The 288,358-nt window shown below is 39.8% G+C and overlaps 2 protein-coding genes, 1 long non-coding RNA gene and 1 pseudogene across 22 annotated transcripts; 1 reads left to right on the top strand and 3 right to left on the bottom strand.

The window, feature by feature from the left end:
* Positions 1–12,018: 12,018 nt before the first annotated feature.
* Positions 12,019–70,507, bottom strand: SOCS6 (suppressor of cytokine signaling 6). Of its 11 annotated transcripts, none has more exons than XR_006195046.1 (6): positions 70,416–70,507; positions 64,935–65,109; positions 63,819–63,875; positions 60,914–61,514; positions 60,371–60,436; positions 59,665–59,815 (listed from the first exon to the last, which is right to left on the bottom strand). XR_006195046.1 is itself a non-coding variant. In XM_042909595.1 (3 exons), exon 3 carries the CDS (start codon positions 36,683–36,685, stop codon positions 35,078–35,080), a length of 1,608 nt encoding a protein of 535 aa, XP_042765529.1. In that variant the 5' UTR covers positions 36,686–36,810; positions 64,935–65,109; positions 70,416–70,507; the 3' UTR covers positions 31,081–35,077. The 11 variants fall into 11 exon arrangements, 2 of the variants coding, with proteins under 2 accessions (XP_042765529.1, XP_042765530.1); XR_006195047.1 differs by lacking the exon at positions 63,819–63,875 and having other exon boundaries at positions 60,914–61,205; positions 61,395–61,514; XR_006195048.1 differs by lacking the exon at positions 63,819–63,875 and having other exon boundaries at positions 60,914–61,015; positions 61,395–61,514.
* A 55,419-nt stretch (positions 70,508–125,926) lies between these two features.
* RTTN (rotatin) lies at positions 125,927–287,624 on the top strand. 10 transcript variants are annotated; one of them, XM_042909788.1, is made up of 49 exons: positions 125,927–126,142; positions 126,495–126,682; positions 127,749–127,926; positions 129,569–129,658; positions 131,730–131,820; positions 132,963–133,077; positions 134,006–134,156; positions 137,156–137,321; positions 139,718–139,899; positions 142,105–142,220; positions 153,456–153,626; positions 158,749–158,961; positions 160,168–160,280; positions 162,448–162,574; positions 171,355–171,480; positions 172,083–172,157; positions 172,964–173,103; positions 176,054–176,225; positions 177,851–177,950; positions 180,438–180,526; positions 181,121–181,238; positions 185,838–185,934; positions 186,972–187,040; positions 189,929–190,117; positions 191,242–191,481; positions 192,672–192,816; positions 202,117–202,271; positions 206,632–206,851; positions 213,854–213,982; positions 214,449–214,559; positions 216,374–216,532; positions 218,039–218,110; positions 229,732–229,921; positions 231,376–231,467; positions 240,110–240,203; positions 244,773–244,968; positions 247,388–247,478; positions 249,966–250,119; positions 252,697–252,834; positions 255,996–256,213; positions 264,746–264,851; positions 265,862–265,959; positions 267,206–267,283; positions 270,952–271,078; positions 273,881–274,083; positions 277,300–277,567; positions 285,033–285,136; positions 286,260–286,329; positions 287,222–287,623. In XM_042909788.1, exons 1-49 carry the CDS (start codon positions 126,112–126,114, stop codon positions 287,305–287,307), a joined length of 6,651 nt encoding a protein of 2,216 aa, XP_042765722.1. In that variant the 5' UTR covers positions 125,927–126,111; the 3' UTR covers positions 287,308–287,623. The 10 variants fall into 10 exon arrangements, with proteins under 10 accessions (XP_042765722.1, XP_042765721.1, XP_042765723.1 ...); XM_042909787.1 differs by having other exon boundaries at positions 172,041–172,157; XM_042909789.1 differs by lacking the exon at positions 286,260–286,329 and having other exon boundaries at positions 172,041–172,157; positions 287,222–287,624.
* LOC122203208 lies at positions 135,336–172,530 on the bottom strand. Its single transcript, XR_006195085.1, has 3 exons — positions 171,980–172,530; positions 162,414–162,526; positions 135,336–135,453 (listed from the first exon to the last, which is right to left on the bottom strand). It is a non-coding gene; the product is annotated as an uncharacterized LOC122203208 (long non-coding RNA).
* LOC122203976 lies at positions 209,810–210,183 on the bottom strand (annotated as a pseudogene).
* Positions 287,625–288,358: the final 734 nt, after the last annotated feature.

Below are 288,358 nucleotides of genomic sequence, written 5' to 3'. Positions count from 1 at the left end.
CAGCTGTTGAGAACTCTGTGGGACAGGAAGGACATGTGCAGCAGGAACTGTTCAGAAACTCTTCTGCTGTGGGGACCTTGCTCGGGGCTGCAGGATACCTTCAGGGTGAGGGCTGAGGCAACAGACAGGCTCTACGGGAAGAAAGTGGTCTCGGCCACACTTGGTGGATGGAGGGCACTGTGATTATGTGACCGTCCCAGACAGAAAGCCGAAAAGGAACAAAATAAATACACAAATCAAAAGACTCTGTGTGTGCATGTGTGTGAGTGACAGAGAGGGAGGAAGAGAAGGAGGAAGGGAGGGTGTGGATGCAATTCTAAAGCATTTGAGAAGAGGAGGTAAGAAAGAAGAAACGAGTTCCCTTTTTACAATGAAATCTAAGTGATATGTTCAGGACCTCAGCTGCCAAAGTGGGTTTTCCACAAATACACACGAAAGATCACATATCAAAGAGAGTCGATGTCTGTTTCTGTCTAGCTCGGGTATTCTGCTCACTGATCTTGCAATGCTGCTGCTTCTGTACAAGTGCCCACAACCTCAGCAGAGTCAAGTTCACACCAGAAGGACACTGTTGTGGTTAACCAGCATCTGGGACCCTATTAAACCGTGTCATTTGGTAGAACTTCACATGCACCCACCTCTTTGCCTAGATATGTGGGCAGTCCGATGGGTGGTTTCCTTTGCATTTTCCTAATTTTCTTTTTTTTTAATTTTTTTTTAACGTTTATTTATGTTTGAGACAGAGAGAGACAGAGCATGAACGGGGGAGGGTCAGAGAAAGAGGGAGACACAGAATCTGAAACAGGCTCCAGGCTCTGAGCGGTCAGCACAGAGCCCGACGCGGGGCTCGAACTCACGGGCCTCGAGATCATGACCTGAGCCGAAGTCGGATGCTCAACCGACTGGGCCACCCAGGCACCCCATGCATTTTCCTAATTTTCTAATTCATCGTCTCTTTGAAGAATGAATTCATATTGTTAAGTCTACTTGATTGTTTTTTTTTTTAATTAAACATTTTTGATGAAAATGTTTTCATTAAATGCACACTGGCAAACTCTCAAATTCTTTCAAAACACTTCATTCTTCGGTCTTCTGTTCCCAGTGCCGTCCCAGTCACCCTGTGGGGATTCAGTTGTGACCAGATTTCTGTCAGGCAGACTCATCCACCGCCGACAACAGACGGAGGGGCCCTGGCAGTCAGTCACTGCCGATCCCTGCCAAATCCTAAAGAGTTACCGCTTCAGGAAGCTGGTCACCCTCCAAGATAGCCAAAACAAAAAGAAACCAGGAATAGCCAGGAGCGGGACAACTCGCACTAAGATGAAAGCAAAGTTTAACAAAAAAGAAAACCAAAATCATTTATTCAAAGTGTCCCTTACCTCACCATGCCAATTAGGAGCTCTTTTCTTCTCTCTAATTATCAGAAAGCCCCAAGGGCTTCAATACAATTGTGCTGAATTATTCTAAGGGGGAAAAGTAAGAAATTATAGTCTGTCTGATACAACCCATTTAGAGTAAAACCAAAAAATATTTGACTTGTCCTTTATTTGATGTCAGCCCCTAAAAAGACAGTATATTTTTGCTATTTAAGAAATACCAGATGGGGGCTCCTGGGAGGCTCAGTCTGTTATGCGTCTGACTTTGGCTCAGGTCATGATCTCACAGTTCGTGAGTTCGAGTCCCACATTGGGCTCTGTGCTGACAGCTCGGAGCCTGGAGCCTGCTTCGGATTCTGTGTCTCCCTCTCTCTCTGCTCTGCGCAACCACCCCCCCACCGCCCCCACAACTCGTGTTCTATCTCTGTCTCTCAAAAATAAATAAACGTTAAAAATTAAAAAAAAAAAAAAGAAATACCAGATCATATGGACTTCAGATATATTAAAAGGGGAAAACAATATTCTTCCTCTAAATTAGAATGTATCTTTTGTTCTCTGAATACCAATAGAGTATGTTTATTTTTGCTTACTACACGAATGGCTAATCTCCATCTGGTTTTAAAAACTTTAATGTTAATTTTCATAAATTGTCAAAGAGGCTGAAATTAAAGATGTCCAATCTAGTCACTCCACATTGACAGCGATATTGTTTTGCAGCTTATTTCAAATTGAGTTTGCCGTGGTTGACCTTTTTTATCCAAAAAACTTAGATTCTTCTTATTTGAAAATCTGCATCCTAAGATTAAAGACATTATCCTTTATGAACGTCTGTAGTGCACCAGCACCAATCACACTGTCGAATGGCTTGGGCAGATAATAAGAACAAAATGCTGAACCTGTCAACCCTCTGGTTTTATGGGTCTCCAGACAATAGAAGACACAACAATGAAAGATCATGTGTCCCTGCATCTAAACACTAAACTGCAGAAATCCAAGTAATAAAGATATATTAAAATAAGCCGAAGGGAAACTCTTTCTGCCAATCAGCTATATGGTGCGGTGTAAGACAGGAGATATTTTTTTCAGGATATGAGTAAAAATGTAATTAGGTTTGTCCTAAGAATTGGCTAACATTTTTCTCTTGTGCTGTGGTTTCTCTTAAAACTGTTCTTTTTTAATGATCCCCTGGCTCCTATTAAATTGCAAACATAAATTCAACAAACAGCTACAATGGTTTTTAAAAGGATGGGAGGTATGCAGTATTTCCCGGCTTTACCAAATGAACTTAAAACTTTATGTATATATATTTTTTGATCATTGCCTCTGACTCCTGGAGAATGCCATTGCAGATTTCTATCTCCACAGCTAAACATTAGCCCCCTTTTACTTCTATCTGTTTTCAAGCACAAAAAGAAAAAAAAAGGAAAGCCCTATTTTTATGTTTATTAGTTTGATATGGGAACACTGAATAAGCGACATTATAGAAAATTTATAAATGTTTAAAGGAAAAGAAAAATTACCCTCATAACCCAAGCAAAACAACTGTTTCTATTCTGCATATCTTTCCATCTTCCTGGGCACAGTTTTAAGTATAATCTAAATGCAAGTTTATATTCTGCTTTTTTGCATTTAAAATCACAAGAAACACTTCCACAAATGTCCACAGATCTAATTTCCATTTGTACAATAGTGACTTATTGCTGTGTTAGATGTGTTGGTTACTCCAATGTTTTACGTTTCGAGATGGGGTTGCAGTTAATATCTTCACATTTCTAGAACAGGCATGTGTAACCAGAGATTGCTAATGTTTTAGCAGGTTTGTCATTATCATTCGGGCAACCTGGGTGGGGGTGTGGGGGAGGGGGACAGGCGAGAGGCGGGAGAAGGAAGGCAAAGTACATTGGAAACACTTGAACGTCCCTTCCACCCTTAAAATCTATGATCCCCCTCCACCACCACGATATGCAGATTTTTCCTTGGCACTGTCCTCAAGCCTTTTCTAATTGTCACAAATTAATTGTCATAAGATGATTTCAAATACCTTTTGGGAAAGTCACAGCTATCATGAAATGAGGCATTGAAGATAAAGGTCAGCCGGGTTTGGTTTGTTGGGAGTCCAATGTCTGCCTTGCCCTTAGTACTGTTTATACAGCACCACAGATAAGCTCACATACTTTAGCAACTGCAATAAAATAATTTTTAAAAAGCAAATGTGCTTTGTACTAAATATGTTTTCTGTACCTTCTTGTTCCGTATTCTTCTTGAGCAGTGATTGTCATCTTATGCATTTTATTTCCACTTATGGATAATTATATATATTTTCTCATCCCTATAATCCAAATAAGGTTGCCAATATTTGTTTCCAATTCTCTGAAAATTCTTAAAGAATTTTATTGACTTAACAGCTCCTTGGTGTTCTGCTGTAATAATAAATTCTCAATTAGATGCTTAGCAGGATTTATAAATGTCTAACTTCTTAGTTGTGATGGAATTGAAACACCCAGTTGAAAGGCTTTTAGTGTCATAACGGAAAAAATAGACTACACATCACTATTCATGTAGGGCAGCTAGGGGACCAAATCTCTGTTCTGTAGTAAGAATTTCAGATGACGTTTTTATTGTATTAAAGACTACTGTAGGGGTGCCTGGGTGTCTCAGTCGGTTGAGCGTCCGACTTCAGCTCAGGTCATGATCTCGTGGTCCGTAAGTTCGGGCCCCGCATCGGGCTCTGTGCTGACAGCTCGGAGCCTGGAGCCTGCTTAAGATTCTGTGTCTCCCTCTTTCTCTGTACCTCCCCTGCTCATGCTCTGTCAAGATGCTGTAAGATTTCTTTCTGGTCTAGTTTTTTCCAAAGTTGCAATCTATTATAACATCAGTACCTATAAACTCCTTGAGAACAGAAGTCTTATCTTCTTGTTCAGTGTAACTGTGTTGGAAGACAGTCTAGTAGTTATTCAAAAAGTTAAACATAAAGTTACCATATGACCCATCCACTATCCATATGACCACCTATCCACTCATAGGCGTAGAGAAATGAAAATATATATCCACACAAAAATTTGTACATGAATGTTCACAGCAACATTATTCATAATAGACAAAAAATGGAAATAACTCAAATGTCCATCACCTGATGAATCAGCAAAGTATTGTATATCTATGCAATGGAATATCATTCAGCCATAAAAAGGAATGAAGGTCTGATACATGCAGTAACACGATGAACCTTGAAAATATTATGCCATGTCGACAATAGCCAAAGCATGGAAAGAGCCCAAATGTCCATCGATGGATGAATGGATAAAGAAAATGTGGTGTGTATATATATATATATATATATATATATATATATATATACACACAATGGAGTATTACTCAGCAATCAAAAGAGTGAAATCTTGCCATTTGCAACTATGTGGTGGAACTGGAGGGTATTATGCTAAGTGAAATTAGTCAGTCAGAGAAAGACAAAAATCATATGACTTCACTCAGATGAGGACTTTAAGAGACAAAACAGATGAACATAAGGGAAGGGAAACAAAAATATAAAAACAGGGAGGGGGACAAAACAAAAGAGACATAAATATGGAGAACAAACTGAGGGTTGCTGGAGGGGTTGTGGGGGGGGGATGGGCTAAATGGGTAAGGGGCGCTGAGGAATCTACTGAAATCATTGCTTCACTATATACTAATTAATTTGGACGTAAATTTTAAAAAATAAAAAATAAAGTTAAATCAAAAAAAAGAAAAAAAAAAGAAAATATTATGTCATGTAAAATTAGCAAGTCACAAAAGGCAACATATTGTATGATTCCACTTCTATGGAGTGTCCAGAACAGGCAAATCCCTGAAGAGAGAAAGTTGAAGGTAGAATGGGGAGTGACTGCTAATGGATATGGGGTTTTCTTTTGGTGGGGAGGGGTGCAGAGAAGGGATGAAAAGGCTCTGAAATTAGACAGTGATGGTTGCACAACCTTGTGAATATACTTAAGCTACTGAATTGCTCACCTTAAAAGGGTGAATATTGTGGCATATGAACTATATCTCAATTCAAATACATATTTAAAGAAATTAATGACATCATAAAAAATAATCCTGCCCATTGCCTTGCAAGAAGAGACACACTAAATGGGGGAAAGAAGATTCTAAAATTATGCACTCCTATATTTTGACAGTAAATATGTCTTATTTATCTTTGTAACCGCAGGAGCTATCATGCTTCCTAGCCTGTATAGTATACCATCTGCATCAGTTAAGGTGCTCGCCATTATTAGTCAAGGAAAATGCAACTCAAACTCACCTAAATAATAAAGGAATTATTGGTCCAGTTGACTGAAAAGTCCAGATTTAGACTTCAGATAAGGCTGGGTTATCAAGGACCCAATTTCTTTCCTTATCTCAATTCTACTCTTCTTGGATAACTCTGACCCCTAATTTCTTGCTCCGAAGACAACGTCCAGTAGTTTCTAGAACTACAAGCTTCTTTACTTAAGTCTCTGGTAACTTACTCAAACTCCTGGAAGTGATAACTATCGGTCTTTATTGGGCTGACTTAGGTCTTGCACCAAAATAAAATGAATCACTGAATCCAGCAGAATGAGGTCAGAGAATAAAGCAGAGAGGCCCAGAGCTAAGAAGCAAAGTTGAGGTAGTTTTCTTGCTGGGAAAATGAGAGCCACTCGTTCAAAATACAACTAAAAGAAAAAGAGGTATGCAAGAATAAAATGGTACTTACTCCAATTAGGAGGGCTTCTAGGCTTTAAGTCCTAATTATTTGCAGGGTGGGGGAGGGCGGTGAAAATTCCTCCTTTTGCTGTGTTGTTGGGCTTTAAATTTATGTGACACAGTGCAAGCATGAATTTCTGAGAGATCTCAAGTAAGAGACGTCAGAGTCTCTCTGGCTCTTGTACAAGGCAGGAGCGTTTTGGTGCAAGATTAGGGCTTGGCAATTATATACTTTTAAAAAGCAATGCTAAGTGCTGGGTGTTTGAAGCCACTCAATCTTACCAACGTGGCTCTCCTGTCAGAAGGAATGAAGAAATGATTGTTGGAGGGGAGAATGTGGGCAATGTGCTCGGAACTCATCCACTGAATGAGTCAGAAAGACTAGGACGATGGGATGACCCAACAAGAGTGCAGGAAGGAAGACAAGCCTACAAAGATAGGCCCGCGGCTTGTGAGAAGCCCCAGATCCCTTGGAAACAGTTTTCTGGGCAAGAGACAGCTAAATAATACGCCGGTGTTATCTCAAGGAATTCATCCACAGATACCACCCCCCCCCCCCCGCCTTTTGACATTTAGAGGTGTGCGTCTTGAAACACGACGCAACACTGTCAAATGGCCACACAATTCTTCACTTGTTAACCAGGGTAACGAGGAGTATGTTTTCACAAGAAAGGGTCTCTGTGTTCAGAAGAGCGTAAGAAACCCTCCAGGGAGAGACTTTCTTGAGAAAAACTGTCCAGAGCAAATTCCAAGTGACTGAAGTTTCACCATCCGAAGGGGCATCAATGACCAAAATTTGCCGTCTCTTCATTTCACAAAAGCCACCTGGCTTCCCACTTCCAACATTTTTCCAAGCTTAAGAATGATTCCTCAGGTACTGAGTTTTTCCATGCCTATGGGCAAACCACACAAAGCGTTAACGAGTATGCTCTCAAACTGTAAGAGGAGGCCTTTCTACAAGCTTCAGATTACAAGCTACAGAGTCAAAGAGAACAAAGCTTGCTTCTGCTGCTCACTGGCTAAGTGACCCAGAGCCTGCACCCTCTGTCCTGTCCCATTAAAAGAACAGTGACAATACCTTCCTAATGGGGTCGTACTGAATATCAACTGAAATAATGCCTATAAACCACTTGGCCCAGTGCCTAGAAAAACCACTCAGTAAATCCTGTTGCTATGTTATGATTACGATAGTTCATAGGAAATGTGTTCCAAACACTTGAAATGCAATCATTTATTTAAACATTATTCCATATCACCCATGTGGCACTAAAATGTGTAGATCTGAGAAATGAGGCCAAGCTACCTCATCTGTCAGATGCAGAAACTGAGGATAGAAGACAACATAACCCACAGAGAAGTCTATTGCAGGACCAAAAACCAGGCTTCTTCCTACGAATTGTCTACACAAGCTAAAACTGCCAAATACAGGAACATCAATTCTCGGAGCCAGAGGTTGCCCTGACTAACCCCACAGCTTAACTAACAGAACTACAGAGACCCAGAAAGTCAAAAGAGGGCAAGAATCAGGCCAAACAATTATTTAATGATCTAGTTAGTTAAAATAGATCTCATAGCCTCCTTATAAAAGTAGTAAAACAGGAGCACACACATATATTTGTTTCCAGGCACTGTTCTAAGTACTTTTCATGGAATGATTCATTGCCGTGCATCGACTCATTCCATATATTGACTCTGTATATTGACTCATGATCCTTATGATGGCTCTTACGGATGGGGACACTGGAACTAAGCAGTTCAGACAGTAGGAAAGGCAAGTTTGGGAAGCAAACCCTGGGCATGTGCCACAGTATCTGCATTCCATCATCACCCTCTACATTCTACACTGCCCATTCCGGTAGCCACCGATCACACGTACTCATATTTTAAGTTTAAATTAACTTCATCAAAATCAAATAAAATTACAAATTCAATTCCTCGATTGTCCTAACGTAATTCAAGTGCTATCACTTGAAGTGTGGCCCATGGCTTCCACTGGACGGTGCAGACAGAACATCTCCATCATCACAGGCACTTGTCCTGCAGCACTGTATGGCTAACCATGACACTTCGCTCTCCCATGGACTCCAGCAGTCTGTCTGCTTTGCTTGTCTATTATAATAGTTTCGCTTGAATTAAAAAAAAAAATTAGGTTATTTCTTTCTCTTTGAACACGCAGCATATTCAGGGCCCACATTTTACATAGCTAACGTAGCAAAGGTTGCAAAGCAATTAGAAAACACATACCCTGCCCTGAAAAACTCAGAATCTCCTTGAATAATAAGTTGAATTCTCAGATGCCTATCACAATCGGGCAATGCTGTTTTCTGGTGGAAAAACACGTAAAGGATCGTCAAAGGCATCTCATGATGGGCAAATCCAGCTAATCATAAATTATCTTCCAAATCCTTTCTTGCACTCTTGTTGCTTAGAACCGTAAAAGCATCCTCCCACAGAATCATTGCCACACATGGTGGCTGTGTCCTCATCCCATCTGACCGGAGCCTACCTAACCCGTGACTTCTCGGAAGCATTGTATCATCTGTTACCACGGGACCTTCCATCAGCTGTGAAGTGAAAGCATGCAGGCCGAGGCCCTCGGAGGTACATTGTGGCTCTGAAACTCTTTGTAATAGTGGTCCTTCTGGGACAATGATTTTGCATCTAAGTGACCCCAAAATTCAACTCGGGTAGGAGTCCAGAAAACACAACATGTGTCGGGATGAGGCCGAGGGTTGTTTGTGCAGATCTTGTAGTGGAGTCAAGCTCCATGACTGTGATCTTCGGTCCCTAACCGAAGTCATAGACCCCCAGGCAGCGGGCATGCCTGATGACGGTCGCTCGTTTTCCACGGGCATCTTTTCTCTCTACTCGTCTTTCCATCTTCCGTTCTTCCACTTTGTTTCTTCTTTTCTTCCACCCCTATATGAAAGTGGCGACAGTCTTCCAGGATGCAAGTTTTTCATGTTCTATTATGAGAATTAGGGACTATTCCTCCTTTAAAACCCCTCCATCTGGGGCACCTGGGTGTCTCATATGGCTAAGCACTGACTCTTGATCTCAGCTCAGGTCACGATCTCATAGTTAGTGAGCTCCCCAACCCTGCATTGAGCCCCGAGTCGGGCTCTGTGCTGAGCGCAGAGCCTGCTTGGGATTCTCTCTCTCTCTTTCTGCCCCCTCCCCTGCTCATGCTCCCTGTCTCTCTCAAAATAAGTAAACATTTTAAATAAATACATACATACATAAATAAATAAATAAATAAATAAATCCCCTCCTCCTCCATCTTTTACCATTTCTCATTACAAACAGATACCATATTCTGTTTGTGAGTTCAAGCCCCACGTCAGGCTCTCTGCTGTCAGCACAGAGCCCACTTCAGATCTTCTGTCCCTCACTCCCTCCCATGTGCACTCTCTCTCTCTCTCTTTCAAACACATAAATAAACATTAAAATAAAACAATAGGAACAGATGGGGAATTTACTATATGCCAAAGCATTGTGCAATGTGTTTCATTCTTATCATCTCATTTAATCTCTGAATAGCCCCATCTGGCAGGATTACAAAAGCCACTTACAAAGAGAAAACCAAGGTATAATTCACCCACGCCACATAATGAGAGCTGGATTCAGATGTGAGTGTCTCCAAGGCTGGTGCTTTATTACTATAGCAGGCGTCCTTCAGTATCCTCAATTCAGGATTGCCTGGTGTGGTGGAAAGAGCTTTACTAGGGAAATTTAAAAGCCTGGTTTTCATCCTATTCCCGAATACCTTCAACTGTTATTTGGGGGGAATTATTTAATATCTCTGGATTTCAGCTTTCTTATTTGTAAAATGAGGGGTTGAGGTAGAGGATATTTGAGGTCACTTCCAGCTCAAAACAAGAATTCTAGGGCACCTGAGTGGCTCAGTCAGTTGAGCATCTGACTCTTGATTTCAGCTCAGGTCATGATCCCAGGGTTCGTGAAATCAAGCCCCACATTGGGCTCCATGCTGAGCATGGAGCCTGCTTAAGATTCTCTCTCTCTCTCTCTCTCTCTCTCTCTCTCTCACCCCTCTGTCCCTCTCCCCAACTCTCATTCTCTCTCTCTAAAATAAAAATTAAAAACTAATAATTAAAAAAGAATTCTACTATACCAGTACATGCGTATTTTAATTTTCCTCCCAAGTACATTGCTTTTGCCACATTTTAACAGACGACGACCAGTATTTACTGATTGTCTCTATGAGCCAGGCATTTTACATGCAGTATCTCATTTAGTCTTTATCACGGCCATGTAAAGTAAATACCATTTGTATTAAGTTGATTTTATAATTACAAAAGTGAGGCCCCAAATATGAAGGACAGAGCCAGACCCGAACTCAAGGCATCTGACTCTATACGAAAAGGCTACTCTGGCTCCCAGGGGCGTCCACAACTCACCACTCCCTCCAAAAATGTGGTCAGAGGCCATATGCGGCACTTTCCAGAGTACACAAATATCTTGCACTAAAGAGTCATAATGCATACACAGATTAACTCTCAAGGGAAAAAAAAAAACAGAATAGAGAAAAAACAAGCAAATATATTTTGATGACTAGCCTCTTAATAGACTTCGATGCAGCAGGCATATTCAACTTTCGCCTACCTCATTTAACCTACAGAATTAACTTTCATTTGTGTATGAAGCTGACTTCCATGAATCTTTAAAATAAAAATCATATGACAAATTGATTGTAGTAGCCCCATTAAGCTTAAACTCTCTAGTATTGTTTTTTTTTTTTTTAATTGGCATTTCTACCTACCAATTTAATATATGTTTTTACAGGTGAAGGCAAATCCTGGCTCTACAATACTATCAACTAATAAACCTTTAGCATATCCACACCTTAACTGACTGAAGTCCTTGAACATTAACAGCCTCATATAAGACCTGAGTCCCACCCATCTTTGGCAAACAATAGTGGTTTATAAGGGCAATTAAGACATCTCTGGAATATCACTCATTATGCCCTTGGACTAGATCTCTGCCCATGAAAGCAGTAAGACAATAAACTATTTTCTTATTAGCTTAATCAAATGTGTCACATGAGAATTCCTCTTGCAAGGTGAATACATGGATAGATATTTGATAAAGAAAATATAGTAATATTTTAATTATAGAACCTAGGTAGTGGGAATATGGATGTTCACTGTACGATCCTTTTAACTTTTACATTTGAAAGTTTTTACAGTAAAATGTTGGGAAAAATCCCTCTTATAAAATATTTGGTATATATTCCACATACATTGACTCCTTACTATATACCAGGCACTGGTCTATGCTGAAAAAGGACCTCAGAGTTTAATGCAACAATTATCCAGAACTGTCTTCTCGTAGACTTGGAACCCAAAGTAGGGAACTAGATATTCTTTCAGTGGACCAGGAAAACCCCTATGAGCCTACCAATTCTGGGAAGGACCCAGTTACGTGCCTGGGGATAGTGAACCAATCAAAGATGGCAAAATGAATCTGAAAGTCAATCAGGAAGTCCCCTGCCTACTACTTATACCCACCACCTCCATGGCACTTTCAAAAATCCCACATAAAGTCCCTCTTTATGTCACTTTGAAAGTGACCAAAGACTTGTCTTCACACTTCCTCCTTTTTCTCCGTGAAACCCATTGTCCTTTTAAAGCCCTGTGAGTCTCTAGCAGAAGGAATGTAATAGTAGCTAACTCCCATACTGTAGTAAACTTTCAATAAACAGATGTGGACAAAGTCCATAGTGGACTTCAATTTTCTGATAATACTCAACTACCATCATCTACATGGTGAGTTAAAATCAGTTGTGACAATTCTTAAAAAACAAATATGGTACCTATATTTGTTTTCCCTTATAATTCTACTCTTCTTTGTATTGGTTTTAAGAGAGAAAAGGGTAAAGTTAGCAGTAGCTTGCCCAGAATGGCACAGAACCCGTTACCTCCTTTGGAGCATCTTGCTTGGGAAGATCATCTGTAATGCAGGTCTCCTGGGGAAAAATATTGACAGTCACTGAGTATTCAACTTTAACTCCACAAAGTAAATGCTTTGCCCTCCCCATAGTGAAAAGAAAGGAAGTGTGAACAGTAATGGCTACTTGTGGGCTGTGTATTTATGCAACAGTAGCCTGAATAATCATGACTGAATCACTCCAGCAGACTCAATAAAAATTGTTACATTGGTCCATCTGTCTTTATTCAATCTGTCTCCTCCCATCTGACAAACACTCAAATACTGATCCTGCAAGATTAATTCAAGCCTCACTTCACACATGATGCCTCCCCTCATCATGCCAAATCAGGGGGATTAACCTCTCCTTAAAATGCTCATAGTTATAAGGCTTAAAAAGAAGAAAAGAAAGGAAGGAAGAAAGGGAAAGAGAAAGAAAGAGTGACATGGAAAGAGGGAGACAGGGAAGGAGAAGATAAACCTGTTTTATAGTCTTGTGCAAAATGGAAAAAAGAATATAATGAAAGATCCTTGCAAGGATATAACCTCAACATTTCACGTTTAAAGATGATGGTCAAAATGGCAAATAACAGACAGAACAGCATCGTGAACGTCCTCTCTTGGCACAGAGCCTGGCTCTCTCTCCCCTGTGGCCCAGCCTTCCTGTCCCAGTGTTCTGGACCCAAACTCACAACATCCACGCATTCCAGAGAGTTCCCTGACTTTGGACTCCTGGGAAGATGCCTGCAGTTGTGCAGGATCAGGCATTGCAGCCAGATTTGGATGGAGAAAATGACGCTGGGCTGTTCCTTCCTTGTGAGCTAAGGAATGACCATGGTTGGTAGGACTGCACTGGCTCTCAGTGAACCTGTAAAGGAGGCGGCGTGTGTCATATGCTGACCTCATCCCCCAAATCCGTCCCCTGGCTGAGCTGGAGTAAGCCACCAGTTAAGATGCTGGACCACAAGGAAAAAAAAAAAAAAAGACTATGATTTTGTTTTAATTAAAATGCAATGCTAAGCCATGAACACAAGCTGACCTATTTCATTTTCATTTCTTACTGTCCCTCAAGTTGCCAGGCCACACATTCTCTCTAAACCTGGGAATATAAAGAACCAACTTTTCATGCTGCACACTGCACTGCTGACCTTGCCGCACCAGCATTCTTCTCAAAGCTAGAACAAACAGCCCTAATATTTGTGTGGAACCACAAAAGACCCCGAATAGCCAAAGTAATATTGAAGAAGAAAACCAAAGCGGGAGGCATCACAATCTCAGACTTTAGCCTCTACTACAAAGCCATAATCATCAAGACAGTATGGTATTGGCACAAAAATAGACACATAGATCAATGGAATAGAATAGAGACCCCAGAATTGGACCCGCAAATGTATGGCCAACTAATCTTTGACAAAGCAGGAAAAGTATCCAATGGACAAAAACCAGTCTCTTTAACAAATGGTGCTGAGAGAATTGGACAGCAACACGCAGAAGGATGAAACTAGACCACTTTCTTACACCATTCACAAAAATAAACTCCAAAAGGATGAAGGACCTGAATGTGAGACAGGAAACCATCAAAACCCTAGAGGAGAAAGCAGGAAAAAAAAACCTCTTTGACCTCAGCCGCAGCAATTTCTTACTTGACCCATCTCCAAAGGCAAGGGAATTAAAAGCAAAAATGAACTATTGGGACCACATCCAGATAAATAGCTTCTGCACTGCAAAGGAAACAATCAACAAAACTAAAAGGCAATGGACAGAATGGGAATAGATATTTGCAAATGACATACCGGATAAAGGACTAGTATCTAATATCTATAAAGAACTCCCCAAACTCCACACCCGAAAAACAAAGAATCCAATGAAGAAATGGGCAGAAGACAGGAATGGACATTTTCCAAAGAAGACATCCAGATGGCCATCAGACACATGAAAAGATGCTCAATGTCACTCATCATCAGGGAAATACAAATCAAAACTAAAATGAGATGTCATCTCACGCCAGTCAGGGTGGCTGAGATGGACAGATGAGTACACTATAGGTACTGTCGAGGATGTGGAGAAACAGGAACCCTCTTGCACTGTTGGTGGGAATGCAAACTGGAGCAGCCGCTCTGGAAAACAGTGTGGAGGTTCCTCAAAAAATTAAAAATAGATCTACCCTATGACCCAGCAATAGCACTGCTAGGAATCTACCCAAAGGATACAGGAGTGCTAATGCATAGGGGCACTTTACCCCAGTGTTTATAGCAGCATTTTCAACAATAGCCAAATTGTGGAAAGAGCCTAGTCCATCCACTGATGAATGGACAAAGAAGATGTGGTTTATATATACAATGGAATATGACTTGGCAATGAGAAAGAATGAAATCTGGCCATTTGCAGCAAAGTAGATGAAACTAGAAGGTATTTTGCTAAGTGAAATAAGCCAGGCAAAGAAAGACAGATACCATATGTTTCCACTCATATATGGATCTTGAGAAACTTAACAGAAGACCATGGGGGAGGGGAAGGGGGGAAAAAAGTTACAGAGAGGGATGGAGGAAAACCATAAGAGACTCTTAAGGACTGAGGACAAACTAAGGGTAGATGGTGGGTGGGGGAGAGGGGAAAGTGGCTGATGGGCAGGGAGGAGGGCACTTGTTGGGATGAGCACTGGGTGTATTATGGAAACCAATTTGACAATAAATTATATTAAAAAAAAAAAGAATGGCAAATAACACTGTTCAGTTTCTTTCTCCTTCACAACCATCACATTTCTCAACTTTTACCCAGAATTGCTGCTGTTCTTCATGTATACTCTCCTTCCAATTTCCTCATAGAGACTCATGAACTACCACTCAATTCTGAGTCAACAAAGCTTCTACAAAAGGGAAGCCCCAGCAATGTAATGCCTAGTCAGTACATTAGTCCTTTTTGTCGTTTGTCAAAGGGGATATTGGAGTTTCACTGTTGGTATGAGATTACGAAATCTAATAGGAGAGGTCAGCCTAATACAAACCCACAGCATTCTGACGTGTTATTCAGAACTGACTGATATGTGGGATCATGACTCTACATGCAGAACCCAGATGTGGTCTTCTAGGATTCCTACAGAAGGGAAGTTAGGAAAGGTGACTTCTTTAAGTCTTGCTAACTTTAAAGTTCAAATAAGGTCTTTAAGACAAAACCTAAATAGAGGGGGAAAAAAGAAAAAAGAAAAGAATAGGAAGGGGAAAAGTTAGGAGAAAAAAAACGTTCAAATTTGTATCACAGTTGCAAAAGGCTGACTCTGTAATGTGTCCATTGTTTTGGAATGCATGTTACAATTTGGGCTCTTCTAAGAGCCTTGGATTTGTGATGCAGTTGGGCTGTGATATAGGATTTCTTTGGCTCTGTTTAAATACACTGTTGATCTGTTGTCTACGACACCATTGAGAGCGTTCCTATGAACCCAGACAGTTGGGTTGGGCACAGCAGGAAATGGGCCACCTAGTGACTCAGAAGCTACTCCTCAGCCTGAGACTCAAAATGCCTCCAGGTCTAGTCAGCATGAGGAGCTGGTTCCAAAAGGGAAGCCAGGATGCTTGGACTGTGCAGGGAGCAGAGCAGTCCCGACATGAATTCTAGACCTCTAACAATCCAATGAATTTGGCCTCTCCAGAACTCTCTTTATTAGCCAAACGAACTTTCACTTCCTCTCGAAGAAAGGGAAATATATGTAAAATTGTGCACATAAATCAGAAAACAAACTAAACATGAATGAGAAGGCTACTATTGCTAACTTGAAAAAGAAAATAAAATGGTGGATTATTTTTTGATATCTAATCACTTGCCTCTACACTTACTAAGGCAATAGATGTTTAAAGTAATGCCTAACAGGCATTACACAGATGCCATATTTTGGTGATGATGGGTGTGGTGGCATAGGTTGCTAGTTGTTTAGACAGTATCACTTCCCTATTTCATCCAGTTTTCAGGCAACGTAAACATGATCAGCTAAGAAACTGCAGTCGCCAGACTCTCTTGAAGCTAACAGTAGCTGTGGGACATGGTGCATGGCAACAAGACGTACCTTTACTGGGATTTCTGGGGACGCTCCAAAGTCCTGATATGGCCATTTATCCTTTCTTCTTTGTCTTTCTTCCTGTCCTGGAATGCTGATATAATTCTTAGATGCTCAGCCTTTCTGCTTGAAGGACAGCAGAGCAGAAAAGGTAAAATGAACCTGACCACGGAGCAGTACACTGGCCCCCCGGGATGACCACCTCAATACTCTTTGCAAGAAAAAGTAAACCCTTATTTATTTAAGCAGTACCAAGGTTTCTCAGCTAATTCCCAAGTGGAGAGTGTGAATCAAGAAACACTAAACTTTTCCAAAACTCTTCGGGTTTTATCAGGTTTTTCCCTTTGTTTTCAGATAAAGGAGATCATGTTCAGAATGACGTGCTGGTTGCCTTCGTGCATCATTACAACAACCTGACCACACTAAGAGTATTTGGGTCCTGACATGTTGGTAATAAAGTCAAAACCAGAAGACCAACTTCATCACACTTTTCTTCCAAGGTAACCTGCTGACTTGAATATTTTATTGGCTACAATAAAAACAGAGACATGTCCATGATAATGATGTCCATGCCTCCAGTATATGTTTCCTACATTCCTGCCAATGAGAAAGTCTTTTAGAATGACTACATAGAGCTGATTGTATCATATACTGCCTTCTACAAGGTCATCACATACTATTCTCCAACTATTTATAGCAAACCAATACAAACTTGTATATAAATGCAAGAAACGGAAAAAATAATTTAAAAGGAGAGATCCACCTATTTCAGATGATAAACTCTGGCTACCAATGGACCTGTGCCAACTGTGTTTGAAACAGAAAACTTACAGTCCAGGCACCTTTGGTCATTCAGAGCCTGGAAATGAAACTGTTCACACCCAGTTCCTAGAATTAGAACTTCTACCCCTTTACTTGTTCATCCTATATTTATAACATCATCAGTGTTAATGGCTGCCTGCCGCCATCACAAGGCAGTTGTAAGAAGCAGATCAAGACACGTGTAACCTTTCCTCCTCAATCCCTCCGCTGACACGGGTTGTGGTGCTCAACTAGGTAAACTTCAAAGCAACTTAAATAGACCCGTTCCATTCACCCATGCACAACAGCTGGTTACCTTTTGAGGACAGTGTAACGAAGTGTGCAGACCCATTCTTCCATCCTGGATGGGTAGCATCAGCTGTCATGATGGTCAATTTATGATGGTAAGTTTGTCCCAAGACGGTGGGATGCTGGAGGCAGGCTATTTCTGTGAACAGGACAGAAGGGAAAGAAAGAAAAATAATTTGTTCCTTGTGACGAACACTTTGGTTGTCACCCCTCATTCCTTCTCCTTGACCACCCCCCAATGTAGATACTGAAAAAGCAAAATACTCCCTTTTCCAGCCACCGTTGCAGCTCAGAGAGGCCATGAGACCTCCTTCTGCCCAAATATATGTCAGGTAAAGGGACTTTGGGGATAAATTTTCATTCCTGCATAAAAGGAGACAGGTATAAGAGAACAGATTTCTCTTGCCACCTTGATAGACCCCCTACGTCTACATTCATAAATTGCCATGTGAAGACTTGTCTCAAGGTATAGCAACCATGGGGTGCCAGGAAGCATCAAACCTAAGGATAAAAACTAAACATGCTAGAGGTTGGAGCAAAAGGAAAAAAGAGCATGGGACCGCCCATGCTATTGTCACTATCTCAAAACACCTACCTACCTCTAAACATCTTAAGTTTACAATAAATGGCCTTTCTTAAAATGTAGATTGTTCTGCCCAGCTCTAGTATTCTGCATCTAAAAGAACACAAAGTGACTAAGATTAAGCATCAGGACCTATAAAATTATAGAGGTTCTAAAAATATAACACAAAAGTAACTCAAGAACAATGCCACGGTAACAGCCAAGTCCATGAATAACTAGTCTACCACAGCTTGTTAGTTCGTGGAAATATTTACCTGGCAGAATTCAAATCAGCTGGAATAAGTCCAGGGCTCCCCAGCCTCCAGGTTAATTTAGAATGAATGCCAGACTTCTTTGGAAGGAATTTCAAAATGCTCCCTTCATTGAGAAAGTGCTTATTTACCCTACAGGCACAGCCACAGAGGCCAAGGAAATCGTTAGAATTGTTTTCTCTATTTATATAGCAAACACCTCTGGAAAGATTGACAATTTCACTTTGTTTTTAATAATAATGAATCTTTGCTATCTCCTGGTGGGAATGTGGAGGGACAAAGGACAATTACTGCCATTTTTGAGAGGAAAAGATACAAATAACATGAAATTAAGTGATTACCTATAAACCATAGACAAAACCAGCCCCATGTAGAGATGGATGCCCAGTGAGCTGGCAGAAGTTAGAATCCAGAAACTTCAAATCTCAGTCTAGCCTCCATCCCTTGGCCACCCTCTGTCTCGATGATGCAGCCGATGATGCAGTGACTCATTCTGTTCCTTGCACCTCCCAGAAGCCGGGCCACCATACAGATTAAACAGGCAAATCAAACCAACTCATTCAAATCATTGTAATTAAAGTACCCTAGTCATTTTTGACTCTTAAACATTTAGAATAAAAAAAGACAGAAAAGGAGGAAAAAAATATAAGGAAGGCACCAGTATAAAAGAATACACAAGAACATGAAAAGTCAAAGTGATTTCCAAGTGGTGTCTTCAAAGCAAGCAAGAATGGAGTAACTAGAAGGAGCAGAGGGAAGAAATATTTTAGAAACATGTTCATTGTTCAAGAGTAAACTGGGGTTAAGTCAGCATTTTATTTTCATAAATAAAATGGGACTTATTTGCTAACAAGGCATGCTATGAGTTTTTCAAAATAATGTGAGATGGTCTGAAATAGTCTACATGAGCCACAGGGCCTTTAGAACATGCATAACATGTCTGCACTGTCTGTGCAACCCCCCACCTTAGGCCCCCTGCCCCCACTAGCTGTGTCATTTAACCCCTCACTATCTGGGCCTTGCTGATCAAGTCTGCTCTGGCAGCAATAATGTCAACAACCTCAGATGATTCTTACTTCATTTAGGAGAGGAAGCTCAGAGACCACCAAGCAGGATAAATACCCACAAAACTACATTCCATATGTCATTTTCAAATTTCAGAAAATCACAGATAAAAAAAAAATCCTGAAAGAAGTCAAAGGAAAAATCATGTTTCCTTTAGAGGAACAAAAATAAAAATTATATCCATCCTCCCTCAGATATCATGCAAGAAGAGAGTGAAAGGAAATATTTTTAAATGTTGAGAGAAAAAAACCCCACCAACCTAGGATTCTGTACCTTGAAAAATTATCCTTCAAAAGCGAAGGAGAAATAAAGTCTTTCTCAGACAAACAAAAATTGAAGGAATGTGTTGCCAGCAGACCAGCCTTGCAAGAAATGTTAAAAGAAGTTCTTCAGAGAGAAGGAAAATGATGTAGGTCAGAAACGACTAAAGAAGATCATCAAAGAAGGAATAAGTGAATGTAAAAGAAACACTTTTCTTAATTGATCTAACAGATACAAGTTTGTTCAAAACAATAATAGAACAATGTATTCAACTATGTAGGCGTCTGTCTACACCTTATGTATATACATATGCCTGTATATGCTTACATATAACTGAAATTAATGACAGCAATGATTCGAGAGATAAGAGGGAGGAATTAGGATTATTTTGTTCCATAGGGCACTCACACTACCCAGGAAGCAATCCAGTGTTATTTAAAGGTGGACTTGGGTTAGTTGTAAGAGTATATCACAGACTCTGGGGCAAACACTAAAAATAAAGAAGTAGATAAGTAAATAAATAAATAAATACAACCGATGTCATAAAAATGAAGAGAAAATGGAATGATAGAAAATGCTCAATTAAAACACAAAAGGCAGGAAAAAGAATGGAAGACAAAAACAGGTATAATAAAGGTGTAACAGAGAACAATAACAAATACGGTCGATACTAATCCAACTATACAAGTAATCACTTTGAATGTCAGTGGTCTAAATAACACCAATTAAAAGACAGAGATTGTCAGACTGGATTAAAAAAGAAGACCCAACTATATGTTGTCTATAAAAAACCCACTTTAAGGGCACCTGGGTGGCTCAGTCAGATAAGTGTCTGACTTCAGCTCAGGTCATGATCTCATGGCTCGTGAGTTCAAGCCCCATGTCGGGCTCTGTGCTGACAGCTCAGAGCCTGGAGCCTGCTTCAAATCCTGTGTCTCCCTCTCTCTCTGCCCCTCCCGTTCTCATGCTCTGTTTCTCTCTGTCTCACAAAAATAAATAAATGTTAGAAAATTTGTTTTCAAATAAAAAGAAACCCACTTTAAATATAAAGAAATATAGATAAAAAGTAAATCGATGAAGAGTTAATTTATCTGTAGTTTCTAGGGCAATGCCTCACCCACAGTAAATACTATGTAACTGTTTATTATTATTGGAAGAATTCAATAATACAATTAACAGATTTTTCAAAAATACATTCAACATATATTTATTTAATATAAACATTTGGAAGAGCTAAAGAATTGATCATATCTTAAGACATTAAGAACATCTTAATATATTATAAAAATTATAGTAACCAATAGTTTTTTTTAATTGGTAAAATTTATCTTTTTTAATTTTCTTTAATGTTTAATTTTGAGAGAGAGAGAGACAGAATGTGGGTGGGGGAGGGGCAGAGAGAGAGGGAGACACAGAGTCTGAAGCAGGCTCCAGGCTCTGAACTGTCAGCACAGAGCCCGACACAGGCCTTGAACTCAAACCTAGAGATCATGACCCAAGCCGAAGTCGGAAGCTTAACCGACTGAGCCACCCAGGTGCCCTAATTGGTAAAATTTAAATATCTTCTCCCCTCCACCTAACCCTACTTCTAACCCTAGACATGTTGGTTTATGAGGGTGGGGAGCTGGTTGATGATTGGTGATGTTGTTTTTCCTGCTTTTCATGCATGACAAATTCTCCCCTTTTCTCTTTTAAGCAAAATGGTTGGTTTTAGAGCCCTTGAGTTCAGGATTTTCTTGCCTGGAAAAAGGCTAACTTTGTTTTGTGAGATGCATTAAAGGAAATAAATTTTGCTTAAAGAGTAATAGAAGAAGGTGGCCCTTCTTGGAGAGACTGGTGGATTCCATAGATCAAGGTTTGGGGGCGTCTGTAGGACTTGGCTGTGGGATGGCTCCCTGGACCCCGGGAAGGAACCAAGCACTGTGGGTCTTGGAGTTTCATGCCAGGATCTGCAAGACCAAATTTGATGTTGTGGGTGTGGAAGCTACCTACCATCAGAAGTTGCCTTCTAATAAAATATCTTATGGTGTTCTATTATTACATAACAAACTATCCCCAAACTTTAAATTGTTGACTTAAGACAAAGCTCATCTTACTATACCTCACAGTTTTGTGGGTCTGGAATGTGAGTAGGTGGGTGATTCTTCTGTTCTATGTGGGTGTGACAAAAATGACTCTGGTATTCAGGGCACATGGGCTGGCCTGGAGGGTCCCAGGATGGCCTCATGCACGTGAAGACTCAGGCACGCATGCCTGGACAAGGATGGCTGAAGAACCAGTAGAGCTGGATGTCTTAAGTAGCGCACCACGCGTGACCTCCCAACGTGTGATGTCAGTGTAACCAGACATTGTACCCGGTGCCTCAAGACTCCAGGAGTGAACAAGGCAAAAGCAGCATAGTCCTTTATAATCTACGCCCACATGTCACCTTGTGTCTCTTCTACTACTGACTGGTAAAAACCATCACAAGCCAGCCCAGAAAAAAAAGCAAAGGGCACATGACCCCCACCTCTGAATAGTGGGAGTGCCGAAGTCTTCACAGCCACAATCTTAAACCACCACAACTGTATAGACACGGCAACATCCGAAATGGACTGAAACTCAAGGGCCCTTCTCCGATTTCACGGACTGCATAAGCCACCAGAATTCAGAGATAATATGCCTAATGGAAGGGGAGCCCGAAGGAGGCTGACTGTTGGCTTCGTTCCGTTTTTAATTACATTGAGAAAAATATCAACTCTTACTTTACTAAAGCTTTCAAAATTGTACATATTTAAAACAAATTTATTTATCTAAAAAGTAAAATGTTCCCCAAAGCTTAAATAAAATATCTCTTCCTCACTGTAGTCGTTTTCCGTTGGCTCTGCTATAACACGTACCACAAATTCAGTGGCTTTGAACAACACATATTTATCATCTTACAGTTCTATAGATCATAGTCTGGCACAGGCCTCACCAAGCCAAAATCTTTATGTCCACAGGGCACTTCCTTTCTGGAGGCTGCAGGAGACAATCTGTTTCCTTTGCAGGTGATTGGCAACATTTAGTTCCTTGAGGTCATAGAACTGAGGTTCTTGTTTGTTCGATGAGGGTTGTTCCCAACTTATAGAGGCCCATATTCCTAGGGTCATTCCTAGGTTCGTGACCACTCCTGTGGCCACATCTCTCTCTCTCTCTCTCTCTTTGTCCTCTCTCTGACCTCAAAGCTTCATGTGATTGGACTCACTTAAAAAATCCAGGATAACCTCCTAATCTCAAAATCCTTAAATCACATCTGCACAGTCCCTTACCCCATGGTACCTAACATAGCCATGTTTTCTGGGGACCAGGACTCGAGCATCTTTGGGGGGCTCTGCCTACCAGACTCACTACTCTCCATCCCAATTCCAAAGTCTTTTTTTGTTAGATTACCATTGTACGCCACGATTTCTGGATTTTCTTGTTTAATAAAAGCCTTAACATTAAGACAGAGATAACGATTTAACTCTTTCATGCGCCCACACATTCACACACATACATATTCCTCTTTCCCCCATTCTCCCAAAAGAGCTATATCAGGGGCGCGTGGGTGGCTCGGTTGGTTGTGTCTGACTCTGGATTTCAGCTCAGGTCGTGGTCTCACGGTTTGTGACATGGAGCCCTGAGTCGGTTCCACGCCGACTGCGTGGAGCCTGCTGGGGACTCTCTCTCTCCTCCTCTCTCTCTGCCCCTTCCCAGCTCATGCATGCACTCTCTCTCTATCTTAAAATAAACAAATAAACTTAAAAAGACTTGTATCACAATTTGTGGTTAAATCATTAGCCAGCTGTTTACGCTGTTATAAGCAAGAAAATATCTTTATTAACTAAAAACATATATTATGCTATGATTATTTCTTTCTTGTATAACTGCATTCACTATTTGTCACTTCGCTTTCAGTCGCTTAATTTTCTATATATTGATCATCTTGGAAGTTTTCATCAGAATTGGAAATCATTTGTCAATATATCTGAACACAGCAAGAAATCTATCAATTTTTCTCCTTGCTTAAAGACATCCCTCCTTGGCCTTATTGCCTTTCATTAGAACTTGGATTGACTGCTCTCCAATCTAGTATAGCTATTGACATGGAAATACTCTCTCTCTCATTTTTTAAAGTTTATTTATTTGGAGAGAGAGAGAGAGAGAGAGCTAACTGGGGAGGGGCAGAGAGAATCCCAAACAGGCTCTGTACTGTGAGATCATGACCTGTGCTGAAATCCAGAGTCAGATGCTTAACGAACTGAGCCACCCAGGCACCCCAGAAATATTGGTCTACTCCCTCTTTTTGTTGGAGCATATGCTCCAGTAATTCTTTGAGAAAAGGTCCATTGTCTTTTCTTTTTTTTTTTTTTTTTTTTTTTTTAGTTCTCATGTCTTTAAATGTTTTTTTATTCCACCCTCATATTTGCTTAATGTTTACGCTCCGTATAGTATGCAAGGTTGGAAATCTTCCTCCCCGCATCTTTAAAATGATGTTGAGATTTGAGTGAGGATGGTGTGGAAAGTGGCCTAGATGATATCTTATAGCAATGGAACAGAGAAGGCCGGTTGTGAACGGGGGGTTAACCAGAATGACCTCTCTACCACAAGTATGTTCTCGCGCACGTCACTTTCTGAAAAGAACAGATGGTATTTGAGTATCTGCAAAATGATTCCTTTAAACTGCCTGTGCTTACATATTTTAGAATAGTTTTCATGTACTTAGACTCTAGACTTTAACATTCTTAAACAATTTGAACACTGCTATTCTAAAGCATCAACTCTTCCAGGAAGTTGGGGATCCCAGGGGTAGAAAGACATAAAATGCTGGCTTTCTCACTCTCTCCTTCATTTTACTTATCATTTCTCAAGACCAGAAACAAAAAGCCTTAGAAGAGTTTTTTTCTTTCTTCTGTATCACATCCTCCTCTACCCTATAAAAGTGGTTCAATGGTCTCTTTGTAATTCTGTTGTTAATAACCTAAATTTCTGTAGAGTCTAGAATACTCAAATGTAACCAACAATGATAATTTTCATTTATTTTTCCTTTTGAAATTTATATCAGAACCTCACATGGTCCCCTTTGTAAGATATGAAGAATTAAAAAAATATATACATTATAAATTTTCTAAAAGTGTTTATTTATTTTGAGAGAGAGAGAGAGAGAGCACTTCTGCAAGCACAAGTGGGGTAGGGACAGAGAGAGGGGGAGAGAGAGAATCCCAAGCAGGCTCTGCACCATCAGCACAGAGCCTGGCTTGGGACTTCTTCCCACATACGGTGAGATCATGACCTGAGCCAAAATCATGAGTTGGATGCTTTACTCACTGAGCCACCCAGATGCCCCTATGTTATAATTTTTTTTAAAAGACTCATGATTTGCAAAGATTCAAGATAAGAGAAAAAGAAAGACTTCAAAGATTTTCCAATCACCTTTATCTTTATCATAAACAACTTTGGCATATGTGCCTGCTAATGAAAATTATTATTACTTTTAGTAAAGTTTTAAAGAAAGTAATCAAGTTCCAGACACTGGATAATATGGCAATGTTATAACCTTACTCTCCAGGATTTTATAATCTCCTTGTGGGAATCAGACAGTTTTACAGTGAACAGTTAAGCAGTCTATAATTAATTGCTAAAATGAGAGCTATAAACACATAATATCTGACTCAGTGTCACGAAAGAGCTAGGCTATTAGCAAATTTGCTCCAGAACTTTGTGCTGTAATCTACTTAAATGAAAAATAAAGTTTACTAATCTGTAAGTTGCTGAGAAATGCAATTGAAAAATTCATACAGATTATTAAAATTACTAAAATTCAAACAGATTATCTTAATATATATTCAACCTCTGGGAATATGTGGGAGCATATTCATTTCTCCCACAAGTTCTGAATAGAAACAAACATTATGATATTAAAATTGAGTTTTTACCCTAAGGCCAACATGGAAATGAAAACTGAAAAAAAAATAAGTACATTTATTTCTTTTACCCAGAGTTTTACTATGAGTTTTGTTACTTGCACATTTAAACCTCTTGCATTTTAACTTCCTCTGAGAACAATAGAAATATATTCCCACCCTGTTACAGTCTTATCAGTCGGTTGTATAGAGAAATCTTTTCAACTAAAACAGTTAACAAGGTTAAAATCCAAGATCCTATAAATTAATGATGAAGGTTAGCAATTTAGCAGTTGATCAATGTTACATATTGAATGAACTTTAGATGGACTCTTTCATTCCCTTGAGCTAACAACTCCTATTAATCAAATTAATTTAGTTAAACGCAGAATTCACATTTTATCTCCCTATCACACGGCAGAGGTAGACAGCTTAAAAAGCCACAAATGACCAGAAACAATATAAAAGCTCAGGAATATCAGTCTGTAAGGCAGAAAGGAAAATAAAATCGAGCTCTGGTCCAAATTGTTCTAAAACCTAAAGTTCAGATTTCCCTTTCCAGTTGGCATTTGCTGAATTTCTGGATTCCACCAATTGTCTTTAAATTCTAAACAGTGAAAACCTACTTCCTCAGAAGTAGTTAAGAAAAAAAAGAAAAAGAAAAAGAAAAGAAAAAAAGAAAGAAAGGAAAAGAAAACTAAATCACTTTGTGAAGCAATCAAAACCAACCATCAAACATCACTGCTGGGGAAATAACTAGTCAGGATTTGAGGGAGGCCTCAAAGTGTAAGCTTCTACGTCCCACGCCTTGGTGCTACTTGCCAGCTGAAGGCTCCCAAAATTACACCGTTTCTAATAAGTGAATTACGTTTATATTTTTCCCCATAACCAAAGGATACAGATCAAAGTTTCCTTTCACAATCTTGTTGCTTCCTGGAGAGGTATTCTCTGGTGAAAATGAGGCCATTGGGTAAATTGAGAGACCAGCTCAGAAAGGATCAAAGCCATGAAAACAATCGTTTCCTAAATGTGTAGGGACCCTGCAAGCACATTTTCACGAGAGCCCCAAGGTCGCAGCAAAGATGCATAGTTTTGCCTCACGCTTGGCCACATTTTTTTTTTCATTACAGTGGTTTCATTTGGAGATCCATAAGGAAGAGCGGTGCCCCACCAAAGGAAGGAAAAAGGGGTTGTACATTTTAACCTCTGATGGAATGATTTCAGCAACCTAAATTTCCTTTTAGCTTGAATCTATTCATATGCTACGACTGGAGGAAATATTTTGGGATTGAATCTCTCCCCTGAAAACAAATCAATTTTTGTTTTTGAAACAGGACTTTTGTTAGATGCTGGAGCATCACACCCAAGTGCCAACAGAAATAGTGGCAATGCTCTCTCTCTGGAGTAAAACAAAGGCTGGGTTGGGGTTGAAAGACCCCTGGGATGGAGGCCGCAAGAGCAGAGTCAAAGCAGAGTAACGGCAGGATGTTTTCCATCCAGAGTGGATTCATTTACTGACAACGAAAGGGGAAAAAGTTCTCTTGGTTATGGATTGGGTTTGTCCAGAATTTTTAAACCAAGATACCATTATAGGGTCATATGCCCCTGAGAAATATCATTACAACTAAACATCTAACTAAGTGGGGGAAAAACTTTTTTTTTTTTCAGTTCTACCCACTAGGCAATACTGAGTTCTTAAAATTGTTATCATTAAAGTTGCCCCTTTAAATAATCCAGTAAGACAAATACTTTTCTTTATTTTCATCAATGGGTCAAAAGGTAAAAGCAACACCTGATACTGTCCTATAGAGTTAATTCTGTGCACAGCAGAATCTTTACACTACTGCAGATGATTTTTTTTGAATGAAAATGGGCAATGTACATGCTATGGGAAATTTTATGTCAAAGGAACGTTTTTCTATTATGCAATTCATATATCTGCAAATTGCTAGCTATTGAAAGATTGTTCATTATTCTTAATTAAGGTACTTTTGAATTTTTAAATATGATTTTAGTTTAGACAATATTTATTAAAAGGTAAATGTAGTAAAACCAGTAGCAAAATTCAGATAACCTCCCCTCTCTCTGGTCCTCACCTTAATGCTCCTCAGGAACTCTTGAATGCTCCTGAATCTTTATTCATTTTTTTTTAACTGGTTCTTTTTTTTTAATTTTTTTTTAAGTTTATTTATTTTGAAAGATAGAGAAACAGAGCACCTGAGTGGGGGAGGGGCAGAGAGAGAGAGAGGGAGAGGCAGAGAATCCCAAGCAGGGTCTATGCTGCCGGCACAGAGTCTGATGTGGGGCTCGAACTCACGAACTGTGAGATCCTGACCAGAGCTGAAGTCGGACGCTCAACCGACTGAGCCACCCAGGCACCCCACAATCTCTCCATTTTCTAGCTGACTTCCAGCAGAAAACTTAACCCCCTTCAGGGGAAAACAGTAACAGCCCAGAGTTCCTAAAATGTTTCATCCACTATGTTCATCATCCAATCAAGAATTATCAGTAGTGCAGGGAAAGGAGAACAAGAAAGGGTTAGAAAAAGAGAAGGGAAAATCTTAAAAGCTGTGTGGTAGGGGGAGTGAGAGAATTCCACATAATTTGCAGAAAAACAGCAATGCAAATGGCAGCTAAGTTCTCATCAGCAACAACAGGGTCCTGGAGACAATGGAATGATTAAAAAAAAAAAAATTAACATTTTTTTTAGTTTTTGAAAGAGAGACAGAGGCAGGGAGCGAGCAGGGGAGGGGTAGAGAGAGAAGGAGACATAGATTCCGAAACAGGCTCCAGGCTCTGAGCGGTCAGCACAGAGCCCGACACGGGGCTCAAACCCACGAACTGTGAGATCATGACCTGAGCCGAAGTCGGATGCTCAACGACTGAACCATCTAGGTGCCCCTGATATTTTAAAAGTACTCACAGAGGAAAAGAAAAAGTCAATCCAGAATTCTATATCCAGTGAAAATATCTTTCAAAAACAAAGGGCAACATAAACACATTTCAGTTACACAAAAGGTAAGAGAATTCATTGCCTGTAGACTTACACCACAGAAAACACTGACATGCATTTTAAATGGGATTTAGCTACTTTCAGTTTCACTTAATTGTCTTAATTCTCTAAACTTCCTAGGCTAGTCATATGTGCTGATAGGGTTTAGGGAAACTATTCAAAGTTTGTAACAACAAGATTATTGCTGTTTTAATGATACTGGGCTAGGTATAATATAAGTGGCTATTTCCCAGAAGTGGGGAGGGGAATTTACCTTGAAGTCATCATAACAATTACCATATGAACAGAGCTGGTGATTTTTTTTCTACCCACTTAAGGTGCAGGCGAGAAGCTAGAACACAGAGTTCCAGTTAGAACTACTTCCAGAAGGAAGTTCTTGTTCAGGATGTGCTTACTACAAAATGACAGGAAGTTTAAGAGAACTGGCTGGGCATGGCTGTGGGAAATGAGAAGGAAGGGGGGGATTCTTTTGTGTGCCATAAAGCATAAAACTGTGACTCCTGGTACAACAGGGCACAATAACGTCTCAGGCAGTGTGATCAAATACATTACCAAAAACCCAGAGAGAACATTTTTCCTTATGTACCAAACACGTGGAGAAGGCTTCCCAAGAGTTACAATTCAACTCCTCCAAATCGTGTTCCTATATTAGCTTATGAGGCAGGGTTTGGGGGGGGGGGGGGGTTGAGAGAGAGAGAGAGAGTGCTAGTGGGGGAGAGGGGCAGAGCTGTAGAGGGAGAGACAATCCCAAGCAGCCTCCACACTGAGCGTGGGCTCAATCCCACGACCTTGGGATCCTGACCTGAGCCAAAATCCAAGAGTCAGACGCTCAACCAACTGAACCACAGAAGCGCCCCTAGGCAGTTTTCTTTCCAGTGAACTTCTCCAAGGCCATGCAAGGGAAAGCCATGTTCTCTTCCTCAGGATTAAAAGATGAAGCCCATAAGATACACTGAGTCAGGCCCCATAAACGGTTACCCGCCAGTGCCCAGACAGAACATCTTGTTTAAGCTACAGAGTAGTTGCCTGAAGAAGACCACAGTAGGTAATTCATTTGCTTGTGCTGAAGTTCTTTCCCATGACAATCCGAAATAAACATTCTAAATAATAGGAAACCCCAAGTAGAGGAAGTGTATCATATTGCATGACAGCATGGATCTTGGAACCAAACTGCATGAACTTGTAACCTGGTTCTGTCACTATCTTGTGACCTTGTGAAGTTCACCTTTGTGTCTTTTTTTATGATGCTAAGGTGCCTGCCTTGCATAGGGCTGTTTTGAGGATGTAAAATATATGTTAAGTGTTAGCAGTAGATATGGCAGCACAATTTATGTTTGTTCTGATTCTTAAGGGGCGGGTGATCTAAAACGCAGCTCTCGAGTTTCATCTGCTGATTCCAGAAGAACCCATGTAGTGTAGTCTTCTGTGTTAAAAGATACACGTCTACCGGCTTTCTAGGCAATTTTTACACCCCACAGCCACTACTGGGATGGTAATTCTCTGGGCCAAATGATGCTCACCACTTGCCAGCCACCGGAAAACAAGAATGCCAAGGACTACAGCGAGGAGAGAGAAATGCGCCGTGGCGAAGGAATTAGGTGAACAGGTGGCTTCAGAACGAGTTCTCAGTGGAGGGAATCAGAGATGCCAGCTCTTAAAATTGTTAGGGGCAAGGCAGGGCCAAAGAGCAGATTATTTACACAAAGCAACAGAAGTTCTCTTTAGTACGATTCTACTAAAATGAGAACACTTTATAAATTCACTAGTGACCCAGGCTGGTGTGATGGAGTCCTAAGTGTCTGTTAGACTCACAGACCCAAGTTAGAGACCAGAAAAAGGCAGCCTTATATATAGATCTGCACTTCCTAGAACTTTCTTAGTGTGGGGAAAACCATGTCTCATGATCAAAAAGTCTCCCTTTTAAGATTTACCATTATTTGCAAGCCAGTTGCCAAGCACAGGATCTGATGGTCCAAAGTGACTCCTACATAAGGCACTTGGCCCTGTTTGTAAACCCTCTGGAAACAACCCCTGCTCTGGCCAACCTCTTTGGCTTGTACAACCTATGGGAGAGCTTTGCCAAGAGGACCCTCTCACTCCTCAGAGAAGGTGGCAAAGTTGCCTGGTAGGAAGTAGGGAATATGCAGTTTAAGACAAAAAGTGTAACCCCAGGAATCTGGCTGCAAAGTCCAGTGTTCAGAAATGCATATTTTCAGACCCCACCACTACTGGGTTCTCTGCCAGCATCAGGCCTGGCCTTACAGGGGGCCATGGACTCTGGGGAGAAGGCTTTGGGGTAGGGAGAGTGGGAACAGAGAAGCTGATGTGAAACATCCATTAGCAAGACAAGTCACGTAAAAGACAAGAAAACAAGAGTCAAAAAAATTTTAAGAGGTTTCAGAAGGTTAAGGTACTCTCAGAACCAGTAACTGGAAAAAGTTAAAAGTATTAAAGAGAATTTGATAGCCTGCTTCTATTTTTATGAAATATTATCAATAGGGACATTTAAAAAAATGTCACGATCCAAACATTTCATCATCCAGTACAAACTTCTAGTGAAGTCTTATTACTGTGCTAATGTTAAGTAGTCTCTTTAGGAGAGGTTTTGTTATGGTTTGTCAGTTCACTCCAGCCTTTATGTTAAAGGCTTTAGGATATTAGCAACACTTGCTGATTCTAAATTCATTTCCTATCTCCTGTGAGCAACACTATTTTACTTTTTCCTGGCTTTTTTTTTCTGCCTTCCTTTTTTTTTTTTTTTTTTTTAAACTAAATTTGCTGGTCCCTACCCTCCAGTCTCTGCAAGTTTATGAGACATCCAGAAACTATCTAGTTAACCTGATTTAATTAAAATCAGATTCTGTAATCCAGGTATTAAATATAAATAAACTACAAGGCAGGTCTTGTGAACGAAATTTTTATTTACACACTGTATCTAGAAGCAGATACATAAATCCTTATACAATTAATTTCCAAAAATGTGCAAGAAATTACTATAATTTGTTTACAAACCAAAACACATATTAAAATCAATGGACTTTGGATAATTCATTCTGTGGTGTTCTCAGTACAAATGGTACACACCTGACTTGAAACATACAGAAAAAGTGTAAAGTACAGCAATCTGGATTGCAAGTATTAATTTCATGGCACTCCCAACGACTATAAAATGTCTTTAAACCCAACATGTATACTTATTACAAAATTCTATAAGAATTTTTCATCATCTCTGGATGTAGAGTTTGGATCACTTGTCAGAAACAGCAACTACACATTCACGATGTTATGACTAATTAATAAAAAGAACGTTTATTAAAAAAAAACCCTTCCTAATAGGATTTTTAAAAGTATTAAAAGAAATCAAATTTGTGATTACTAGCGTACCAATACTTTATTTTGGAATTTTAAAGTTTTTTATGGAACTGGCAACTGTTTCTTATTAGAGTTTTCAACAAAACTGTCTTGCTGGTAGTGTGATTTCATTTTCAAATTAAGACTTCGCATTCGATGAACAGCCATTAAGATTTAATATATACTATTTTGAATCACTCATGTAGGTTATCTCTCGTATATAATGTGAAATGTCCATGATTAAAATTGGCGTTTCTGAAAGCATTAAGATATTTAGACCCAGCACTAGCAGGGACACTGCATAGAACCTATTTAAGATTTTAGTCATTTTTATCCTGTTTCGGTAATACTGGCTCAGAAATTATAAGGTATACTTTGTGTTTATTTCCTAATACGCCGACGATTTAGCCTTCTGGCACACAATTTTCTTCAATAGCAAGATGGTTGCCCTTGTAACTCGTTTCCTTAAAAACTATTTTTAGTTCTATGATCATTTCCTGTGATATATTTTTGACCTTCTAGATTTTCAGATTATTGCACCAAGTAGAAAGAGAAGATTTCCTTAGAAAGAGAAAGAGGGAGATATTTTTCAAGTACTTTCTATGCTTTTTTATTATTTATAAAAATGCACAAAAGTGTCCTAGGAAGCCTAGAATTATCTTCTGGCCTCTGTTGTATTTTGTGGTGAAATCTTCAAGAAAACAACTCTGATTCATTTACTATGGCAAAAGGATACGGCTTTCCTGTTTTCTCTTTCTTGCCTTGAGCTCATATCTTTAAATGTCACTTACAGGTTGTGTCCATGTCATCTAAGCTGCCACTCAGGGTAATCTAGAAGTTTACACAAATGGTTTCTAGACCAAACTATGGGATGGAGATTTCCCTCTTTTCTCCCTTCCATTTTTAAGCAGACTATTTTAGTATCCTATAAAGCCGATCTTTCACATTATCTTGTGCTGCCTATGCCAAATGGCTCTCTCTACACAAAAGCAGAAAATACTGCAATACTCCTTTGTTTGTAAATAATTTCTTGGCAAATACTTTTATTTTTCTCGATACACTGTCAGACCCTAGAAATTTCAAATTGGATTAGAATGGGGCATTTTAAAGTATTTTATGTTATGAATATACAAAAAGCACATAAAAAACTGGCTTTCTGAATTAGAACGGCATCTAGACTTGCCCTCCATAAAACACAAAATATGATTTTAAAAACCATTAGATGAAAATCAAAATAATCTTGAAACTAAATAGCTAAATCTTGAACACATGGTATCATGAGGAACACGTGGGGAACAGGCTATGTCCACACAAGAAGACGGGGTTCAGGGCAGTCCAAAGACCTCTGTGCACCATGGTCTCACAAAGAGTACATGTAAATGCTTCTAGAAACATGGAGAAGCCATTTCAACATTTATTATTAATACACAGTGACTCTGTGACAATACCTGCCATCTAATATAGATGCACAGGGACTTTTAACTCACCCTAGATATATTTTAAATTGTTTAAAAATAAATAGTTTTGCAAAAAAATAGTTTAAATGTCTTGCATTAATTTGATAAGTTTACAACTCTGTAATAGTTCTTAATCCAAATAGCTTATAGTGAACACTTAAATTATATTATTACAGTATACTCCATCTTATTAGGTGAAAACATCAGAAAATTCAAGAGGAGCCTTTATGACAAGGTACAATCAACATTCCACCAAAATTAAGTACCTTTTCCCCTTTATGTCAAAATACCATAACACGATATCATTGTGCCTTTTCTTGGTATTTCTCAGTTCTGACCCTAAAAAACAGAGAGGAAAAAAAAAAACAAAAAACAAACAAAAAAACAGGGATACTGAATGACAAAGCCATTAGGGTTGACCTAAGACCTTTACTCTTGTTTTTAATTGACGGGTAAGAGACAGGAAAACTGAGTGACAAAGGAAGAAATGTCTTAAATTGTATGTTTCATCTGAGATGGAAACATTTTCTACATGGGGTACTTCCAAAATACTCACTAAAGAATAGTGCAGCGAATAAACACTGAATGTCAAAAATAACAAAAGTACTGGGGACAACCCCACCCCCCACCCCCCAATCCAAGTGACTAAATTAGAGATAAAATACCTAACGATGCCTGCCAATTTACTTAAGACTCAGCTAGATTTAAAACAACAAAAAACCAAAAAACAATAAATTAGTTTTAAACAGCGGTATATGGCAGGTGACAAGACTTCCATATACCTGATATGGTTTTAATATTCTTCTTACATGATGCTCCACAGTTTCCACAGTTTTTCAACTAAAGTCATCGGGTTTTTTTGGTTTTTGGTGGGGAGAAGGAAGAAGGGTCAAACCTAGCATATCTTAATAGTGACTACATAAAAGAATAAAAATCCAACTCTAAAACAATGTTTTCTATTCAAATCAATTTAAAACTTTATATAAACTTAAATGATGCAAGAGAACCCACTCTTTCTATGAAAATCGGTTCTACGTCAAGTTCACCCAAAGAAAATGTTGGCTAAGCGAAAGAAATCACAGAAAAAACACTTTACCGAAGGAAAGTATAATTAATACACAAAAAAATTATCATCACAGGAAACTATGATCATCTAGTAATTTCTTCAGTAATAGTTCTAGTCCCACAGATCTTTTCACGTTATGCCAATTTGTACCAGAGCTTAATGACAGAAAAGGCAACGCTTTCTTACGTTGGTGTTATATACTTCTTGATGATTTTTTAATGTAAGGCCATTTATTAAAGTAGACAAACCACAAGATGAAAATGAAGGCAACAGAAAAATTCCACTTTCCACAACCAAAACACAGCACAACCTCAGAAACAATTTAGAGTAGGTGTTGTAAAAGATATGCTGCGGGTCTACATTCTAACACCCAAGATTATGTCCAATCATAATTCTAAATAAATCTTTCTAAAGTAGGAGAGTAAAAATCATTTTCAGTGTACGTGTAAATTCTGTGTTTTATCACACGGGTATGTTTATTCAACACTATCTTTGAAAATGGGCCATTTAAAGAGACATAACAATACTCATTCTGTAAGTTTCATTCAACTTTACTTAGGGTTGAATACACATGAAATGTGCTTTTAATGCATAAAAATCACAGTGGATAGCAGCAAAGGACTTGGGGGGGGGTGGTTAAGGAGAATCTGATAATTCACATTGTGATTATTCTGCACATTGATGAAAGATAATTCACACTTCCGAAACCTCGAGACTTCCCTTTTTAAAGAACCAAAATAAACCCAAGACACCTTGCTGACACTTCCCCACCCCGAACTAAACAAATTGATTACTTTTACACATAAAACTGAAATAGTATGGCAGCAAAAGATTTCGATAGCAATGAAAGTTTGTAAACTGTATTTCAATCTCTTTTTCTTATTCCCAAAGTGCAAGATGCGGGGGTTCTCATAATCTTTCAGTAGTGCTTCTCCTGTAAGTAATCCTTCATTTTGTTTGGCAAAGGCAGTTTCTGAATTAAGTCTATTCTGGTATACTGACGTATAACAAAACGACACAGGTACTGCAAAGAACGCACCTGCATGAACCGTGACACTGGATTGGTCAGTCTGACCGGGTAAGTTGCAGATCCGGGCAACCGAGACCTTGAATAACAAAAAGCTCCGTTTTCAGAGTCCCTGATTGAATGCTCGATCAGATCAACTATAGACGTATGTCCTTCCACATCCGGCTGTTCATAAAAGCTAAATCTACCGTTTGAGTGTTCAATTCTCGTGTGAAGTGTTTTGCCATGGGAGCGAAAGCTCAAGCTTAAAAGGTAACGGTCATCAGAACTATCCCGAACAAGAAAAGAACCATCTGGCACGTTTGCTAGCTTCCCTTCTGCCTCCCAGCGTGTGATCGGTCCCCAGTACCATCCTTGTTTCGCCAGTTTTTTCAGCTCCTCCGTAAGGCTCGTCACAACCATGGGACCACTACTCTGCACCGAGTCGTAAACTCTTGCAACCCCAGGGGCAGAGTTAGGATCAAAATTCAAATGACAGCGCATGCTTTCCGCCACGTGGGCATCTGTGCCGGTGAGCCCACCGAAGTTCCTTTGGATCTGATTGGTCTGCATTGGAGGTAGCAACGGTGAGAGTGGGGGGGCATCGTCGTGACTCGCTCTCGGGCTCTGCAACATGACTCCCGTGGTGCCAATCAACAAGCCGTTCACCGCCTGATCCACAAAGATCTCTGGGGCCACCACTAGGTCCTGGTCTACCTGATTCTCGTCTTCGGCGAAGGAGCTCCCTCCCACTTGCGGAGGGACCGCAGAGACTTCCATGGGAGAAGAGCTGTCCAGACAATAGCTACGCGACCCTTCCAGAGGGTACATCCCCTCGTCTAAAGGCACAGTATACTGAATGTAGTCCTGAGGCATAAGTCCGATAACTACAGGCACATGTTCATCAAGGTGAAGATGCAAGTCTCCGTTGTGAGACTCTGAACTCTTGAGTGAACTACTCTGCTCCTGGCACGCCGTCTCCGACTGGAGGTCGTGAAAATCCTTCCGAACCCCGTTCAGGGCTGGGCTCGGGCTGGAAGAGTGAACCAAGGCTTTGACCCTCACCTCCATCTTGATGCACGTCTCCTCCGAGTTCGTGGGTCGCAGAGGCCACGGCGTAGGGCTGTAGTGATGGTTGCGGAGCGAAGTGGACCTGATGGGCCTCTGGGCTCTCACGTCTTTGAAGACCAGGGGCGCCGAGGAGGAGGAGAAGGTGTCCTCGTCAGCCGAGCTCCCGGAGGGCGCGCTGCCCTTGCCTTTCTGCTTCTGTTTCGCAGACAGCCGTCGTTTTAACGTACCCATCAGGCTTTCGCTCTTGGATCGACTCTTCCCACCCTTTTCATCTTCGCTGTGGAGATCGCAGCTGGCCATGTCTTTACCGTAGCAGCTACCAAACAAGGAGTCATCTTTCCCGAAATCACTGGCCAGTGACGGTTGCTGCACTACCATGAAATCCGTTTCTTCTTTACTTTTATTCAAGTTGAAAGATTTTCGGAAGGTTTTAAGACTAATTTTCTTCATTATGACTAGTTACCTAATCCGAGGGGATCAATTTCTCTCCGGAATATTATCCTCAAACATCTGGAGAGGCTGCAATGCTGCATCTATGTACTTTTCCAGCTTCATATACCCTTTGGAGCCATTTTCTAAAAAATAAAAAATAAAATTAAAAAAAAGTCACATTAAAAAAAAAAAATCTTTCCACAGAAGTTTTACTTTACTGTTTCAATCCTTTCGCCTCCACACGAGGACACGTGAGCCCCCTGCTCACGGCCCCTGCCAAGCCTGTCAGGATGCTGCGAGGGCAAACCCTAACTTTCCTCTTCTCCTTCCGCACCCGGCTTCCGGACAGGAGTCCGCGCTCCGGCCTTTGCCGACACCGCCCCCGCGACACCCACTCTCAGCCTCACACGATGCGCACCGCAGGGACCGGCACTCCCCGGCCTGCACCCGGCCCCGGGCCGCAACGCGGCGACACGCCCAGTCCCACCGGCGGGAGAACGAGTCGGCCTGACCCCTCCACAATCTACACACGCTTTCAAATACGGAGGCATCTGTAAAATTACGTAAAAGAATCCCATGATCTGTGATGATCTGGAAAAAGTCTAGAAATGCCCCTTTAGAACACACCTTTGCGTTTCCTGAGACTAAGGCCCCTTCCCATTCGTGTTCCCAGCGCCTCGCACAGAGGAGAGACGCCCAACGCTCGCAGCCGGGACGACCCGTGAAAACTAGGTATGTGTAGGTGTGGATCTATTCTGAAGATTATGAAGCACATTTCCGGAGTTAGGATTTCTTCCTCTCTCTTTTTTTTTTTTTTTTTTGGTAATTTCGCCTGGCAAGTTTTTATACCTCTGTATCCAGGAATACATTTTCTAAACTATCTTGTACATCATTCCATCACTGAAAAGATAGGATTTCAATTCTGTGAAGGCTTTCTGACTGTCGTTTTACAGGGAAAAGTTTGCCCCAGAAGTAATATTAACAGTAATAACTGCTTTGCAAAGACATTCTGTTGAAACTACGCACAATGCTTTATATTTATTTCCTCTATGTCCGTGCTCTGCACTTTCTGCAAGCATCAAAGTATAATGCCATCACAAGATGATTAGCTTGACTTGAGCAAAATGCTGATAAAACTAACAGCAAGATTCCAACTCCCCAACCACTAGTTTACCACCACTCTGTTTCCTGCCAAAGGACTACAGGCTCCAAGCTTGACGACATTCATGACTTCACTGTGCAGTTACTAAGCCCCTGTTACAAACCCAGCACTGTATGGTCATATGCAGATTAATAAATCAGTTCTGGCCTCATAACCCGGTGGCAGAGAGACATCTATGAATGGATAAATTATAATACAAATCTATTAGTAACATACTGACGATAATATGGTGGGAACGGAGGGGAGAGGTATCTTTAAACGTTTACTTCAGGGACAGATAGGATTTGGTTACTGTGCACACAGAATCGGCAGGAAATTATTTTTAATAAAAACCACTGAGATCAGACAACCTATCAGGGGATCAGCAATATCATCTCCATAAAGGAAAAAGCAATTTTAAAAAGTCGTACTGTCACGTACTATGTTTTTGAGCAAGTTGTAGGAAACAAAATGCATGTAAGTACTTGGAGCACCAGTTACTTTTAAACATCATATTAAGCTGTGGATTAGATGAACTCGTTATCCAAGCACCATTACTTTCTACCTAATATCTAAGTTATTAACATGTAATATATAAGTTATTCACATTTTTAATTTGTTTGACAAAAACATGGCCATTTCATAAATGTGAAGTGGAGAATATAAGGACACTATTCTTTAGCTGGTAAGTCACTCCTTTGGAGTTGACGAAGTAGACGAAGTATAGGTTTTGTAGCCAAAGCCAGATTCCAATATCTAATCTCTTTTGACAGGAATAACAGTCCCCACACTTGACTGTGACAGGCACATCTGAAAAGGTAAAACCGCCATGTAGTGGAATTTAGATATTTTGGTGATAGATGACTAGGATGAATTACAACCTGCCATGAGAAAGAGGCCAACGTGAAATGCAAGCGAAGTAAAATAAGCTGTTCACTTGGGAATAACAGTATGTGTACAATTATGTCAAAATTTTAAAACATCACCAAGTATAAAAAAAGATCAACAGAAAGGAGACAATATCCCACTCACCACAGAAATAAATAAATAGTAAATAAAAGTGAACCAGGTGCTTTTGGCAAAAATCAGTGTAACGTGTTTGTATGACGTGAGCCCAAATCATGGGCCTCGCGGATGACCAAGTCCTGGACCCTGACCACGGAACCCCACACCTTGACCACGGAACCCCACAGCCCAACAGACTACGTGGCTACTCCCAAAGTTGACAACCAGTGACTTAATATAACTTACCACGCTTAGCATTTACATACTAACTTCACATCAACTAGCCTTCTACAGAAATATTTTAGGAAGGCCAAAAAAAGTGTCTTCATGAAAATCTGTACATTGCATGTTCACACTCCTTCGTCAGAGTATGAAGTTTTAAAAATGCCTGAGAATCAGTTTTAAATTCTGTTGCAACTAAATACTATTCCAGAATAACATAAAATAATTTTGTCATATTACATACGTGTGTACCATGGAAATATTTGCAGAAATCTTTGCAAACAGAAAAACTGTCACACACAGAAGCAGGCCCGTGCATATATGGAAACTTGATGCACGAGAGAAGGCAAACCAGTGGCAAAGGACACAATTTAGTCCGCGGTGCTAAGATAACTGGCTATGCATCCGGAAAAATGAGAAAACTGGAGTCCATATCTCACACCATCAATGAAAATAAACTGCCAGTAAATTAAAAATCTAATAGTGAAAATCTGTTTAGTTAGAATAAAATATAAAATATCTTTAAGCCTTTGAGATAGGAATAAAATTTCTTAAGCAAGGCACGAAAAGAATAAAACTTCAAAAGATACCACAAAGGGATGGAGAACTGTCAAATTTTTTGTGAAGCTAAGGAAAACAGGACAACCCAAGTATACCAAAAGTCCCATTAACTTCTCTTAATCAGAGAGAACTTTTAAGTACAATTCTTGATAATATTTGAAATTGCATTTATTTGTCTTAACAGGCTGAAATGGTGACCTGAAGACTAATAAAGCCGCCTGTGTTAGTGATAATTTTCCGGCTCATTAGCGACGAATCCAATTTTGTTCATACAAAGGACCGGGCATCAATTCACACAGAGATTAAGAAAGCTTAATTACCAATAGCTATAAAATATAAAACTAAAGGATGCAAATACAAGACAAAACAAATCTGTTCAGCCCCAGTAAGAGTGATGTTTGCAGTGATTATTGAAAATCAGCAAATTCTTGATGATCTACATCAATGGATCAACAACCAGAATGACTTCTAATGATCTGTCTGGAATGTCACCCCGTCTCTCAAACCCAAGCAGGTCAATCAACCTGACCACAGAGGGTCAGGAACAACTTTCTAGGAATGGTGTAAACTGTTAGTTCAGTTTCAATCTTAATTATGAAGGCTTTTGTTTTCCTGCTTCTGTGCCTGTTTATGGTTACTCCCTCCTCCTGCTAAATGTTCTTTTCTGTCGTCCACCTTTCAGAGAATTCCTTAGAAGAATGTATCTCTTCCTGAAATCTACTCTGATCACCCAGCCGGAGGAGAGTTCTCTCCCCCTTCTCTGAACTCCAAATACTCCGTATGCTCTTACTTAATAGTACGTCACACAGAGCCCTAGAATTGCTTGTGTTCTGTTCACATCGTATCTCCCCAGACTGTAATCCGTGAAGAGAGAGGATTACAGAAAGAAATGAGAAACGTCTTACTCATTTTTTTTATTCCTAACTAGGAGGTACCATTACATATTTAATATATACTGCTTAAATTCTTTGATACCAAATAAATATTCCTTCACTATCAAGTAAATGATAGGAATGATGGGACAGGAAAACTACAGCATGCAAAACTGGCTAAATCTCTTAACAAAATGGAGCAATCTAACATCTATAAGAAGCCCTTATTACAAGTGATCCAGGACCGGCAATTCCATCTAAAAAGGCCACATGGAAAAACACCTGCCTGTGAGTCAACATGCTCTACCATACAGAATCTATTCCTGTACTTTCACACGGTATGCATTCAGATATGCAAAGGCTATCGAAATTCTACCAAATCAATACCAGTAAAGAGAAAGAAGTAAATACAGTAAATACTCCCCCCCATGACTCAGTTCCACATAGTTATTCTTTTTTTTAATTTTTTTTAATGTTTATTTATTCTTTGAGAGAGAGAGACAGAGAGAGCACAAGCAGGGGAGGGAGGGAGGGAGGGGGGAGGGAGGGAGGGAGGGAGGGAGGGAGAGAGAGAGAGAGAGAGAGAGAGAGAGAGAGAGAGAGAATCTAAAGCAGGATCTAGGCTCTGACCTGTCAGCACAGAGCCCAACGTGGGGCTTGAACTCATGAACCGTGAGATCATGACCTGAGCTGAAGTCAGACCCTCAACTGACTGAACCACCCAGGCACCCCTAGTTATACAAGTATTTTAAAAATAAAGTTTTTTTGATCTTGAAAAGTTGAAGATGAGTGAAAAGTACAGAACCCATGGCATTATCTACATATGGATTATGGTATCATCGGGAAATCGAAGTTGTACTAAGCATCTGAATCTTACAGCAGGTACTACGGACTGTCCTTCCTGTTGTAAGCTATTTTTCATAAAGCTCTGTATGGGCCTTTCCACACTCCATGTGTAAGCTACTCTACTGCATCTGGGGCGCCTGGGTGGCTCAGTCGGTAGAACGTCCTAAATCCTGACTTAGGCTCAGGTCATGATCCCAGGGTTCTGGGATTGAGCCCTGTGTCTGCCTACACGCTGAGCATGGAGCCTGCTTAAGATTCTCCCTCCCCCTGTCTCTTGCCCCATGAAAGCGCACACACACATTCCCTGAAAAAAAAAAAAAAAAGTACTCTACTAGATCCAAGAGAAGTTATGCTGTTTGAGGCACTTGGGTGGCTCAGTCGGCTGGGTGTCAGACTTCAGCTCAGGTTATGATCTCGCAGTTGGTGAGTTCGAACCCCATGTCGCGCCCTGTGCTGACAGCTCAGAGCCTGGAGTCCACTTCAGATTCTGGGTCTCCTTCTTTCTGCCTCTCCCCTGCTTGCATTTTGTCTCTCTCTCAAAAATAAACATTAAAAAATTAAAAAAAAAAAAAAAAAGAAGTTATGCTGATACAAAACTAAGAGAAGACATCTGTGGGCTCCAAGACAGATCAAAGAAATGACGGGAAAGGGCTGGACAGGGACAATCTAATATAGTATTCTTGAGAAGTAAACTTTGAACACGACCAACCATTAAGAGCTTATGTAAGTCAGACCAGGCTGTAAACAAAGAAACAGGGAAGGGTATTTGGGGATTCCTAACTTTGCCTCCTGGCTGCATGCCAACTGCCAGCACATCTGGAAGTAAAATCCACAGGCAGGTCTTACTGGCTCTTTGAAGCCCCTGAACTCACAGACCAAATACTTTGTCCACGTTCTTTTCATCACTATCATCAGATCCTGAAAGGAGTCTTAACCCACAAAAAGGTCCGTCTTCAGAGAAAACCTTGTAAGTGGAAAGAACACCACACCCTGGTAGTGATACAGCTGGGTGGCCCTGCCATCATCATGGTCACTATTTTAGGAAAGGCTGTAAACGAGTGAACCAAGGAGCACAGGATAATTGTCACTGTGACAGATACCATGGTGGGAAAGGAAGCAATCAGAGAACACTGGTTCCCACTCTAGAATCCACCAACACCTACGACCCCTCCAAAAAGCCTTCCTGACAAGCCAATATTTGGGCCAAGGCTGGAATGATAAGAGGCCAGTCATGCAAAGGAAGGCTGAGGTGGAAAGAACAACTCTCTGGACTGAGGGAAGGGCAAGTGCAAGGGTCCTGCAGTGGGAAACTGCAGAAACTCGGAAACACTGGGGAGCCCACCGTGCCCGACACCGTATGGTGTGAAGGAGCGGGGGTGGGGGGGCTGGGGGGGGTGGGGGGGCATGAGATGGCACACCGAGGTGTCTGGGTCGGATTCTAAGCGCACTCAGAAGAATGAAAAGGTTTTAAAAGCACAAGCTCTAGTTTAACTATGCACTTCCCAGTTTTGAGCCCACAGATCATCTTCCCCAACATACACATCCAAACCCACCAGGACTGTAACTTTGAAGACAAAAAGCAAATCAAAAAACAAAAACCCTGGGGTCTCCAATTACCTTCTCCAAAGAACAGATGAGCACTTTCTTCATAAAATGTAAGCTATTAAAACAATCACTTGGAACTACGTGTAGCTGTTGGAGAGGACTGTCCACGTGTCCCTAGTAGACCACACTCCTCTTAGACTTTTTAACAATGGCTGGGTTGAGCGAGTTTCAGGGTCAACATATGAGCACTGGAGAGAGTCAAAATGAATCAACTTCTTGCGAAGGTTTTATTAATACCTAATTTCCATTTACAAGTCATTCTTTTTTTTTTTTAAAGTAGTTCTTTTTTTTAAATTTTTTTTTTTTTTTTTTAACATTTATTTATTTTTGAGACAGGGAGAGACAGAGCATGAACTGGGGAGGGTCAGAGAGAGGGAGACACAGAATCCGAAGCAGGCTCCAGGCTCCAAGCTGTCAGCACAGAGCCCGAGGCGGGGCTAGAACTCACGGACCGCGAGATCATGACCTGAGCCCAAGTCGGCCGCTTAACCGACTGAGCCACCCAGGCGCCCCAAGTCATTCTTTATAATGTCCCAGTTTGTGATACAGTTTTAGTGACATGAACATTTGACTTCAATTAAAAATTGTTAATTGACTGAAACATGACCTCTGATAGGAAACAGTTATAGTTGCAAACGCTTCTGGGTTCGCCAGTTACGAACACACAAGTCATTACATCAGAAACGTGCGTACGTGTGTTATGTGTACGTGTGTGTAGCTGTGTGGCCTCAGATAACACAGTAGAAATAACCCAGATTCATCTCGGGGTCGGGTGGAAAACATCTGGAGGACATGCTACACACCATAAGCCTGAGTTTTAGAGATCCTTAACTGGGTAAGCTCTGAAAAGCAGGTATGACGATGAAGAAAACCCCAGAGCATGATGTGGAGAGCACAGGGGCAAGGCCAGGGCGGCCCCTATGGAGGCGACACAGCCCAATCTGCTGTCCACATACACTCTGCTCTTTCTCGCATCCAACCGACAAACCGTGGGAACAGTAAAACCCTGAAATGCTGCCCACCCCACTCAGTGAAAAACACAAGTCTCTACAGCGGTAGGGCCCGAGCTGACAGGACTCTCCGGTCTTTGCACGACCCGCCCTCTCCACTCCTCCACTCGATGCTCTGAGAATGCCACAAACACGCTGCCCTTTGGGGCACCGGTGCCGCTGCAGATCCACACGGCCGAGCCCGCAATTCCTTCCAGTCTTTGCTCAACTGCCACCTTCTCAAGGTCACCTGCCCTGACCCGGCACGTCAGCTGCAATACAGACCCTCTTACCCTCTTGAATTGAGTTAGTGTTTTCTAGCATACAATAAAAGTTTCTCATTTCTTCCGCTGCCTTTCTGCCCCTCCAGACATTAAAAAAGAACATAAGCTTCACAAAAGCAGGGATTTTAACTCCACTGTATTCACTGATGTCTCCTAAGAGTCTAGGACCATTCCAAGGGCCTAGGAGGTGCTCAGTAATTGTGAGTAAAACCATTTTATTTATTTTTTATTTTTATTTTTTAACATTTATTTATTTTTGAGACAGGGAGAGACAGCATGAACGGGGGAGGGTCAGAGAGAGGGAAACACAGAATCTGAAACAGGCTCCAGGCTCTGAGCGGTCAGCACAGAGCCCGACGTGGGGCTCGAACTCACGGACCGCGAGATCATGACCCGAGCCGAAGTCGGACGCTTAACCGACTGGGCCACCCAGGCGCCCCTGAGTAAAACCATTTTAAACATGCAAACCTAATCGGATGCCCTGCCCGCCTACGCCTCCCACACTCCCACCCTCAAGCCATAATTTGCCATTTTTCAGAATAAAGTCACAAAGCTCCTTATCGTGCTCAATAAAACCCTACAGTCTGGCCTTTCTCTACTTGGTCCTTTTGCTCCACTCACACCGGAAGTGCTCATGTTCACCACATCCTCACTCTACACAGAACTTTCAACGTGCTGCCCCTTCGATCTGAAATGCTCGCTCCAGTCTCTTCTCCAACTAACGCCTTCACACCTCACGTTATCCACCGACTCCTCGGGGAACCCTGCTCTTCCTGAGTAGGTGACATCCCCTGATTCCAGGATCTCGTAGTCCTGCACACTTCTCCCAGGATGTGCACTTAGATCTGTCTGTACAACTACCTGATTAACGACTCTCAGCCCAGCAGACCATCCATACTCCACGTGAAAGCAAAGACCCCGGCAATTTTTTCCAACATCTCAACCCCAGCTCGCAGCGTGTACCTGGTCCAAAGAAGGTACTTGATACAACTGCATTCAGCGCACAGCACAGTGAAACGAACGTGGACACTGCTCCACACGACAGGCGACCTGATGCCCACGACTGCCCCAGCAGCAGGCCTGGTGACTGACTCTGGGGTGACTCACATTCACATCTCAGTTGACCTCACGAGGGGCGCCTGGCTGGCTCGGTCGGTTAAGCGGCCAGCTCTGGGTTTCAGCTCAGGTCACGATCTTGAAGTTTGTGGATCCGAGCCCCACGTCAGCTCTGTGCTGACGGTGAGGAACCTGCTTGGGATTCTCTCTCTCTCCCTCTCTCTGCCCCTCCCCTGCCTGCTCTCTCTCTCAAAATAAGTAAATAAACTCAAGTTTTTTTATTTAATAAAACAACCTCGCTAAATTTTGGGTTCAAATGGTTTCTACTTCCCGCTACTGCATCCATTTCGTAGAAACAAAAGACTGACAACCACAGTAAAAGTATTTGGTAATTATCTACATGATAATCATTCCTCCTTGAACTGCCAATCCATATGTAACTCAACACTAACGTTAAATAAACAAAAATCCTATGCATTAAGAACTATAAAAAGTTCTATTAGAACATATGGCCTTCTCTCTCTTCCCTTCATTTTCTAGGCAAAGATCACTCTGGAATTTTTAAGAGTATCTGTTTTTCTGTTTGCACTTCCAAAAATATATGCCATCTTTTTATAGGATTACCATCTGTCTCATCATGCCTAAGTAAATGTTCTGAATTAGTTTTACTGCTTTTCTAATTGTAAAATTCGAAGTTTACACATATACTTGAAAATGTGTATAAAAAAGTTCAAGGGAAAAGGTTTTAGACGAGCATACGTGATCTGTATGGGCCGCAGATAACGTCTTCAAATAATTTCACAGACTCTTTTTTTTAAGGAATGATTGGACTTAGTCGTGCTGGCCATTAAAACACCTAAAGAAAACATTTAAAATACAACATGGAACAGCTACTTAACATCAACAAATAAAATAGTTTTGTTATTGTCAGTTTAACAAGTGAGGAAACTGGGTCTCAGAGATTGAAAGCTACCCAACAAAGTTAAATAATCCGTCATGAGGAGACAGCAGATGTGCAGCCTGAACCCGGCTGCCACCTCGAAGCTCACGTTCTTCCCCTGCAACAAGCCGCCAGGCCAGTCCTCCTGCTGCTATATCAGGGTTCCCCCAAGTCTCCAGGCTGGGGACCTCTTTATCCTCGTCCAAAGCATAGACAAGAAGCTTTGTCTAGGTGGGTTCTATCTACTCAAATTTACCCTAGTAGAAACTAAAACTGAGACTTTAAAATATTTGTTTTTAAATGATAATATACTCATCACGTGTTAATGTAAATAACATTTTCCCAAGAAATAAATGTATTTGCCCAAACAATAAAAATTCAGCGAGGGAAGTGGTGCTGTTTCACATTATTGTAAATCTTTTTTCTGTCTGACTTAAGACAGCAGGACTCTCACGTTTCCATCTGCCTTCAATCTGTTACATTATGTTGTTTCAGTTAAAGTGTAAGAAGAAAATCCAACCGCCTACAGATATATATCTGGGAAAGGGAGAAATATTTCCTTTAATAAACTTCTCATAGAACTGTGGATATTCTTTCCTGTGATATTATACCAAAAATCAACAAGTGATAGTTCCTTAAAAAGTTAGCTGCATTGGGAAATCTGAAACCCTTTCAATAACTTTTTACTCTATTACATTCAAATCCATTGGTCTAGCTTGCATTTTGAATCAATCCTCTAGGTATGTACGATCTTAGAACATCAGGTATTAGAGATTTCATAATATAGTATCAAAAAATCACATCTGTTAACATCACCATTGATCTCATCAGAAAAGTCTCAGCACTGGGAAGCAGGTTAAGCTAACAGAGGTAGACCCAAGTTCTCCACAATTCTATGTTCGCTTGAAAGCTTGGATGTATCACTGACACCAATCCTGTCAGTGAATTTGTGAGAAAATATCTACTAAAAGCTCAAGCTGAAAAACCATGGTTTGTCCACTTGCCGGGAGCCGATCCATCCAGCCTTTCTGATGGCACAGCCCGGGTGGTTGGCAGAAGGGCAACACACAGCGACCCTCCGAATGGGAAGCTACTGGTATCCCTCCTCTTACTCATCATGGCCATCCCCATGGTCCAACTGGCACTGATGATTCAAAAGAAACCCATGGGGGCAAACTCGGGGATATTTTTCTGGGGATGACCCCCAGGACAAAAAAGAAACCTTATATACAGCCGGTGCCACCCCCGCCTGCCCGTCCCCTACCTAAAGGAAGGAGAGCCCCATATATCTCTCAGCCAGGGAGGGGGGCAAGTGGGTTCGAAAGCCCCACTCTGGCAACAAAGCAATGTCTCTATGGGTAGAAGTTACTCAAACCCCTAGGCCCAACTGGCCCCCAGGAGGCATTCCAGAGCATAACTGGACCCGGTGGGTTAAGGTACAGAATGGTTCATTAGTTCCTAGGTATACACTGTCTCTCTGGGAGCGCATAAGGAGTGGGTTCCTAGGGCCCTCTTGGCTCCCTCCCGGCACTCCAGACCAAAGCGAATACTTTTGTTCCTTGTACCGCAAATGGTTCAAAGGAACAATTAAGAAGTCATGTCCCTGTAAATGTTCCACTTGAGGTGTTGAGAGCTAGATGACCTTTCATGAAAATAGCGAAGCAAACGCTTTATAAAACTATAAATAAACGTAGATACGTAATGAAAGTAGTATGAAGAAGTTAATCAATAAGCAAAAAGGCAGGAGGAAACGTTACAAAGAAATAACCATGAGGTTCCTTAATGGGTGATTACACAAAGGAACGTTTTTAGAATTAGGTAAAGCCGAGAAGCATAGGTGACGCACGCGACAAGGAAACTGCTAACAAATATAATGCCACGTTTGCCACAGTAAAGCAGCCAGTCGAACCCACTGCTCTTGTCTGTGTCCATTTGTTATTTTCGCCGACGCCTCTCACCCTTCGGGAACCCCTGGACCTGCTGGGGCTGGATCTCGGCATCAACTATTCTCTTATTAATGTTTGTTTTATTTTTAAAGTAAGCTCTACGCCCAATATGGGGCTCGAACTCATGACCCCGAGATCAAGAGTCCAACGTACCACCGACTGAGCCAGCCAGGTAAACGTGGTGTTTCACGAAACAGGAGCTATCTCAGCAACTACAACAACAGCACAAGGCTCCCTTCTTCGGTCAGCATGTGGAAGAGAACATGTTCTACACGTTTGCATCTCATCATAAGCATTCTGAAAAGATGTGTACACAGGGTCAAGATTCAATAAATGCAGTCATTTTTACAGCTTCATCAGTGACATTCTTAAATGTAACTGTAATTTTCTTTTTACCACAAATGTCTAGAAGTAAGGAATATAAAACTGCTATGAAAGGGGCATCTCGGTGGCTCAGGTAGTTGAGCACCCAACTCTTGACTTCTTGACTTCAGCTCGGATCATGATCCCAGGGTTTTGAGATCAAACCCCGCATTCATTCTCTCTCATTCTCTCTCTCTCTCTCTCTCTCTCTCTCCTTCTGCCCCTCTCCCTGCTAGCATATTCTCTCTCAAAAAATAAATAAAAATATTTTAAAAATTTTAAAAATCATTACTTTCTTTAAAAAAAACCAAAAAACTCCTATGGAAGTTTAATTCCATCACAACAGTTGGTGCCACTCCTTGTCCGTGGAAAGGCACCTTCAATTTTACCCACCATTGTTTTTGCCCCCTTGGTAAAAATGGCAATGCAGTGAAAGAGGCAAATAATGTTTTAGCATTATTATCAAAGAGGATCCACAAACCATACTTGGAGCTACCAGCTTACAAGAACAAAAAGACTTTAATGGAAGCAAGGCATCCACACAAAACATTAGCAAGATAAAGAGTTTCACTGTTGTAAATATCTCTCTGCCCTAAAGGTTGCCAGTTTCTTAGCAAGCCATGGTTCATGACTTTCCACTGCAGGTCCTTGGATTCTTCTCCATTGTTCCTGAATCTACACTACTTGCCATTAACTTTATAAAAAAGTTTCCAGATAGAAGTAGAAAGTAAGGAAAATAGACTATATAATAAAAGAGAAAATAAGGGCAATGGCCAATATAACATGAAATATGATAGAATTTAGGTCTCAGTGTTGGTTATGCCATTAAGTATGAGTGGGATAAACTCAACTATTAGAAAAAAGATTTTCAGATCTGATTTTAAAAATCCAGGGGCACCAGGGTGGCTCATTCAGTTGAGTGTCCAACTCTTGATTTCAGCTCAGGTCAGGATTCCAGGCTCATGAGATCAAACCCCATGTGAGGCTCCGGCTGAGCGTGGAGCCTGCTTAAGATTATTTCTCTCTCTCAAAATAAAAAATAAATAAAATAAAACAAAAAAGAAATATTTTTAAAAATCCAGTCATATATAGAAACACATTAAAAACAACCATCTCAGAAAGTTTCAAAATATGGTAAAATCTCTATTAGCCACCTCTATTAAACTATCCTCTTCTTCAGCATTCCTGTGATCATTCTATACTATCAGCTGAATTATATTTACTCACATTCTATTTGAGATCGGGAATGCGATCAGTCTTTGTCAACAGTTATATCCCCAGTACCTAAAATAGTACCTGGACATGGCTGATGTGCACCCTAATTTTTCTGAATTTAAATTCACTGCATGTTTTAAGCATGTAAACAAATTCTGTTTTAAAGTTCTTCCTATGAAAACAGTCAATTGATTTGTAAACACTAAATAAATGCAGCTGGTTAAAAAAAAAAAAATCTTCTGCAGACTTAAGTGTAAACGAAACCACTCCAAAAGCCTAGAAAAAATTACTCTAAACAAATCTAGCCCTTTGTACAAAGATTGCTTTCCTGGGGTGCCTGGGTGTCTCAGTCGGTTAGACGGTTAGGCATCTGACTTCAGCTCAGGTCATGATCTCACAGTTCGGGAATTCGAGCCCCGGATCAGGCTCTGTGCTGACAGCTCGGAGCCTGGAGCCTGCTTCGGATTCTGTGTCTCCCTCTCTTTGCCCCTCCCCTGCTCACGCTCTGTCTCTCCTCTCTCAAAAATAAATAAACATTAAAAAAAAAAAAGATTGCTTTCCTTTTTTTCTTTTGAGAGAGAGACAGAGAGACAGAGAGAGAGAGCAAGCCCGCGTGAGCCCCAGGAAGAGCGCAAGTGGGGGACGGGCAGAGGGAAAGAGAGAATGCTAAACAGGCTCTGTGCCATCGGACCCCAATACCTGGCTGGATCTCAGGACCCTGAGATCAGACCTGAGCAGAACAAAGATTGCTTTTCAAATGTAATTAACTTCTAATTCTACCTTTCGAAGTGCCAAATTGGAAACTAACATATAATGCATTATTTAAGGACAGATTCTACATAATTCAGGCTGACAGAGTTCAGTCAACAGATACAGAAAAACACTGGTCCCACATATGGACATTAATGAAAGAGTGTATATCTGCTTGTCTGAATTCAAAATAAAATGTTTAGGGGCACCCGGGTGGCCCACTCAGTTAAGCAACCAACACCTGATTTCAGCTCAGGTCACGAGCTCCTGGTTTGTGAGCTGAAGCCCCACACTGGACTCCGTGCTGACAGTGCCCAGCCTCCTGGGATGCTCTCTCTGCCCCTCCCCAACTTGCGCTTCCCACCCCCCCCCCACCCAAATAAATAAACTTTAAAAATACAATAAAATGTCTAAAAGTACATGGATCCATACGTCAGTGAAGTTTTCCAATGAACTGACAAACGCCAATCCTAACTGCTTCAGGAAAAATATTCTAACAGAAAAGAATGAAAAAGGAAAATGCTATCAATAAGAAAGCTAGGGTAACAATAATAACATAAGACAGCGTTACGTTCAAGAAAAATCGTCATACAAAAATAAAACAGGGCACATTACATAAGGTATAATCCACAAAGAAAATAAAAGTGCCAAAAATCTTTACACACAAAATGGAACAGCATTAAAGTATCTCTTTCGGCCCAAGAAAATAAAATAAACAAAAATGAAGGATATAGATTTAAATTACATAATTACTTTTTCTATTGGGATTCTATCCTCTAAAAAGTGAGAATATATCTCCTTTTCAAGAACTTATGGAATTGTTACTAAATGTAACAACAGAGTGGGCCACACTGAAAATGTTGGCAAATTAAAAAATCAGAAATACCTCGGCAAGTGACTACTAGCCACTTTACTAGACAATAAAACTGAAAAGGAAAGCAGAAAAAATAAGTAAAAATTACCCAACATTCTCTTGAATCAAAGAAGAAATCTCAATGAGAACAAAAATGGCATACTCTTCATAAACATAATGAAAATGCTACAGATCGAAATCGATGCGATTCTGAAAGACCCTAAAACTGTGCTCACAGAAAACTTCAAAGAAGTTTTAAACATTTACAAAACTAAACAGTAAGGAATCATAAGAAACAAACTATGCATTCAATTCAGGGAACCAGCAGTTTGAGCCACAAAAAAAAAAAAAGAAAGAAAACGCAAATTAATGAAATAGAAAATAAAAAGTAGTAGTAAACAAGAGTTGATTCTTTGATTAAACAACAAAAAGTTGGTGAAAAACTGGCTGCTGTAGTCAAGGAAAAGGGAAAAACACATTATATGAATATTAAAATGAAGACAGTAGTAACTACAGATCTGTGAGAAATCAAGATATGTTAAGAGTACTTTGAAAACTCAGTAAAAATTGGAAACTCAGATAAAATGGCTAATTTTGCAGCAAAACATATATATTACCAAAATTTGCACTAGAAGAGATAGGAATCCAAAAGAGGCTAAAAGCTGTCAAAGAACTTGAGAAAGTTCTCAAAGAACTACGAAGGCCCTCTCTTTCTTCAGGGAGAAAAAGGGACAAGTCAATAAAGACATTAAATACTCACTAAACTACGTCAGGACATAGAAAAAGAAACCTCCCAAATTTATTTCTGAAGCCAAAGAACATTAATATCACCACTGGACAAAGACAACACATTAAAAAAAAGCGAAAAACAAAACCAGAAACACCCACTGATCTCACTGATGAATGCTGATATATAAAACTTTTTTTTTGTATTTATTTATTCGGATAGAGGGGGCAGGCAGAGAGCGGGAGAGAAAATCCCAAGCAGGCTCAGCACTGTCAGTGCAGAGCCCAACCTGGGGCTTGATCCCACGAACTGTGAGATCATGACCTGAGGTGAGATCAAGAGTCAGATGCTTAACCAACTGAGCCCCCAAGGCGTCCCTGAAAAACAAATCTCAAATATCAGCAAAAAACGGGGTGTCGAGGGAAAGGATTCAACTAGGTAAGGCGCATCTCAGGACTGCCAGCACGGCTGAGAACTTACAAATTTATAATTTACCATAGAGCAAAGGAGCAAAATCATATGACCACAGCTATAAATCACAAAATGGATCAGAAAAAAATGACATCAACCCGAACCCCCTCAAAAACACTCCTTCAAACAGAAGTAGATGGACATTTAACATGCTATATATAACAAAACTAAGATTCACATGAGTAAAAAAGAAACACTGAAAGCCAACAAGGATGCCAATTATCAAGTGTTATTTAGCATTATTTCCAACATATTACCTAATTAATTAGATAAGGGTAAGAAGGAAGTATAAATATTGGAAAGAAGGAGACAAGTTGGCATTATTTACAGATGGCATGACTGAACACCTAGAATATAACACATGTGGCTGAACAGCCAAGAGCGGAAAAAAGAGGGAAAAAAAACCTCACTCCACCAACTGCTTACACAATTTATGATGTAAAAACCACTAGTAAATCTTTGCTTTTAAAAAGCTAGTAAGCCAACATAATAAAAGACTAGATTCTATTTATAATAGTTTCAAAAAAGATTCAATTACTTTTTAAACAATGTCCAGAACTACATGAAAAACTTTAAAACTCCTCAGAGGATCATAAGAGACTCAAATACATAGACACATCTTGTTTGTAGGTAAAAACAATTAAATCCTGTCAAAACATTAACTCAAGATCCCACAGAAACATCAATGATATTTTTGCAAGAAACCAGACAAAATGATATTGAAATAAACTTGGACATATGAACAATGAAAAGATTAAGAAAAAATCTAAAGGAACAACTGAGGGAGAATGAGATAGCTTACCACTGGGAGGGAAAAAAAGACTAGAAAGCCAAGAAATAGGCCAAGACACAGATGAAAAGAGTATGTGGCCAAGAGAACATGTGACACTTTTGGGGGAAGACGGATTATCCAAGAAATGATGACAAACAGGTTGGATAACCATTTGGAAGTGGTGGAAAAAGCAAGGCATTTATTTTCTGATACAAAAATACTGTGCAGAAGGATCAAATTACAAATAAAAATAATACAAAAGTTGGAGAAAACTCTTTTTGAAAATCTCAGCACTGCAGAAAGCCTTTCTATGCATAACATAAAACCTTGAAACCGTAGAGGAAAAGATTGACAATCTAACAACGAAAATTTATAAATTTCTGGACAGCCAAAAGAATGGCATAATTAAAGCCCAAAGATAAACTGGAGGAAAACTGCAAACACATGACAAAGAACTAATTTCTGTAACTCAGACTGTGCTCTTAGAAATCAGTACAAGAAAGGCACATTATCCTGTAAGCAAATGGGCATAATATACAAAAGAACAGTTCACAAAAAAAGAATAACAGAAGTAAGAATGGCAAGAAAACGAGATATGAAGAGGGAGGGGAGAGGGAGGGGGAAGAGGGGGAGGGAGAGGGAAAGAAAACAAATTCAAGTGACCCATCACCATCCTAGAGGAGCCTCCATTCATTCCTAACAAAGAAATTAAAGAAATCTGGGGTCCTGGGAACTATTCCGTATCTTGATTGCCATGGTTACATAACTGAATACACTTGTTAAAACTCCACAGACTTTAACTGTAGATATATTCAATCTCAACTTTAAAAATCCACTGAAAGATGGGCACCTGTGTGGCTCAGTCACTTAAGCATTTAATTCTTGATTTCAGCTCTGGTCATGATCTCACGGTTCGTGGGATCAAGCCCCGCATCGGGGTCTGCACTAACAGTGTGGAGCCTGCTTGGTATTCTCTCTCTCCCTCTCTCTCTGCCCCTTAACCACTCATGCTCTCTCTCTCAAAAGTAAGTAAATAAACATTTTTCTTTTAAAGCCACTGAAAAGGAAATTTAAAAAAAACGAGGTAATATATTTTACCGCTGAGTCTGAAAAAAGGTACATCAGTAACAATGTTGGCAAGGGTATGAAAAACTGAGCACTTACTTACTGTTGAAGTTTAAACTGGCACAATTTGTGGAGAATTATTTGAAAATGTTTATCAAATTTTAAATTCACATATGCTTTAACCAAGTAATTACGTGATTAGGAATTTGCGTTTTCAATATATACTCATGCCAAAGCAAGGACATATGGAAACTGATGTTCCCTACAGCATTAAATCTTTTCAAAAGCTAGCATTACTTGATATGTACCCAGTACTGGTAAGTACAGACCACATATTGGCCTGATACATGCCAGGCTTTGGTTTAAGCCTTCAGAATATAGTGCATCCCATTTAACCCTTCTAACCCTGTAATCCCAGTACCGCGCAGGAAGCAGTGTCACAGAGTGGAAAGCACTCCTGTGGAACCTGAACGCGCGACTCACATACTTCCTGGCTCCACCGTTTAACAGTGTGTGATCTTAGAAATAACAGTGTCTTCCACTCAAGTTGGATGCTGTGAGGTTTAAATGTGTCCTTACAACACCACTTAGCACATATCAGGCCACACAGGTGTTTGCAGCTAAGAGTAGTAGTAAAAACAATAATAAACCCACTCTATGGATGGGGAAGCTGAGGCAGAGATTAAGGGACATGCCTAAGATCACAGAACGGATTCTACAGAATGAGCCCATTTAATCACTATGCAGACATTTACGGAATGATTTATTTTGGCAAAAATGCGGAGTTAGTTAGCCTAGAGATCAGGTAACAAGAATAATATACATCGAAAATCAGTGGACTGGTTTAGTAAGTTATAACCCAGCAGTACGATGGAGTATTATGCAGATAAACAAAGAGGCCCAAGATACACGGCTGGTGGAGGGCAAGCTGCAAAGTGAAACGCTAACGTGCACGGTCCCGGTGTGCACGTGTTTATATGCTTACGTACACGGAGTGAATCTCTCAAAGAACATCCACATATCGATGATTACACCTCTAGTGACCAGGGACAGGGTCAGGAAGGCCAAGAGAGCGCCGTTTTCTACCCAGGTATCCTCTGCTTTCAAACTGTGCCTTAGGCCATGCTGCTTTCACAAAAAGACCTACATCAGTACCTGCTTTGGCCGACTGGAAGAAACCCAGAGAGGATTTCTGCTTTTGCGGAAAAGGCGAAAAGCAAAACTAGCATTCGGTGTGTGTTCTGCAGTGGGCCGGTACAGAGGCGGTAGGAGCGGAGCCACCCAGCTCCTTCCCCGGGAACCCCGGGAACCCCGGGAAACACACTCAGCATCTCAGCATCCAGCTGCCAGAGCTGTGAACTGTGCGAGCACGTGTGCTTTATCTCGATTTATTTTGTGCATCTGTTTGCAAGATGTGTTCTAAGGTATCGGAGAAGTAAAAGGTTATTTTTGGGGTCTGGAAATGCTCAAAACATTTTCCATACAAATTAATGATACCTGCTTCTTCAGTTTGCACCATTTTGGCTTACAAAAGGTTTCATAGGAATGCTCTGCTTTCAGACAGTAGGGGAATCCTGCATTAGATCTTTCTGTACCCAGTAAGCGCATTTCACTTTCCTACAAAACCACCACCACCATGCTGCACACTGAGAAAACAGGCCTGGGGGCTCCTGGGGGGGCTCGGCTGAGTGTCCGACTCTTGATTTTGGCTCAGGTTATGATCCCAGGATTGTGGGATCCGGCCCCACGTTGGGCTCATGCTCAGCATGGAACATGCTTAAGATGTTCTCTCTCTCTCCCTCTCTGTCTCCCCCCCGCCCTTCTCCATTTGCTTGCTCTAAAAAAAAAAAAAAAAAAAAAATTGGGGGCACCTGGGTGGCTAAGTCAGTTAAGTAGCCAGCTCTTGATTTTAGCTCAGGTCATGGTATCACAGTTCATGGGTTCAAGCCCCACATGGGGCTCTGTGCTGAGTGTGCAGCCTGCTTACAATTCTCTCCCTTTCTCTCTTAAAAAATTTAAATTAACAGACAATAGTCTGTCTAGGGAAAAGAATATGTACTTGTGTGTTTCAGTAACCTCTTAGCAAGAAAAGCAGGGCTCTGATGCCCTCAGGGTCAAAGGTCTCACAGTTTTCCTCATCCATCTTTCCCTAAATCTTCCCAAACCGTTCTCCATTCTCCCTAGCTGCTAATCTCAAGATGCAAATTCCTCCCCTTCATGCCCTGTGTCATTCCGTGTACCTCACTCTCACATTTCAGTCTTTTTGCTTCCCTATTCACCACGGGACCCTTCCAGTGGCTCTGCTCCCTACAGATACCAGGAACGGATACCTCATCCAGCCCCAATCCCCGACACCTGACAACCATGCCCCCCTGGGGTTCGCCCCATACAGCAAGTGCTGCTCAGATTCTCATCGTTCACGAGGATTTCTCTAAGTTTCCTTAACTTACGCCCATCTCTGTGCCTCCCTCTTCTGCCTCATTGATCACTCCAGGTGACATCCTTGTCTTGACACTGATAGAACACGGCACCTGCTTGAAAAGTCTAAGGAGATTAGCCTCCAGCCCTAGTAAAAACACGGGGATGACAGATGAAGTCCTTCCCCTCCAGGACCCTTGGATTCTAGTCCAGAAGGTAAGCAAACAGACATCTGCAGAAGACTGAGGGAAGCGCTGTGGAGGAAGTTATGTCCATCCGCGTCCAGAGGACACCCGGGAAGGAGAGGAGCCGGTCCTGCCACCACTCTCAGCACCTCTGCTCCCAAAGGACTTCCATTAGCAATACCAGCACATCCGCCGCCCATACGGAGGTGACTTCGTCCTTAAAGATGCACGTTAGTCTTCGTGAATCCTCACAAGAGCTCTATCTGCAAGGTACTATCTTCATGTCCATTTTATAGAAGGGCAAGCCAACCCTTAGGAAGTTTAACAATTTGCCCAAGTCACAGGGAAGGGGCCAAGTAACAGACAAGCGCTGACACGGGGTGCATCATCTAGAAACGTCCACCTTTTCTGACTGTATTAGCATAACACCAGGGACGGGTGCCTAGCGACACAGAGCACGGATCGCAGGGCCACACTGCCTGAGTTCAAATCACAGCCAGCGTTTCCTAATGACCGGGACATCGGCGCTTCAGTTTCCTCATCTGGAAACGGGAGTCAAGCAAGTATTCTCTCGGCATGACAGAACGAGAAGGCTGATAAATCCTCTCTCCATCACGCTGGTCGAACAGCGTGCAACCGAGAAACCTACTTCAAGAAAACTACTCAACTTCAGGACTTCGTTCAAATTATAAACTTTTACGCTGCAAAACACATCAAGAGAGAGCAAGTCACAGACCAGGAAAACATATTTGTGTATCACATATCTGATAAAGCACATGCACCCAGATAAAGAACTCTTTAACTGAATAAGACAACCGATGCTTTAAATGGACGGAAGAGGGGCACCAGGGTGGCTCAGTCAGTTAAGCGTCTGACTTCGGCTCAGGTCATGATCTCATGCTCTCAGGTCTGTGAGTTTGGGCCCCAACAGCTCAGAGCCTGGAGCCTGCTTCGGATTCCGTGTCTGCCTCTCTCTGTCCCTCCTCCACTTGTGCTGTCACTCTCCATCTCTCAAAAATGAATAAACCTTAAAAAAAAAATTTAAATGAACAGAAGACAGGATCAGATCAAAGACGTACAAATGGCTAATAAGCACATGAAGAGGTGCTTAATGTTACTGGTCATTAAGAAAACGTAAATTAAAGCCACCGTGATACCACACACATTGTAAGCAAATATGCAGAGAAACCGGAACCACGCTGGTGGGAATACAAAATGGTGTGACGTTCAAACATTTTTCTGTTTTCTTTATTGCGAGGAAAATGATTAAACGAGGGATTAAATACACAGAACAAAAAGATTTAAGACACAGCAGGTACATTTCAGACACCTAGAAATCAGTCCACATCAGTTCGTATGAACCGTCTACCTTCTTTTTCCTACAGCTGTACAGTAACTTGTATCTTGACTTTCTTCTTTTTGTGGCACCATGAGGAAGTTCCTCATTTTACTTCAGTTGCCTGGGTCTGGCTTCTTTCATCATGTGCCCCTTTTGTTGTCTTAAGAAATCCTTCCAGTACTGAAATCATACACTCTTTCTCTATTTCTTATAAAAGTACTGAAGTTTTGCTTTTCACGTGTACATCCTTGATTAATCTAGTATTGATTTATAGAAAGGATTAATTTGCGTTTTTCCACACGGACAACCAACTGGCTCAACATGTGCACAAAAAAATACTGACCCTGATAAGAATCAACGAAATGCAAATTAAAATAGTAATGACCTTTCACAACTCATATCAGCAAACGTTTTTCTAAATGATGATATTTATCATTTGAAAATGTCTTAATATAGTTGTAAAAAAAAAAAAACTTGGTTTATGCAACTCTTAAAAATATTTATCTTCTTTGGGGGTGCCTGGGTGGCTCAGTCAGGTAAGTGTCCGACTCTTGATTCTGGCTCAGGTTATGATCTCTCAGTTTCATGAGTTCGAGACCCACCACTGGGCTCTGTGCTGACAGCGCGGAGCCTGCATGGGACTCTCTCTTCCTCTCTCTCTCTCTCTCTCTCTCTCTCTCTCTCTCCCCCTCCCCTGCTCGCTCCCACAGTCTCTCTCTCAGAATAAACTTCAAAAAAAGTATTCATCCTCTTTGACACCATAATGCCGTTTTTATAACTCTTCTAGAAATAACATAAAACCAAAGCATAACAATGTCTCCTGCATTATTATATATGATAAAAAATAAATTTTAAGAATCAGAAACATTCTAATTTCCAACAGTGTGAGAACTGTAAACAAAATTCTAGCACATCTACACAATGGAACTTTAGGGAACCGCTAACATTGAATTTATACAGGGTTATAAATAACATGAGGGAGAAGTTCATATTGTTCATTTGTTAAGTGCAAAAACACAGGAAACAAAATCATATGTACAGTGTGGTCTCGATTATGTAGAAAGAATAGGGGGGAACAGCAGACCAGAAAGAAATAGAGCAGAACTGCCATCTGGAGCACAGAATGCTCTGTAAATACTGTTTTCAATACTTTATTTTCAAAATATTCTATAACGAATATAGAATTTTTAAAAGAATAAGGTCTCGGGGCGCCTGGGTGGCTCAGTCGGTTGGGCGTCCCGACTTCGGCTCAGGTTGTGATCTCGCGATCCGTGGGTTCGAGCCCCGCATCGGGCTCTGTGCTGACAGCTCGGAGCCTGGAGCCCGCTTCGGATTCTGTGTCTCCCTCTCTCTGACCCTCCCCTGCTCACACTCTGTCTTTGTCTCTCTCAAAAATAAAAAAAACAACAAAAAAATTTTTTTAAAGAATAAAGTCTGTGAGTTTGTTCGTTCTTAACTTACTTTTTTAAAGGGTATGGTGAGTAAAATGCAAGGCCTTTTCTTGGCTTTCAGTTTGGCCATGACTGTACAAAAACATAAATCAACAGGTAAGAATATTATATTATTTTTCTTTCATTAGAACCCAGGCAGTCTTCTCTTTCTGCTCACCCCACCGAAAACAAGTTTCTGCCAATCTGACATTTAATTGTGATGAGTGCATACAGGGTCTGGCCTGAAATACTCAATCTAAGCTTTGCAGAGTTAATTAACACAGACGTAGTATAGACTACGAACTCGGAACGAGCAATAAACCCACCAGCGTTTCAATGACCCTCTTGACTCCTTGCTCGGTTTACATTCCCTGCTAAATCACAGTCCCTCGTAGCATATACCCTCAAGTCCCTTCCCCACGCTCACTCTGAAACGCTCGCCTGGCCAGAGGCGGCACTGGCGACATGCAGCTCAGCCCACACCACGCCTGACAGGGAAACGTGGCTGGAGAAACACGAAGCCACTCTGCCGGGCCCCACTGCACAGTCCTGACCGTGAAGCTCCCAGGTGGCGCCTTAATGCCGCCTGGAAATCACACCGCATTTCTACTCGGCCCCCCACCAACCAGCCCACATCTTTCCTCACACCTTTAACGCTTACTCCTCCATCTTTAGTCTCGGCCGATGGCCCAGCTTCCTACTTCACTGAGAACACTGAGGACGTGAGGAGAAAATCGGACAGAACCATCCTGTTACTTTACCGACCCACACACCTCTCCAAAGCCCCCGCCGCCATGGACCAGACCTCCCTCATCTCCCAACCATTTCCCCGCTCTACCGGATCACTCCTAAAACGACATTTCCCATATACCTGTACAAGCACACTTGTCCTGACCCTCCTTTCTCCGCCAGCTGTGGTCCCATCTCTTTAATCCCCTTTGCCACACAACACCTTGGGAAAACAGGCACACGAGGCCTACTATTCCCTTTCTCCCATCTTCCCTTCTGCCCACACCAGAGACCTCTAGCACGCCAGACCTAGACGTCTAGCTCTGGTCACCGCCACCCATGACGTCCCCACTGCCAAGCCAGTACCCGTCCTCAGTCCCGACCTGAGATGCTCTCATCAGTCCTACTCAGACCGCTGTGCCTCCAATCCCTTCACTCACGCCCCACAGTGACGTCGCTCACCCTCACGCCCGAAACACCACCGCTGTGTCCTCCACTCCCGAATCTGCATCTTTATTCAGCCTGGTTTCGGGCAGCTCCCTCCTCGACACGGCCATTCACTGACTTAGGGATATCCAAGGTAACATGTTCCAAAATACACTCTGGCTCTTTCCGGTCCCAGCCCCAGATCTGCTCTGCTTGCAGCCTTTCCCTCTCTGGTCTGCGGTGACTCCATCCTTCCGACCGCTCAGACGAAAACGTCCACAACCATCCGGGGCTCTCCTCACACACCGCATCCAGGGTCGCGTCTCAGCTACTTTCGAGATGTACGCAGAGTCCGATCACCTGTTACCGCCACACTGCTCCACGCTACTAGTCCGTCTTGTCCACGTTACTTAACTGCCACCCAACTCGTCTCCTGCTTTCTCCTCTGCCCCGACATCCCCTTCCCAACACAGCCCTGGTGCATGGGGACTTGGCACGAAGGCTGACGGTGCCGCACCTGCGTAACGAAGTCCTGTATCTCTGACCCAGGGGCATCATGTCCTGCGGCAGCACCCATCAAGGCTAACTTGCCGGCTTGAGCACAGGGTGAGATTTCCTACTCGTCAGTTCTTCACGACTACGTGTAAATAAAGATAAATGAAAAGTCGTTACGAGAACTGCTTTGACTTCTCTCAGGGCCTCTAGATCTTACACAATGAGCTTCATTTTAAAAAGTAACACGAATATTTACACGGTTACAAAGGTAAAGAAATTTAAAGGTAACAAAGTTAAGAAAAATGGACTTAAAGTTGCCATATAATTTCAAATTTAGTGAGTTAAGAAGCTCTAGTAAATTTTCAAGTGATAAATAAACTCCCACTTTACATCTATTTATTTTTTAAAGAGAGAGAGAGAGAGAGAGCGCGCACGAGCGAGCGCACAAGTGGGGGAGGGGAAGAGAGAAGAGACACAGAATCCGAAGCAGGCTGCAGGCTCCGAGCGGTGAGCACAGAGCCCGACGCAGACCCCACGAACCGCGAGATCGCGACTTGAGCCAAAGTCGAACCCTTAACCGACTGAGCCACCCGGGCACCGCAATACACTCCCACTTTATAGGCTATTGACACAAAACTAGAGGGCAGCACTAGAACCAGTCTGCTGTGTGACACTGAGTGAATCTCCTCCCTGAGTCTGTTTTCCCACATGAAATAAAGAGGTTGACCTCTAAAGCACATCCACCCCTAAAAGTACCTGATTCAATGGAAGTAAAAATGTGCAGAGACTTAGAAATTTAACCTGCAGGGAACAAATTTTCCATGAGCATTCCAAAGCATCTTTTTAACTGTGTCAAACATATTTCTATTAAGTTGAATATGAAAATGTTCATAAATTCAATCATTTAAAATGCTAACGAACTGGCTCCTAAGAACTGATTAATGAAGCAAATTCACTCTCCTTTAATTTTGTAATTCAGATTTTAGTATTTAAAAATTTTTTAAGTAGCACACTCGGGGTGCCTGGATGGAGCATACAACTCTTCATCTTGGGGTCGGGTCGTGAGTTCGAGCCCCATGTTGGGTTACGGATTACTTAAAAATAAAATCTTTAAAAAAAGTAGCACACCTCTACACCCGTTCATCACTGTCTATAGGTATATACAGATTAAATTTTTAAGGTATACATTTATACATTTAAAGTACACATTAAAAAGTTAAAATCTCTGTCAATTCCCTACAAAATTTCACTGTGTTCACTGCCTATGACAAAGTAAGGCCTCACTGGTTAAAGTATCCAGTAGATTAGACCCTTTGAGAATTTTTTTACAAACTACTAACAATTAAGGAAGGCCCAAAGATCTATGTTTGCTGTTGTCATTTTTATTCTGGCTTAAAAAATTGAGGCAAAAACTAAGAAAATCAATATACCGATCCTGGAAGTCCAACATCTGATGAAGAAGAGCTTCAGTCAAGAGAAGGAAACGAAAGGGAAGAAATCATAAAAGAAATTTAAAAAATTTTCCCATAACCGAACAACACAAGCTTACAGACTGAAAGGATCCATGCGATGCTCTGTACAGCCAAAGAAGAAAAGACAATATAATCAGGCACACCGTAATGAAATTTTAAAATTTAGAAGGAGAGGAGATAATAAGAAGGTACCAAAAGTTCCCCAAAAAAGAGGAAAAAAAATACATACAGACGATTGGGAAACAGATAGCAACTAACTCAGTAACACTGGAAGCTGGTGGTGCAATGTCTTCAAAATTCCAAGGGAACATTTATTTTCAGTACGGTGCACATTTACAGCCAGTGACTTCCTGCGCACCTCCACACTTCTCAGCACCCTTGCAGGGCCATGTGACTGGTTCTGGTAAATGTGTGAGAAAAGTGACATGTGTCACTTCTGGGCCAAACATTTCAGTGCCAGCATATGACCCATCGGCTCCCCTTTGCACCTGCTGTGGTGCCTCAGAGCCATGGGTGATCAACGGGGAACCGCAGGCGAAAGCAGACTGGGTCCAAAGGAAAACGGCAGAGGAGCCCCAGGCCCAGTGCGGACATGGGGAAAGTAAGAAACAGCCTGTATTTACACACACGAACCCCAGAGTTCATCTGTCACTGCAGCAGCACCCATTCCGTCCTGATTAAACTCATCACCCGGAACTGTGTATGCAGCCAGACTGGAAGTCAGATTATGTGAAACATACATGGTTTCCCACGAGGTCATTAAAAAAAACACCTCCCCCATCTCCTTTCTCAGGAAGTTATTAGAAGAATGAGCTCCATCAAATCAAGGAAGCAAACTAAAACAGAACACAGGTAACCTTGCTTAGGAAAGGGAGAAAAGAATCTCTACGTTGATGTTATAGCTCCTGCTGTTCACCCTGTTTGAGATAACGTCCCCGCCACCCAGGGCTCCTCCCAAACAAAGGTCACCTTACCAGAGCCAGCTCAACTGTGACATCATCCACAAAGACACAATCCAAACTCCCCACCACCTAAGAGCAAATGAAAACATCCTGCATCAACCACGAGAAGAGTCGCCGACATCAGACTCCATCCTTCCTGAAATCTGCTAGAAATGTGGTCCATGACTTTGAGCAGATTAGTTAACTGCTATTAGTCTCAGTCTCCTCATCATCTGTGTAAAGATGAAGCTGACCAATAATCAGAAGGTTCCTTCTAATTCTAAAATGCAGGGGTGCCTGGGTAGTTCAGTGGGTTAAGCGTCTGACTCTTGATCTCGGCTCAGGGATGATTTCACGATCTGTGAGTTCAAGCCCCGCATCGGGCTCTGCACTGACAATGTGGGGCCTGCTTGGGATCCTCTCTCTCCTTCTCTCTCTGCCTCTTCCCCACTCGTGCACATGTGTGCACTCTCTCTCAAAATAAATAAACTTAAAAAAAAAACAAAACAACGAAATGCAGTAATTCTGCAAATATACAAAACTACTAAAATCCTAATACAATTCCATGTATGTTACACGCTTACGCATTCTGTCACTCTGATATTTGGTAATAATGTTATTCCCTAAGTATATGGTTGTCACTTTCAAAAGCAATGTCAACAGATGAAAACGACTATTGTCACAGAATGAAGATATTTCCTTTAAAACCAAAATTAAGCCTTAATAAGAAACATCTCATTACTATAAACACCAAAACAAAATTCACAAAAGGAAAATCATACAAAGTAACAAGTCTACCAATGAGAATTCACCTTACGCTACAGGCATATCAGCCCTGTTGCTTCAACCATCCCGTGTTATTGGTGTACCCAGAATAACACCAATCACTGAAAAAAACCACCAGCAGGAGTGGCAAAGAGCAGGCCACCTAGGGTCCTTGATGAACACACCTTTTCTAAATAGTTCCAAAGAGTAACATTCAACTCTTAAAATTGTTTTTGATGGAAATCTCTTCTAATAGGAACCATATATTCTTTTCGTTCTCTTAAAAGGGAAACCCTAAGCACAAGTGTGTGTATTAAATACGATCTCATGCTGTCACTCAAGTGCTCTATGTAGACTGATGCCCCTTAAGATGACCAAATTTACCTGCGGGAAAATTTCAGGATGGCATAGTGACGTCTTCAGGATAACGGTTTGTCTCCCAGGCCTTCAGAGATATTCCGTCTTTTCTTCCTTCTTTCTTCTCTATTACTCAACAGTCTGCTCCCAAGGACAATGGCACAGCCACCTCTCCCCAAACATAGTCTCCAAGTGTGATGCCCTTTTAATAATTTGAAGAAAACATTTCAGTGTGATGGTTGTTAACAGTGATTTTAAAAAGATTAAAACAGCAGAAACACAAGAGCCTGGGGCTTTGCAAGCGCACGGAACCTCTGCGTTCTCCGGCTCCCTCAGACTGACTGCGCTGACCCAGTGCCAGGCAGCTCAATGGCTGCTCACGTTTGTAACCCTTACAATTCTGCAGCTGGCACCATTTAAACTTCTGTGGGCTTGTCTCGTCTTTCCTATTTTCATTTCTCTTGTCCCTTTGGTCTTACGCCCTTTCCCCACACAGGGCTTCCTTAACAAGAAAAACCAAGTCTTCCATAAAGGTTACTGATTACCCAGAATACTCCTTTTAACTAATCACAGTATATTTTAAACTAATTATTACTATTAGCACTCATTATATTCAAGGCACTGAACCCATTCATTTACACGCATTTCTCATTTAATTTTCACACCAATGCTGAGAAAGGCACTATTACAATTTTACAGATAAGGCAAATAAGACAGATTTATTTTAAAAACCTCCCCTATAGGGGCACCTGGGTGACTCAGCGGGTTGAGCTTCTGACTCTTGATCTCAGCTCAGGTCATAATCTCAAGGTTTGTGAGTTCAAGGCCTGCATCGGGCTCTGTGCGGACAGTGCAGAACCTGCTTAGGATTCTCTCTCTTCCTCTCTCTGCCCTTCCTTCTCTCTCTCTCAAAATAAATAAACTTTAGAAAAGGGGAGTGGGGCACTGGGTGCCTCAGTCGGTTAAGTGTCTGACTGGATTTGAGCTCAGGTCCTGATCTCGTGGTTCGTGGGACTGGGCCCTACATCAGCACAGAGTCTGCTTGGGATTCCCTCCCTCCCTCTCTGCCCCTCCCCCACTCATTCTCTCCCTCTCTCTCTCAAACTAAGTAAATAAACTTTAAATAAAAGTTTAAAACTAAAATAAAAACCTCCCCTATAAATTCAGAGCTGAAATTCAAGGCTAGATGCCCAGTCTTTGTGATCAGCCAGTTGGACACATGAGTGAATGTTGTTGTTATTGGGATGCCTGCTCTACAGGTAAAGAAGGTTCTTGGGGGCACCTGGGTGGCTCAGTCGGCTAAGCGTCCGACTTCAGCTCAGGTCATGATCTCACAGTCCGTGAGACTGAGCCCTGCGTCGGGCTCTGTGCTGACAGCTCAGAGCCTGGAGCCTGCTTTGGATTTTGTGTCTCCCTCTCTCTCTGCTCCTCCCCCACTCACGCACTCTCTCTCTCTCTCTCAGAATAAACATTAAAAAAAAAAAAAAAAAAAAAAAAAGACAGTTCTTGGAGTACCTGGCAGGCTCAGTCGGTAGAGCATGCAACTCTTGATCTTGGGGTTGGTGAGTCTTAGGAGCAGCCACTGAGCTGCTTGCCACGTTGGGCATAGAGCTTACTTTAAAAAAAAAAAAAAAAGCAGTTCTCATGGTGTGAGGCTACTTGGGCCACGTAGCTATAAAAACTTTGGCATTATTAGTGCTGTGATTCATTTAGCTAAGATCAGCTCAGATGGGGATAAATAAGCAACACAAAAAAAAAACACCAGATTTCTATGATCTACAGCACATCCTTGCCTTTGATGTGTAGATACCAACGTAAAAACTATAATCACTTTTTGTCCATGTCCCCACGGGTTGTGTTAGGGAGAGACAGAAGAACCACAGGCCACGGCTGGCCCATGTGGGACTTACATGTGGAGAAAGACCAAAACAAATAAACAAAATAGTTACAGACTGAAATAAACGTTATGAGAAAACATACAAACTGATAAGACCTGATTAGACAGGACTACTGAAGGAGCTGTTAGGAACAGTAAAGACTTCCCCGATGCGGTGAACCTGGCGTTAAGGTCTGAGAATGAACCAACCACAGGAAGAACATGCTAGGCAAACAGAACTACCATGTAAGATGAGGAAGCCAGAAGCAGCCTGCAACGTTAGGGAATAGAAAGGACAGAGTATAACTATTTGGTCAGACACAGAAGGGGATTCAAGATGAGCTGAAGAACTAGGCGGAAATCTTGTAGCCCAAGACGGAGAGTTTGGATTTTACTTTAAACGAAATATATATTCACAACAACTGTCAGGTGGATTTATTATCCTCACATCAGACCCACAGAAGGAATAAGACTCAGAGGAGACATAAAATGTATTCAAGGTCACAAGGCTAGTAATGCATACTAAAGAGCAAACACCTCCAAAAGGTCCTCGGTTGCAACATGAAGATTGAAATCTTAAATGACTTTATCTGAGTACGTCTGTTCTTGAAACATCAACAAGACCAACAGCCACCTAATATGATTGTTCCAACTAAGTAAAACTTAAGGTTTGTTATGGATCATCAAAGACCCAAGCCAAATGTGCCCTTAGTCCTAAAGCCTTCACTGCTCATTAGTGAAACACACCGTACAGAGTAACAAACCACAAAAACATTAATGACAGTTTCACTGTCAATACAATTTAAAACATGTCCCCACTGCTCTTTCGCCTTTACTGCCCGAACTACTCTTTCGATCAATCTAGTCACACAAGAAAGTTCCCCCTTTTTATGCCATACACTAGTACTATAAATTTCTCCCTTGTAAAAGGAGTAATTTCACAAAAGTACTCAGGCACCACAGATGTGCCATTTCCAAAACTGGAAAAAGATTAGGGATGAGGACCAAGAACTGAAATAGATAATCTTCGCTTCCCATAAAAGATGCGACAAACAGGGGCACCTGGGTGGCCCAGTCGGTCGGTCATGGCCGGACTCTTGGTTTCAGCTCAGGTCATGACCTCACAGTCCCCATGAGATCGAGCCCTCCATTGGGCTCTGTGCTGACAAGAAGGAGCCTGACTGGGATTCTCTCTCTCTGCCCCTCCCTCACGTACGCTCTCTCTCCCTCAAAATAAATGAACTTAAAAAAAAAAAAAAAAAAAAAGACACAACAAACAAAACAGCAAAAGGTGACCATAGCTTAGGTTGTTACTTACCTACCTAACTTTATCACGTATTAAAAGAGATGCACACACATCCATTAGTTGTACTATATTATAAACAACATGGGGTATCTGACCTCATACTCAACATATTCGTGTATCAACCCATTTCACATGACTGCGTATTTTTGAGACAACAGTAATTGCCACAAATTCAGAAGTGGACACAACATTTCCCATTTTCAGACTATACCGTGACTTTTTAAGATCACACAATTACTCCTATGAGCAAAATCAAAGATACCCACCGTTAGTAACATAAAAGTTTCCTGAAAACTCACCACAATGGAGAAAACTACCGGTTTTCTCTGAGGAATGACGTTACATAACAAGACAGTCTTAAGCAGACTCTTGCTTCTGTTCCCCAAAAAGGCGGCTGTTAAAAGGGACACTCAGGATGGCAAGATGAGTAGGAATCCAGTGAGTGCTGCAGAGCTTCTCCTCTGAGGTCATGGCCCAGCCCAAGTCGGCTACGGCCCAGGTCAAGGGCACCCAAACCCTTTCTCTGCCACTCCCTGCAAGGTGCTGCCTTGGGAGGGTGCCGCGTGACATCCCAGGGTGTGCCCCTGGTTCCCTCGGAGGCCATGTTAAGGCCTGCCCTATCTTCCCACCAAAAGAAGAGGAAAGGGGCAGTGCGAGGTACCCCCACCGATTTAGAAGGCACTTAAAGATGATAATAAAAGGAGAAAGTATTTCAAAAGAGATGCCAAATGGAGACCTAAAAAGGGTTAAGGGCTCATCCTTAACCAGATCAAACCGTGGACAGCACTTGCCAAACCCCAAGTTCTTCTGAGAAAGGTGAGCCAGCTTCCCCAAAGGCAGAAAACATGGAGGATGGTATCAGGGGTTGGGGCCACGTACTGTGTTTAGAACAGCGACAGATCCTGAAAGTTACAGCATTCACACTCGGTGATGCAGCATGAGAAAATTAGAGAGCACACAGGAAAAGAGGTGTCTCACAGGCTACCTTTTTGTGGTTTTTTTCTGTGAAACTTGGTGAACAACATCACTGATGTTTTTAAACAGCGCCGACTCTCCATAGCACTAAGTACTCCATTTAAAATTCATTCATTCGAATCAGCTAAGTGGATTCCACGTCGTTCTTTGTCGGTTGTTTTTTTTTTTTTTTTTAAGTCAAGATATATTTATGCTTACTACGGTTGAGAACACCTCGGATATTTCATCTCAGAGTAGACGGCAGTTTACTTTTGTTTGATTACAAAACAGAGCTGTATTCCAAGAAACACAGGCAATTAAAAACGGATTTGGTGTCTCATTCACAATTTTATTGGGATTACTACGTCCTGCGTCCTCACACAAAGTAGCACGTTGCCCTCCCCAGGGTGGACGCTCAAGAAACACCCGCTGAACCCAATTCAAACGTTCTCGGTCTCATTACCGGAAGCCTGGGTTTTACCGCATATTCCCACCTGGCCCCTAATCCCACAAGGTGGGGGCGGGAGCCCCGCGTTTCCCATTCCGACTGAACGCGAAGTTGGCATCCGGCCTGCTGCACACATTCCAAGTTCTGTGCCAGGACCTGCCACCGAGAGATGTCAATAGTTGTGCTACCTAACGAGCCACAATGGTGTCCCTGAAGTTGCCAAGTCCTGAAGCAAATTGAGAATTCAGGCCTGTGTCGGCTCCAGGGGCAGTTTCAAATTCCACAGCCCCCACATCCGCGTAAGTAAATCCTATCAGGCGGCCCCGTCACGCGCTGCACACACGGGGGGCCCCCCGCGCGACCTCCCGGCGGGCGGGGGCGGCGGCGGCGACGCGGCCTGGGCCCTCCCGAGCCCGCCCTGCGGCCCCTGGACCGCGGCCGGGGGCCGGGGCCGGGCCGCGCGGGACCGAGCGGCGGGGTGCGAGCCGCGCAGGCCCCGCGCCGCCGCCCCAGGCCTCGCCGAGCCCCGGCCTCTCCCCGGCGGGGCTGCGGGCAACAAAGGCGGAGGCCCGGCCCGGCGCGCCGCGGACAGGGGAGGCCGAGGGGTCGGGCCGGCGCCCGGCGGAAGCAGGCCTCGGCCCTCCCCGGCCCGGCCTCCCCGCCGCCCGGCCCGGCTTCCCGGACGCCGCTCCCCGCCGGCCCCCCCGCCCGCGGACCCGCCGCGGCGGCCGGGGCCTCGCGCCGGCCGGGACCCCGGGCTGCAGGCGCGCCGGACGGCCTCCCCATTCCGGCGAGCGCCGGATCCGCCCCCGCCGCCCCGAGGGGAGCAGCAGCCCCCCGCGGCCAGTTTCCCGGGTTACGGAGAAGAGGGAGCAGAAAGCAAAGCCCAGACCCAGCCTCCGACTCGGCTCCGCAGACGCTCACCCGGCGGCGGCCCGCTCCGCTTCCTCGCCCAGCGCCGGCGCGACTGCCGCGCTCGTCCCTCCTCTCCCGCAACTCCTCCTCCCGCCTCCTTCCTCCTCCTCCTCCTCCTCCTTCTCCTCCTTCTCCTCCTTCTCCTCCTCCAGGAGGGGCGCGCGGCGGCGCCTGGGCCCGTGCGCGGAGCGGCAGCGGAGGAGCCGAGCGGAGGCCGCCCCGCGCCCTCCACTCGGCCCGCGGCGCAGGCGGGCTTCCCGGCGCTGGGGGCGGGCCGGGCGGGGGGCGTCCGGGCTCCGGGGGCGGGGGCGCGCGGGGGGCGGGGACGCGCGGGGGCGCGGGCGTCGGGGAAGGGGGGAGCGGGGGCGCGCGGGCGCCTGGGTGACGGGGAGGTCGGGGGCCGCTCCGGGCCGAAGGGCGTGTGCGGGGCGTCTGAGGGCCGGGGGCGCGCCGGGTCTGGGAGCGTGCGGGGGGCGTGGGGGCGGGGGTGCCGTGGGTCAAAGAGGGGTGTTCGGCGGCTGGACTCGGGGGTCCGAGCTGGGTCCAGCCCGGAGCCCCACTGCCCGTGCGGGCTGGTCCAGCCGCCCCTTCCGTGCTCGTTCTTCCTCGCCGCCTCCCCTCCTCGGGTGGCCCTGGCTCGCGCGGAGGAGAAAAATCTTCTGGGCCCTCGGGCGCCGGTCCTCCCCTTGCCCCTGCGGCGGGGCGGGGGCCTCCGCGCGGCCAGGGTGCGCCCACCTGGCGCGGCGACCCCGGCCTGGAGGTCTCCGCGGGCAGGGAGGGACCGAGGACAGCCGGAGCAGGGCCACTGTGGGGAAGCCCTTCCCCACGCCTTCTCTAGCTTAATCGTAAAATGTGCTTGCTAGAAGAAAACTTATTGCTTGTTTCAAGCCGTCTACTTTTCCATTTAGTCCTTTTAGTGTTTTGCACCATAGTTCATTCGCTATTGTTTGTGCCGCTGAATCTCAGGGTAGCGTGATGTCAAATTGCACGTTGGCAACTTATTTCTTTGGAAAGTGGCTGAACGCGCCCTTAGGTACAGCAGTCACAGCAAATTTGGTTTTTTGCCAATGAGAAGCTACAGAAAAATGTTCATTTCTCTTGTGATGAAAAGCGATTAAAGATAGGTATCTTTAAAATGTAGCTTAAGAATTATTGTTGACTTTAAAAGTTGTGTTTCTGAAATGGGACCTTTAAAAAAAAAAGAAACATGAGGCTAGGGAAAAAAGTCTTAATGTTCCAGGATTAATTTATATCTCAATTGTATCTCAATAAAGCATCCAGTTAAAGTTCAAATAGTTGATCTTAATTTCTATAAATATCACAATACTCATTTGAACAAAGTGTAGATTAATAATGTAAACATTGGATTAGCAAGTGATTCAATCGGTTTTTAGGATTAAACAATACATGGAAGGTTGATGTCGTTTGTTGTGTGTGATTGGCCAGATCCTTGTTATCATCTTCGGTTCTTACTCGAATTTGTGCATAAACCTGTACCATTATGGTTATCCTGATCTAAATGCCACTCCATTCTCAAATAACTCATTACAGTGAATGCAGACTAAATAGAATGGTCAGAGAAGTTAGCAGTAATAACAAGTAATGATAAGAAAAGCAAACTTTTCAACTCCCCCCTCTCTTGCTTTAAGCTGCCTCATAAGGATAGATTAGTGATCTATCATCTGATCTAAAGAAATCGCTAGCAGTTGGGTGTGCAAAGGGCCTGGTGAGCCCTGAGCTAGCATAGCACTGTGCTGGCTCCTCCAGCAGAGAGGGTCAAACCCTGGGCTTCTGAGTCTGTCAGCTGGCCAGCATCCTTGGCTTTGATAGTTCATATAGTTGTGTGACCTTAACCAAGGTTCTCAGTTGTAACTTCAGTTTCTACTTGTAAAGAAGCAGGGTAGGGAGTCAGTTTTGATATTAACTATGTCAGATAGCTGTGAGGATTACATGAAATAATGCACAAAATCCACTTAATTTGGTGCCTGGTCCAGAAGGATTATCATTACTAGGTAATGTATATTTTATGAGACCAGCATTGCACGAAGCGCTTTTAAATATATAATCTCCTCTAATTTTAACCATTATCTATAAGGTCGGTATTTTCATTTCCACATTACATGTGAGAAAACCGAGACTTCTTGTATGTTAGTAGTAAATAACGTTCCCAAAGTCACACAGCTGCCATGGGGCAGAGCTAAAATTCAGACTTAGGTCTCTCTGACTCCAGAATGTGAGCTCTTAACCACTAGATTAAAATAATAGTGATAATCATATTAGTAATACAGCAACAACGTTAGGGTAGAGTTACTAGTGGCTAAATATTAAAATTAAAATCTATTAAAATCTTCATGCTTGGCTGAATTCCAAATGCTTCTTGGCTATAGACACGTGTTCTCATCCAACCCTTCCTTTTATCAGCAACCTAATCTCCCTTTGGGGGAAATCTTATCCTGGCTTATCCCCAGCATAGCTGAGAAGCACACTCCGCACTGAGACTGCTGATTAGACTCTAACCCTGGAGCAAGCGATGCAAACGGGGAGGGTGCCGGAGAGGGGAAGGGGGTTGGACACACCCTAGTAGGGTACTGGACCAGATTGTTCCTAGTGCCAGCCCCTGACAGCCTTCTATTTTGCTCCAGACAACCAAATTCTGTTGTTTGCAACTAAAAACGCTGTGTCATTAGATAAAAATACTTGCTAAAAGATGGTGACGGCCAAGGGTCCTATTGAAGCTGTCCCTTTAGGGGAGCATAGTTCCACCTTTCCTCCTAAAGTTGCAGCTTCTAGAGCCAGAAAGACCTTTATTGGTCATCAACAATATCCTCATTTTATGGAGGAGGAAACAGACTCAGAGGTCATATGACTCGTCCAGGATGACAAAGTTAAAAGCAGCTGAGTCATGACTTGACCTGCATGCCATCTCTTTACAGTCTGGTTTGATTTCTAGTATTAAATAAACGTCTTCCCTCCTTCCAGAAGGGCTGTGGGGCGGGGGAGGGGGGGGGGGGGAAGAGCCGAGACTTGAGAAAATTGGGTGGAAGCAGGATGGGGTATGCTGGCAGCTTTCCACCCTCCGGGCCCCCGGGGGAAGCTGCCCGAATTAGCAAAACTCCACACCCTCCACTTCCCTTTCCCCTTCCCATCCACTGCCCTCTGCTGCCTCCCACCTTCCTGTCTTTGAGGATCCCGAGCTATCCTCTACTCATGCGTGTTCCTTCTTTGGTACTTCTGCTGTGTTGAAGAGTGTCCCCCAAAGGTTCGTGTCCTTCCCAGAACCTCAGAATGTGACTTTGTTTGGAAATTGTGTCTTGGCAGATGTAGTTAAATTGGTACGAGGTACCTTAATCTGATGTCATTGATTTCTTTATGAGAGAAGAGACACGGGGCAGACACGCAGTGAAAGACCCCATAAAGACACCCGGGGAGCAAGCACACTAGGAAGGCAAGGGTTGCAGGGATACATCCACAAGCCAAGGAACTGCAAGGATAGCAGGACAGACAGCCACCAGAAGCTAGGAAGAGGCCAGAAAGGATCCTCCCCTAGAGCCTTCAGAGGAAGCATGACCTTACCAACACCTTGATTTTGTACTTCAAGGTCTCAGAATCATGAGAGAATATATGTATGTTGTGTTAAGCATCCAGTTTGTGGTATTTTGTGGTCGTAGCCACGGGGAATGAATAGGCCTACTTGCCACGTGATGTGTCCTCTGTTCTCTGGAACTCTCCTTCCAAGTCAAGCACCTCTGTGCAGATTCTCCCAGTTACTAGTGTGACCATAGGACCCAGTTTGCCCAGACCAGTACCCAGGTTATGACTGTTGTTCTGGCGCAAATGTTTAGAGCGCCATTTGTCGTGTCAAAATCGCTCCAACGCAGATAATAAGTTCTGTGTTCACCCTGCCTTCCTCCTACTAGATAAAATAGTGACTCAGGCACCTGGCGTCAAAGCTCTTTGAGAGCTGAACCCAACCTGCTTCTCCAGCGTCACAGTCCACTTCCTCATATCACCCCTCGATAGGCCACACTGGGTAACTGCTTCTCCAGGTAGGCCCCGCCCTATGCCTGAACTCATGCTTTTCTCTGTTCCTAGAATGTTCTTCCATTTCACCCGGCCGTACTTTCTGATTCTTTGTTGAAAATCTTATCATCAGGCAAGGTTCAGATCTGCCCAGTCAGAAGTGATGTCGTCCTATTAGGAAACCCTACCTTGGGTTCAACCTCTTTTAGAGTCACCCTTCACACTTTCCCCTAAATTGCAACAATTCTCTCTCCTCCTTTGAATGCAGATGCTTTGTCTTGTTCGTATTTGCACTATGCTACTAATGCCTTGAATGAAGATTTTTCACACAGTAGGGATTTAAGAAATGTTGGATAAATAAATATGAATATTCCATTCCTCTCTCCATCTATTTGAGAATGGCCCCATGATAAATGGACTTCCAAACCCCTTTTTAAGATCCACTTCTTTAAAGAGCGGCTGGTGTTTCCTTTGGGAAGTGACAAATACTTGCTTTCCTGAAAAATGTCTGTGCGATTTTAATGAGCAGCTAGATTCTGCTAGCCGGGAGCATGCTGAAGTCAAAGGAATGTTACCAGAACAATGAGCTGTGAGGATTTTTAAGACCTGGCAGAAGGTACGGGGACACCTGTTTACTCACAAAGGTGGCTCTCCAGCAAAACGTTGTTCCCATAGAATGAGTCCATGGTACATCCAGCTTAGCTTCACGTTATTCTCTGTTTCAGGTCAAAGATTCCTATCTGTAGACAGTTTGAAGAAATACCTCACTCTTTCCTACCCACTCCACTTCCAGGATCCAGGGCCCTTCTGACTGCTTAGGAAGCTTTCACGATGTAAAGTAACCCTGTGGATTTAGTGAAAAAAAAAAAAAAAATCTAGCAAATACCCATTATTATGAGGAATCTATGGCATGTATTTGCCTCTCCTGGAAATTTAGGAGCTATGTTCTATTGTAGAGAATAACCCAGTATATAATCCTCACCCCCCATTAAGCCAACAATGGAAGAATGTGTTAGAATTCTTCCCTACAGCGGGCAGAGAGCCAGAACTCCTATGGCCCAGTTCAGGGTAGTCTTGAACTGCCATCACGGCTTCCCCTCCCAGTGACATTGGTAGCTGTGCAGAAACCCATCTCTTAGAGAATCCCTTTTCTATGGCAAGACAGAGTGAGTTGTTTGGTCACTGGATTCAAAAGCTAGGGCCAACATTTACAGAAAAGTAAATTTATAACTATGTTTATGATTCTAATGCATTAGAAAGTCCTAACACATCATAAAAAAAAAAAGGAATACTGTATCTCCTAGGGCATCAACTAATATTCTATATTAGAATTTTGTTCCTTTAGGTTTTGAGTTATTAAAATACAAATACCTTCTTAGAATGAATAGCACTTTTAGGTGTCATCAGTAATTTATTACCCTGTGACCCATATATTACTCTCATATTATTTGATTCTTGCATCATTTTTAACTTTTTATATTTAGGTGTTCCCCAATTTACCTATGCAATTACATTGTAAGAGTTTATTTGTCATTTAGATTATATATTTAACTTACAATTCACTGTTTCTAAGGAAAGATGCAATGTTGTAAATGGTCATTAGATTCCCAGACTATCTCCTCTACCCAACCAAAACAGCTTGTAATGCAATTAAATTATACAACTAGAATGAATATTACATCTTTCTAGCGATCCAATAGGCTAGATGTCAGGTGAAAGCTCTTCTAGTGTATCAGAGGGAGGCTCCTCAGCAACGAATAGCACTTGGGAACCACAGGGTTGAGTGAACATATCGGGTCTTGGCTTCCACGGGGAAGGACTTTGGAGGGCCCAGAGGGAATCCGAGCCTTGGTTAAGTGAATTGCCTAGACTCAGGGCTGGCTTCCAATCTAAGCAGGGAAACCAAAGCAGAGGTCAGAGAAAAGTCAAAGTTGAAAGGAAAATTTCCCTTTGGAGCTGCCAGTATAAATATTGTGTTAGGTACTGCTGTGGGTTGAATTGTATTCCCCAAAAGATATGCTGAAGTCCTAACCCCCGTCCCTGTGAATGCGACTTTATTTGAAAATAGTCTCTGCCGATGTAATCAATTTAAAATGAGCTCATACTGGATTAGAGTGGGCCCTATTCCACAGGCAGATCGTTGTCTGAGAGAAGTCTGGACAAAAACACACGGGGAGAACGCCAGGCAAAGATGAGGGCAGAGAGTGGAGTCCTGCAGTACAATCCAAGGAATGCCCACAATTCTTGATGACCACCAGAAGCTGTGAGAACCAAGGACGGATTCTGCCCTGGAGCCTTTGGAGGTTGCGTGTCCCTGCCAACACCTTGACTTCAGACTTAAGACCTCCTGAGCTGTGAGAGAATAAATCCCTGCTGTTTTAAGTCACCCCTTTGGCGATACTTTGGTAGAGCAACCCTAGGAATGATTACAGGAAATTTCCAGTGTTCTCTCATTCAAGAAGGCAGAGGCCGGATCATGTGACTGGTGAGATGCACGGATCCAGACTGCAGCTTCTGCTCATTCAGGAGTCAACAAATATTTACTGAGCATCTATGTTCCAGGACATATGTTAGGTTCCAGGCTAGTTTTAGGTGCAGGGGATATTTTAGCAAATGTTAATTGAGCATCCACCATATTCTAGGCATAGTTCTTGGTGTGGTGGATAAGGAATAAGGAAGTTAAAGCACCCTTAAAGGGATTAATTTAGTGGGAATGGGGGAAGAGAGAGTAGGGAAGAATTGACACTAAATAAGCAAATGGACAGAAAAGTCTAGATTACAAATGTGCTGCAAAGGAAATAAACAGGATCATGAGGCAGATAGTAACTGGGGGAGGGCTTGCCGCTCTTGTAGGAGTCAATCCAGGAGGGCCTCCTTGAGGAAATCATCTTTGCTCTGAAACTTGAAAGATAAGGTTGAGAAAACAATGTGAAGACTCAGGCAGGGAAGCCTTCTGGAACAATCTCTGAGGTATGAGAGAATTTGGCTACTTGAGGAAGAAGGAAGACAGGTAGGGCTAGAGCATGGTGAAGAGTAATGGGTAGGCAGGAAATGAAGGTGGCATGGTGAGGGCGGGAGACATGGGTGGGGGGGGGGTCGCAAATCATGTCAGGCCTTGTAGGTAAGGAGTTTTAGTTTTATTCTAAGAGTGATGGGTTTACACAGATCTTGGAGAACAGATTTCCACAGGACAGGGTTGGAAAGGAGAGTAGGAGCCCAGGAAAGGGGTGAGTTTGGACTGGGGTAGAGGTCATGAAAGTGAACTGAATGGATTTGGATGACCTCAGGAGTTTAACAGGTGAGTTAAGTAAGTTAAGATCAAGAGCAAGGAGTTTTTGGTGATTGTGAAAAACCTCCGCAAGTTCCTTGAGACCCTCCTCCCCTTGAATTTGGGCTATTCTGACTCCCTTTAAGCAAACAAGCAAAGCGAATCTATTTAATATTAATGCTCATGTACCATGGGGGTCTTCCTAAGGAAATGAAGACCCGAAGAATGGTTCAACCGGAGTGTTTCCATGCTAGGTATGAAGGAGAGTGGAAAGTGGTGGCAAGATATGATAAGACAAATAGGTTGACTGAAGAGTAGCAGGGTGTTCAGATTCCTCTTGGTGTCTCTTTATCTTTGGAGATGACAGATGAGCTCTTTGCCTCGGGATATAGGGAGGACACCTCCGACCTGCCTCAGATGTTAAGTCAGAAAGTCTTTCCCCTGTTTTATGACCTGCTTCGGGCTGGCGAAGCTCAGAAACTCCTTCCTGCAGGTGCCATTTCTCAAATTCCTTCAGCTTCCAAATAGTATGTTAAGGTGCCATATTTGGCGGGGGGGGGGATGTCCTGAACCCCCTCAGTAAAAGCCTAACTCCTTACCAGACCTTTTCTTTCCTCACTGTTATTTTCCAGAGGATATGAATCCAAAGCATAGAAAGAGAAAAACTTCTGTGACCTTTTAAATTATAATCCTGCAGATTAAACTGACAAAAGACAGAAAAACAGGTGAAAAGGCATATGAATTTTTTTTATCAACATTAATATTTTTATGGGCGTAGGGACTTCATGGAAAAGAAGTAAAAACCCAAAGAAGCAGAGTTGGGGGTTTGTGTATGCTATTAAGAAAAGGATGGGGCACCTGGGTGGCTCAGTCGGTTAAGCGTCCGACTCTTCAGCTCGGGACATGCTCTTGAAGTTAGTGGGATCCAGGCCTGCATCATCCTCCACACTGACAGCACAGAGCCTGCTTGGGATTCCCTCTCTCCCTCTCTCTCTCTCTGCCCTTCCCCCACTCGTGCTCTCTTTCTCTCAAAATAAATAAACCTTAAAAAAGGGGGGGCAATAAATTGTAGAGAAGTATAGACAGAGAATGAGGGGACTGGGCTCCAGGACAGTAAATTAGGAGAAAAGGACTAGGAAATACATGGTAATCAAGAGTAAGGTTTCTTACACGGACTCATCTCATCTCATTTCCTCTTATCTCCCTGCCTCTCTGATCCTCCTGGGGAGAATAGGATCTCTATTCTCTACCAGTAGGACTGTACGTCACCTTTATGGGGGGAAATATATGCACTGCTTTTAGGCAGAAAGGAGGAGGGCAAAGAGGTCTTCCTGTGTCTGCCATTTCCAATTACCTTCAGCTCAAAAGCATCCATCAAGACGCCAAAGTGGCATAGCTTGGGGTGGCGAATACTGACCACCTTCAAAAGTTAGAAACTGCTGCATTGGCGACAATTACTTTAGGGTAGTTGTCTTCGAATTTACTATTCGGATACATTCTTGAGAAGGAAACTAGTCACGGGTTACAAAATACCTTACATGTGCTGAAAGATGTGCCTCAGAGAAAATACTTCAAGGGGCAGACACTGGAACTGTAGGTGTTATATCACTTGGCGAACGACCCAAGACAAGCATGCAGAATGTAAGTAGTGATGCATGAGGCTGCCAGTCAAGGGTTAGTATAGAATTTATACTAATCATAATTTATACAGAAGTAATTTTCCTCTTTTCAATTAACAGCAGAATATTTGAAAACTGTGAGACCCGTGCTGGGAAAAATAGTGGTGATGCAAACATCTTGCTGCATACAGTAACGAACATCCCTTTGGCATGTATAAAACTTCCTATCTCGCGTCCCATCTTAGCAGTGGCTGGTCAAAGGACTTGAGGTCAGAAAGCACTCTCTCTAAAAGAAGAGTAAAAATGTTTGCAGTGAGTGCTTTCCCACCAGGATCCCTTTTAATGGCTCTTGGGTTCAGCATTTTGGTGGAGGTTGGGAACAACAGGTGCTAAGTCCCCTCACCTTATGGTAAGTGCTGATTGATGCTGGACTTGTAAAAGGAGAGGCTCCAAACCTGTTTTGCCTGAATTCGCTCGAATTCACCAACCACCCTAGCTCCGGGTACAAAAGAAGACGCTGTGTGTCCCGCCCTTCAAAGAGAGAGAAAAGGAGATGCTTCCTCCCCCCATTTTAAGCCAAATGATGGCAAGCTTCAAGAAACCCAGAGAGATCACCTATGGTCTTGGTGTTTGCGTTGTCGAGGGCCTGGGGCCAAGTTCACACAGGAAAATGATGAAGAATATGGACTGATTAGAGCTGCTATCACCCAGCAGCAGAACAAAGCCTCACAGCACGCCGGTGGGGGGAGGGGTGCAGGCCAAGGATAAGGGAGCCACCTGTGGGCTTTGTGGACCTGTGGGCCAGAGCTGGGACTCGGTAACAGACAAAGGACCCTGCCCTAGAGGGTGCTAACGAAAAAACATAATTCTGATTCTTATTAAGACGGCAAGGGAGATTTTCTTGTGGTAGACTATTGTAGCAGGGGAGAGAGACCAGCTTCACTCTGAAAACGGTAAAGACAGCTGGTAAGAGGGTCAGTGGATGGAAAATCACTAAGTGGGGGGATTCTTGGTAAGCCATCACCGTCTTGTGAGGAGACCCAAGCAGCCCACAAAGAAGCCCGGGTGGGCGGGAACTGAGGCCTCCCACCAGCCACACGAACCACGTGTGAGTGAGCCATCTTGGAAACCCTAGCCCCAGATCAGCTTTTAAGTGACCACAGCCTAACCCATGTCTTGCCTTCAGAGTCAGAAGAGACCCCAAGCCAGACCCACCCAACTAAACTGTTTCCGAGTTCTTGGCCAAAGAAATCGAGATGATATGTGTTTGTTTTAAATCTGGGGTAATCTGTTCTGCAGTAGTAGATAACTAATACGTCCCATTTTACAAATAAGGAAAATGAGGCACAGAGAGCTTAAAAACTTGCTGGTGTCATGCAGCTAAAAGTGACAAAATCAGGATTTGAACTCACATCACCTGAGTTAGCACACCTCCTTCACCATTACCCGCTATGCGTCTACCACTTAAGGAGAGTGAGGTGTGATGTTCAGCATGGGGAAGGATGGGACTTCTAGGTGGCCGACAGGTACGTGAATATGCCCATGTATTTTTGTCCACATGTTTATTATTTTTTTAATGTTTGTTTACTGATTTCGAGAGACACACAGAGAGAGAGCATGTGTATATATGGGGGGGGGGGGCAGAGAAGAGGGAGAGGGAGAACCCCAAGCAGGCTCTGTGCTGTCAGTGCAGAGCCTGATACCAGGCTCGAACTCACAAAGTCGTGAGATCATGACCTGAGCCAAAATCCAGGGTCAGAGGTTACCTGAGGTACCCAGGTGCCCCGTCCATGTGTTTAGTATCTAATTTTTCAGAATTTTGAATAGACTTTTTTTTTAAGTTTATTTACTTTGAGAGAGACAGAGACCGCGCCAGTGGGGAAGGATAGAAAGAGAGCAGGGGAGAATCCTAAGCAGGCTTTGCACTGCCAGTGCAGAACCTGACATGGGGCTCAAACCCATGAAACCTGGAGATTGTGACCTGAGCCGAAACCAAGAGTTGGACATTAAACTGACTGAGCAAACCAGGTGCCCCCAAAGTACTAGTTTAAAAAAATAATAACATTTAACATACACTTGTGAGGTTTCAAAATATATAAACTGCTTAATCTTTTAACCTTACATCCTCATGAAAAGAAGCTGCATGTCCTAACCATATCCTTGGTGTGATCTGTCCTTCCGTTTTCCCTTTACCGTTGACATCAGAATAATCACCGTGCTATGTCCATGGTAACTGTATTCTGCAAAGAAGAAACTATGTAATTACATGGGAAAAGGGTGGGGAGAGCAAACCGTTCTCGATGCTATCTCATCCCTAAACTTTCAGTCAAGGGGAGTTGGGAAGGTAGAGTTAACTTTTAACTATAAATTAACAATGATCACACGATAAATGCTAAGTCAGCCACCTATGCACCTTTTGCCCTCTCCCTTTATTACCCCTTGGTTGTCACCATGAAAAAGTATGACTTCAAGTGAGACCCAGAAATAGAGTAGTCTGTATACCAGTTTAGGAAAAGCCCTTGGCAAAAGAACAATTCTCCATTGTATAGGGAAGTAAATGAATGTCCATCAATAATCCCTATTTAAATATTACATTTCTGGGGCACCTGGGTGGCTCAGTCAGTTGAGCATCTGACTTCAGCTCACGTCATGATCTCAAGGTTTGAGGGTTCGAGCCCCGCATTAACTAATAATAACTAATCCCGCATTTGGGATTCTCTGTCTCCCTCTCTCTCTCTGCCCCTCCCCCCAAATAAATAAACTTTAATAAATAAATAAATATTACATTTTCATTGGCATATAGTGTATAGTTTATTACAATAGCAAACCAACATGTATTAAAAATAAGCAATTATTTATAATTAATTGCAATCCTTTGTCCTTTGAAACAGTTTTCTAAACAGATCCTCCCTTTAAAATGTTGCTGAGTGTGCGTGAACTCAGGAAAACTGACAACTCCAGGATTTACCTTGGAAAGAGAAAGCAACCAAAGACCTAGGGAGCTATTAAGGAAACATCAGTATGATTCAGATTTCCTTCTGTCATTGATTGTTTTCAGGTTCAGTTTTGTTTGAAAACTGCGGACAATAGCAATCCCAGCAGTCAGCCCTCCCTTCCGCAGTGCTCAGCGGGTCCCTGACAGGTTCTCGCCATAAATATAGTATCTCTCAGCTGAGTCGCTGCTGAAGTATTGAGTGGCTGTGGGATAAACATTTTATTCCCAAAAAATGGCTGGGGGGTATTTAAGCCTTTATTTCCAGGTGGTACAGAGAAAGAGGCTTAACTTTCAGATAGGTTGAAGACAGGCCAGCCACACACACATTACAAAAAAGTTGAGAAAGCAGAAAAGGATAGATCTAAATAGAAGATTTTTCCTACCTTGGCCCACAGGTTGTCCTAGAGCATTTCTGGGGAAAGGGCCACAATGTGCCTTAACAATTTACTTCTGCTCTGTCGAACTTCCCTTGTTCCAGAATCATTGTGAGCCCCTCAGTGAAGCTCTGCTACCCTTGGGTGGGAGAGGGCTGTCTTGATTTCTCCACAATGCATGCTTAGGCTTGCTGGCCCGATGCTGGGGTGGGGGGGGGGGGGGTGGAGAGATTAGGGGCACAGGGATCCAACAGTTGGTGACATGTATACACACCAAGAGGAGTGGGGGGGTCACTGTGAGCATCAGCACTTGCTCTGCAAGTATCCTGGTGCCTGAGGGAGCCGTGAGCCGAAACAGCAAGTAAAGCACACCGCGACAGGTAGAAAGACCCTTAGGAACATCTACCTTTTGGGTCATTTAGTAGTAAAACCTTGGATCGCGAGCATGATTTGTCCCGGAAACACGCTTGTAATCCAAAGCACTCGTATATCAAGGCAAATTTCAAGAACCCTGGGCTCAGTGATGATCACGTGAGATTTGGTGACGGGTACTACTCGCATTGCAAGACATGGCTCGTTTATCGAGTAAAAAAAAACTTACCAGAAATGTTTGCTCGTCTTGCGGAATCCTCACACAACAACTTACTTGCAATCCAAGGTTTTCCTGTATTTGCCGGAAATTTGTCACCCTTGGTAATATTTACGCAGTTCTGATTGACTGGTAACTTCTTCAGGAGGGTCAGCAAAAGTCATTTAAGGTATACACTGCTTATGAAAGAGGTCATTTTAGAGTGATGGCTTGTGCCGCTTACTCTGTTTTCCATGGAAATTCCTCCTCCACCCTTCCGTGCTCCATGCCGTGTCCCAAGAGGCTGCCCTCCGTGACGGCTTCGCTGCGGCTTCCTCGCCCTACTGGTGTCCTGGTAGGTCCCGCAAAGTGGGGACACCGCCCGTGAGTGGAGACACAGAGCAGAGAGAATCCAGGGCGCTCCCTCTGCCGCAGTTTAGACAGAGCCTGCCTCTTCCGGGGGAACTAGGTTCCCTGAGATGCTTCTCAGCCTCTTCTGTCTCCCAGGGGGGCTTGTTCCCTCCACTTGCCTTTTCAGGCGACTGTGGGGGGCATTGGCTCCCCGCCGTTGCTGGTTCCTGGGTGTCCTTATTCCTTGGTAGTCCTTAACTCTGTTCACCACTCTGTATACTGTCCCTTTCTTAAACTTTTTTTTTTTTTTTTTTTGGTTAAACCCTTTGGGTCTGCCTTCTGTTTCTGCCAACACTGATTGAGGCAGCACCTCTTTTTTTTTTTTTTTTTTTTTGCGTACCACGCAAGTGGATGCAACTCAGGTTTGTAGCTTGGAGTTTTATTGGAGCACACACTTTAGAACCAGGCTGTCGTTTCATTTTCTGGATAATCCCTAAGCATACTCTGGTGGCCTGGCAATATGCTAACTTGGCTAGGCAGGACAACATTTCTCAGAATTCCCGTCCCTGTTTATTTCTAGTCGCGGCAGGGGGGTGGGGCGCTGCAAAGACGTTGGAAAAGGGAAAGTGAGATCGCGGTTATAATGTTCTTCTGCTCAGGAGAGCAGCGGAGAGGCACAGGTGTGTGGCAGCTCGTTCATTTTGTGTCATTTGCCTGCCGTTCACCTTGTTGGTGTGGACACTACCCCACATCCTCCTCTCTGACGTGTGGGCCAGGTGCGTGTGTAGCTCAGAGGTGAAAAGTGCCAGCTTCCCCTAAAGGACACTGACCAGGTTCCAGTCTGTCTTGTGGGTTCCAGCTCCTGTTTCTGAGTTCCAGCTTCCCTGATGTGTTTCATGGCCTTCCCTTCCGGCCTGTTGCCCTGCAGCCTGAAGACCAAACACCAGAGAGAAAGACTACAACCTTACAGAGCCCACCTAACCAAGTTCCCATGATGGCATATGGTCGAGCCTTACGATATATCCATACTGGTATAATACAGACTATACGTAGTGGTGCTGCATCTCTAGTAAAACCCTCCCATATTTATACTCCCATAGTCTTCTCTTCCCTATTTAGCTTCCCTTTGATCTCCCCTACATGTTAAAACACTTTCTGTTACTTTCTTTTTCATTAATGCCATTTCAACTATAATTTCAGAGCCTCATTACCTTCTAAAATATCTTAGAAATAACACTGTGGAATGGTATTCCCTTCGAGACATAATTAACTAATTAATGTCAATCCGGATGCCTGCTTTGAGGCCATTCGCATCCTCACAGAGGCTAAGATTGGGAAATTGAAATGAAATTCAAGTTAGCTATTTTTGTTATTGCTCGAGCTATTTTATGATAGTTACTAGGTTTTCTGACAATACTTGAAAAATCATTAACTTATAAGTTGTAAATGACTTGTGCATTTTGCTTATCCATAGTAATGCCATTCTTCTCTCTCTCTCTCTCTCTCTCTCTCTCGTTCTCTTTGGTTTATGAATGTGTAAAATGGTCAGAAAATAGGTGTTATCTACCCTTCTGTTAAACTATGAGTAAGCAACCTGCTGTTATTCTAGTGTTTTATCAGTTGGAAGGTAAAGACCTTTTAATGGGCCAGTAAAACTCCCTCCACATGAGCTCATTTCTGATTGTGACTTTCATTGCAAATACAGAGAAGTTTCAATATTCTCTTTATAGAATCCTTTTCACATATTTGAAACTCATTATTATGTCACACATGTCCTTTGTGTTGTGTTTGAAACATAAAGTCCTAATTAGTCTCCTTTTTTTTTTTTTTATGTTTTAGAAGTAGCTACATTCCTATTTTCTTTCTTATTTTGGAATTTATTCTGAAAAGTTACAACTCTGCCGCAGGGGGTTTACTCATTGTCTGATACCCATCTCATATAGAAAATGTGGCATGACACTAAGTAATAACATTCAGAACAAATTATGTCAGAATTTTCTTTCCTAGGAATGCCTTTGCTTTATGGATCGTGTGAGATTGTGGATTGTACCTGAATATTTTTATATGAGAAAAGAAAAAAAGTTTATTTTCATAAAGTATGATAAACATAACCAACATATCTAAGAACCACAAGATGTTTCATTTATTTCAAAAAGGAATAGAACAAAAAGTAGAATCTTAATATATATGAGTTTGTGAAATTAACTGCATATAACACAATAAATATTTGGAAATCAGTTATACTTCAAAAGCCTTTTATACTCTCCAACCTGAAAAATATTATTTAACGTAGCCATTAAAATGTGACTTCCTTTAGTATGCAAACTCCCTCTTAAGAGATAAATAAGAACATTCATATTAATAAGATATGCATTATCTTATTTAATTAAATGTCATCCACAATGGAACTCATCAATCTAAAGACGATAATGGACTTGAGTAATGTTAGACCATTACAGAAACTAAGCCAAGAATTTCTTCTAATTTTAAAAATCATTTTCTAAATCAAATACATAAATAGGCACAATGTTCATTTTAGCCAAAAGATGTTTATTTTAAAAGTAATTGGCACAGAACCAGGACAATGTTCTATCCTGCTAATTTTATAGTCCTGAAGAGCTCACTACAAGTAAATGAAAAGCATGGTCAGTAATTTCCTGAGCCAGAGCTAAATTTGTAATTAATAGAATTTGTTTCAATGGGGTGAGAGAAAGGGAGAGAAATAAAAATAAATTCATAAGAAAGTCATCTGAAATTAACATCTAACCTTCCACAGTAAAATGTATTTTTGTATAATTCACTAAGAAATTGATTTCATTTGTGTGATATATAGTCCATAATTCCCTAAAATACAGGCTAGCATAATAAACACAATACCAATACCTATAGTAATTACCAAGATTTTTAAAAATCACTGAAAGAGAAGCAGATGATAATTTCTGTTTTCAATGTAGAAAGAAGGGGAGGAATAATTTGCCTTATGAATTCTATTCCTTGCTGAAGGTGACAATTATTCGATATTTTGGGGGGGAAAGCAGTATTTCAATAGAAGATGAAAATTATCGAGTAATATTTAGATCCAGAATTCCTAGTGAAATTCAAATTAATTAAAGGCAAAGTGCTAATTATCTTTTCAGGAAAACAAAGTAATTAAATTATCCTTTTTTAAAATAGGATTTTTTTTAGTCCATTTGAAATAAGTGGACTTCGATATTTTCTATTTTTTAACATTGAAATATTATTGTGATAATATTAAACATATTCATTTCCTTGTATTAGATGAGTAGCATTCTAGTCCATATTAAAGTTATTTATATATTATTCACTTTCAATTCCTGATACCTTAAGCATGCATATTAGCTCTTTAACTGCCTTAATATCTTAAACAGAACAAACATTCCAGTAGTATCTCACTCTTTTGGTTTTCAGCAGCACTAACTCAAGAGAGAAACCTTAGGCGTTGCACTACTGACTGGTTTTCCTACTTGAATTCAAAGACAATAATGGTGTTGTTTTAGGTCTAGGAAAATTTATTGCCAGAAACATATCTTTAGTGTTGTAAGTCTATATAAAAATAGTCATTGGACTTCTTCTCACTTGTATTTAATTTTATGAAGTAATGTTATGTCGATTCTACTGCATGAATTTTCACTCTAGAATATAACTGCTGCAATGCTAAAATTTTAATACACACCAATCTATTTTCAGGATTGTCTGCCAGAAAATTACTGATTGATCCCTTTGGTTGGATCCCCTGGTAACTGATTCCTCCTCTCTCTGTTTAGATAGATTTATAGACCTATCAAACATCACATAAAGCTCTTAATGTGAGAATGTTACTTAATGAGGCTGCACAGCCAGTGTTACAAGCTAATGATGTTAAAATTTTAAAAGCAGGTTTGGAGAAAAGGACGAACTTCAACATTTTTTTTTCCTTTAGAATATTGCAAACCCTTGAAAAGAATGACTTGTTAAAAATATATAAAAATTGAACTTACTACAGTGCATCAAAACTATAAATGAAAGGCTTTCTTTTAAAATCAACCACACTTACGGCCATTTATTATATTTTCATGCCTCTACAAAATTAACTCATGGTCAGAGAGCATGATAGGAATTTGAAAAATTTTAAACAAGCAAGCATTACAACTTAATATTATATCTGAATTTCAAAATAATTCTCCCTAAATGTATTTCATGTTTACTTTTTAAAGAACATCTTCTTTTGTTGCATTGATGAATGAGCTGCTTGATATTCTGTAGTTTATGAACTCCTTGGAAAGGAAACTAACATCATGAGGCTATGGCATGGTTTCACTAATGACAAGTGATGTCACACTAACCTTATTTCTTTCTTAGACAGTGTGACTAAAGGGGTAATTAAGGGCCACACTATAGACCCAGAGTATTTGGACTTCAGCAAAGCATTTGACAACGTCCTCATATGATATCTTTGAAGATTCGATGGAGAAATGTTAGCTTGAGGCAAGGACAGTTTGATAGATGGAACTCTGGATGAATGATTATAATCAAGAAATGTCAAATGATCGTAATCAAGGGCAAGCTTTGTCCTTGGCCCTTTGCTGATCAAATTTGTTAATGACTTGGATAAAAATATGGAGCCCTTTAGATTTATAGCTGGTATACAAAACTGAAAAGAAAATTTGGACAATTGGGTTGAATTTACTAAAATGGCATTAAACACAATAAGTTCTTGATACGAGGTTAAAAAAAAACCAGACATGTGTGGTTGGAGGAAATTTATCTCAGCAATCTTGGTGAGAATATGAGTCAACAGTAAGATGTGACCTTAGCAAAGCTATGCTGACCTTCAGCTGCATGACTATCACCATAATGTCCAGAGTGAAGAAGGCGGTTGTCTCAATCCACTCAGTAAGACCCCACCTGGGAAACTACGTTTTCTGTGTGCAAATTGGAGCTTAGTCCAAAGATAGTGACCAGAAGAGGGAAGGAATTCCCAAGCATGTGATATGAGAAATAGCTAAAGAAATGGGGATGTTTCATTGGGAGACAGGAAGACTGAGGAAATCTAAAATCATGGCTCTAAAACATTGGAAGGATAGACAGGAAAAGAAGGATTAGACTTGTGTGTAATGCAAAGAGGTAGCACAGACCATTCTCTGTTTGGAAGAGAAAAGCTCTTTGCGTAGATTGTTAGGATTGTTAGCTTATAAATACAGAAAGATTGAAGGAATTTGAAAATCGCTGCATGGCAACTGCCATTGAAATCATTGACTCAGGCAGGGATGACCAATGGATGCTAAAACCAGGAAGAAAAGGATTGAGGAGAATCTGGATGTTCATGTGGTGTCAAAGCATCAACCTCCAGATTGCATTTTGCTATAATGCTTGTTTTGAAGCCACAGTTGAGTTCCAATGTGATTGATACATTAGGGAATAGTTTGAGCATAACACAAATTGAGCATAACACTTGCTTATGCATGTTTTCATTTACCAGACTCACCCTCCTGACACCCACATGCAATCTGCATGTCTTTGTGGGGAAGGGGGGGAGAAAATGCCATATTTATATAGCGTTTATGTGTTTCTTAAGCATTTAGCATGTGTAAAACTGAATTGCAGCCATGTTTATTTGGTTTCTCCGTGTGTGTGTGTGTGTGTGTGTGTGTGTGTGTGTGACCGATGAAGTTTTGGTGATTTGTGCCTCTAACCCTATTTCACCCATAAACCCTGTGGTTTTTATTTTGTGATTTTGCATAGCCTATGAATTTTAGGAGCACATTTCCTAAGTTATAAGTGACTTACTGTATTTCCTAATCACAAAATTTAAAAGTACCCACAGTGGAATGGTCTGGCTATCTCTGCCTTATATGAAATGTCTCTGCCGTAGGTGGAATGCCTTAGAATAATCGAACATTATGTGCTTGTTAGTGGGATGCAACACGAAGTACACACATCACCTATAAAATAGCCAGAAATATGTAAATGGAATCTCATCTAGCCTTTCCACTTAAATGAAATGGAATCTATGTTTATATATGCATGTTCAAGTTTAGCACATAATTTTCTTTGTTTTTTTTAATGTTTTATTTATTTTTGAGAGAGAGAGCAGGGTAGGGGAAGAGAGAGAGGAGGACAGAGGATCCAAAGCAGGTCCTGTGCTGATAGCAGAGAGCCCGATGCAGGGCTCGAACTCATGAACTGTGAGATCATGACCTGAGCCAAAGTCGAGACACTTAACCAACTGAGCCACTCAGGTGCCCCAGCACATAATTTTCAATTAGCACGTGTATTACATTTGATTTGAAAACACAAAGTAAAATAAAACTAGCTATAAAAAAACTTGCAGAAAATTGGGGAAATTTGAAAACAGACTGGGTATTAAGGAATTATTGTTAATTTTCCTAGGGATGACAATGCTATCATGATTGTACAGGAGAATTTCCTTTTATGGAGCTGCATGCTAAAATTGAAGAAAAATGCCATAATGTGTGCATGTGCTTGTTCATCATGCTAGTCTTTCAAATTTACATTTTAAAATGTTACCAGTAGTTGAAAAGATTAATAAAATAACATGGAAAGTGAATGAGAGAGTTGGAAAGGGGCTGTTATCGAGCATAGTATTTCAGATTAAATACAATTTTTGTGGTCTGCTCCTATTTGGAAGTTCCATGTAAATTTTGGTGTGTTACATACATCCCATTTTGTTTACCAGAAAAAAACATGAGACTAATTACTGTCAAGCCAATATTATAGTGCCTGGTATTAAAAAATATAGCCTCCTTCATTGAATAATGGGCTTCAGGAAGTTGTATGGGAAGGCAATGAAGTGAAGAAATGGCTTATTTACATGCAACCAGCAGAGATCGAAAAATGTGTAGAGGTGAGGTGGATCTTCTGAGGAATTACCAGTAGCACCGGTGTGAAAACAAAATGAGCAAATAGTTTTAGAAATGATTTCTTAAGTAAGACAAAGACAAAATGTATGCATACAGAATACAAAATATTCGTTCTCAGAGAAGAACTGAGAAGTCTCTGTGCCTCCTGGTCTTCTGTCCGGCAGGCCCACGCCTGAGGGCCTTCCCTTCCAATGAGATTCTGTCAGAGAAACTACTGTCACATAAGTTAATCTTAAGTGACAACAATTTCAAGTTTTTCATAAGACAGATTCTTTTTGAACTAGCAAACAAAGACAATGCCATTAGGGAAAAATATCCGTTATGTGGCATATATGATATAAATCTGATCTTACTCTGCCTTTGGTTTTAGAACTAGATGTAATAAACTGTAATCATCCCACAGTCACCCATGATTTCATTACAGTTCCTAAGGTCTCAGAGAGCTTTGCTTTTTTCTATACTTTGGCTTGTCTTCAAATTGTTAATCTTTTATGTTTCCTCTCTCTGTTGAGAAGAAAGTAGATTTTATTTACGGAAATCCATGACTTTAAAGGTGAGACGATCTCCCAAGCTTGAAAACTGACGAACAAATACAGCAAAATTACAAGACGAATGGTTGCATTCTAATTTTTCCTTAGAACGAAGCTTTCATATAATTCACTTGAGTCTCATCGAGCTACCAGCCAGAGCAAAATGAATTCACACAGAGAAGAGTGACGAAAGAGGTATGAGGTCAGCTATAGGTTCTCAACAGTGCTGGTGGTGAATTCGAAGGAAGGTGTGGGAAGGGTGCCTGTGTTCAAAAGGAGAGACCGCAGCTAAGGGCTGCCGGGTGCTGGCCGCACCTGGGGCCAGAGTGTTGGAGTGAAGGGGGAGGTGCTTAGGAGACAACATCAAAAAGCCACAGAAACAAGTGCAATTCACCAACGAGCGGGTGGATGATTCTTGCGCACATTGTTTATAGTCAAGATGTAGCCATAATTTTTAAGTACCAAATGACTTACCTCTTGCTCCCTAACATCGATACTTCCTGAAGCTCTGACATCTCAGTTATAAATGATAGCTGTCCGTATTTTACAGTTTCTTGATTTTGTATTGGAAGCCATCCCTGGGCCATAGATGGCATTAGTCCTTTGTCTCCAGGGTCCCACTGTTGGAATTGTACAGGGGAAAATAAAGAGGTTTATTCCATTCCCCACCCCCACCCCTTCTCCCCATTGGTTATTGCGAAATTGATCGTCGCATACACTTACTGTATACTCTCTCTCCACATTTCTAAAGCAAAAAAGGAAACTACTCCCCCTCTGCCTTTTTGTGGCTTTTCTTTTTCCTCAAGGGAGACTTTGAAATTTATTTAACTGGATTCCAGCTGGACAAAATTGCTGGTTAGGTAGAGAAGGAAGCATATAATACGATTACGTGTGCCCCACCACTTCCTCGAAATAGTCCTGTGTACCGAACTCCCTTAAGGAGATGTCTTGCTGTTGTATGATCCATAGAGCGTCTTACAATTATACAGGCATTTGTTCCTTTTCCTGTTTCCAATTTTACTGATTAACTTATCTCACAGTGCCATTAAAACCCATATATCATTTTTCACCATTAATCAGTTATTCATGAGTTTTATTCATCTCTGAAGTATGCTCATCAGGCAAAATAGCCTGAATTTGCATTTTAATTGACCAATGTACAGAGGTATCTGATGATACGAATGGTGATCTCTGTTTAAGTAGAAGCTTATGTTCAGTAAGATTAAAATGATCTTTATTTTATAGTTCTCAGATGTGATTTTCATCAATGCACTAGAGTCAAAAGTCAGCATTGCTTGGATGTTAACTGGTTTTACCAGCAGCCGTACCTCCAGGGTTGCCAGATAAAATATAGGAGGCACCATTCCATTTGAATTTCAGGAATACAAGAAATAGTTTTCTGTGTAAGTATGCATGCAATATCTCGGACACATTTATGCTAAAAATATTCATTGTTTATCTAAAATTCAAATTTAACTGTGTGCTCTGCATTCTTATTTGCTAAATCTGGCAACCCTGAATACATACATATATACAACTACATACAAAGTGGATGCACCTAGACAATTCTCTGTTGTAAACAAAGGTTTCCTTTATTACCATGAGTATGTTTTTAAATATGTTTTTGATAATTATAAATGTGATTATTCAAATTAATTGAGTTTTACCAAATTTCTTATTTCTTATTTATTTATTTATCTATTTATTTAAGCTTATTTATCTATTTATTTAAGCTTATTTATTTTGAGAGAGAGAGTACAAGCCGGGGGGGGGGGTGGACAGAGAGAGAGGGAGACAGAGGATCGGAAATGGGCTCTGCGCAGACAGCAGCAAGCCTGACGCAGGGCTTGAACTCACGAACTGTGAGATCATGACCTGAGCCAAAGTCAGATGCTTAACCGACTGAGCCACCCAGGTGCCCCTCTTTTTTTTTCTTTTAATGTTTATTTATTTTTGAGAGAGAGAGAGAGAGCACAAGCTGGGGAGGGACAGAGAGAGAGAGGGAGACACAGAATTGGAAGCAGGCTCCAGGCTCTGAGCTGTCAGCACAGAGCCTGACACAGGGCTTGAACTCACAAACTCTAAGATCACAACCTTATCCCAAGTTGGCTGCTTAACAGACTGGGCCACCCAGGCGCCCCCCCAGATTTCTTTATCTATAAAATATAAATACCCTTATCTATACATAATCTTGAGTAACTTTATTTGTAGTACTAGGAAACGATACTGATTTTTATATTTGATCTTGCTGTTGAGATCTTCGGTTCTATCTTTCCAACTTTTCATTCTGTACAACCATGTGGTAGTTTTGTTGTGTTTTGTTTTTGTTTTACATTTTATTTATTTTTGAGAGAGAGAGAGAGAGAGAGAGAGAGAGAGAGAGACAGAGCACAAGTGGGGGAGAGGCAAAGAGTGAGGGAGACACAGAATCCGAAGCAGGCTCCAGGCTCCGAGCTGTTGGCACAGAGCCTGACGCGGGGCCCGAACTCACAAACCCTGAGATCATGACCTGAGCCGAAGTCGGACGCTCAACCGACTGAGCCAACCAGTCGCCCCACCATGTTGTATTTAATAGCTGGTTTCAAAAAGACAAAAATTAACGAGTATTGGTGAGGCTGTGGGGACAAGGGAAACTTGTGCGCGGTTGGTGGGAATGTAAATTGGTGCAGCCGCTCTGGAAAAAAACATGGAGTTTCCTCCAAAAATTAAAAATAGAAATACCGTTTTGTCCAGCAATTCGACTGCTGGGTATTTAGCCAACAAAAGACTTTCACTTATTCTCCTCTTTCCTGTGCAAAGAAGACCGTGCCTTCTGTTTCCTACCAAGACTCTGCCTGATATGCTTTGGCCATCCGAGAAATCTGTGGTCCGGAACCCCTCTGGGTCAGTGTATTCAATGAATAAATCTCTAGTCTTTGCCGTAGATTAAGGGAGGAAACAAATGTTAAAAAGAGAGTTGCAGAACAATGATGTGAATAATAAGATTAGAGTTACCCAAAAATGAGTGTGCATACATTCTATTTCCACATACCTCCTACGTGCTTATATAGGCACCCATGATATCTGGAAAAATTGACATTGGCCTGTTGACAGTGGTTATCTCTAGGAAATGGTTTGTGGTGCAAAGGAAAGAAACAGGGACTTAATTTTAATTCTTACAATTCTATACTTTTCTTGGCTTTATAATGATTTTCAAAAACAGCTCTCAAGGCAGTTTTTATGGCCAGCTAGACTTGGAACCATTAGCCACAATCTCATTTCTGTATTCCCCTCTCATCAGAATATTGGAACATTCGCTCTGATACCAATTATAGCAAAGGCTGAATGGCCAGATAAAAAGAAATCTGCATAAGTCTTCCTGGGTGACATTATGGTAAGGCAGGTGTTGCAAAACGAAATGGTAAACTAGGAATTCATGTGGGTTTTTTTCTTTTTTCTTTTTTTTAAAGTAGGCTCCATGCCCAGTGTGGGCCTTGACCTCATAACCCTAAGATCAAGAGTCATGTGCTCTGCTGACTGAGCCAGCCAGGTGCCCCGGTTTTTTCCTTTTCATTCAATGCATTTTTGGCATAAAAACATCTGAGTACTTGTTTTATAAAGTACCCTGGACATCTAACAGATATTGATAATCCTAAGCTATGCAATGCAGCTTTAAATTGAATAAATGATTCTGTTTTAAGGGTTGTCCTGTACTTAAAGGATATATATGGAAAACCATGGATATAAATTGGGGTTTTTGGTATCTGTATTTCTCTATCCATCTATATCAGAATATTTGTAAAAACAAAGAAAAAGAAAAACACTAATTATCTGATCACCTTAACACAATGACTAGTTTAAAATATATATATATACATATTTTAATGGTTATTTTTGAGAGAGAGAGAGAGAGAGAGAGCAAGCACGAACAGGGGAGAGGCAGAGAAAGAGGGAGACACAGAATCCGAAGCAGGCTCCAGTCTCGAAGCTGTCAGCACAGAGCCCGATGCGGGGCTCAAACTCACAAACTGTGAGATCATGACCTGAGCTGAAGTCAGACACTCAACCAACTGAGCCACCCAGGCACCCCAAAAATATTTTTTACATTAGAGTATTAAACAGATTTTCCATGTAAATAAAGTTTCTTAAGTTTTTGTCTGAATTTTATGATTCTGAAATCTAACAAATAAATTTCACTTTTCTACAGACTGCTTTTTTTCCTATAAACTGCAATACATTCAAAAAGTATTTTTCCATTAAATAAAAAAAAATATAGTATTATGTTTCTGAGTGTCTGTTGTTACAGTTTCCACCCACTAAAAAAACATTCCATTGCTACTCAAAAAAATGTCACACTTTTTTCCCAAAACATTGTCAGAAATTCCTGTGATAGCCTTTTTTTTTTTTTTCTTAAATACTTTGCTAGGGTGAAAGGGAGTGAATATTATGCCATAGACCTTTGCCTTATGCACTGTTGTAATCCTATTTTGAGAAAAATAATTTTGAATAAACAAAGAAATAAAGCAAGTATTTCATTTGTAACCACAGTTAAATCACGGGTAGATCTTTTGTTTCTGGGTATGGGAAAGGTAAATAGCACAGTCCCTCTTACAGTTCTGAGCCAGTCCAGTTTTCCTGTGTGCCCAAGTTAGCAAACAATGTCATTTGTTGATATTCACTGTTAATTACTAGTGTTCACACAAATCCAAGCAATTGTACTATTTGGAATCCCATATTCCTTCAAGCCCAGCCAAGGTTTTGCCTTGCATTGTAATGCTCAACAAATTTATGTAAAGAAATGTATCATTGTTAAACAGAAAAAAAAAAAAAAGCCCTTTTAAAAAAAACTACTTCAAAATTCTCAATAACACTATTTTTTGTTGGTTTCTGGCAACAATCTGAAGATCAGAGTAAGTAATGCATTGATTTGTGAGTTTGCCATTGTTTGTGAATGAAGCCTACTCTGATGCTTCTGTTTTTGTAAGCCTGTAAGTTCACAAGCACTGTGGGTTCTACCACACCCGAGCTAGTTTTTACTAACAAAGGCACACCTTTGGCAAGTATGCAGGATGCAAGCCCGGTCACTCTTCCCTTGTAATAAAATCTTACTCCCTGAGCATTGATGCTTCTGTTGTTTATGTAATTAAATAAAGCTGCAATGGATGAAAAATAATTTCTTGCTTATTCCAATGAAAGAGTAGTAGTTGAAACTGGCTCTAGATGTTCAAATAGGAATTGTACTGTACCTTCGTTCATTTACCGAACATGCCCTTCAAAGAGATTTTTACCCTAGATTCAATTTCACTTCCTAACAAGTCGGAGTTATTTAAGATGGCCACGTGAACTGGTTTACAAATGGAATCTGCTAACTACCCTCCCCAATTGTTCTTTTAACCCAGAGGGAGAAAGCAGGATGGGTGCTGTGCCCTTGGGGAGGTGACCCCAGGATTCAGGTGGTTCCTGAGCCAACACCACATCCTCTGCTTCAGGCCGGGAGCCAGCCCGCTCCTTCCCCTCTACCATTTTATTATTACATTAAATCCTCCCAATGGTCACTCCCACCCCCGACACACGTAAACATACAGCAGCAGAAGAAAGATAAAGTTATCCCCCGAATATATTTCTCTGTAATTGAGATATATTCATGAGACTTTACAGACTCTTGATGAATCTGGTGGGAGTTTCACCAGGATTTGCTTATTAATTAAACTGCTCCCTCACGTCAGGAAGTCATGCTCTTTATCATCCCCGCGGGTGTGTTTTACCTTTTCTTTCAACTATTTCTTCCACTCACTTTTGATTGGCAATGGGACTGTGATTTCGTTTCCTCTGCCTATGCTTCCTTTCCATCCCCACCGGACTTAAATGGGATTGTGGTTGAAAGACATTACGTGTTTTTGCCCCTGTGACTTACTGCTCGCATGCTTTAGAGCGAGTATTTGACTCGGGGTTGACTTCCCGGCCTGCTTCTTTCTACACCAGGAGTCACCAACTCCAAAGCCCAAGGGGCCCAGGCAGAGAAGTGATTGAAATTGGCCTGGTGGGGAATCAGTGGCTATGCTGGGTCAGGCTCCTTGTTTACAACCAGCCGGTGGCTTTTCATCCCATTTAAATTCAATTCAAATTCCTTTACTTACCCTAGTCAGTCTGGTTATCAGATCTGAGCAGAAATCAAATCCAGATAAAGGAAGCAAACAGTTTCAGACACTCAGTGAAGGGATCAGCCCGTCACCCAGATGCCAGATCCACTCAGGATTTGAGTCTGAAGCAAGGCAAAGACAGATAGTTGCAAATGACAGAACTACAGTAATTTAGCAGCGGCTCTGATGTCCTTTATCCAAGGTAACATAATGCATGGGTTGGGGGAGCACAGTGCCTCAGTAGCAGTGGAATGTCATTCTGGAGCCATTTGTCACAAGAATGAGTTTTATAGAGCACTAGAAGAGGCAACGCAGAGGGGCACCTGGGTGGCTCGGTCAAGCGTCCGACTCTGGGTTTCAGCTCAGGTCGCGGTCTCGCAGTGGTTCGTGAGTTGGAGCCCCACATGGGGCTCTGCACAGAAGCAGGGCATATTTGAGGATGACAGGATGTCCTCATAAGGCCAGCAGGTCATGTTTTCTAGGGTAAGTTGGCTAAAGCTGAGTGGGTGGATTGTGATCGGTCTGTGTTAGATGTCCTTGATAGGTGTTTCCCATAAATGCAGGCTGACTTAAGTTTACATGTGAGTCCGTGGATCCCAATATAGAAATCAGCTTTATCAGTAGGAACAGGATGGAAAACAGAAGTCGGCAGACAGTGGGAGGACGCCCTCCCCCACTCAGTGTACTGACATGTGCAGTATCTCGTGTCCCTTCTCGAGAAGGAGTGGTGTTGTCAGAGCACTCCAGGTACCCAGGTTGCCTATAAGGGACTGACGAGTTTGGAGGAGGCAGGGGACTGGCAGACCAGAGGAGGAAAAATCTATTTCTACTTCTACTTATCTTCTTGGTGAAGGCTCTTGGTTTATGTCAGTATACACTGGATTGAGGAGAAAAAAATCACCACCCTTAATATTAGTTTGATGTCCTGTAAGAGCTAGGACCAGGACAAGGTGATAAGTTATTATTATTTTTTTAAGTTTATTTATTTTTATTTTTGAGACCGAGAGAGCAAGGGTGCACACGTGCACATTCACATACTGGGGAGGGGCAGAGAGAGAGGGAGAGAAAGAATTCCAAGCAGGCTCAGTGCTGTGGCACAGAGCCTGATATAAGGCTTGATCCCATGAACTGTAAGATCATGAACAGAGCCGAAATCAAGAGTCAGAAGCTTAAGCGACTGAGCCACCCTGGCGCCCCGGTCATGATTTATTATTAAGTTAAACTCTGAGCATTCTGGGATTCAACTCCAAAAACCAATCAATTAACTAATTGATTGTTGGTTATATCAAGCGTCAGCTGTAATCGTGTTGTTTGAAAGTAACAGAACACTCAGCTCAAAAGTTAAGGGGAAACTTCCAGCAAGCAGTCTGGAGGGAGGGTGGTTCCCTGGGTCATTAAGTCAGAGACTCAGGACATCATGGAGGAAAAAGATTTCCTCCTTCTGCTCTGCCTTCCTCACAGCATTGAGCCATTTCCTGCCTTTCCTCATGGTCACAAGGTGGCTGCAGCAGCCACATGCAAACACATGTGTGGGCACATGCAAACGTGCTCACACAAAATATTCAGAGGCTGGATGGACAGTGAAGAGCACATTCCTTCTGGTATCCTACTTTAGAGTGAGTCCCCTGTAGATCGCCCTCTCGCCTCATTGGCTGGAGTTGCATCCAACACGACCAACCCCTGATGGAGTGACCAGTGGAGGCTCAGCCAACCCACGACTGGCTTGTCTCCCTGATAACTGAATGCAACCCAAGGAAGGGTAGCAGATGTAGATGGGGAAAGTTGTCTCCCACAGCATTTGCCACCATGGTTTATGCAATTCTTCCATTTGGCAAAAGACAATATCTTTTTTTTTTTTTTTAAACAGAAATCAGTCCGCATGGATATTCATTAAAATATGTATGGGACACTTATCAGCTAGGCACGTTGGCACGTAGGTCCCGGAGTGGAAAAAATAAGGACAGGCCATTAAATACAGTGATTAAGTATTATTGGACACCATAAATATCCGTGGCACCTTCACATAATGAACTTATTTTATTTTTACCACGTGTTACCGAATTTAGCTTGCTTCAGAAAAAAAGGCAAATACTTTCCAAGTGAACGATGTCTTTTCTGCAGTAAAATAAAATACCACAGCACAATAGAATTCCCTTCCCAAACTGATAAATACTTCAAGTGGAAAATCTACTTCAATGAAACAAGTTCGGTCATTGAAACTTTGTGAAGATCATTATCTTTCTTCAAATACTCAATAGCCATTGAACTCAATACTGTTTTTGAGAGACAACTTTTCAATTAAAAACAATACTTGTTCAATACCTTATTACCCTCTGTGAAGAAATCTGAATGAACCATGAATAGCTTTTCTGAAACGCTGTTAGCTTTTCTGAAAACAGCCACGGAATTTTAGTGACTGTGACTGGGTAATACCGGGGTTTGGTTCTTTAACGTAAGAGACAGCGAGGAAACTAGAGACAAGAGCACAGAGGGACCTGTACAGTAGTCAATACACGTTTCACTCAGAGCTTTGCAAGTCTTATTTTTTTCTTCACTGTTTTCTCTGATTATTTTTTAAACCTAAAAGTAGACTACTTGTGGAGAAAGTAATAAATTAACCACATTGTTAAAAGCAATGCAATTCTGGGGCGCCTGGGTGGCTCAGTTGGTTAAGCCTCCGACTCTTGATCTCAGCTCAGGTCACCATCTCACGGTCCATGAGTTCGAGCCCCACATTGGGTTCTGCACTTACAGCATGGAGCCTACTTGGAATACGCTTTTCCTCTGTCTGCCCTTACCCCACTTGTGCTCTCGCTCTCACTCTCTCTCTCAAAATAAATAAATAAACTTTAAAAAAATAAAAGCAATGCAATTCCCATAAATTTATTTTTGTACAATCTTTGTGAAATTTTGAAACATCTGGGATAGTTACTACTTGCCTTTATTTGGTTAATAGAGCATGAATTGACCTAGCGTTATCTTCAGTTCAGACAGATACATCATATTTTGCTTTTTTTCACTGGGATCAATTCTCAAAATTGGAAAGTTGTGTACTTCATAAGCAAATTGTCAACAAAGCAATCTTGACTTATTCTCTAAACATTGGTCTATTTTAAACACATTACTTTATCTCTCTAGAAGGTATATTGGTAAATAACAAAGCAGAGTATTTACCACATCTTTTCTCATGCATCACCACTTTTGATTTCCATAATACTGAAAAATCAGAGTGTTCATATCCTTTCCACTCTACAGACGGATATGGAGGTCCAGAGACGTTGAGTGTCCCAACCATGGAAGTGGAGGTCCCGAGATGTTGAGTGTCCCGACCAGAGATGGCAGAGCTAGATCTTTAATGCAGATCTTTTGACTTTAGTAATCTGTTCTTTTGGAAAAAGTGGATGTGCCTCTGACCAGAAGGCATGTTGACAGAAACAGCAAAAGCAAATACCTGCCTTTCTTTCCTAAATCTGTCAATGATTGCCAGGGAAGAGAACTTTTGGAACAATCCTCCCTACTATTGATAGGAAGATTCTGATCCTTACTTTCTCTGGTAGAGGCATGAAAACTGCCTCAGAGTCTCAAAAAATATCATGGTGGGGGCTTATCCTTAGATTACATAAAATCGAGGAGAGATAGTGTTACCAGATACTGGCATGTTTTGATTCCTTTTCCATCTTGGCAACTGCGTTTCATCTCAGACCTGGTATTGACTTTAACTAGAAGAATAATGAAAAGCACGCTACTGATGGTGTGGGATTAGAACATTCTCCAATGTGAAGACCATGAGTCGTTATTTATGAGATATTAATTCTGTTATTTTATGAGATTATGTTAATATTATGTTATTTATGAGAGAGAGCAGTGCTAAATAAGTGAGCACACATTTTCTTTTCCAGTATGCTGTGGAAAGGTGACTCCCATGAGCAGTATCTGTGGACCAATGTTTTGGAATGACCCGTCAGGATGAGGGGTGTGTGGCCTGGTTTCAGCCATAACTCTGCGACCCTGAGGAGTTGCTTCCTGCTGGATCTCAGGTATTCCCTGTAAAATAGAGAAAGCATTGAATCAGGTAGCTTACAAAGGTCTTCTCATTTTACAATTTTAGGCTCTTCCGTTGTCTCAGGAGTCTACGGCAGTCTGCATGGAGCCCCCTTGTGTTTTTTGCTCCCTGCCCCCTCCCCCACGGTTGTTCAGAATTTTCCAGCCCACCACTGATTAAAAGAGATAGACTGATTTTTGTACTAACTCCCTTGTTGGTTGCAGGGTTCATCTGTCGGGAGGGTGCTGGGGAAAAGAGAGGCAGTTGAGCATGGTGCCCTTGTCTTAGAGTTCCGGCAGGAAAAAATGAGCAAATGACCAAAAGAGTTGGAGAGCAACAGTGCCTAAGAGACTTCTCTCTCTAGCCTTGGTTGTCTTGCTAAACTTGTAGTAAATCCCCCCAAGATAACTTTTCTCTTGTCATTGTGACATACTTTCATTCACCTACTCGTTTGTCTATTTATCCATTCAACACATTCCACTATGTGTCAGGTATGGTGGTTCACACCAGAGATGTATCAAAAGCTTCTCTGGCATCCAGACCTTCTGGCTCTCTGAATGAGCTTGTGAGCTAACAGTAACCAGCACCTACTGAAACCTTTGCAGAGATCAGGTTGATAGCTGAAGAGGGAATTGGCCCTAGGAATGTTAGCTTTAGAATAAAAAAAAATTTTTTTTAATGTTTACTTATTTTTGAGAGAGAGAGAGAGAGAGTGAACAGAGGAGGAACAGAGAGAGAGAGGGGGAGACACAGTATCTGAAGCAGGCTCCAGGCTCCGAGCTCTGAGCTATCAGTATAGACCTTAATGCAGGGCTTGAACTCCTGAACGGTGAGATCATGACCTGCACTGAAGTTGGATGCTTAACCGACTGAGCCACCCGGGTGGCCCTAGCTTTGGAATTTGAACAGCACAGAGGGAACCTCGATGGAAAGATCTCTAGCACGTGGCTGGATTGCACACCATTAGGTGGTTACAGGTACAAATGCATGGAGCTCCTGCTGCTGAAGATGCCAGATGTGAAGTCAAGAGTTATTTTGGTGTCTCAGGTTTGGCTCAACATCCGGCTTTGAACCAAGAGGTTCTTTTGCTCCTGGAGTTTGAAGGTTTTTTCAGTTTTAGCTTTGTGTAATGGCCCCTTGAAACTGTGGGAAAATAATTGTTCTAAGGAAAACCAGCTCTTAGGTGCTTCTATGGGAAGAATGACACTGTCATTTATTGGTTGTGTGATCCAAGACAAATGTCATTAGCTTTTTAAAATTTATTTTTATTTTTTTTATTTTAGAGAGAGAGAACAAGCAAGTCGGGGAGCGGGGCAGAGGGAGAGAGAGAGAGAATCTTAAGCTGAATGTGGAGCCCAACACAGGGCTCGATCCCACCACCCTGGGATCATGACCTGAGCCGAAATCAAGAGTTGGATGCTCAACCGACTGAGTCGCTCACGTGCCCCTCCATTACCTTTTTAACTCATTCTCCTCATGTGTGAACAACCTCCCCATAAAACTGTGGAGATTAATTGAAGGATTAAGTCAGGGACCTGTCACATTTGGCCACTTTAAGTCATAATTATTACTAAAAAAAAAAAAGCATTTTCAAAATGGAGAGTCTTTCTGTGAATTTAATAATCATTCCATAAGCTTCTTGAAATCCTAATGCCTCACTACTGAACTGAATGTGTTTTATCTACTCGCAGTGCTGCTATGGTATAGCAACCTGCGTATTAATCAGTTACCTAAAAATTGCAAGATGTTTCTGGTCGTAAAAGAAGTAATAATCTTTAAGATATCCAAAATAAACCTTCCCACCTGTTGGCACAATCACTGTACGTGTTTATGTCTTTAAACTAAAACTTAATTAGCAATAACAAGTTCCTGAAAGTTTACAGCAACCACAATAACCAAAAACTAATTAAAATGAATAGATACAAACCAAAGAGAAGTCTTTTCTCTCTTTTTGTGCCTCAGTTACATCATCAAGTAGATTATCTGTTGAATATGTTCTGGTACTCGATCCAGGATACAACCTGACCAAGGAATTCTTGTTCCAGTTTTCTTAGCTGGAAAAGTGTTTTAACCTTTTACGTAACCCTGGGCATATTCTGTAAACAGTGGTTGAACATGTTATTTAAATAGGTAACATATCGTAGACACTTGCTCATTAAGGTGGGGTGGCAAGGACTAAGCCAGATGTTACCATTGTGACAAAATTTGTGAATACTTATATCTCAACTCGGGCCAGTCACTGTGTTCCAAAATTACATCAAAAAGATTAAGGTACATGAACAGACAGAGCTAAAACTCTAGACTTACTGAATTTAAATTTCATTGCGGCAGGGGCGGTAACTAGTTTTTGTATTTCTTGAAAAAAAAAATGTTTTGAAGGAATGGGACAATATATAATACCAAATGGTTAAAACCTGGATATGTGTCTTTCAAAAAATATTTTGATAAATGAAACTACTTTTGTCACTATTAAAACTACATTCTCCACGAACACAGTCCCTTTTGCCATGGTGAGCAATTTTTGCGTATTCTTCTATGACTGCAGGGGTTTTTTAATTATTATTTTAGATAACAGATATACAAAATTAAAGGGAAATATCAGTATTAGTAATATTACTTTGAAAACATTTATAGTAAGTAGAGTGTGCAGTTAATAGTTCTTTGTGACCAATCCTAATGTTTAGTTTTACTCTGAATTCAGTAATAAGATGATGTAAACCTGCTTAAAATTAAAACAGGGAAGGTGTTACCTCAGTGAGTCCTGGGTTTTTCCCCAACTCTATGGTCTCATTTACATAGTGTGATGTATGCTTGTCTATGTCTGTGTAGTGTGTAATAAGTCATATAGAATATATTAACATTGCGTATTTCTGATTAATTATTAAAACTTCAAAATAGTCTTGAATTTCTACTGATATTCAAAAACTACTGAAAATATAAGTCTGGGGTTAATGATATTGGCATAATTCCCTTGATAGTTAAACTGAGTTTTGTTCTTCAGAAATAACGACACATAGCCAGTTTCATAATAAGCCTTCAGGGGCAACTGGGTGGCTTCAGTCAGTCAGGTCCAACTCTTGATTTCAGCTCAGGTCATGTTTTCACAGTTTGTGAGTTCAAGCCCCGCCTCAGGCTCTGTACTGACAGGGTGGAGCCTGCTTCAGATTCTCTCTCCCTCTCTCTCTGCCCCTCCTCCGCTAGCACTCTATCTCCCTCAAAATAAACAAATTAATTAAGATTAAAAAAAAATACTGTACCCTGAATGGAGCTCATTTTTGCTTTTTTTAAAGAAAGTTCTTTCAAGGCCCCTGGGTGGCTCAGTCGGTTAAGCGTTCAACTTTGGCTCAGGTTATGATCTTGTGGTCCATGGGTTCGAGCCCCGAGTCAGGCTCTTTGCTGACAGCTCAGAGTCTGGAGCCTGTTTCAGATGCTGTGTCTCCTTGTCTTTCTTCACTTCCCCCCACTCACACACACTCTCTCTCTCTCTAAAAAATAAACGTTAAAATTTTTAAAAATTAATAAAATTCTTCCAATTTTTTTTTTTTTTGAAGTGTAGTTGACATACGATACTATATTCCTTTCAGGTTACAACTTAGTGATTTGACATGTACATACATTACAAAGTGATCACTGCAATAAATCTAGTTACCACCCTGAAAGAGGGTTCCTGGACTCAAGTCCAATGTTGTGCATGTGTTCCCCACCCACCCCCACCCCCAACACCAAGCAATTCTTGGACACCAGCAGTGTGTCCAAGAATTCAACTCGATTCAACTCAATTCTGACACTATCCACTTGGAGATGGCATAGGATTCCACAGGTTTGGGGTTCAGTTGTACAAGACTCCCCCCCGCAGCCTCCCCATCTGGATGCCAGCCACAGACCCCAGGCCGTTACCTGTGCTTCTGACCAGCCAGCTACAGATTCAAGGCTCCAACAACCTCCTCCTTAGGTTCTTGTAATTTACTAGAGCAGCTCACAGAACTCAGGGAAACATTGTGTTTACCAGTGTATTAAAGACACGAATCAACAGTCAGATGAAGAGATACACGGGTCAGGCACAGGAACGGGTGTGGGGTTTCCATGCTCTCTCTAGGTACCACCGCTCTCCCCGTATCTCCACATGGTCGCCAACCCGGATGCTCTCCAAACCCAGTCCTCTTGGCTTTTTTATGGAGCCTTTATTGCATGACCACGATTGTTATTGGTTATTGGCTGATTCAGTCTCCAGCGCTTTCCCCTCATCAGAGGTCAGGGGAAGGGACTAGAGGTTCTAACACTCTAATCCCAGAGTTGGTCCTCCTGGCAACTAACCTCCACACTTGGGTACAATCCAAAAGTTACCTTCCTTAATAATAAGATCCCCATTTCACCTCTATGGCTCTGGGGCATTTTCAGTAACTGTAAATGAAGATCAACTGTATCTGAGAAACCTATTTTGGTCATTTGGCTAAATATATATTTCCTATGAATCATATCACACCATCTGTTACCATACGAAGTTATAATATTATTGACTATATTCTCTATGCTGTACTTTTCATCCCCATGAATTCTTTATAAGTGGAAGTTTGTACCTCTTAATTCTTTCCAGCTATTTCACCCATTACCCACCCCCCACCCCCCCCCCCCGGCAACCACGTTTGTTCTCTGTATGTATGAATCTGTTTCTGTCTTGTTTTGCTTGTTCATTTGTTTTGTTTTTTTAGATTCCACATATAAGTGAAATCGTATGGTATTTGTCTTTCTATGACCTAATTCACTTAGCGTAATATCTCTAGGTGAATGGAGCTTATTTTGAATCATTAAGTATTTCAGTAGAAAGAGTTTTATAGCTATATTTATACCCAATGGGATAGAGATAAAAATTCATATGGCAATTGAAAGTGACCCTTTATAAATTTGTAGAAAATGGGGACACTTACTAGAGGTTTAATACTGAGAAGTATCTTATCATTACATCCTAGCAAAAAACTCTGAATAAGCCTTTTTGAAAGTCTGAAAGAAACGTGGGTTAAAAATAAAACATTCAGGAGGATAAAGTATTGACCGTTAACTGATAATTCAGGATAGTTTCCCCCACTCAAAGAGGAAATATATGTTACTCCTCCTTTTGGGATCGACTCTTAGACTTTCCCTGCAATAGAATACCAGTTTAAAACACATAGAAATAAAAATTGGCCCCTGTGCCTTCAGTCCATACGTAGCTCTGATGCCAGTGAGGAATTGCTATTCTTCAGTAATAACGACACATAACAAATTATCTAACTACATTGGACGGGGTTGTTGTGCCATCCCTAAGTCTTTGGCCTTTAACTCCACACCACCCTCTCTACCAGGCTATGTGTCGGGAGGTTGGGTCTCTGCAAACCATGTATCTGCTCTGTCAATTGATTCCCCGTGGGTTCTGCCCATAGGGAGGGCCAGAGGAAGGCTACAGGGATAGGGATGAGGGCTTTTCCTTCCTGGGGGCTTCTTGTCTGCCCCTGAGCTGTGAGCAACCCCCCCAGCGATATTTTTTCACTCCAACAACAGCAGCTGATTCCTAGGGCAGGAAGTGAATCCAGTTTGCAATTTTTCTAACCTTTGAAGAACCAGAATCAAAGTACCACCTCGGGACACTTGCTTTCTGAAGTTTTGTTATCTCCATGGTGGTTTAGTGTTCTCTGTTTTAGCTTTTCAGATCTTCAAAACATAGTCAGCGATTTTTTATATCTAGTGATTGATCCTTTATGTTAAATTGTCTATGTAAAAATAACCCTTGTGATTTCTGTCTTTCGATGGATACAGTTGTATTAGGAGGCCAAGGATGAAAACAACTTGACTGTAACGGTCAACCAATAGGGCTAGTACTTTACAAAGGGTCACATTGGCTTGGAAGGTCAAATGGCTAAAGTTTATAATATTTTATGAAGATGTAATATGTAATGAAATATGTAATATGAAAGTACCCTGAAAATGGACTAAATCCAGTAGTTTGTCTCTATCCTTATAATGTGAGTTTGCTGGGGTACCTGGGTGGCTCAGTCAGTTGAGTGTCCGACTCTTGGTTTGGCTCAAGTCAGGATCTCATGGGATGTGAGTTCAAGCCCCACATCGGGCTCTTCGCTGGCAGCAAGGGGCTTCCTTGGGATTCTCTCTCTCTCTCCCTCTCTCTCTGCCCCTTCCCCACTCGTGCTTCTCTGTCTCTCTAAAATAAATAAATAAACAAAAAATTATTTTAAAAATGTGAGTTTGCTATATTATTTATGACTATTTGATTCTGACAGAAGACGAGAGAGACAGAAAGTATATCAGTTAGGGTTTTCTGCAGAAACAGAGCAGGTAGGAATTGGTTCATGTGGTTTGGAGGCCAAGAAGTCTTACCAACTGCCATCTGTAAACTGGAGACCAGGGAAGCCACTGATAAAATTCAGCCCGAACTCGAAGGTCTGAGTGTAAGTCCCAGTCTGAGTCTGAAAGCCCGACAACCAGAGGCACAGATGTTGATGTCGGAGGAAAAGATGGGTATATCCCAGCGAAGCACAGTGAGTAAATTCACTCTTCCTCTACCTTTTCTATGGTAATCGATTTCTATTCTGACCCTCAAGGAATTGGACGATGCCACCTCATTGGTAACGGTGGATCTGTTTTGCTGAGTCTACTGATTCCAACGCTAATGTTTTCCAAACACAGCCTTGCAGACACATCCAGATGTAATGTTTTCCCAGCTATCAGGGCGTCCTTTAACCCAGTTAAGTTGACACATAAAATTAACCATCACAAATGGGATGGATGAAGCTCATATGTGTTAAGCGTACATAAGCATACATAAGCTAATAGCATACCCGTTATAGGTAAAACTCATGAGATGTGCTAAAGATAGAAAATGAACAAAGAAGTCACTTGAAAAACATGAGCAGAATTCATAAGCTATGCTAAATGTGGATAATACACTAGCAACTTTCAAGACATATTACACATATGATAAATAGGATGAAACGAGCAAAAGTGTTTGTTTACAGAAGAAAAATATGAGATGGGCCAAGTCATGAGGTACAGATCATGTCACTTCTAGGTTGACAACTAATCGTCCCTAAGTTGGCTACTCATTTGGACCCATCCTGGCCCCATTGTGCTTGGGTTAAGCAACACAGACAAAAAACCACGGTTGTTCAGCAGGCCCGCTGGCGATTCACAGCTGAGGCCCTAAGTACTTGCCCCTCGGTTCTAATGGAGGCAGTGCCTGTAACCCACCCCAGGCACTTCCTGCTTAACCTCTCAACCTCAACTCTGGTCCTTGTGACTGGAAGAGAGGGGTTGGAGAGAGGAAGGGAGGGAGAGGGAGAGAGAGAGGAGAATCCCAAGATTCAGGGAGGGTCATCTTTTACCGTGCTTGTTCTCTATGCTATATTGCACTCTTCTATCTCCCCCCACACAGTGTCTCACTGTGTGTTTTGAATACATTAATAAACCACTGACTTAGCATCTTCATTGTGTCTGTGAGCCTCTCTTCAGTGAACTTTAGGATGAACCTTGTTCATTTCCATGGAAAGGGCAGGTGGAATTTTGTGAGGGATTGCATTGCATGTATAGATCAATTTGGGAGTATTGCCATCTTACGGATATTGAGTTTTCCAATCTGTGACACAGGATGTCTTTCCATTTATTTAGGCCTTAAAAAAAGATTTTTCCAATCGTGTTTTGTAATTTTCAGTGTACAAGTGTTGCATTTATTTTGTGAAGTTGATTCCTAAGCACTTTTTGGTGCTATTGTAAATAATCAACAATTAGCGGAATGTTGTGCAACTATTAAAATGCAATTTAGGAAGTACGGTATGCATAATAACAGATGCTATTGTTGGAAGTAGGATCTAATAATCATTGGAAGATGATTTCCATTTAAGGAACAAGATAAGAACACCAAATCATATGTATTATAACTGTACTGTGACTATGTACCCAAAATAAGCAAATAAACCTGTACACAGAAGTCCTAAAGTAAAATGTAATTTTTCTTTTTCTACCTCTTTGTAATTTCAAACACGTCTTTAATGACAATGATTACTTCTATCGTGAAAACTCTAAATATATAATTTTATTTTTTAATTAAAAAAATTTTAGAGAGAGTGAGTACAAGCAAGGGAGAGGGGCGAAGGAAAAGAGAGAGAGAGATTGAGAATCTCAAGTAAGCTTCATACTCAGTGCAGAACCCAGTGCGGGGCTTGATCCCAGGACCCGGAGCCGAAATCAAGAGTTAGACACTCAAACAACTGAGCCATCCAGGTGCCCCCTGAATATGTAATTAAAAAATCCAATAAACTTGAATTATTTGGGTGGTTAAAATAGCCAGACTGGATTATTTACGATACATCTTCTTTGAGAGTTTATTGTATGTTTGTTCTTACAATGCTAAAAATAAAATTGTTATAGTTGATGTCAAATTGACACCAGGTGATCACATAAGACTTTTTACAGTTTCTCATGCTAAGCAGCTCATGTAACATTCATTATTCTACTGACCAGATCTTTTTTTGCCATATAGATTTTTAATTTCTTTTTAATTCCCCATTAACATGTATTGATGCTATACATTATTGTAGATAATCCTTAGTGCAAGAGTCAGTATGTGATTAAAAATTATAATAGCAGAAAACTGTACATTTGACATCACAGGAAAACAATTTTTATTTTTTATTGTGTAAATAATTCAAATTCTGGCCCAGCATATAGGCCATTGTCAGAACACTCTAATTCTTTTCTTTTTCATGTTTATTTATTTTTTGAGAGAGCTGAGACAGAGCTCGAGAGGGGAAGGGCAGAGAGAGAGGGAGACACAGAATCTGAAGCAGGCTCCAGGCTCTGAGCTGTCAGCACAGAGCCCGATGCAGGGCTCGAACCCATGAATCGTGAGATCATGACCTGAGCTGAAGTTGGACACCGACTGAGCCACCCAGGTGCCCCATGAACACTCTAATTCTTATGCCTCAAACTTTCTGAGAGTTCATTTCATGGATACAAGAAAAAACAAACCAGTGTCTCTTATATTTGCTGTCCACATTGTCTGAAAGAGGCAGATTAAAAAAAAATTTTTTTTAATGTTTATTTATCTTTGAGAGATAGAACAGGGGAGGGGCAGAGAGAAAGGAGGACAGAAGATCCAAGGTGAGCTCCATGCTGACAGAAGAGAGCCCGATGTGGGGCTCGAACTCATGAACCATGAGATCCTGACCTAAGCTGAAGTCAGAAGCTCAACCGACTGAGCCACTCAGGTACCCCTGAAAGAGACCGCTGTATCTTCATGTATGGAAAAATGAGTTATTGCTGGAATCCTCCACATTCGTAAAGCACGTCTCTCCCCATCACTAAATGGATCTTCTGAGCAGGTACTGCCGAGAGTCTGAGGATCCGGGAGCACCTTTTGAGCTGCTCCCCTCCTCCTCCCAGGAGTCCTGCTTCCCCCTGGCTAATTGGAATAGGTTCTGCCTGACTACTGCTTCATGCTGAGAAGACTATGCCCCACAGTTTAATTAGCTGATAATTCTAATCTACTAATTTAACTAACACTTCTTTTGAGCATTGTGTCCACCTGGCACAACATTTCTGAGACTTAATACAAGGGCGCACGGTTTCCGGGCAGTTTGCCTCCGTTTACTGAACCACTATGGCACCTTCATTATTTGATTTAACTATTCTATTCTCTGGCGTTGTGAGGTTTTCAGCCAAACCCACTGATGTGTGCTCATGAACACCAGTTGTCTACAAAGCACCTGGTTTTCTGAGGAGGGATCTTATTACTAAAACACAGCTAGTTCCCGCCAAGAAGAGGGCTTAGATTTCTTTGGCCGGCTTGATGCTTTATCAGACTGCCTGTTTGCTCTCTGTAGTCATTGTGCTAAGCCCAAATTTCTTCCTTCTCTTTTTGTTCTGGGAAGGTCCTGCTGCGAATGACTCTCCAGCCTCCCCGGGGACACTGGACCTTGCTGTGCCCCGCCCTGCAGCTAGATCCTTCTGTGATATGAGTACAATGGTTCTACTTCCTGTCACCATCTCAGGGGCGTCATTTAAACCCAAGGACATCCAAAAAGTTACAGCCTGCACCTGCCCCCCGCCCTCCATGGCTGTCAGCAGATACTACCCTTCCTCTGCTTCTATTCTGGTCGCCCTTGTCCCTCCCTTGGTAAAAGACTCGCACTGGAATCAGTAAAGGCAGGACCGGCAAAGCCAAGGGCGCGACAAGGCATCCCTTTGTTCTGAGGACAGCTAGTTCCAAGAAGCGGTCTCTTAAAAATGGAAACACCCTCAAGGGAAAGTCACCTGAAACGCAAAATACCCGTGTGAAAAGGAGAAGCAGATTCTACTGTAACTAACTCTGTGACCTTGGGCTTGAAGCCATCTTTCTTCAAGTCTCAGCTTCCTCATCCAAGAAAGGGGAGCTTGGACTGGACCTATTTCTTCAGTTTCTGCAGGTTGAGAGATTGCTTTGTGAATCTGATGAAAGTCACAGACTTTCTCCCTATAATGGTGCACGTGTGTAAATTAAAAACTATATATAGGACTCTGAGAGGCTCAGTTGTTAAGCATTTGACTTTGGCTCAGGTCATGATCTCATGGTTCGTGAGTTCGAGACCCCCATCAGGTGAGCTCGAGCCCCTCTTCAGGTGAACATGAGACACATTTTGGGTGAGCCCTGCTTCTCTCTCTGTCTCTCCCCCCACCCTGTCCCTAGTGGGATTCTCTCTCTCTCTTTCTGCCCCTCGCTCATCTGCGCCCTCTCTCTCAAAAAACTAAAACAAAAATAGACATATAAAATTATAAACAAATTAGGATTGACTCACAGTCTGTAGGCCCACAGCTACTGGGTTAAAATAAGAAACAAACAAGCAAACAAACTAAACCATGAACACTGTCTCTAAATTCATTTTGAATTAAAAAAAATTTTTTTATTTATTGTTGAGAGAGAAAGAGAGAGAGACCAAGAGCAAGTGGGGGATGGGCAAAGAGAGAAGGAGATCCAGAATTCGAAGCAGGCTCCAGGCTCTGAGCCTGCTCTGTCAGCATAGAGCTCAATGTGGGGATCAAACTCACAAACCATGAGATCATGAACTGAGCTGAAGTCAGATGCTTAACTGACTGAGCCACCCAGGCGCCCCCTCTAAGTTCACTTTGAAGTCTTACATTCTGTGATTCCAACCTCCCCATCCAGGTTCCTGACATGACTTGGATGTCCCCTGCACTGATAGGTCCCTCATGCCTCATTTCTGTGTGATGTTGTCACCTGTTTGTTTTATTTGCTAACTGTAAAAGATCACCTTTGGATGAAATCATGAAACTGTGATGAGACACTACAGGACCCTATCATCAGCCATTTCTTCTCACTTTTCAAATTTATCTGTCTTTTTTAAATTTTATTTTTAAAATGGTGGTAAAATATACATTAAAGTTGACCATTTTTAAAAATGTTTATTATTTTAAGAGGTAAGGGGCAGAAAGAGAGAGAGAGTGAGAGAGAGAGAATCCCAAACAGACTCCATGCTCTGTGCAGAGCCGACGTGGGGCTCAATCCCACGAACTGTGAGATCATGACTTGAGTGGAGATCAAGTTAGATGCTTAACCAACTGAGCCATCCAGGCGCCCTTTAAAGCTTACCATCTTACCCATTTTTAAGTGTACAGCTCACAGTGACATAGCACATTTACATTGTCGTGCAGGCTTCGTCACTACCCAGCTCCACAATGTTTTCATCTTCCTCAATTGGAACTCTGGACCCATTCGACAGTAATGGCCTCTTGCCCCCGCCCCTGGCTACCACCATTCTACTTCCTGTCTTTGTAAGTCTGACTGTTCCAGGTGGCTCACGTAAGTGGAATCATAGAGTGTTTGTCCTTGTGTCTGTTTTAGTTTCCTTATACTGTCCTCAGGTTTCAGCCATGGTGTGGCGTGTAGAATTTCATTCCCTTATCAAGGATAAATAATATTTCATTGCGTCTATCAGCCACATTTTATCTAATTCATCTATCTGTTGATGGACACTAGGGTTGCTTCTGCATGTTGGGTTTTGAACAACGCTGCAAGGGACAAGTGTCTACAAATGTCTATTTGGGCTCCAGCTTTTTATCTGGGGTATGTGCCCAGAAGCAGAGTTGCTGGATCAAATGGTAATTCAATATTTAATTTTTTGAGGAAAGGCCATACATTTTTTCTACCATTTTATATTCATACCAATGGGCATAAGGGTTCCAATATATATATATATATATTTTTTTTTTTTTCTGTGCTTCCCCCCCTTTCTTCTTCTCTTAAATATTTGCTTAGTCTGTAGTGCTGAAGAACATAATTTTGTGGTAGGTTTTAGTAGAAAAAGTGGAACAATTGCTTAGCTTTCTGTTATTTATTACTATTATTAATATTACTGCATTCATGTTCTTGAAATTGGAATGAGTCTTAAAAATAAGCATCAAAAGAAACTTGCCCATTGCCAATTATAAAATAAGTCTCATCACCTATGTACCTACCAGTGCAGCCACACTTTGCAGATTCTATGTATCTATTGGGTTAACTTAATTATTTCCATTGATAGGTTTCATGGTGTTGCATGTTAATTGACATTTGGAACGTTAATAAATAAATATCTTCCAAAAGATTACACCATGACACAACATTGAGACCCAAAGACAAAAATGTCACAGAAGATTGTTCTATGACAGGCGATGCAATGAAAAACAGGAAAAACTGCTAAATCTGCCGAGTGTTAATAGAACCCCCCCCCCCAGCAAATTATAAGATTCGCAAACATAAATGACACTTAAAAAATGTAAAGCCCAAAATGTGGAGACAAATGTAAAGCAGAACATAATATAAGTTTCTGTCTTTGGATGCATTTATCAGAAAGTAGGTGGGAATGAAAACATCCCCTGTCCCTTAAGATGACACATGTGTTAGAATAGCTGCCCGGATTCCAACATGGAAGGCACGGGTTGAGGTCCTGCACGTCTGGATTGCCTGTCTATATCTTGACCTTTAGTCAGAGCCAAAGAAATTTCTGTCTTTCTTAAGCCACAGCAAGTTTGGACCCTGTTACGGCATCCTAACCAACAGAGACCTACTTCACCCCGCATGAACGACCAGCTTCTCCGTGAACTGGAAACCTAAATTGGAAAGTTTAAGCCGTAACACTAACAAAGGAAAGAAAGGAAAATGTCTTTGGAACTTGAGGGAGAGAAAAGGTTTTAAACAAAATACCAAAGAGTACGATGCATGAGAGAAAAAAAAAAATGAGAGAGATTCGACTCCACAAAAATTAAGGATTTTTGTTGAATGAAGGACAGCACAGAAAAAGTGACAGATGAGAAGGTAAGAAGACTTGTTTAAGATGGAAAAGTAGACCACAGGTCAATATCTACAGGATACAAGGAACTCTAGTGAGTCAACAAGAAGGAGGCAACTGTATCCATTTTCTGTATGCTGCTGTGTCAGATGACCACAAACTCACTGGCTTAGAACGACAAAAAATTGTTATTTTACAGTTTTTCAGATCCAAAGTGTGACAAGGCTATCCCTGGCTAAACTCAAGGTGTCTGCAGGGTTATGCCCTCTCTCCAGACTCTAGAGGAAAATCCCTTTCTTGCCTTTTCCAGCTTCTGGAGCTAACAGCATTCTCTGGTCATCATCAAAGCCAGTGATAGCAAATGAATCTCATGCTGCCTGTGACCTCCTTTTTTGTCCCCCCCCCCCACCTTTAAAGCCATTTATTTGTTTATTATTTATTTATTTAATGTTTATTTTTGAGAGAGACAGCATGAACCAGGGAGGGGCAAAGAGAGAGGGGGACAGAGGATCCAAAGCGGGCTCCGCGCTGACAGCAGTAAACCCAACGAGGGGCTCGAACTCACAAACTACAAGATCATGATCTGAGCCGAAGTCAGAGACTCAATCAAATGAGCCACCCAAGCACCCCTTATAGTTACACTGGGCCCACTAAGAAAATCTAGGATAATTTCTCTATGTTAAACTCATCTGATTAACAACCTTAATTCCACCTGCAACTTTAATTCTCCTTTGCCATGTAAAGTAAGATGCTCATAGGTTCCAGGGAGCAGGATGTGGACATCTTTGGGGGAACTATTATTCTGCTAACTAGGTACACATCAGAACAAAAGACAAAGGATTTGAATTTGCAGAGGGGGAAACACTTAGGATTAACAAATTATGGCCAGAAACTACCAGTACAATGATCTTAAGTGTCATCTGTTCATTTTTTAATCAGAATATTTACTAAGCAGACAACATGGGCACAACTCCTGTGGAAAAGCACAGATGGAGAGGTCTTCAGGTGGTCAGCCAAAGGTCCCTGTGAGACCCAGTCTTCCCTAGACCTTCGGAAGTGTCCTAAAATACTGTCAGTAAGAAGTGTATTCATTGTAGAGACCTGCTATGCGAGAAGACGTTCTTTAGAATTCCAAGACTTTTGTCTTCATTTCAGAGTCAACATGACACGGTGTTTAATCTATCTGATTGCTGTGCAAGGTTACCTTCACAAATTAAGAGAGGGCTCAAAGTATTTTTTAAAGAAATTACCAGTGTTAGCCCTAGACTGCCTTTTTGCCTTAACTGATATCCCACTTTCCCTTAGAGATACTTAACTTTAAAATTGAGTCAGCACTGAAAAAAAAAAAAAAATCCACACTATCAAAATGCACTCTGTAGAAGTGACTAGAATCAGTATTTTATTTACAGATCCAAGATGCATTCAACATGGCTGTCTCACCAGCCAAGGCAGGGCTGAAAGTCAGGGTCATTTTCGGAACTTCAATTAAATAGATTACATTCAGCAGGGGCACAAATGGAGGCCATTATCATTAAAGTTGAGTTGAGAGAGAGGCTGCAAACGTGGGCACCGCCTGAAGATCACAGGAAAATGTGTTTGTGCTAGATCTGTAAAGAGTTGGCTTTTATTTCTTTTCCCTAGAAGTTACACTTGCCAGGAATCATGTATCTGACTATAATAATGAGGTTATATGACTTTACATATTGAAAAGATACCTAAACATAATAACAATATTACTTTGAACTTGCACTGGACTCTTCATCCAAGAACTTCTCCATCATTAGCTAATCGAATCTCATGGTGTGGAAATGAAAGTATCTACTTACCTCACTTTACCAAAGGGAGTGTTTCTGAGAGGTTAAGTGACAGTGAACATTTAAATGGAAGGTAGTAGGGAAATGGGGACAGAAATGTCTTGCTGAATAATGTAGATATCTGGGAATGAAACTCAAAGGTTCACATAAGGGCCATTCATCTAATTGAACACTTTAATTTTTTTTTTTAATGTTTATTTTTGAGAGAGACAGAGCATGAGCAGGGGAGGTGCAGAGAAAGAGGGAGACACAGAATTGGAAGCAGGCTCCAGGCTCTGAGCTGTCAGCACAGAGTCCAATGTGGGGCTCGAACTCACGAACTGTGAGATCATGACCTGAGCCGAAGTCGGACGCTCAACCGACTGAGCCACCCAGGTGCCTCTAATCGATCACTTTAGAAGGCTACATCTAAATGTTACCAGATATATAGAAAATGCTGCTTTCATAAGTTCTCAGAAAAGGACACTCTTCTAATTCTCCTTACCAAACTATGTTGATGTCTTTACAAATTAAGTTCTTTATAAAATAAATTTTTGTTTTCAACTTAATGTCTTCTTATTGCTTTTATTTTTGTAACACCTTATTGAAACATAATTCACATGCCATGTAATTCAGCAATTTAAGGTGTACATTTCAGTGGTTTTTATTTATTCACAGTTATGTGGAAGTGTCACCACAGGTAATTTTAGAACATTTTCATTTTCATCATCTCCAAAAGAAACCCCCACCCCTTAGCTATGGCTACTCTTTCCCCCCAGCGACTACTGAATCTAAGTAAACACTACATCATTTTGCTTCTGTAGATGTGCCTTCTCAGGATATTTCACGTAAACGTGATCATATAATATGTGGTCTTTTGTGCTGTCTTCTTTCACTGGGCATAATGTTTCCAAGTTTCATCCATGTTATCGGGTGTATCAGTATTTCATTCCCCCCACCTTTTTTTTTTTTGGCTATATAATGTTTCATTTTACGGATATGATTTATCCGTTCCATCTACCCATGTTTTATCCACTCATGAATTACAGACATTTTGGTTGCTTCTATCTTTCAGCTCTTGTGAATAAGGCTGTTATGAACATTCAGGTACAAGTTTTTGTGAGTACGTGCTTTCATGTTGGGGGCAAGTACCTAGAAGTAGAATTGCTGTTTACCTTTTTGAGGAGCTGTTGACTATTTTCCAAGGTTGCTGCAGCATTATACATTTCTACAGCAGTGTATAGGGGTTCTGATTTCTCCACATCCTCGCCAAAACTTGTTATTTGCTGACTTTTTCCTAAAATTTCAATTAATTTAGAAAATTTTTTTAATGTGTATTTATTTTTGAGAGAGATAAGGACAGAGCGCAAGAAGGGAAGGGCCAGAGAGAGAGAGAGGGAGACACAGAATCTGAAGCAGACTCCAGGCTCTGAGCTGTCAGCACAGAGCCCGATGTGGTGCTCTAACTCATGGACTGTGAGATCATGACCTGAGCTGAAGTTGGACGCCCAACTGACTGAACCACCCAGGCGCCCCTCAATTAATTTTTTTAATTGAGGGGAAATTCACATAACATAAAATTAACATTTTAATTAAACTATACAGTTCAGTAGCATTGAGAATGTTCACAATATTGTGCAACCATCACCTTTATCTTGGTCCAAAACATTGTCATCATCCCCAAAAGAGGACTTTGTACCCATTTATCGGTCACTGCCCATTCCCCCCTCCCACCATCCTCAGAGGGGATGAATTGTTTCCCAGCCAAATCCACATACTGAAGCTCTCCCAATATGACTATATTTGGAGAGAATACCTTTAAGGAAGTAAGTAAGGTTAAATGAGGTCATAAGGTGGAACCCTAATCCCGTAGGACTGCTGTCCTTGTAAGAAGTGTAAGAGTCACTGGAGAGGCTCTCCCCCCAGGCACATAAAGAGGAAAATCTGTGAGGGGACACAGCTAGAGGGCAGCCATCTCCAAGCCAGAATGAGAGGTCTCACCAGAAACTAAATTTTCTGGTGCCTTGACCTTGAACTCCTTTATTTATTTCGTCAGAGTTCGGGATTTATTTATTTCCTCCCAGTTCATCCAGAACTGTGAGGAAATACAGTTCGTTGTCCAAGCCACCCAGCTTGTGGTGTTTTGTTATGGCAGCCTGAGCAAACTCATACCCAGATAAATGGAATCATATCATAGGTGACCTTTTGTGACGTGGTTCTTTCACCTGATACAGTGTTTTCAAAGGTCATCCATGTTGCAGGGTGTATAACTACTTCATTTCGTCTTATGGCTAAATACTATCCAATTGTATTTTTGCGTACCCATTTCCTCCATAGTAGGACATTTGAGTTATTTCCACCTTGGCTATTGCAAATAGGTCTGTTATGAACACTTGTGTGCAAGTATTTGCTTGAATACTTGTTTTCAGTTCTTTTGGGTAGATATCTAGGAGGAGAATTGCTGGGTGGTATGTTAATTCTATGTTTAACTTTTTGAGGGACTGCCAGACTGTTTTCCACAGGGGCCACATCATTTTAGATTCTCAACAGCGGCATGTGAGGCTTCCAATTTCTCCATTTCTTTGCCAACAGTGCCATTTCTCCTCTTTTTGATTTTAGCCATCCTAGAGAGTGTGATGGGGTATCTCATTTTGTTTTTGTTTTTTTTGATTTGCATTTCCTTGACAACTAATGATGTTCACGATCTTTTCATGTCCTAAATTTTTGCTCGTGTTTTTGCTGTCACGTCTAAGAAACCATTACCTAAATCACACCATGAAGATGTATGCCTATGTTTGTTTGTTTGTTTGTTTTTTCTGGAGAATTTTATAGTTTCAGGGCTTGTATTTAGGACGTTGATCCACTTAGAGTTCATTTTGTAGATGGTATGAGGTATGGATCTAAATTCATTCTTTTGCATGTGGATATCTACTTGTCCCATTTGTGGAAAAAAACTAGTCTTTCCTCATCGAATTATCTTGGCACACTGATGCACAATCAATTGACCATAATGTGAGTGATTATTTCTGGGTTGTCAATTGTATTGAGCTTTGTAGTAAGTTTTGAAATTGGGAAGCAGAAATCCTTCAATTTTGTTTTGGCTAGTCTGTTTCACTTAATTTCCATATAAATATAAGCCAATAATGTCCATATTCTTTCCATGTGGGTAACCATATCACTTTCTACGAGAATGGTGGCTGCATATTTGACAGAAATTGCTTTAAATCTGTAGTTCAGTTTGGGGGAGTATTGCCATTTTAACAATATAAATCATTGACACAGGATGTCTTTCTATTTATTTAGGTCTTTTATTTTTTATTTATTTATTTTTTAAAAGTTTATTTATTTATTTTGAGAGAGAGTGCACGAGCAAAGGAGAGGCAGGGGTGGGGGTGGGGTGGGGGGAGAATCCCAAGCAGGCTCTGCACTGTCAGCACAGAGCCTGATGTGGGGCTTGAACTCACAAACTGTGAGATCATGACCTGAATCGAAATCAAGAGTTGGATGCTCAACCGACCCAGCCACCCAGGTGCCCCATCTATTTATTCAGTTCTTTTAAAATGCTTTTCAATGATACTTTGTAATTTTCCATGTGGATGTCTTATATTTGTTTTAAATTTATTCCTAAGCATTTTATTCTGTTTATTGTTATTGTAATCATTTTCTTAACTTAGTTTTTGGATTATTTGTTGCTTGCATACACAAATAGAACTTTATTTTGTACACTGATTTTGTATTTTGTAAACTTGTTAAGTCTTCTCTTTGCTCTAATAGTTTCTTTGTGGATTCCTTAGAATTTTCTACATGTAAGGTCATGTCACCTGCAAATAGAAATAGATTTACTCTTCCTTTCTAATCTGGATGTCTTTTATTTCTTTTTCTTGCCAATTACTCTGAATAAAACTTCCAGTATAATGTTGAACAGAAATGGTGATAGCAGACATCCTTGTCTGCTTCTCCACATCTATAATTAAGACCCCTATTTATTAACATGTGCAAAGAAAGCAGAGTTCAAATCCATGTGCTTTGCTATTTGAAGTGGAACATGAATATACCTTGCTTCAATTCTCCCAGTTTAAAACGGCATAAAATATTTATTACCTTTCTGTTTTGGTATTGGGAAAACGAATTAGAATTTGATGATCCCCTTAAAAATTAAATATTATGCAAATTCATAGGACAAAGTTATGGAGCATAATTAGGAAAATTCACAAGTAGGGGATGAAACGTTTAGCCATGCGTCTCTTTCCTTCTTAAAGATCAGAATTATTAATAAATCATTAATAAAGGATCTTTATTCTTAAGTAAGGCAGACTGGGCTCCAGGTGACTTTCTGGAAGACCCACAGAATGTTTGCCTGCCTTGGGCACCATGAATAACTTCCCTACATCTATTGGTTAGAATCCTTTTGTTTACAAATCCTATTGCTTGCTTTTTTTTTTTAAATATGTTCTCATGATAAATAAATTAATAACCCAATTAATGTAAAAGGAGCTTGTGAAAGTATTTCTCTTTTGGGCCAATAGTTTCTTACCTCTGCAAAATGAGGAAAATTCCCTTTGTTCTGGAAATTGTGCCTGGCAATGGCTGCACAAGTAGCTGTAAGGCCCTGAGCACCTCTGTCTGTAAGGCGTCCTATAATGGGCGGCAAGCCTGCTTCTGAGGCCGGGTGCCGACGAAGGGAGCGACCCCGTGGTTACGCTTGCAGCCATAGTGAGATGCCATGCAACATTGCATTCGATCCCTAGAAAGACAATTATTTCGGTCCATTCAGGTTACTATAACAAAATACCATAGCTTGACTAGGGATGGCTTATAAGCAACAGAAATTTACTTCTCACAGTTCTAGAGGCTGGAAAGCCCAAGATCAAAATGCTAACAAGTCTGTGCTTGATGGGGACCCAGCTTTCTGGTTCAAAGACAAATCTGTTTTCTGCATCTTCACATGGCAGAGAGGGGAAGGACCTATCTGGAATATCTTACAATTTTTTAAATTCTATTTATTTATTTTGAGAGAGAGAGAGAGAGTGAGTGTAAGTGGGGGAGGGGCAGAGAGAGAGAGGAGGGGAAGAGAATCCCAAGCAGGCTCCATGCTGTCAGCACAGAGCTGATACAAGGCTTGATCCCACAAACTGTGAGATCATGACCTGAGCCAAAATTAAGTGTTGGATGATCAACCGACTGAGCCACCCAGGCGCCCCAATGGGTGCTATTTTTAGCCCCAATTTCTACTTGTAGAAGCTGAGGTTTAGGGGTTATAGAGGCATCAGGTTTTTTTCCCCCTACCGAAGATTCTTTCTGCCCATTTTCTGTTAATCCCACCTATTTTCTTGGTGGAAATCTGCCCAACTCCTTTTAACTCTGTTCCAATTATAATACGCTGCCCTGCAGCTCAGAGTGTGAATAAATAACCTACGAACGGGCGATCTCATAGTGTCGATTCTGATGGGGTTCTCACCATGGATTTTACATCCAGATGTTGGCAGAAAAGCTTCCCCTTTCTTCTAGGGTCGCTATATGGGAAGATGGAAGTCTGGACCATGTTCCCCTCTTTCTCTACATTTTGCCAGTTATACAAGAGAATGAGACAAACACACTCAGAGAAGCAAAGCTAAGATATTGAGAAAAAGAATATTAGTGTCTTTTGAGTCTCTAAGGCCAGATCCTTTTCTAGAGTGAGGTAATAAATAACTGATTTTTGCGTACTTCTTTGAGTAAAAGTTTTGTCATTTGCAATCAGGAAAGTTAATTAGCTCACCCATAATTATGCAATTAAGAAGGTTGCAAAGCTGGTTTTAAACCTGTGTCTGGGGGCACCTGGGTGGTTCAGTTGGTTAAGCGTCTGACTCTGTTTCAGCTCAGGTTATGATCTCACTATTCTTGAGTTCAAGCCCTGCGTCAGGCTGTGTGCTGACAGTGTGGAACCTACTTGGGATTCCCTGTCTCCTTCTCTCTCTCTCTGTTTCCCTACCTTGTGCATGTGCATTCTCTCTCTTTCTCTCTCTCTCTCTCTCTCAAAATAAAATAAATAAACATCAAACCTATGTTTGGTTCCAAGGTTTGTGCTCTGCATAATACTTTGTTTTAATACCCTGTTTAGCTTATATGAATATGAGGCAGATATTTTAATTTAAATGTTTATTTTTGAGAGAGAGCATGAGTAGGGGAGGGACAGAGGTGGGGGGGGGGGACAGAGGATCTGAAGTGGGCCCGTGCTGACAGCAGCAAACCTGATGAGGGGCTTGAACTCTTGTACCTTGAGATCATGACCTGAACTGAAGTCAGATGCTCAGCAGACTGAGCCACCCAAGCACCCCCAGATGTTTTAATGTAGTCAAGAGAAGGTAAGAGAAATAAAGGGTAGGAAATGCATACGATCACAACTGACAGACCCACTGTACATAACCCAAGTATTAGAATTCATGTTCACATTGTGAGGAAAAACGAAAGTGCACAACTTTTCCAAGAAAAAAAAAAAAAAAAGCATTTCTTTTTCTCCTAGCACAAATCACCACAAATAGTATTATGAGCTCTTAGGAGAGTAACTGAATATTTCCTGTGACCTAGGGTATAAATATCTTCATCGAAGCCAAATGATCGGGTAAAGCAGACTGAGGCCATGCCTGCTAGTGATTTATGGGTATGGGTAAAAGGTTGAAGAATGGCTGAGAGTTAAGTGGACCCATGCACTTCTGGGTCCACATGTTTTTTTTCCATTGTGTTGCATAGCTTGTGATGATAAGCAGATTCCAACATACAAGGTCTCTACTCTTCATCCCTTTCCTGATCCATATATACATTGCCAGCTGGATGACTACCATTTATCATCTGGTAAAATGCCACACGTTTTTATTATAAGTTAGGATTTAAATAAATGTAACAAACACTGTTGTTAGCACAAGTAGAGAATTACAAATAGCCATACATACAGTTCTCCATACATCCACACAGGCATATATGGTTCATTTTTTCAAGTACTCAGGCATTGTGTAGAAAATTTACATCGATGTTCAAAATTATAAAAGCCCAAGTTGCTGATTGAGATAGAGTAATAGTAAAAATTAATAACTAAAGTGTATGCAGGAGAGAGCTGATTAAAACCTCCTTCTAAATAGATCTTGGGTGAGATTGAAAGTATGAAAATAGCAGTTTCAGAATGGTCAGGAATAACCATAGTTAGAACATTATAAATCTAAATTCATGATATATGATTAAAACTTTTCTTAGATGTAGATTCATGGAATTATCTGCAGCTAAATAAGAAAGAATGAAAACAAAGCAATAAAACCTTTGGTTCAAGAAGTTAGAAAAGGAGCCAGAAAACAAACCTAAGAAAGGAATGAGAAAGCAAGTGATGATAAATGAAAGTACAGTAAATACCTTAGAATCTGGGTACTCTCTTTAACAGAATTAATACATCGAAGATTGATTCTTTGAGGAAAAATTGGCAAACCAGTACTTAGTCTAATAGAAAAATGACACATAATTGCTTTGAATGTGATAAGCAGGACTTAATGACTTTTGTCTAATTATAAAAACAATATACACTCAACAATAACAATAAAAATTAGAAAATAAAAGCAACATAAAACCACTTTTGATGGATGGTAACTAGGCATACTGTGGTTGATCATCTTGCAGTGTATACAAATATCAAATCATGTTGTACACCTGAAACTGATATAATGTTATGTGTTCATTATACCTCATTTATAAAGAGACCATTTTATAGTTTGATGCCCCTTTTAACTTGAAACATGGTTGTTTTACATTATAGTTTACCCCTGAACAACACAGGCCTTTGGGGCAGTGACTCCTGTTCAGTCAAAAATCCACATATAGTTTTTGATTCCCCAAAACTTAACTACCGATTGTCTAGTGTAGACATGAAGCCTTACCCATAATAGTTGATTAGCACATATTTTGTAGGTTATACTTAGTATACACTGTATTCTTACAACACAGCAAGCCACAGAAAAGAAAATGTTAAGAAAATCACGAGGAAGAGAAAATACATCTAGAGTACCGTATTGTATTTATTGAAAAAAATCTGTGCGTAAGTGGACCCGTGCAATTCCAACCCATGTTGATCAAGAGTCAACTGTAATTTATTTTTCTCCCACAGTATTATCACTGACCCTTCCCCACTGACATCCTCAGTTTCTCATCATCTAAGACTTTTCATCTTAGAAATATCTTTCTAAAGTTATTTCCATTATTCTTCTGTACTGTCATATGTATTTTGACTTTGACACTTCAAATCCACAAATCCAAGCTTTCATGCTTGGATAACTACAGAAACTTCTCAGCTGGTATAACTGTTTCCACTTTTTGGTCCCTTTGGCACAGTACCCATCAAAAGCTCTTACCCTAGGGTTGAAGAATGTAGCCACTGTCACTATTTCGGCCAGGGAGGCTCAGGTATGGGCTAGTGGGGCATCGGTTAAATATCCACACCTCTTTTTCCTCCCACTCTCCAATTTCCTACCGCCATCAACCATTCCCCACAGCCACCTGGAAGCCAGAGGGACAAATGGAGAACTAGCATGCTAGTTACCTCCCCGTCCACCTCCCAGAGGTAATTTGGCCGCCTAGAATTTCTCTCTTTCCCTGACCTTGACGGACTCATTCTGAATCCTTGCCTTTGCTTGAACTGTTTTCTCTGGCAGGAATTCCCTTACCCCATTTCTTTGCCTGGCAGACAAATTCCTACTTATTCTTCCAGATCCGGGTCTAACATCACCACTTTCTAACCTACCTACACACCTTGCAGGGGCAGCAAGGTCCTAAGAATGTCACAAGGAAAATTTAGGTCAGGCTCTCAATCTGCCACTTAAGTAGTTGATGTGACTGTGGATGAAGAACTCCTATGAATTTAAGTTCATTTTTTCGCAAAATAGAAATGGGTATATGTACCTTGACATCCCTCTCCTAGGGAAATTGAAAACATTGGTGAGAGAAATGTTCCCTAAAAAGCAAATCTCTTTACAAATTTAATCTTGTTGCTGCTCTTACCATTGCTTAGAATTTTTTTTTCTTTTTTCTTTTCCTGTTTGTTCAGACCAATCACAGTGCCATGCCAACTTTGGTGACATTCAAATATTAATTCACACCCTTACCCCGCCCCCTCCCTATTTTTTTTTTTTTTTTCTTTCTACAGTCCTCTTTTTTCCCTCTTCTGTTCAGTTATGTCCTCCCTGTCCCTCCTTAGGTGTTTATACAGAACTTAGGTGTCCAAGGACACTGCTTGCCTTTGCAGGTACATTTTACAGTTAAAGAGGATAAGTTAATTTAGTTACCAACGGCGGGGGGTGGGGGGGGGGGGTGGGCGTTGGTGGACGTGCGGGAATCCAAACTCTGTATTGTAAATTGTAAGGCTCCGGGAGCCAAGAATTCAGGTTGGCAGAGCCAGGGCTAGTTTGCAGGGCCTGGTTGGGCTTTGCCAGACCCGTGCCTCCCGCGCTGGAGCCCGCGCTGGGACGCCGGAACCCTCGGCGGGTGGGTGCAGCGGCGGGTCCGGAATTCCGGGAGGGGAGCACAAAGGGGCGAAGACCACAACTCCCGACGTGCACGGCGGCCAAGGCGGGTTCTACTCCCTGCTTGTCTCCTCATTCTTTCCGGTTCTTACGACAGAGACTGCTGTCTAGGAGCCGCGCTTCTGTGGAGGCTCGGGGCCCAGCAGCAGCTCCCTGGATGCTTCCTATTTGTGCTGTGGTTGTCTCCGGCCTTGCGGAACCCGCAGCCCGACCGGCCGGGTTTCCATGGGGACACTAATTGTACACGGACGTTGTGGCGCGGCAGTTTAATTCTCCGGCGGCGGCTGATTGAGCGGGACGAGATGGTCTTGACGGGGCTCATCAGGAAACTCGGTAACAGTCTGAGTTGCCCCTCGCCCGCGTCGCCGTCCTGTCGTGGCCACTTGCTAAGGCTGGTTGTGTGACGTTTTGGAGGCCGGGCCACCCCGAGACGGCTCCCTTTCGTCCTGGCCTCGCCAGGGCAGCCCCCGGGGATCCATCTCCGACTGAGTGAACCCAGCGATTCGCGTCCCGAGGGCACCCGAGGCCCGCCTGTTCAAAACAAAACAAAACAAAAACAAAACTGGTTTATTTCCTTCTTGGCCCTGCCCCCGCCCCCAGCATCAACTAAGTTTTGGGGTGAATTCCGGGGGGGGGGGGGCGTCTCTTCGGAGCTGGGAAATAGCTTTGTGCTGTCCTTTGACAGGTCATCAGCTGGCCGAGATCAGGGAACGCGCTCTCAAGAATATCCTCTGCAAGGTTGAGCACAACTTACTCTGCTGTGAAGATCTAGTTCAGGAGAGGCTGCTTTTTCAACGTTTGCTGGAATGGTTCAATTTCCCGTCTGTTCCAATGAAAGAAGAGGTTCTCAGCCTGTTGAGCAGATTGGTTAAGGTAGGATCATTTTGAAATAAAATCAGACGAGTGAGTGTTGCTTAATTTGTAGCATTTTTTTTTTTATTTTTTATTTTTGGAACAACCAGAGATGGTCGTCTGGGTGTATCACGCTCAGCTTCCTTTTATGTGTAATGTTGAGTCTCACATTGTATCTGTTGTGCTCCGGAATAATAGAACTTCTGGGTTCTGGTGTGTTCTGAATTTTGGAATCATCTTTGGAAGTTGCCATTTGTTATTCTGGTTTCCTTGTGTTCTGTCATTTACATGTTAAAGATTACATGTGTCTGGAAGAGAATATGTTTAAAGTTAATGTTACCACGGTTAATGAATACCTCAAGTATCTGAAATTGCGTTTTCCATATCTGATTTTCAGATTTTATGTTCCTCAGCCTGTCTTTTTTTGAAAACTATTTTTTATTAAATTTTTTTTAGTGTTTACTTATTTTTGAGACAGAGGGACAGCGCAGGTTGGGGAGGGGCAGACAGAGAGGGAGACACAGAATGCGAAGCAGGCTCCAGGCTGTGAGCTGTCAGCACAGAGCCCGACTGGGGCTCAAACTCACAGACCATGAGATCATGACTTGAGCCGAAGGCCGAAGTCGGACACTTAACTGACTGAACCACCCAGGCGCCCCTCAGCGTGTCTTGAGAGCAGTTGTCAGGGTCAGATGTCAAAGGGCAAGTCTAACCTTTTGAAACTGTAAGTCAGTGTGCAGTCATAGGAGATTATTACTTTGGCATCTTTTGACGGTTGGAGGTAGGAGAGGGTGGGGTGGGAGTCAGTTGAGAGAGGTAATCCATTTAATAAATAAAAGTAGGAGTTGGTAGTGTGCATTTCTAGTGATCAGTGTCTGGGCTTTTCTTTCGTAAGTGTCATCGCATGGTCTATGTATGTCTCTATAAATCTGTGTCCTACTCATGGAAGTTCTTTACTTTTGGGTACATCAATGCAAGGTTTATTTTTTGCAAAAGGAACATCTAGCATACTAAAAATAATTTCCTGGTTTAGTTGCTGTCAGATAAAGTGTAGAAGTGTTGACATACGTGATTCTTCTTATTTCAGTATCCCCCAGCAGTCAAGCATCTGGTTGACCTTGGTGCAGTTGAATTCTTATCTAAACTTCGTTCTAATGTGGAGCCGAATCTACAGGGTGAAATTGATGGCATTCTGGACGGACTTTTTATTCTTCCTTCAGATGATCCTGCCCTATACTCTGCATCGTACCAAACCAAACAAACTGGTAACTCTTTGGAATCAATCTGGATGCATTCTGCTAAAATAGAAATATATTGGTTCTTGTGGTTAATTCTAAGGAAAGGGATCTTAGTTAAAAAAAAACAACCCTTCCCTCCTCAACTTATTTTTATTGCATTAATGTACATGAGTTTGACCTTTCCCCTCCTCTGCTGTTATTCAGAGGAGAGTGCATTTGTATTTATTGCTTATTTTGGTCAAGGGGCCTAAAACTTGCCAGTGATTTTTTTTCTTTTTTTTTTTTTTTGTGGGACTGACAGATTATTTCTTCAACAATAACAACGTTTCCGCTGAGCCCTCATGACCATGTGCCAGACATTATTCTGAATGTTTTATACTTTCATTCTTGGACTGTGTTCCTCACATAGGGGTACGATGGTATCTGTCCTAGCTCATGGTTTTGTTATGGGGTCTCCAGTTAAAATGAGCTATACATAGTACACTGTTAAAATCAGAGTCAGACAGACATGAATGTAAGTCCCACTTCTTCCAGTAGTTTTGTGACCTTGGCTATAGTACTTAATCCCTCTAGGTTTTAGTTTCCTCATCCAAAAATTGGGACAATAAGAAAGAATACCGTATCGAATTGTCATGGGGATTAAATGAGACAGTGCTGTAAAGTGCTCGGATAGGGCCTGGCATGTACTAAGCACAGAATTGTTGGTTGCTCTTGTGATTTAATTCCCAGTAGAGTGCCTTGTACCTGGAAAGCAGTTAAATTGATTTGAAGGAAAAAAGAAAATGCTCCTGAGATTTATGTGATTGAGTAGTAAAAGTATTTAAAAATGTGTTTTTGCTTGCTTAATCTGTTAGATCATATTTTTCTCTGTATCTGTGCTGTGTCGCTACTGCTGAGATCGTCGGTGCTGCTGTTAACGAGAAAATAATAGGAGCCTCCGTTTACTGCGTTCTTGTGTGGTTGCGATTTTTAACAGTGAAAATTTCTGCCTAAGCCAAAACCAATAAAGTAGAATCTTAAACCATGTATTTTCAACCTAGTTCCCCGCAGGGGAGATCAGATGTATGGTCTAGAGCTAATTTTTTGTTATCTGTATTAAGATTAGGAAATACTGGCATGAAAACTTCAAGCACAATTACAAAATTAGTTTTAGTCTTTTCATTATTCCCATTCTCATTACAACTGTATTGCTGCATGTTCAATCACATGTGACAGAGGACTGATCGTCAAAGATGTTGAATGAGTGCTTAACTCCTTTATTTTTGACAACTTTTTCTTTAAAGATATTAATGAAAGTTGAAGTGGTCAGGAACTACATAATTGGAGGAAGAGAGAGGAGGGGGATGGACTAAGAAGCAGAGATGAGCCCTTGAATAAATACTTTGTAACAGATTCTTTATGTACATTGTGCATGTTTTCATCTAACGAGTAGTAGTATTTGCTGAACCACAAAAGAGGGGAACACCCTCCCCTCAATTCAAAACTGACTCAACATTTACATTTTTTTCCTCTAGAGGAAGACTATTCAGAGGAAAAAAAAACCTGTTATTTTTCCAGTTTTTAAAATGATTAAAAAACTTAAGAGAAAACACTAATATTTGAAAAGAGTAAGTTTCACTTTTAGCAAATAAGGAATCAATAATACAGTAATATATATTTTTTTTATCAGAATTGCCACAGCAACCTGAAATCTTAATAGGATATTTTCCTCAAGACAAAAGTAATTTCCAGCAGACGGAAGTGTCTCCACGACCAATGGGTGTGTATATGTAGAGGGATAGATCCTGTTGACCTGGTAAATCAGAAATTAATGTACTTTTCCTAATGGTGTGCTCAAGCTTGAATGTTTCAGTTTCCTCAAATTAGGATGTAGTGTCTAAGTGGTGAAATTTTACATTATTCTAACTGCATTTGAGCAGCTGTATTTAGGTGGGTGGTGATGGTGGCAGAAATACTCAGTGCTTACTGAACACAAATTCTTTGTTGGGAACTGTGCCGCGCGCTGTGTATGCGTCCTGTTTATTCTCCAGCTCACCAAGTGGTACTGTTCATCCGGTTACTCAAGCCAGAGACTCAGGATCATTTTGGTTTCTTCATTTGTCTTTATCCCAGCGACCAGCTGATAGAAGAAGAGCTCTGATTTAGAGTCTCTCTCTCCCTGGAATCTCATCCAGGTCTTTAGATGTCTGGCTGGGTCTCTGCTCACGTGTCGCCTTCTCAGAGAGGCCTTCCTGAGGACCCAAGTGATCACTTTCTAGCTATGTTTAGGTTTCTAACAAAGATCGTCTGAAATCACATACTAATTTACCTCTTCTTTGTCTTCCTTGTTATAAGCTTAATGATAGCTTTGAACATTGCTCATCCCCAGCGTGCAAAACTATGCCAAAAGCATAGTAGGTGCTCAGTATATATTCTTTGAGTGAACGAATGAATCTTCAGCCTCTTTGTCCCGGTGAAATTGATATTGTTAATATCCCCATTTTAATGATGAAGGCACTGAGGCTTGGAAAGGATGAAACCTTTGTTCCAGTTGATGCAGTTAGGGAATAATTAAGTGAGCATGTACCTGACATTTTATTGCCTGCATGGTTGAAAAGAAAACGTTGTGTCCAAGGGTGTATCTGTTCCTGTCAAGTATTTCATTTAACTCAGTTTGGAAGCCGTCTGTTATTAAAAGCCTTTCATAGAAACTCTGGTTGAATAACAGCATAAGAAAGAACTGAAAACTTGTTTAGCTGTTAAAATACTTTACCTTTTCTTTCTGTGAAAGTTTTGTTAGGCTTGTGAGGGAGCTTTGGTTTTGAGATGGTAGTTTCTTTGTGTTTGTGATTTGGAGGCTTCACTGAGTGTCGGGGAGAGACATCTGAAGGGAGAGAGTGTGTCCAGGGCTGAGAAGGTGGCACCTCGAGTGCAGCTGCTAAAAACGTTAGGGACCATTGAGATGGTAAAATGCTATGTGAGTTGCAGTTTGTGGGTTAATGATAGGGGCTTATTTTGGACCCATTTTTTGTGTGCAGTAGAGGTCTGTCCTTCCCTCCACCCCCCTCTTACTTTTCTGTGAAAAAGTAAACCCTGCTTGTGTGTTGGCACTTTTGAAAGAAGCAACTGTGCTATATTTGGGAATTTAATAATACTGTTATCTAAATTCAGTGATTCCGTGCTCTTTTCAGAGCATTTGGCGGAAAGACTGTTTGCCACTTGGAAGGGTTTCTGTAGATACTGCATACTGTTTCTCAGCTTTGCCACCTTAATTTGTACAATATAAGATTTGTTTAAAACATAATTGGAATGGGTTAGTTTAAAATTGTGTTGGTTTCTCAGATTTCTTTTAATCTGGTTTGAGTGCTGATATTTGATCTTCAACCTTATGGTTTTTAAGTCGTCTTCAAAGAGGCTTAAACATCTAACACCATGAAGGATATTTGAACATGCCTAATTTTTAAATATACTATATGATTATGTCTATTTCATTTTTAAGTTCTACAATTAAAGGCCTCCAAATGCCAGTTCCTTTCATGTTAAATTTAAGCTCTGTGTTTTGGTTAGCCACAGGGCACAATAGAAAATGTAATTCAAGTTCTAAATGTCATTCAGTATTGGTTTGTATTTAATGCTCTTCTAATAACAATAATGTATGGGTTTTGTGTAAAATATGAAAACAGCTCTGTTATTTATCCTGTTAGGGAACAAATTTGCAGCTGACCTTGTTTAGTATATTTTAGGTTACTGTAAGGTGTAACTTTGAAGACTTAAGGGTAAAGCCTTGCTCTTAACATTGGGAGTCTATTAACTTGTCTTTGATCCCTTAAATTTTGCTGTTCCATTAACAGTAAATCAGACTGTGAAGTGTTTGAAGTTTTCTACATTTCCCTGGCTCCCCCTGACTACAACAGATAGACATGTTCTCTGCTCTAATGAAAGGTACGGTGCCTGGCATGTGTCAGGCATTTTGGTTCATTGATAGCCATTACATCTGGTTGTTATTATCATACATTTTCACCAGCAAAAAAGATACTAAGTGTCTGTGACAGGCAGTACTGGGAGTATATGAATGATTTTCACTGTTTCAAAGAGCAATTTAGAAAATTCCTATTTGCTGTTATCAGGCTACACATCTAGTTGTTTTTTTTGTTTGTTTTTTTTGTGATTGGAGTCATGTATACTTCTTGGTGACATATGAGTCATCTCTTATTGACCAGATTGATTGGCCAAAGCTTATGCCCTTGGTTAATAAAAATGGGAAAAATTAAGCATAAATGCAGTCTTTTTTAGTGGACAGTATATTCAGTGGGCAGTAGAAAGACCAGTGTGCTAGAATTAGGATGACATAAGCAGCTACAGGCTGTTAAATGCTTTTTGATGCTGGCACTCCTAAGGCATCATTAAATTCTCTTGGAATAACCTATTGAAGAGGTGGGTACACGTAGGAAAGGGGCAGGCAGTCTGAGTTGGGCCCCCAGGAAGAGACACAGTTTGTAGTACACCCCTTTGGGTGGTGGATGGTGGGCTGGAGCTGGGCCGAGAGGGGGGCGTGTGGATTCTGCTATATCCCTAGGGGGTCACATATTGTCTGAGAAGGTGAGGGGTGTCCTCTGCGGTAGGAGGGGAATCCCAGCTTGACTCACTAGCTTGGGGAAGAGCAGTAATAAATCTAATTTCTAGAATTAAACTCTACGTTTCCTGTTATTTTTTCTGTGTTACTTCCTAATTCGTTTAGCGAATTTCATGGCATTCTGTGCCCTTTGACTTCATTGATCTCATTTATAGCATTGTGATTTTGTTGGCCTACTGTGGTGGATACTGTGTAGTGCCTGTTGTCGAGGAGGCTCTAGTGGGGGTTAGAAAGTCAACAGGCAATTGCTGTTGCACCGAATATAGGCATATGGAAGAAGGACCTATCCTAGAGTTCCTGATTACGGAGTAGATCTAGGAAGGCTGCCCAGGGAAGTGAAGTCTCAATTGAGACCTGAAGGACTGTTAGTAGAGTCATTACGCTACTAGGTTACTTGGAATCTGGTACAGATAAGCTCTTTTTAAAAATAAATAATGCTATCTTTTTGTAGCTCTTTAAGAAGTAGTAACCACACTTTAATCTGGAATACCTGTGAACTATTGAAGGATGTTATCATGCAAGATTTTCCTGCTGAAATTTTTCTTCAAAGGCCAAAAATTGTTCAGGTATGAATCCTCTGTAATTGTTGTAGATTTGGAAATAGAGAACTTTTTTACAATGAAACAGATTTTGCAAAGTAGGAGTCCTTGGGAAGGAGTGTGCACTATTATATTTATAAAATGAAGTGTTTGGTTACTGAAACCACTTGTGCTCTTCTTTGGGTGGTGGTAGTTCTTCTGATCAGAGGTGGTCTCTTTTGACACACACAAGTAAGTCCAGTTTGACCACCTTGAATTTACCTTTTATGGGTTGCATAAGGGGAGAATAGACTTTGGAAATTGAAGTTGGGCAGCAGTAACCATTCTTCATCTAAGAATACCATTGTTTTTTGAATATGTAGGATGTGTAAGGCACAGGGCTGGATGCCGGGGAAATAGGGCAATGAGCAATTCAGATAGATTCTGTGGTTTATATGGTAGAGCTTGGGATGTGGGGTCTAGGGTTGTGGCCTATCTGCAGCAGCTAGTGATGCCTCAGCACCCTCGCTCCGTAATCACAGGGCTGAATGGAGGCCCCTGAATGGTAAGTATGAAGACACAGTGTGACAATGGCAGTTGTCAGAAGGCAGCAGAGGAGAGGAAAGCTGTTAGCTGCCAAAACGTGGCAAGATGATTTAGCTGTTTGAGATGCTGAAGGCTTGCTGTTATTTTTAAAAACTACTTCGTAACTTACGTCCTGAATGGGGAGTAATTCATGTTCTCCCAGAATAGGTACTCCACCTACACACTTTAGATGCAACAAACACGGACTCTTTTTAAATTTTATTGTCTCGCTTTATCCCATTGCTAAGTCATTTTTGCCTATTTCCGTTTCTTATGTCTTACAAATATTTTACAAGTTATTTGCTTTCCTTTGATTGTTCATTTAACCTTACTTAAACTCCACACCCACTTTCATTGATCATTTTCATTCATTTCATTCATCATATTTCAGAGCCTTTTATCTCTGTTGAAACTGGCCTTTGGAGGAGACGGAAAGCATCGCCTGGCCTTACAGTCTGTGTCCTGTTTGCAGCAGCTGTGCGTGTATTTAAGAAACAGACTGAACTTTCACCGTGATCCAGGTTTTTTCTCTAGTAAACAAGGTATTTATGTTTATTTATTCATTAGTCACTGGTGGTATTTGCAGATTTTTCTGAGAAGTTTCTATTATTCTTACTGTGTAAATATTCACAGCATAAACTCCTCATTCCTAAAGGCAATCAGATAATCACTTGAAAACCAATCGTGTGAGTGACAGAACCACTCATGATCCTGTCCTTTTTTTTTTTTTTTTTGATAAGAACCATTTGCAAGATTTTTTTCTTTTCTCTTAGGCATATACTGATGTTGGGAGCCAGGGGTTAGAATTCTGAGTTCAACTATTTATGTGGGACCTTGGGCATTTTAGAAGTTACTTGTTGTATTAATAGATTGGTTTAAAAAAATAACAATTTGTATTTTTTTAATAAATATATTTTTTTAACTTTTGGGTATATTTTATGTTTATTTATTTTTAAGTAACCTCTCCACCCAACATAGGGCTTGGACTCACAACCTCGAGATCAGAAAGTTGCATCCTGTACCAACTGAGCCATCCAGGTGCTCCTGATTTGTATTTTATGAAAACTTTTTATGCGGCTTGTGATGTAGTTAGAGTATTTATAATATGATAGCAGTGCCAGACTTTTAAGGGAAAAAGCACCACCTAATGGCCAACTAGAGCACTCGGCCGGCTTTGTCGGCAGTATTTACAGCTTAGAAATTCTGTGCACTTATGCCATATGCATTGAAAGTTGAATATTAAATTACAGTGATTTGTCATCATGCTTCACAGTTAATCCCATTCTGTTCAGAGTTTCGCTGATCCTATGCTACTTGAATACTTATGCTATACATTAGGTTTATTATAGGTCTCAGAGGGTATAGGGTTCCTCATTAACATTTGAGGAATGTTAGCAATGACTGATAGCAGAGAGCTTGTGGATACCCCATATTTCATCAGAATAAGAGTTATAATATTGATAAAAGTATTATCTTTGAAGATTTACTCATGTATTAAATTTTTATTTATCACCAACTATATGCTGACTGATATTCTAGTCTCTAGGGGGTACAACACTGAGCAAAACAGATAAGGTCCCCACCCTTCTGAGCTCATCCTTGAGAAGGTTGGGGACAGGTAATAAACAAGCAAACAAGTTTGTTTCAGATCAGAAGTGCTCAAAGGAAATAGGCAGGGTGATGTGACTGAAAATGACAGGGGAAGTGAGGCTTACCTGGATAGGATGGGTGGGGAAGGCCCCTCAGAGGAGGTGACCTGAGGGGCGAGGAGGAACCATCCCCTTGAAGAGCTGCAGGAACTGTATTCCTGGAAGGTCGGAGGCCTTGGGAGGTGATATTCTGGAGGAACAGAAAAAAGGCAGACATGTGACTGAAATGTAGTAAATGGGGAGCGGGGAGCAGAGAGGGAAATGAAGTGAGAACAGAGGTAGCTAGGGGCCGACTGTATTGGGACTTGTAGATCTTGGTAAGGATTTCATATTTTCTTTGAAGTGCGGTAAGACGCTCTCGGAGAGCTTTTTTTTTCTCCTCCTGAAAATGCCTTTATTTTACTTAATTCCTTTAAAAAATTACGGTAAAATATGTAGCACAAGCCATTATAGCCATTTTAAAATGTGCAATTTTGTTGGCATTATTACATTCACACTCTTATGCACCCATCACCATTTTCTGTTCTCAAATGTTTTTCATCACCCTAAATAGAAGATCTGTGACCATTTAGCCCTATTCCCGTGTCCCCTTCCCTCTGCAGCCCCTGGTAACCTCTCTACATTCTGTTTCTAAATTTGTCTGTTCTTGGTATCTCATACAAGTGGAATCATACAATATTTGTCCTTTTGGGTGTGGTTTATTTCACTTAGCATGATGCTTCCAAGGTTCATCTGTATTGTAGCTGTGTCGGAATTTCACTCCTTTTTCTGTATACACCACATTTGTTTATACGTTTATCTGTTGCTGGACCCGGGAGTTGTCCTCATGTTTTGGCTGTTGTGAATAATGTCCGTGAACATAGGCATATCTCTTTGAACCCGTTTTCAGTTCTGTCGGGTATATACCTAAGAGTGGAATTGCTGGGTCATATGTTAATTTCACCTTTAGCTCTCTGAGGAACCACCAAACTGTTTTCCACACTAGCTGCCCCATTTTATATCCCCACCATAACCTGTGAGGCTTCCAGTTTCTCTATATGTTGCTAACACTCGGTTATTTTCCCTTTTTAAAATCCTAGTCCTCCTAGTAGATATGAACTGGTATTTCACTGTGGTTCTGGTAAAGACTCCTGACTAATGACTAGGGATTTTCCTAGTGACTTTTTATGTGCTTATTGGCCATTTGTATGTCTTCTTTGGAGAAATGTCTTTTAAAGTTCTTTGTCCATGTTTAAATTGGGTGTTTTTTTTTTTTTTTTTTTTTGTTGTTGTTGTTGTTGTTGTTTTTGTTGTTTTAGAAGCTCTTTATATATCCTGGTTACTAAGTCCTTTTTAGATATATGATTTGCAAATATTTTTTCCCAGTCTGTAAGTTGTCAGTTTCTTGATAATGTCCTTTGATTTTGATGAAGTCCGATTTATCTGTATTTTCTTTGGTTGTACTTTGGTTTCAGATCTAAAGATCCGTTGCCAAGTCCAAGATCATGAAGATTTACCTCTATATTTTCCGCTAAGAGCTTTATAATTTTAACTCTCATATTTAGGTTGTTGATCCATTTTGAGCTAATTTTTGCATGTGGTTTGAGGTAGGGTTTCTTGTGGACTTATGAGCAGGGATGTGCCTAATCTGCTGTTTTGCCTTGGTGGTCCCAAATGTTCCAAGTCAGTAATGCCGGCTAGAGGCTGCATGTAATCAGGCCAGTTAGAGGTACACCTAATGTTAGATGCAAATGCTAAGTGAATACTTGCAGAAAAGAATACTTTACTTTTACCCCAAGAGAAGCATTTCTACTATTTTAACTTTGTTACTGTTTTTTGAAAGAATGATGTAAATTCTTCATAATCATAATTTGTCTCTACTGAGGGATAATTTTTTTCTTTTTTCCTCTCAGATACAGTTTCCCAAAATTCTTCTTTGTCTTATTGTCATGAAGCTAGAGCTGTTCATCATTCCCAGAATCCTTCTCCAGGAAGCAGTAGCCCCCGGCCTTCTGTGGTTGGACGCACAGGTCAGCGACCCAGGGGAGACGGTCAGGATTGGGACGCAGTGTCTTCCAGGTGACTGTTGAAAAGCCCAGTTAACTTGTGTGTGTGTATTTTACTTTGAGAGGGAGATTAACGTTTTTCTCTGTCTTCTCTCTTGGAAAATTACCACAGGTATTGGCCTTGTGTTAAACCAGTGGTTTTCATACGTTTTGACAATGACCCGTAGTACGAAATAATATTACATGCAACTCAATACTCAGTACACAGACGTATGCTCTGCATGTATGTGCATGTATGTATGTTTCCCTGTGTGTATGTCTGTGTGTGTGTCCCTGCCAAAACACAATGTTCACAAAATAGTACTTTGATTCCATATGCTACATAGTGAGCTATATTTTCTCTTCCTTTCTATTTCATTAGAAAAACAATGAGGATTCTGGCCCATTTAATTGTTTTTATTAGCCATAGATGAAATGTGATCTAGTTTAAAAGCATAATTTTAAATGATAGGTACATTTTAGTAAGATTTAATTTTTTTAAATGTTTTATTTATTTTGAGAGAGAGGGCGCACGTGTGTGAGAGGGAGGGCAGGAGGGAGAAGGAGAGAGGGAGAATGTAAAACAGGCTTCACGCTCAGAGCAGAGCCCATCGTGGGGCTCAGTCCCTTGTGTCTGATCCAGACCTGAGCCAGAATCAAGAGTCAGATGCTTAACTGACTGAGCCACCCAGGTGCCTCTTTGATAATATTTTAAACCCATATTTGTGACTCTAACCGTAAGTTTTAAAAGATTTTTGAAAGTTTATTTACTTATTTTGAGAGCAAGAAGAGTGAGCAGGGGAGGGGCAGAGAGAGAGGGAGAGACAAAGAATATCCCAAGCAGGTTCCACACCATCAGCACGGAGCCTGACGTGGGGCTCGAACTCGTGAACCACAAGATCATGACCTGAGCTGGAACCAAGAGTTGGGCATTTAACCGTCTGAGCCACCCAGGTGCCCCTCTAATCATAATTTGGGTGTATCAGTATTTACTATTAAAGGGAATGATTGGAGACTGTAAAGGAAAGTTCCTTTAAAGTGCACAATTTATGGTATTTTACTCATTTGTGTAAATACAGATTTCTACACATCAGCTTTGCTTAAAGGGGCTGGCATGGTGTTTGTGTGTTAGCTCATTCTTGTGCCACAAGCATCTTATAAACATGTTAGTCTCTTCGGTGTCGTTCTAATAAACGCTCAGGGAGATGAACGCTTGTCTGTTGGCGTCATTATTTTCTCACGATGCTGCTGCCACCAACTGACACTGACTGATGTTGGCTGCGTGCTTGGTGTTTCGCCGAGTGCCGTACGTGCTTCATGGCCTTCCGTTGTCCTCCCGGTCCTGTGATAGCATTGGTATCATCATCCTTGTACAGGAAAGCCTGGTTCGGAGGTGCAGGGCGCCTTACCCCAGCTCATACGGTTGGTGAGAGGGCCGGGGTATAGACAGTAGGATCTGAGAGCCTGTGCTCCTGACCCTTCCGTAGGAGCTGGTGTTGGTCAGGCACGGCTTTTCTCGTTACTCTTCCAGAGCCTGTCTGCCTCATTCTCTAAGCTGTATCTACTGTGCTATAGCTAATGCTTCTGAATTTTCGCTCCTGAGTGAACACCTTCCTCAAGGGGCCTTTGAGACTAGAGAGAAGCCCACCTCATTTTCGTATTTTGGGATGTTGAAATTGAACAAATGACAAAACATAGATTTGGGGAGTTTTACGTGCTCAACAGCATTAGGGTATCTGTGGTTCAGCTTCGATTGTGGATAACATTAAAAGTCAAAAATTTTGAGGTCCTTGGTAATTGTGAGGTTCAGGCCTTTCTATGGCACTTTATCCCCACACCACCACTTTACAACTAAGGTGGGAATTTTTAATGAAGAAAGCCAAGAAAGGTGGGATGTTCTGCTCTTTGGTACATTTTCAAAATCATTACGTGATGTTGAGTGCACTAAATGAAGTCATTCATTTCTCCTCTTATTTTTCTGGCATTTTCTAGCATTCTTCGGTTGTGAACATTGGCTCACTTAGAACATTTGGTGAAAATCACACAAAATCTAGGAAACTATGTAAATGATTCAGTTTTGCCTCTATAAGTCGATTACAGAAGAACTTTGCTCTGAATTGGCTTGCTCTTCTGTAGAAATGAACAGGTTCTTTGTGCTCATGTTGACTGCTGCTACAGGAATTCTGAGACCATCCCTTTTGAAAAGCAATATATATAAATGCGTTTTTGGTTTCATTTACGATTTGAGCCATCTTTATGCAGTTTAGTCTCGTAAATTTGTCAAGGTTTCACAGATCTGAGCACAGTGGTCGCGTGAGGCAGTATGGTTGTGTCCAGTGTGGGGCTTTTAATGTGCCAGACAGCAGGTGGGCGGTACAGCTCTCTGTGGCCGTTTCCATATTCAAGGGTTGTCGTTTGTTGACTTTCCAGTGGGAGCGGGAGTCATGCCCCCGTACACTCCAGGGTGTCTGTGCCTTCGCCTGTGGACATGGCGCACATAGAGCTGCCGGAGCTGGAGACCGAAGATGTGCTGGAGCTACAGTTCCTCCAGCTCAGTCTTCCCCAGTTCTGTGTCTCTGTCCTGGAATCGGCAGTTCCTCTCTTAAGAACAGGTTAGTTCTTTTTGTATGATTGGTGCTTGTTTGTCCGTTTTCTGGGGCTCTTAGTTTTCTTTCTTTCATCTTCCGTGTTGGGACCTTTAGAGCTTGTATTTACGTATCTTTTGGGACACAAATCCTTAAGAACTTAGGAAGGCCGTTATTGTCTTCTGAGTAAATGTGGATGCCCTTCCATCTGTGGCTTTTCATTGCCCAGGCTTCCACCTCTGTATGGCTGAACGTAAGCACTGAAAGGACAGTGTGGCTGGGTTCAGTTAGAGAAGGTGGGCGAGCGTGAATAGGTCAGGACAAAAAGATCTTCGGCTTTTGCCCTTTGGAAACTTTCTGAGTGGCTCTCAGTTATTCAGTCTTCCCACTCAGTTCGTAGTAAGCCGTGAAACATGTGAAAAATAGAAATAAACCCCAAAGTAGATTCTTACCTTTGTAGTCATTTCTTTTTCTAAAAACCCCACACCCCAAAGCCCCCAAACATTGTGGAGTTGCTTTTTCTCTCAAATGTGCTGGGTAGATTTGCAAAGATGTACTGAAGTATGCATTGTAACGTAGTTGTAATTCTAGGAAAGGGTGATGAGAACGGTAACAGCGTGGCTGCTGTCCCACGGAGTCTGGTCCTGACAGTGGTTTCCGCGGGACTTCCTGCCTCGCTCAGCCATCACGTTCGGCCTCGCGTGCGTCACCGCACGTGCTCCTCTCACAGCCATTTTATCTTTCCATAAGTGCTAGTTACTACTTTTATCTCTGTTTTACAAATGAGAAACCTGCGGTTTAGAGTGGTTTAGAAGCCGATCCAAAGGCAAGCAGCTAAAACAGAGGCTTGAACCCAACGTCCACGCTCTTAAGACCTTAGCATATTGCGAGCAGTAATGATTTTTTATTCTGTAACTCTATACGTTTTTTGTAGTTGATAACCTTGTTGAGATATGAATACAAGATAAACAAGATTTGCCTTTTTTGCTTTGTAATGGCTCAATAAAAAAATCTATCCCATTTGAATGGTTCTTTAAGCTCTGTGGCTTATTTTTGCATTCTTGAAGGTGGTGGTGAGGGAAGCAGGATGTAGGGCTGTGTTTGCGAAGCATTAAACATTTTTTTATCCTGTGGAAAACCATATACCCTAACTTACCATAGACTGAATAACTGCTTCCAGGAGTTAGAAGGACACAGTAATTCACGTACTCGTAATGTGAAATGAAGGAGGAGCGGAACTTTGGCATCATAAAGTGTACACGTTTGTCTGCGTGGTAGACTGAGAAGAGTGTTTTAGATGTAATGATTTTGCATTTAACCTTTTCTTAATTTGCTGTAAAAAGTCACATTGATAATTATAAAGCTATATCTTGGTACATAAAATTTTCTAAATGTCCTCTTGCCCTTTTGTGATAAATTATTGCGTTATTTGTAATTATTCAATATCATAAGAGATTTCCAAGAGAACTTGCTGCAGCTGTTCTAAAGAAACAATTAATCTAGACCCTTATGATCTGGCAGTTTGTTTTACTTCTCTCGTTGGAAATTGACCTCTGGTATATGGGGCAGGAAAGTCTTGATTGAATATTCACCTCACTTGTGATTTTGAATAGTAGAACTCCTATGATACTCTGTGGAGAAAAGAGATTGCGACAGCACAGTTTCTTTTGGAATTTTTTTAGAGTTTTAAGTCAGTATAGGCTTGAGAACCTATTTCAGGTGGAATGTTTTGAAGTTTCTTCAACAAACACCATCATGGACATTTATTCCTTTAGTTGGTCCAGTCCAAGCTCAGCTTCCCAGGCAACTCAGGTGTGGTGTAATACTTCTGACAAGGCTGGAGTCTTCTAGCGCTAAATAGAATAACAGAATGCATTTTCTAAACCTCACCTGGTGCTTTGTCACCTATTACATGTAACACGGAAGGTCTTGGAATTAGAAACATTTTAATCTAAGGGCATTTTTAGTTGGATTTGCTACTTTCTTTTGGAATATCTTTCTTAGTTATGAGCACACTTGATGTGTTGTGGTTAAATAGTATTGTGAATGGAACAGAAGTGTTAATGGTGATTGTAGATTCTGACTTTCCTATTCATGTCCTTCAATGATTCTGAAGTCACCAAAAAAATTAAACGAGTTTGGGGCATGACTAATGAGAGGATTGAGCACTATGATATCTAGATGTTCATTTGAAAGTTAACTTTTTTTCTTCTCTCCTATTTATATTCCTAGGGAGTAGACAAATGATAATAAGAGTTCTGGAATTGCTTGCAGAGGATGTGATACTTATTGGTGAAGCAATTTCAGCAGATATCTGGGATGACAGCAGCCTCTTTGCTATAGATATGGTGAGAATCAGTATTTTCTTTGGGATGTGATAAATAGTATCTTATTTTATTTTAGTCTTTCTAAGCTGGTTTTATTTTCTCATTAGTCTTTGAGAGCTTTCAGATACAGTATGTTTCAGGCTTATTTTGTGCATTCTGGAGTAGGCCATTTCTCTAGAAAATCTGATTACTGTCATAAATTAATTAGTTTTTTGATTCTGGTTACTTGTAATGGGGGAATGTATATCAAGATCAAAAGCAGGCCAATGGGGTATTTACAGCTACTGTGATATCATTTTTTTGTTTAGTAATTGAACTAGGAATATGTATTTTAAAAATATAAGTTCAGATTGCTATTTCTCAGATTTTAAACTTGTATTTCTTTGCTTATACTTGTATTGTTGCTCATAGAAAGTCTTAGTTCTTAGCAATAGCAACATAACTGCTTGTTAGCTTTAATCTTCAGCATATTCCAAGTAGTTTCAGAATAGCAATGTTAGTATCACTGTGGTCAGTAACTAATAAAAGTTCAAGATTTCTTTGTGGTTCTTTTTGACTTAGACTAAATCTCATTAAGAATATACAGGAAAACAATTGTGCCTTGAAGTCACTTCGAAGAATTTTCTGTTTCCAATTTATTGTACAGTTAGATTTGTTTTCATTTGTTTTTACTTTTGGGAATTGTTTTCTCCTCACCAACACGTAACTCAGGTGTTTCCCTGCCATCTTGTTTTCTGGTTTATTGTTTCTGTTTTTATTTTAGTTTTTATAAATGTAAGCAAGTTTGCTCTTCCCACTTCTTACATAAATGATAGAGTGTCATATATGGTTCTACACCTTATTTTTATAACTTAAAAATACATCCTGTGTGCACAGAATCATAGGTGTGGAGAGTTTTCCATGTCCACATGTGGAGGTATTCATCATTCTTTTTCATAGGCTGCACGTGTTTCAGTGTGTGTTTATTCACCCAGTCTCCTATTGATGGACACAATTTCTAATATAAATTATGTGATATGAATAATGTGCATATGTCATTTTATATAAATTATGCGATATGCATAATGTGCATATGTCATTTCATACATGTACAAGTGTGTTTCTAGGGTAGATTTCTTTAAGTAGGATCGCTCTATCAAAAAGGTTGTCGGAGAGAGAGTGGATATGGGGACGGGCAAAGTGGGTACAGGCTTCTAATTATGGAATATCTAAGTCATGGTGATGAAAGGTATAGCACGGGGGATACGATCCCTGATCCTGTAATAGCATGTATGGTGATGGATGGTAGCTACACTTGTGAGCATAGCATCAGGCATAGAGTTGGGGAGTCACTGTATTGTACGCCTGAAAACTAAATGTAACATTGTATGTCAACTATACTTCAATTAAAAAAGTAAATGAATTTTAAATTGTAGATATTTTTGCATTCTCCTCTTCAGCTATACCACTGCATTCACTCTCCAGCAGTTTATTAGAAAGTGTTTTCTCCTATACACTCAGCAACAGGGTTTATGGTCAGACCTCAGATTTTTGCCATTCTGCTAATTGATACATGAAATGTCTGTGTAGGATTAGTTTGTTCTTCTCTATTAGTAAAGTGGAGCATCTTTTTGTAACTTTGAGGGTCATTTTCATTTCTTTTTCTGTGAACATTCCTAGCATTTATCCACTTTTCTCTCGGGTCATTGGTCTTTTGTTCTTTTAACTGACTTCCATGAGTTCTTTATATATGAAGAACATTGGCTTTCCAAGACAGGTTGCAATATTTTTCCTTCTTTTTTTTTTTTTTTTTTTGACTTTGCAAATGATGCTTTTGACGGTGCAAAAGCTTTATTCATTTGTTTATTTAAAAAATTTGTTTTTAGTGTTTTATTTATTTTTGAGACAGAGACAGAACATGAGCAGGGGAGGGGCAGAGAGAGAGGGAGACAGAATCCGAAGCAGGCTTCAGGCTCTGAGATGTCAGCATAGAGCCTGACGCAGGACTTGAACTCACGAACCATGGGATGACTTGAGCTGAGGTCAGATGCCCAACCGGCTGAGCCACCCAGGCACCCCTCATTTGTTTATTTTTATATAGCTGTCTTTATCAGGTTATTTTTGAAAAATTGGTTCTGGATTTTGAATCATAGTTAGATTTTCTCCACACCTTGGGGAAAATGTGCTATATCTATTTCTTGAAGTCTACATTTTTGTCTTTCAAAAGTATTTTTCTCATATAGATTTTGCACATTTCTTAGTATTTATTCATATATATGTGTGTGAATGTATATTTACATGGGTGTTTAACATCTTTATTGAAGTATAATTGACATATAGTAAACTGCACATGTTTTTTAAAGTTAAAAAAAATTTTTTTTAAATGTTTATTTCTTTTTGATAGAGGGAGACAGAGCACAAGTGGGGAGGGGCAGAGAGAGAGGGAGACACAGAATCCGAAGCAGACTCCAGGCTCTGAACTGTCAGCACAGAGCCCAACATGGGGCTTTAACCCACAAACTGTGAGATCATGACCTGAGCCAAAGTTGGATGCTTAACTGATTGAGCCACCCAGGTGCCCCTGAAAGAAGTGTTTTGAGTAGGCATGACTGATCAACATGTGTACAGGAACCCCAAAACCGTTATATTACAGCATTATTTTCATAAATCTGTAAACTACCAGAGAAATCTCCATGTAATTGGAAACCATACCCTTTGGTACATTTCAGTATATCACAAATCATTTTTCATTTTATATATTCAGTTTTAAAATTATCATCTGATTTCTTTGAAGGACTGATATTCTGTCTTTTCTATTAGAGCAAAATTTATTCATCACAAAAATATGCATTGTTTCCTATAGTTGCCAATTTTTTTCTCTTTATGTTATTTTGACTAAGATCTTTGTTTTATTAAACTTTGTTATAGGCTACCTGATCCTTGTAGATCGGGATTAGAACATAAAAAACAAACAAAATACTGTTTTTACTTAATACCAATACCCATGTGTGGAAATCTTAGACCTTGAAGCACACACACACACACACATAATACACACACATCTCTTGAAAAGAAAAACACACATTTTACAAAGGTTTAATAACATTGTTTCAGGTACTTCAATGTTTTTACCCATAAAATAGGGATAATAGTTCTTAATTTTTCTTTAGTTCTTAGGGTTATCATACTATTTGGTAGTACTTTTAGAAGATTTTCACATATTGAAGGTTTTCAACAAGTGATTTTTTTTTTCTTTGAAGTGTGAAGAATGTTTTATCAGTTGCTTCTTAAATTAACTTAAAATTTCTTGGCCAGAACATTTATCTGTAAAAGTTAGTCATTCACTTTTAACTTTTGGCTGCTGATGTTTTATGATTCAATGAATTATTTTTACTTTAAAGGTTAAATCTGTTGTAGAAGTGCCAATTGGTATGATAGAAATGTTAAATAAAACAGTACTGCTTAAAATTATATCTAATTTACTTTACTGGTTTAAGAGAATAAATGCCTCCTAGGAAAAGAATCTTATTCCTTTGGGTATATGTTAATAGAAGCAAACAATAGAGTTTCGTAATGTCCCTACTTTTATCAAGTTTAAAATGGAAGGTAGGAACAGTATTTTTGTTGAGTCATTAAAGGAACAAAATAATATATGTGTTGCTACCAATTCAGAAAGTAAATATCTGAGGATATCTAATCAAATCTTTAGACCTTTCCAAATAGTGCTGATAGCAGTCTGGTACTTCATACCTCAGTTATGTAGGCATAACTGTAGGCATAGTCAAAGGAACCTGCCCACCCCCCACATTGAATGTTTTTATTTCCCTTGAAGTAAATACAAGACAAAAACATTTTTACTGAACTTGTTATATTTTGTTAAGATAAAAAATGTTTTTTTTTTTTTAATGTTTATTTTTGAGAGAGAGAGAGAGAGAGAGAGAGAGACAGAGAGACAGAGACAGACAGAGCATGAGCAGGGGAGGGGTAGAAGAGAGAGAGGGAGTCACAGAATCAGAAGCAGGCCCCAGGCTCTGAGCTCTGAGCTGTCAGCATTGAGCCCAAGGTGGGGCCTAAACTCACAGGCGGTGAGTTCATGATGTGAGCCAAAGTCAGATGCATAACTGACTAAGTTACCCAAGCCCACCTATAAAATTTATTGTTAAGTACTTATAAAGGTTAGGTTGACCTAAAGAATGTGATTCCTTCTTTGCTTCCCTTTGAATTCAAGTCTGTTTTATCTTCATTCACATGGTAAATTCCATTCAAGGAGTGAGAATCTTTACCTCATGCCAGATAACCCCAGACTCCTGGGGCTGTCTTCTGTTCATGTTTTGCCTTTCTCCTCTCTGTGGCTGCTGTCATTGCAATGTCATGAAAAACAGTCTTTTCTCCTTATTTATGACTCATTGCGTCCACATTCTCATCTGACCTGCTGGTAACAGTTGTTCAGGCTTGTTGAAGACTTGCTGGTTGGAGTTTAAGTGGGGCCGAAAGCATTGTGAACACAGCTAGAGAGAAGGGCTTTGTGCCCAGTAAGGGCTCACTAAGGGTGAGTGAACCAGACTGTGAATTTATAATTGGGTGAGTGGAATCTCTAATTAGCATATGCCTTCCTGCTGCTGCCACCAGTCCAGAGACCGTGATTTTAGTTCACCAGACATTTCTTGATTGCCTATTATATGCTAGGCACTGGGGGTGGAAGATGACTAAGAGGCTGTTCTTTTCACTCTTATGGGAGATAGATACTTCTGTTGTGACACTCGTAAAACAGAGGTAAGCCTAGAGGGATAATAGTTCACCAAAGATAGTTTAAGGATAGCGCTTACTCTGTCCTGGTCATTGTTTAAGCACTCTGTGTTTATGAAGCCACTTAATCTTCAGGACCCTCTAAGGTGGATAATACACGTTATAGATGAGAAAATGGAAGCTGATTCTTTTTCAAGGTCACTTTAGGATTCTGTGGTTTCAATCGTGTTTTATTGCCAAGGATACCACGACACCAGTCCCAACTTAGAATCTCAGGGAAAGCCTTTTTGTAGATCATGACTGAACTGAGTCTGAAATCCTAAGATTTGGGTCAGCAAATAAAGGTAGGGCTTTTATCTGGCAGAGAGGAGGGGAATGAGAGGGAGGAAGGCATAGTGCTCACTGGTGGTGAGGGGGAGGACTGGTGAGGGCGAGCAAGCAAGACAGCATAAAACTCAAGGTGGAAGATACGGGAGGGACGCTGGTCGGCTACAGAGTCTGCTCTTAGAGGGCTTTCTACTTGATGCTGAGTGTTTTGGCCTCCCTTCCGAAGGCAGGATGAGCTTGCTCTTCTGCTTGCTGAGGTTTGCGCGTGCCACGGTGGGTGGGCGAGGTGGTGGGGCCTGTGGTGGGCTGTGGTGATGGGCGCGTGGTGGGCGCGTGGTGGGCGCGTGGTGGGCCGCCGTGGAAGGCAAGTGTGGAGGATGAGGCTGGAAGCATTGTGGGGGACAGCTCACTCCAGATGCTTCACGGTATCTACCACTTATGTTACAGTGTGTGGATGCATAGTGCAGAAATTGTGTTTACAATGTGAATTCTGTCTTGTTGAGACTATTTGGGATATTTTGCTGATCTGATTTAATTCTGTACCTTCTTTTCGTAATGACAATGAATATCCTCTGAAAACTGGCCTCCCTCCCCCTCCATCAACTACTTCATAGCCTTTTGAACATTTTTAGCCCAACAAATTAAAACTCTGGACTAGTTTCTGTTGTTTTTTAATCCTTTCTTTTCTTAAAACGTTACCACCCTGCCTTTTATTTTGCTTAGAAGAAACGCTGGGAATAGTGAAAATTGCAAGCCTGATTCTTTTTTTTTTCTTTTTAACTTTAAATCCAAGTTAGTTAACATATAGTGTAATAATGATTTCAGGAATAGAATTTAGTGATTCATCACTACATATGACACCCAGTGCTTATCCCAACAAGTGTCCTCCTTGATGCCCATCACCCATTTAGCCCATCCCCCCACCCACCTCCCTCCATCAACTCTTCAGTTTTTTCTCTGTATTTAAGAATCTTTTATGGTTTGTCTCCCTCTCTGATTTTAATATCTTTGCTTTTCTTCCTCTATGTTCATCTGTTTTGTTTCTTCCTTTTTTTTTTTTTTTAAATGTTTATTTCTGAGAGTGAGAGAGACAAAGTATGAGCAGGGGAGGGACAGAGAGAGAGGGCGACACAGAATCCGAAAGTCTTCATGCTCCAACGTGGGGCTCGAACTCATGAACTTCAAGATCATGACCTGAGCCTAAGTTGGACTTAACCCACTGAGCCACCCAGGCACCCCCATCTGTTTTGTTTCTTAAATTCCACATATGAGTGAGATCATATAATATTTGTCTTTCTCTGACTGACTTATTTCATTTAGCATAAACACTTTAGTGCCATCCACTTTGTTGCAAATGGCAAGGTTTCATTCTTTTGTTGTTGTATTTAAATTTTTTTTAAAGTTTATTTATTTTTGAGAGATAGAGACAGAGCATGAGTCAGGGAGGGGCACAGAGAGAGGGAGACGCAGAATCCAAAGCAGGCTCTAGACTCTGAGCTGACAGCACAGAGCCTGATGTGAGGCTCTAAACCACAAACTGTGAGATAATACCTGAGCCCAAGTTGGATGCTTAATTGACTGAGCCTCCCAGGTGCCCCAAGATTTCATTCTTTTTGATCACCAAGTATTATTCCATTGTGTGTGTGTATGTGTATATATATATATATATATATATATATATATATATATATATATACACACCACATTTTCTTTATCTATTCATCAGTCTATAGGCATTGGACTCTTTCCATACTTTGGCTATTGTTGATAGTGCTGCTATAAACATTGGGGTGCATGTGCCCCTTTGAATAAGCATTCCTGTGTCCTTTGGATAAATGCCTAGTAGTACAATTGCTGGGTTGTAGGGTAGTTCTATTTTTAATTTTTTTGAGGAATCTCCATACTGTTTTCCAGAGTGGCTGCACCAGTTTGCATTCCCACCAACAGAGCATAAGTGTTCCTCTTTGCATCCTCGCTAACGTCTGTTGTTGCCTGAATTGTTAATTTTAGCCATTCTGACAGGTGTGAGGTGGTATCTCATGGTAGTTTTGATTTGTATTTCCCTGATGATGAGTGATGTTGGGCATCTTTTTATGTGTCTGTTACCCATCTGGATGTCTTCTTTGGAGAAGTGTCTATTCATGCCTTTTGCCCATTTCTTCACTGGATTATTTGTTTTTTGGATGTTGAGTTTGGTAAGTTCTTTATAGATTTGGATACTAATCCTTTATCTGATATGTCATTTGCAAATATCTTCTCCCATTCTGTCGGTTGCCTTTCAGTTTTGCTGATTATCTCCTTTGCTGTGCAGAAGCTTTTAATTTTGATGAGATCCCAATATTTCATTTTTTCTTTTATTTCCGTTGCCTCTGGAGACATGTCAAGTAAGAAGTTGCTGTGGCAGAGGTCAAAGAGGTTGTTGCCTGATTTCTCCTTGAGGATTTTGATGGCTTCCTGTCTTATGTTTAGGTCTTTCATCCATTTTGAGTTTATTTTTGTGTATGGTGTAAGAAAGTGTCCAGGTTCATACTTCTGCATGTTGCTGTCCAGTTTGCCTAGCATCATTTGCTGAAGAGACCATCTTTTTTTCCATTGGATATTCTTTCATGCTTTGTCAAAGATCAGTTGGCCATACATTTGTGGGTCCATTTCTGGGTTCTCTGTTCTGTTTCATTGATCTGTGGGTCTGTTTTGGTGCCAGTACCATACTGTCTTGATGATTATAGCTTTGTAATACAGCTTGAAGTCTGGAATTGTGATGGCTGCGGCTTTGGTTTTCTTTTTCAGGATTGCTTTGGCTATTCGGGGTCTTTTCTGGTTCCATACAAATTTTAGAGTTGTTTGTTCTAGCTCTGTGAAGAATGCTGGTGTTATTTTGATAAGGATTGCACAAGCCTGATTATTGTAGTACTTTCTTTTTATACTATTTTGAGAAGCACTCAATTCATCTTTGGACTTATTAAGGTTATTTGAAATAGTTTCACAAGAAAATAGACTTTTTAGAAAAAGCTCTATAATACTGAGATCTTCAATTAATGTTCATGAATTTAAATTACAAATTGTCAAAGTTAATGTTGAATAACATATATTGTTTGTAGGTATATAAAAGTAGTATTTTGGGGCGCCTGGGTGGCTCAGTTGGTTAAGCGTCCGACTTCGGCTCAGGTCACGATCTTGCAGTATGTGAGTTCGAGCCCCGCATCGGGCTCTGTGCTGACTGCTCAGAGCCTGGAGCCCGTTTCAGATTCTGTGTCTCCCTCTCTCTCTGACCCTCCCCCGTTCATGCTCTGTCTCTCTCTGTCCCAAAAATAAATAAATGTTAAAAAAAAAAAAAATTTAAAAGTAGTATTTTAATGGAGAAGTGCTAGGTGGAAGAATTGTCTGTCAATATTAATACTGTTACTGTGTTTCTAGTTTGTTTTCTTTGGGCTGATAGTTATTAATATAATGGCCTCTGGTTTAAATTTTATTAATTTTTAGTTTTATTTTCTTGGGATTAGAGAAGATAGCCTTAAATATGTACTGAATTTTTCATTGTGGGTGAATAAATAGTTTTTGCCAGTGTTTCTTGGAAACGTGAGGAGTTGTAGTCTTTGAAATGATCAAAGTTTATATCTACTTATTTATAAATTAAGTTAAAAATGACTGGGCTAAAACCTGTTAAACCATCTTTGTTTCAATAACAGATTTTGCTTGATATTGTTTGTTTTTCAGACCACAAAGACTCAATTCATATTGGGTCTTTACTCTTAATTATGCATTTCATCAAGAGAAAATAACCCCCTTTATCCAATTTTTTTTGCCCCTAATTATTCATTATTCATATTTCATAGATTTTGCTCATATTTTACTACACATTTAATTTTTAACCTTTTATGTGCAAAGATAAAGGTGTCCTTTTATTTTTATTTTTTATTTTTAAAATTTTTTTAAGATGTCTTTTTTTAAATATGTGTCAATTATTAATTTTGTTTTTTTCCTTCAACATGAAATCTTATTTGATTTATAGGAAAATTTAAACACTTTTTTTGAGTGAGTGAGAGAGAGAGAGAGAGAGAGAGAGGATGAGCAGAGGAGGGAGAGAAAGGGAGAGAAAGAATGTTAAGCAGGCTCCATGCTTGTTGTGGAGCCTGACACGAGGTTTGATCCTACTACCCTGGGATCACGACCTGAGCTGAAATCAAGAACTGGACCCTTACCCTACTGAGCCACCCAGCCACCCCCATTTTAATCCTTTTTGAGTGTATAATTCAGTGGCATTACATACATTTACATTGTTGTACAATCATTACCATTTTCTATCGCCAAAAGTTTTCTGTTATCTCAAACGGAAACTCTGTACCCACTAAACAATAACTCCTTTTCCCCCTTTCCCCGGGCCCCAGTAACTTCTATCCTGCGTTTTTCTTTATGAACTTGACTGTTGTAGACACCTCGCATAAGTGTAATGAATCATTCAATATTAGTCTTTCTGTGTCTGGCTTATTTTACTTAGCATGATGTTTTTCAAGGCTCATTCATGTGTCATGTGCCAGAATTTCATTCCTTTTTAAGGCTGAATGACATTTCACTGTACAGACAGCATACCGCATTTTGTTTATCTGTTCATATGTTGATTGACACTTTTCCAACTTTTGGCTGTTGTGAACAATGTTTCTGTGAACGTTAATGTATAAGTATGTGTTTGAGTCCCTGCTTTCGATTCTCGTAGGTCTGTTACCCAGAAATGAAATTGCAGGATCATATAGTGATTCTGTGTTTAATTTTTGAGGAACTGCCATATTGTTTCCATAGTAATGGCGCCATTTTACATCCTTACCAGCAAGTCACAGAGGTTCCAGTTTCTCTGCATCACCAACACTTAATATTTGTCTTTTTTTTGTTTGTTTTGTTTCAAGTTTGTATTTAAATTTTAGATAGTTAAAATATAGTGTAATACTGGTTTCAGGAGTAGAATTTAATGATTCATCACTTACATGTAACACCCAGTCCTCACCCAACAAGTGCCTTCCCATTTAGCCCATCCCCCCTTCAGCAACCCTCAGTTTGTTCTCTATTGTGAAGAGTCTCTTATGGTTTGCTTCCCTCTCTCTCTCTCTTTTTTTTTCCTTCCCCTGTGTTCATTTGTTTTGTTTCTTAAATTCCACACGTGAGTGAAATCACATGGTGTTTGCTTTTCTCTGACTGACTGACTTACCTTTGCGTAACACACTCCAGCTCCACTCATGTTAATAGCCATCCTAATGGAGGTGAAGCAGGATCTCACTGTAGCTTTGATCTTTTATATAAATTTTTTTTAGGCCTCATACCTTTTAGTTTGCTTCCAGTATATTCATCCTTGAATGAAAAAATTAATGGCATACATTTTTATCCTTAGTTTACAGAGTATTTCCTGTTTTTGTTTTCATATATCCTCAGTGGAAAGGTGAGAGTGAGATCTCCAGTGCTCTTTTATTCTGTCTTAGTGATGTTGTCCTTTTACCAGCTAGTTTATGGGGGAATGTCAACACATAGAAGATGTAGAGAAGATTTGGTCTCTATCATTATTGATTTGCAAGTTAGCTTTCTCTTTGTAGTTTATGTATGTCTTTCAATTTACAGGATATAACTTCTAGTTAAGTAGTAACTTACCTAGAAGTTTCTGATGGCAGAACATTTGCCTTGAAACAGCCTTTTTTACGTGAAGAGAGAACTCATAGGATTTGCTGTTTAATTGTTTTGTAATTATATGACTTTCCCTGTCACATTTCTTTAGTAATTTTAGGATCAGTTTGAGGGCAGGGATGTCTCTTGTAGTAATGCATTTCCCCCCCACTATACCTACCACTGTGTTAAGTATACAGTAGGCCTAATAAATACTTTGTGAGAGATTTACATGCTGATTTTGAACTTGTAACAATTAAGTATTAGAAACTAGGAGGAATTTATGCTTGATTAAACTTTTTTATTTATTTTTATTCGTTATTACAATTCATATTAAATATGTAAATATTGTTAGTTTAGAAAACTTTAGGTGTGCCTATTATGCACTGGTAGTATTTTAAATTATTTCAGCAGGTATTGATTATTCTTATAGGGAGGAAGAAGTTTTTGTTTGGGTTTGTTTTGTTATTTGTCATACTATTGTAAATTATTCTCCATGAAATTTTCCATACTGGCTCCTGAAATTGGTTGTTCTCCCATCTCGTGTTTAAATGTCTGCAGAAAGAGAAGCTGCTCATGGTGCTGGCGTCCCTGGGAGATGCCATGTGCTACCATAAAAGTGGTGCCAGTTCAGACCAGCCGGAGGCGGTGCTGGTGCATCACCGGATGGCCTTTGTGAGCACTTCTCTGTTCGCGGTCCGAGTCCTGCAGACGCTTCTCCCTGTTGAAAAGGTGAGGGTGGTAATGTTCCTTGTGGTTTATTGAATGTTACAAGTAAGTGTTCAGTCGTAAATTTCCTGTGCTCATTTCATGATTTCTAATGATATTAGAAAGGTAGTAATTGAGAAAGACTAACATGTTTGAACAGTTTTGACAAGTCATTTGATAGAAAAAAAATTACTTCTAAAAAAAATTCCTTTTTAGGTAACTTCTTAAAATTGTGGTGTAACATGTTTAGAAAAGTACGCCGTTCAGTGCGTTTTTACAATGCACTGTATTAAAGTGTTTAAAAAGTGACCACCACCCCAGAACATGAAATACAATGTTACCAGCATTTCAGAAGTCCCTTCCCATCAGTTACCTCTCATTCCTTTCTCCAAGCGGAACTTTCTTTCTGACTTCTGTCACTATCAATCAGTTTGTCTGTTTTTCAACATTACGTGAATGGAATTATAAGGTATGTACTTGCTCAAGACTTTTTTTTTGAGATTCATCACTTTTGTTGCTTGTAGCAGTTGTTTGTTATATAACTGTATGTTAAAGATGATTTTAGTAGGTGTACATATTTCTTTTAAATCATTTCATGACCGGTTTTTTAAAGTTTATTTGTTTTGAGAGAGAGAGAAAGAGAGTAGGGGAGGGGCAGAGAGAGAGGGAGACAAAGAATCTGAAGCAGGTTCCAGGCTCTGAGCTGTCAGCACAGAACCCAATGCTGGGCTCAAACTCACAAACCCTTAGATCATAACCTGAGCCAAAGTCAGACGCTTAACCAACTGAGCCACCCAGGCGCCCCATGACTGTATTTTTAAATAGAGGTTATATCTCTGAATTTGAATGTTAGTTGTAAAACATCTCAAATTATTCATGCACACATATTTTATAGTGTACTTACTGCAAAAAGAAAGGTGTGGCATGTTTTAGTGAAGGTATAGGAGAAATTACTGCAACTAAAGAACTATTTCCTGTGCCTTTGTTATAGACATTTGCCCTTTTGTTTTCTAGAATTCTGCATAGTGTCTAAACTCCCATATTTTTCATAATACTTACATATGCAATATATTACCAAGTCATCTGGAAAAATAAGAACAAAACATTAAATTTTAAATTTAGTATTTTGCTTTAGGAAAAAGAGCATCACTCTATTAATTTTAATTTTTACCTTTTATTCATTAGTCATTATGTTTCTAAAGAAATTTTCTGTTTTGAAGAAATTTGCCAATGTCTAAGCATTATGAATTGAAGAATTCCAGTCATGTAAGACTATAATTGCATTTAAGATATGGATGTCTCACTTTATGTAATAATATATAGCTGAAAAGTTAGTAGTGCTACATTAACTTGTTACTAAGTATTACAAATGATCAATTTATCTATAGTATTGATGTAAAGTATTGATGTAAAACATCAATTATACCATATGATTTTATTTATTGCTTTTTGACTATAGACTTTTTTTTTCATCTCTGTACTTATTTGGATAGGAATCAATTAAAGTAGAAATCAAAAATGTTTTATTTTGAGTTACTTCAGTTTTAGAATAATATAAAGCCTCTGTGTATGTGTTAGTTTTTGAAGTTAGTTCTTTTTTTATTAGTTTTTGTTTTTGAAGGCAAGTCACTATCTGTCAATTTGGTACCTTTCTTAAATACATAAATTGGCATTTCATTAGAATAGTAAATCAGGCCATGGAGGAGATTGTGATTAAGGTATTCGTTTATAGATGGTTATAATTGCTTTCATTAATAAAGTAAGAACTTTAAAATGAGATGCAGACAAAAATCCTATTCCATTGCTGTTAAATTTCTTTCGGTTCATGATTATGCTGCCCTCTGCCTGTTGCTGGCTCACCAATAATTGAAATGGAGGTTGGATTCTGAAACTTTCAACCTGGAAAGTGGTTTTTAAATATTTGAGTTACCACCTGCCAAATATGTAAATTGGAAGTTGGAAAATGATAATGTGAATCTTTGTAGAGATTTCTTGGATTTGAAATTTGGGCAAGATGACCTTGAAGGCCTTTTTGAAATGGATAATAATTGGTTTGAAAAGATTTTGAAAAATACCTATCAGCAGGTTAAAACGATGAATTGGTAATCTTATGAAAAATGATCTGTTTGGATAAATCAATTTGGTAAAAGTTAAGAGCTAAAAATACTGGCCCTGTGCTCGAAGCAGCATCCAGAGCATCGTAGGAAACTCTGGCTCTTTCTAAGCCAGCAGCCTGGGGATGCAGAAGAATTTATACCATAAGCCTTTGATTTTTTCACTGAGATATATATATCCCTAATAATTTGCTAAAGCTCATAGATTCAGAGCAGCACTTCTTAAAGTGTAATGTGCAAACAGATCACCTAGAGATCTCGTTAATGACATCTTGCATATTCTGATCCATTAGTTCTGCAGTTCTCACAAGCCCTTGGATGAGGCCGTGCCTGCTCTGAGTGGGAAGGTTCACAGAAAGCAATGTTATATCCCTCCTATCCCCCCGCCCCACCCGACTCCAGCCTTCGAGATAGTACTGTTGATTCTTTTTATCTAACAGTGGTGATGGATTTGCCCTGAAGTGGCTTCACTTTTAGTTCTGACTGACAGGTGAATAATGCTGATAAATGTAGGATGGCGGTCTTCAGTCTGTTGACTGTGATCAGTCCGCTGGACCATGCCACGATTCAACCTGAGACTGGAGCCTGGTGCTTTGAGTTGCTGAGATGAAGTTTCATGTGTAGGTATGGAGAGTGAAGATGTCAGAATTTCTTAGTGTTGGGGTGAAAAGAAAGAAAGGAAATTAATATTTATTACGTGAGTGAGATCTGCTAGACATCTGCTTGGCGCTGAATTCTCACATCAGCTGTTCTTACTTTTGTGACTAGAGTCAGAGAAAGCTCTTTTTAAACTAGAACACAGCACCTTTGGAGTTAGATCCGTGAGGCTTTAATATCTTGGCGCAGTGCCCAACTCCCAGTCTCCTTTGCTAATTCTTCTTTCTCTCTAACCTTTGAAAGGAATAGAAACCCAGGACTCACCCATTTGTGGTCTTTAAACAGCATCTGTTTGCCGACACCTCCTCGACTCATAGTTCCAGACCACATGTGTCACCTGAAGCGCAAACTCGTAGATTCAACATCCTTTTTGACATCTTCACTTGGGTGATGATCGATGTTTCCAACATCACGTGTCTCAACCCTAATTCTTCACTTCTCTGGTCTTTCTACGGTCTTGCCTCTCTGGGTGGATAGCACCTTCATTCTTCTGGTTGGTTGTTGATCAGGCAGAACACTTAGAGTCATCCTTGATTCCTGTCTTTTACGTACACCTGGATCCAGTCCCTCCACAAAATTTCTCATTTCTTCCTTGACATCTGTCTGGAGTCTGAACCCTTCTTGCTGTTCGCACCGTTGTCACCTGAGTTCGAGGCACCTTTCTTGCCTAGGTTGTTGCAACAGCTTCCTCATCTGTCTCTCATTTCCACCCTTGCCCTTTTCCGTCTGTTCCTGTAGGCTGCTCTTGATACTTGCTTGAAATTTCCCAGTGCTTCCCCAGGGGCAAGTCTTAAGATGACCCAGAGCCCTGCCTGATGTGTTCACCAGTGCCCTCAACCCCATCCCTCAGTGGTAACTGCACTGGCCTCCTTGTCTCTGGGCCTTTGTACTTGGAGTTCACTCTTCTATGGGTGCTTTTCTGCCAGAGATTCAAATCCACCCTATCAGAGAGGCCTTCCCTGCTGCTCTAGAGTGTAGCACTTGCCCCCCAGGTGGCTGTTCCTCTCCATCTTTCCCATCTCTTGTTGTTGTTGTTGTTTTCTGCCTTAGCACTTGCTGGCCACACCTGCTATCTTATGAAATATATCGATTTACTCTGCCTTCTCCACTGGAATGTTCCCTTCGTGAGGGTGGAGGTTCTGTTTGTTTCCTGCTGTGCCTCCAGGGTCTGGAATGACTCCTGGCATACTGTAGGGGAACATAGTAGGGGCCCAGCAAGTATTTGCTGAGTGAGCAAACCATAGGTGAGCAGATAATCTAGTTTGCCTCTCTTTTTCCCCCCTAAGAGAGTTCTTCACAGAATCATGAAATTTCTCTTGATTTTCTAATAGCTGCTGTCTTAATAGTTAGGGCTTTATTTCATGATTACATAGAACTAAAAATTTGATTCCTATAGTTTCTGATATTTATTTGGCAACTTTATTTGATTTTAGAAGCATCATTTAGCTGATTTAGCCCTTAATGTTAGATTTTCAGGCAGTTAATAATTATTCTTAAAATAGGATATGCATGAAATAAATGGTGACCAAGCCTGCCCTTTAATAAAGACAGCATTTCAGCCAAAGTAATAGGCTATGCCAAAAGATTTTCTCCAAACATTGAATTTTGAATCCTTTTTGTTTCCTTCATTCATAGAATCCTATCACCAAACTAGAATCATTAAAAAACAGAACCCAAAGAAACAGTTCTTTCAATTTTAAATCAATTGTTTTAAGGTTACAAAATGTATAATATTTCATTTGGGCATGTTAATTTTATACTAATTAAGGGTCACTCCTCTCTGAGTGTTTTAGAACTATGTAATTATTGTTGAATTTCTCCTTTCCCCTCTGAAATATGAACTAAACAAAAAATCAATTTCTGTTCAAATCAATCTATAGTTGTGTTTGATTTAGTGTTATTCAATTCAATATGTAGTTAATAAGCCCTGGGTTATGTGTTCAGCTTCAGTGGAGAAGTGCTCTTGTTTTCAGGACTTTATTGCATTATTCTGCAGATTTATGTGCACAGCATGAAATACTTAGATCAGAAAGCCTCCTGCCTTCAGTTTAGTAGCAGAGATATAAACAAGGTTCACGGCCTGGGGGGTGGGGAGAGTGACTCTGGTTGTTGGTTTGGGGAAGGAGGAACTATCCTGTGTGCCAGGCTTTTGGAAAGAGTTGAAATTTGGACTTGAGTTGTTTTGAGCAGAGAAAAATTACATTGAACAAGACATAGAAGTGAATGGTGTGTTAAGGAATAGAATTTTCTTTGGAGAAGCATAGACTTTGTGATAGACAATGATATAAATAAAAAGTTGAGCTAGCTATATTAAAATCATAGTCTACCATATTTTTCTAAAACAATTTTTAACTTTTGTTTTTTTATTCATTAAGGCAAGCCAGTTTTTACCAGAGCCTTTGTCAGCAGCATTATTTTTAGTTTCTTTGGACATGCCTATTTCTTTGGAATATCCAAATATTCACGAAGCTGTTGTGGCATATTTGGAACAGCTGAATTCTGAAAACTACAGTATTTATAAACGAACTGCGGAGGCTGTTTATTCAATCGAATGTACCTGTAACTTCCTGTCTGATGTTGGGAAGGAGGTAAAAAGTTCTGTTAATGTCTTTTAAATATTCTTTTGATAAAATATTTAGAAAACATAACCTATACTTTCAAACTGATGGACATATAACAATTGAATATTGGAGGTGAGATACATTATTATTGAGCGTTCATTTTTCAGATCAAGGTAAGTATATGATTTGTGTAAAGGTAAAATAAAGACTTTAGAATAATGATTGGTGTGCATTGATGAGACCCATTGGTTTTTGAAAAGGCAGTAATTATTATCAATGTCTTAATATTGAATAGAGAGTTCCTTTTTGAAGTGACTTACTGTGTGTGAACAGTGACAATTGACATAAACAACTATAAGGGCCATTTTAGTGCTTTCTGTAGACATATTTTTCCTTTAATATTTCATAGACTTATTACATACACAAAGAGCCTGATTTTTTATTAAATACAATAACGAGGTAGATTGTAAGGTAGAATGACTTTAGGTGCAGTGTTATGGCAAAGATTATGTATTGTTATTTATCCCTTTTAGAGATACTTTTAGGATATTTAGTATGTTGTCAGTAAAGGGGTTTATGAGTCTTAAAATAGACACTGACTAGAATTGTTGTTTACTGTTTGGAAGTACCAAAATGGGTCCTGAAGATCTAAAAAATTAGGAAATAAATTTTTATTCCTTTTGTTTCCTACAGTGGAAGTTATCTCAACCTCTTAGTTCTAATTTTCCTTTATTTACCTGTTATTTTTTCCTTTTGTTTTGCCATATCTCACTGCTGCTGGCTTCTTGTTTCTTCCGTGATAGAAGTTCAGATTGTCAAATTATTTCCGTGATATTCTGCATGGTCAGTTAATCATGATGTGTTGGTTGTCCTTTATGTTTGTAGAAGTGGTCAGCATGTAGAAGGGGAAGTGGATCATGAAATACACAAGTCCTGCTTTGAGTCTACAGTTAGTAGGGAGATAGGGCTACAAACTGTCAAAGAACGTGGCCACTCGATTGTAACTTTAAGCCTACTTGGAAGTGAAAAATAGTCTCTTGTGGCATTTAGCTAGGAATTTTCCCCCCTAAGCTGACATTTTTAGTTTGCTTGTTAGGAAAGTGGACTTAAGTAAATGTGAACAGTCTCAGGGTCTTTGAATGATCTAATTTCTTGAAGTTGCTTAGTTAGCTGTTGAGAATTCTACTGTACATGAACTTGACATTTACTGTTCCCTTCTGCTGTTTTTTTTAGGGAGAGAAGAATCTCTTAGAATTAGTGGAGCTGGCAGACCAAGCCTTGCAAAGCTTTTCCTATCATCAGCATTTCCCCCTAATAAAGGAAATCATCTGCATGTGTTCAAAGATGTAATACTCGCTTTCTTGATATGATTATATTATTATAGGATATATTGTGTATGTGTGCACTTAGGAACAATGAAAACAGAACTGGCCTTAATTTTTACTGTTTTTTAATTAAAATTGTTTTTATGTATGTTTGACCTCTGAACTGTATATGTATAGCTGCATTAGGGCAGTTAACTATTTTATAGGGTAAACTTTAAAAATACCATGCCTATAATCAAAATGAATTATCCCTGGATTTTTATACATTTGTTTTGGTGTCCATCCAAACCAAGTATTCAAGCATATTTGTTTATTTGTCTCTAAAGTTTTGATTAATAACTTAAAATGAGGGTTTTTAAATGTAAGTTTCATTGCTTCCTACTGTTTTCCTATATGGATTTTTAGAATGTGTCATGCACTGTTTATTTTGAAGACATTGGAGCAGATTCCTATTTAGAATTTAGGGTCTTCATTGCTTTTGGAAGGAGTAAATTCCATGATGATAAATATTGATTAAGTATGGGATTTATTTATTTATTTATTACCTCACATAGTCACTATGTTTGTGTGTGTGTGTGTGTGTGTGTGGTAAGAACATTTAAGATCTGTTTTCTTAACAAGTATCAAGGATACAATACAGTATTATTAACTCTAGTCCTCATAGAGTACATTAGATCTCCAGAATGTATTCATTCTGAATAACTGAAACTTTGTACCTTTTGAACAACATCTCCCTATTTCTCCTATTCCTCAGTCCCTGGTCACCACCATTCTACTCTCTGCTTCTATGAGTTTGACTTCTTTAGATTACACATGTAAATGAGATTATGCCGTGTATTTGTCTTTTCTGTACCTGGCTTAAGTTACTTAGCCTAATGGACTCCTGCTTCATCTGTGTTGTCACAAATGATAGGATTTCCTTTTTTTTTTTTTAAGTCTGAATAATGTTCCATTGTATATATACACCACATTTTCTTTACTTGTGTATCCATTAATGGACACTTGAGTTGTTTCCATATATGGTTACCCTTGAATGATACAGGTTTGAACTGCGAGGGTAATGCAGATTTTTTTTTTCTTTTTTTTTTAAATGTTTTATTTATTCTTGAGAGAGAGAGAGAGAGAGACAGAGCATGAGTGAGGAAGGGGCAGAGAGAGAGGGAGACACAGAATCTGAAGCAGACTCCAGGCTCCAAGCTGTGAGCACAGAGCCCGACGTGGGGCTCGGACTCACAAGCTGTGAGGTCATGACCTGAGCCGAAGTCGGACGCTCAACCGACTGAGCCACCCAGGCGCCCCAGATTTTTTTCAATAAATATGTGTATACTACTGTAAATGTCTTTTCCCTTATGATTGTTCAAACTTTTTTTCCTCTAGCTTACTTTATTATAAGAGTACAATGTATAATGCATATAACGTACAAAATATGTATTATTGGCTGTTAAAATTATTGGGAAGGTTTCTGGTCAACAGTAAGCTATTAGTAGTTAAGTTTTTGGGGAGTCAGAAGTTATACATGGATTTTTAACTGCATAGAGGTTGGTGCCCCTAACCCTTGTGTTGTTCAGAGGTCGACTGTATTGGCTGTTATGAGTAATACTAGGATGAACATGGGAGAACAGATATTTCTTTGCGATACTGATTTCATTTCCTTTGGATTCATAATGAGAAGTGGGATTGATGGATCATATAGTAGTTCTATTTTTAATTTTGAGGAAACACTGTACTGTTTTCCATAATGGCTGTATCAGTTTACATTCCAAATATGGGTTTTTAAAGACTTGTATGGGTACTTTAAAAAAAATATTTTTTGATATTTATTTTTGAGAGAGAGAAAGATAGAACATGAGCAGAGGAGGAGTAGAGAGAGGGAGACACCATCTGAAGCAGACTCTGAGGTGTCAGCACAGGGCCTGATGTGGGGCTTGAACTCACGAACCGTGAGATCACAACCTGAGCTGAAGTCGGACGCTTAACCAATTGAGCCACCCAGGCACCCCTTGGGTACTTTTTAAGAGAATATTTTCTGCCTTGAAACAAGTGCTTGGATAGATATTAATATTGGGTTAGTTAAATAAGATCCCACTTGGAGGAACTGGAGTAGGAAGAAACCCTTTCCAATATTCTTTTCAATCTCTTTAGTAACTCGCTTACCTTAGATGTCTTGGATGTTTTACCTTTTTACCAGCTGGAAATCTGCACAGGCCAGTCCATTACTTCAAGGAGAAAGTCAGAAGGTGTTTCTTCGAATGTTATCTCACCCATTACTGCAAGTGAAAGTTGAAACTTACAACTGCTGTTTGGAAATTATTAAGGTGGGTTTTTTGGGTTTTGTTTTGTTTTGTTTTTGGTGGGGAGAGCAAATAGTGGGTTTTCTTTCTTTCTTTCTTTCTTTCTTTCTTTCTTTCTTTCTTTCTTTCTTTCTTTCCCTTTTTTAAATAGCATTTTATTTTTCTTTTAAAGTAGGCTCCATGCCCAATGTGAGGCTTGAACTTATAACCCTGATATCAAGAGTCGCATGCTCTATCTGCTGAGCCAGCTGGCGCCATTGGGTTCTCTTACTAAAAATCTAAAATTAGGGAGGTGCCTGGATGGCTCAGTTGGTTAAACATCTGGCTTCGGCTCAGATCGTGGTCTCGCAATTTGTGAGTTTGAGCCCAGCGCCGGGCTCTGTGCTGACAGCTCAGAGCCTGGAGGCAGCTTCAGATTCTGTGTCTCCCTCTGTCTCTGCTCCTCCTCTGTTTGCACTCTGTGTCTCTCTGAAAAATAAATAAACATTAAAAAAAAGCCAAAACTCTAAAATTAGGGACGCCTGGGTGGCTCAGCCGCTTAATCCTCCAACTCTTGATTTTGGCTCCAGTCATGATCTTACAGTTTTTGACTTTGAGCCCCACACCGTACTCCACACTGACAGTGTGGAGCGTTCTTGGGATTCTCAATCTTTCTCCCTCTCTCTCTGCCCCTCCCCCACTCTCTTTTTCTCTCTCTTCTCTGTCAAAAATGAATTAAAAAACTAAATAACTCTGTGTAGAAAAAGCATGTGATAAAATACAGCATCCTTTCTTGATAAAAACCCTCAAGAAAGTAGGGACAGAAAGATTGTACCTCAAAATCATAAAGGCCATTTACAAAAGACCTACCACTAATATCATCCTCAATGGAGAAAAACCGAGAGCTTTCCCCTTAAGGTCGGGAACATGACAAAGATGTTCCCTCTCACCACTGTTATTCAAGTGGTGGTGAATAGGGCTGGAAGCCCTAGCTTCAGCAATCAGATAACACAAAGAAATAAAAGGCATCCATATTGGCAAGGAGAAAGTCCAACTTTAGCTCTGCAGATGACCTGATACTCTGTGTGGAAAACCCAAAGACTTCACTAAAAAACTGCTAGAACTGATAACATGAATTCAGCAAAGTCGCAGGATATAAAATCAATGCATAGAAATTGGTTGCATTTCTATACACCAATAATGAAGCAGCACAAAGAGAAATCAAGGAATTGATCCCATTTATAATTGTACCAAAACCCATAAAATACCTAGGAATAAACCAAGCCAAAGAGGTGAAAAATCTATATACTGAAACTCTAGAAAGCTTATGAAAGAAATTGAAGAAGACACACACACAAAAGTGGAAAAATATTCCATGCTCCTGGATTGGAAGAACAAATATTGTTAAAATGTCGATACTACCCAAAGCAATCTACATATTCAGTGCAATCCCTATTAAAATAACACCAGCATTCTTCACAGAGCTAGAACAAACAATCCTAAAATTTGTCTGGAACCAGAAGAGACCCCAAATAGCCAAAGCATTCCTGAAAAAGAAAACCAAAGCTGTAGGCATCACAATTCCAGACTTCAAAGATGTAATCATCAAGACGGTATGATAATGGCACAAAAACAGATCAATGGAACAGAATAGAGAACCCAGAAATGGACCCACAAATGTATGACCAACTAATCTTTGACAAAGCAGGAAAGAATATCCAATGGAAAAAAGATGGTCTCCTCAGCAAATGGTGTCGGGAAAACTGGACAGCGACATGCAGAATGAACTTGGACCACTTTCTGATACCATACACAAAAATAAAGTCAAAATGGATGAAAGACTTAAATGTAAGGAAACCAACAAAATCCTGGAGGAGAAAACAAGCTACTTTGACCCCTTTGACCTTGGCCGCAGCAACTTCTTAACATGTCTCTGGAGGCAAGGGAAATAAAAGCAAAAATGAAATATTGGGACCTTGTCAAGTTTAAAAGCACAGCGAAGGAAACAATCAGCAAAACTAGAAGGCAACCAATGGAATGGAATTTGCAAATGATATATCAGATAAAGGGTTAGTATCCAAAATCTATAAAGAACTTATTAAACTCAACACCCAAAAAACAATCCAGTGAAGAAATGGGCAAAAGCATATATAGACACTTTTCCAAAGAAGAAATCCAGATGGCTAATAGACCTATGAAAAAATGCTCAACATCACTCATCATCAGGGAAATATGAATCAAAACCACCATTAGATACCATCCTACAGCCATCAGAATGGCTGAAATTAACCACTCAGGCAACAACAGATATTGGTGAGGATGCAGAGAAAAAGGATCTCTTTTGCACTGCTGGTGGGAATGCAAACTGGTGCAACCTCTCTGGAAAACAGTAGAGGTTCTTCAAAATATTAAAAATAGAACTACCCTACGACCCAGCAATTGCACTGCTAGGTAGTTACACAAGGGATACAGGTGTGCTGTTTGAAAGGGCACATGCACCCCAATGTTTATAGCAGCACTGTTGACAATAGCCAAAGTATGGAAAGAGCCCAAATGTCCATCAATGGATGAATGGATAAAGAAGATGTGGTATATATGTACAATGGAGTATTGTCAATCAAAAAGAATGAAATCTTGCCATTTGCAACTATGTGGATGGAACTGGAGGGTATTATGCTAAGCAAAATTAGAGAAAGATAAGTATCATATGACTTCACTCATATGAGGAATTTAAGATACTAAACAGATGTACATAAGGAAAGGGAAGCAAAAATAATATGAAAACAAAGTGGGACAAAACATAAGAGATTCTTAAATATAGAAAAGAAACAGAGGGTTGCTGGAGAGGCTGTGGGAGGGAGGATGGGCTAAATGGGTAAGGGGCATTAAGGAATTTACTCCTGAACTCGTTGCACTATATGCTACCTAACTTGGATGTAAATTAAACAGTAAATAAATTAATTAAAAAGACATTTATGTTGTGTTAATGATGGGAGTATTGTAAGAAAATGATTTCTGTCATGTGTTCAAAAGTGATTTCTATGCTTAGGAAAAAATTTAGGTTATTTGGCTTAAATGTTTTAGTGTTAGCTATAGTACTATTTTTCTTTTGAAGAAAATACTTTCATTTTTAAGTTATAAAATATTTCAGCATAGAGTAGTACATAAAATATTAACTATTTCAATATTGCAAAGAACGTTGTACATAGATCAGTACTGAAAGATACATGTTACTGTGTACTCTTGAAAATGTACTCTTATATTCATCATTCTTGTAAATACTAACTGGATAAAACAAATGTTTACATTTTGCCAGTTTTGCTTCTAACCCTCTTTTATTCAGAGAAATAAAAATATTAGTTATAACTGAAGCTTCTTTCCTTTTTCCTCTTCTTTCATCCACCAAGACAACCACTCTTACATAATTGGTGTTTGTCCATATATATATTTGTACTATGTATGTATGTCTTTATAAATAATGTATGCAACTGTTTTTTCTGCTTAAAAAAATATATAATTTCATAGTGTACATATGTTTTTGCTGCCTTATGGCTTTCATTTAATGGTAGGACTCAGATCTTACCAATTCATTCTTCTTAACTGCTCTTTAGATTGAAAACACTTTTTATTGATACATATTTAGGTTCAGTCTACTTTTTACTGAAATATTTTTTTCAGTATTTTCATTGAAGGTCTGTAACTGTTAGTACATGTGTTTGAAAATGCCTTGATTTTACCTTATTCCTGAGTGATAGTTTAGGTGGATAGAGAACTATTTAGGTCTATTGCTGTTTTTCCGTAGCACTTTGCCAATAGTGCTTTGTTTGGCTTCTATCATTGTTGAGAAGTCTGCTATCAGTTAAATTATAATTTTCTTTTTTTGTTGTTTACTTGTTTTTAAGATCTTTTCCTTGTCTCCGGTGTTCTACAGTTTCATTACAGTGTGTCTTTGTGTACATTTTTTATTTATCTTGTTTATCACTCTTTAGCCAAAAGGCTCATATCTACCTTCATTTCTGGATAATTCTTAATCACTGCTGTTTCCTTATCCTTACTGTTCTCTCCAAGTAGAACTCTCATTAGATCTAGGTAGACCTCATTTTACTCTTTGTGTCTTTTAAGTCCTCTTTCCCATTTTCTGTGTCTTGTTTTGATTTGGTTGGCTGGGATTCCTCAGTGCAGTCATTCAGGATGCTAATTCTTTCCTCACCCATGTCTAATTTGCTTTTTAAAATTTGTAGTAAAATATACAGGACACAAAATTTACCATTTAATCATTTATAAGTGTACAGTTAAGTGTCATCAAGTACATTCACATTGTTGTGCAACTGTCATCATTACCCATCTCCAAAACTTAACTTCCCAAATTGAAAGTCTGTACCCATTAAACAATAACTCCCCACTCTCCCTCCCCCCGGCCCCTGGTAGCCAACATTCTGCTTTCTGTCTGAATGAGCCTGCACTAGGTACCTCATGTAAGTGGAATCAGTGTTTGCCTTTTTGTGTCTGGTTTTTTTTTTTTTTTTTTTTTTTTTGAACTTAGCATGATGTCTTCAAGGTTCATTTATGTTACAGCATATATCAGAATTGCATTCCTTTTTAAAGGCTGTATAATACTCTTGCATGTAAATACCACATTTGTTGACGTGCCACCCTCTGTTCAAGAAGATTTGGGTTGTTTCCCTCTTTTGGCTATTGTGAACAGTGCTTCTTTGAACATGGGCATACAGATATCTGTTTGAGTCCCTGCTTTTATTTCTTTTGAGTGTATATCCAGAAGCAGAATTACTGGATCATGTGGTAGTTCTATTTTTAATTTTTTGAGGACCTGCCATGCTGTTTTCCATTGTGGCTGCACCATTTTACATCCCTACCAGTAGTGCATAATGCTTCCAGTTTCTCTGCACGGTCCCCAACAGTTGTTATTTTTCTGTTTTTTCTTTTTTAAAATATATATGTATTTTTTAAAGTTTATTTATTTTGAGAGAGAGAGAGCATGCATGTGCGTGTGGGCGAGGGGCAGAGAGAGAGGAAGAGGAAATCCCAGGCAGGCTCCATGCTCGGTGTGTGAAGCCGGACACAGGGCTTGATCCTATGAACCGAGAGATCATAACACAAGCCAAAATCAAGAGTCCAAGGTTTGGATGCTTAACTGAGTGAGCCACCAAGCAAGTGCCCTTGTTTTTCTTTTTTATAAATAACATCCATCTTTAACTCATCATTGTTGCTTTTAATTTATTCATCAAGTTTTAGATTTTGCTTATTCCATTTTTCATTACTATACTTTTTTAAAAATATTTTTTTAATGTTTATTTATTTTTGAGAGATACAGTACAAGCAGGTGAGGGGCAGAGAAGGAGGGAGACAGAGGACCCAAAGCAGCCTTTACACTGATAGCACAGAGTCTCATGGGGGGCTTGAACTCAGGAAGCGTGAGATCATGACCTGAGCTGAAGTTGGAGGCTCAACTAACTGAACCACCTAGGCGCCCCTCTTTGCTTCTTTTTTTAACTCATTCTTTTCATAATAGTCTTTCATTTTCTTCTTTTGTTTCTTTGAAAATTTTAAACATACTAATTTTATAATCTTATTTAGATCATCCTATTACATAGAATGCTTTCATTTATTATGGCTATTGAATCTCTTATGTTGTTGTTTTCAGCCAACCGGTGATGTGATTTTTGATTGTAAGGTTATCTTTGGCAGGTAGTTTATACTTGGGGAATCTTATATTCTGTAGACAGTGGTTTTATAATTACTTCTGCCTTGTTTCCATGGATTTGACAGAGTTGATACCATAGCCTGGAGGGGCTTGTTAGGAAGTTATATCTTCATTTAATATGTTGAAATACTCATCAAAAGAACCAGTTGAGAGGGAAAGGTAGAGGGTGACAAGTGGCTAATTAGGAGAAGCTAGTGCCTTTGAAAGTTGAAGGCATTGGGATCTAGAATCTTGATAGCTAACTGAACTTAGGTGGGCTTAGGTGGAGCAGCAAGTTGAATTGTATATTCTCTTTGAGATTGAGAGTAAGTGGTATTTGCAATGTGTTTGAAATGACTGATATGAGTAGAAGTTTGATATAATCAAATAGAAGGATTTGGGGGTTGCAATGAGAGCCCAGTTGATTGTCTTAATAATCTTGTTAGTGAAACAAATCTTCTTTGCATACTTATCTTTGGCTAGCTGTTTGTGGTTTTGGAGACTGTGAACATCTGGATCCACGGAGCATTGTGGTTTTTCCTTGAGGATGGGAGGGAAGGCCTTTGGTGAAAGTAAGCTGAGTAGCTGAAGTGATAGCCCATGGAATCAGAGGAAGTAAAGGCCAGAGGGAAGGAAGTAGTTAGGATTATACACTGGAGGTCACGGGAAATAGTATGTTACAAAGTGTTAAGCAAGGTAGAAACCTGTATTTGTGATTTTAGAAGGAAAACAAGCGAAAGGTAAGTTGAAGTGTTCTGAGATATCGGGCAGGTAATGTTATTGAGATGAGGAGGTCAAGAAGCTGAGCTCCATATGCGTGGGATAGTTCTTACACTCAGAAATTTAGAATAGTGGAATTGGCTTTGATGTTCAGATATTTGAAATGGATTTTAAATAATTCCTTGAAATGCCTTGCCAACCATTATAAAGCTTTGAATTTTATTCTAAATACAGTGAGAAGCTATGAATGATTTTATGCAGGAAATTGATTTGATCTGATTACCTTTTTTAAAAAGATCACTCTTCCTATTGTGTGGAGAATCGATTGTCAGGGGTCAAGAGCGGAAGCCAAAAGGCCAATTCCACTGTAGTGGCCCCAGTGAGATACGATGATGTGGTGGAGATGCTGGGAAGAAAATGAATTCAGGATACATGACGGATGTAGAGCTGGTTGGTCTACTGGTAATGGGAGTAGGGTATAGAAAGCATCAAGGAGGAGTTCTGGGGTTTGGGATTTAGTAATTGGATTGATCATATTGTCCCCAGCATTGGATTGTGGGTTGGATAGAATTATTTTGAATGTGTTAAATTTGAGATGCCTTTTTACATGTAAGTGGAGATGCTAAGTAGATGGTTGAATATAATAATAATAATGCCAGTTATATGATGGTGGCAATAATAATGATAACAATTAACATTTATTCTGTATATCAGGTACTTTTATAAATGTATTCCCTACTTTAATCTTCATAACACTATAAGGTATGTATTCTCTCTTGAAAAAACAGAGATGCTATGAACTTGTCCAAGGTCTAGAAGTAGTAAAACTGGACTTTGAACCCGGACAGTCTGACTCCTAAACTCTATTCTTAAGCTTTGCACCAAACTGTCTCTGGAGTGTGGAGCCCAGACTAGTTGTAAAATTTCGAGTCATCAGCACAGAGATGGTGCTGAAAGCCACAAGGCCAAGTTGGGTCATCTGGTGAGAGACTGGGGAGAGGCCATCTAGGGTCTAACCAGATGGAAGGTGGGCACAGCAGGAGCCAGCAACAGAAATACAGAAGTGTCTGAGAGGAGAGGGGAGTATGGTATCCTGGGCGGAGTCAAATGACAACAGGGATGAACGCATTGGGTTCAGTGTCACGAAGTTGACAGGCGGCTTCTGTGGGGTGATGGGGCCTGAGGTCCTGCTGGTGTGGGTGGAGGACAACCTGGGAGTGAGCACATAGAGGCCTAGGACTTGTGCTGTGTTGCGATGGAGAGCTGGAAGATGGACTGGTAGCAGCAGGGGCATATTAGATCCGGGGACCCTTAGAGCATGTGACAGAGTCACAGGACTAACCCTGGAAGAAGAGGAAGTAAAGGTGCTGGAGAAGAAGACACAGGTGCAGGAACTGTGCAGGAACACAGGTACAGGAACAGGTGTTAGGAGGACAGCTAGGATGCAGGTTACGGGCAGGATTGGTCTTGGATGGGATTCTAGTGCTTTTTTGTTTGGCATAAAGACCAGTGTAGGTAAGTTGATATGTATTTAGTGATGAGAGAAGAAGGGTGTTTCATTAAGGATCGCGTCTTATTCCCATTAAGAAACTGAAGGTCAGAGAGTTTAAGTGTTTTGAGGAAGTAAGTGACAGAGCTTTTCTTAAACCATAAGCCAAGGCTATGCTCTTTCAAAAGCTCAGAATATACAGTTGCTGTCTGGCATGAAGTTAAAATTTAAAGAGAAAAAATATGTATAAATACGTGTGTGTATATGTACGTATGTGTATGTATAACTTTTTGACCTCTGAATTATTGGTAGTGGTTAGGAAGTAGAATTTTGCAGAGCAAAGAAAATTTCATTTCTGAGAGTCACTGTGGATTTTATGTTTACCTTTTTATATTGTATTTAAATTCTGTTAATATTTCAGGGAGCTTTTTTCCCCTCTGCCATCTTAGGCAGTCCCTAAGAAAATAGTGTTCTCTAGCTCCGATTGAGAAAAGAATTTGTGATAATGAGTCTGAGAGACAGTACGCAGTCAGTACTTGTATTCAGTGATGTATTATCAATATATTGATGATAAATATCCTGCATATATATTGTCCTCCCTTTCTCCCAAAACTTCAAGTCTGTTTTCATTTGAATTTTGTTTTTCTTCCTCAAACCTCAGTAAGCAAAATATAAACACCCTGGGATAAGTTTGTTATGTTATTTTTTTATGTTTATCATTATGAAAACTGCTTGTTGGCAGAGAGTAACATAACACGCGTATCATGTAGACTCAAAAGCTCAGGCAAGAGAACTTTTTTTTCATCCTCTATTAGGTAAAAGAAAAGTTTCAATGAAGTGAAAAAGTGTCAACAGAAGAAAGAGGAGTCCTTTGGAGAATTAGTGTCACTGAATTTTTTTAAAACTATTTTACAGGAATGTTTAGGTGTCCATAATGTCACTAAACCTGTGTCTTCACTTTGTAATGGAATTCATTTTCTACTTCACCCGAAAGTTCTGTATGAAATCTCTGCATTTGGCATTCAGGAACCCAAAAATGAGGTATGGCCATGTTAAGAGTAAATGCAAAAGACAAATATAATTATACTCAGTTAAATGAAGATAATATTGTAATATAAGTAGATAGTGTGATGAGAAGCTGAAAAGAAACTTGCTTTTGATGTATGGGTTTAGTTGCGGTGTTATTTACATAAAAAGAAATGTTAAGGAAAATGTGAGAATCAAAATATAGGACATACTTGTTCTCAAAGAATTCAGATGAAGCTGTTTATGTTTTTCATGTAGGCTACGAACTGTACAGCAGTTATGGCAAGCAGGTTGTATTATGAGGGAACATTGCATTGAATGGAAGAAAAATATACCTTAAATGTAAAACAAAAACAAAAACAAAAAACACAAAACCACAAGGAAATCCTTATCGTTAGGGAGGAAGACGGGTTGAGACCAGAATGTAAGGTGAAGCAGCGGAATGTGAAATTTGAAGGAAGGGACGTTAATTGGAGCGCCTTCCCAGATTTTACACAGAGTTACGGGCACATACGGTGACTTAGCGGGAGACCTCACTTCGTTAGGTTCTTTGATCGTGTCGTCTCGTCGGGCAGGTGAACGCCGCTGCCAAGGCCATTCTGATGTATCTGCTGCAGGGACGACTGATGATGACAGCGGCGACCTGGAGCAAGTTCATTGAGTCTCTGTGTCCTGTCATTCCCGTGCTGCAGGTACTCGGAGCGGTTCCCCACTTCCCGTCCCGTTTGTCTGGCGTCGAGCGTGACTGACGGAAGCACGTGCACACAGCAGAGCTGTCACGTGGCGAGGGAGATTGGGGGGGGGGGGGGGCGAGCAGGGCGCGGTGGTAGCTCCTTTGCGCGCGTGCACTTCACGTACCCGGCCGGGGCGGGGGGTGAGAAGCGAGGAGCAGGCGTGTGGCACCGACCGAAGCCCGGAACGCGGCCTTCCGTGGAGGCTCTCGGGCACGGCTCGCGGGGCTTTGGAAGCACGTGGTGTGTAACGAGACTTGCCTGGTGACTTCCATCCCTGTACGTACGGGACTTCGATTAACAGGTTCTGGGGAACAGGCTTTTCCGGCACTCGTGCTGGGTGATGGAGGGGGAGAAGCGAGGGGATTGGGGTCCCCCACCCCGGGGTTCCCCCCCCCCCCCCCCCGCCACCCCGCTGTCTGTGGGTGAGAAAGTGGCTGGGCAGCGCCATTCTGGGAACAGCCCTTGCGGAGAGGCGGCCCTTCGAGTCTGCGTCCTCCGCGGGAGGTGCCACAGTCAGGGCCTTGGAAAACAGAGGAATGGCGGGCGTCGGGGGAGTCGGCCCATTCTCCTGAAGTTCCGCAGTGTTATTTTTAAGCGCAGCTTTATGTAAGCTTCTCGCGTCATGCTGCCAAGTGAGTCCTCGGCCGAACTGAAGGAAGTCCGGGGGCTGCTCGACGGGCCTCCGCAGTTCTTCTTTCCAAGTTAAAAAGTCGAGCGGCATGTGTCCAGCAAACGGTCACTTCCCCTTCTCCGAAATCCGTTAGGGCTACGCGGACACGGAAGAGCCTCTGGGAAAGTGCGTCCTCCTCCTGAGCAGAGCGAGCCCCGAGGCGGACGAGGGGGCCCTCCCCGGCACCGCGCACCTGAGGGCCCTGCTGCGGCTGCTGCTCGTGAAGAAGCCGCCGTGAGTACAGCCGCGCGCTCCCGGGCTGCGCCTGCGCCGAGAGCGGGGACCGGGGGGGGGGGGGGACGGCGGGGGGGGCCCTCGGTGTTGCGTCCTTCTGACGCAGGGGAGAACCAACGAAGGTGAAGGGAGAGGGAAGGGAAGCTGCGTTCCCGGAGCGTCCGCAGAGGCGGCTGGCCTCGCTGTGGGACCGCTCCGGGTGCCGGCGCCGCCACGTGCCGTTGCTGGGGCTGTGGGCCGCCGCTGAGCCGCGGGGACGCGCGCGCGGTGCCTCCTCAGGAACCGGCACCCGGCTTGGCTCCGCGGGCGGGCGCTGGGAAAAGCAGGCCTCGGTCAAAGGGTAGCGGCCCGCTTGACCGAACACCAGAGTGAGCAGGCGTTTGTCCTGGCCTTTGGGAAGCTGGAAAAGTGTTCTTTTCCCCACCAGTAGTGTTACGTGCCGTTGAAACCAAACGAGAAGAAGAAAAATGCACTGTCGTCTCGCCCTCTCTGCCAGTGCCCCGTGGATGTTTCTGGTGCTGTTTAGGTAACAGGGGTTAGGTTTTCCCTCACTGAGAAGAGGTCAAGGCTTGCAGAGCCGGTTGACAGGCCGGGAGGGCCAGATGTCCTTTTGACGGTGGATGATTTTGCTTCACTCAAACCTCGCGTCCCGATAATGCAGGAGCTTATTTGTAGGCAGATGATCAGACCGAGAACGCCGGAAGTAGGCGGATATCGTCTAACAGGCCCAGAGAACGCAGGGAGGGAAATCAAGAGAAGAGACAGAAGCACCTTACAGCCCAGACATCAAGTTCGGTAGACTTAAGTGATGCAGGCAGAGGGCGAGTTGAGCTGTGCTCCGCAGGGGCCGGCCTCCACAGGGCTGGGGGTGCCTTTTTAAGGGGCTCCTGCAGTACGCCACACCCGCAGATTTGGTGATTTCACACAACGGAAGTTTGTTTCCCGTGCACCTTCGGAGGCCCGGAGGCCCCGGGTCAACAAAGACTGACTTGATCGGGCAGGACATTCCGAGCACGTAGAAATCCCCTCCCCGGAGCCCACCGCCAGCCCAGACCGCTCTCCCAGTAAGGCAATTCTCGGTCACTCGGAACTCAAAACACTTTGAATTACATACTTGTTCTCATCCGGTCAGTTCTACCCTGTCCCACCAGCCCCTAAGCTCCACGTAGGCCGGAACCCTGTCCACCAGCTGATGTTTATGTCCTCGGAACTTCCTAGAGTACTTTGGACATAAATCCGCTCAAAACCTGTTTGTTGAAGGAAATAGATGGAATAACTGGACTCTGGCGCCACATGCGAAACCTAAAAAGACGCTAAATTTCGTACTAGAGGAGATGCATACGTATATGCTTTCCACATTCCACTCCAGTTTTCCACATTTCCACTCCACTCCACTTCTCACTGGGAGTTGTGCCTGTCCCTAAACTGACAGCCCCAGAGTTTAATACAGGTGGCGTTGGCCTGGGGCGAAGGCAGCAAAGCAAAGGAAGAGCTTCGTGTAGGTAGCTAGCTGTTCCAACAGCACATGGTAAAGGGCGAAGGTTTGCCTGACTTCCCACGCCATCTTGGAGTAGATATTAGTACTCTGGAGGTGGTATCTATTAATAATATTACTGTAAGTTTCTGCTTTCTGTTAGATTTGGCAAGTACTTATTGATGTCACCTGTGTGCCTAAGAGCTGTGGCAGGTCGTGGGAACATGACCACGCACGGCGTGAGCGCGGCACTGCCCGTACAGAATTGGATGTGCAACTGGGGGGAGAGCATTTGCCAGTTACACTTTATTATTAGTTGTAATGATGCAAGATGAATGTTACGATATAGGAACTTCAGGGTGACGGGACCACACACAGCAAGGTGACCCAGCCTTGGCCGCAGGAGGGAGGTCTCCCCGAATACGCAGGTCTTAACTCTTGTTTTATAAGCTATACTTAAAACCCAGAACTTGGAACTTGGATTACTCGCTTACAGTTTGCCCAGTTTTTATATAGTTCAGGAACCTGTCAGAGTAGTGATAGATACCTGGTTGTCTCACTGTCTCTCAACTCAGTGTCCTTTGTCTACTTGATGGTGTTTTGTTTTTTCCATTTTGTTGTCTAATGGCATGCAATATCTAGTCTTTTCTTGAAATCTCCCACCTGGCCACTGAAATGACCTTAATTCTAATCCATTCCAGATAAAACAGAATTTTGATGGGAATCACAAATATTTACATTTTCTTATTTTTTTTTTTTTATTTATTTTGACAGAGAGGGAAGGGGCAGAGAGAGGGAGAGAGGGTGAGAGAGAATCTCAAGTGGGCTCCACGCTCCTAACACAGAGCTTCACATGGGACTCAGTCTCACAACCCGAACCATGAGATCGTGACCTGAGCTGAGGTCAAGAATTGATCGCTTAACTGACTGAGCCACCCAGGCACCCCTGCGTTTCCTTATTTGAGAAGAATCTGTTTAACCCGTAATATAAGAACGGTTTCATATATTGTTAAGACATCACATTTTAGTTATTAATGTGATTACTTTCCTGGAGGTTTGACCTAATGTTTGTACTCTGTTCATGAGTCTGTGATAATTTTTGATTTTGAGCTAGATCACTGGACTTGGAATCAGGAGTTAGGGTTGTAATTTGCAGGTTAATGTACTGCAGTTGACTATGGTGTTGATAATGGACTGTGAAGTTGACAGTCTCAGTGAGTCTGTCTCTTCATTTGTAACTGTAACTTTATTGATTCCTTACTTCTGATGTTTATTTATAAATATAAAATTGAAAAAATAATTGTGGTTGTGCACCAAAAGTTTTAATAGAAAAGTAAAGTACCATTGTTAGTAATGTCAGTATAAGCATGGCTAATTATTGTGTTGATATACAATAATGCTTTGTGGTTGTAGGCTTTTAAAATTTATAGGCATTGTATATTACAAAACGTTGATTGGAACACTTTGTTTCTTTAGGGTCCGTTCACTAGCATTAAAGCTTTTAGCGTGCCATCTTACAAGGGAAGACGGGGCTCATGTAAAGCGCCCTTCAATAGATGCCAGACTTCTCTCCAGAGTTACTAATTTATTTATCGTGAAGAAACCTATTGAACTCAAATTGGATGACAGAAAAGAACTGATTATTAAGGTGAACATAACTTTTGAGTTTCTCATTTTGTGCTTACTTGCTATATTTGTATATCACATATTTTATGTTACATTCTTCAGTTGGTTTATGCATCTGAGAACAGGTGCTAGCTACCTTCAAGTGTGGTTATTCATGGTAGTTTGAAGTTGTCTTCTGCTTTATCTGGCTTCTGGATACATTTGTTTATTGAACAAATATTTCTTGGATTTCTTCAGTGCCTACTACATGCCTGGCTTTATATCCTTTTCATTTAATATATATGCTGGAAATGCAAATTAATTAGAATAATAATTTAAATATAATATAAGGTTAACACAGTGGAAAGAAATTCTGTGGTGACTCTTAAAAACAAATGCTACTGACGTAAAAAACTATCGGAAATTCTTCTTGTTCTTATGTTCAAAATAGCCTCTAAGCCAAAAGGAGACCATTCCCATGACAAAAGTTATCAGCCTCTTCCTTGCAAGAGGAAAAAAGTAATACGGGTGGCAAAGGGACTTCTTAAATGTCATAGTAGTTCTGGGATTTTGTTGTTGACCTCTTTTCTAAATCTTTGGCTCTTTCTGTACCTCCAGAGGTGTAGCGCCCAACTCCCCATCATTAGTCAAGACTGTACCCACGCCGTCCGGGATCAGTGCAGCAGTAGATGAAGGAAGCTGTTCGTTATCATCATTGATTCATTCCTGTGCTTGATAGCTTCTCTTGTGGCTTCAAGTATACGGTCTATCAGTTTTTATTTAAGTTTAGGCTAGCCCCCCAGAGCCTGTGGTAGTATTGTACAGCCCCAGGTAATACAGTGGAGTTTTTAAATGGGGAAGCACATACAGTGTTCTTCTAACCTAAGCATCTGGGGCCATGTGACAGCCCTCGCAGGAGGATTGTCGCCTCGACCTGCCTTGACCCCGCACCAGGTCCTGCCGGGGACTCCCTGAGCACTAACCACTGGTAGTTGCTCCTGGGCCGAGTGTGTGGCACGGAGGGTGGTGGGGAGTAGGGGTTCTAGCACTGTCTTTGTGAGTCCCTGGTAGGGCGAGGAGATAGCAGTGGTTGGTGAATGGAGTGTCGTCTTTGTCCTTTCCCCTCCCCACTCACTGTTGGGTTGGCCACCTCAGACCCTGTCCTGGTACAGAGTGACTAGTGTCGGGAGTGGCTGTGTTGGAATGCTGGGCAGCAAGCCCTAGAAGGCCATGTGCTTAGGGTGTGTAAGAGGCAGGAAAGGTAGGGGGCCAAGGTCTTCTAGCCGGTGGCTTTTGGGAGCCACACAGAAGTCCCCAGTCACATGTCTGGGATCACTCTTCTCAGGTTGCTACCTAGGGAAATGTCACGTAGCTTGCATGTTTTCTGTGAAGTTCTTAAAGTGGCTAATGGGTTGTGAATGACTTCCTGGCAAAATCTACCTTAGGAAGAGAGGCTTAGTTGACATGACGGCTCTTTGTTTTAGAACTTAAGTTTTCCCTGACATAGCGCATCATTGCTGCAAATTTACATCACGTGAATATATCACTTAAGTAAAGTTGATTTTGAAGCTTTTGTTCTTATGGTATAAATTATAAAATTTTATTGGACAATTTGAAGTAGATGAAAACAAATTCTTTCTTTTTTTTTTTCTTTTTTTTGGTTTTCAGTTGGAGACTGTTGAAAAGGTGTATGAAATCTTTACCTCAGATGATATCGATCTTGTCTTGAGAAAGTCAGCCGCAGAACAGTTAGCTGTGATTATGCAAGGTAATGTCTTTTAAGGAAAATGATTGCTGTACTGCTGATAGTTGACTTGAAATAGTTAACTAAGCGCAGTGGTATCAGGGGTTGCAAACTGCAGTTTTGGGGGCCAGATGCAGGCTATGGTCTTTTTTTTTTTTTTTTTCTCATAGCCCTTAAGAATGGTTTTTACTTTTTTTTGTTTTCACTGATTTAATTTTTTTTGAGAGAGCGAGAGCGTGTGTGCATGAGCAGGGAGGGGCAGAGAGGGAGACAGAGAATCCCAAGCAGGCTCTGTGCTGTTAGCACAGAGCCCATTGTGGGGCTTGAACCTGTAAACCGTGAGGTCATGACCTGAGCCAAAATGAAGAGTTGGATGCTGAATTGACTGAGCTACCCAGGCACCCTGGTTTTTACATTTTTAAAGAGTTATTAGAAAAAAGAAACAAAAAGAATATGTGACAAAGGCAATATGTGACCAGCAACATCTACCATATTTTCTAGTTCTTTCAGAGACAGTTTGCTGATCCCTGGTCTACAGTACCATTATTTAACCTGTAGAATGTCATATGATAGAATTGTCTTCCTTCTAAGATATTGATACAATTCTAATAGTGAATCAAATGTTCCTTTCTCAATTTACCTAGTATACGATGTTTTCAGTTTGTTCTGTCTTGGGTAGAGAAATCAATCAAACAGTACTTTGTGGGTGGATAAAATAAAAATAGTGCACTGTAGCTATGTGTTTTCTTTAAAGGTTTATTTTAAAAAACAGCTAGTAAAATATACTGTTAACTTTATTTGTAGTGTTATTCCATAGGCTTCCATTCTTCCGGTTTTTTATTTTTTCCTGTATGTGATGTATATAATTATCTTTAACATTTGAGACAAATGATAATTTTTGAGACAAATGATAAGTTTGCACTTACATAAAAAGATTGTTTCTGACTCGCAACATGGGATGTGCTTAACGTTCCTCCCGTGACATTAGTGGAAACTGGGATGAGAGAGTAAATTGAAAAAGCATATCCAGCAGATTTGTGGCTTTAATAACAATGATATAGACTACAGAAAATAAGGCTCTAGAAAACGTGGACAGCCTTAGCTAAGAAGATCAAAAATCTCTTGTAGAAAGTGTTCTTTCAGTATTGTTAACATTCCAAAAATAAAACTTATAATTTTGGTGTACACTGTATTGGTGAGTAGTGGAAACTTTTTTTTTTAAGTGGCAGCTAAAGGTAGTTATAGTCACAGCTACTAGTTCAGTATCAATATGGGTACAGTATTTATGTTTTTCTCATTGCATATATGTATATTCTCAATGAGAGTGTAGGAGAACATGATTTGTCTTGAGAGACGTTAAATACTTTAACGTATAAGCAAGTAGAGCTTTTGTTGCTAGTGATAATTCTTTGTGTGTGTGTGTGCGCGCATGTGCGTGTGTGTGTGTGTGTTTGCACAGGTGTTACTCTGTTTAGGCTGCTCTAATAGAATACCACAGACTGGGTAGCTTATGAACAACAGAAATTTATTTCTGACAGCTCTGGAGGCTGAAAGTGCAAGATCAAGGTGCCAGCAGATTCGGTGTCTGGTGACAGCCACCTTCTTGGTCCATAGATAGCCATCTTTTCCCTATGTCCTCATAGGGAGCAGAGGCAAGGAAGCTCCCTGAGGCCTCTTTGACAAGGGCACTCATGCCATTCTTCAGTGCTCCACCATTCATGACCTAATTGCCTCCCAAAGGCCCCAGTTTCTAATATCTCACTGGAGATTAGGTTTCAACGTAAGAATTTGGGGGGAACATAAACAGTACATAGCAGTGAACGTGCACGCACACACACACACAGACGCAGTATGTATGTTATTAAAAAAGAGTTAATGTTTTTCAGAAATACATATAGTATGTAACAATCCCTTACCCTTTATATTTGCTATTGGCAGTTTGAGATTAGAAGTCTGAGTTTGTATTTATTTACTTTTATTTTTTTAAGTCATCTCAGCACCCAGTGTGGGGCTCAAACTCAGGACTCCCAAGATCAAGAGTTGCCTGACTGAGTCCACCAGGCGCCCCTGAAATCTGAGTGTTAATTAATAGAAAATGACCATGTTGCAAGCTATTAACATCCCTTGTGGATAATTCTAAACATTTTGAGGTGATGGATTTGGAAAACAGAAGGATTGTCAGTGAAACAATATGAAGAAAATAATTTGTCATGTACAAATAAAAGGATTCATTTATATACTGAAAATTCTAGTAGTTTTTAGGGTCTGAACTTATTTTTGTAATAGTTTTTGATTTCTACATTGTAAAAGTAAGTAGGATGTACTTGTTCCTTAAAAGTTTTCAAATAGTTCAGGTGTATATACAGTAGAAGTTTAAAGTTTCATTCTCTAAAATTCAACACCATGTGTAACTATTTTTAACAGTTTGAGTTTTGGATATCTGTTCTGTATTTTTAAAACTTGAGAAAATAATTTTTAACTCTTAGTAACTTCTTTTTTTGGGGTTTACAGATATTAAAATGCATGCTGTGGTGAAAAAGTTATGCTTAATCGACAAGATAATTGAATATTTAAATGAATGTGTATGTCAGGATGGTGAGGTAAGACTGATATGTATCTATACATATTTTTACAGATTGGTATTTTTATTAATCAGATCTGAAGCTAAATTCATCTGAATTTGGATAAGTACTTGAAAATTAAATCCTGATTAATACCAAGTACCTTGTTTAGGTTTTTATTTCTAAGAGTGGGATCTCTATAAAGGAAAACTAATCTTAACTTTTTTAAAGATATGTAAGCAGAAGTATATGCAAAGCTTATTTTCAGTGGAAAATAATTATCAAAAAAATTTTTTATAGTTTATTATTTTGAAAGGGCGAGCATGAGTGGGGGAAGGGCACAGAGAGAGGTGGAGAGAGAGAGGATCCCAAGCAGGCTCCGTTTTGTCAGCATGGAGCCCGATGTGGGGCTCGAACTCACGAACCAGGAGATCATGACCTGAGCTGAAGTCAGACACTTAAGTGACTGAACCACGCAGGCACCCCGGAAAATAATTCTTAATATTTATTTGCATTTATGTTTGACACAATTTTGATGAAAAAGCATAAAATTTAGAGTAAGATTATAGTTTATTTTACCTCACCTTAGAATTGTTAATAATAAAATAACTGTGTTTATTCCCTCCTGGCCAGGTTGTAGAGTGCTTGATCCAGCCGTGCCTCACGCTTTTGAGGAAGGTTCTTTGTGCTGACCCGGTCATGCGTGTGGCCCTCTCACAACAGTCTTCTCTCTTAACCCTGTTATTCAGAGGTGAGTAAAATAAGTTCTGCTAATAATGAGATCAGTCTTAAGCTTTAAGTGTTATTCTTTAAAGGTAGGTAACATTTAGTTTCCATCTTGCTAACAGAATAACAACGTTTTTTAGTGAATAAGCTGCTAAAAATACTCCTCACAATGGAAAATGTTTCTTTTGTGGAAATTTCCTTGTACTCTTGTCACTGATTAGGTCTCAGAACTGAGAAAGGCTGAAGCCTCTGATTGTTCTTTGCACATTGATGTGGCTTTCATTTGGTGCTCACTTACTTGTTATCTATAGAGAGAGCTCTAGCTGCTGTCAATCCTGCCTTGTTCCAGTTCCTGTTCCCACAGTGTTAGTTTGCTTGTGCCTTTCCATCCTGACCTCCAGCATGGCATCTGATCATGTCAATAAACTGACCTTAAGAGTATACACCCAGGCCATGTGGAGTGGCAACCAGACCATCCTGAATGACTCTGAGCATGAATTTATTATATTTTATAAAGTATGATTTTTTTTTAAACCCATTTTAATGTGTTTAGGTTGAAAAATTCCATGTAGTTTTGTTCTCTTTTTCTTCCTCCTGACCATTCTCAATAGAAAGCTTGGTAACATTTTGTGCTATTTTCTTTCTTAGAAGTTCAGACTACCTTTTAAATAATTCTGAAAGAGGCATCTTGGTCAAATGTCTCAATATGCTTAACCTTGTTAATTATTGTAATATTTATGTTCAAAGTATTATTCGAATATAGATAAGATTGTAGTCATTTTATTTTAGCATTTTCTTTTCTTCTAATGGCTTCTGCTTTCCAAGTGAAGGGGACACAGTTTATTTAATAATAGCATTGATCAAGGTCCAAACCAGGTGAAATTCTAAGTAGACTCAGAGTGTCTAGGCTCATACAGTCTTGAATAGTGTATACAATTTCACAAGTTTTACATAGATTGCTCTGAGGAAGAGTAGTAATTGTGGATCTTGAGTTTTCTTTAATCGTGTTATCTTCCTATTAACCTTATTCAGTAAAATTTAGTCCCTAGTTTACCTTTTCTTTTTTTTTCTTTTCAAACTTAATTCTTATTTTTATTTACTTTTTCATTTATAATTGTGATTTAAATTATTCAAGCATTCATGCACACTTACTAGATTCAAATACACTCTTCAAGGCAACATCATCTGTACCCTTTTAGTATTAACAATTATTCTATCTCATTGATGTTTTTGAGAACTACTTCAGTGAGTCTCAAAATGAATTACAACATCTCTTATAAATGGGTTTAGTTTCAGGGCAGAATTAGTTTTTTAACCAAGTACTCAACCAGGAAAATTCATTCCTCAGCAAACGTTTATCGAGTATATACTATGTGCGAGATACAGTACTAGGCCTTGGGGATATGTTGATGAGTTTGGTAATTGGCCCTCTTGGAGCCTGTGGTGTAGTTGGAGACTTTGACAGATGCACAATACAGTGTAATACCACCTGTTATAGTAGAATTCCTGGTGCCAGAGGGAAGTGTTCCTGAGGTGATTGAGTGGTGGGAAAACATTGGAGAATGCTTCTAGGAAACGTGGATCTAAGTTGGAATTTCAGAAATGAATAGGAGTCCAATTAGAGAGGGCTGCTTTCCAGATAAAGGGAGCCATGGTTAGGTATGAGAGATAACGGTGTATTTGAAATGGTGGTTGGTCAGGAGTGACTGGATTTTGGAGGCACGAAGGGAAAATGAGATGAGGCAAAGAGGGCAGTTCATGCAGGGCCTGGTAGGTCACAGTAGACAGCACTGAGAAGCCATTTAAGATTATTAAATGGAGAAGTATGTGTTTTAGAAAGATTATTCTATCTATAGGATAGATTAGATAGAATAGATAGATATAAATAGAATAGATTCTATCTATAGAATAGATTATTCTATCTATAGAAGATTCTATCTATAGAATAGATGCAAAGGGAATAATAATTAAATAATCTTTCAGACACATTGCTTTTAATTATAAACTTTATGTCTTGACAGAATCCTGTCTTGAATTTCAGAGTTAGAAGTTAATTTAGAACTCCTTTATTACACCATCTTACAGTGAGGAAATTGAGATCTAGAGTGATTTATCGACTTGGCCAAGGTCATAACTAGATAATGGTGGAGGCAAGAGAAGAACCGACACTTCCTTACCTTTGCTGATTTGTTTTTGTTTTAAATATATGCAGCTTATACATCCTTATTGTAAAAGTTCCAATAGTATGGAACAGTACAAAGTAAAATGCTAGAAGTTTCTGAAATTTTCTTTCAGTTTCCCCAAAGAAGAATATACGAGGTATTGTTTGGCATATACCATTTGGAATGATCTTTTCTATACACCCATATTGTATTTTTATGATATACTTAAGTATTGTGTTGCTTTTTTCCGAGTGAAAGTGTATCTTGAATATCTTTCCATGTTATTACATGTGAGACTGCCTTCTTAAAAACAAAACCAAAAAACTGCACAGTGTTTCATAGTTTCAGTTTGCCCTATTAATATTAATATTTCTCTTGAATTTTTAACTATAACAGTAATCATATTATATGATCATCTTCTGCATACTCTGTAATTGGAACTGCTGGGTCAAAGAGATTTTACAGGATATGGTTCAGTTCCCCTCCAGATCATTCCCACCGGTGGTATTTAAAAGTGCCTGTTTTCCTCACAACCGTGCTTAACATCGAATATGTCTCATTTAAAAAATCTCTTTAATCTTATTGGCAAAAGTAATATCTCACTGTTGTTTTTTTGCTGTTCTTTTTTTTAACTTTTAGGGTAGGTGATTATCTTTTTGTGTATTATATATCAAATTTCTTATTCTGTGAATTCCCTATTTTTCTGTTGTATTTAGTTTCCTTTTAGTGCCTGGTAGAGTTTCCCTTCTATAACAAATAGAAACCGGGCACCTGGGTGGCTCAGTTGGTCAAGTGTCCGACTTCGGCTCAGGTCACGATCTCACAGTTCGTGAGTTCGAGCCCCACATTGGGCTCTGTGCTGACAGCCCGGAGCCTGGAGCCTGCTTGGGATTCTGTGTCTCCCTCTCTCTCTGCCCCTCCCCCACCCATATTCTGTCTCTCTCTCTCTCTCTCTCTCTCTCTCTCGAAAATAAACATTAAAAATTTAAACAAACAAAAAACAAATAGAAATCTTGTGCCTGATTTTATGTTAAGATTTTCTTCTAAGCTTTCTATCCTTTTGATGTATTTATTATTCTGTCTTCGGCCCTAAATATTTTATGAACGTATATAAAGCTTTTCTGTTATAGCAACTGAGCTTTTCATCATGCTCTATAAGGAGAGGCTTCTCCACTTCCAAATTCATAATGCTAAATAGGCTTCTATTTTTTCTGTTAACGTGTTTATAGTGTTTAAAAAATGTAGATCTTTATCTAGAATTGATTTTGATATATAGTGTAAGATAGAGATCTAAATGTATTTTTTTCATATTGTAGGTAGTTGTATTGCAATAATTTCTTATGTTTTTGGAAATATGATAGCTCATCCTATCCCCACTGATACAGAGTGTATACTTTACCATAAATTAAATTCTTACGTGTATTTCTGTTTCTGTTCATTGCTAGTTTGTTTTAAACATTTATTTATTTTTGAGAGGGAGACAGAGTGTGACTGGGGGAGGAGCAGAAAGAGGGGGAGACACAGAATCCGAAGCAGGCTCCAGGCTCCGAGCCCCATGCGGGGCTCGAACTCACAGACCGCGAGATCATGACCCGAGCTGAAGTCGGGCGCTCCACCGAGGGAGCCACCCAGGCGCCCCAGTTAGTTGCTATTTTTAGTCATGTCAATTACATGTCGATATTTTCTTTTTCTTATAGTTAGGAAAAATGTCTTCTTTTGCAACTGATTTTTTGTTGCTACTTTCCTGGATTTGCTAACTCTGTATTATGTTGTTATTCCTGTATGATTGGTACCACCACCATACCAGTTGATTCGAATTTCATAGTTGTCAAGCACTGAGAAATCTTAACATTGAGAATGTTACAGCAGTGGAAACTGAGGCTTATTAATACTAAAGGATTTGACCAGGACTCTTCAATTACGTCGTGGTGCTATCCTTATGTCTTGTTAGCTCAGAACAGTTTCCTTTACCATTATCTTGTTGTAATAAATAAGACACACAAATTAAAACAACACCAACACAAAGACAGTGTTTTGAAGTCGAATGTAAGTTCTATGATTATATGTTTGTGGAAAGGGCAGAAATGATCAAATAAGGAGATCTTTGAATGAGCAGGCTTTAGCTGGAGATAAAAGACTTGGCAAACCTTCCTAGAAGCTAGATCAGTTTGCTTCTTTGAGTAACTGAAAGTTACTCACACACAGTATGGAGTGAGTGGATCTGCAAGTGTGGTTCCTGGACCAGCCATGTGTGGGATTCACGGGCTCTAGCCCAAACCTGCAGAAGCAGAAACTCTGTTTTAACAAGCCCTCCAGATGATCCACATATGTTAGTGTATCTGGGTTAATGTTGCGTTTCTCAGAATGACATCTCTTCCGTTTGAGTTAAGATATTTTAAATTTGAAGTTCATTTTTCTAGAGGTAAAAATATTTCATGAAGTTAATGCATCTTTATTTTTAGTTTCCCTGATATTTCATGAAGATCGTACTGTTGTGACTGAAGTCGGAGCATTATTTTGTCTTCTCTTATTTGATGAAGTATCAAGAATGGATATGTGGTGAGCTATAAGAATTTTAAAAGTTTTTTTACTCTTTTTTAAAAATTTTATTTAAAATGTTTATTTATTTTTGAGAGAGAGACAGAGCGTGAGCAGGGAGGGGCAGAGAGAGGGAGACACAGAATCCAAGGCAGGCTCCAGGCTCTGAACCGTCAGCACAGAGCCCGACGCGGGGCTCGAACTCACGAACTGTGAGATCATGACCTTAGCCAAAGTCGGACGCTTAACGGACTGAGCCACGCAGGCGCCCTAAAAGTTTTTTACTCAATTTTAAAGTTTCTGATGCAGTCATAGCAATGCATGGAAATTTCTGAATTATGAAGCTTATGCTTCCCATTTTGGTTTGAGCAAGCAGTATCAAAAAGCCCATTGGCTCAAGCATAAGAGATTCTTAAAAAATGAGAACAAACTGAGGGCTGATAGGGGGTGGGAGGGAGAGGAGGGTGGGTGATGGGTATCGAAGAGGGCATCTTTTGGGATGAGCACTGGGTGTTGTATGGAAACCAATTTGACAGTAAATTTCATATATTTAAAACAACAACAACAACAACAAAAGCCCATTGGCTCAAAAAGTCCCCTGAACTCTTATTTTTTAACTACTGAGCATAAAATTTAAAAACTACTGCAGTGATTTTTGCCAATACCTTTTTTAGTGTATACTTTCAATTTTATGTGTTTTTTCTTTAGTATTTTATTAAAAAACTTTTGGGAAGATGTTAAGATGATAATATATCTGATTAGCACTGACCTTGAGCAGGATCAAGTGGGAGGGGCTCAGATTGACCTGCCAGTGCAGTGCCCACGTTACATGAATCATTTATTGTACGACTTCCTGAAGAAAAGCATCATTTACTCTTCAGAAGCAAATCCAGGTGGTAGCAAACATGTACTAACTATACAAATGATAGAACCAATTGCAACTCTTGATTGGAGTTTCAGTCAAGGAGCAAATTATATTTGTCAGATGAAACCATGGTTTACTCAGTTGTTTCTTTCCTTTTGTGTGTGTGTGTGTGTGTATGTTTTTAATGAACTAGGTCTATTAATCCTTCTGATAAACCTTCTTCACCACCAGTCTTCAGTTTGCCTGTTTCAGTTTTTAGAAGGTAAGTGATTTATTTTTTTAATTTTTTTGAAGGTAAAATGTTACAGAAAGGGAAACCAAAATCTATAAGTTGTCACAGTTTTCATCTGGTATTTAAATCACATGATTTGTAGTGTTTTAATGTTCCCTTACAGTGGTGCTTTGGAGAGTTCAGTAAACACACGTTCTCATCACCAGCACTCCAAATCTGGATGTGGTTCGGATGTTCAGAGAGGTTGAAAGGACTATCCAGTGAACAAATGTGCTCACTCTCCAGTCTAGATTCAGCAGTTGTTAACACACAGGCTTAGTTGCTTTTCTGTCTCCCTCAGTGTGTTTATTTATTTATATGTAATTTTTCCTCTGATGCATTTGAAAATAAGTTTCAGACATAATTTTACTTCCTTTCTAATTATTCCACCATGTACCTCCTTAAATTAAGAGCATTCTTCTACATAACCACTATATTATACATGATCACATCTAAGAAAATTAAAAAAATAATTCTGTGACATGATCCAATTTCTCCAAAATGGTAGTTACCTCTTAGAGGAGGGCAAAGAGAGTAATTGACAAGAAAAGGGAACAAAGAGACTTTCTAAAGGGATGGAAATGTTCTGTATTTTATTCTGAGTGGTGGCCATACAAATGAATACAAATGGAAGAATTCATCAAGCTATATATATAGACTGAAAATCTGTGTATTTTAAAGATAAGTAAATATGTCTTAATAAAACTATGATTAATTTAAAAATAACATTCCATAGCTTGGTAGATATTATTACCTATAGTATGATCACTTTCACTGCTGTATGATATTCTACTGTTAATTTGCCACAACTTATTCATTCTCCAGTCAGAAGGCATTTGGATTGATTCTGGGTTTTTGTTCCTGTATCCACTCCTGTAAACATGTATGTTTCCTGGGATAGTACACAAGAGTTCCTTTTAGATATATTCTTAAAAGAGTCAAATTCCTTGTTTGTAGACATCACCCACTCTTTATGGTCTTTAGATTTGGCTAAGTCATCAAACTCAGAGAGCTACAGTAGATCATGCTTGGAATGAGATTGCATGTGTCGTTGCCGGGACCTGTCTTGGCTTAGAAGACCTGTGTGCTAATAGGAGATTCGGTGTCTAGTTAAGTGTGCCGTAGGCATAATTTCCAGGGCCCCACAAGACATGTCACTTGCAAGAGCCACAGCACTCAGGGGTGCTCAGAGGTCTGGCTTCCCATTATGCATTCATAGTTTATTCCCATACTTCCCAGCCCAGGTGTGGGAATCACTTTTAGTATAAGCAAAAAAAGCAGCTTAGTAATATTGTTGACATTCCATATCTATTTGGTTATCTTAGCTCAAGATAAAATTCATCCATAGAGAAGAAGAAAGGGTTTTCTTATGCCTTTACTCACAGTAATTTTGTTATTTTAAAACGTGTTGCCCCTCTGGTAGATGTGGTTTTTCAAACTGGTTGTGATGCATTAATTACTTGTGCCTTTTATTCCTTTCTTCCTTCTGTGTTCTTTAGGCTTAATTTGAAGTTTGTTTTCTAACTTACTAAAGAAGTCCCCATTGGTTGATTGCCTTGCCTTTTTTTTTTTTTTTTTTTTTTTTTTTTTTTAATTTTTTTTTTTTTAACATTTATTTATTTTTGAGACAGAGAGAGACAGAGCATGAACGGGGGAGGGTCAGAGAGAGAGGGAGACACAGAATCTGAAACGGGCTCCAGGCTCTGAGCAGTCAGCACAGAGCCCGATGCGGGGCTCGAACTCACATACCGCGAGATCGTGACCTGAGCCGAAGTCGGACGCTTAACCAACTGAGCCACCCAGGCGCCCCTGCCTTGCCTTTTTTTTGTTCGGTGCAAGTCCTTTCAATTGAGCTCTGTGCCCTTCCAGCAGGCCCTATGAGTCTGTTAGTGTTTTCTTGCATTCTGGCACAGAGAGATGTCCAAGAATCACCTTTCATTTCCCTCTCTCAGACCTGGTGTTAGCCATTTGTCTCAGGAATCTTGGTTACTTTTGTGGAAAATTTCAATTTTTCACAAATATTTTCTTAGATTATTCAGCCTCATTTGTACGTAGAACTCACTCTTAGCTTGTTTTTTGAGAAGTATGAAATGAAAAAGCACAGTAAAGGTTCCCCTTAGAAATCTTACCCAATTGTATTTATCTAATGTTAGTCACAACTCTGTGAATTAGGGGTTTGGTATATGTATTTTAGGAAAACTATTTTTTAACATCTGAACATGCTAGTCCTTGCTGTCCTGTTAAATGCTGTTAAATTAGCTTGGACTGGTTTAAGAGATCTTGCTATTGAGTCTGTTCTTATATCTAAAATATTTCTGGGTCCTCTTGGTGACGCATAGTGATTGGGTTTATTGGTGATACAACTACGTTCTCAAGTGAAAATATTAAGTTGTGATTTTTGTCATTCAGTGACTGCTGTGAACATAAGGCAATTCATTTAGCCTCTTTAAAACTCATTTTGATCATCTGTAAAATGGGTGTCACTGCCATGCCATGTAACTGAACAAATGATAAATAATATACAGCGTTTGGTATAAAGGAGACACTCATGTTCTAGCTGCAGCATTTTATGTGTGGCTCACTGTAGCCACAGGCCTTGACTTGAGAGGGCATTAGTTATCTCTGCAAACAACTCTAATACAACACAGAATCAGTTGAGTCTTCAGGAGAGACTTTGGAAGGTGTTTTTGGGAATTTAGAGGATGGCAAAAGAATAATTGGAATACTATAGACAGCATGGTAACTGTTCAAACTAGGGGCCGTGAGAGCGAGCTCCGTATTATTGGGAGACATAGAGGGAGCCGGCGTTTGTAGCTCACCTGTGTTAGTAGTGTTTAAGAATCTCAAAGTTTGTAACTGTTTGTATACATTTTCTTTAGGTATCATCTACCAGTGCATGTAGTTGGCCACCATGCTGTGAGTCCTTACTCCATAGTTTTGCCGTTATCTGCTGATTGTTTGGCCTTGAAGCCGGTCTCAGACATGCTGAGAATAGCTTGGAACTTGTCCTGGTATCATGGGAGTGAAAATCTTTTGAAGCAAATGAATTCCGAACCTAAAATCAAAGAGTAAGCTGTTACATTTAGTTGAAAAAGCATTCATATTTAATTAAATAAAAAAAATTTTTTAATGTTTGTTTATTTTTGAGAGAGAGCGAGAGAGAGCGAGCTAGAAATACAGAGTGCGAGCCAGGGAGGGGCAGGGAGAGAAGGAGACACAGAGTCCTAAGCAGGTTCCAGGCTCCGAGCTGTCAGCATAGAGCCTGACGCAGGACTCGAACTCAAGAACTGTGAGATCGTGACCTGAACCGAAGTCAGACACTTAACTGACTGAGCCACCCCCAGGCATCCCCATATTGAACTAATTACAAGTAACTAGTTGGGTTTTCTTTTTCTTTTAGGGCAAGTGGCTTTTTTACTTACTATCATCTGATTCTGCTTTTTCACTGAAGATTTTAATTTTTACTCTGTTTTAAAGATTACATGTGTTCATTACTTTTTAAAAACCATCACACAAGGAAATTTAAAAAGTACGTGCTCTGTGCTGTTTCAGAGATTATAGAAAGTTTGGTTAATTAATGGACATTAAGTCACTAGGAAAAGTCCTCTGGTTTAGAGTAAAAGTTCAGTATGTATATGTATAAATGTTGTTACCATTATTGTGATGAAGATTACTTTGAATATCCTGATATTCTGATCTGTCAGGACTTTCCTATTTGCATGAAAATTATATTTCTGTAAGCAGGAAAATGTCAATAGAAACAGGATGCTAGTGTAAAACTCTAATATTGACAGATATATATCAGATTTTCTTTTGCCATGAGTCAGCCTTTAAAATGAAGATAATATAGGGGCCCCTGGGTGTCTCCATCAGTTAGGTGTCCGACTTTGGCTTGGGTCATGATCTCACGGTCCATGAGTTCAAACCCCGCGTCGGGCTCTGTTCTGACAGCTTGGATCCTGGAGCTTGCTTTGGATTCTGTGTCTCCATCTCTCTCTCTCTCTCTCTCTCTGCTCTTTCTCTGCTCACACTCTGTGTCTCTCAGAAATAAATAAAACGTTAAAAAAAAAAAAAACTTAAAAGTAAAATGAAGATGATATGGAATTTTTTGGAGAGAGTTTATAATAAACATAAATGTGAGCTTTTATTTAGATAGCCTTATGTTGCTCTTCTTCTGTTTCTGTTTATTTAGGTGTTCAGACACGTTGAAACTATCCACAGAGGATACCCTTGCTCTGAAGGTGACGCACACAGCTAGTGGCCTGAGGGACTGTCTCCATTCCGTGGTCGAGGCTGCAGCCCACAGGGAAGTGAGGGCTGCCATCACGAGAATGAGTTTTTATCTTCTGAATGACAGATTGTCTTTAAAGAGCGGCACCGGCCCCTGTGGGCTGACCTTGAAGTCCTTGGCCTGGCACACTACACTGAACAGGTCAGTGCGTACAGCTCAAGGCCGCCAGTTTTGAAGGCCGGGAATGAGTTGTTTTTGGGTTTATCTCTACATCTTTGAAGATAAGAGCACACATTCTTCTCGTTACTGTCATTAGAGATATGTTTTCTCTGTAAGAAAGACTCTGTGATTTTTATTATCTGTAATAAATGTCTAACAGTAGCAAAAGAGAAAAATTTCCTGAATCACTGCCTTTTGGAACTAATAATAAACAACACAGTTTTTATGTCCTATCATAGAACATTTTGCCATCTTACAAAAGTAGACGATTAGGATAGACCTGGATGAACAAAGTGAATGTCTGTTCTGTTCACATTGTAAAAGAGCCGAGACATCGGCGATTGATTAATAGGTTTGGGACACCTGCCGTGGGCTGTTTTGTTTTCTTTTGCTTTTGTTTTGTTCTTAAGAAAATTACCTCATTTTTCTTTTTACTCTGAATTTCATGAAGTTGATTGCCATGTGGAGATCCTTTAGTAGTTATTGGGAAGGCTCTAGCTTATAAATTTAACATGTTTAACTGGTAGCAGATGGCTGCACTTGAAACAAGTAAGACTGACAAGCAGCCATTGCCAGCAGTTTTACATTTTAATCTTCTTGTGGATTTAGTCTCAGATGTATAACTTTCTATTAAACATAACATGTGCCATTTGCAAAATGCAAGGTTAAATGAATTTCCGACATGTGAACTCGAAATGTATCTCTCACAATTCAGAGGTCTAATTCGCCTTTTCCAGTGGGGTGCTGGGATCAGCCAGTACCTCTGTGAGAGAGCTGGCAGCTGAATTTCAGGATTCTTGTAAGTTAGTTGTTAAAACACAGCCATTCTTAAAAATGAAATTGTATAAATTTACAGTTAAATGTATTATAAGAAGAATGGAGGTGATGTCATCACTTCCTGATTATTTTGCAACCTTTTGCTGACACTTGTGTTCATGCAGTTGTTCCTGTCTGTTGTATCTGTGCTGTGGAAATGCCGTGTGCTGGTGTGCGTCTCTCCACAAAGGTGTGATGTGTTGGTGGCTTGCGTTCAGCCACGGGGAAGGCTTCCACTCTGGGAATTGGCGAACACAGCAAATCATCCCATCCCTTACCTGGTTGTTAAGTATTTGTCAGCACACCACTTACTGTAAAGAGCTAGAAACCATGAAAATTGTCTGCTTGTCTTGTAGGTTTCTACAAGTGCTTCCTGCTTGCACTGAAGATGAGAAACTGCTAATAGACATCATACATTTTTTAAATAAGTTATTGAAGGAACAAAGGAAAAACTCATCAGTAGAACTTCTAAACTGGCTTCTAGAATTACTTCTTAGACATGTAAGTGTTATTAAGGAATTGAATTTTAGGTTTGACAAATGATTTATTTGTAAAAATTAGTAATGCTATGTAACCAAAAAGTGTGATTTTCTTTTATAGCCCATGTTTTTAGGAAAGTATTTCCTTAAAACTTTGGAGTAGAGAAGATTTTCTCCAAGAAGAGGCATAATTTCGAACTTATAAAGAAGGAAATCTGTAAATGTGACTGCATAAAAATGACATGGCAGTGAATAAGACAGAAACCCTGTCCTCATGGAACACATTCTAGTAGAGTGGACAGAAAACAAACATATTCTGCAGGGGCAACAGTAAGTGAGGAAACATAAATAGGATAAGTAAGTGAGTGAGGAAACATAAATAGGATAAGTAAGTGAGGAAAAATAAACTAGGATAAGAGGGCAGAGGTAGGCAGGAGTGGAGATGCTCCATTAGATCCGACGGTCAGAGAAGGCTCCCCCTCTGACTAACATTTGGCCAGAGCACTGAGTTAACTGTCGCAGTCAGCCCAATAGGTATCTCAGGGAAGAGCATTCTGGCAAGAGAGGAAAAGAAATGCAAAGGCACTTAGTTGTCAGGGCCATGTTTGAAAGGCAACCAGAGGTCAGTGTGGCTGCAACAGGATGAATGAAGAATGGTGGTAGGAGATGAGATCAGAAGGATATTCAGACTCAAGCTCAAATAGAGCTTTGTAGGCTGAGGAGCTTAACCTAAATGAGCAAGGAAGCTGGTGGTGGATTTTGAGTGGAAGAGTAACATGATGTGATTTAAATTTGAGAAGATCGTAGTAGCAGCTGTCTCCAGAACCGTAGGTGGCATGATGGAAGCTGGGAGGCTGACACTAACCCAGAGGAGGGATGGTAGCAGCTTAGAGTGGTAACGGGGCCATTGGTGGAGAGGGCACTGACGCTCGCTCGCTCTCTCTCTCTCTCTCTCTCTCACACACACACACACACACACACACACACACCTGTAGGACTGTGACTAAATGTGGAAATTATGGTTATGGAGTGCTATTTAAATATTACAAAAGATGAAAAGCAGAAATAACTAACAAAAGCTAGGAGATGAAAGGGGTAGATCAGGTAGGAACATAAAATAAGTCCAAAATATCATAAACAAGGTTCTATATGTACATGACTCTTTGATGGGGTTTTGTATTGTGTTCTTAGATATACCTGTGTTATCTGAAGAACTACATTTTAAAATTATTGCAAGTTTTTTTTTTTTTTTTTTATTTTAAAAATGTTTACTTACGGGCACCTGGGTGGCTCAGTCGGTGGAGCGACTGACTTCAGCTCAGGTCATGATCTCACGGTTCGTGAGTTCGAGCCCCGCGTCAGGCTCTGTGCTGACAGCTCAGAGCCTGGAGCCTACTTCTGATTCTGTGTCTCCCTCTCTTTCTGCCCCTCTCCCACTCATGCTCTGTCTCTCTCTGTCTCAGAAATAAATAAACATAAAAAAAAACCAATAAAAATGTTTATTTATTTTAAGAGAGAGAAAGAGTGAGTGAGCATGAGCAGGGTAGGGGCAGAGAGAGAAGGAGAGAGAGAATCCTAAGCAGGCTCTGCACTGTCAACCCAGAGTCCCATGCAGGGCTCCATCCCACAAACTGTGAGATCATGACCCGAACTGAAATCAAGAGTTGGATGCTCAACCAACTAAGCCACCCAGGTGCCCCACAAAGTTTTCTTTAATAAACTTTATTTTTAGTATTTTTGTTTGGCCATTTTTTCTTTCAGATTACCTTTATTTTCAATTTGTGTAACTTATGACAGAACAGTTGTCCAGTGGGAGGGCATTGGTTTTGTTGGCTTCTGTATGAATGGCAAGAAATACTTTAAACACAGTTAAAAAGACATGATAAACAGAAAAATATTTCTAATACAAATGAGAGATGACGGACTAATTCCATCATCTTAAAGTGCTTAATTGATAAGTGAACCTTAATAATATGATTGAACTCCCAGAGAACATAGACTTACAAATTTTGCTCTCCTGTTGTGTTCTCGAGGATGATTTCAGAGTACCATATTTACTGTACTTTTATATTCTTTAATCGTTTAATTGTTAAAAATATTAAAGTATTTGGAGGCAGTTATTTTATGACCATTTTTAATAAAGCAAAAAAGTAAAACCTTATGTCATTATAGTTCCTCTTTCAGCTTTTAGGCATGCTTAAATATTTTAGAGATTGGATATTAAAATATTATTAGAAGAATCTCTATGAAGCTTTTCCTCTAAGGTTTTTTATAAATTGATTTTTGATCTATAAATTTTTTATAACTTCATAATCTTTTTACACTTTTTAAAAGAAGAATAACTTCTAAAACAGTCTCCTCCTTAGGTTGAAGTTCTTATATTCTGGGAGTTAGGATTGCTTTGGGTTGTGAAAATGGTAGTTATGGTGGGCTTGGGTTTAGCGTCTTTTCCTGAAACTCTGTGCAGTAATTAATGTTTGTTTACTAGACTGTGTACATGGTATGTACAGTGGAAAAAATCACTATTTATGCCTATTAAAATATATTTACTAAATTAACTGTAACTAGAGAGTTAAAACTTAATATTTAGGGGTACCTGGGTGGCTTGTTGGTGAAGTGGCTGACTTTGGGGCTCAGGTCATGATCTCATGGTTCGTGGGTTCAAGCCCTGCATCTGGCTCTGTGCCGACAGCTCAGAGCCTGGAACCTGCTTCGGATTCTGTGTCTCCCTCTCTCTCTGCCCCTCCCCCACTTGTGCTGTGTCAAAAATAAGTAAGCAAAGTGTGAGCAAAATGGACTTAAGCATCCACTATCAAGACAGCTTGCTCTCTGTCATGCTACAAGGATTAAATTATTAAGTGTTATGTAAAGATGAATGTTCAGAATAAGAGAAGCCTGAAAATGGAAAGTCAAATGCCTTTTAAAGTTTTTCATTTAAAGTGGGTAAAGTAAGTGAGAGATGATTTAAGGTGAGTAAAATAGCATTTCCAAAGGAATTGTTTTGAATGTATGGACATAACATGAAGAGGTATGCAAAAGCAGTGGCAGAAATTGGTAACATCAGGCAGAATACTTGAGGACTTGATCAGGCAGAAGGATGTGAACAGGAAGTATAAAGAAAATCAGCTAATTGACTGAGGACGATTGAGAACCTTTCTCTTGTGAAAAATCGTCTGTGTGTTTTATCAGAACATTTATTTATTACAAACATTTTAGGCACTTTAGGAATTTATGACATTACTAATTTACATTTTAATGTAATGATAATTTGGTTAATGTATAAAATAACCTAGAAGTGCTGAGTTTGAATACCTTTCTTTTCAGAAGGCATTTCTTTTTTGAATTTAAATCCAAGTTAGTTAACAGATAGTGTAAGAATGGTTTTAGGAATATAATTTAGTGATTCATCACTTACATCTAACACCCAGTGCTCATCCCAACAAGTGTCCTCAATGCCCGTCATCCATTTAGCCCATCCCCCGACCCACCTCCCCTCCAGCAGCCCTCAGTTTGTTCTCTGTAATTAAGAGTCTCTTACGGTTTGGCGCCCTCTGTTTTCATCTTACTTTTGCTTCCCTTCCCCTATGTTCATCCGTTTTGTTTCTTAAATTCCACATATGAGTGAAATCATATGATACTTGTCTTTCTCTGACTTATTTTGCTTAGCATAATACACTCTAGTTCCATCCAATTGTTGCAAATCACAAGATTCCATTCTTTTTGATCGCTGAGTAATTAAATTTATATTTTTTGAAAGTTTATTTTTAGAGAGAGAGAGAGAGCAGAATGCATTTTTTTGATGGAAGTTCATAAAAGTGGAGCCATAATTCTTTAGCGGGGAGGCTATCAGTGCTACACAGCATATGGCTGTCTTTGTTGGCTAACTTTCACAGGCTCACGTGCGCTCAGACTTCATGGAGGACATTGCACGTCCCATTGTTGTAGGCTGCTGATGGACGGTAAAGTGGATGTGATGAGCGGTAAAGAAAATGAACCATCCTTGTAGAAATCGTTGCTTTTTGGAGGTCACAGTGACAAAGTTATGACCCACGTAGCTGGTTTAAAATTAGGATTGAACACTGATGTCTAAAGACAAAACCTTCAGGTGTGATTAAACACTTGAGATCAGTAGGCATCAGTAGAGACTTCTCTTTATTGTACATGAAAAATGGTGATTCATCCTATATTTTAGAAGTGATGTTGCTGAGGTTTACTGAATCTTAATATTAACGTGTAAATCAAAGATGTGTTCTAAAGGGAAAAAGTCTCGGCAATTACAAGCAGAAACAAATTATTAACAGATTGAGGTTTTAGGGAAGAACCTTAGTTTTAACATCCTTTATGCATCCTGTACAATATATTAACCTACTAGTCAGTAGTTTCTACTTAATTTTTATTTGTATATCAGGATTAATAATTCCTGATAGTAAAATTATATTTTACCAAGATGGAATTTGCATTAAAAACAGCTTGTTGGGGCATGTGGGATGGCTCAGTCAGTTGAGTGCCTGACTTCAGCTCAGGTCACTATCTCACGGTTCTTGAGTTTGAGCCCCACATCGGGCTCTGTGGTGACTGTTCAGAGCCTGGAGCCTGCTTCAGATCCTTTATCTCCCTCTCTTTCTGCCCCTTCCCCACTTGTCCTCTGTTTGTCTGTCTGTCTGTCTGTCTGTCTCTCTCTCTCTCTCTCTCTCTCTCAAAAATAAATAAATAATAGGGTGCCTGAGTGGCTCAGTTGCTTGGGCGTCCGACTTCGGCTCAGGTCATGATCTCGTGGTTGTGAGTCCAAGCCCTGTATCGGGCTCTGTGCTGACAGCTCAGGGCCTGGAGCCTGCTTCGGAGTCTGTGTCTCCCCCTGTCTCTGCTCTTCCCCTGTTCATACTCTGTCTCTCTCTCTCTCAAAAATAAATAAACATTAAAAAGAATAAAAAACTTAAAAAATACTTAAAAAACCCCAGCTTTTATCATCCTCAATGGGGCAAAAATGAGAGCTTTTCCCCTGAGATCAGGAACACGACAGGGATGTCCACTCTCACCGCTATTGTTTAACATAGTGTTGGAAGTTCTAGCATCAGCAATCAGACAAGAAAAGGGAATCAAAGGCATCAAAATTGGCAAAGATGAAGTCAGTCTTTCACTTTTTGCAGATGACATGATATTATTCATGGAAAACCCGATAGACTCCATCAAAAGTCTGCTAGAACTGATAACATGGATTCAGCCAAGTTGTAGGATACAAAATCAATGTATGGAAATCAGTTGCATTCTTATACACTAATAATGAAGCAACAGAAAGACAAATAAAGAAACTGATCCCATTCACAATTGCACCAAGAAGCATAAAATACCTAGGAATAAACCTAACCAAAGATGTAAAAGATCTGTAGGCTGAAAACTATAGAAACCTTTTGAAGGAAATTAAAGAAGATACAAGGAAATGGAAAAACATTCCATGCTGATGGATTGGAAGAATAAATATTATTAAAATGGCAATACTACCCAAAGCTATCTACACATTCAATGCAATCCCAATCAAAATTGCACCAGCATTCTTCTCCGAGCTAGAACAAACAATCCTAAAATTTGTATGGAACCACAAAAGACCCTGAATAGCCAAAGTAATATTGAAGAAGAAGACCAAAGTGGGAGGCATCACAACCCCCGACTTTAGCCTCTACTACAAAGCTGTAATCACCAAGACAGCATGGTATTGGCACAAAAACAGACACATAGACCAATGGAATAGAATAGAGACTCCAGAACTGGACTCACAAATGTATGGCCAACTAATCTTTGACAAAGCAGGAAAGAATATCCAATGGAAAAAAGACAGTCTCTTTAACAAATGGTGCTGGAAGAACTGGACAGCAACATGCAGAAGGATGAAACTAGACCACTTTCTTATACCATTCACAAAAATAAACTCCAAAAGGATGAAGAACCTGAACGTGAGACAGGAAACCATCAAAACCCTAGAGGAGAAAGCAGGAAAAAACCTCTCTGACCTCAGCCGCAGCAATTTCCTACGTGACACATCCCCAAAGGCAAGGGAATTAAAAGCAAAAATGAACTATTGGGACCTCATGAAGATAAAAAGCTTCTGCACTGCAAAGGAAACAGTCAACAACACTAAAAGGCAACCAGTGGAATGGGAAAAGATATTTGCAAATATATATCAGACAGAGGGCTAGTATCCAAAATCTATAAAGAGCTCACCAAACTCCACACCCGAAAAACAAATAAGCCAGTGAAGAAATGGGCAGAAAACATGAATAGACACTTCTCTAAAGAAGACATCCAGATGGCCAACCAGCACATGGAAAGATGCTCAACGTCACTCCTCGTCAGGGAAATACAAATCAAAACCACATTGAGATACCACCTCACGCCAGTCAGAGTGGCTAAAATGAACAAATCAGGAGACTATAGATGCTGGAGAGGATGCGGAGAAACGGGAACCCTCTTGCACTGTTGGTGGGAATGCAAGCTGATGCAGCTGCTCTGGAAAACAGTGTGGAGGTTCCTCAAAAAATTAAAAATAGATCTACCCTATGACCCAGGAATAGCACTGCTAGGAATTTACCCAAGGGATACAGGAGTGCTAATGCATAGGGGCACTTGTACCCCAATGTTTATAGCAGCACTTTCAACAATAGCCAAATTATGGAAAGAGGCTAAATGTCCATCAACTGATGAATGGATAAAGAAATTGTGGTTTGTATACACAATGGAATACTACTTGGCAATGAGAAAGAATGAAATCTGGCCTTTTGTAGCAATGTGGATGGAACTAGAGAGTGTTATGCTAAGTGAAATAAGCCATACAGAGAAAGAAAGATACCATATGTTTTCACTCTTATGTGGATCCTGAGAAAGTTAATGGAAGACCATGAGGGAGGAGAAGGGGCAAAAAAAAAAGTCAGAGAGGGAGGGAGCCAAACCATAAGAGACTGTTAAAAACTGAGAATAAACTGAGGGTTGATGGAGGTGGGAGGGAGGGGAGGGTGGGTGATGGGCATTGAGGAGGGCACCTTTTGGGATGAGCCCTGGGTGTTGTATGGAAACCAGTTTGACAATAAATTTCATATTAAAAAAATAAAATAAAAAAACACTTTGATATTATGGAAATTAAAATTTACTGTGTCAAAAAAAAACAAAACAAAACCCAGGTTTGTTCATCTTGTCAGTATTTATCAGAGTTGGAGGAAAGGTGGGTGTAATTCAGCCTTTGGTTATTTGGAGCTAAGAATACTATAGTATATATATTTATTTTTATGACTTACTAAATGTGTATCTTGGTTGTTTTATTCCTATATAAAATGTAGAAGTTATAGTTATGTTTTATGTAATTTTATTTGATCCAAATGAGGCACTTTTTGTTCAGGATGAAAGGAAAAGATGAAAAGACAAAATGCTCTTTAGGTATGGAACATAGTAAAGTAAGCTAAAAGAAAACATCTGTTACCAATACTTTCTAAAGTCCCACAGGTATATTATTTAAAAAAAAAATGTTTATTTATTTTGAGAGAGAGAGCATGAGCTGGGGAGGGGCAGAGAGAGAAGGAGACAGAGAGAATCCCAAGCTCAGTGTGGACCTCGACGTAGGGCTTGATCCCACGACCGTGAGATCATGACCTTAGCTGCAATCTAGAGTTAGATGCTCTTAACTGACCGAGCCACCCAGGCACCCGTCACAGTTGTATTATTTATAATTCTGTGTACTTGATTGAAGTATATACCATAGTACTTAATATAAAAAATGTTTATTTATTTTGAGAGAGAGAGCATGAGCTGGGGAGGGGCAGAGAGAGAAGGAGACAGAGAGAATCCCAAGCTCAGTGTGGACCTCGATGTAGGGCTTGATCCCACGACCGTGAGATCATGACCTTAGCTGCAATCTAGAGTTAGACGCTTAACTCTAGATTTTATCTCTTCTTTTATGTTGTAATATGCAGTACTGATGTGATGTAATACAGGGGACAGGATATTAACCATATTTGAAGTTAGATGATTCTCAGGTTGAATCCTTGCTTTGTTCATTTGTATGACTTTGGACAAGTTACATAACCTCTTTATAAACCTGTTTGCCCATCTGTAAAATAAGAAAATGCCCATCTTCTAGCTTAATCAAAAAATTAAATGGAGGAATCTTGTTTTCTTTGATTAATAACTATTCCAGCTGTCTTTAATGCTGTTGGTTAATGTAACATTTTCTATTCTTAGTATTATTAAAACTAATCCTGTTACATTTCTTTAGTTACATTTTTTTCAAAGTTGGGAAACAAAAAATTTAAATAATACTAGTTTTATTTGTCAGCCTATCAAATCGGCAAAGATGACAAATTAAAAATTAATTAAAAATTAAAATTAAAAATCACTGATGATTTAGTAGTTGGTGTGGAAATCCTTATGATTGAAAAACAATCAGATATTAAAATACTGTGTTTGAAGAAATACTGATAACATTATGTTTATTATTTTTTTATTTTTGTTTAAAAAAATTTAAACATTTATTTTTGAGAGAGCCAGAGCACAAGGGGGAGAGGGCACATAGAGAGGGAGACACAGACTCTGAAGCAGGCTCCAGGCTCTGAGCTGTCAGCACAGAGCCTGATGTGGGGCTTGAACTCACAAACTGTGAGATCATGACCTGAGCTGAAGTCGGAAGCTTACCCAACTGAGCCACCAAGGTGCCCCTGTTTTTTAATTATTTTTTTAATGTTCATTTATTTTTGAGAGACAGAGTATGAGTGGGGGAGGGGCACAGAGAGAGGGAGACACAGAATCCAAAGCAGGCTCTGGGCTCTGAGCTGTCCTGACTTGGGGCTCAAACCCACGAACCGCGAGATCATGACCTGAGCCGAAGTCAGATGCTTAACAGATTGAGCGCCCCAGGTTCCCCAACATTATGTTTAAAAAGGGGTTACTATAGCGGATTTTTTCACTTGGTCTCAGTTTTGTTAAAAATACAGAATTAGAATTCTGTTTATGTTTATTCTCCCACAATGAGGATAGTATACACCAGTCTACTCATAGCAGCTACCTCTGTGAAGTGTGATCACGGGGTTTTTGTTTTTCTCATTGTGCGTCTTTATATTTTCCTCAGTTTTCTGTAATAGATGTGCTGGTCTTCTGTTGAGATAACATATGAAGCACCTTTTGAGTTTAGAGCATCTCTACTAATGCACTAGAGACCCGTACCTACAGGTTAGGTAATATAACTCTTAGGTAATCCAGAATGTGATTTGCAACAAAAATCTTTATAGGAACAACATACAGCTCAATTAGAGAGTAAACATATTTTTTTAATATTATTGTTTAGAGTCCAAACCCACTGTTAGACCTGCTGGTTCTGACGGAGTCACAGGCACGAGAGGAAACAGATGACATCCGGACTGCTGTCAGGCAACAAGTGCAGAAAGAACTGATTGCTCTTTTCAATACCTTGCTGCTCAGTTTCATGGCAGTTACTGACAGGTACCATTTGTGTTGTTGAAGGTTCGGGGACATTCATGTAGAAACTAGTTTCGTTTTGATTTCCAAAGAGTCTTACTTGTTTACTTGTTTCAAATTGAGGAAGCAAGACTTCAGTAGTAATCAGTTGTGGTCTGTTTGTTTTCATTTCAATGAAGTCTCCTGTATAGCCTGGTTATAATTTCGCGCTCTCTCTCTCTCTCTCTCTCTCTCTCTCACACACACACACACACACACACACACACACACACACACACACATACACAGACAGTATTTTACTGTCTCTTGGTCCTCTCTTAATTCTCTATACATGTATCTGAGCAATCATACCCATTTCTGTGACTTTATGACTTTTTTTTAACTACATAGATGATTTTCCAATGTGTGTCTATAATTCTGACTTAAAATTTTTTTAATTAGATAAAATTTACTATCTTAACCATTTTAAAGTATACAATTGAATCGTTTTGGTATGTGTACAATGTTGTTCAACTGTCACCATTTAATTCTTTTCATTAGAAACTTTGTACCCTTACCCAAGCCTGTGGCAACCAACCACTAATTTTTGTCTCTCTGGGAATTTACTTATTCTGTACATTTTATATGAATGGAATCAGACATATATGATCTTTTGTGTCTGATTTCGCATCACGCTTTCAAGGTCCATCCATATTCTAGCACATATCAGTGCTCATTGCTTCCTATGACTGAACAGTAGTCCATGTACAGATAGACCACATTTTGTTTATCCATTCATCTGGTGGTGGACATTTGAGTTGTTTCTACCTTTGATTATTGTGAATAATGCAGCTTTGAACATTTACATACAAGTTTTTGTGTGAATGCATGTTTTTAGTTCCCCCGTATACACCTATGACTGGACTTGCTCATGTGGTTACTCTGTGATTATTTTCTTGAAGAAGTGCTGAACTCTTTTCCATAGCAGCTACACCATTTTACATTCCCACTAGCAATGTATAAGTGTTCTAATTTCTCTATGTCCTCTGTAACGCTTCTTCTTACGGCCATCCTAGTGGTATAAACTGGAATCATTTTGGTTTTGATTTTATTTCCCTAATGAAAAATGATGTTGAGCATCCTTTCCTGTGCTTACTGGTTATTTGTGTATCTTCTTTGGAAAAATGTGTGTTCAAGTCTTTTGCCTATTTTTGCATTGGGTTGTTTGTTTTTTTGTTGTTGAGCTGTCTTTTTATATATTCTAGACATCAATATCGTATCGAATATGGGGCACCTGGGTGGCTCAGTCGGTTAAGGGTCTGACTTTGGCTCAGGTCATGATCTCACAATTCGTGGGTTTGAGCCCTGCGTCAGGCTCTGTGCTGACAGCTCAGAGCCTGGAGCCCGCTTCAGATTCGGGTCTCCTGTCTCTGTTCCTCCCCTGCTCACGCTCTGTTTCTCTCTCTCTCTCTCTCAATAATAAATAAAGATTAAAAAAATTTTTTAAAACATCGTATCGAATATGATTTGCAAATTTTTCTCCCATTCTGTAGGTTATGTTTTCACTTTTTGGGTAGTGTCCTTTGATGTTTAAAAGTTTTCTATTTGATGAGGTCTTCTTATGCTGCGATCCCAAGTCTTTGCTGGAGGGAAAGACCTGATCCCTCACACATAACATTTGAAACAAACCAAAGTGTCAAATACCCCTAATTCAGTTCAACACCTGACTAGATCTGAAAGCCATTTCTATGAGAAACTATTACGTAATTTGCCCTCAATAACTTTTTTTTTTAACATTTTATTTTTAAGTAATCTTTATACACAATGTGGGTCTGAAACTCACAACCCTGAGATCAAGAGTCGTATACTCTACCAACTGAGCCAGCCAGGTGCCCCTCAGTAGCTCTTGGTTGCAAAGGTTTGACATACAATCACAAATGAGGAGAACTATAAAGAAGTAGGAAAATGTCTCCTGTAGTTCAGAGAAAAATATCATTAGAAATAGACCCACAGATGTCAACTATTACAGGAACTTTATTCTTATAAGTTATTATAATATATATTATAATATTATAATATATCATAATTATAATTTATATTATAAATAATATATAATATAATAAATGTAATTATATATAATATAAATTATTACTACAAATAATATTTTATGTTTTAAAGTTTATTTTGAGAGGGAGAGGATGAGTGGGGGAGGGGCAAGGAGGGAAGGAGACAGAATCTCAAGCAGGCTGTCAGCACAGAGCCTGACATGGGGCTTGAACTCAGGAACCATGAGATCATGACTTGAGCCGAAATCAAGTCGGATACTTAACTGACTCAACTACCCAGGCACCCCTAAGTAATATTTTAAATATAAATATAATATATATTAGATGAAAATATGGGTAATATTGGTAAAACTATGGAGAATATCAATAGCAGAGAAATGGAGACTACAGTTTTTCAAGTAAAAAATTCATCGCATGGGCTTAATAGTGGGCTAGACACAGTATAAAAGAGGATTAGTAAATTTAGAATACAAGTCAATAAAAATTTCACTAGAGAGGTCACCTAGGAGCCTTCTGAGGTGATGAGAATGTTTTATATGTTGTTATGCTTGGTGGTTACATGAGTATATGCATACATAAATCATGTCGTGTATCTATAAGATTCGTGTTTTACTACGTACATTGATACCTTATTAAAGTGCTGAAGACAAAAACAGTGAATCCGTTGATGGTAGATTCTGTGCAGCTAGACCTGTAGCTAGACCTGTAATGTGTATAGAATCTCCTGAGGGACTTGTTAAAATATTATCAGCAGCTCAGGAATGTACATGTTAGGTAAGCACCATAGGTAGTCCTTGGGCTAGACTTTGAGAAACAGCGCTGTGGACTGTTCTTGGATGTTGAGAGGAACTTGCGTGGTTATGAGACAAACTGGGTGTGGAGCTTGGGGAATGTTCACAGGGACTAGGAGAGGGAACTGGTGGCGGTTGAACTGGGATTGGTTAGATATTTGCAGAGGCACTATTTCCTTTGGTAGTTCTCTTTTGCAAGCGTTAAGGTAAGAGGGGCAGAAAATGAGAATGACTGGTATGTTAATTTAAAGAACAGAAGAACATTTTTTAATACTGTTGATTAGATTATAGTTGATTCTTGCACAGCACAGGTTTGAACTATGTGGGTCTATTTATACCTGGATTTTTTTGAATAAATACAGTATAGTACTTTTATGATTTTCTTGATAATATTTTCCTTTACCGGGACAACTGGCTGGCTCAGTCAGTAGAGCATGAAGCTCTCGATCTCAGGGTTTTGAGTTCAGGCCCCACATTGGGCATAGAGCTTACTTAAAAAAAAAAAAAAAAAATAATGATAATGTTTTCTTTCCACTAGCTTGCCTTTTTGTAAGAATACAGAGTATTATAACAGAAAACATACAAAATGTGTGTTAATTGACTGTTTTATGTTATCAGTAAGGCTTCTGGTCAACGGTTTGCTGTTAGTTGAGTTTTTGGAGAGTCACAAAGTATATGAGGATTTTTGACGGCACATGGGGTTAGTGCCTCTAACTGTACTTTGTTGTTGGTCAGCTGTACTTTGTTGTTGACCTGTGGGAAATACGAATTTATGCAAATAACTTTTAGGCTTTGTTGCAAGTTATATGTGTTTCTAAAACTTTAAAAGCAGTTGGATGTCAGGTGTATAAGAATTATGATCTTTAAAAATCATTCAACTATACTCGTATTTATTGTAATTCAACTACACACATATGCTACTGTAATACTGTAATATGTAAAAACATAGTAGTCATCAGTTTTGGAGTCTAAAAATCTGTATAACTGAGGAAATTTCAGATTTGATTCAAGCTTTGTTACACGCTGATACTTCTCCCAGGAATTTCATCTTTGGATCCATGCCTACCTATTAGTTTCAGGGATTTTGTTTCCCCCCCCAAAAAAAATGTTCTCTTGATTGTTTCATGTAAATTATGTGTCAAACTCATTAAAACCTTTTATTTTAGCTTTCTGGGGAAAACAATTTCAGCTAATTAAAAATTCAATTTTTGAATGATTCCAGATGATTAAAAGTATAGGTTTAATATATGCCAATTTAACTCATTTAAAGTATGCATTTAATTTTCCATTCTAATTTTTGGTTTTATTTTTGGGTACCAACACCAATATCACTTATCTCTTTTTCAGTGTAATTGTTACTGGTCTTTCACCTCATATTTTAACTATGTTTTCCTTGAAAAGCCTTGTTTTGAGACCGCCATTTCTCCTGGTTCGTATTTTTCTGACATACTAAGTTGTTAGTAACTCTCTACCATCAGTAAGTTAACCCATTAGCCCATCACACTTGTTCTCTTGTTGATTTTTTTCTTCCTTGCTTTACGTACACAGGAAATGCTTGGAACTTCTTCACGTTTTCCAGACACAGCTGGCTCTGAGACTGCTCCAGAGCCTGAGAGTCACTGATGCCCCTCACTTCTATGGCCTGCCTTCCCTCGAGAGGACCTTACGAGGGATGGCTCACCTCACGGCATCTCCGGGATGGAGCTCACACTCTCCTCTCACAAAGCCATTTGAAATTTGTGTCAAGTACTTGTCAGGTCTTCTTGAAGTAAGTAAAAATAACCGGTGACTGTAACTAAATAGTAACAACCCCAAAGAATAGCTATTTACTATTTATTGATCGTTCCCTTTGTGCCAGGCATGGTGTTTTTTTTATTTAAAAAAAAATTTTTTGTGTGTTTATTCATTTTTGAAAGACAGAGAGCGACAGAGCACAAGCAGGGGTGGGGCAGAGAGAGAGGGGGACACAGAATCTGAAGCAGGCTCCAGGCTTTCAGCACAGAGCCTCGAACTCACGAACTGTGAGATCATGACCTGAGCCGAAGTCAGATGCTCAACCAACTGAGCCACCCAGGCGCCCCTATGCCGGGCAAAGTGTTAGGTGCGTTCTGTGTATCAGTATATTTAATGCAGATTATTCTGCAGTATTCCTATGACTCATTATAATGTGTTAAGTGTTTTAATGATTTTTATTAATAAATATGTAAGATCACTTTTAGAGTACACTCATTTTCAAGAAGAATAAACTAAGGCTTACATTTAAGTCCCCTCATTAGGTCATGTATTCACTTATGTTGTCTATCCTTTTTATTTGTGAAATACAGCACATATGTGGAGATTACACAGAACATACATAGCTCAGGCATCACATAGTGAACCTGCCTGATCAAGGCATTGCCAGCACCCAGGGAACATTTGCCATCCCCCTTTTTGAGCTCTTCTCTCCTGAAAGGTAGTTGTTACTTTGAGTTTATGGTAATCATTCTTTACTTTTCTTGGTAATCTTACCACTTAATTATGCGTATGTATTTACAACAATTCCTGATTTTTTAAGTTTTGTAAAATGGAATCATATGACTGCTTTCTGTCATCATTATGCTTCTGAGACTTGTTCATCCTGCTTCCTGTAGGTAGAGTTAGTTTACTTGTCCAGTGTTCACTACGCTACAGTGTTGAAAGATATTTTGGTTTTTTTATTTTCATGGAGAGCCATTTTAGATCCTGCTTCAATGAATATTCTTGTCTCTCAGTGAAAATGAATTCTTGATAGTTGATTTTCTAACTATTGTTGAACGTGTAGAAGTGTACTCAGTTTTTATATATGAGCCATCTACCCAGCAATCCTTGTTTCCAAACTCAAAGGAGAAAGGCCTTTAATTTTTCACCTCTCACTCTGCTGTTTATGGTAGTTTTTTTCAATTAAGTAAAGAAAAGTAAGTTTCCTTTTAGTCTTGCTTTACCAAGGTGTTTTTTTTTTTTAATAACAAATGTATAATGCTTTTTCTGTATCTTTTAAGATAAACATGATTTTTTTTTCCCCTGTATTCCATTAAGGTGATGGATTAGATTGATTCATTTAAAAATTTTAAACATCCTTGCATTTCTGGGAGAATTTCAACTTAGGTTGTGATGTACTATTCCTTTTATATATTAACAGATTTAGTTAATGTTTTTAGAATTCTACCAATTTTCTTATGCAGAAAATGGTTTTATAATGACTGCATCTGTCTTCTTTCTCAGGAAACTTTTGTTAGGTTTTAATATCAAAGTTAATCCATCTTTATATGTATAAATTATTTTTATGTAACTCTTATTTCCTTTTGAAATAGTTGATTGGAATTGGTGGTATTTAATGCTTAAATGTCTACTAGAATTTGATGATGAAGCAATTCAGACCTAGAGTTTTCTTTTGGGAAAGATTGTAAATGAATTGAATTTTTTAAATCTAGAATTTTGAGATTTTTAAATTTTTGGTGTCAGTAGTTATGTTTTTCTAGTATTTTATCTAAAGTTTTGAATTCCTAGCCCTAAGATTATTCATCAAATCATCTTATTCTTTAAACGTCTGTCAGATCTAGAGGGAGGTCCCATTTCATTCGAGGTATTAAACTATTCTTTCCTCTAGTTCTCTTGATTGGTCTTACTGTGTGTTTGTATGTTTTATTATTATCATTCTTTTCAAAGAATGAACAGTGGACTTTGTTGATCCTCCCTTTAATGTTTTCCCCCACTTCATTAATTTCTCCTTAAGCTTATTTCTTTCTCCTTTTGTTTTAATTTATGGCTTTTTTGTGATAGTCTTATTTCAGTGATTTTTTAAAAATCTATTCTCAAGTATTTTTAGCTCTAATTACCTTCTAGGCATGGCCTTAACATTATCTCACACGTTCTGATATGCCCCATTTTCATCATTTGGGTCAGTATAGTTTTAGTATGATGTCATAAATATAGCAATGACGTAGTTCTACATAGTCCTGTTAGAGAAGAGCTTCCCCAGGGTTCCCTGCCAGCCTTGCATTTTATGCACGCCGTCCACAGAGGCGAGGCCTAATCACAGCCTATCTAAGTCTTGCAGAACTTCCTCTGATCCTTCTGGAGCATGAGAACATGGGAGGCTTGTGAGGAACTGCTACAAGACTGTTTCTGACTTGCTTCACTCTTCCTGGGATGTCTGTCACGAGCCTGTTTCTTACTACCTCCTGGGTTCTGATGAGTGAGGCTTTCTGCCTCAGTTCCCTTGCAGGATAGCTGCAGGCTGTAAGCAGCTCGGCCGCAGCGGGGCCTGGGCTCCTCCGCAGAGTGCCCTGCTGTCTGCATTGCTGTCATCTGGCCCCCCTGTTTCAGTGTCACCCTGCGAAAGAGACTGGGAGCTGGCGCTTTGGCTACTATTGCTTTTGTTTTTAACGTTAAGTAATAACGTGTCTGAATCTAAAAATGACTCATTGTTTCCTTATTGACCAAATCTGTCAGCATTGCTGGTCTTGAAAGGTTCGGTGATAGTCAAGGTTGAATGATAGTCAGAGGTTGGGCTCTTTAACTGTATTAGGACGTCAGCAAAGGCTCTCCGAGGAGGCAGTGTTAGATTTTCAGAGATGAATGATTGATATCATGGGCATTCTAGACATGGGATGCGTCGACCAACTTGTATCCATAACTTCCTATTCCTTTTTTTTTTTTTTTTTGGAACGCACTTGCCAGGATTTAATGAACCTTCTTCCATGTGGCTTCAGGCCTTCACGCTGACAGGCTGTTTGGGGAGCTTGCCCTTCCCCCAGACTTTGCAGTAGCCCCATCGTACCACATCGGTTATGGGAGCAGCTCCCATCTTGTTTTGGGCAGCATTTGCCTGTGTCTCCTCACTGACCAACGTCCAAGGTTTATCGAGGTTGACAGTTGGGCAGAAGCTCTGGCTCCTCTTTAAGTGGTAATGCCCCATGCCAACCGAATGATATTTGTTGATGTGGATCCTGTGGAGATGCCACCAGCATTCCCCTGGTCTCCGGGGTGCTTCCGGTGCTTGCTGATGCAACCGTGGCCGTGGCTCACGTGGCCCCGAAGTTTCTGGGTCTTCCCTAGTCTGGATGGCACGTCAGCAGCCATTCCTCTTTATGCTCTGTGCTCCCACCTGCAGTCACACAGTCTGCCTGCCACCAGATACTCCTTTAAAAGCTGAAACCTTACAGCCCAAAGCTCTCTATCAAGTGCATAAGGAATTTTGTAATCTTGCATTTTGAATCTTACATCAGTTTTATTTTTCCCCCCACATCTCTGAAGTTTCAGTTTTATTTGGCCCATTTCACTAAATAAAACTTATTTTATTTTATTTATTTATTTATTTTTAATGTTTATTTATTTTTGAGACAGAGAGAGACAGAGCATGAACAGGGGAGGGGCAGAGAGAGAGGGAGACACAGACTCTGAAACAGGCTCCAGGCTCTGAGCTGTCAGCACAGAGCCTGACGCGGGGCTCGAACTCACAAGCTGTGAGATCTTGACCTGAGCCGAAGTAGGTCGCTTAACTGACCGAGCCACCCCGGCGCCCCAATAACACTTATTTTAAAAGTCTATTTCTTCATATAATTTCTTCTCTTTTCTATACAGAGTTTAAGGTCTCTCTCATTCATTTACCTTCCTTTAGGAAGTCTTTTCTTATCTTCCAGACATACACACTCAGGGAAGAGTGACCGGCCTCTTCCTAGGTTGTATACCTGTAACAGTTTATATATGCCATTATTATGGTGCTTAAGACATTGTATCTCTATTTTGTTTTACGCGTTGATCCGTTGTTAGACTGTAAGCTTGTGGGAATCACCTTTGTATCATTTCCACTAACCCATAGCTTCCCATTATCCTAACATAGTGATTGGCACATATTGTTAAAATAACAACTAATTTAATTTATATGTATCTTACATGTGGTTTTAAATTAGAATACAGTTTGAGTAATATTGAAATGTGATTTAAATGAATATATAAATTATGTGTGTTTAATTTTTGTGCTTTCATCATTAAATCATGCTTTAGGTGATGTTTGTATATTCAGCTGTAAACCATGCTTCAGATGATATTAACTAGAATTTATCTCAAAAGTATATCTTATTTTGTTAAAAAGATTTCAAAATCCTAAATACTCTTATATGTACTATAAAATTGAATATGAATTTGAGTGTAGCTGTTTTAATCGAATAAACTTTTTTTCTGGAATAATTATAAATACTAAAAAAGTACACATGGTCAGTGTATGATGAGTTATTCTAACCTTCAAGGTGTCATAACACAGAATTTATACATTCATACAGAAATGGATGAATTTTTAGAACAGTTATGTTAGCTTAAAGACCTTATTGTAGTATTTTTTAAAAAGTCAGATCCTCTAATGCATTTAAAATATAATTCAATATACAAGTACCTAATTTATAGCATTGTGTGTAATGTGATTTGTATATACTCCATTTATAAACCTTTTGGAACTCATCTCCTCTATGAAGTGACTTACCTGTTTCCAATCAGGGATATATGTGAGGGTTGACTATAGCAGTGACTGAAGAAGTTAGGTGTTAACATTGTTTATATTTGGAAACTATCGGGAGTGCTTTTGTTTTTGAAACTGTGTAAGATTCAGATCACACGTTGTGTTTCAAATACCAGGAATTAAAAGGAGCTTTCTATGGTTTTGGAGAACAAAAGGGTTTCTTAGTTCTAGGTGAGAAATCGAGGCAAATGTATTAGCTAAGGAGTAGATAAAAAAGTACAATCCCTGTTTTAGAATGTTCCACAGTTAAGAAAAACTTGGTTAGCAAATCTTGATTTGGTATAAACAGAGGAGTATACTTCACGCTTTACACGTCTTGGGAAGAAAATCTTTTTGTCTTCACATTAAGTGACAGGAAAATAATATGAAGAAATCTGTCACTTGTTAGACATTGTGGCAGAGTCCCATTAAATCTTACTTGGGACCTTTTGCATAGTTACATAATTAGTAAACATTTAGATTTATTTTCCTACTAAAGAATCAAGTAAGGCTTATGTGAATAGACATTGAAACAAAGTCATTGTTGGTCCAAATGATTTGCTTTATAGTTTCTCACTAAAGTGGACTCCTTTTCAGAAGGGAGCTGTATTTCTAGTATAGGTATTTTGTTTTGCATAGTGAAAATAGAATGGGAATATTTGCTTTTCGTGGTTGAGAAATGAGGCTTTTAAACTAAGCATGATACGTTACGATAAGTGCATAAACTGTGATAATTACATTCTTAAAACCAGACAGATGGAGTATAATTCCACAGATATGACCAAAAGGTCAGATTGAAAGGAAATAATCCCTAAATTCTTGGCTTATCACTTACCAACTGGGTATGAAACCATCATACTGTAGCTGTCTCCAGTGACTTAGCGGAAGACAAGAAGGGCTTGAATCATTCAAGTGTCTTATTCTTAAGATAGTCCCTTAAAGTTTTAAACTTTTAATTATGAAAACTTTCAAACATACACACATGAGTGTGTAGTAGAGCAAAGCCTGTCACCTATAATTTCAGCTCCTGGACAATCTTGGGTTATTTTTCAGACATCATATTTAATTATTTGGTTTATGAAAATTCTGATGTAACATACAAATCCCATATTATCTATGAATAAATTGCTTCTGTTAAATAAGCTATGCCTATCATGATTTATTATTTGTGCCATCTTTTTAAAAAAAAATTTTTTTTTTAGTGTTTATTCATTTTTGGAAAGACAGAGACAGAGTGCGAGTGGGGGAGGGGCAGAGAGAGAGGGAGACACAGAATCCGAAGCAGGCTCCAGACCCTGAGCTTCAGCACAGAGCCCAACGCGGGGCTCGAACTCACGGACTGTGAGATCATGACCTGAGCCAAAGTCAGATGCTTAACCAACCGAGCCACCCAGGCACCTCAATTTGTGCCATCTTTTTGAAATAATCTGCTGCATGAACTGAAAAGTAGTCTCTATTTTAAGACAAAATGACTTACTTTAAAGGATTCTGTGATGGATAAAAGCATCCAGAGTCCTTGGGTGAATGAACTGAAATACTTGACGTTGTATTGGTCAGATAATAGGTAGTTTCGATTGTTTTGACTCAAAACAGATTTTTCCTTTATAGTATGTTGGCACTTAAATATAGTTAGCATTCCTTTTCTTACTAAAATTTTGTGAATTATAAGTGGTCTTTTGTCACTTTGAATATTTGTCTTAAATATTTATTTATTTATTTATTTTTAAGAGAGACAGAGACAGAAAAAGTGTGCGTGCATAGTGGGGGAGGGGCAGAGAGAAACAGAGGGAGACAGACTGCTTCAGACAGAGCAGGGCCTATTGTGGGGCTCAAACCTACAAATTGTGAGATAATGAATTGAGCTGAAATCAAGAGTCAGGTGCTTAACTGACTGAGCCACCCAGGTGCCCCCTAAGTCTATTTTTTAAATAAGATGTTGTAAACTCTTTTACTTAAAGGATACTGTATCATTTGAAAAATGCATGAGCATATTCTAAATTACAAAAGTCTTCTAGGAGGATACTACACATCTTTGTACAAGTTCCAAAGGGAGAAAATTTTAAAGTAAGAATATTTAAATTGTAGTAACACAAAACCTAAAGTATGCCATCTTAACTATTTTTAAATGTATAAACTAAGAATGTTGTATATACTTTATGTGGTTAAGATTCAAATCAGACAAGTTAGTAGAGAGTTATGTATTTGTTTTTATATACCACTCAGAGCAAAGTCACCATAATATTGTTTGTGCTTTTTCAGGTCATTACTTCTTTTTACGTGGAGCGTGGAGGAAATGCGATGTCCTTTATGGGAAAAGGGGTCACCAAGAGCACAATTCTTTGTTTGCTTCACTTATCCCACGAGATGATGGCCCAAGCCCAGAGCTCGGTGAGAGCATCAGAAGCCGCCTGTCTTCTCAACAGTTGCTAGACAAGGAATGTGCTGTGTCTCACATGTTTCAAGCCTATATGAAAATATCTCATTTGATTTTTCTTCTTAGGAGACAGAAATGACTTCTGACTGAGATGTTTCTTAGAAGTTGTGTATTACACAAATCTGAATTTTATTTGAAATACATTTTGATTGAAATCTGGCTCTAGAGAACTACATTTTGTCTAAATCATGGGGGAGGTAGTTGTTTTGAAGACAAGTTGTTTTGTTTAACTTTTTAAGTAGAAACTGAGATTTTTGTTTGTCTTGTTTTGGTTAAATACTAAATTAAAGCCAAGTCTTAAGTACATTTTAACTTTGTTTTGAGTAAAAAAATTTTTAAATGTAAAAGTTACTTTAAACATTTTCTGTTGTATTCCTAGAGCCTTACCTAATGTGTCTCTGTTCCTTTTGTTCATTCTAGGAGTGGATGTCACTCTGGTTCTTGCCTCTGGGGAGTCACAGCGAAGACCAGGCCCCTACTCAGCAAGGATTGGCTTGGTTGATTCCATTATGGGTTGATCGAGACCCAGAAGTCAGTGTGAAGGAAAATGGAGTCCATTATGTGTAGATTAAAAACAAGTGAAACACACAAATATATACATATACGTATACGTATACGTATATGTATATATTTGTATATATGTATATATATATGTATATGTATACATTTGTGTTTTCCAAAATGAGATTATTTCAGTGAATGTACCTTCAGCTGTTTACTCTGTCCTAGTCAGTTTGGGCTGCCGTAACAAAATACCATAAACGAGGTGGCTCAGAAAACAAATTTATTTTCTTATAGTTCTGGAGGCTAGAAATCTGAGATTAGGTGTCAATAATGTTGGGTTCTGGTGAGGGCTCTCCTTTCTGGTTTACAGACAGCTGCCTTCTCACTGTGTGCTCATGTGACCTTCCTCCTCTTATGAGGCCACCAATCCTATCAGATTAGGACCCCACCTTTATGACCTCATTTAACTTTAAATTACATCCTAAAAGCTCTGTCATCAGGTTTAGGTATATTAGGGGTTAGGGCTTCAACATAGGAATTTAGAGGGGATACAGTTCAGTTAGTTCATAGCAAACCCTCTTCAATCACACTCATTAGAGTACAGATTAAAAATAGAAAAAAAAAGGATTATAGAAACTTTCACTTTTAGAGAGAACAGTGAAAAATTATTGGAGAAGCCCCGCCATTTTCAAAGAATTTAGAAGGATAGCTGCCAAGTGATTTTTGTGTGTCATTTAATAGAATAGTACGATTATGGCGCAAAATTTTATGTTATTAACAAATTTTCCAGTTGTAGCCATTTGTCCACTTACCTCTTTTTTAAAACCACTTTATTAGGTATGATTGACGTGGAAAATCTGTACGTATTTAATATGTACAAATTCATGAATTTGGAGATAAGTGTATACTTCTGAAATCATTAGCACAATTGGGCTGTAAACATATCCTTCACCTACAAAGTTACTTCTTGTCCTCTTACTTATTTTTGTGATTAGAACACTGACCATAAGATCTATCCTCCTAGCAAATTGCTAAGTATCTGATACAGTACTCTTGACTATGGGCACCGTCCATTAACTTCAAACAAGAAATGATTATATTCTGTTACGATAAAAACCTTGGTTTCTAGAAACATTATTTGGTCTGAACATACAGGTTCTATTCTTTATATACATTAGACTTGTTTGCTTGACCATGTGATGACCACATTGTTTTTTGCTATCCTGTAGCTTCCAGTGAAACTGTTTTAGAATAAGAATTCAGAAGTCAACCAAAATGCATAGCTCACACAGCAGTGGTACTGTGGCAAACATATTACAGCACATTAATCTTATTTGAAACATTTTTCTTTTACAGTAATTTTGGGGAAAATACTAAATGCTTTAGGGAAAGACACTTCAGTTATTTCTTTTTGCAAAGAAGTTTCAAAAAGGTTAAAGCCATTTATTTGGAAGAAGCACTAACAGGGATGGAGAAGAAAATAATAGATAACCTCTTTAAAAATGAGGAATAAACAGGAATCATATTCATAAAAAATGTGTAAGCACTCTGTGCTCTCCTAGAAAGAGGCTTGTGAGCTATAATTTTTATTCTTATTTGTACCTGGTTTTGACTTTCTGTGACATTTGCTTTTGTTGAACTTTTCTATATTGCTTGTTTGATGGAATAGGATTTTTATTCATTCATAAATTTATAGGACACTGTTTTCTATAACTGTCTTATAATTTAGGATCGTCAAGACAGTGTCATAAAAGCATGATATTTTACGTACCAGAGAAATTAAGAGTTCATGTTAAGGAATTGGGTTCTTTGGTTTGACGACTTTTCTTTAATCTGAACAGGTGAGGTTCACTTCACTGGGATTAGGATCGGCACTGACCACCCTTGAAACAGGTTGTGTGGCCTTGGCAAATAGCTGTCAGAACATTTCTGGTGGGCTCTGGGGGACTGTGGTGAACATTCTTCTGGACCAGTCGGAATGCAGTGTGGTGCGCAGGGAGGTATGCCTGTCCGCCTAGCACCTCGCGGTCTTAGAAACTCGCGGTCGTATGGTCTTTGTAAACCATACTCTCTTGGGAATGACCTATCAGTGGTATCCTCTATGTTGTGGACTGATTGCTGGCCATTATCTTTCGTACCTGCAAATAAAACCTCAAGTAAAATACTAGTAGAGAATAAAAAAGATACGAATTCGCAGTAAATACTGGAGTCCTTTATTTTGAGAAGACCAAAGTAGAATTTGGTATATTTTTATATGAATTCTTTTATATTATCATCCATTAAAAGGTAGTTCATGGGAAAAAAGTTACTTTCATATTACCTCAGGGCATATGAATCTCTAATATCTATAGATAGAGCTTTACTTAAGATGAATGGCTGTCAGATAACTCTGTAGTAGTTATCATATATAAGAGGAAAAGTAAACCCTATTTTAATTCTTTCTAAATAATTTGTGGCTTCATTTTATTGCCGCTTTTATTGAAATGATTGATGCAATCTTTTTTAATGTTTATTTATTTTGAGAGAGAGAGAGAGAGAGCATGCACAAAGGGAGCTTGAGCAGGGGAGGGGCAGAGGGAGGGGGAAAGAGAATCCCAAGCAGGTTCTGAGCTGTTACCGGAGAGCCCAATATGGGGCTCAGTTTCATAAACTGTGAGATCATGACCTGAGCTGACATCAAGAGTCGGGCGCTCAACCAGCTGAGCCACCCACGTGCCCCTCGATGCAGATATTTTTAAAACCAGTGATGCAAGAGTGATCTGAGGCTTGTGAAGAAAACAGCAGCTCCAGGGCCTGCCATTTGCCAGTTCCCAGTTCCAAAATCCAAATGCTGTAGTTTTCTTGTTGTTTTTAAGTAGTAATGCTTAATCTTGTAGCTTCCTCTTGATTCACCAACTTTAAAGATATCTATTGACTTCAAGTTAAGATGGTCGCAAATTTCACTCTCTTTGGATCCCCTCTGTTACCCCCGTTATTCACCCCTCATGCCACAGTCTTTCACTGTATACATAATCAGTGTTCATATTAGTACCATTATTTAATTTGACCATCTTAAGGACCTAGAAGGTAAAGTTGGGCATTTGTGGTTTGTGTTTCTAGTTGGGACTTTTTTTATTGAGAACAGCTTGTATGAGAGGGATAGTCGGGGGGGGGGGGGGGGGGGGGGAGGGGAGGGAAGGATGTGTGTGTGTGTGTGTGTGTGTAAGGAAATAATAGAAATGTGAAAGTGTATTTCTTAACTGCTACCAGAACAGTTTATATTTTATAGATCATTTTTTTGGAAAAATAAAATTCTGAAATAGGAAAAAATATATTTCCTGATGAAATAATTTCCTCCACTGTTAGGTCATCATATAACAAGAAACGGGCTTGGCAAATTCTCATAATGATGTCTCAGTATATGCAGTTGCCCAGTGATATGGTTTTTATTATTAAATTCGATATATTGGTTATTTCAGAGATGACAGCAAGATGGCAGTATTGACATTTTCTTTTTTTTATTTTAGGCTGCATTTATTCTTCAGAATCTCCTTGTAATTCCAATGCCTTCAATAATTTTAAAGGATTATACTTGGCAGGTGGGTAACTTTAAACAGTTATGAAGCTGGTAGATATTTGAGATTAATTGATGATTAAATTTCAGCATATATATATACATATATATTGTCACTGATGAAACTTTATGGCAACAGGACCTCTTAAAAGAGAATTTGGAAGGGGTGTCTGGGTGGCCCAGTCAGTTGAGTGTCTGACTCTTGATTTCGGCTCAGGTCATGATCTTACAGTTTGTGGGATCGAGCCCCATGTAGAGTGTGGAGCCTGCTTTGGATCCTCTCTCTCCCTGTCTCTCTGCTCCTCCCCTGCTCATGCTGTTTCTTTTTCTTTCTCAAAATAAATAAATGAACTTAAAAAAAAAATGTAGAATTTTTTTTTTGTGCTTGATCAGATTTACAAATCCTTTTCCATAACGTTAAAAATAATTTTGAGCAGAAATAATAGATAACATGTTTACTACGTACAGAAACATTAATAGCTAATATAGAGTTTATTATGCATTCTTCTAGGAGCTTAACATTATTTAACTTAATATTTAACTTGTGTAATTGAGTTGTGGGCCACTAGTATCCTCATTTTGTAGATTAAGAAGCTTTCACACAGAGAGTTTAAATAACTTGCCCTGAATCACACCTTTGCTTTGAGTCTAGCTGGTCTCATACCCACCCAGTATACACCTCTGTAATTTAATAGTTATACACAAAATTATTTATACTTAAGTATGTGTTAATGTTAACATTTTTTTTTTTTTTTAACCTTTTCTGGGTTAGTGCAGTTAAGGTCATAATTTGTCTTTCTTTGGTTCTTACTGGATTAATTTTTTGTTTCATGTTCTGAATGTTGAGTCTAGTAGTACCTAGCTTTTTTGCAGCCTGCTGCTTTTTAGATGATTTGGAGGATAGAAAAACGGTGTCACTGGGGAGGTAAGATGTGCTGTTTCTCTGTGTGTTTGTTAATCACACTATTGTACCTCACTCTCCAGGATCCTAGACAATTCTGAGGTTTCTTTTGAAATTTTTGTTAGAACATATCTTTGGAGGAATTGCTGAATCCACTTGAGCCTGTGTGAAGACAGCTTTTCAGGCAGTGATGTGAAGCGTGGATCCAGGTGGTTGTTAAGGCCCACATCTCATTAAACTCTTGGAACGTTCACTTTTCCACACTTGACACACCCAGCTTAACTCTGCCAGTTATGGAAGATCCCACGCCACTTTCCCACTTGTTCTTGTAATTTGTTTAACACTGCCTTCTCATCCTGGTTGCTTATTCACCATCTGCCTCGTAATAAAACCATAGGAGACAAAACTGGAAAGAATACACAGGATTAATATTTATGTTACTGGTGTAGTAGTTTTGGTGCTTGTTATCCAATAACTAGATTTTAAGAGGTGTTGTTCTTGGCTCAAATGCAAATCACCACTAGTCCCGTTGTTAAACGAGCGACACTTGTGTATTATAAGCTTGGTAATGTAATGCCATCGAATTTTTTATTATTGAAAGAGCTATAATATAAAAGCTAGAGTAATACTACTTCTGGGTCCTATTGGAGCTCATGGGACATTTTATTATACTACGGAAGCATGTGTAGATGTTCACATTTTTCTCGTACAAGTTAAATAGGGCACAGTTCCTTTGTCTTGCTAGTGACCATGCTTACTGCATGGTTTTGTTATTCTGCATGCTTTTATCACAGAATTAATTTTCTCCTACAAAGTTGAAAATAGTGCTTAGAATGAGCTTTTGGGCTCTTCTGCCAGAATCTGAAATTCTGAGAGCTGCTCCAATCTAAAATAGTATTTGATAATGAAACTTTTGCTAGTCTTTAGCAAAATTAGGAAAATAAGTCTAATTTTTTTTGTTTTTAATAAACTTAGATTTTCTTCCTGTTCTTGGTTATTATTTTTGGTTTCTAAGTGTCCTCATTTAGCATTATGATTGGTTGGTAGCCTCATATTTGTCCCCCAACATTTTAAAAGTTTAGTGGTACTTTATTTATTAAACAAATTTTTTTTAACGTTTATTTATTTTTGAGAGAGAGAGTGTGAGTGGGGGAGGGACCGAGGGTGGGGGGGGACATAGAATCTGAACCAGGCTCCAGGCTCTGAGCGGTCAGCACAGAGCCCGATGCGGGTCTCGAACAGAGAGATCGTGACCTGAGCTGAAGTTGGATGTGTAACCAACAGAGCCACCCATGCTCTCCTAGCAGTACTTTAAATTCCACCGTGAAAACAGCTGTTCCAAGAAGGGAGAAAAATAGTTTTCAGATACTTCGATGGAATTTTGTAATCTCCAAGAGGTTTGACCTTTGCCAGTTTATTACATCCGGAAAGAAAGTGCTACATATCTAGTATTCTGAAATTAAAACTGTCTTTGGTAGAATGATGAATAATGATCTTATTCCAAAAACTGTTTCATTTGCTTATCTTAATATGCATTTCACAGTATTTTGGGGATAGAGCAGGAAGTAGCACCAGTATCTAGAAGCTTTGTAAATACTGTATTTTGGTTGAGATAGATATTTGATTAATTATGTTTTACAAAGAGAATTACTTTTACTGCTTTGTACTTTGTTTTGATGCCTCAGGTCTGAGCTGATGTCCTCTGTACTGTTCCACTGGGCATTCTACAGTGTTCTTTTTGTGATTTCTACCCATTTCCAAATTCTTTCCCTGCACCCCCAGAATAAATTCCCATTTCATGTCACTATCTGGGATTGTTGTACTTCAGAGTAGTGATGATTCGCATATATAAATTATGTAACTGGTTGGTTTTTCTTTTATTGTTTTGTACTAGAAAGCTTAGAGCCTTCCTATCAAATGTGGCTTATCTGGTACATACATTTTTTTTACTTTATTCTTGGTTATGTTATTTTCTTTTTTTATTTTTTTGCTTTTTAATTTTAATGTTTTTAAATTAAAAAAAATTTTTAATTTAAAATTTTTAAATTTTTAAAATTTTTAAAATTTTATTTATTTATGAGACAGACAGAGTGTGAGCGGGGCAGGAGCAGAGAGAAAGGGAGACAGAATCCGGAGCAGGTTCCAGGCTCTGAGCAAGCTGTCAACACAGAGCCTGATGCGGGGCTCCAATTCACAAACCGCGAGATCGTGACCTGAGCTGAAGTCGGATGCTTAACCAACTGAGCCACCCAGGCGCCTCCAGTTCTGTTATTTTCATACCTTTGTTTTTCTTTCTTTCAACCCTGCTATACTTTCACTATCATGTTATAATCTATCTTTCCCTGTAATAGGCTTTAAATCTTTTCTGGAACAAGGGGAAGCATAAGTCACTTAAAACATTTTAATTTTAAAAAATATTAAAAATACATTTAGTAACCTGTATAATCCAGTTTATTTTATTTATTATTTTTTTATAAATTTTTTTTTAACGTTTATTTGTTTTTGAGAGAGAGAGAGAGAGAGAGAGAGAGAGAGAGAGAGAGAGACAGTGTCTGACCGGGGGAGGGGCAGAGAGAGAGGGAGACACAGAATCTGAAGCAGGCTCCAGGCTCTTGAGCTGTCAGCACGGAAGTTGACATGTGGCTCAAACTTAGTGAGCCATGAGATCATGACCAGAGCTGAAGTCGGATGCTTAACATACTGAGCCACCCAGGCACCTCTGTATAATACATTTTAATCTTCTTTTAATCAGAAAGGCACTAGCATTTAATACCTATGTCAATAATTTAGGTTCTTTTTCATATATTTCCTTTACTGCCATGCCTAATTTCTTGCCTTATTTCTATGTAGAATGTATGTGACCTTATTTTTAATGTATTTTTAAAATGTTTCTCTCAGCCCCTGCCATAGACACGATAGCTCTTTGTCAGCCTTTGCTAGTGCATGATGATATTGCCAAGTAAAGTTAAAAATCAGGTCTTAAGTTTTGTAGCCTGACTCCCCACTTACTTTTTTGCATGGGTGTAGAAATGTAGTGGATGTGGGCGGTCACTGGGAGTAGGGGAGATAAAGAGCCTGAGTCTTTCTGCTGCTTCCCTCAGCACCTCCGTTAGGGCCTGAAACCCGGGCTGCTGCTGCAGTGAGAACCCAGGTTCTGGTATGTCAGTCCTGCTGTATCACAGATCTTTTCTATTCAAGGCACTGTTTTTGAGAGTGATGCTTATAAGTATTTGTCTTTCCTTCTTCAAGGCTACAGCCTTCTCGGGCAGAGGAAACACAAATCACTGTGCACGAGGCCCTAAACTGTCATGCTCCCTGTTCTCCGATGTCTTGTAAACTCTGCAGTCTGACTTGGTGTTCGTACTCTTGCTTGTGGAAAATTGTGTTTCTGGGTTTAGTTTGAGGACCATTGTCACAAATCCATATCCCTGCAACACTAACAACCTGAATGGAACTTTGGAGTTGCTTATAACAAATTTATTGGTTAGATAGGGATTATCTATGAAGTTTGTTTGCGTTCATTTCTGTAAACATTTGTTGAGTACCTAAATTTTGGAGATTCACAGGTGATCAGATTTAATTCTCTGGGGCTTATGGCATGTGGGAGAAGACAAACACATATCCGGGGAACATTGCTAGAATATTTTATGTAGGATCATAGTAGCATATGCATAAATTTTGTAATATTAAAGTTGTTCTTTCCACTTGAAAATGGTATGACACATTTGAATGTAAAGGTAATTTCATACACTTACATACAGTGAGTTGTCGGTTTGTGGTGCAAGTACACTTGTTTGTGATTTGGTTCCTTTCCATATTAGTGACAGGACTTTGAGCTGTCCACATATGTTTTAGTTTTTAACTTTATTTGGAAACAAAAATAACCTTATATAAAAGTTGCAGAAACGGTGCCTTGTACCCAGATTCCCCGTATGTTCTAATTATACCAGATTTGCCTTAATTCTACCTGCTGGTATTTTTTTTCTGAACTGTTAAGAGGTGCAGGCATAATGCTTCTTTTTCTCCTAAACACTTAAGTGTGAATTTCCTAAACATGAAAACATCCTCTTATAAAATCATAATAATTATCAAAATTAGGTAATTATTCAAATTTTTCCAGTTGTCCCACTGTTGTCCTTTACAACACCCCAGTCAGGATCTAGGACCTGGTTTGGGAATACGTGTTGCATATAGTTGTCATGTCTACTTAGTTTCTTTTAGCTAAAATCGTTCCTAAATCTTTAACATTTATGACCTTAGCATTTTTGAAGAGTTTAGGCTATTTAATTTTTATAATATTCTTTAATTCGGTTTATCTGTCCTCAGGATTAGATTCAGGTTATACATTTTTTGACAGAAAAGCCACAGAAGTGACGTGTTCTTGTTAGTGCGTTGTCTCAGGAGACAAGATAAACTCTTTGCCCCATTACTGGTGATACTGACTTTGCTTGTTTGGTCGAGGTAGAGTCTACTTGTTTCCTTCATGTGGAGTTACATTGTTTTTTTTTTTTTTAAATTTTTTTTGAAGGGAGATATGCTGAGATTGTGTCAATACCTATTTCTCATCAACTTTTCTTCTACTAGTTTTAACTTGATTTGTGATTCTTGTCTAGAGCAATTATTATATAGAATGGTTGCCAAATGATGACTTTCTAATTATGTCATTCTTTCTTTTTGTCTGATTCTGTCATTTATTATATTTTAATGTAAGAAAGAGCTTTCTTTTCTGCCCCATTTATTTATTTATTTACACCAGTATGGACTCAAAGATTCTTAGATTGTTTTATGAGTTATAATCTGTTTCTGTGGTTATTTATTTAGATAGTCAAATTGTCAGATTTGACTAGGAGGAGACCCTTCATGAAGAATCTTTTGTCCTTTTAATGTGTTTTCATCAGTCTTTGAGCACTTCCTTCCTTTCTGGTATAGCAAGATGTTCCAGAATTTCCCGGCCCCAGCCTGGAATCAGACATTTGATCAGAGAGCCCTGACTTCTTTTAATGGAGAATGGTATTTAGAAATGAGATCAGGGTTCCACGTCTGTTCTCTGTTCCTGGGCAGGAGGAAGGAGTTGTTACTTCCATGTGCTTACAGGGAACGTAGCAGGAAACGGTCTGCGCATGTGTTTGTGTGTGTGTTCTGGAGAGATAGTTGACTCATTAATAGTTACAGTTTTTATCATTTTCATATTTGATGTGTTAATTATCAGTGCGTAGTTTTCATCTCTTAATGTGTTCATCAGGAATCATCATAAAGTATTGATTTTGCAAAACAACAAATACTTGATGTCAGAGAAGCAGTATCATTTTATTTATATTCATATTTTATCTGTAGTTAAGGATTTTGTGTGTAATTATGGTCATTTTTTCCAATTTCTGAATTGCATTATAGCAGTTTTCTTTAATTGTTACATATCAAAATGATTTGTCATCTTGAAAATATTCTCTATTCTTTTTTTTTTTTTCCTTAAAGATTTTATTTTAAGTAATCTCTATACCCAGTTTGGGGCTTGAACCCACAACTCCCATATTAATAAGAGTTGCATGCTCCACAGACTGAGCCAGCCAGGTGTCCCTGTTCTCTGCTCTTCTTAAATGTAATTTTCAGTTTGCTTCTAGTTCCTTTTGAATCATAGCTAAATGGGTATACTAGTAGTGTGACACTAGCACTAAAATACTTGTTTTTAAATTAATATTCTAGCTTATTGCATCCTTGAGAACAATGTTTTCAAACTAATTGGAATGTTCTATGACATAATTAATTTGCTTTTCTCTTTGCAAACTTATTTATAATGGCACCTGGTGATTTGAAGAGTTTTCTTTTTTTGCATACTGTCCTTCTCAGCTGTTCCTGGCAGTTTTGCAGATGATCTGGCAGCCCCAGCACTCACCTGAGGGCAAGTCTGGTAAGGATATAGACCTCCTGAGACAGAGCAGTTAGACCATGCTGATTTCCCCACTATGCCAGAAGCCAGCCCCATCAATTACTGATGGATCTGTGGAGCAGAGCCTTGTGTGTGCAGGAAAAGCTTCATTGTTCTGGCCCTTGTACCATTAGTCATCTGCGGAAAGCCTGAGTCAGACCATCTTTTGTGCATATGCTGGGCTTGGCTTTAGTACCCTGAGTACAGCTCTGTTGCTAACATGCCATTGCCACTAGGAAGCTTTGGCATGTGGAGAAAGGGTTTTCAGGCTTAATGAGTAGTTAAAATAAATCAAATTTAAAAAATAATGGTGTAATATGTATGTATTCGAGATCATTTGGTCTTCTTTGAGGACTTAAAAATATTTTGAATGAATCGTTTGAAGTTTTAGAAAAAAAAATTTAAAGTAATAAATACATACAGTTAAAGCACCTAATAGAGCTTGTAATGAACTTTACTGCCTCTTTTCATTCACAGAGACAGCTTTACCTCCTACTGATTTTAATACCTTCATATCTCTAAATAGTAGTTTGCAATAATGTTTGTTCCTTTACTGTGTTGATACACAGGATTTAGCTCATTTAAACAGTGTCCCGCCAATTTAGTTTATTACTGTTCTTAGTTTCTCCACTGCCGTTTCTGGTCTTGTGACCTATGGATCATGTCTCTCTCCCTCCATTTAGAAGGTGAGGAAGTTGTGGGTAAGATGTTCCGTAAGCCGATCTTTGTCAGCTTTAGTTCTGCTTTGACTCTGCGAATCTTGATTATGTTTACATTCTCTTCTGCAGCCTTCATTTATCTAGGAGTTGATTCTAACAATTGTAAACTAGTAATTTACTACAGAGCCATTTACTGGGCTGCCATGACTCCTCTGATGCTCAGAGGAAACATTTTCTGATATTCATATATATGTATATATATAGGTTTGAGTGTGTGTATAATTTAAAAAAGTGATTGGGTGATTTTTCCCCCCCTTGGAGTTTTTATCTTTAATTTTTTTTTTTTTTTGGAATTGTGAATCTAAATCATATTTCATGTTTTTCTAAACTCTTGATCATCCTTTCTCTTCAGTTAGGATCATTTTTCCTAGAAATCATCTTCAAAATAATTATACTCCTACCTAAAAACAAGTGCATGAGCAATAAACTTAATGAGTTCTTGCATATTTGAAAATGCACTTAAATTGCGCTTGATAGTTTGGGTAGTTACCATATATTAGGTTGAAATCATTCCTCATCAGAATTTTCCTTCACTGTCTTCTAACTTCCCCTCTGCTGATGAGAAGTTGGATCCCCATGTGGCTCTTTTACCTCTTATGAGTCCCATATTAGGTCTCTTTATATCTCTTATATTTTTATCTCTTAGTCTTTATTTTCTAGGATATTAATTTTTTCATTCAAATCAGAATTAATTTAACTTCTACAATCTTGGTAGGTTGAAAATTTTTCACTGATTTATAGGCAAAGAAAATATCAGGTTCTAAAACCTTGTTAAGTAGATGGAATTTTAAATTATGTCTCTTATTATGACTTGTTATCATTACTTTCTAAATATTTTTTTAATATATTTGTAAGGCCTAGAGAAAAAGCACATTAAAATTTTTTTTTAATGTTTTATTTATTTTTAAGACAGAGACAGAGCATGAGTGGGGGTGGGGCAGAGAGAGAGGGAGACACAGAATCCGAAGCAGGCTCCAGGCTCTGAGCTGTCAGCACAGAGCCCGACGCGGGGCTCGAACTCACGAACTGTGAGATCATGACCTGAGCCGAAGTAGGTCGCTCAACTGACTGAGCCACCCAGAGGCCCCAAGAAAAAGCACATTTTAAAAATAAAGATCTTCCTTGGCTTGCAATGGGGTTATGTCCTGATAAACATTGTTCAATTAAAAACATTGGAAGCTGAAAATGCATTTAATAAACATCACAGCTTAGCCTAGTCTACCTTAAATGTGCTCAGAACACTTACATTAGCCTGCAGTTGGGCAAAAAATCATCTAACTCAAAGCCTGTTTGATATCAGGTGTTGAATATCTCATGTAATTTATTGAATAGTGTCCTGAGAGTGAAAAATAGAACGGTCGTGTGGGTACAGGATGGTCGTATCCGTCACTTAACCCTTGTGGCTGCTGGCTGACCAGGAGCGGCAGCTTCCTGTTGCTGCCCAGTCATGAGAGTATCGCGGTGCATATCGCCAGGCCAGGAAGAGCTCAGACTTCAAAGTTTGAAGTATGGTTTATATTGAGCACTCCTCGCTTTGGCACCCTTGTGAAGTCGAACAATCGTAGGTTGAACCATTGTGAGTTGGAGACGATCTGTGCACTGACTGAAGGATAGATGTCATGCTCACGATTCTTTATCACTATGATAGTTATACATATTTATACAATAACTACTACCGTTCTATATCACTTACCTATGATTTCTCACTTTGAAAATACTTGTAACTGAAGAAAAGGTGGATTTTAGGAAGACAGCAGGTTTGTAACACCCTTCCTTCTAGCAGATGGTATAACCATCAGCCTCCACAGAATAAAGAATCAGCAGACTTAGTAGGAGCTCTTGAAGGGCTTGTTTTTGAGATTTATATAGTTTATATTCCTTCACCTATTTTTGTTAAACCTTTATGAATTTTGGACTGTGGTATAACTTATCCAGGAAGCAATTATATAGGTATGATTTTTCCAAAAGTGGAAATTTTATATAATCTGTGTAATAAAATTTAAAAATTGTTCTGGGCATCATTATGAAATATATTTAGAAAAATAGTATTTGTCCTACTTTGTTTAATAATTTCATTTTATTGATTTATTAAGGTTTGTTAAGTAGTTATAGCAAAGCTAGTAAACTTAGCTGAATTATAGTTCTCATCTTGGTTGTTAATTCCTTCTCTGAATTATTATAATGAGGGCTTTAATTTGTGATGTTAATCAACTATTGCGAATCTCTTCTGTATTTGACATGTGTTGTACATTTAAGAATGTTATAAGTTGTGGGCACCTGGGTGGCTCAGTCGGTTAGGTGTCCGACTCTTGATTTCAGCTCATGTCATGATCTCATAATGTGTGAGATCAAGCCCTGTGTTGGGCTCTGCCGTGGTAGCACGGAACCTGCTTGAGATCCTCTGTCTCTCCCTCTCTCTGCTCCTCCCCCGCTTGTGTGCGCATGGGCAATGTCTCTCTGTCTCTCTCTCTCTCTCTCAAATAAATAAACTTTAAAAATGGTATAAGTTGCTTAAAAGAGAAAGTTTGAAGCTGTGGATGTTAGGATTGGCTTTGTGGTTTGGGATGAATTATTTCATCCTAGCTAATTAAATAAGATAATGCATGAAAAGGCCATATTGCCTGAAATGTATACCATGGCTAATAAACAGCCACATGACCCTGTTCTTGCGCTTTTCTGTTTTACCTGCTTCTTCTAGACCTCAAAATTTCAAGTTACACAGGGACCACCATGTGCTACTTGCTCATTAAATAATCTTCTTTCTTTTCTTTTTGTTTTGTTTTTTTGAGAGAGCCTGAGCAGAGTGGGGGCAGAGGGAGAGGGAGAAGGAGAATTTTAAGCAGGTTCCACTCTCAGTGTGGAGCCTAATGCAGGGCTAGATCTCACAACGATGAGATCATGACCTGAGCCAAGAGTTGAACATGTAATGGACTGAGCCACCCGGGCTCTCCTAAGTAGTCTTATTTCTTATTAAACATGTAAATTGCTCTATTGATAAAGAATAAGCTCACGGTATTAGGTAGGTTTATTAGAATACAACAGTAACAAATTCATGACTATAAAAGGTATTAATAATGAAGAGGTTTCATTATAATGATAATATCCTGAAAAAGAAAGGTTAATGGAAATGATCTTATTGGTGTAATTATACCTTTAACTTGTGAATTATTTGATCTTCCCGGATAGTTTTAACATCCATTTTTCCTTGGTGATGAGGAGGCATGAGAAAAGGGACCCAAACACAAATTTCACAGTTAATGATAAACTGAATATGTTTTGACCATACCTTTCCTGGTGGCACTTAGATTTCTGTTTTCTGTCTTTTATTTTTCTTTCTCTTATGGTCTGTTTTTAAAATCATAACTTTATTATCATTTTCCAAAAATGGAAATATTTACGAGCTAGTGATAGGATTATTTGCACACTTGAAGTGAATCCTGACTGCTTGATTTTTGCCATTGGATATTCCAGGAAAAGTAGTGAGTGGTAGAGCAAAAAATTATTTGGAAAAAAGTGCAGAGAGATCAAAATTGTATAATGGCCCATTCTTCTCAGCCTACTCCTGATGGAAAGCGTGTGTGTGTGTGTACCTGTGTGTTTCCCTTGGTGTGGTAAATTCAATGAGAAGTAACATGGCAAGCAAGTTTTATCATGGGTAGTGATGAGTCTTTTTCATTTTTATCTGGCACATTGATAGGTGCAAAAAATAATTTGGAACATAATTATTGGACACATTATTTCAGATATTCGCACAATTATTTTATACCGTGTAGGTTGAAAAATACTTTTTTTATTGTATTTGTGGCTCAAGTATGTAATTACTTGATTAAAACTACCATTTCAGAGAAATGTTTTAAACTAAATGTTTATCTCTCAGGAGGTGGAATAGATCAGCCTTCTGCCTTGAAAGGATTTTTGGGCGGCAAAAACTTAAGAGTACTATGTAATAATTAGCCCTAGGTCATGCTGTTTTGAGTGCGGAAGGACAGAGGCAAGTGTAAGGACCCATATGATTCGTTGAGGAGAATGTGGGGCGTGTAGCAGGTCTTTCTGAAGAAATTATGTTATAAATCAGTGTCTCCTTTTCTCTCCCTTTCCTACAGGGCCCCTGTGTCCACGATGAGGATTCTGGCATATCACTCGTAGGAAAACCTGCCCTTCAGGCTCTTTTATATCACTGTCATTTTTATGAACATTTGAATCAGATGGTAAAACATTGTTACCTGGGACGGTATACTTTCGATTTGAAATTTTCTGCTCTTGATGGAACTTCAGAAGGCAGTGATTTAAATGGTAAGTACATTATATTTTTATTTTTACAAAAGCTAACTTTTTAAAAACTGTTGAAAATCTATGTGTTTGATATTTGAAAAATAATACTGAAAATATTTAAAAAATAATGAAAAGTACACGTTGACCTCCGGTCCCACTGTGCAGAGATTACATTTGTTAATGTTAGGGTGTATTTTCTTCCAGTCTTCTCTCTCTCTAGCTTTTGTTTATTTTACATGATTGTGTTCATATCTTATGTACATTTCTGTGTTTTCTCCTTTCACTAGACATTGCCTAAGCATATTCCTATGTTATAAATTCTTCATGGAAACCATTTTTGGTATCTTATTATTAATGTTTTATAAGTTACTTCATGCCCTTCAGTTAAGTTTTATGGTTTTTTTTTTCTCTGTTAGATGTTTTAAACTTTTTGGAAGGTGGTTCTTCCTAGGCAATCAAGTATGAGACCTTTTCATACTAAATTTTCTTACATGTTTTGCTAATACATCAAAAAGCTATTTGTTTTTGGTTTGGTACTCATTTATCAAAATATCTTATTGAAACCTTTTTATTTCTATTTTTAGATTCTTTTGGATTTCCTAAGATCTTAGCACATATAAATAATTTTGTCTCATAATAGTAAATAATTTAATGATTTTTAAAAATAAGTTGTATTTATTTTAAAATGAATTTTTAATAGTAATTGTTAAAAATCTTGACATAATTCCACATTTACAGACAAGGTGCAAGAATAGTACAAGCATTCCCAAATGTTAACATTTTACTATATTTGTTCCCCTACGCCAAGTGTATGTATATGTGTATATGTACATAAATAAAATTCATTTATTTATATACTTACATACATGCATACATATATATTTTCTGAATATTTAAGAGTGAATTTCAGAAATAGTTCCTTTACCCCCAAATACTTAAGTCTGAATTTCTAGTTGGCTTTTCTGCTCAGTTCAGGAATTAAGAGGAAGATGATATTTAATGAAGTTTTTGAACATTTTAAATACATATCCCTATTAGGAAAGTGACACATTTCATTGTTTGGATTTCCCTGGATCACTGTTCCTCAAAGCTTAGTCCTGGAACCATTGTCATTGAGGTCTTTCTGAGCTTGTTACAAATGCAGAATTAGGGCTCCCACCCCAAATTGCGGGAATGGAATCTCTGGCAATAGAAAATTGCTTTAATAGTAGCTCTTTATGATCCTTAGGCACATTAAAGTTTGGGAGCTGGTGCTCTTGCTAAATTGTATTAGATTAAGCTAAGCAAAGTCTACTAATGGTCATTAAAATTTTTGTGAAACAAGTTTTTTAGATAAATTAATTAAGAATAATAAAAAGTAGGCAAACTTTTTTTCTTGGTTCTTGATTGGCTTCCTGCAACAAGTATTCTTTCTGTTAATTGCTCCAGTAAGGAGGAGAGATGTATTCATGTTGACAGTTTTCTTGTTGTCACAGGTTTAGATGATTCATTCAAGTTTTGGAGGGCTCCATCTAGGTTGTCCAGTCAAGATCAAGATCCAAGTTCTCTCTCCACCGTGGAAACAATGGTACTTTGAAAGAATGCATTAGTGCTTCATTTTGAACCTCTGGAAGTTTGAATTTATATAGTAGATGGACAGGATTAGACTGTATTCAGAATATAAGGTCATGATTAAAATAGCTGTGATTTACTTGAACTGCTGTCTGTGCAGAGTTAGGGACTGATGTACTCATATAGCCGCACTGAATGTCCTTTTAGATGAATTTACAACCTTTTTTTGTACCTTATTTAAAAGAACCGGAAGCATGAAAGTTTAAAAGTGTTTATCGGTAGTAATATAATAGATCCTATATGATCATAAAACTTGATTACTCTGCAGTTTTGCTTAAGGACAAAGCAATTTGGAGAAAGTGGACCCATTCAAATGATTCCAGTTTGGTACTGGAGATTTTATTTTATTTTTTTGTTATTATCTTTAAATGTTTATTTTGAGGCGAGGGTCACATGTGTGTGCGAGTGGGACAGGGGCAGAGAGAGGGAGAGAGAGAATCCCAAACAGGTTCTGTGCTGTCAGTGCAGAGCCTGATGCAGGGCTTGATCTCATGAACTGCAAGATCAGGACTTGAGCCCAAATCGAGAGTTGGATACTTAACCGACTAAGCCACCCAGGCACCCTGGTACTGGAGATTTTAAACACATTTCTAAATACTTCCAACAGGTAGAAGCTTGTTTTGATTATCTGCAATACCTGAAATTTGTGCCTGCCTGCCTTCTTTCTTCTTTTCATTCATAAGTTACTTTGTTCTAAAAAGTTTGAGACACACTAAGTATTCCTAAATATGACTGAGACTAGGTTTCACTTGTTTTACAAGCGTACAAAATCATTTACTGTCAAGTGGAAAACATTACACGAAATCATAAAGTGTTTTTGGAACAATTACTGCATCATAAACCCTAATAAGAAGACAGGACCTTGGCTTTCCTGCTTGCAGGAGCAAAAGTAATATGAGAATAATAAATAATTACCAGGCAGTAATAAAGTTCATCTCATAATTAAGATCCACCTCCTATGGTTTCCCAACACTGGTACTTTTTGTGATGGTTTTAGGAGTCATCCTTTTCCCTGGACCCAGAAGAGTTTGTGGTTAGTGCTGAGCTGAAGCTTTATTTGGAAAAATGGAGTAATCACCCCAGGTCCACTAGATGTCATGCTTTCCTTTCCATGCTAGAAATAGTACGTCTTCGTCTCCACAAGAGAAATAATATAATTAAATGCAAAAAGGAGCTGTATTAATTAGTTATTTAGTTCCCAGAATGGCAGCATTAGTATGTGCTTAAAAGTGACTCCTTGGTTCCTGTGTTTATTAAAAGGGCTATCTGAAATTTGTACATTGTTCAGTTCTTTGCTTATTGTAGGTACTCAGTAAATAGTAATTGCTGTCATTAATTTTGAGTCATCCTAGCTGTTTTGTAGATACCAAGTTGTATTTATCCTATGCAAGAGGATTTAAATACTTTTGCATTTTTCTATTTTATGAGATAATAATAATGTATAATAGTAAATAAAATATATAATAATAAAAATATATTTGTATAATATATACTAGAAACATTAATCGTAACAAATCTTATAGATCGGGAAACTAGATTTTCTGAGAAAATTTTGGAAATATATTTATTGTAATCATTATTAAAATAGAAGCACTTCCGTTAACATAAAAGTCTTTAACTTGCTTGTGTTCAGACATTACGTATTCTTTTAGAAAAAAATACCAATGAACTTTTTTTTTTTAAGGAATTCTCATTATAGTTCTATGTAAGATTTATTTTGTATAGTTTCTTAAAAGACAGTTATCTGTTGGAATTTTTACAGTCAACTCTTTTTTTCTTCTTTTGGATTCCAAGTAGAAGAGCTTTGGTATTGGTGACTTTTACTCACCAAATTGGCTTTTACTCACGGAAATAGTCTCATTACCCCAATTCTGCTAATTGTCATCTTTTTCTTGCCATGCCAGAGATATTGTATGTCTTTCTTCCAACAGGAAAAAAAAATCTGGAGAGTGTATTCATTTTTCCAGTATTACTTTAAACCTGAGCTGTCATACCCAGACCAACTAATACTTTCTTAAGTATAAGAATATGGTGAGGTATATCAGTTCAGTGGATTTAAATCTTGCCAATAAGTGTATCTGGTTATTCATATCATTATTCTGTGTATTTCCCAGATAACGGCAAGAGTTGCAGTTTGTTTATTGGTCGGTGTTTTCATTTTGTCTTTCCAAGGAAAGCACTGTCTTTTGCTTTGTGTGCTGTTGCTGGGTCATTATCCGTTCTGTGCAGTTAATGCCACGTTAGAGACCTTGATAACCATTTTAAAGTATTGAAGGTCATTCTTACTATTGCCGTTTTACAAAAGGAAAGATTAAAGCGTACAGTGAATAAGTGTCTTGTTCAAGGCTCCAGTGCTGGTAACTGATAGGGAACTATTTGAGTCCAGCAGTGTGTTTGGCTCTAGAGTTCAGTTGTTGGCCGTGATGTTACACTCCTTCAGGACAAAGCCATGTGCTAGGTGCCATGATGGATGTTGTAGTCAGGGTGCAGTGAGGTTACACTAGAGGGAATGATGAAATATAAAGTGACACTGTATAAGAAGTGGCAATTGAAATGGGCTTTAAAGGATTAATCTTGTTTAGATGTATGCGCACATTTGCGGGGAGCTGAAAAGATACTCAGATATGTCTTAAGATTCGGTACCCAGTTACAGGGGTTGAAAGTGTAGTTGAGGACATGAAGCATACTGAGAAGACTGTGTGCACATATGTCGTACTGAAAGCATTAGACATTCAGAAGAGGCATGGTTTGTTTGGAGTGTGGAGCAAAGACCAAAGTTTAATTACCAGGTAGGGGTTAGCTAAGAGAGCTGAACCTGTGTTCGGATTTGAAGAGGTAAGATATCACAGCTGTAGAGATACAGTTATAGAGCTATTTCAGCTGAGTCAAATGCATGAAACATTACAGTCGACATTAGAGAAACATGTATTGGCATTTGTGTGATATAGTTTCAGGTTTTTTTTATAGAATGAAGAGTAGACCAAGGACAGTTAAAGCAGGGATATATCCAAGAGGCTTTTAGGAAGAAAAATAGTTTTGATGTAGGAATAGTGACAGAGTGTGGGCATATGGTAACCCCAGGAAAAACCTGGGGAGACTGTAGTTTGCATGATGGTAGAGAGAAAGAGAATGATATACTTTGTTTAAATAAATTTCAATCACCTGTGGGTCTAAGAACCTGTATATTTTAGTTAGAAAGAAAATATAAGTGAGATTCTAGTTCCTCAGGTATTAGTAATACAGGCCACTGGGCTGTAGTATAATGAAAATGAACACTTTTTTTTGGTATAAAAATTTAGTATTGATTCTTTAAACAAAACTTAGGTATTGGTTGTTAAAAAGCAAATCCCCCCACATTAGTTTTTCCTACTATGATTATTTTGTATGTGACATTAGCATGAATACAATAGCTGGTGAAAATAGAATATTCCATTATGTGTGCCTCGTGTGTACTAGTTTATAAATAATTATTCTTTTAAACATTATTAGAAAGAGCAAATAGTGTTTATTTTATATGTTTTTCTGTATTTTGTATTCACTATCATACGTCTGAAGTTATCCAAACTAAGTTACTATAGAGGTATAGCCATTAATGTCAAGTGAAAGTGTTTAAAGAAATTGGCAAAAACATTTTGAGATAGATTTCAGCAATTTTATTAACCAGGTAACTGTAACTGAGGTAAGTAAAATAGGTTTGGGTCTTATTTTATATTTGTGCTAAAATATATTTTCTTAATTTTGGTAGAACTGATTATTTTATATAATAAGGTTTGATGTAAGTAGAGAGTCAACTTTTGGCCTTTAGAGCTCAGAATCAACACCCTCTAGTGTGCTGTTTGCTGAAGTGCTACAAATGGTGTTAAACCATTTGAGAGCGGTAGTGTTTCCCAAGTGAAGAAGTAAGGTCTTCGAGAATTTAAGTATTTGGCGTAGGGTCACAAAGCTAATGGAGAGTGGACTAAGACAAGCTCTAGGCAACTTGTTCCCTTAAATTATATACAGTAGGGCGTAGGGACTGGGACTGTGCCCTGGGGTTAAGTCTCTGCATGTGAGTGATCTTACAGATAGACAGGAGAGAAGCTTATATCATCTTATGCTCGTTCTTTCAGGGAGATTTTTCTGAGCTTTCTTTTTCTATGTTGTACACACTCCATTTGAATCATGGATCTATGTAGTCAGAGTGATTTAAACTTCTGGTTGTAATTTGGTTCGAATTAATGATTACAAATTGTGAAGCATGCCAAAGCTTTCCCGCTCTTGGGCATAAAGAGAAAGGTATCATTTATAAAAGTGAGCACAGGAACCCTAGTGTTCCTTGGAAACGTTTCATACTTTATATTTTGCCATGTTTGAAAAATGTGAGTAGATTTGTACCCTCTCTTTTTCATCTCACAAATCCTTTCTTCCTTTGTTCTCTTTTAATTTTTTAAAAATCAAATAACTTATTTAGGCACCAATACTACATTTGATGAAAGAAGATGGAAAGTATTATAAGATCACTTGACAAATAAAACATTCAAGTGCTAAATTAGCTTTCAAAAATATTTGAAGTATCTAGTGAACTCTTTCATTTCTGAAAGGTAGAATACAAAGAAAACAGTTTTGAACATTGATGCATTTTGTTTATATGACAGAAATTGTCTTTTTTTAAATTAAAAACAAACTTTTTTTAATGTTTATTATTGAGAGACAGAGAGACGCAGAGCATGAGCAGGGGAGGGTCCGAGAGAAGGAGAGACGCAAAATCTGAAGCAGGCTCCAGGCTCTGAGCTGTCAGCACAGAGCCCGACACGGGGCTCGAACTCACAAACCGTGAGATCATGACCTGAGCCAAAGTCAGACGCCCAACTGAGTGAGCGACCCAGGCGTCCCAAATTGTCTTTTTTTTTTTTAACCCAAATTCTACTTTGATACGGTAAATGACTTTGCTATTTTCTGCTACTTCAAAGGGACTCTTAAAATTGTAACTGCCTATTTTACAATGAGGCATGATTTAGAAAACTTCTTTAGCTCTCAAATCTGTTTCTAAACACATTGAAGAAAAGGCTATTATCTTTTTTGGTTTTTATAAGCAAAATTTGATTCCGTTTTAGGACAGTGGCTTTAAGTAACATCAATTTGTCTGCCCTAACAGGCTTTTATTGCCTCTTATATACCAGCAAGGTGATAAAGATCCAAGTATATATACTTCAATTCAAGAAAACCCAGTTTTATTTGTCTTATCAAGGGAATGTAAATTGAAAATCTCAGGATGTGTCATGTGGGAGACGAGAAAGAGGAAAAAAAATGTCTAGATTGTGATTTTGTTCTGAAGCCCTTTTAATGAAAAGAGCAAGTGACAGAAGAATTAACCAGACCTACTATTGTAAGGACAGCCCTGGGCTCCCACTGTGGGCTTTCTGGCTCCTAAGAGGTAGAGACCAAATGAGAACGTGAGTTCTCTGCTGTGGGGGAAGGAGTGGCTAAGCCTGCTCAGTTTGCTGGGAAAGTAAGCCAACCCCTCCTCCATGGAAACGGCGTGGGGAGAAAGAAGCATCTCCTCGCAGACAAGATTGGTCAGCATTTTGGAGGTTTGTCTGAGGGCTTCTTCTGACTTGAGTGTATTTGTGATGTCATAAACGTAGTCCTCAACTGAGAATCCTAATGAGAGTGTGACCTCGGGCCCTTACTTGAGGTCCTTATCTCTAAATGAGGACCTGGACTAGATCAGGCCTTTTCTACCTGTAGCACTACGGGCTCATGTGAACCTCCTCCACCTTCCAGAGGCTAAGACTTGAATTTTGCAAGATAACAAGTCAGATATTCACAAGTTACTTGCAAGATGACAAGTCAGATATTTACATATTATTACATATAACCAAATAAATGTCCATTAGAGATTATTTTCAAACAAGCAAGGATTTGAGTATAGAACCAGAGCAATTCAGTTTAATACCTTTTTGTCTTGTTAAAATAATAATGTGCTAATATAGTAAATTCAAAAAATATAGATGTTAGTAGATAATATAAATCACCCATAATCAAAATTTAAAGCACAATATATTACTGTATAAAGAAGTCCTTGTGTTTTCTCAACCATACGGGGTAGGTTATAATATAACTATTAGGCAGATGCTTTCTAAAATCATATTTTCTGAATTTGTATGTCACTTCCTTGGACTATATTAAGGAAAATCACAACTTTTATTACTGTCTGACCTTTGGTCACAAACCGTGACTTTGCTTTCTTCTAACGAGCCCTTAGAAACCTTCTTTTCCTGCTCTGAATGCTACCTCTGGCTTTGTCAGTGGTGAGGGCTGCTTGAGTGTCCGTTGAAAGGATGTTAATTGAAAAGGTAAAGGATTCTAGCATCATTGTTCTCTTCAATTTTATTATATAAACAAAGGAGCTTGTGGTAGGTGCCATATATTATTAGCTCCTGCGTGCTTTGTGATACAATCTCAGTTATGATTGTTGTCCTCACAGACTGTAAAAGTTATTTGGATGTTTGTTGACAGGATGTTTTTTTCCACATTTCTTAGAGCCAGTTGTAGTAAATACCATTTTTAGAAAAATAAATTTTAGGTGTTTCCTATTATCTGGACCTAATATTATATAAAATGAGGTATTTAATACATGATCATTTAGGAATGATTTATTTAGACTGAAATTTGTCCGGATTTCTTTTTTGGATGACTTTACATGCTGGGCTTACATTTATTGGCCACAGCTTTCTGTTGTTATTGTAATGTTACACTTGAAGTGATGAGAGATGATTAAAGTCTTAAGTTCAAAGGGGGATTTTAAAAACTGGATATAAGTTCCATCAATCATTTTCTTCAAATTTATATTCTCTTTACTAACAGAAAATAAAATATAACCTTGGTTTATTTTTGTTATTACATTTTTTATTAAAAAACAACCCTGGGGGCACCTGGGTGGCTCAGTCGGTTGAGTGTCTGACTTCAATTCAGGTCATGATCTCACGGTTTGTGGGTTCGAGCCCCACGTCAGGCTCTGTGCTGACAGCTCAGAGCCTGGAGCCTGCTTTGGATTCTGTGTCTCCTTCTCTCTGCCCCTCCCCTGCTTGTGCTCTGTCTCTCTCTGTCTCTCAATAACAAATAAAGTTAAAAATAAATAGATAAATAACCCTGCTTTATTTTAGTATTAAAAACAAAAACCTGGGGGGGGGGGGTGGTTCCTGGGTGGCTCATTTGGCTAAGTGTCCAACTATTGATTTCAGCTCAGGTCATGATCTCGTGGTTTGTAGGTTCAAGCCCTGCATCAGGCTCTGTGCTGACATTGTGGAGTCTACTTGGGATTCTCTTTCTTTCCCTCTCTCTCTGCCCCTCCCCCACTCGCTCTCTTAAAATACATAAACTTAAAGAAAAAAACAACCTTGGTTTTTGCTTTGACTCTATCATATCATGTCTAAGGCATCCTACTTTGCATGTTAAATGCACAGTTAGTGTATGAGTACTGAGATGTATGGTATCTGAGTTTGAGATAGGGTTGATTCATGAGATCTGTTGACATTGATTACTGACATGCTTGCTCTATGCATGCACTGACCTGCAGCTTGTCTAGGTGTGTGGAGTAAATTGATGGTAAGAAAAGGAATGATCTGACCTCTGCAGCTAAGATGTTTTTCACATAGAAGGTGCCAGATACATCAGTTTGAGCTTTTTCAGTTTTAGGAGGCCACACAGTCTGCTCATCTGTAGATCTGTAGGTGAAATTGTGTTTGCCTTCTACACAATTAGTGTTATGTTTAATGTTTTAAAAAAATACTGTATTCTGGGCACCTGGGTGGCTCAGTCAGTCGGTTGAGCATCCAACTCCTGATTTTGGCTCAGGTCATGATCTCATGGTTCATGGGTTCAAGCCCCACATCAGGCTCTGGAGCTCCAGGCTGCCAGCACAGAGCCTGCTTGGTATTCTCATTCTCTCTCTCTCTCTCTTTCTTTGCTCCTCTCCTACTTGCATACATGTGCTCATGTACACTCTCTCTCTCTCTCTCTCTCTCTCTCAAAATACATAAATAAACTTAAAAAAATAAAAAGTACTGTGTTCTGAAACACTGTGTCCACATATGACCTGAAACAGTTCTTTTGTGAAATGGGAAAAGGTAAAGAAGAATCGTTTAGTATTTCTGCTGATTTTTTCATAGGCACTGTTAAAATTTGTGTGTGCCGTTGGATACTTATAAAAAACCCCTCTTATTATGAATCAAGTAGGACAAAATATCTCAAGGACGCAATGAATTATGCAAAAGTTAAAGAAAGGAGTATGGTTTAGCCTTTTAACACTTGGATGATAAGAGGGAGTAGGCCTTATCCAGACCTTAAAATCCTAAATGGGCTTCAAATCAAAACTCTGCTCCTTTGACTTGCTGCTTTACATAAATTCCAGCAGGTCCTAAAAGAAGTTGAAAGTACCCTTCAAAAAACTTACAACTCTTAAAATATGAAATGTTTTCCAGTTATATTAACTAGTATAGTTTTGTCATAAACCTTCTTGTTTAAAGATTTGTATGTACATATTAGTTCTGTTTCGCTTTCCATGTGGTAACATTAGTTAGTGTTAAGAATAAAATCATTTTTTTTGCTGCTCCGTAGGTGGCATCTTCATCCGGAAGCACTGAATTTCCACCATTTGGGCCCTCCACAGCGCCTCTCCCTGAAGCCTCACACGACCAGTTTGTGGCTCAAGGTACCCTTTTAGGAAGAATTCTACTTTTTCTTTTTTTTTTTTTTTTTTTACATTTTTTTTCAGGTTTATTTATATTTGAGGGAGAGACAGAGCACGAGTCGGGGAGGGCCAGAGAGAGAGGGAGACACAGAATCCGAAGCCGGCTCCAGGCTCCGAGCTGTCAGCACACAGCCCGACGCGGGGCTCGAACTCACAGACTGCGAGATCATGACCTGAGCCGAAGTTGGACGTTTAACCGACTGAGCCACCCAGGCACCCAGACATTCTACTTTCAAAAAGAAAAATGACAAGTTGGTCCAGATATTTTGAAAGTAAATATCTGTAAGAACAAAATTAGGGGCGCCTGGGTGCCTCAGTCGGTTGTGTCCGACTTCGGCTCAGGTCATGATCTTGCAGTCCATGAGTTTGAATAAATCAGAAGTTAACAAAACAAATACTCTAATAAATGGAATTTAGTCATCAAATAAATAGTTAATTGCCCTATGGTTCCTTATTAGTTAAGCATAGATATTTCATGTTTGAATTTGGGAATTCATAAATGTTAGTTAACTTCATTTTTCTCCCCCTTTTAGGGAAAACACTTCAATTTACCCCAGTAGTCCACTTGAAAGTGGAGAGAATCTGGTCATAAATATTTTCAAAGGGTATGCTTCCATTTTAAAGCACACAAAACATGTTGAGTCTTTATTAGAAATGCTTGATGAATAGCCTGGGATTTATTTTTATTAATGGCAATATATAAATTCTCTTCTTTGTATTAGGGACTGCTTCCAACTCTATTATGCTTCAAACTTTGTATATTTGGGAGATTACAACTTAGCTTGTATTTATTCCGGAGAACATACAGGCCTTATTGTAGCATTAAATTCTTCACCTGGAAGGAATGTGCTGCTGCCTGAAAAGAAGGTACTTTACACCCTGAAGTATAAGCATCCACAGAGAAAAGGCTTTAGAAAACTTGAGAAATAATTGCTTAATTAAGACTTTACTCAGAGTTTTCATTATAATATCTGTTCCCTGACTTCCTAAACAACATCCCATTTTGTTTTTTAGTAATTTACGTTAACAATATAAAAGAGTGTTTAATTGTAGAAAGTACTCATTTGATCTTAAGAATAAAAGGAGCAAACCACATGGTTTAAATTGTTAAGAGCCCAGAGCATGAAATCAAATTTGAGAATAATTCAAATAATCATACACTCACCCATTTAATAAGTGTAGAGTTCATTGGTTTTTGCACAGAGCTGTGCAAGCATCACCACCGTCAATTTGAGGACATTTTCATCCCCTAAAAAGAAAACTTTCCATTGTCAATCACTCCTCATCTGTTTTCGATTTTTTTCCAGGCCTAGTGCGTCACTAACCTACTTTCCCTCCTTATGGGAAATTTCATAAAAATGGAATCATACAGGGCACCTGGGTGGCTCAGTCAGTTGAGCGTCCAACTTCAGCTCAGGTCATGATCTCGCCGTTTCGTTGGTTCAAGCCCCGCGTTGGGCTCTGTGCTGACAGCTCAGAGCCTGGAGCCTGTTTCAGATTCTGTGACTCCCTCTCTCTCTGCCCCTCCCCGCTCACGCTCTGTCTCTCTCTGTCTCTCAAAAAATAAATAAACTTAAAAAAAATGGAATCATACACTATGTATTTTTTTGTGACTAGCTTTTTGCAACTAGATAATATTCTCAAAGTTAACCCATATTGTATTATGTGCTGGTATGTACTCTCTATGTATTGTTAAAGATATTCCGTGGTATGGTTATACCACTTGCATTTACCTACCCATTCATCAGTTGATGAACATTTGGATTTTTCTACTTTTTGGCTCTTATGAGTAACTCTGCCGTGAGCATTCATGTACAGGTTTTGGTGTGGACATATAGTTGTGTGGGCTTTTTCTGTTTTGTTTTTTTGTCACATTATTCTTGATTTGGATTTGTTTTATTTTCAAAGACTGTGTTTAGAATGTATATTCACGCACAGTTTTACTGGTTCAGCCAATCACTTAAGTATGTATATTTGACAAAAAAAACTTTTTAATCCTTTTTGTTGAATATGCCAATGAACAGTGCTGCAAAGCATTGAATATATGTTGTCAGTGAGCCATAAGACTAGAGCAATTATTTTGTTGTTGTTAGATGTCTTCCTGAATTCCATCTCTTTAAAATAATGTTAAGGTAAAATGTGATTTTCTTTTACATTTACTTATTTATCTATTTATTTATTTTAGTGTTAATATGATTTTAGTTCCCTCAGCTGGAATATGTAGCAGGATTTGCCAGTGAAGCTGGTTAGTCCTTTTATTTGTTGTTTTGCTGCTTCTTAATTAACCAGGGAATGAATGTGCCTCGAAATGATTTAGGACAGGATGAAAAGAATTTTCTGTAAATGTATATTAGGGCCGCTTCAGACGTGAGTTTTCATTTTTATTTTATTTATTTATTTATTTATTTATTTATTTATTTATTTAATTTTTTTTTTAATGCTTATTTATTTTTGAGACAGAGAGAGACAGAGCATGAATGGGGGGAGGGTCAGAGAGAGAGGGAGACACAGAATCAGAAACAGGCTCTAGGCTCTGAGCTGTCAGCACAGAGCCCGACACGGGGCTCGAACTCACAGACCGTGAGAGCACGACCTGAGCCGAAGTCGGACGCTTAACTGACTGAGCCACCCAGGCACCCCGAGTTTTCATTTTTAAATTGAGTTTCTAAACGTTTGTAAAAAAAAATACATATATATCTTATATTAAAAAAAAACAGTCTCTTATGATCAGTAAGCCTACATTTGATGCACAAAGGTGAAAGGAACCGTTAAAAATGTTAGTGTATTTGAGCACTATTAATATAAGTAAGTAGGATAATTTTCTCTAGATAAAGTAGAAAAGTTTTATTTAAATATATTGGATGAGTTTGAATTTCTGAACTGCCCTGCCCTCCCCTTTTATTGGTATTCTTCTATAAACTAAACTTAACCTAAAAATGCTGCAAACATGTAACACATATCTTGTGAATATTTACATTTTTCCCTTAAAACCACTGGAACGGTTTCTGTGGGATTACCTGCATCTAATTTTCCCGATTTTATTTCGTTTAAAGTATCAAATCTTTCTTGATGCTCCATTGTCCCAAAGTTCTATATTCCTAATTCCACCCCAAAGGAATTAGTTAATTACACAGGAAAATGAAACTTTACAGTGGAGAAACCTGGTAGACAGCATTTGATCAAATGGTTAACCACCAATAATGGCACAGATAGAAATCATGTTTTCCTGGTAGGATGCACCGAAGATCTAACCACGAGGAACCATCAAACATCAGACCTTCTACAAAGTAACCGGCCTGTGCTCTTTGCAGAATGTCTGAGCCCTGAAAGAGCACGTCTGAGGAGATCTTCCAGTTTAGAACCCGAAGAGACATGACAGCTAAATGCCAAGTGTGGTCCTGACTTGGATCCAAACAAGAACTCTCGAGCTGTAAAGGACATTAGTGAAACAATATGCAAACTTGGAGAAGGTCTATAGACTAGAGAATATTACTGCATCAGTGTTAATTTCCTGGTTAACTGTACTGTGATTATAAAAGACAAAAGTCTCTGTTTAGGAAATGAATTTAGGGCTGAGAGGGCAGGGCATCTGCAGCTTACAAACAGTTCATAATAAGAGAGGTATGTAGGTAGATAAAATGTGGTAAAATAGTAATACGTAGGGATCTGGGTGAAGGTATATGGGAATTCTTTGTACTCTGTACCTTCTATAAATCTGAATTTATTAAAAATAAAGTGTTCCTTTAAAAAAGAAATAAGAAGTGAGGGTTATGAGGGAAATCTTGATGTAGGTTAACAAACATAGCTTTCTTGGTAACAATCCCTTGCTGAGTTTTCTGGGAAAGGTCCACAATCTCATATCCTCAGTTCTAAAATCCAGAATCTCTGAAAACTTAAGTGTTCTCAAAAGTTACTTGGTATAAAACTTGCCCATACCTGAATACAGTTGCTGCAAAACCTGACCAGTACTGGTTTGAGGTTGTATTTGTTCCTTTCTTCATCCAGCTTACTGTGATTGTACAAGTGTTACACTAGAGAAATAGTTACTTCATTACGTGGTACTTCAATACGTGGTATTGCCCAAATTCTCATTGGAGGTTAATTAATGTATGGTAGGTACATGCATCTTATTATTTTCCTGAAATCTAAAATATTTTGAATTCTGAAGCACTTCTGGCCCCTAGAGTCTTAGAAAAAGGGTCGGGGACCATCTATTTGTTCCTCAATGTCTGAGTGCTTGAGGGCACGAGGGCACAAAACCATGCTCTGCCCATCTCATCTTGGCTCTTACACTGTCATCCAAGACAGACAGACAGACAGACACACACACACACACACACACACACACAGTGGAGAAGTTGGATATCTGCTTCCTTGACCTCAGGTTTGTGATGAGCCGGGCCCTGGGGAGCTCCCCAGTCGTCTCTCTTTGGCCCTCTCAGGGGCTTTCCTCCGATGGTCAGAACTTGCGAATGTTGTACATGAACACAAAGGAAACAAAACTGTGCTAATTTTTATGCTTATTCCCAGTAATCGGTCAGCATGAAACCGCGTCGGCACGGCTTCCTCGCGACGCGTCCCTTCCTGCCGCACTGCCCAGGCAGCGTGTGGTGACGCCGCCTCTCCTCGCGGCGGTGTGCAGCCTCCTGGACGGCCTCCTGGCGACTGCGCCGGGAGACACTGCACACGCTTTTCGGCAGGCCCGTCTCGTGGAGCTTCTCTGTAGGTAAGAGAGGCCGGGCAGCAGAAACGAGTTGGTGCAAGACTTCTTGCGTGCCGGGAATGTATCTCTATCTTCTTTTTGTCTCACTAGACTGAGGGGTTTTGCTTTTGCAGAATTGTCCTGACAGTTTCAATTTAGATCTGTTAAAGTACTCGTACGGGTTTGTTACACGGACTGTTACTCCCACCGTCCTGATTTTGTTTTGGAATTCAGAGGTTCTGAACCTTATTTGTCTCGCACCACACTCAAGAACTGTGGTGCAGTCCCTTGGTCATTCTAAATGGAAGTGAAGGGCTTTGGGGATTCACCTCTGTAGGGCTATGTCACAATAAGGGCCATGGGTTGAAAATCGTTGTTTAAGCTCATTTGGAGTTTTTCATTATTGGGGATTAAACTCTTTATTACATAACACTCTGATAAAATTTAGAAGATCATGATTTCGTTCTTTCATTTAGCTAACGTGAATGAGCTTCTGGCTGGACCTTTGCATTATCGTGTTGGTTATATGTATAGTGAGAAAGGCTGTAGATACTGAATCAGTCCCACTTAGGGTCTTCTCACAGGGCATTCCCTCCCTAGTGTTGCAGTCTGGGGGAAGTTAGTATTAATCTCACTAATAACATCTGGTTATTGGGGTTAGCGTGAGGATCAAGTGATGACGTCTAGGATACTCTTTTTTTTCCCCCTCTCTCTCTTTTTTTTTTAATACGAAATTTATTGTCAAGTTGGTTTCCATACAACACCCAGTGCTCATCTCAATAGGTGCCCTCCTCAATGCCCATCACCCACCCTCCCCTCCCTCCCACCCCCCATCAACCCTCAGTTCGTTCTCAGTTTTTAGGAGTCTCTTATGCTTTGGCTCTCTCCCACTCTAACCTCTTTTTCCTTCTCCTCCCCCATGGTCTTCTGTTAAGTTTCTCAGGATCCACGTAAGAGTGAAAACATATGTTATCTGTCTTTCTCTGTGACTTATTTCACTTAGCATAACACTCTCCAGTTCCATCCACGTTGCTACAAAGGGCCATATTTCATTCTTTCTCATTGCCACGTAGTACTCTATTGTATATATAAACCACGATTTCTTTATCCATTCATCAGTTGATGGACATTTAGGCTCGTTCCATAATTTGGCTATTGTTGAGAGTGCTGCTATAAACATTGGGGTACAAGTACCCCTATGCATCAGCACTCCTGTTAGGATACTCTCTTTATAGTAACTGTTCCTTTGCTTTCTTCCCATCTGGATTATTATAGCCAGTGGATTATTATTACCTCCTGTTGACCCCGTAGTCATTTGCATTGCTCTTCTTGAGAACTTTCACTGTCTGAGATATCGTCCTCCTCTTTGCCAAATTGCAGTACTTTCTCTTTCATTTTGGGATATTAAGAAAACTCCAAAAAGAAAGAAGTATCCTTGTTTCACTTCACTTGCCATTACTCGTTTACCACTCAGATAATCCGTGAGGTGTGAGTTTGTTCACAGTTACTCATCATCTTTCCACTGTGATAACCTGCTAGACTTGGAAAAGGAACCTGCCTGTTGATTGACTTTCTTCTTGGATGTTTTTCTGCCTCAAGAATGATCAAAATGGAACTTTAGGAATACTCTTGCTTCTCAAGAAGAGTCTGTTGTGAAATTGAGGCCACAGAGTTATTAAAGAATCTTTTATGGCAAAGGCTTAATCATATTCTATACCTTTTCTTTATTCAGGACTTAGAAACTTTTTCCTGTTTTTTTTTTTTTTTTTTTTTGCATTATTTTGTTTTTTACTTTGTAAATCAAAACTTATTTCCTAGCAAGTATTTTTCCTGTTTTGAACAGGAAACTAACCACCAAGTTTTTTCTCTTGTTTGCTTCCCTTTTAGAAGGGCTTCTTTATATTTTATTCTGCTTTTCATTAGATTTTTTTTTTCTTCAGAATTCTGTTTCCCATGTTTATTAGATAGGATCTTCTCCTGTGTTCTAAAATAATTATGGGATACCTTTTTATATACATTTATTGTCTTTATGAAAATCTGTTCTCTTTGTTTTTACTTTTCTTTTTATTTGAGTAGACACACAATGTTACTTTCATTTCAGGTGTACGTCTTAATTACTTAACAAGTTTATGCATTATGCTGTGTTCAGCACGGGCATAGCTACCATCTGTCCTGTTCCATCGCTGTCACAGTATCATTCCCCGTGTTCCCTATGCTGTGCCTCTTATTCCCGTAACTTTCTCGTTCCATGGCTGCAGACCTGTGCCTCCCTGTCCCTGTCACCCATTTTGCCTCACCCCCCACCCACCTTCCCTCTGACAGCCATTGTTTTCTGTAAAGATCCTTTCTCTTGAATTCTGTTCAAGGTTACATTCAAACTTCAAATACTGATTTACTAATTTTTAGTAAGCAGCGCACTACTCCTCTTTTCTGCTCTTTGCAGCATCGCAGATGCCACCCTCCTAGAGAGCTGTGTCCAGGAGCTCAAGGCGCCACTGCCTTTGTCCCCTCCCGCTGAGCACACGCAGGCTCAGGTAAGTGTCTCACGTCTCCTTCTCGCCTCATGTCTGTTTGTGCGTTTAAGTGCCAGAAACATAAATTCTGCTAAGGATATACTAACCGTAGGAGAAGGATGAAGATCTTTGAGGATAGACATGGTGTAATGAGGTTATTTGAAATAGGTTACTTAACATTTTAATCTGACACATCTTTGGATGGCAGAAAAGGGAAGTGAGGTTTAAAGATCTATATTCTCTTCCTAATTCCATTATTAACCAGCTGTAGATGTTTATTCACAGATCTGGATATCTTTGAGCACCATACTAAAAAAAGAAGACATTATATAGGCCACCTTCCCATTCTGTGATTTTAGGCCATGTCTATCATTTGCACCTAAACTGAAGTTGTTAAAATAGATAGTGACTAAATTCCATGTATTTTCAAAACCCAACCTAATAAAAATAAATTTATTTTTGTTTTTTTACAGATATTTACTATTTTTAAGTTCTTGATTGTAGCTAGAGTCTGTATGTAAAGTATGCTTAAGAACTCCTTGTGTAGTTGTTGCTAGTAGAAATGTTACCCTAACTCAGAGTTTAAGAAGGGCTACAAGATTTGCTTTGCGGTGCTGTCTTTGGGGTTTCTGACCACGGCAGGCCCCCCCCCTCTTATAAGGCTGGGTAACACATCATCTTCAAAATACTTGTCCCAATGCAGTCTGAGCCTTTGCATAAGGCTCCCTCCTCCAGTTCACTGTCCAGCTGACAAATCTTTATTGAGGGTCTACCACGTACCAGGGTCTTGCCTGTGCGAATAAAATAAAGATTCTTCCTCTCAAGTTGGGAGAGCAGATCATGAGCAAATCCGTATACACATCTGAGAAGAACAGCTAACAAAGACGCCAGGAAATGCTTTCAGAGCTGGGAGGGTAGGGCTTTTCCACTTAGGGTGGTCAGGGAGGGCCTTTCAGACAGTGACATGTAACCTGGGGTAAGTGAGGACACTGCCAGATCCCTGAGATCGGGGTTGGTTTGTTCTATCCAGCAAATAGCAAGGAGGCCAGAGTGGCCAGAGCGAATCTGTAGGGGGTCATGAGGCCAGAGGCTGCAGTGAGCTCCATGAAGGCAGGGCTATGACTGTTCTTAGGCATCAGTTGTGTACCCAGTTCTGAGCACAGTGCCTGTCCCATGGAAGGTGCTCGTTCGGTACTTGTGTAGGCCAAATGCTTCTTAGCTGTTTGTCCTCACACAAGATTCCTCATTCGTTCCAGAAAAGTTCTGGAACCTCTTCTCTGCCAGATTGTGTTCTAGGTGCCAGTGACAGATGTGTGAACAAAGAAAACACACACGCCTGCCCATATGAATTCTGTCCTTGGTGCAGAAGACAGTAAGCAGTAAATAAAATGTGAACTATTTTATCAGCTGGTGACAAGTGGTATGGGGCAGGGGTGGCGCCTGGGTGGCTCAGCCGGTTGAGCGTCTGACTCTTGATTTCAGCTCAGGTCATGATTCCAGAGTCGTGGGATTGAGCCCTGCGTCTGGCTCTGCTCTGAGTGTGGAGCCTGCTTGGGATTCATATTCTCTCTCTCTGTCTCTCTGTCTCTCTGTCTCTCTCTCTCTCTCTCTCCCCCTCCCTCCCTCCCCTCTACCCCTTGCTTGCTTGCATGTTCTCTCTCTCGAGCATTCTCTCTCTCTCTCTAAAACAGAAGAAAACAACCCCCCCCCACACACACACAAATGGTATGGGAAAAATGAGTGTGAGGAAAAGGTGTGCGGCAGGGGAGAGGGTGCTGTGTTTGGTAGGGTGGTCAGAAGACGCCTCGCAAGGGTGAGATCTGAGCTGAGAGCCGAGGCGCTGAGGAAGCGGGCCGAGTGTGTGGGCTTGTAAGAGGCTTCAGTGATTCCGTGGTTCCCTCTCTGATGTTTCTCGTTTGCTCTCACTTTCCATGGCTTATCTGTTTATGGTAACACCTCATACATTAGATGTCAGACTTATTATAACTGCAATCAATAGCATTCAGTACAAAGGCATCAAAAAAGACTCCACCATAACAATAAGGAAATTAAATGTCACAAACTTGCATTTTACATGATAGGAGATGTGTTGAAGAATGTTTTGTCATCTTTCTTTCTTTATGCAATCGTAGGCTTTATGACTTTGGAATGCCCCTTCCTACTTCTTCCAGAATATTGATTCCACAGTTTAGCTACTTAAAAACTATAAAGGCTCTCTTTCTTTAAAAGGAGTTTGAAATTTGGCTTTGAAATACTGCCTTGTTTGGTATTATCATACTTGACAGTGTTAATGTGATCATTAATGGTATGTTTATAATATGAGAAAATCATGCTGTCTGCTATATATTCATTTTAGATCTTTAAAAATTACGATTAATATTTTGTTAGTTTTTTATGTAACTTATGGTACAAAGAAAGTGACTTACAATGCATAGAAGACAGAAATATCACTGAGCTAGGCTTTTCATATGATATGTTTTGTTTTACTTTATCTCTTTTTTCAAATAGGTGTCCTCTCTCCTAGAATACCTGTCGTCTTTGTCCAGGCTTCTGCAGTCATGTTTACTGGTAGATCCTGACCTTGTGATTCAGGAAGAGCTTCTGAAACCTCTTATCACAAACATCATCGGGGTCCTCACCATATGCATCAAAGATGTGTTAGGTAAGCTTTCTTTTTTTCACGTTTAGTATGAAAGTAAAGCATATTGAGGGAAAAAAAGAATCTTACTCTGCACCAGGTACTCACTTCAAGGTTGAATTTTATGTTGTGTTTTGCCGATATTTTGGAAGGCTTTTTTTTTTTTATAACGTGTTTTATAGTTTGGGTGTTTTAAGTGGTTCCAGGAGGCCATTTGAGGCAAGTATGTAGTATAATGAAGGACTGTACCCTGTGCTGTCAGTTTAAATGAGGGCAAAGTTCTTAATGTAATGTTAGCAAGTACAGTGAGTTTTAGATATTCCTTATTCTTACAAGCTATGGATATAGCCACATGACCTACTTATAACTTATCTGCAATAACAACTATAAGTAAGTGTTGCATATAATAAAAATTTTGGTAAGGTCCTAAATTATTGAAAAATATACTCTGATGAAAAGTTGAATATAGTACTTAATAGAAGAGAAAATTAAAACAGTATAGGACTTTATCAGAAATAAAATATGGTTAATTATTTAAAAGATTTTATAATGAAGTAATTGACAATTTGACTATTGCCAAATGGCTCTTTGCCTATTAATTCATTCTTATTTAGGTTTTTGAATTTTATGGATTTGTTTGGTTTTAGGCAAGTGAAATGTTTTATGATGCCAGCAAATCTAGTCCTCAGTGTCCAATTAGCGCTCAAATATCCAGGTGTAAGAGGAATAATAATTCCTTACTTGGAAATTTTACAAGTGGCGGTGGTATCCTAACTAAGCAAATCAGGGTAGACTGTGCATTCCCTATGAGGGCAATATCACCCTCCAAGAAGTGAAAGGGTGGGGGAAAAAATCTTAATTACGATGGTCTGTGGCCCTTCAGAGCTCAGTTAGTTCAACCCAATAAAGTCATATTTTTTAGTATGTAATTTCTCTTGTTGGGTGTTCTTGGGTATGACTTGGGAAGCATCGGTGTTTAGCTCGTGGAAGATAAACAGGAAATATGCAATATCAGTGCTAAAAACTATAGTGCATAGATGGTTGTGACTAGAGGACTTTTGATTCAACACTTGATCCCAAAGTCATGTGGTAAGAGGTGGCAAAGTCATGTGGCAAGATGTCCCAAAGTCATGTCGTGTCTTGGTTGTCATTGGCTGACTGGTGGATGTTTTTTTAATTGATTCTCTTGCTTTTGTGTCTGACTTGGGCTTTGAGAATTAAATAAAAATAGTATATGTTTTATTATTTTGTAAGTTATTTGGCCCATCATTAATTCTGTAAAGTGCTGAAAATAAAAAACGTCAGTGATGTCTGAATGTATATCTCATAGCTGGTTGAATTAGAAGTCATTTTCTCGTATCAAGCAAAGGCATAAGTTCAGTAAAAATACTTTTAAGAAATTAATTTTTTCTGGAAAAATAATACTTTTGAATGATTTTATAAAATATTGATTATACTTCTAGTATGTATTGTATGTGACTTACTAATTTTCATGTATAACTGGAAATATTTTAATTTATATGAGCAAGTAAATTATATTGAAAGTTACTTAGCAAGAGAAGTTATAAAGTGATTGCTTTTTAATTTTTTTCTTGTTTTTAGATAAAAATAAGAATTCTTCTTAATTTTTAATTTTAACTCTCAGCTTAAATGTTTTATTTGGCCATCTTGAGTAAAATCAGTAAGCCTTATACTTAATTTTTTTTTTTTTATGTATAAAGTAAAGATATACTGAAAGTACATAAGCAGACGTATAGAATCTGTGGAATTAAGATTTCATGGGGATGATAAGGAGAAAAGGTAGTCTAAAAAGACTCCTTATAGAGGTGAGAATGACGGAAGATTGAGACACATACCAAGGACTGCTATAGTCCAAACTCCCTGGAATATACCATTTCCAGAAGAACCTTGAGATCGACGTTCTCAGTTTGCTTGGTAGTGGAGTTTGACAAAAGCTGGCAGATCTTGCCAGTGGCGTGGTCCGAGAAGACAATCCTAAGCTTGCTACTGCTCTCTAGCCTCCGTTTGCCACGTAGAGAGGGGAAAAGCTGTCCTTAGGATAGAAGGTGAATCGCTCCATTCTCAGCCATAGGCAAAGCTGCAGAATCCCCTTCTGTGTTGTTTTTTTTGAAGGGCAGTACTCTTGGTTCTTCAAAGACATTCTCCTTGCTTTTCTGCCATGACTTTGGCACATTGTGCTTTCTTCCTCCACCCTGCACAAAGGGGAGAAAGACAACAGGAGAAACTTGACTTATAAAAGTAGCACAGACAATGCCATGCTTTTACAATATGCACAATATGTGGTTCTGAATTTAAGGCGTACTATTCAGTTTGTCATACCTTCTGATTTGTTGTTGAATAGACGTTAATGAGAGGAAGATGTGTGAGTGTGTATTTATTTGTCTTTATGTAGGGGATAGATGAGAGAAAGCTTTAGGAAACAATGAAAAACTAATGGAAATAAATGTTGGGTCAGGCGGAATTACATTTATCTTCATATGACACGTGCATGACTCTTACTTGAAGTATGAAGTATCTGGTGAACTTTGTATTTTCTATTCTTTGTGTTAATAGCTTGAAATGTTTTCATTAATATTATAGATGTAGAGTTGGTATCGGCTTTTTATCACACATGGACGCATTTATTTAACCTTCTGGCCGTACTCCTGAGGAAAGCCGCTCTTGCCTCTCTCCCGGCTATGACGGTGGTTCTGGCCAAGCACTGGGCAGCGGTGATCGGTAAGAAGATGCACTCACGAGGCTGGGGATCTTTCTGCTACTAAAAATTAACATAATTATTGTTTACAGTTTCTATATGTGTATTCTCTAAAATTAAGTAATTATAAAAAATTAATTATATTTGAAAGAGAAACCAGGTATTTACTTTGAGAAATCTGCTGTGTTCTTGAGGCACCTCCAAAATGCATTTTTGAAAAGTTGAAACCCAGTTGAAAAAACTATAAAAACAAGGTAAGAAAAGCCTGTGGTGTTATTAAGAGACGTGTGATATGACATGATTGTAAAACAATGAGACAGATTCTCATGTGTTGGTGTAGAAACCAGTCTCTTTCCTGACATATATACACTGTAAGTGGGTAAATCTACACCTAAATACTGTATATATGATAACATGGAAACTTATAATAAATATAGTGCCTTGTCTGAAGATGGAAGGATTTTCTTAGAGTACAGAAATGCTAAGAGTGTAGTTATAGGTAATTATTTTTATAAGATGTTTTTCATATAATTGTTGCCTACTAGTATAAACAAATTATTTATTTATTTATTTTAAAATGTTTATTTACTGTTTTTGAGAGAGAGCACAGCAGCGGAGGGGCAGAGAGTGGGGGGCAGAGGATCTGAAGCAGGCTCTGTGCTGACACTGGAGAGCCCGATGTGGGGCTTGAACTCATGAACTGCGAGATCACGACCTGAACCAAAGTCTGATGCTCAACCAACTAAATCACCCAGGTGCCCCAAACAAATTAGTTTTTAATGTTTATTTATTTATTTTGACAGAGAGAGAAAGAGCAGGGGAGGAACAGAGAGAACGTCAAGTAGGCTTCATGCTGTCAGTGCAGAGCCCAATATAGGGTTCAGTCTCACAAACTGAGTTCATGACCAGAGCAGAAATCTAAAGTTGGATGCTTAACCAACTGAGCCACCCAGATGCTCCGACAAATTATTCTTTTAAATAACTACTAATTTTTGATGTAGTCTCTTAAATTTTAGCATAGCAAGAAGACCTTTTTTTTTTAACATAAATGCTTATAAATAATATTTATGTTACTTTTTAAAAATAACTAGTTTAAATGTATTCAAAATTGAGTTCTATTTTAAGTTTCCATGTTATCACCAATTTTTTTTTTTTTCATATTTTACTTTCTCATTTGGTCATTCTATAAATTGAGATGGATGATACATTTTGTGACCAGAGTGGTAGTTTTGAAGTAATATTTATAGGGAAATACATGTTCAATAAGAAACAGAATTGTTAGTTGTTTGGACATAGGAGTTCTGAGTTTACCCTAATAGGAATAGCATCCATTTAGAAATTATTATTTTGTTAAGAGAGATTAAAACTGAAAGAGATTGTGTAATTGAGATTTTCCTACAGCCGTAGTGGGGAAATTAGTTTACCACCTGATTCACTCATAATACAGAGCAAGGTCCTACTCATGTAGCATACCTACGCCAAGTGGTCAGATCTGGCCCGCCGCTTGCTCTGATAAAGATTTTATTGGAACACAGTCATACTTATTGCCTGTGGCTGCTTATATACTTACGTGTTGCCTGTGGCTGCTTTCCTGCTACAGTGGTAGTGTTGAAGAGCTGTGACAAAGGCGTATGATCTGTAAAGCATAAAATACTCATTTCCTCTCCAGCCCTTCGCCTTCAGCCCTGCTTGAACACTGTTCACCTGACACGGTTTTCCTGGTGATAAAATAAGGACATATTAAATTAAAAATCTATCTACAAAACACATGCATGGTAATACGGTGCTAATCAGAAATACCTACTGCTAAACAGCTAGGTTTGATAGTAGTAATGTTTATGGAAACTTAACTAATAAAAATCATTGCTAGTCCTTGTCATGGTGTTTTTCTTTGTTTTTAGTTTCCATCCCATGTGCTCATAAATATTTAAAACATCTCATGATGACTTTGTAACTTATGTTATCTATAACAGTCTTTTCTCAAACTCAAACAATATTTAGACATCATTTAAATGAACATAATTCTCATAAAGTGACACACTAAAATATTTTTCTTATGTTACTTAAGAGAATAAGAATTTCTTTAAGCCTGAATCTAGATAGAAATTCTTACAGTTATAACTCTTATAAAGGTATAAATTCCAAATAATAGAAAAGTAAAACGTAACAAAATTATAAACCCGTGATACTCAGATTAATAAAATTAATACAACACATCAGATGTTCCTTTGATTAAATCAGTGCTCACAGGAGGAAATTAATGACTGATTCAGCGTAGATTCTTATGAGTTGGCTTGCCTATTCTTTCTAATCTGTGTTATGTTTGCAAATTTGTTCATAACCACTCTTGTTCTCTATTTTTTTTTAAGTTTATTTTTGACAGAGAGGGAGAGAGAGAGAGAGAGAGAGAGAGCAAGTGTGAGCTAGGGAGGGGCAGAGAGAGAGAGGGAGACACAAAATCCGAAGCAGGCTCCAGGCTCTGAGCTGTCAGCACAGAGCCTGACACGGGGCTTGAACTCACGAACCGTGAGATCATGACCTGGGCCGAAGTCGGACGCTTAACCGACTGAGCCCCCAAGGCACCCCTCTTGTTCTGTATTGTGAACTGCCATGAAACCTTTGTTTCTACATCATGTCAACACTGCATACTCTTGTTTTAAGTACTATTTAGCATCACCTTGTTTGAAAACAGAAACATAACTACACAGTGATCTAGATAATTCAGAGTACAGTTACATTAATTTTTTTAGGGTAGCCCTGAAATAAAAATTAAAATGTTAAAAATTCTAGAAACTTTGTGGATCTCAGTAGACCCCAAAGGGATCAATATTCATATATATGTGATCCTCTTATTTTGGGACTTAGCAAATACTGTGTATATGTCCATTCATGCACGCACGCGCACACACACACACACACACACACACACACACACACACCTTCATACAAAAAACAACCCATATAAAAAGAATGAAATGAAAATTAAATAGATCCCTTGATTGTGTTGTCTTAATATTGACTATTTATTTTTAAACAAACACTAGAGTTATTCTCATGATCCTTATAACTACTGATAACTTTACTTCATTAGAAATAAAAAGGCTATAAACTTAATTACTCAGATCTATCTGATTCACTTCTTTAATTTTGAAGTTGTTTTCAAACATTTGCATCTCTCTTTTAGATATGTTGTGCACTTGTGTGGGTTTGTCTATAACCTGCCCCACCCTGTGTACTGCCAGCCTGCAGTTCCTTTCTGTCCTCTTGACTGAAGAAGCAAAGAGGTGTCTCCAGGATAAGGATAAAACAAATTTATGCCACAGTCCATCAATCGCTTCACTCCTTGACAAAACTCAGGAAAATCAGAAATCTCTAGAACGACTCAATGAAGTAATTCTTCAGGTATGTGATTTCTTGGTCTTTCAAAACTTTTAGTGTTTCAGTAAATTGACTTTCAGTCTTTGTCTTGTACAAATCTTTTTCAATCATTTGAATTAAAAAGTGATTAATGTTCATTTTGACCATTTAAATAAAGGTATATGAAGTTAAATTAATAATCTCCTCTGTGTTCCTGGCCCTCTGATGTTGGTGGCTAGGTTCTTTAATGAATGTGATATACGAATTCAAAATGAAATAGTAGAAATCTAAATCCAGCAGTTCACCAAAATAGTGTGCCATGCCATGACCAAATATTATTATTACATTTATATATCATTTATATTTATAATAAATATTGTTTATTTATTCATTATAATAAGTAATATATAAATGATAAATAATAAATATTTATTATAAATAAAATTTATAATTATAATTTATAATATTATATTTCAGGAATGCAGGTATAATTCATAATGTTTTGCCATTTTAAAGACATGTCTATGTCTCTGAAAATATGTCCACCTAAATGACATTTGATTTATATAAGTGAATTACATATATTTAGGGTAGTTTGTATATAGAGGTAGGTTGACTTAATTGGCACATTTGTGAGAAAATGCCCCCTTTCTAAACCATGCTGCCTTTGTTATAAACTTACTTTCTGCAGTCCTAAAACACGAACCAAGAGTTTCGTTCATTGGAAAACACTGTAAAATCAGTAAAGTATGATTTTATAAATAGATTAACAAAAAAACTTTGAAGTGTTTCCTAAGTTGCATAGTTGTTTTTACAAATAGGAAATTGCTAGATTTTTCAGTATTAAGAATCCCTCTTTTTAATAGTCATATGGTTTTATGATTTTCAACTTCTTGCTGAAAGGTAGAAAAGAAGTAGACTTTTGCCTTGAAGGATTTGCTTCCATTTCCCAGTCAGCCTGCCACATTTTATAAAGACAGAAGATTGCTCTAGTCTGCCGATTTGTTGCCGTCCCTTTGCTTCTTAGAATTAGGGGGTTTTGCCCCTTTTCTGCCTGTGGGAGTTATGGATGTACAGATCTTGCTGGAATGGCCACTTTTGGGTTTTGGGCAGCAGCCTCCATTATGTGGGAGCACTGGAGACAAGGCTGAAGAGGCAAGGACGGCTCCGGTCCAGCTCGAACCTGCCCCAAGCTTAGGGCTATTGGCAGACTCATGTCTCCGTCTCCTTTGCCCAAGGGACTACAGTTACGTTCAGAGCACAGATAAGGAGCCTGATAAAGGTCCCACAACATTTTCTCCCATCTCCAGCAGCTCCTTGGGAAGCTGAGATTCTAGGGGGAAGAGAGCCCCACGGCATTGCTCGAAGTCACTTACTCTTAGGAGGCCCCAGCTTCTCTGTAGCTACTGCCTCCTTGCTCCACTCAGCTCAGAACCCAAGCTGGATGGCTGTGTGCCAGTTATCTCATTCCCCATCAAAGCAACTGGCTTTATCTGATTTTGCATTTGAAAGCCTATCGTAAGAGGAAACTCAAATTCACACTTTTTCAGTGGTCACCCAGCCCCACTTCAAAAGCACTATTAATCTCCTAACTTTGGCTTTGGTGGGGCACCTTTCTCCTAGGCTCTTATGGACACACTTTCCCCTCAAGGAATGTAAGGATCTGTGGAGCCCCGCATCCTTTTCTTTCCCTCAGTGAGGGCAGTGCACCTCCCCCGCCTCCTGCCCAGGCCTGGAATGCCCTGTCTCTCTGGGAGTCTTGAAGGCAGCCATGACCGTGGGTCCTGCAGCCAATCCTGGACCAGGTGAAATTGAAAGACCTCCAGCTAGGCCAAACCAAATGTATTTTACTTCCCAGCTGTTTTTCTTGCTTGTTGCTGGTGCTGTTTCAAGAAATCATGATTAGGCTTGTGATAAATAGGGGTCCATGTTGGTTGATGAACCAGATTAAAATAAATGTATGTAGTAAAAATTCTGTGCCACAGGAATTTTCTAAATTTACCTTGCCCTTATTTTTCCTTAATATTTTGTAATACTGTTCATTGTAAAAGTTATCATTTATAATCTTTTGCTGTTACCTTCTTGGCCAAAGAAAATGAGGTACCCTAGAGCCACAGGGCATCTCAATGATTTTCCTAACGACTAGCCAATTTTCCTCTCCATTTCTTCCAAATTACAAAAGACACAAAGTATTCTATGTGGATATGGATACTTTAACCAATTATAATAACTGTTTTTCCTAATAAATCATACTCTTCTTGTTCATATAAACAGTAGAATATGAATACATGACATTTGTTAGAAGGACACAAGCAAGTTCAAGACAAAGAAAGTAAAGAAAGGAAGTGCCTGACGTGAGATGGGACATTTATTAATGAGCTTTATTAAACTACAAACACTATATTTTCTTTGCTCTGCCCTATATAAAGATATGTGAATTAAAATGTTATTAAAATGTGAGTTATGAAACAGCAACACATAATGATAAATTACATGTTTTTTAATATACGTGAATGTAGGCTATGGGTTGTGGCAGGTTTTATACAAAGGAAAGTAAACTGCACTCTTTATCGGAAAAAATAGTATACTAAAATCGTGACCTTCGAAAGTTTATTTCAATTATCTGTAAAATCTTACTCAAAAATATTAGATGTGTGACCTTAAGCACATCACTTAACCTCTTGTGATTCAGTTCTTAAAATGCCAATGCAAAAGGAGAGAATTGTATTAAGCTTTAGCTGGTGCTAAAACTCTCCATCCTCCTCATACATTATTATGTTGTAATTTCAATTAAAATGTTTTGGCAGAGAATCTTTAAAACAGCTGCTTTATCGCACTCTCCCACGAGGATACATGTTAAAAGTTTGCATTTGGTATTTGTATCTTAAATAATGTACAAGTTTATTTTTTCATAATTCCAATTTGAGGAGGTTTGAGGGTTTGAATATGCTCTGAGAAACTATTATGTCTTTTGACATATATGTCTTACAATACAAATGTTTTGACCATGGAGACCGTATTATCTTTTGACCATAACATATTGAACAAATATGACTTAATGGTGATTTTGCCTTACCTAGTGAGATACTCAGAATGTTTCATTTGCAAATAAATGTGGATCACAAGATTAATACAAATGCTATAATAATAGATTTTGCTCATAATTGAGATATTGAATTAATTTTACTCCTTGTATTTGGTCTAATATCTAAGGGTAGTAATGGAAGGAAACAAAAAGTCTTATTTCACATTTTTAGGAGATATATTTTGCACTAGTGTTTAGTAGAGTGGTGAAGTTCAAGAGTAAATCTGTTGGAGAGAAGAGCTTATCTATTTGAGATACTGCTGTGTCAATCAAGGAGTATTCTCTATAATTTAAAAAACCTGTTCTTTATATCAATGCTTTTTGGAAAGAAAGCAAAAAGTCTTGACCTGGAATAGCTAGATCACTTAATGTATAGAAGGAATTAGATCTAAAAAGAGCATAAAATTGGGGAGGGGCAGAGAGAGAGGGAGACACAGAATCGGAAGCAGGCTCCAGGCTCTGAGCCATCAGTCCAGAGCCCGACGCGGGGCTTGAACTCACAGACCACGAGATCATGACCTGAGCTGAAGTCGAATGCTTAACTGATTGAGCCACCCAGGCACCGCAAAAGAGCATAAAATTTAAGTAAATTACGTTGAGTCCTGATTTTCTTTCTTTCTGTGGTTGACAAAAAGACAAACTGTTTCTTGCTCTGTATCCTCCTCCTCTTTTGTGTGTCTGCATCATCCAGTAGCTGGTGTCCGTCCCTTCAGCTATCTGACATATAATCTTAGCCTCCCCCTTCTTGTCTCCAGGGCTTCTCGTGCTTTGAGCCCCGTGCTCCTGCTCTGTGCACAGATGCTCAGAAGGACTTCTCAGTCTGAAATAAGTGCTACATGGAAAATTATAGAAATTAAATCCTCTACTCTGACCTTTGGTGTATGCTGAAAAGTATGTGGATTTACTATAGGTTAGACCTGCTTGTTTTTTGTTTGTTGTTAGTTTTTGGCTTTCATATCTGTTTTTCTGTGTACACATTTTAAAGTACCTAACAGGTTTACAAGTTTTATATTCAAAGTAAAAGACGTCTTCCTTCATTTTCCTCTTCTTAGAGGCAACTATTCATACCTCATTTAGCTGATTGTTTAATAGTTTCCCTTCCGTGTCTCTGAATAACATGCTTGCATTTGTCTATCTTGGTTATTCCATTGTGGACATTATCCGTTGACTTCCTGCTTTGGAAAATGAGACTTGAGTTCCCTTTCCAGGCCCCACCCACCTACCTGGCCGCAGTGGACTCCCTTCTCATTTCCCTGCTATCCTGTATCTTCACGGTGGCTAGAGATGAGGCAGCATGGGGTGGTACATCTGTGAAAATGCTGTGCACGGTTGAACTGTGTTGCAGACAATGTCTCCCTTTCTCTGCCTGCTCAGCTTCCTTTTTTCTTAGAGGTAAATTGTATTATTTTTAAATGTGCTGAGTTTTCTGTTATCACTGATTAGCTCCATGCTCTTTGCCAGCAATCAAATGTCCTCTCAGTATATTCAGAAATGTCAGAACTTCATTAGCTTTGTGTTCTAGAAGCGGTCACTCCCAATTCCTTCTGACCTGCTTGGTGTGCAGTGAGATCCTAGGGTCTCCATTCGCCTTCCTCCTGGGGAATTCCTGCAGTCTCGTGTCTCCCGTGTTCTCCTTTCCTGCTTCACTCCTTCTTTGGATAGTCTGTTCTCTAGTCGCTTCCAGAACGAAGGTGCATAAGCAGCTTTTTCGAGGTCTAGACATCTGAGTCTTTTTCGACCCTTACATTAAATTTATACTTCAGTGAGAACTGTACATTGGAAGTCCTTCACCTCAGAATTGGGAAGGCCTTGTCTCTCCCCTTTAACTTCTCATGTTACTGTAGAAAAGTCTGAAGCCATTATGATTTCTGGTTTCTCTCTCCTGGGAGTGTTAAGAATCTTTTTTTTGGTCTTCAGCATTCTGCATTTTCTTGATGAAGTTTCGGGGTGGGGGGGTCTATTTAATCTAATTTAATCTAATTGTGCTGGTCTCTCTTGACAGTTCTTTCCATCTGACATCCCATCTACTTCGTGTCTTCTATATGTTTGGGACTCCTAAGTTTTCTTCTTCCTACATGGTCTCTTTTCTTCTCTTTTTTTACTCTTTATTTTGATTTCTGGTTTCTGGTTAGGGGATTTTCTCTGGTACATGGTAATGTTGGTTGTCTGCTGCATTTAAAACTGGGGGACTTAAAGTAGACCGGAAGCCCTGGGCATCTGAGTGGAGCCTGTCAACTGCAGGCTGTACTGTGTAAGGCGATTGGGCCGGGGCCCTTTGTGGCCTGCCTTCTTGAACTTGTCAGATTCCCTCAGAATCTCTCATCTCCTGCCTGGAGCTGAAAAGCCAACCGCCAAATGTTTTGTGGCAAAGTGGGAGGAAGAGAGCTGAGGTCTTAGAAATTAATTTGCATGTATCACTTAATCCTTCCTGTTTTCAGTGTAATACCCTCACTTGGAAATATGCCTCATTTCTGTCAGTTTAGAACCCTTCTTCTTCTTCTTCTTCTTCTTCTTCTTCTTCATCATCATCATGTTTATTTTTGAGAGAGAGAGAGATAAAGAGACAATGAGCAGGAGAGGGGCAGAGAAAGAGGAAGACATCGAATCTGAAGCAGGTTCCAGGCTCCGAGCTGTCAGCACAGAGCCTGACCCAGGGCTCGAACCCACAAACTGTGAGATCTTGACCTGAGCCAAAGTTGGACACTCAACCGACTGCGCCACCCAGGTGCCCCAGTTTAGAACCCTTCTAATTCATCCTGTCCAGAGACTAAGTCTCCGGTTTCTTATAAGAGGTGGAGAGGAAGAGTGGCTTGGCTGTGCAGAGATTGGTGGGTGGTGGGCAGAATCTGTTCATTGAGCTGCTTCTCAGGGTTTTTTCAAACAGTCCTCCTTTGCTCTCACTTCCAGGAGTACCTGCTGCTCAGTTCCCTCAGCTGTTGGCAATTCATTGTATGGACAGGGGTGGTATTCTGTGTTCTCAAGCCTGCTGATGCATTTGCCATTCATCTTTCTGCTTGCTAGTTTCCAGACTTGTCATGTGAGTGAGTGAGCCAGTGAGCAAGTAAGTGTGTGAGTGTCTGAGTGTCTGTCTGTCTGTCTTGGTGTTTAATCCCACTTCTATCATTTTGGTGAGATTTCATGCGGGAATAAAAGACACATCTATATGAACAACTGTTTCCCTAGAACTCTAACTTCCTTTTTCTCCCTCAAATCTGCACAGAGTAGATGAATCATGTATTTCAATGAGATCAGTTTGGTTTTTCTCAAAACATTAATACATGAAAGTGCAATAAGGGCATGTGTATGAGAGCAGCTTTCTTATTAATGGTGAAGATTAAGCTTATAGACAAATTAGGATTCTCATAATTAACTATAATGATTATACTCCAAACAAATTCATCATCCTAAATAATTTGCTGCCTTTTTCCTCACCTTCTTCATGACTATGGAATGTGATCTTTGCCAAGCATCCCTGGGCCTGGGCATTTAGTATCTAACTCGTTGGCCAAATAGGGACCTGCCTGGTTGGAGGCAGCAGCCTACGTGATGAAACCACTATTTAAGACGGAATCACTCCGGCCATGGTGGTGGGGCTGGAAGGGCCCCCACACTCTGCAGGCTCCTCTAGGGTCACATTGCCAAGTACAGGTCAATCAGGAAGAGTGAAGCTGTGCCTGTGTATTTCTATAGTTTATGTAAGATTGTATCATTTTGAGTTTAATACCGGACCATTGAAAATTACTGGTAGAAGGAAAAATTATGAATTTGAATTATATCTAACATTTGTAAATCATATGAGAAACTTCTAGATTCTTCACCTGGAATTTATAAACTCTTTGAAACTGTAATTAAAATTTATGTGAATATCCACATGAGACTCTTACCACAAAAGATCTCACCTGAATGTTCTCAAGCCTTTAGAGCTACAGCACCCAGTAAATGGGAAATATAGAGCGGAGAAGACAAGTTCACATCACAAGCAGACAGACCCAGGATGTGGCGCGTTCTAGAGGATGACTGGTCTGGTTTAGTCACCAACTCAGCAACATAAGGGGAATGGAATGGAAAACCTGGTGGATGGGTCGGGAGGTGTGAGAAAGACAAGTGCCTAGATTTAGAAGATGCGCAGATGTGGTGTGAGGGCTTTTATTCGGTGCTGATTCCAGTAAACCAACTGTGAGGAGACATTTTTGAGACGAAAGAGAAAATGTGAATTTGGACTGGATATTAGGTTGATACCAACAAATTATTGTTAAATATGTTAGGCGTGATAATGTTAGGCTTTCTGGTTATGTATATTGGAATATGACAGTATATGATATTTAGTATTTACTAGAAATTGTTCAGCCAAAAATTTCCAAAAAGTATGGGGGTTTGGCATTTCATTTCCTTTACTCTTGTACATATTTGAGATTTTTGATAATGAAAACAAATTTTTTTCTGAGAGAGAGCGAGCGAGTGAGTGGGGGATGGGCAGAGGGAGGGAGAGAGAGAGGGAGGGAGGGAAGGAAGGAGACAGAGAGGGAGGGAGAAAATCCCAAGTAGGCTCCACATTCAGCACAGAGCCCTGACGGGGGCTCAATTCCATGACTGGGAGATCATGACCTGAGCTGAAATCAAGAGTCAAATTGCTCAAATGACTGAGCCACTCAGGCACCCCAATAATGAAAAAAAAATTCAAAATTATCAAATGTATAAGGGAAATATATCAAAATATTAGTATTTTCAAAATTACAAGTGATTTTTAAAATTTACATAAGTTAAAAAAATTTAAATATTTTTTTGAAAAGCATGTAATGTGACAGATAAATGTTACTGTAGAAATGAAAGATGGAAAGGGGCACCTGGGTGGCTCATTTGGTTAAGCAGCCGACTTCGGCTCAGGTCGTGATCTCGCGGTCCGTGAGGTCGAGCCCCGCGTCAGGCTCTGTGCTGACAGCTCACAGCCTGGAGCCTGTTTCAGATTCTGTGTCTCCCTCTCTCTGACCCTCCCCTGTTCATGCTCTGTCTCTCCCTGTCTCAAAAATAAATAAATGTTAAAAAAAAAAAAAATGAAAGATGGAAAGAACCAAATCACCTGAGGTACAGTGGTATAATAGGAAATTGAAGGAGGGGAATGTGTCTCAAGAAGAAAGGAATTTGATGGCAGTTCTCCTCTTCAGCAGTTTTTTGAGGACCCTTCCTAACAAGTTAACATGTATGTATGTGCACTCCCTGGTGAATTTGATGAAGCGCATGAACATGCTATGTGTTAATACTAAGTACAATTTTTCCTTCACATCGTGGTCTTTTCCATATTGTAAATTTCATCTGCAGTCCTTGTCACACAGAGCATTCTCAGTCTCAAATCTTAATGATTTATCAAGTTCCAGTGAATTTCGTGGAGTAGTTGAAACCTAGCAATTCTTTTAAATAGGCCACATCTTTTATTCACAACAGTTTTGCTCCAGATTAAGTTTTTCTTCAAGGCAGTTTGATATATATTTTCGCAGTGCTATGAAGGAAAGCCCTCCAAGGATGTCCTGAAAAGAGTTGCTGCAAATGCATTGATGTCACTTCTGGCTGTCAGTAGGAGAGCTCAGACACATGCTTTGAAAGGTGAGACACACAACACATCAGCCTTTCTGGCATGTTATCAATTCATTTATTTTACTCCTTGTTCATTATAATTTTCTTTGGATTCAAAGTGTAAAGAATTTATAATCTCAGTCTTACTAAAAAGAGTTGTTTTTTTTCCCAGACAGAAACACAGTGAACATGTATTACTTTTAAAGTAGAAAGATGATATATGTAGATTATTTTTTGAGTAATGATTCTTACCCTAAAGAATATATAAATAGTAGAGGAGCTTTAAAAGTAACACATTACTCAGCGTCACAATAATTAAATATTAGTAACCACCAGCACATATTGTGTACTTGAAAAAAACACATAGTTTTTGATAGTAGTAACAGCAGTGTTAGACTGTTGTGTATTTTCACATAAGTTTCCCTTGGAGAGTTTTGTGATTTCTCATCTGTGATCAGAGAACACAGGTCTTCGAGTTAAAGAGACTAACAGCAACATCGAGTCCAGTCATTTCTTTTTTTTTTTTTTTTTAATTTTTTTTTTTTTTTAACGTTTATTTATTTTTGAGACAGAGAGAGACAGAGCATGAACAGGGGAGGAGCAGAGAGAGAGGGAGACACAGTATCTGAAACAGGCTCCAGGCTCTGAGCTGTCAGCACAGAGCCTGACGCGGGGCTCGAACCCATGGACTGTGAGATCATGACCTGAGCCGAAGTTGGACGCTTAACCGACCAAGCCACCCAGGCGCCCCAAGTCCAGTGATTTCAATGGTGATTTGCTACTAAGGCAAATTATGCATACCTCAAAACATAAAGTCGATTTTAGGAGTATTGTAGTATAAATTGAAAACATTGAAATTATTCAGCATTTTAGTTCTCTTTCATTTCCTCTGACTTATTAACCCCTCACTGAAAATACCAAAGTGAAGTTGGTCAGAAATACAAAATGTTGTATTTTATTTTGGAGAATTTGATATATGTGGTTTCAGCTTACTTGGTAATGGAACATCCTTTTTGATTGTCTCGGATTTTATCTGTCAGCTGATCTAATAGACAGCTGCATGGAGCAGATGAAGCACATCAGTGCACAGCTGAACCTCGATTCTCTCAGGCCCGGGAAAGCAGCACTGAAGAAACAGGTAACTGTGGGTCCCGGATGTCCGGGATGGATGGAATGGCACAGAGACCATCCCTCCAGTGTCCTATGCTTACTAATAACACCACTCTTGGGTGGAAATGGGTATCCAGTTTGGAAGAAGGGTGTAGTTAGATAGATTAATGGGATTTCTACATTAGCGACTTTGGGCTTGTGTGTGTGTGTGTGTGTGTGTGTAACTTAATTTTCACTTGAAGATCTTAAAATGAGATTTAGATATTACATGTTTTTGTTACTATAAACGTTTTGGAATGTGCATGATGTTTTGCCAGATAATTTTTTTTTTATGCTACAAATGAAGATATTTCTTTCAAAGCAAGCCTAGGTTCACTAAGAATGACATATAACTTACTAAATTTTTCTGTATGCCAGGCCCTGTTCTAAGCATGTCATATTTGTTATGTTGTGAGCACTCAGGCCAACACAGTCATATAATTAGGAACTGATAAAACCAATAGTTGCCCTATATCTGGGCGGTTTTGAAGCTGTACTCTTGATCTCTATTTATTTTCTTCCATGACTTTTGAATGTCTCGAGTGTTGAGTCTGTTTGACTCATGTTCAAACTGCATGTCATGTAAGCTCAAAATAACAGTTTTTATATAATAGTGATGATAATAATAAATGATTAATAATTAATAAAACAAAAAGATCTGCCATACAGGCTTATTCAGAAGATGAATGAGTGTGTATTTATAAATTTATAACTATAAATATTTATGTATATAGCTAAGACCATTATAGGAGCAATCTGTGTAATAACTGCTTTCTGTTGCATTTTGTAGGAAACCAAGAAAGAGTCTTATTTAATAATTGTATTGATGAGGGAGGCTACATGTTTGTCAGTTTCTTTTCTTGCCTCTTTTCCTTTTTCCTCTCCAGGCAAAGGCTCTTTACTTCATCATTGAGAAAGTCAGCCAACACCTGATATGATTGAAAACCAGTCAGTACCTGCTTCACTTTATTGAGATGAAACATGGAGCCTATTATATATCTCAGTTCCTCCATGCTTGATAGAACAGAAATAGCTTTTTTGTGGCAGATGCACTTCTTGAGATATGGTCATCTTTCAGAGATCATTAGCTTGTCAGTGCCCTCAAAGTTATGGTGGTCAGGTGCAGTGAGAGCACACTGGCATTGTAATGTGACCCAAAGGGGAAGGCATTACTCTGTGAAGAAGTGGAATATGCCATTGTGTTCACATTTTTAAACTGCTTTTTGTTTAAACAGGAGGACGGTTTTATTAAAGAGTTAAGCATTGCCATGCAGCTCCTAAGAAACTGTCTTTATCAAAATGAAGAATGTAAAGTAAGTAGAGCGATATTTCAAAATTTCAGTAGTGATGCTGACATTAAAGTTTCGTTTTTATATGAGATAATATAGGAAGAAACATGAAAAACTCTTCAAATGTTTTTAGATGCACTTGATTGGTCCTTAAACTCCTGTTAATTCTCAGAAATAGATGCACCTTATTCTTCAACATTGATGGCATTTCATGTTCATATCAGTATTTTAACTTTATCACTGAAAACTTCAAGCAGCTAAAGCAAATGAGTGTCTTTCTCTACGGTGGCACATTTCAGTTGCTTTTTACTAAGATGGAATGCATGTTTGTGTACGTCCAATAAGGCAGAGTTCTAAGAAAATTTTAAGTGTATTTATTTTGAGAGAGACAGAGAGAGTGAGCAGGGGAGGGGCAGAGAGAGAAGGGGACAGAGGATCCAAAACAGGCTCTGTGTTGACAGTGGAGAGCCCAATGTGGGGCTTGAACTCGTGAGCTATGAGATCATGACCTGAGCTGAAGTCGGACACTCAACCGACCGAGCCCCCAAGGCGCCCCAAGGCAGAGTTCTTTCAAAGACAGTTGTCAGGCAGCTCTCCAGGAAATAAGTGGAGGTGTCTGTATCCATAAGGAAAGAGGAAAAGTGTGTCTCTCGTTTGGGTAGAAAATACTGCTGTTGCTGGGCCCGGCCCTGTTCACCTGGGGGAGCTTCAAGGCCAGCCCTTCTGGCTTCTTGTGCCCAGTGACTCCGCCCCTCTGCCTGGGAACCATCGAGATGTGCTGCTGTGTCTGTGAGCATTGGTGCTGTCACTTAGAACACCGCGGTAGGAACTATTAGGCAGGTTATGGTGTCTTGGGTGCTTTGATTTGCTTTGTCATAGTGATACAACACTAGTTTTCACAGAGAAATACTGTGGGAAATGAATAAGAGAAAGATAAATTACAGGAGTTTCATTTTTAAAAAACGTTCTTGTCGTTTTTGCTTTTACTTGTGATAAAACCAGAAAAAACTTATCTGGAAAAAGAATATTTTGAACATATTCCTTAAGCTGTGTTAATTTGTTAAAGACACATTGCTAGCAATTTACATTTCAGAACAACTTGAGAATTGTTTATACATTTCACCAAAATTCTCAATATATGAACTCTTTACTCAAAATGGTGGTGTCATTTACTAAATTTGTGATCTATTATGCTAAATAATGTGCTTGCAGCTGGATGTAGTTGATATTAATCCATGACACCTTACTCTGGGAATACTCTGGAACCCCTTCCAGGTCAGCTCTGCTTATATAGATTTATGAGGTACTAGCTGGGTACTGAAATACAGTGTTACATTTGTATCACATTAGCCATCTATGAAAAGTGTAATCTCTCAATAACTCAAAGCATTTTTACATTTCCAAGTTGTTTAATAAGGAATAAATCCAAAAAAGAGCATATAGATTGTTCTTTGAGTATAAATACAGTCCTGTGGGGAAAGATTCTTAATTTCTTTTCCTGTTCCAACTTCCTGAGGAGTATCACATGCTCCCAGTACTAACCGTTGGGTACGCTTTGGTAATTCACCAAGTCACCCATGGCTGCCTCACCCCGTTGTCTGTATACATGGGACATTAGGGGTTTCCATACTGGGAAGATCATGGTGGCTGGAAGGTAAATGAACTGTGGGGAAGGTTAGAGGTCGGAGACTGTAGTAGTCAGACAGGAGGTGATGAGCCCCGAATTGGGGCAGATGAAGAAGGAAAGGAGGGTGGGGAGATACTGAAGAGAAAAGAGAAATGTAGAGTGATTTCCAGGCTCTACTTTAATGCAAGTGCGCATAATAGAGTAGATTGTAGGCATGAGCGATTGTAATGTTCAGGTTCACACATGTTAATATAAAGGGTCTTTGGGACATCCGGGTGGAAAATGGCCGGTAATCAGTAGATTACAAGAGTCTGGGGCTCTGAGCAGGATATAGGCGGGGGATATTAGGAGTCAGCAGTATAAACTGTTGAAATTTCCCAAGAGAGTATATACGAAAGCCTAGGTCATATCTGTAGAAACTAAACATGGAAAACAACTGGGATGGGAGTGCTGGAGAGCGTTTGGAGATGTTCCAGGACAGAGAGGCTACATGGAAATGAACTAAGAGTAGATCTTTAATAGATGTCACAGTGCTGAGGGTGGTCTTGGTAGCACTGTCAGGACAGAAAATAAATTGAACTAAAGCTGAAGATTAAGAGATGGGAAGTGAAAGCAGTAAGAACCTTGGTCATGAAAAGCAGCATTAATAATTTAGGACTCACAGCATTAAAGGAAGTTAGTCTAGACTGTTTGTTTCTCCTAACATGTAAACTGCTTGAATATAAACAGAAGTGAGCAAACTGGGGACTAGTTGTTAAAGAGACAGGAAGAAGAGGACTGATTGATGGATGAAGGTCCCTGAGGAGGTGGGGAGGCTGTGTTTCAGAGGACAGATGGACTTCCTGACCACCAGCAAAGGAACACCTCCTCCGCACTTCCAGGCAGGAAGGATGAGTAGATGAACAAACAGATAAACTAGGTGGACAGAGTGGTAGAGACGGAGCTTATACATAATTACTTCTGTCTTCGTCATCGTGGGGCTGTGTTCCAAGCTTATGAAGAGTGGGGTGAATAACTAACACTGGGAATGACTTCAGAGCTTATGGAGAGGGTTGAACACTGGTAGTAACTTCCCACTCTCTTCTGCCATTGATGCTGCATAAAATTGTATAGGGTGTGTGTATTTAATATAAATACCTACATGTGTGCACATAAGGTCTATGAATTACCTAGTAATTCCTGTTCATTTAAAAAATTGCTCATTACTGCAGACAGATTTTTTTTTTAATTTTATTTATTTTTGAGAGAGAGAGAGAGAGAGAACACGAGTAGAGGAGGGGCAAAGAGAGATGGAGACAGAATCTGAAGCAGCTCCAGGCTCCAAGCTGTCAGCACAGAGCCCGATGCGGGGCTGGAACTCACCAACCATGAGATTATGACCCAGGCCGGAGTCGGACGCCTAACAGACTGAGCCACTCCAGCGCCCCACTGCAAATAGATTTTATACATAATACCGTCCTAGGGGTAACTGATCTTTGTAATAAAGACTATGAATTACATAAGAATTTATTGATTTGACATAGTATTTTGGCTTTTACTATATTCCAATTATTTATAGATAGTACTCTACTTCTGATCTGTCCACACTTACCAACGTATACACACACACATAAACACAGAGGAGAAAGAAGGTGGAGGGGAGAACTCAGAACTGATCAGAGTGTTTTCTTAACCAGAAAATCCCATTTCTTAATCATTTTAGAGTACTTATGAGAGTTTATTCAATGTAGTGAGATATCATTGTCCTGTTTAATTTACATATTTAGGAACTGTTTTGATGTTTTTTTGTTTGTTGGTTTCTAACATTTCTTAGCTAAGTTGTATATTGTGGTCACCCCAGTGTTAAAGGCACTTCCAGAGACTGGTCAGGCTCATGGTCAGGGCAGTCCTGGGCAAGGTGCTAAATCTGTCTGCAGGATTCTTGTGCCAGCTTGCCCTAACCGGAACAAAGATAAATTCAGTTTTTGTCTCCTTATATATTGGTAACAGGTTTTTTTTATTTGATTTTAATTTTGTATTTTCATATGTGCACACTAATACTGCCTGTATTTCTTTCTCACAATAGGAAGCAGCTCTTGAAGCTCATCTGGTCCCTGTCTTGCACTCACTCTGGCCTTGGCTTTTGATGGATGATTCATTGATGCAAATTGCCCTGCAGCTACTCTGTGTCTACACTGCAAATTTTCCAAATGGTAAATAGATCCCAATTCTGCCTTTCAGTAATAAACTAAAATACTAATTTTATATAATGCTGTGAAAATGAACTAAAAAACAAATACACAGTTTGAAGTGTTTCTCCTGCTTACAGAGGGCATGTTGGTGAGAGGGAAACTTTCTTATGGGTGTCACAAGATACTTCAGTATGTGTTTGTGCAGCCAGGAGGACTCATTAGGCAGCTCAGGGAATAGAGAGGGAGAAACCGACCTGGTTATATGGCAGTGGGAAATTGAATTTCATAGGGAAATCGAGAGAGTGAAAATTAACGATGTAAGACCTCAAGAACCAGATAAAGGTTAAAACTTTTATGGACTCCAGAGTAGGAGCTGGTGTGATGAAAGGTGGCTCTAGATACAGTTGGCCTCGTAATAGCTGATGCCATCGGGACACCTCTTGTCACTCCCTCAACACACGTTTTACTGAGAAGCTGCTGAGGGCCGTGCAATGTTAGAGGCCGGCAGCTAAGAGTGAGTGAAGGCAAGGGTGGAGGTGATGGAGAAGAGAGGAGAAGGCACGAAGTTAGCCATTCGAGCTGAGGGAAAGCAGGCCTGCCCGGGAGGTGGAGTAGGACTGCTGGCAGCAGTCACGTCCCCGTGGAGAGTCAGTGTCGTGCACGTGAGGTCCGGTCACTACGTGTGTGTGCTCTCTTCCGGCCGCCACCCAGCAGCTCAGCGGCTGGTTCTCCAGTTGTCAAAAGATGCACAGAGAAAGGACGGGAGCTCAAAACAGCTCAGAGTCCATCTGCTCACTCCCATGTGCTTAGGGCAGTTTACTCCTTGGCAGTGGGACGTGGGCCTCCGCCCCGCTCTGGGCCGTCCGCTCCTGTGGCCCCCGCTGCTCGTCTCTGGCCAGCAGGGCCCCGTGACATCAGCAGACCTTCAAGTTCTTAACTCCTGAACTTTCACTGTGGGGCGTGGAGTGCGCGGCAGCACAGGTGGTTTTGTTTTCGCTCTGCCTCCAACTTCCTCGTCCCTACTTCTGCTTGGACGGTCTCCTCTCGCTGAGTCCCTCCGCCACCACTGCTGGTGGCTCGGCCCATGCAGCAGAGCTGTCTCCTGTGCCGTGTGGGCACCTTGTCCTTCTCCACCCACCTTCCCTACTTAGTTCAGGGCTTAGGGAAGTAAGGAGGGAAAAAAAACCAATTGCTAAATATTGAGTAAAAGAAACATTTTAAAACTTTTGAAACTATATGTCACTTTTTACTTAAAATTGTTGTAAATATGAGATTGTGGTTAGGTTACTAAATGGGAGAAGAAACTTTTTATTCTCCTCTCTAGTTTGTTTTCAAGCAAAACTCCGTCATTTAGTGGATCTAGTGGAAACCTTGCTATTTGGATGCTGCGATTTGGTGTGAATACAGGCAAGACCACTATATTTATTTGTGTTTACTTGCCTTTTATGACTTTACTTTGCAGAATGTATTGGATTCTCATCTAGTGATACTTAAGCTAGCCTCCTTGCATGGACTGTCATAACTTAATTACACTTAGATTTATGTTACAATGCAGTAAAATGAATTTCTAATTCTTATATGGTTGGTTTCCTCCCTTGATAAATCCCATACGGTTGTTTAATTTACTGAGAAAACACTGGATTCTGGAAAACCACTTGACGCTTCTGGCTCTTGCTGCTTGTGAGCTGTGTGTCTCTGAACAAGCCACTGGCTTCTCTGAGCTCTGGCCTTTATCTAGCATACATGGCTGGTACCAAACGTCCTGTGGACACACCCCAGGATTATCACGTTCCTCCTTTTCTTTTTTCTTGTGTAAAATGAAGGCATTGGACCAACTTACCCCCATTTCTAAAATTCTCTTCTTCTGCACAGGTCTTTATTTAGATGTATTTTTAAGGAACTATTTAAAAACCTTTTATGCATATTTATTCTTAAAAAATGAATCTAGGCACACCTGGGTGGCTCAGTTGGTTGTGCGTCTGACTCTTGATTTTGACTCAGGTCATGATCTCACAGTTCGTTGGATCAAGCCCTGTGTCGGGCTCTGCGCTGACAGTACAAAGCCTGGTTAGGATTTCCTCTTTTCTCTGTCTCTGTCTGTCTGTCTCTCTCTCTCTCTCTCAAAACAAACAAACAAACAAACATTAAGAAAAAATAAACCTAGTGTTTTAAAATGCCCTTTTGAGGGGTGTCTGGGTGGCTCAGTCGGTTGAGTGTCTGACTTTGAATCAGGTCATGAGCTCACAGTCTGTAGGTTTGAGCCCTGCATCGGCCTCTGTACTGACAGCTTGGAGCCCAGAGCCTGCTTTGAATCCTGTGTCTCCCTCTCTCTCTGCCCCTCCCCTGCTCATGCTCTCTCTCTCTCTCAAAAATGGATAAACATTAAAAAACATTTAGATCATTAGACCCTCAGTGAGGACAGCAAATCCATTAGGCTGTATGTAGATGTCAACACTAGCCTTCCCTGCTGATTTGCAGTTCATAGATTAGTGGATAAGTCATTGAATAGGCAGATATGCTTCACTACTTAGGTTTTTTGTTGTTTTTTTTTTTTTTTTAAGTTTATTTATTTATTTTGTTAGTGAGAGTGCATGCGTGCAAGGAGGGGAAGGGCATAGAGAGAGGGAGAGAGAGAATCCCAAGCAGGCTTCATGCTGTTAGTGTGGAACCTGACCCGGGGCTCAAACTCATGAACTGTGAGATCATGACCTGAGCCAAAATCAAGAGTCAGACGCTTGAATGACTGAGCTATCCAGATGCCCCAGGTTTTTTTAACTAAATAGTAAAACTAAGATGACATTATGATAGGCTATGTTTTTTCAGGTTGCAGTTCTCTTTGTTGGTCAAGTTGTGGGCCATATCCAGTTCAAGCTGCCTATAGAGGAGCGCCTGGCACCTCTCTGATGGGGTGTATCCTGAAGTTGGCTTCCCAGATGCCTCTTGAGAACACTGCAGTTCAGCAGATGGTTTTTATGTTTCTTTCGAACCTGGCCTTGTCTCATGACTGTAAAGGAGTAATTCAGAAAGTAAGTACTTAATTTGTCCTTCATATCTTAAAAAAGAGTAGAATAATCCTTCTAATCAAGAACATGTATGAAAAATCTAGAACTCAGTTTCTAGGATTAAATTATTATGATTTCAAGACGTTGTGTTTAAAAGACTGTGAAAGGATTAAGGGGTTCACTATGTTTAAAGCCAATTGATAGATGACACATGGAGAGGATAGGCTAGAGGATGATCATTACACTTCCTTTCAGTTTATCTTCTTACTTTTGGATCATATTTTACCTCTCTCAAAAATGAGGGGTTTAGAATTAGAAAGACAGCTGTCTTACATTTATTTGAGATTATACAAGTCCTGTCCAGTCTTTACATAGACCAAATGGAACAGTAGCGATCTCAGTTCAGTTTACATAGTCAGAACAACGTGTGAAATGACAGCCATCTTGCCCTGCTTAGACCGATGTTATCAGTCCTCTGGGACTCCAGTGCCAAAACTTGACTTCTTATCACTGATTTTTAACCTACGGTACTTTACAAGGGATTGAATGAGTTAAACAAATTGTAATACACATGTTCAGTGAGATTATATTTAGATATGTATGACCAGAATCCCTAATTTGGAAGATCCTGTACATTGTGAATATGATCATGTCTATTATTTACGAGTAGTACTTTGAGTGTTTTTGTTCCCTTTATATGGAGGCCAAGACAAATTATGAAAGTTGACAGTATTCATGAGAATTGAATCTCCGTTTCCTCTCCTGTGTCAGCCCCCCACCCCCACCGCCTCCAGAAAAAACCCACATAGACTGCAATCTCCAAATAAATAGCAGTTTTACTAAGGAACAATCTTTTCAGTGGTGTGTTGGAGCTAACTCAGGCTGACTCATGAGTGTCATTGGTGATTTTCAGGACTTCTGTGACCCAGTTGACATCACCGTGCTATCTTGAAATCAGCCATGGTGGGAGGGCTCACACTGTATAAATTGGCAAAAGGTGCAATCAGGGACCCACTATCCCACCAGAACCACAGGTGGATATACACGTCACGCTGCACTGGATGTCTGTGGCCCCGTCCCTACACGTGTGAGAGCACGGGCCGGGGGCAGTGCTTTCCCCCGCTCCCCTCTGGAGTACACGGGTGGAATAGAACAGGAGCTCCCGAACAAGTTGCCGATCTCGGGTTTGACGTGGGACTTTGAGCAGGAGACCTTCTCTCTTTAAGCTTCAGTTGCTTCATTTGAAAACTTACTGGGTTAAATAACATGATCTCTAAGGTGTCCTCCACTCTCAATGCATGACTCTGTTTCTGTACTCAAGCATATATCGATACGTATTTCATGCGACTCTGTTTCAGGTGCAGCTCAGTCAAGTTGTTTTTCCTCTGCTCTAGTTAGGAAACCCCCGAGCCTTCCTCTGCTGCTCTGTTATAATGAGCCCTGGGTACTTAACAGTTCTACCTCTCCGTTACCCTGCTATGGGCATTAGAAGACATAACCAGCACTTTTGTACAACAAGACTCTAAAGTGTCTGGTTTCTCTCCACCATGTTTCTCTACATTCCACATGGTATAGGAAATTGTCTAAAAGCATCTTTAGCTCCAGCAAAGAGAAGGAATGCCCATAGTATGTTTATACTTGAAAGCACTGCCATATGTTTTATCACTAGTGTCCACTCCAGATCTCCAATATCATGGTAGAATGTAGCTGAACAGGAAAGGCAAGGGATAAATCTAGAAGGTGTCAATTTGGACTGAGCAATGAGAAGTAGGTGTGAGTGACCGTGCAATGCAAAGTGGGCATGTGGTTTCACAGTTTACTTGTTGCTTGGGTAATGTTGCTAATATTTCTGTAGCTAATTTCATTTTTTTTTTTTTTTGTAATTTTTACTTAAATTCCATTTGGTTAACATACACAATGTAATAATATTAGTTTCAGGTGCACAATATAGTGAGGCAGCATTTCTATATCCTTTCATTTTTAGACTCAGAATCCTTTTATGTAACAGTATTAAATGTGTTTAATAGATTCAAGCCAACATCTTGATTTAGGTGCAAGAGAACCCAAGAATAGGCCAGAATAGATTATTAAGCAGGAGAGAGATCTCCTATCTCTATAGCCTGGTATTCCAGACAGTTAAGAAAGTTAAGTGATCACACTTCTGTTCTCCGGTCAAAATATCCAACTGATATTTTTGATACCCCTCTATAAGTTTACTAGGGTGGCATGTAGCCATGAGAAATTCATCTGTAATGATAAGCAGTGGGGGTAAAGTGAATATATGATATACATGTAGATAATTTTATTTTATTGTACTTTTTAGAGAGTGTGAGCAGGGGGCAAGGCAGAGGGAGAGAGAGAGAGAGAGAGAGAGAGAGAGAGAGAGAGAGAGAGAGGAAGGGAGGGAAGGAGGGAATGAATGTCAAGCAGGCTCCATGGTCAGTGTGGAGCCCAATGGAGGGCTTGATCCCACGACCCTGGGATTATGACCTGAGTCGACATCAAGAGTTGGATGCTCAGTTGCACTTTAAAATTTTTTTTAATGTTTGTTTGTTTGTTTATTTTAAGAGACAAAGTGCATGCAAGCGAGGGGGGAGCAGAGAGAGAGGGAGAGAGAGAGAATCCCAAGCAGGCTCTGCACTGTCAGTGCAGAGTGCACATGGGGCTCAATCCCATGAAGTATGAGATCATAACCTGAGCTGAAATCAAGAGCTGGACGCTTAACCTGCTGAGCCAACTAGGCTCCCCCAGATTTTTTTTTCATTTTTAAGCACACTTGTAGCTATAAAGATTCCGGTCTGCTCAGTACTACTAGAGTTGTTAACTGGTATCCAAGACTGACTTGGGTTTTGTTTTCTTTTTCCTCCCCATAGGATAGTTTTTAATGAGTAGCAAAATTGCCAGAAGGCAGGCAGAGAGAGAGAACTCAGGAGGCCTGAAATAATCCCCAACTGGAATTATCCATCCTAAATAATTAAGAGTTGACTATATGTAGTTAGTTTATCCATCGTCAGGAAAGAATTAGTAAGAATTAAAAATTTGAGCACTATTTTGTTCTCCTTAATTTTTTCACTTATACCTGGAAACAGTTTAGATGGGAGTATTTGGAAGTTGTTAGGAGGAAGGAGAAATTAAAGTTGGGAAAAGAAGAGCAGAATGCTAGTTAATTGGTCTCCAAGGGACAAAGAAAATAATGAAAAGAGTCAAGAAGAAAATAATATTCTCTCTGTTTATCCACAGAGTAACTTCTTACAGAACTTTCTGTCTCTAACATTGCCAAAAGGAGGAAATAAACATCTCAGTAATCTGACCATTCTTTGGTTGAAGTTACTCTTGAATATCTCACTTGGAGAAGATGGCCAACAAATGATCCTGAGGCTGGATGGCTGTTTGGACTTGCTTACAGAGATGAGCAAATACAAGCATAAGAGCAGCCCGTGTATACCTCTCCTTATTTTTCATAATATTTGCTTCAGTCCTGCCAATAAGCCCAAGATCCTGGCTAATGGTGAGTATTCACGTCACACACACACACACACACACACACACACACACACACACACAGACACACACACACCCCCATTTATACATGTGGTCATTCGTACAGTATTCCATTTAGAGTAAAACACAAAATGTTTTATAAGTAATCTGCCAACTATTTGTTAAGCACCACTGTGTTCAAGGCAGTGTGGGAGGCAGAGGCCATTGGAATGAATCAGGTGTGACCCCTGTCCTCAGGGATGAACCAGACATGGCTCCAGCCCTCCAGTGGCTGCCAGGAGTCTTGCTGTTGGTGGCTGCACTGGATCCCGGAGGTGGTAGGGAGGAGGAGTCTGGCGTGGGCGCTCTCTGGCCTCACCCTGACTTCTCCCATCTCTGTTCTCCTGGCTCCCCTGGGTTTTGAGCAGGTGCTGCGGTGTCAGTGAAGCCTCTTCAGACCAACCTGCCAACGTGATAACCCCCACATCCTTCATCCTTCTTCCTGCCTCCCGTCCTTCTCTCTCTCACTCTCTCCTCTCCCTCCCTGTTGACATTACCACCAGGTGATGTTTTTTGGCATATGTTTTTGGCATATGTTTTTGGCATATATCTGTTCATTCCTAGTCTGCCCACACTAGAACATTAGCTCCTAGGAGGTCAAGAGGTTTCTGTCTTTTTTCTTCACTTGGCATCTAGAATTGTGCCTGTCACTAGTGAGCATTCAGTGAATATTCAGTGATTGAGAGAGCTCTTGAGTAGGCAGGAGAGTTCAGGATCCAAGACCAAATGGTGAAATTAGCCTTACAGAGACCCGATTCTCTGAGATGTAGGACAGGTGGAGGTGAGGATTCAGAATAATTTTGAAACAGAAAGAGGGAAATGGAAAGGTCTGTTTCTACAGCCATGTGCTGTTTCTGTGAGTAGAGTGTGACGTTTATAGGGAGGGAGTTTTATAAGGAGGCATCGCATTGTTTGGGGGAAATAAAAAGAGGTGGGCTCTAGAAATCAGTTTATAAACACACATGAAGTGCCTGGAACCATTTATGGAGCGTAGTGGCTGCTCCAGATGGGCTAATTGTGTTTTCCTCTCATGTTTTGTACTTAGTGTTTTCTTACAGGTGTTTTCCTGTGACATGTGGAGTTTCTAAGTGAGTGTCAGTGATTATGCTTATGTTCTCCCGTGTGTGCTGGTGCTTCTCTTTTTCTGATAACTATTGAAATATAGGGAAAGATTTTAGAAGCTCAGTCAGCTTTTAACGTAGTGAGATGAACTGTGGATCTGAGCTCTGCTTTTCCATAGCTCCTCTACGGATGCTGTGCTGGCCACCGTGGGCTTGTGCCTCAGCCCTTGGTTTGGTAGAGAGGGATAATGATAGGCCCTGCCACATAGGGCAGTGAGGTAGCTACGTGAGAGATCTTTTCCCATGCCTGCTCTCATCTGTTATTCTTTCTCAGAAAGTTTTTTCTTTGGGGACTACTCACTGCAATTTTCTTACTAAGAGAGTTGGAAAAAGGACAGCTTAAGGGAACTCAAGGAGAAGTCTGCATTTTCCCTCTGGATTTATTTTTAGCTTTTCTTTGTAACAGTGATGCTCTCTCTTCTTCCTTAGCTTAAAGCACATGGGCAAACTTTTGGTAAGAAGGAGCTTCCTCAGCTCCACAGACATGACATCGGGGCCTCCAAGGCAGGGATAAGAGGCAGCAACTGTGCAGTTTTTGTATGGATCTTTGGAGGCATGTCGCAGGCCTTTTCCCCTTGGGGATCCAGAGGGAGGGCTTTGCAGAGGCACCTAGCTTAAAAATCTACCATGTAAGACTGCATAATTCTGATAATTAGTGCCCAAACCTCTGGTTTTGATGGTCAAGAATAGAGTAGGTTGTGAGGCTTGGAAAAATAGAGCCAGAGTATTCCTTGTTTCTATAAATGTCAGGCAAGGTCTGTTCTGAAAACAACAAAAATATGCTAGATAAAATATATCAAAATTTACCTTAAAGAAATTGAAGAACTGAAAAGATAGTGGGAAACTCCCAGGCCCATTTTGATTGAAAGTCTGTGCCTAGAGAGACACAAAATATATACAGGAAATGTGCATTTTTTGTCTCGAGGACATTTGCCAACATTGTATGCTTGGCTTTTGTTCAGGCATGCCAAGGAGTCAGGGAAATACAGTTGAGAGTATGCACGACAGGGGGAGTTTGGGGCCATCTTGGCTGTATTGTATAAACCCCAAAGACCTAGCCTCTTAAGCGAAAGACGAATCAAAATTAAATTGGTCCCCCAACCCACATCCGGGTGATTATAAAGAAAAGAAGAACAAGTGTGAGAATGGGCACCACAGACTGCTCCCCACAGCTCTGCACCCCACAGATGCATAGACTGAATGGCCTATGACCTGGTTTGAGCCGAACCTTGATCGACAGTGCTTCTGGGTGCTTAGCAGAAGCAATCTGCCACTCTGATGGATGGAGGACAAGTGCACACTAAGCCTCAGAGAACCTCCACAACTAATTTTTCAGAAGTATTCACTAGTATACAGTTAAATGTGACCAATCCCATCGGGAAACATGGCAACATGAGGAAGAACCAGCAGGGAGAAATATACCAACTTATCTGCCTAGGCTTCAGATATTATAATTATAAAACACAGATTTAAAGATAAATTTAGTTATACCATATTTAGAAAAATAAGTGACAAACTTGGGAATGTTTGCAGGCGATAGGAAAGTGAAAAATTGAAAGATTTGAAATAATAGCCAAACAAATTCTATAAATATTTATGTACCCAACATGGGAGCACCCAAATACATAAAGCACCTACTAACAAACATAAGGAAATAATCGATAGTAACACAGTTATAGTAGGGGACTTTAACACCCCACTTACATGAATGGACAGATCATCCGAACAGAACTTCAACAAGCAGACAGTGGCTCTGAATGACACAGCAGATCAGACGGATCTAACAGGTATATTCAGAACATTCCATCCTAAAACAGCAGAAAAAACATTCTTCTCAAGTGTCCGTGGAACATTCTCCAGAACAAATCCTATATTAGGCTACAGAACAAGTCTTAACAAATTCAGAAAGTTTGAAGTCCTACTATACATCATTTTTGACCACAGCACTATTAAACTAGAAATCAGCCACAAGGAAAACTCTGGAGATTTACATGGAAGGTAAATCATATGCTACTAAACAATGACTGGATCAACCAGGAGATCAAAGAGGAAAGCAAAAAATACATGGCGACATATGAAAATGAAAACACCACAGTCCAAAATCTTTGGGATGCAGCGAAAGCTGTTCTAAAAGGGACGATTAGAGCAATGCAGGCCTACCTCAAGAAAAATCTCATGTAAACAACCTAACCTTATAGCTAAAGGAGCTAGAAAAAGAACAAACAAAACCCCAAACCAGTAGTAGGAAGGAAGCAATAAAGACCAAAGCAGAAATAAATGAAATAGAAACCAAAACAGCAGTAGAACCGAACAATGAAGTCCAGGAGCTGATTCTTTGAAAAGATCAACACAAATGTGCTAAACCTTTAGCCAAATTCATTAAAAAAAAAAAATGAAAGAGGGATCCAAATGGAATCAAAAATAGGATTAATAACAACTGATACCACGGAAATACAAAGAATTGTAATATTATGAGACATTATATGGCAACAGATTGGACAACCTGGAAGAAATGCACAGATTCTTAGCAACATAGAACCTCCCCCAACTGAATCAGTTAGAAATAGAAAGTTTGAACAGACTGATTACCAGTAATGAAACTGAATGAGTTATTAAGAACTCCCAATAAACAATAGTCCAGGACCAGATGGCTTCAAAGGTGAATTCTACCAAACATTTAAAGAAGAGTTATACCTATTCTCAAACTATTCTCTGAGGCCAGCATTACCTTGATACCCAAACCAGATAAAGATACTACAAATAAAGAGAACTATAGGCCAGTATCTTTGATGAACATAGATGCAAAAATCCTCAACATAGTATTAGCAAACCGAATCCAAGAACACGTTAAAAAAAATCATTCACCAAGATAAAGTAGGATTCATTCTATTCCCGTGTTTCAACTATGATTCAGTATGTGCAAATCAATCAATGTGATATCACAGCAGTAAAAGAAAGGATAAATGCCTTACAATCATTTCAATAGATGAAGAAAAAGTATTTGACAAAGTATAACATCCATTCGTGATAAAAACCTTCAACAAAGTAGGTTTAGAGGGAACGTACTTCAATATGATAAAGGCCATATATGAAGAACCCACAGATAACATCATGCACAGTGGTGAAAAACAGAGCTTTTCCCCTAAGATTAGGAACAAGACAAGGATGTGCCCTCTCTACCACTTTTATTCAACATAGTACTAGAATTCCTAGCCACAGACAAGAAAAAGAAAAAGCGTACAGATTGGAAAGAAAGTGAAAGTGTCACTCTTTGCAGTTGACATTATGATATATACAGAAAAGACCATCAAAAAGACTACTGGAACTGATAAATGAATTCAGTAAGGTCGCAGGATACAAAATCAATATACAGAAACTGTTGTGTTTCTATACACTAATAATGAAGTAACAGAAAGAGAAATTAAGAAAACAAGCCCACTTACAGTTGTGCCAAAAAAGAATACCTAGGAGTAAAAACCAAGGAGGTGAAAGTCCTATGCTCTGAAAACTATAAAGATGGCATCCCTAAATGTGTAATTAAATCAATTATACTAAGAAGAAAAGTAGTAAGTAAAACTCATTTCCTACTTATCTAGCTACATTTTACTGTTATCTTTTGGGGTTATTTATATGTGTTTGTAGGTGCTCACTTCATATCTATTTTAATGTGCCTTTTTTGTAACCGTGTTATATCTCACAATGAAATGTATTTTTAAAAACTTACCCTGTTGCATCATCAGTGGGGGCATCACATTAATTGATCTATGTATGTACTTTATTAAAAATGCTTGGGGTGCCTGGGTGGCTCAGTCGGTTGAGCGTCCGACTTCAGCTCAGGTCATGATCTCGCAGTCTGTGAGTTTGAGCCCCATGTCGAGCTCTGTTCTGATGGCTCAGAGCCTGGAGCCTGCTTCTGATTCTGTGTCTCCCTCTCTCTGCCCCTCCCCTGCTCATGCTCTGTCTCTCTCACTCTCAAAAATGAGTAAATGCTAAAAAAAAAAATTAAAAAAAAAAATGCTTAAGAGGGGTGCGTGGGTGGCTCAGTCGGTTAAGCTTCAGACTTCAGCTCAGGTCATGATCTCAGTTCGTGAGTTCGAGCCCTGCGTTGGGCTCTGTGCTGACAGCTCACAGCCTGGAGCCAACTTCAGATTCTGTGTCTCCCTCTCTGTCTGCCCCTCCCCACTCTCATGCTCTCTTTCTCTGTCTCAAAAAAATGAATAAACATTAAAAATTTTTTTGAAAAAAATGCTTAAGAGATAGTAACTGGTAGAAAGAGTTATTATAAACTTCTTTAGATCAGGGGTTATATGCTAAGTTTAGTACACTGTATTAAAACATTTGATGGTAGGGGCGCCTGGGTGGCTCAGTCGGTTAAGCGTCCGACTTCGGCTCAGGTCATGATCTCGCACTCCGTGAGTTTGAGCCCCACGTCGGGCTCTGTGCTGACAGCTCAGAGCCTGGAGCCTGTTTCAGATTCTGTGTCTCCCTCTCTCTGACCCTCCCCCGTTCATGCTTTGTCTCTGTCTCAAAAATAAATAAACGTTAAAAAAAAAAAAAAATTAAAAAAGAAAAAAAAAACATTTGATGATAGAGAAACACATGGGAATCACCCTTTCATTGGGTGATGTGCCCTAAGAGTACGAGCTGTCACCTACAACCGCACATAATGAGCTTCATCGGGTAACTATTTATATAGGCTAATTATGGGGAAGTTATGGGAAAAGCCAGGGAAGCCAGGGAATGGGGAGGAGGTGGGTGGTAAGGAGTAGGGGCTGGTTGGCAGAAAGTTCAGCACTCTGTGTACCTTCCACACTGTCTCTTGATGGTACAGAATTCACTTTATGGAGCTTTTTTTTTTTTTTCTGTAAAAGATTTAAAATTAAAAAAATAAATAAATGAAATAAAAAAATAAAAACTAAATAGAATCACCTAAACAGCATTTTTGTTGCTTTAGTTACAGAATCGTTCTTTAAAAAAATTTTTTTAATGTTTTATTTATTTTTGAGAGAGAAAGAGAGAGAGAGAGAAGGGGGGGTGGGGGCAGAGAGGGAGACACAGAATCTGAAACAGGCTCCAGGCTCTGAGCGAGCTGTTAAGCACATAGCTGGACTCAGGCTTGAACTTGTGAACCACGAGATCATGACCTGAGCTGAAGCCAGACACTTAACTGATTGAGCCACCCTGGTGCCCCAAGTTATGGAATCTTTCATCCAACTGGTATTTATTGAGCCTCTAAAATACACTGGCACTGTGGTTGGAATATTTATCAGTGAGCAGATATAGACTCTGCCCTCAACCAGGTTACCATTTAATTAGATGCATCCAGTAGAGGGGGGAGTGGTTAGAGAGAGAGAGAGGGTTCCCAATAACAAGCTCTGAGCATGTGTTTCTCCGAGTATCATCAAATGTTGTTTTTGTTTTTTTTTTTTAATTTTTTTTTTAACGTTTATTTATTTTTGAGACAGAGACAGAGCATGAACGGGGGAGGGTCAGAGAGAGGGAGACACAGAATCTGAAACAGGCTCCAGGCTCTGAGCTTAAAAATGGAACATGCTTTTAAACATAGATTTTAGAGGAAAAATAATTTGATACAATAAAATATATAAAAGTTAGTCATAAGATAGGTTCATATACTTTTCTGAAACACCCTGACAAATCTCCTTGGGACTGGACTTCTCTGTGTCTTCCCTTAAAATGAATAGTATGCTGCAGATAACTTGTAAGTCTTGATTTCACAGTCTGCCTAGCTATGCAAAAAGGGGACACATCTTGTGGGTTGATATGCCTTTAAATCACTTTTTCCTCTGACACATAAATACACAAAAGCATTTCTCTAAAATGTTTAGTCCTTTTTTAAAAGGCTTAACTAATTTGGTATTTCTTGATTATTGTTTTATATAGTAACCCATGCTGTTGATGTTTGTATAATGGTCTTTATAATTTATCATAAGAGCACATCTGTTTTCCTGCACACCAAAATGTGAACTATAATTGAACAGCTCATTTATACAACTCTTTGTATAATTACTTACTTCTGCACTATTGTTGTTTAAATGGATGTGCCTTTGTTGAATTAGGGCCAAAAGAATTAGGCTGCCATGACTGTTCTGTGCCCGTCATGAAGATAGTTTGTTGTGAGGTTGTCCTCCCACGTATGGTTTACCAGATTGTTTTTGCCACAGTCTAGTGATACCAACTTTGTATGTATTCTGATGGGGGCAAAGGGAGTATCTGACTAGTCCAAGATCAGAATGCATTGTGATGTCTGGGACTGAACTTTTGTTTTTTTCCCCCTAATGTGTTTATTATTAGAAAAAGTCATTAGTGTGCTAGCTGCCTGTCTGGAAAGCGAGAATCAACATGCTCAGAGGATTGGAGCAGCTGCGCTTTGGGCTCTGATTCACAATTATCAAAAGGTCAGTTTTTAAAGTCATTGTTCTAGCCAGGGGCAAATCCAAGCCTCTGAGAGTGCAGCCAGGGGCGCCAGAGGAGTATCAGCTACATTTTAAACAACAACAACAACAACAAAACGAACTCAAGGACCTTATTGTCTTGTGCATTTATACAATTAGTGAGCCATCAGTTGAAATCATTGTCATTTAATTAACAGGATGTCTCATTTCAGAAGGCTGTCTGTCTCTTTTGGGTGAATTCTCCCTGTTGGTATAACTTGATTTGGCATATTGATGTAGTGTTAGTATAGATCATTTCTGTTAAAAGACGTATTCGGGAAAAATATATCCTGAAATAAAACCCAAATAACGAAGTTTTATCCAGCTGTGTGATTCCTCTTTGTCTAGCCTGTGTCGCCGCTGAGTTTTGAGAGGACCCGATTCCTGGAAGGCTGCAGCACAGGGCCGGCCGCAAGGGAGCGATAGCAGGTGCAGCCTCGCACTTGCCCTCTCTGGCCTTTGGTCTTCTCTTTCACTGCAGACATCTCGTTCCTGAGAGAAGTGCCCTTGGGTATCTAGCCATTAAATAGTGGCCAGTGACAGACAGCGTTCCCATAGACACCGTCCCCGAATGGTGCCCTCTCAGCTGATAGTCCCTTGTCTGTGCTGCCTGCTCTCCCCGCTGGCTGACAGCACAAGAGGCGAAAGGCTGTGCTGTCGCTTTCACCGTGTGTCCCCAAGGCTTAGCACGGGGTTTGGCACTTTACGGTCACTTAGTAAATATTTGTTGACCACCTGGTACCGTTTGATATATTTTAATCTGAAATCTGGGGCTTGAGGGAATATGAAATATTGAAACCAAGACTGAGTCTTCCTTTAAGACTTGAGATTAGGAGAGAAGGGGTAAAGGGCAGGGCAGGGGACAAAGAACTTGGAGCAGCAGAGAAGAGTCAAGTTAGAGAGGGAAGGATGTGGGCGACGACCCAGGGGGATGTGCTTCTGTCTAATCCCCCTGACCACATTGTCGTGCTTCCTGATAATCTGCTCAGTGCTTGCGGTCAGCAGTGGTGGCTTTAGTACTGTAGTGTCCTGATCCTTGGCGTGTGGGAAGAAGTCTGATTCTTGGGTTGCTCTATGTTATCTCCAGGCAAAAACAACTTTGAAAAACCCATCAATAAAAAGAAGAGTGGATGAAGCATATTCGTTAGCAAAGAAAAGTAAGTTTTATTATGAAAGAGATTACAGTTAACCTTGGAAGCTATTCAGTGAATTCTGTGATTAGTGAAATACTTGGATAGTTCACGGCGAAAAGACCGTTTTCAACACTGGTCCATGCTCTTCATTACGTCACCTTTTAAATAATAAAATGTTTTGATAGATGAAGGTTTGAGATACAATAATTTCTTGAAACGTGTCTGTGATCTTTCTCCAACTCCTTTTCTTTTTCTTGCACTAAATGTCCTTTGCCAGTGGCTACCGCTGTGCCGTAGTGTGTTCTTAGGTGATAAGAGCTGGGCCCAATTAGAATTGACCTTGAACAGAAAACTTTGATCTAACATCAGGGAGTTGAACTACAGTCTTCCGAGAATAGATCCCATTGCCCTTGTATCCCCTCAGCCCTGTGATGTGATCATGATATGAGGCAGGGTTTTCTTTTCACAGTTCGTTTTTCGTTTTAAGTGACACAGGTTTTCAATGAGCATTATTCTTTGAACACTTTTTTATGCTAAGGCACTGTACTGTGTCCTCCTTGTACTGTACGGAGTCTTTTAGTTATTAGTTTGTGTTAGTTAGTTATTTTGTTACTAATTAGTTAGTAATGAATTTTTTTGTAGTCTGATTCTTTATAAGTGGTCTATAGTTTTTTTGGTTGGTTTCTTGCTGTGACCATGAGTTTCTAGAGGTACCGAATAATTGAGTTATGTCAGAGTTTAGGCATTAGGAGGGATGGGGCAAAAAAAAGAGCAAGGCGTTCATTCGGCATTATAGGTAATGGCAGCCATTATGGAAGTACCTTGTTTAAAAAATAAGTATGAATTCTGGCCGCTCTTAAGTGCAGTACTGAGTTTCATAAACTTACTCTTCCATACTCTTATTTTTCTCTTTCAGCTTTCTCAAACTCAGAAGAAACCCCGCTAAATGCCTATTATATGAAATGCCTCGAAAACCTCGTTCAGCTTCTTAATTCTTCCTGAGCACCGTGAAGGAGCCTGGAGGCTGACGGCCACCCCAGGTGAGCCCACCTTGAAGCAGACTCCGTGTAGCAACTCTTAGCTAGAGACACGCTGAGTCTCTGCAGGGTGCTGTGCCTTCCTTCCGGATGAGGAGCAGAACGGAAGACGTCCTCGTTCTGCCCCTTTGTACTGGCTCCGTGAGAAAGAGCAGCCGACAAGAAGATGATAAAAAAAGAGGCACAGGAACTTTTGGGAACATAAACATTTTTACCTTTTTTTGTGCAATTTGCTTTGTAAAAATCCTACTTAACAGTTATTTAATAAAGTATTTTTAGAAACTGAAAATTGACTAATAATTGCTGCTTGCAGACTTTGATCAGTATCATGAATATGAATTGCGGTAATTGGAGGAATTACTAATTCTGATTCCCTTTTCTTCCTTAATTTATTACATGGAATCTGACTCTTGTCAGTACAGATCCTTGTTTCACAAACTTTTATTTTGCCCAGGGCATCTACATTGGTGAAGAGATACTTGCATGTAAACGTCTATGATTTTGTGAGTAGCTTCTTTATGCAATTTTTAGTGATATTAACTCCTTTGTATATGATTTGTTAACCTGCTATATTTTATTATTTTCACCTCTCAGCTTCTGAAATGTTGTGTAATAATGAGGGAAGAAATAGAACTTATGATCAGATGGAGCCTGTGTTCAAATTCTAGCTCAGCCCAAAACATCATGAAGAGTTAAGACTTAATAAAATCAATCTAGCAGGAACAAATTCTGTCAGGCATTCATGATGTAACCTTAACTGGCATGTGGTTCTGAACTGAGAACTTAAATTAGAATCAATTCAAGTGTGGATCACTTTTGGCAGTTTTCCCAACACTTTTAAAAGTAAGAAAATTGTGTCTAAGAAAAGAAAAATATATATGTGTGTGTATACATGCACACACATAGTTATGTACACTCATTATTTATAGGAAAGTTTGAATTGTTAACAGAAAAATCACTTTTTTTTTTTGGAGAAAAAGAGCGAGCAGGGGAGAGGGGCAAAGGGACAGAAAGAA

This window comes from Panthera leo, chromosome D3 (assembly GCF_018350215.1).
Source record: "Panthera leo isolate Ple1 chromosome D3, P.leo_Ple1_pat1.1, whole genome shotgun sequence".
NCBI lineage: Eukaryota > Metazoa > Chordata > Mammalia > Carnivora > Felidae > Panthera > Panthera leo.
This window is presented reverse-complemented; position numbering and strand designations above follow the sequence as displayed.

Excerpts from the sequence above, each read along its gene's own strand:
- SOCS6 (XM_042909595.1), bottom strand. The coding sequence starts at position 36,685 with ATGAAGAAAATTAGTCTTAAAACCTTCCGAAAATCTTTCAACTTGAAT.
- RTTN (XM_042909787.1), top strand. The coding sequence starts at position 126,112 with ATGGTCTTGACGGGGCTCATCAGGAAACTCG. Across the intron at positions 185,935-186,971 it reads GTATCAAGAATGGATATGTG|GTCTATTAATCCTTCTGATA; the intron begins GTGAGCTATAAG and ends TTAATGAACTAG. Across the intron at positions 267,284-270,951 it reads ATCAAAATGAAGAATGTAAA|GAAGCAGCTCTTGAAGCTCA; the intron begins GTAAGTAGAGCG and ends TTCTCACAATAG.